General features: G+C 43.8%; 11 protein-coding genes and 1 long non-coding RNA gene across 33 annotated transcripts; 8 read left to right on the top strand and 4 right to left on the bottom strand.

The window, feature by feature from the left end:
• Positions 1–10949: 10949 nt before the first annotated feature.
• STX12 (syntaxin 12) lies at positions 10950–26640 on the top strand. 2 transcript variants are annotated; one of them, XM_083456005.1, is made up of 10 exons: positions 10950–11314; positions 15529–15598; positions 16307–16406; positions 18158–18295; positions 19454–19497; positions 20490–20595; positions 22103–22175; positions 23555–23637; positions 25117–26514; positions 26569–26640. In XM_083456005.1, the coding sequence occupies exons 1-9, from the start codon at positions 11206–11208 to the stop codon at positions 25207–25209; spliced, it is 816 nt and encodes a 271-aa protein (XP_083312131.1). In that variant the 5' UTR covers positions 10950–11205; the 3' UTR covers positions 25210–26514; positions 26569–26640. The 2 variants fall into 2 exon arrangements, with proteins under 2 accessions (XP_083312131.1, XP_083312132.1); XM_083456006.1 differs by lacking the exons at positions 23555–23637; positions 25117–26514; positions 26569–26640 and adding an exon at positions 22627–22677 and having other exon boundaries at positions 11035–11314; positions 22103–22246.
• A 900-nt stretch (positions 26641–27540) lies between these two features.
• On the top strand, positions 27541–42289 carry PPP1R8 (protein phosphatase 1 regulatory subunit 8). Of its 4 annotated transcripts, none has more exons than XR_014514747.1 (8): positions 27541–27679; positions 32219–32279; positions 33526–33679; positions 37124–37344; positions 37827–37971; positions 38171–38235; positions 39817–40444; positions 40490–42289. XR_014514747.1 is itself a non-coding variant. In XM_083455795.1 (7 exons), the coding sequence occupies exons 1-7, from the start codon at positions 27591–27593 to the stop codon at positions 40168–40170; spliced, it is 1089 nt and encodes a 362-aa protein (XP_083311921.1). In that variant the 5' UTR covers positions 27541–27590; the 3' UTR covers positions 40171–42289. The 4 variants fall into 4 exon arrangements, 2 of the variants coding, with proteins under 2 accessions (XP_083311921.1, XP_083311922.1); XR_014514748.1 differs by having other exon boundaries at positions 27562–29820; XM_083455795.1 differs by having other exon boundaries at positions 39817–42289.
• Positions 42290–47772: 5483 nt separating this feature from the next.
• THEMIS2 (thymocyte selection associated family member 2) lies at positions 47773–66396 on the top strand. Its single transcript, XM_083455363.1, has 6 exons — positions 47773–47929; positions 54403–54543; positions 58278–58508; positions 61733–62763; positions 64337–64508; positions 66012–66396. Exons 1-6 carry the CDS (start codon positions 47836–47838, stop codon positions 66107–66109), a joined length of 1767 nt encoding a protein of 588 aa, XP_083311489.1. The 5' UTR covers positions 47773–47835; the 3' UTR covers positions 66110–66396.
• Positions 66397–68088: 1692 nt separating this feature from the next.
• Positions 68089–228793, bottom strand: RPA2 (replication protein A2). 2 transcript variants are annotated; one of them, XM_083456008.1, is made up of 10 exons: positions 228788–228793; positions 78476–78573; positions 76310–76401; positions 75361–75462; positions 74923–75036; positions 74257–74331; positions 70486–70599; positions 70083–70196; positions 68838–68932; positions 68089–68737 (listed from the first exon to the last, which is right to left on the bottom strand). In XM_083456008.1, the coding sequence occupies exons 2-10, from the start codon at positions 78492–78494 to the stop codon at positions 68653–68655; spliced, it is 810 nt and encodes a 269-aa protein (XP_083312134.1). In that variant the 5' UTR covers positions 78495–78573; positions 228788–228793; the 3' UTR covers positions 68089–68652. The 2 variants fall into 2 exon arrangements, with proteins under 2 accessions (XP_083312134.1, XP_083312133.1); XM_083456007.1 differs by lacking the exon at positions 228788–228793 and having other exon boundaries at positions 78476–78726.
• Positions 78759–92851, top strand: SMPDL3B (sphingomyelin phosphodiesterase acid like 3B). Of its 4 annotated transcripts, none has more exons than XM_083455544.1 (9): positions 78759–79074; positions 80170–81145; positions 82552–82765; positions 83892–83989; positions 85463–85606; positions 87038–87210; positions 88888–89068; positions 90413–90546; positions 91901–92851. In XM_083455544.1, the coding sequence occupies exons 2-9, from the start codon at positions 81010–81012 to the stop codon at positions 92270–92272; spliced, it is 1452 nt and encodes a 483-aa protein (XP_083311670.1). In that variant the 5' UTR covers positions 78759–79074; positions 80170–81009; the 3' UTR covers positions 92273–92851. The 4 variants fall into 4 exon arrangements, with proteins under 4 accessions (XP_083311670.1, XP_083311669.1, XP_083311671.1 ...); XM_083455543.1 differs by having other exon boundaries at positions 78797–79074; positions 80925–81145; positions 82549–82765; XM_083455545.1 differs by having other exon boundaries at positions 78797–79074; positions 80925–81145.
• On the top strand, positions 93371–94727 carry LOC310684884. The gene is made up of 2 exons (XR_014514927.1): positions 93371–93407; positions 93759–94727. It is a non-coding gene; the product is annotated as an uncharacterized lncRNA (long non-coding RNA).
• Positions 95909–102884, top strand: XKR8 (XK related 8). The gene is made up of 3 exons (XM_083455645.1): positions 95909–97075; positions 98054–98244; positions 99893–102884. The coding sequence occupies exons 1-3, from the start codon at positions 96753–96755 to the stop codon at positions 100663–100665; spliced, it is 1287 nt and encodes a 428-aa protein (XP_083311771.1). The 5' UTR covers positions 95909–96752; the 3' UTR covers positions 100666–102884.
• Positions 106404–167814, bottom strand: EYA3 (EYA transcriptional coactivator and phosphatase 3). 7 transcript variants are annotated; one of them, XM_083455383.1, is made up of 19 exons: positions 166241–167814; positions 162794–162933; positions 145773–145867; positions 140051–140094; positions 139159–139238; positions 136858–136924; positions 135100–135242; positions 131446–131583; positions 127820–127905; positions 127441–127624; positions 125555–125694; positions 123900–123983; positions 122718–122807; positions 122352–122410; positions 121530–121687; positions 119493–119607; positions 111014–111135; positions 110089–110189; positions 106404–109139 (listed from the first exon to the last, which is right to left on the bottom strand). In XM_083455383.1, the coding sequence occupies exons 3-19, from the start codon at positions 145803–145805 to the stop codon at positions 109059–109061; spliced, it is 1725 nt and encodes a 574-aa protein (XP_083311509.1). In that variant the 5' UTR covers positions 145806–145867; positions 162794–162933; positions 166241–167814; the 3' UTR covers positions 106404–109058. The 7 variants fall into 7 exon arrangements, with proteins under 7 accessions (XP_083311509.1, XP_083311508.1, XP_083311512.1 ...); XM_083455382.1 differs by lacking the exon at positions 162794–162933; XM_083455386.1 differs by lacking the exon at positions 131446–131583.
• On the bottom strand, positions 170272–187271 carry PTAFR (platelet activating factor receptor). Of its 2 annotated transcripts, none has more exons than XM_083455834.1 (3): positions 186950–187271; positions 181764–181929; positions 170272–173395 (listed from the first exon to the last, which is right to left on the bottom strand). In XM_083455834.1, exon 3 carries the CDS (start codon positions 173344–173346, stop codon positions 172285–172287), a length of 1062 nt encoding a protein of 353 aa, XP_083311960.1. In that variant the 5' UTR covers positions 173347–173395; positions 181764–181929; positions 186950–187271; the 3' UTR covers positions 170272–172284. The 2 variants fall into 2 exon arrangements, with proteins under 2 accessions (XP_083311960.1, XP_083311961.1); XM_083455835.1 differs by lacking the exon at positions 186950–187271 and adding an exon at positions 182062–182511.
• DNAJC8 (DnaJ heat shock protein family (Hsp40) member C8) lies at positions 193800–206797 on the bottom strand. The gene is made up of 9 exons (XM_083456056.1): positions 206646–206797; positions 203777–203878; positions 202509–202565; positions 200900–200966; positions 200578–200672; positions 198938–199009; positions 197806–197897; positions 195720–195795; positions 193800–194579 (listed from the first exon to the last, which is right to left on the bottom strand). The coding sequence occupies exons 1-9, from the start codon at positions 206712–206714 to the stop codon at positions 194457–194459; spliced, it is 753 nt and encodes a 250-aa protein (XP_083312182.1). The 5' UTR covers positions 206715–206797; the 3' UTR covers positions 193800–194456.
• Positions 209609–212305, top strand: ATP5IF1 (ATP synthase inhibitory factor subunit 1). Its single transcript, XM_083456276.1, has 3 exons — positions 209609–209769; positions 209907–210019; positions 212052–212305. Exons 1-3 carry the CDS (start codon positions 209677–209679, stop codon positions 212191–212193), a joined length of 348 nt encoding a protein of 115 aa, XP_083312402.1. The 5' UTR covers positions 209609–209676; the 3' UTR covers positions 212194–212305.
• HNRNPR (heterogeneous nuclear ribonucleoprotein R) lies at positions 215363–236189 on the top strand. 7 transcript variants are annotated; one of them, XM_083455293.1, is made up of 11 exons: positions 215398–215525; positions 223077–223245; positions 225242–225360; positions 225850–225957; positions 227465–227578; positions 228799–228975; positions 230600–230735; positions 231613–231818; positions 232670–232819; positions 234621–234742; positions 234908–236189. In XM_083455293.1, exons 2-11 carry the CDS (start codon positions 223089–223091, stop codon positions 235515–235517), a joined length of 1899 nt encoding a protein of 632 aa, XP_083311419.1. In that variant the 5' UTR covers positions 215398–215525; positions 223077–223088; the 3' UTR covers positions 235518–236189. The 7 variants fall into 7 exon arrangements, with proteins under 7 accessions (XP_083311424.1, XP_083311419.1, XP_083311418.1 ...); XM_083455292.1 differs by having other exon boundaries at positions 215405–215525; positions 223080–223245; XM_083455297.1 differs by having other exon boundaries at positions 215455–215564.
• Positions 236190–284859: the final 48670 nt, after the last annotated feature.

Genomic DNA, 284859 nt, shown 5'->3' on the forward strand with positions numbered 1-284859 from the left:
CGTGAGGGCCTTGTTTATGGTACATTTGTAGTCTGCGCAGATGCGGACCGAACCATTAGGCTTGACGGGTGTGACGATTGGGGTTTCCCAGGGGGCATTAGGCACCGGCTCCAGCACTCCTTGCTCCACGAGCCGGTCCAATTCCTCGTCTATACGGGGTTTCAGGGCGAACGGGACCCGGCGGGCCTTGAGCCTGACTGGTCGTACTGCGGGGTCAAGCTGTAGAGCAATGGGGGGGCCCGTATACTGTCCCAATTTCCCATCAAAAACCCCCGGAAATTCCTTGCATATGGCGTCCACGTCCACTTGTAAGCTAGTGTTGTTCACCCCGGTGACGGCTAGCCCCAGTGGTCCAAACCATGCCAATCCCAGTAAGCTAATGTAGGGGCCCTTGACCACAAGCAAGTCCAGTTGCCGCGTCCGCCCTCGGTATTGCACCCTGAAGGTCCCCACCCCCATTGTGGGGACCTTACGTTTCTGGAAGTCCCGGAGGGTGAATGGGGCCGGCCTGAGTTTGGGACCCCCAGTAGGACACAGTTTCCTTAAGGTCCTTGCCGAGATTATGGATAGATTTGAACCCGTGTCAAGCTCCATGCGGCATGGGGCCCCCTCTATCAGTACCTCTACATAAATTTTCTCTACGTTGGGGTGGGGCAACTGGTATACCTGGAAGTCCGTGAGCTCCGTTGAGTTGCCTTGGTGCGTTGGGCCCCGGGACCTGGGGCTCTTGGATTGGTCATCGAATGCCTGGCGTCGGGTGGGCCGAGCCCGACACACCCGGGCGATGTGCCCCGATTTTCTGCACTGCCTGCACTCTGCGTTGCGGAAACGGCAGGTCCTCCTCTCGTGACTTTCTCCACAGCTTGCGCAGTTCCCTCCTTCTCGTCGAGGCAGCTGTGGTATGTGGGCTGCTTGAGTGCGCTGCTGTACTCGGTGCACCTCCTCCCAGTTGGATCCTGAGTCGTCGGTGAGGTCTTCGTGGTGGACCCTCGGTTGGGATGGCTGGCTCGGCCGTGCCTCTTGCGTCGACTTCTCAGCAGCTTCCGTTGCCAGGGCCTCCTCCAGAGCGACCTGGAACGTTAGGTTCTTATTAGCGTAGAGGCGTCGTTGCAGCTTCTCATCCCTCAGGCCACCGACGAGGCGGTCACGAAGCATGTTCTCCAGCTCTGAGAAGTTGCAGAACCGGGCGGCTTGGCGGAGAGAGGTCACAAACCCAGTTATGGTTTCCCCAGGGGCTTGCCGCTTTGCGTAGAAGGCATTTCGACGAGCCACCACTGAGGGCTGTGGCGAAAAGTGCCCCTTCAGCTGTTCCATTATTGTTTTGTATGGAACTGTAGCGACGTCTTCAGGCGCAAGGAGAGCCCGGGCGATTTCAAACGTCTCCTCTCCGCAGACGCTGAAGAATATTGCCCTCTTCTTGGCGTCTTCTTCATCGGTGACCCCTTTGGCTTCTAGGAGGAAGGTGAAACGAGAGGCGTACGCTTCCCAATCTCCAGATGCTGGGTTGAACGGCGAGAAGCTGCTGTTGGTTGCCATTCTGAGTTCCTTGTGTCCCGGAGCTGAAGCCTGGATACACGGTGCGAGGCAGCGGTGCGGCAGGTGGCGGTGCTGCGGTGCGGTGTGTGGCAGTCAGCTCAGCGGGATCCCATCCTCGTCGCCAGTGAAATATACTCAGAGTCGCAAAGTGATTTCATGCTCTTTATTCAGCTCATAGTGGTGAGGAGGAAAGAAAGAATGTCCCCTCCAAGTATCTGCTTTATATACATTATTTACACAATGGGCTGCACATGATTGGCTAATTCTGGAATTCTACTGTAAGCCAATCAGGTTGTGGATTCACTTATATCTGGAGCATGATTGGGTGGTTCCTGCCAACCAATCAGACTGCTGCATTGTTCTAGGACCAATCAGACTGATGCATTCTGAATCCTATTGTTCTAGGACCAATCAGACTGCTGCGATTTGGATCCTATTCAACTCAGTACATAACAGTCACAGATGTGTGGATCACAACAGTTGAATATAAACCAGGTATGAGGAACAAGTGGTGCCATTTATTCAGCAATAGCAACAAATCCTGGCTTACAAATGCCAGGATGTTATCGTTAGCACAGCTTCTGAATGGTCACTGATTTTTTTATTTTTTACATTTAAGCTTCAATGCAATTATCACAATCTGCATATTCTGCATTTGGTTTTCTTTCTGACCTTACTGCCACCCTACGGCTAGCTGATAATAACATTCCATGCATCTGATAAAGTGGACTCTGGTGCCCAGAAACTCATATTAAGAGCCCCTCCAGCCTGGTTTTGTTGTTTTGTTTTTACAGATGAATTCTGCAACATTTCTCTCTATTTTATTTCATAGAATTTACATACTGCTTGATCATTAAAAAAAAACCCTCAGTTGTTTACAAAAAGAAGCAACCTAAAAGCAGTTTACAAAAATATGTCATTGACTCAAAGATAGTGAATTAGTGGTAGATTTATACTATACTGGACCATCCATCCATCATTCTGCTTTATTAGTTGTTCTGCAATGCTTCCCAGAGTGGCTGAGGAAACCCAGCCAGTTGGGTGGGGTATAAAACAAAGCAGTATTCCTGCCCCCCAAAAATGTTGCAGCCATCAAAAGCACAAATTTGTATGAATGAAATAAAGAAACATATGGAGGGGGCCTAAATGTGTCTTTAAGGTATCACATGATTCTTTGCTCTTGCAGCAACACAGCTACTCCTCTGGAAATAATTTTTAAAATTTATTATATTTATGTCCCACTTTTCCTCAATGGTTGTCGTGTGTGCCCGCCCCCACCCCCCACCATTTATCCTGTATTTTAGTCTCTCAGCAGCCCTGGGAGGTAGGTTAGGCTGAGAGATAGTGACTGGCCCAAGGCCATCCTGTGAGCTTCAAAGCTGAGTGGGAATTTGAACACGGGTCTCCCAGGTCCTGGTCATTGTAACAACTAGGCTCTCAGAAAAGAGCAACAGGGGAAGGAAGGAAGGAAGGAAGGAAGGAAGGAAGGAAGGAAGGAAGAAAGAAAGAAAGAAAGAAAGAAAGAAAGAAAGAAAGAAGTCTCAGAAGTGGGTGAGTGCTACTTCTCAATATGAAGTGTCCAATTTGTTGATCGTTTATTAAAGTATGCTTAGTTTCTGGGCTTAATACAAAGTACTGGTTTTGAGCTATAAATCTTCTGCAGCTCAGGACCCCCTGTATTTTGAGGACTGCCTCTCCCACATGAACTAATCTGGACACTACATTTGTCATCTGAGGCCCTTCTTCATGTGCCCTCTCTGTGGGAAGAGTGGAAGGTGGCGCCACAAGAATGGACCTTTTTAATGACTGCCACTTCTGGAATGCTCTCCACAAGGAAGCATGCCTGGCACTATTGTTGTTTGTCGTTAGGTGCCAGAGAAAAATGTACTTATTTACCTACTCTTTGGGTTTTTAATTGGGAGGGTAGTTAGATATGTCAGTGGTCTTTGTTCTGCTCAACTAAGATAGGACTTGTTCCTTTTAAGTATATTTTCAGATGAGTATTTTAGCTTTCGTTTACTGTTGTTTTTATATCTGATTTTAATGTCTTTGCTAATTCTATTTTTAATGTGTCACTGTGAGACACCTGAGTGTCAAAATAATGCCAACAAATAAATAGAAATATGCTTCTTCTCTAACATTGCTGGTGTTACATACTAATTTTAGCGCAGCAACGTTTAAAGCAAGTAATCAGAGATTTTTTTTTAAGGCTTCAAAGGTATCCCTAATTTGGTGGCAATCTTTTTTTAAAAAACATGCCTATCATTTTTAATACTCATAAAAAATGCAGGTGGCAGGCACCCTCTTGCCACACACTGGAGATGATGACTGCTACAACACACATGTGTAGCACTTAAAAGACGAATGAAGTATTGCAGAATTTTTTTTAATTTGCAAATTTAATTAGCTGAGGGTGCAATCCTATACTCATGTTATGCCAGCTGTAGCATATCCCCTCACACAGATGTAACTAGACTACAGGGTTTCTTGATCCAATTCATAGGATGAATTCACTAAGATGTCTTTATTCAGGTGGCAGCCCTGATCTTGTTACCTTTCTAACCCAACCTGAGAGCCCAGATAAATAAGACGTGGTTAAAATACTAGTGCACAACTTAAGACAGCTTGATGTTCAACCTCATCTTTCCAAAGCCAGCCCACTCAGAGAGCTCAATAGCAATTGCAGACTTTAGTAAGCATCTAGCTAGGAGAAGCAAGTTCTACAGGTGAGACAGCTATCAAGAGGCCACATCTCTCTAGGGTTGTCACATTGTTTTATAGACAGAGACTATGTGTTTTTAACAGCTAAAGGGTAGGCTGAAATCAACAGGTGAAGCTTTTTTCAGTCCCTGCTGGGGAAAGCTTCATCTAGCAAGTTATAACTGTATAACTGTTAAAGGCCCAGAAGATACGTTGTCTATTTATATATTTAAAAAGTGTCTTCCCTATATGGACTCTGCACACAGACAAGATGGATCCTAAGCAGGAGATATTTCAGGCTGAGACTGAAGACCGCAATGGGGCATAAAGGAGGCAGTGGTCTCTGGCATCTGAGTTATTAAAAGCTTTGTAGGATAACAAGCCCCGCTTACTTTGAAGGTCTCTCTTGTGGTGGGGAGGGTAGCGGCTTTCAAGAGCAAATGTGTCACTGACACATGCCCTGAGAACCAGCTCCTGCTATTCTGAAACCTAGCCAGCAAAAGCAAATAAACAAAGAAAGGAAGCTTGCCATTTCATCATAACACTTAACAGTTCTGAGCTCCGCTTATCAAGTCGTATGTGCACCACTGAAAAGCTTTCACAGGATGCTGCTGCCCCCTGCTGCCTGTTTTCTTCCAAAATGCAATTCTCTGGCAGCAATTCCAGATCATGGGTCACCAGCATGCTCCTACAGGGAGGAGTCTTCCCTGGCACTCGCAGAATGTGCCCTTCCCCCTGCTGAAATTAGGCTTGTAAGAAGCATTCCTCTGTAGCCAATAAAACAGGTTGCGGTATGTGTGTAGTCATCACTGCAGTTTCTCTGGCTTGCAAATGTGTCCACAGGCACCGAAAGAGCAGAGACCCCTTTTCCAGAGGGTTTGTGCCAACTAGACTTCCTGCATATGATCTGAGAACAGCTCTCCCAAAACTTTCCTTCTAGGTATCCATATTTTATTTATCATAAAAGCCAAGTCAGCCAAAGAATATTTCAAAGGTTTTTCCGTACACCCCACCCCTACTTTTTAGTGTACTGACTATATTGTGTCCAAAGGTTAATACTTATCCTGTGTGACCTGTTTCTATTGTTGTCCTCTCCGTTATCAAGGCTAACAATTATTTTCCTTCTGGGATCTGACAAAGAGTTGAAGGGAATTGCCCTAAAGCCATTGTGCTTTGTTAACATGGTGATCCTCAGCAAATGCACCCATGGACCCAAACAAACACAACTGGAACCTCCCACCTTCCCAAGTTTATTTGTTTAAAAATTACCGTATTTTTCGCTCTATAAGACGCACCAGACCACAAGACGCACCTAGTTTTTGGAGGAGGAAAACAAGAAAAAATTATTCTGAATCTCAGAAGCCAGAACAGCAAGAGGGATCGCTGCGCAGTGAAAGCAGCAATCCCTCTTGCTGTTCTGGCTTCTGGGATAGCTGCGCAGCCTGCATTCGCTCCATAAGACGCACACACATTTCCCCTTACTTTTTAGGAGGGAAAAAGTGAGTCTTATAGAGCAAAAAATACGGTAAATTTAAGGCAGCTGCAGCATGCACAGGAGTGTTACCAGGTGCTCAAAGCACTCAGGCCTGCCACAAATTTGCACAAATATACAGAGTGCCTGTGGGGTCAATAAAATAAGCTGTGCACACATCATATGTTTTAAGTCCATGACAAAGAATCCTTACAACTGTAGTTGCTAAGTGAGGGATAAACTACAGTTCCCATAATTCTTTGGAGGAAGTCATGTGCTTTAAATGTATGATATGTATAGAGCTGGGGTAGGAGGCTGGAGTCTCAGCACTGCATTTTGCAGTGTGCTCAGTCACCCTGTGTTTTAAAAGGGAAGGAATGGGGCATGATAGCTAAGCCCATAGAACCTGGGCGACCACCTAACAATACGTCTATCCAGGCAGCCTTATTGATGCATAGCAAATTGCTCAAAACAGGAGTTTCTTCTGTTCGAAATTTGTTCTAGGTTGCTGCTAACCTGGGAGTCCGCCTTGTTAAACTTAACAGGAACTGAATTCTGAGTAGAAACGTATAGGTGCATCTGTCTCACTCATTATTAGGTATATAGGAAGCTGCCTTATACTGAGCCAGACCATTGGTTCATCTAGCTAAATATTGTCTACAGTGAATTGGCAGCAGATCTCTTCTAGCATTTCAGACTGGGGTCTCTCCCAGCCCTAAATGGAGACGCTGAGGATTGAACCTGAGAATTTTAAAATGTAAAGCAGGTGCTCCCCTACCCCAAGGAAATTTCAGGATAAATTTTAAAACGTTCTAAAATGTCTACTGAGGCATTTGATGGCTAAAAGATACCTTAACATTAGTAACAGTGGGGCACGTGATCACTTTCAAATGTTTGTAATGTTCTAAATGCTTTTGTTTTAAATATGTCTATACTTATTTCAAAATGTAGGGTCTTTAAATTGCATTACTTTAACATTTTGGTGCTTGTTGCCCTGGACTCCTTTGGAAGAAAGGGTAGAATAGAAATTTTAATAATAATAATAATAATAATAATAATAATAATTTATTTATATCCCGCCCTCCCCAGCCGAAGCCGGGCTCAGAGCGGCTAACAACATTAAAATGATACAACATTCTAAAATCATTTCATTATAAAATCAATTCAAATCAGATTAATGGCAACCATTGGGCTAGAGTTCTGTGAGGATTGCCAAAGGAGGGGGTCAGGCTGTGCCCTGGCCAAAGGCCTGATGGAACAGCTCTGTCTTGCAGGCCCTGCGGAAAGATGTCAAGTCCCCCAGGGCCCTAGTCTCTTGTGACAGAGCGTTCCACTAGATCGGAGCCACAGCCGAAAAAGCCCTGGATCTGGTTGAGGCAGCTTAACCTCTCTGTGGCCCGGGACCTCCAAGATGTTTTTTGTGAAGACCGTAAGGTCCTCTGTGGGGCATACCAGGAGAGGCGGTCCCGTAGTTACGAGGGTCCTAGGCTGTATAGGGCTTTAAAGGTTACAACCAGCACCTTAAACCTGATCCTGTACTCCACCGGGAGCCAGTGCAGCTGGTAAAGCACCGGGTGAATGTGATCCTGCAGCAAGGACCCCGTAAGGAGTCTCGCTGCGGCATTCTGCACCTGCTGGAGTTTCTGGGTCATTCTCAAGGGCAGCCCCACGTAGAGCGAGTTACAATAATCCAGTCTGAGTTGCACTTTTAGTCCTGGTTAAAAGGGATGTTACTATTGGCGAAGATTATCTGCAATCTGACAAGTGTGGCCCATTAATTAGAACAGCTAACAATAGCAAATAATGCTATTTTGAATCAACATATGCAGAACGTATGTGAGTTATGTTTCTGAGTGTCAAACTAGATGTTCCATGATGAGAGGAAAGAGATCTAATACTTTCTCCCATGCCGTGGCCCAGATCCAAAGCACACACACATACATCAAAGCTGCTGTTATCTGTGGAGAGAAAATATATACACGGGCACCTGTACTGCGCCTGTCCTCCTGGCTGGGAAGGATATGAATTCAATCAATCCTCTCTCCCCACTATGCTGTGGCCCCGATCTAAACTGAGCCCCTTGTATCTACTTTTAGAAGATGAAAATGGCCTCAGGAAATCCAGTCACAGCACAGCATCCCTCACTGTGAACTCACAAGGACTACAGAGGTATCCAGAGACAAGGCTCCTTCTTCCAAGTCAGACAATAATGCAGAAAATTATCAAGGCTGGAAAATTTGCACAATAAAGCAGGCTAGTCTCACAGGGGGCTTTCTGATTGTCACCTCATCAAATCCCTCAGTATGCAAAGCAGAAGGCAACAAAAAGATCCTTTTTTTTGTCAAGTCATTAGGCTTCAGGAAAAGGATAGGAAGTTGAATTTCATAAATAATATACAATGCTGAAATGAAGCCCTTTCAGAAGACTGGATGTGTCCTTCAATCAAACAACTTCAATGTCATTTTCATATCTTGCTGTGATTTCTAGTGATGTGTGCAAACCCATGCTGGCTGGCCCTCAAAAACATTCAGGCTTTTAAAGCTGGACCCAGTTTATTAATTTAAGCTGTTTATATACTGCTTAGTCACCAATGTTTATAAGCGGTGCACATAAAGATTACAAAAAAGCATAGAGTGGATAAAATCAATTAAAAGGAATCATACAAACAGTTCAAAATAAGGCTTGCACAGTTAGGATGCAATCCTACCCAACTGTTATGTACTGAGTTGAATAGGATCCAAATTGCAGCAGTCTGATTGGTCCTAGAACAATAGGATCCAGAATGCAGTAGTCTAATTGGTCCACAAGAGCCACTCAATCCAACTCCAGGTGGAAGTGAAGTCACAACCTGATTGGCCTACAGGAGAATCCCGGAATTAGCCAATCACGTGGCGCCCATTGTGTAAAGAATGTATATAAAGCAGACATTTCGGGGGAACTTCCATTCCACATTACTATGAGCTGAATAAAGAGCATGAAATCCACACTCGACTCCGAGTATATTTCAGCAACCCACCCCACACGCTGGAGAGTGACACAGCCATAGCTGCATCGTCACGGGTGGGGGGGGTAGCAGAATGACTAAGCCTAATTTGGACCAAATTGGTGTACAAATGGGTGCTGATGCCACCACATGACAGCACTGAGACCAGCTAAGAATCAAGCAGATCCTCTTGGCTAATTAAACTGAGATGTGATTGTTTGAACACAACTTCATTGTGTGTTTATAAATCAAGTCTGCCAGTGCTTGAGAATCCCAATATGATGAAAGAAAAGTACTCTATTTAATTATTTCTTTACTATGTATTAAATTTCTATACTGCCCTTCATCCAAGGATCATAGAGCAGTTAGAACTTCCTGACAGTAAGAGCTGTTTGACAGTGGAATTTGCTGCCAAGGAGTGTGGTGGAGTCTCCTTCTTTGGAGGTCTTTAAGCAGAGGTTTGACAACCATATGTCAGGAGTGCTCTGATGGTGTTTCCTGCTTGGCAGGGGGTTGGACTCGATGGCCCTTGTGGTCTCTTCCAACTCTATGATTCTATGATTCTATAACATAAAAAATACAAAAATAGGTAACATAGTAACAAACATACACCCATTTAAAAAGCCAGATTGCTTAATTGGCCAAAGGCCTAGGAGAAAAAGTGTTTTTGCTTGATGCAGAAAGTTATATAACGAAGGTGCCAGGTGAGTCCCCCTAGGGAAAGGATTCCACAAAGGGGCAGCCATTGCAGAAAAGGCCTGTTCTCACGTTGCCACCCTCCAGACCTCTCATGGAGGAGGCACAGATGAGGCTTGCAGGGTCCAGGTTGGTTCATATGCGGAGAGGTGGTCCTTGAGGTATTACGGTCCTGAGCCATTTAAGGCTTTATAGGTCAAAATCAGCACTTTAAATTGGGCCCGGCCAGTGCAGTTACTGTGGCAATCCAGATGTTGCTGGAGTACAATTCTCATTTTCCCTGACCACGCTGGCTGTGGCTGATGGGATTTGGAATCCAGCAGGTTTCCCATCTCTATACTCTCTCATATATATATATATATATATATATATATCACTTATCATAGAGGTGATCCCTAAGAAGAGATTCTAGGGCTAAGTGCTGCTATAAATTAAGCCTTGCAATACAACAGATACAACAAGTTAACAAGGAATTTGGGGGCATCTTAAAGACTCAACAGATTTATTGTGGCATAAGCTTTCATGGACCAGAGTCCACCACATCAGATGCATTCAGTTGGCAGATAAATAAATACATAAATTAATCAACAGGTGGAACCAAATGGAAACGACTTCTGCACCTTCCAATTTGCATGAGTAATGACTGCACCTCTCACATTTTATGACCTTTTTGGCTCTGCTTTACAACTCCCCATGCAAGCATATATCTGCCACTTCATGAATATTTGACACTAGCTCACAAAAACTTCTGATGCCACAGTAAAACTATTAAAGGTACTACGGACTATTGTTTCTGCAGCAACAACTGATAGTGCAATATTATACCCAAGGCAGCAATCCAATGCACACCATCCTGAATACAGTGGGATTTCCAATTACCGGTAATTAAACTTATAGTGAAATGTGCTGGATAGGCTGCTATCCTGCCCAAGCCTACTTCCGAGGGAGCCTTGCTGAAATCACTGCTAACGCGTGTCAGTACTTAGAATAAACAATCTTGTTTCTCAGTAAATTTGCAGAGGATTCCTGCGCCGATGCAATCCTTTGTACATTTACCTGGGAGCAAATTCCTCTGAGCACAGTGGAACTTGCCTCTCAAGGAGCATCCACAGAATTTGGTGGCAGAGGTGCAATCCTGTGCACGCTGATCTGGAAGCAGGGCTCACTGCATACACCGACAGTTACCCCCAGGAAAATATACTATACGGATAATCGTGCTTTTGACCGGGAGAGGAACCTTATCACAAGATGCCTGGCAAGGCGCAGCTGAAGCCAAGGGCCGCCCGCATAATCTGTGGGGGCACCAGAAAAATGATGCACGGGCGGGGCGCAGAAGGGGCAATGTGTATTTCTGCATATTAACGGGTGCGGGACGAGCTACATCCGCCCTTGGACGCGCAGTACATTCACTACAAAGGCGTCGTCCGCGGTTGCGGCCTGCCCCAAAGCAGCGACATCTCCGAGCCGCATCCCGTTGCCATGACGCCCAGCCTCCATTTTTTTTTTTCCAGGCCGCGCGCGTCTCGGTGGGCGGGGCGAGGAGGGGAACGCGACGCACGCGCAGCACCCGCCTAGGAAAGGGGAAGCCGAGGGCAGGTCGCGTCGCAGGCTGTCACTTGCGGGGCGGGTGCGCGCATTTCTTTCCCGCGCCTGCGCGGAGCAGGGGAAAAGAAGGCAGGGCCTTGTCCTTTGCGCGTGCGTCTTCGTGAAGGCGGCGGAAGCGGCGCTAGTCAGATTCGGCTGACCGTGACACAGATCCTGTGTTGTTTATCGTGTGTTTTCCCTTCTTTCGTTTTCTGTCCGGGTTTCAGGCTCGGCCATGTCGTACGGCCCGTTAGAGACGTACCGGCCCGGGGGGCTTCCGCCCCGGGACTTCAGCGCCATTATCCAGACCTGCAGCACCAATGTACAGCGCCTGGCACAATGCAGTGAGTGAAAACCGCTTCCTCCCCTTCCCCACACGACCCGCTGTGTCTTAAGTCTTGTCCCCTCAGGCCTCCTGAATTCTGTCCCCCGACCGCCTAAACAATCTCTGTTACCGCCCCTCTGTCATGGGTTCCACCTCCCAACGCCACCTTATCCTCCTTAGATTCGTCTTTTTTTTCTTTTAAGATTCCGCCTTTCCGTTTACAATACGTTCAAGGCGGCTCACAGCTCCCTAAGGCAATTGTTTTTTCCGACCTTCTGTACACTTGATTCCTTTAGCTGCAGTGGCAGGCAGTTCCAAGGACTCCCTTTTAACGAACTTTAATCCGCAGGGACTGCCCGCTCTCTACCCCGATGGTCTATTAAAGACAATATTTAAAACCGATAGAAAGCCATTATATTCCCACGCCTCCATGGCTCTCTCTCTTTTTTTAAAGGCTGACTTTTCCCCTGTAGGCCTCCCCCCTTATCTACACCCCACACCCTTCCTTTCCTTCGTGTTTCTGTCCTAAGGATTATTTTATTTATTTGGTTTGGTCTGCTTTCAAAAAATACAGTAAAATAGACCAACATAAACAAGAGGAAGCAAGATCTGTATTTATAAAAAAAAAGAAGTTAAAGCCACAGGCGGTCTTATTATTCATTTTCAGTATGAGTGGGAGAATTATTGCAAAGGGATGAGTCAATCTCTGCTCATTGCTACCTTGCCCATGCTTCACCTAATAGCTTCCTAACAATTATAAATATCACTGAGGCCACTTCACGTGTTCTTTGTTGACTAAAAGGCAATCACTTAATTGTAGTCAAGAGGCGTGACCTGCATATAGAATATAATGGCCCTGTGGTTATGTATTTCATTGTGTGTCTTAATTCTGCCAGACCATTGACATCTCTTTTGGTTTCCCTATGTGTACATGTAGCAAAATACACTTGCATGTGATCACTGCGTTAACAGTCTCTGTATATTGTTTCCAGCTGCACAAAAGTGCTTTTGAGGAAGGCAAGAACAGTCTGTGAAATTGTCTTGAGTCTAGTTAGTAAGGGCCCATCCAACCTCATCTTAATATGGAATGTGTACCATTTAATTCCCCCTCACCAGAGAGAGCTGCTGTCCCAAACTTTCTACTTCCTAAATCTGAAGTTTCCCTGTCCTTCAAAAATCCAAAAAGGACATATGCTTCCTTTTAAAAGTGCCCCTGTCAGCTTGGGGCATCTTTGGTTCTCTTTTTTTTTTTTTTTTAGTATGAAGCAACTTCTTCAGAGGTGGGGTTGCTTGAACCAGCATATAGTGGAAAACAGGGAGAATGAATGCCAAAACTCTGGGTTAAAATCACATCAGAATATAAACTGTTCAAGTATAGATTGTAAGAGGATGGGCCCTAAGAGACCTATTTGCCATGTCGTTTCTTTGACTTTTATTTATGCCTAGAGCTCACCCAGTCTTAAATCTGACAACAGTGCCTAGGAAATATACATAGTTACCTGTCTGATCCCATTCTCCTGCTCCCATTTACAAATGCTACAGAAGGGAGAAAGGACAAACTTCTTGAGCTTTGAAAGACTTTCCAATTTTTATGTATAAATTAATATCTGAAGTGGAAATGTAGAGAGGAACGCAAGGTACAGTCATACCTTGGGTTACAGCCACTTCAGGTTGCGTATTTTCGGGTTGCGGACTGCCGAAACCTGGAAGTACTGGAACGGCTTACTTCTGGGTTTCGGCAGTCGCGCATGCGCAGAAGCGCTAAATCGTGCTTTGCGCATGCACAGAAGCGCAAATCACAACCTGCGTGTGCGCAGACGCGGGTTGCAAACGCTGCGGGTTGCGAATGTGCATCCCGCACGGATCACATTCTCAACCCGAGCGTCCACTGTACTACTTTTGTGGCTGGGAAAAAATAATCTTGCAGCTCCTACTCTACTGCACTGCAGCCTTTCCACTAGTCCTAATCTCAGATGCTGTGGAGCTAAATAAGGGCTGGGGGGAGTAAACAATTTGCATAAGTAGTTAGTTTCAAGAATTAGCTACCTTTAGTAACATTTGTGTCTGCTTTGATATTGGTAGGTATATATATATATAAAACAACCTCCAGAGGTTACATTTTGCCTCTGTAGTTCATGACTGGGAGCATGAGAAGTATGCTAGAAAAAAAGACAAGTGCCCTTTCCCCAGAGGCATCCCATTTTATTTTTTTTAATATTGTAAACCACTCTGATTTTTTAATATAAATAATGGTGTATAAATATTTTAGTAAATAATTTGTTACATATGTTTCTCATCTTTCTATCAAAAAATGCCCAAAGCAACTATTACCAAGGCACACAAAAACCAAGCAATATATCACAACAAAACTATATAAGATCAGGTTAAGGTGTTCAGCGTGAGGCAGAAAAAGGTCCTCCTTTCCTTCCACTCTGCATTTTTAATCTGAAATCTTAGGCGCAGTATTGCGCCCAGAGCTAAGAAACTACTCGCGCTAATGAAATTCCCTGGCGCAAAATGTGCCTGGAACAATGGGAGTTTCGAACACTGGGTGGCTCCATTTGGGGTCAAACAGCAAGGGGGACAAAACTGAACCCTGTAGGAAACCACAGGTCAACTTCAACGGCATTGAGCAACAATTGCCTGGTGCTGTTCCCAGGAAACAGTCCTAGTACTAGGAGCAGACCCACCGTAACATGGTGTTCGTCTACTTCCCACTCACCGAATCACTCAAGGAGTTTACTGTGGTTGATGGTATCAAAAGCTGCTGAGAGTAAGAGAACCAGCGGGGTTGTCGTCGTCCTGCCCTTCTGCCACCTAGGTGTCCAGTGCACTTTAGGTGTTATACCTGGACTTGAAGCTGGACTGAAATTGGCCTAGATAATCCACATCTTCTGAGCAGACTTGTAGCTGAACTGCAGCCACACTCTGAAGCTAATTGATTAGGAAGCTGTGGCCCAGTTTGCACATAATGCTAAACTGTGGTTTGATGAACCTCTGTGAGCACAAAGTGTTTGGCTTGCATGCTTCCCATCCCATGTAGCCACAAGATGGGGAGCAGCAGGATGCGAGTATGACACTTTCTTGGGTTCATAGAGATTTGTCCACCTAACACTAACCAGGATTTAGTGTTATGCTGAAACAGTCAAATGTGCATGCTCTGCCAGACTAATATTCAAGACAACTGTTCTGTGATTCTGCACAAGTAATTCACAATTGCAAGATTTTTTATATTTTCGGGCTTTATTTAAGCATTGTTACAGACTAGCTTGATTTCATCATGTTTGCAACCTAGCACAAGCAAGCCGTGAGTGTTAGGACTATATATACTGTATTTGCTTATAACTCTCAGAAGGTGTTTATTATGTCTGATTTAATTATCTGTTCTGTGGTTTACTGACATAAGGCCAAAATAAGCATCAACCTGGGACTGAACAGTTTTGAAATGTGAATGCAGAATAGTTCTCTTCCTGTCTCTGTCTTTGAACCTGTCTCTACCTCATCTCAATTCATCTTTCAAAAAGTTGCTAATTTGTACAAGAAAAAAGGAAGGAAGTCACTGAAATATATATTAAGTTCCAAAGAAAGACTTCCTGCCCATTCCTATGGAAATTTACAAGACAGTCCCATTGAATTCAGTGGGGTATGATTTATTAATCTTATGCTCTCTAGTTATTTGGGTCTACAACCCCGATTGGCCATGTTGGCTGAACATGGTTGTTGGCTGTGCTGGTTGGGGCTGAAATGAGTTGTACCCCAAGGTATCTAGAGAGCACTAGGTCAGTGAAGGCTACAATAGGGCTCCCAAGTCTGTCGTTTTCTCCCCAACCTCCCTCCCTTTTTATTTTAGATTTAACCTTTGCACTGTCACTTACTTGTTTTATTGCTGCTTTGTACTTTGTCACTTATTGCCAACAGATGTAGTGATTTCAGAAGTAGTTTTTTAATCGATTGAAGTTTTCTTCCAGTACTCTCTACAGTCATAACAATATTTTTTTAATTAATTCATTGTTGCCCCAAAGAATGTCTCCTTCTGAAAATAGTGAAATCCCCTTTAAATTCCTTTTGAAGCTTTAGGCTAAACACACCACTGAAATGGATGCCACTAATCCTCAAGTAATTATAGTTAGGATCAGGCTATGATTTGAGCAATGTTTTTTTCCCCTGGCAATATGTCCTTAGAGGAGAACTTTTATGCACAATGATAACGCACAATCAACTTTGCTTCCACAGCTTCTCAGATAAAGAACTTGATGAGTCAGCTGGGAACTAAGCAGGACTCCAGCAAACTGCAGGAAAACCTGTACGTATGACCTGAGCAGTTCTTAAAGTGCACATTACAATGGCAAACCCAAATACTTGGATAAATTTTGAATATCTGCATGGGCAGTAGAATGTGGTTGGTTGAAGAGATGATGCCACTTCAGTCTGCAAGGGGAGGCATAGCATTTTTTAACACTCTCCTGTTTGTGTATCCCACAAAATAAAATAGCTATAGTATTTTAAGGAGAGGGGTTTTAGCCCAGACTGCTGCCTGTTGTGCTAGTACACTACTTTGGGTAAGTTCATATAGGGCAGGGATGGGGATTTCAACAGATTCTGTTGGACTTTTAGTCCCATCAGCTTCTGCCAGCATGGCTAATGTAGCAGAACATTCATGAATGTGATTCTCCACCTGCAGTGGAGAACTGCCCATTCTACATCAAGACTTCCCCATCTCATGCGGCTGCATCTGTAGGCCATTGGACACAGTAACAAACTGCTGGACAACTTGTTAATTCCAAAGAGACTAGAAATGCTTATACGGAAGGAATGTCTATTCACATCTGGGGGAAATGAAATTTAGTATTGGAAGGCACCCAACAAGAATCATGTGGCTGTCCTAAATTGCTGCATAACCGAGTGAATGAAAAATTAGATTTGTGGGTAGCATAGTTCCTGTTTATGTGCTCAAGCTTCCATTTTGAAGAGTCTAGAAATCAAAGCTGAAAAATGCATTCTTTTTTCATAGACAGCAGTTGCAGAACACAGCAAACCGGCTTGCCAAAGAGACCAATGAATACCTGAAGGAGCTGGGCTCCCTGCCACTCCCCTTATCTGCATCGGAACAGGTATCTGAGTCTTCTGTGCTGCAATAGGTTGGAAGGAAAGCTTATTTCTTGAAAATAGCGATATTAGTGATGTTTTTAATGGAATACCAACATCATTGTTTTGATGGGATATGTAGGATACTGTGAAAAGGTGAGTGAGGTCCATTTAGAGCAGGGATGGTTAACCTGTGGACCACAGCCACCAGCATAGGCAACAGTCAGGAATGATGGAGATTGTAATGCACCAACATGGGGAGCCCACAGGTTTCCCATCCCTAATTTAAAGGCTGAACTCTTTATATCTGCAATTTACTGGCACATGGTGGTTTTTCCATTGGAATGTAATTAGTATTCTGGGGAAGAGGGTTAATCCCTCATTTCCATCTGCTGTAGTGAGTGAGGAAACAACAGATGGTTGAAGGCAAGGGAATCTTTCAGTATCTGCTAGTGCATGAAATGGATGTAAACACTCAGTTTTAGGACTCTAAATGCTAGTCTAAAGCTGAATGTTATCTAGGCCAGTTCTTTTCCCTTCCCAGGCTGCTAATGTTCATATATCGAGTCATAAATGCAGACTGGTATTTGCCTACAGCAGATATGAGATGCTGTGGGTGTCTAATAACAAGCAAGATCTGCTGCTCTCCTCAACACCTGACAAGCAGATGAGGTGACTAGCTTTGGGCAAGACACAGTGCAGAGAAGTGTTTGAAATGATAATAGGAGGATTCAGCACATGGGCTAATACTAATACTAAAGTTAAGAGGCCAGCTTTTAAGACTGCCTGTGTATTTCCTGTGTACCTCTGCTTGTGTGTAACAAGGCTTTATCCACTTCTGTATTATTTTGCTTTGCAAACCACGGAGGAAGGGAGAAAGAGGTTAAATGGGGGGGAAATCACTTCTCCTTAACTATGACCTATTGATGAACTTCCCCATGTCATATCAAATGGTAGCACAGCTGAAAGTGAGGGGCTTTTATTTCAGTGTGTAATGCCAATAAACAATAAGAGAGATTATTGCCCAAGTAGCACTGCGATGATAGTCAGCTGAAACTCCTCTTTCACTTCCTTGCCCCATTCCTGCCTACAGCTTCTGTAGAACATTCTTAAGTAGTTTGCCTTTTTGCTCACTGCTGCACCAGCAAACAAAAGACAAGTTGTCTATGGAGCAGCAAAAAAAGTTAAATAAATATGTTTCCCATTAACTTCAAAGGAAGATGGAATGGAGGCTGGGCAAAGGAATCCAAGCCCTTGATGTGCTGTGCTGGAGGGGGTTTGGATGGAGCGGAGGTCTCCTTCCACCCTGCCCTGCTGGGCTTCACCAGCTTTGTCTAGGGGAGAAGCTCCAACATCAGCAAGGGAGTTCTATTGGTGAGGAGCACCTCAATGCACACATCTGCCCAAACATTAGACCAGAGCTATTGAGCTGGTATGAGCAATCAGGCTGATTAAGCATAGCCAGAGGTTAGGATTGTAGCCTTAATCCACTTTGCTCAGTTGCACTTCTGTTGTCAGATACCTATAAACTACAGTATAGACCCAGAAACATGTACTGGAAATGCTGTGGGTTGTGTGTCTCCTCCCTCAGAGTTTGTGAAGCTGTACTTTGATCTGTAGAACAAGGTGTTATTTCCACCTTGGGAATCCTGTTGGATTACTGTTACAAACAGAATCCGTAAAAGGTAGAAATAAGGCATATACATTCTCTTCGTTATTGGATGCTCCTTTTTGCTGTTCTACACAATAAGCCATGGACATAATTTGTGTTTTCTAGCGCCAGCAGAAACTTCAGAAGGAACGTTTAATGAATGACTTTTCCGCAGCCTTAAATAACTTTCAAGCAGTGCAAAGAAGAGTGTCTGAAAAAGAAAAGGAGACTGTTGCCCGGGCAAGAGCTGGTTCTCGTCTTTCTGTAAGTTTGTCAGCCAAGCCTCTCCTAAAGAAAAAGACTGTTACAGGCTCCATTCAAATGTTTCTTTTTAAGCATTTAAATGTTTTGCATTGTATCCTGTAAACATGACAGTTCTTGACCCTGGTTTTAGCTAGGGTTCATAACAGATCCTATACTCTGCCTATTCTGTGAGGTTGAGATTACTCTTTCAGCAAACACAGCACCAAAATATAGTTGAAGTGTGTTCAGAATACACCATGATTCCCACTTGGAGGCAATACATATAACAACAACAACAACAACAACACCCCTGCCACAAACAAATTTTAAAGGTCAGAGATTGTTTAATCAGCCAAGGGCATCATACCTTGGTAGGTCATCCTACCAAGAACAGACTTCTGATGCGTTGTATTGATCTGGGAAGCCTACCAGGGTAAGTGCTTTGCTGAGAGACAGTTACTTCCTGGGACTATGAGTCAAAGCCACCCCTTGAACCACAGTAATTAGGCGAATTCTCCTATCTGTATTTTTTTAATGTTGAGTAAGGTTCCTGCTCCCACTAAAACTCTTCCAAAACACTGCATTAAAATGGTTTCTCCCCTGCATTGGGGAGTTTCTCCCTCCTTCAGCACTGAGGTCAGCATTGGCCAAGTTGGGTGAGTAGATAGGAGTCTGACTAATTCCCATATTTAAGGACAGGAAGCAATACTCCTAGTCATGTGAGTAGTGACCCTGGATTGCATATGTTTCCCTTGCACACACTTGTGGCACACACAGGATTAAGAGGATTAATTATAGTGAGTGATCATGCCGTGCAACAGAAGGCTTGACTGATGAGATCACTATCCCTTCCTATTTAGTTTTGCTCTGTTCAAGTTATTGGTGTTTTTCAGAAACAAAAAACACCCAACCTCCTGTACTGGTTATTAGCCACCTTGAAAGCTTAGTTTGAAAGGCAACCTTAAAATCTTTTAGTTAAAAATAAGTTATCTTCTCTTGACTATCACAAAGCCTTTTAATCTATCGTTCTTTGTCCTGCCCATTGAAATCAGCAGGACATGAAGACAGTACTGATAGTGATCAGGCATTATAATGCTTCAGTGTTTCATCACATCCTCCAGCCTACTTAGTACAAACCTTACCTTGTTGACTGATGAGAACTAAATTGTTTTTTTCCAGGGAGATGACAGGTCCAGGGAAGAACAGCTGGTCTCATTTGACAGGTAATGTTTCCTTCTTTAAAGTTATAAATAATTTTCATCTCTTCAAATGCAATCATATCTCTTGACTTGGGGAAAAATGGGTGGGGAACGGGGGGGGGGGGAGGACAGGCATTGGTGAATTAACAATGTGTTCCAATAGAACATAAGCTTCTTACTCTTGAATCAGAACAAAAATGGCCCATTTCAGATGTCAGGCTGATGTGCTCCCTTGATATGCTCTCTGATTCCCTCACTTACTTCCCAGTTTGCATCAATGACGACCAAGACCTGAACCATGGCCTTTATCCAGACTTTGGAAATTGAGTTTGAACCATGGCTTCAATTCTGGCTTAGAAGCAAACTGGTTTGTGGGCACTTGTTTGCGGCATCTGGTTTCAGCAAGTAATTGTTAACGCAAACCAGGAAGAGAGAGAGGTAATTTGGGAGGGTTAGGAGGGAGCGTGCCAGTCTTGGACACAGCTCTGATTGTCAAACTTTGGCTGAGCTGTAACATCTCAGTCAGACCTGTTGCACTTAAGTATAAATACAGATCCTGATTTTTACCAACATAATTTTTACATTTGACTGTAGGGGGCAGAGTTGCAAGAAAACTCTGACTCTCTATGTCATAGGACATTTCAGATTATTTTCTAGGTACTTTCAGTCCCAATGAACTATTAGCATGCATATGGTCGCCAGTTTATGTGTTTTAATTCACTTTAGGATGATGTCTGCAAGCTTTTGAAACCTAGGTGGCAAAAATACATCAATGCCTATAAAAACAGCTTCAGATTTTTCTGGAGTAGTAGACTCATGATCTGAGCATACGAATTTTCATTGGAGAAACAGGATAAAACAGACAAATATTTTTGCAATAAATTGTGAAATAGGTAAGTGATTATTTGGAGAGCACTCTCCCTCCTTTAATACAAATCAGGCATTTAGGTGAAAATCCAAGTGAGTATTCAGTAATAGTTGGAATAGCAGACTGTAATGTAGCATTCTCCCTGCAGCAATGAAGAGTGGAATCAGATGCAGTCTCAAGAGGAAGACGTAGCAATAACAGAACAAGATCTTGAACTAATTAAGGAGAGAGAAACTGCCATTAGGCAATTGGAGGTGAGTAGATTAGGACTTGAACCAGATGCAAAGTTTTAAAAATTGGTTTGTTCGTATTTAAATAGGTCTAAGCGAGGAGACTTTGAGGTTCTTCTGAACCACACTGGTCCCATCTGTATTTTCTTTAATTGCATACTGGGATACACTGTAACTCAGCAATGGGGAACCTCTGACCCACCGGAATCTTGACCTGCCAGGGGGTAAAATTTGGCTCATGAGGCCATTTTTTGGGGAAGCCATGCCCACATGCCATTCATCGGATATGTGGGGTGGTGGTGTTTCATTCTGCATTAACTGTATGCTCCAGTACCCCGTTGGGAATGGGTGAATACAACCAAAGCAGAAGAGTTCCATGCTGCTTTTTGAACCTCTGAAAGCTACAGGTTTAAAGATCAATTGGGTGGGGTGAGGTTTGAAAGCCCCTTTGCAAGCAGTCCCACACTGCTTTTCAAACAACCCTGTACTGCACTTTGAAGTCCTGACAGTTGGGGCAAAGTATCTGTAAAGTATCGGTTCAGCTGAGCTACCCCCTGGGAAGCTGTCAAGTCTCAACCTTTTCTTCACCAGTATACAGTATTGACTTGTAGAAATACAGTGGTGCCTCGCAAGACGAAATTAATTCGTTCTGCGAGTTTTTTCGTCTTGCGAAGCACCACTGTGTATTGACGGTTTCCCATAGGAGTTCATTGGCGGTTTAAAAAAAAAGGCGCAAGACGCTTCATCTTGCAAAGCAAGCCCATAGGGAAATCCGTCTTGTGAAGCAACTCAGAAAATGAAAAACTCTTTCGTCTTGCGAGTTTTTCGTCTTCTGAGGCATTCGTCTTGCAAGGTACCACTGTACTTATGACAAATTTATCACACAGCCCTAACATATACACAGTCAAAGATTGGGGTAAGTGTTCAGAAAACATAGGCTGTGACTTTCTTGAAGTTGCTGAAAGGGAGGAGTGAAGGATGTGGCTATCCCAGGCCGGAGACAAATGTAGGAGCTACTAGGAGAAGGAAGGAGATCTGCTTGAAGGAGGTATAAGCAGGTTAGGTGGGCAAGAAGCCACACTTTGGAATATAGGAACCAGACAGATGGAGCCAATGATGTTTCTTTGGTGTTGAACGGGGGATAAGTTGTAGAAACTCATCCAAGTTTTGAAGACAGAGACCTCTTCATAAATTCTGGAAAATGTGGTTGTAAATGTTTCATTTCAAAGGGATGTGAGGACTCTGATCCAAAAATAAAAATGTAATTTTAATTTTTGGCATTTTTATACACCCTATAAACTATGTCATCTCAAAGGTTTGTAAATAATACTAAGACAGTTTCCCAGGGTTCACTTTTCAGGGGATCAAACTACTATAGCAGAAAAGTGGGCAGGAAAGCCTCATCATGTGGGTGTTGCTATTTAGATCTAAACCATAGTAGAGTGGATGTCCATTTGTGTTACTTTTTCAAATGGGTTCTGTAAACATGCAGTTTGGAGAGAGTAACTCTTCATGACCTTCTTCCTTTCAGGCAGATATCCTGGATGTGAACCAGATATTTAAAGATTTGGCTATGATGATCCATGATCAGGGAGACATGATTGGTAAGATGATACCTGTGTTTGCTATGACAGTTTCCCTCCAAATTGCTGATTGTGCAACTTTTTATGGATGCTTATGGTTATATGTGCGGGGGACGCGGGTGGCGCTGTGGGTAAAAGCCTCAGCGCCTAGGGCTTGCCGATCGAAAGGTCGGCGGTTCGAATCCCCGCGGCGGGGTGCGCTCCCGTTGTTTGGTCCCAGCGCCTGCCAACCTAGCAGTTCGAAAGCACTCCCGGGTGCAAGTAGATAAATAGGGACCGCTTACTAGCGGGAAGGTAAACAGCGTTTCCATGTGTGGCTCTGGCTCGCCAGAGCAGCGATGTCACACTGGCCACGTGACCCGGAAGTGTCTCCGGACAGCGCTGGCCCCCGGCCTCTTGAGTGAGATGGGCGCACAACCCTAGAGTCTGTCAAGACTGGCCCGTACGGGCAGGGGTACCTTTACCTTTACCTTTATGGTTATATGTTCAGCCTATGGTGTGTTACTAGCTGAGAATTCATATTGGAGATCTTTGAAACAAATTGAGTTTTCTTTGTGCCAGGCAGTGTGCTCTAAATATATCATTTTTTATCAAATATATCTTTTTTTTTAAAACTGGGCAAAATAGAGGCATTTTTTACCACTTCAGAAGGTGGGGCCGTAAGTACTTATTCACGCTATACCTTTTGAAAATGAGCTGGTAGTAGTTTGTCAGTGGATTATGAGACACAGTATATCAGGGCTCACAGCACCTGTGATTTTTATGATAAAACCATTTTATATACTGACTAAGCAGGCTTTATTTCAAAAAGCGAAAACCTGGACACAAAAGTTGTTGGGGTTGCCATACATCCATATTTTCCCGAAATTTCCCCAATTTCCACCTGGACACTGCTTCTGACTGCGGTATGTCCGGGAAATTCTGGACGTATGGAAACCCTAATTATAGCAATGTTAAGGGGTGGGAAAGCTGTGTTCCTTGGTCTTATTTCATGTGGGTGGAGGGAGAATAGAAAGGTGGGGAAGATCAAAATGGTGCAAAAAAAAATTGAAAACAGATGGAGCAAATGGAAGGGTCGGGTGAGGAGCTCTTTGCCAGCACTGCCTGACCTCTGGCAAAAGTGATCATTCCCTGCCCCCCCCAGCCCACCAAGCAGGCAGGAAGGGTGATGGGAAGAGAAGCAAGTGACCCCATCCAAGTTAGTTAATTAATTAATTTTATTTCATAAGATTCAGAGTTTAGCTCTGGCCCCACCCACCACCACTCCATAGGTTACTCCTGCAGGAATGGAGCCCTCAGCAGAACAAGATTCCCAATCATTGATATACAGGCTGTTGTTGTTATATATAGAGGCTGTTGTAAGAGAATTGTACATCTGTGTGTGCTCTTTTTCCCTATAGATAGTATAGAAGCAAATGTAGAAAATGCAGAAGTCCACGTGGAAAGTGCCAATGACCAGTTACAAAGAGCCGCTTATTATCAGGTAACAATGTGTGCACAACCACTTTAAAAGGAAGGGAGGTGGGAGCGGAATCAGTCTTGCTAAGTTTCTTCAGAAAAGAGAAAGCAAAGCCTCTTGAAACCGACGGATTGGATTCCAGCCAAGTTCTGTTCAGAGCAGACCCTGGATCTGAAATTAATGGATCTAAGTTAGTCTTACCCATTAATTTCAGTGAGCTGGCTTTAATATTGGATACCACCCATGGTTCTTCTAAAACGAAAGGAAAATGGTATCTACATACTTCTCTTTTTCAATTCCTTGTGACACCTTGAAATTCAAACTGATGGAAAAATGCACAGCTTTTAATGGAGAGATTCTTCCCAGTGAATTTACCCTTTGCACAATCTAGAGGCAGTAAGCACAACTGAAGTCTATATATGAGGACCTGTAACAGAGTGGTGGAAAGCTAGAATTGCCCATTGTTGAACCCAGGACCTTGTGTACATCAACATCCTACCCAATTGGCTGTGTCCTTTCTTCTCTTGAATTTCTAACACATTCTATTTCTATCTCCCGGACTGTGTGGCACCATCTTAAAATATTAATGTTAAAGCTACATGAAAAGTGCAAATGATACATGGGCCAATGACATATTTATTACAGGTAGTTATGTACCGCGCTTTAATAAAATTTTGCATGTGGTTTAGCATAATATTCAGTAATTAAAATGACAGAAATAACTATAAAAACAACTAAACTATAAATCTCAAGTAGAATAAAACAAGGGGGGAAGCCCGCCATGGGACACTGAGTTTAAAAGACTTAAGAAAATGATATCTTTGCTTGGCACTGGAGTTATGAAAGAGTGATGTCTAGCAAGCATTTCATAACTGAAGCACCAAGACTGAAAAGGCTCTGGTAGCCATTTACATCATTTCAGAAAATTTCCCTATGTTAAAAATACAGAAGCAAAATAAGCCAATATCCCCACACCTATCAATAAAGCATTTTTTAATCTGACAGTCATGATTATGATATTGCTAGTGATTCAGAAATGTGCACAGAGCAACCTATGCATGAACAGGCATTTTCATTGTTTTTCTGAGCAGCAGCATTTTATTTATCATATGCTGAAACCTGCTGGTGTATTTAAACTGGGGCATTGGAAAGGAGCTTTCAAAGCAGTATGGAGCCTTAATGAAAAGAAGAAGGGGGAAAGCCCCAATTCGTGCACAAATCTACCTGGTTGTTTCTCTCAGTCAACACCACTAGCAATAAATTTGTACCTTCTATTGCTTCCTTTTAAATACATGTTAAATATTCAGCCTTGATTGCTTAAGCACTCTTTTGACAATTTCTGTTGTTGCCCTCTTCTTGTTGATATCTTATTCCTCTTTGGTTAAGTATTGCGTCCAAACACATCCCGCCTTCCTATTGTACAAATATTAATAAGCTGAATGTTGTTTTCTTACCATCTTCCCGGGGTAAATGGATTTTCCCCTATTTGTTTTCTTTTAACAGAAAAAATCTCGTAAGAAGATCTGTATCCTGATTCTTGGTCTGTCTGTGGCTGTTCTAATCCTGGGACTTATTATCTGGCAGGCATCAAAATGAAGCCCTTATGTGGAACTGAATTAATTGCAGAGTTGTTGTTTTCCTCCCCAAAGGGAAAACAAGTAGACAAACCCTGTGGAATGAATTGATTGAGAGGAGATGAAACACAAACTGGTTTTCCTCTAGTAATTATAATATATAGAAACTAATATATAGTTATTGGATTTAGTGAACCATGAAGACAGTATTTATCAGTTAATGTAAAATTATTTTATGTAATAAAACTTGTGGGGTTTTTTTTTTGTTTACTATACTATTGCTATCCTGAATATAAAGTGTTGGAGAGTGTGATTGGTAACCTGTTAATTGACAACATACACTACAAATTTAACTTTTTAAAAATACATACTGCTTTTATAAGCAACTTGCATAGGAATAACTTCTGAGAACGCCAGAATTTCACTAACTAAGCAACTCTCCAATGAATTTGTTGCTGTGATCCAGAGATTTGCTTTAAGAGTGTGCGGTCAGCTGCAACTCTTTTTCAGTTCCTCTGCTGCCTTGTATACCACTTCTGAAACTTCCAGAAGTTGCTCATCATTGCAGCATGGTAGTCTTGTGATTAAACATCCAAGCTACACAGTAGCCTTTGTTTTAAACTTCTCAAGAGAACTTTAAACATCTCCCATCTTTTTTAATGGTATACCATGAAAAATGTTTTGGTCACTTGCATTTGGAACCGAGAATGTACTCCGTGATTACTTTTCTGAGCTAGAGATATTTGTATCTAGTATTCAGTAAGAAGTTTTCTCCTTGATCCATTTTTGTGGTGACAGTGAATCATTTAGCAGTGTGTCCAAATGTATTGTTGCCTAATGAAGCTGTATTTGATGGTGGGCTGCTTTACTCTTGTCTTCCCAACTTGTACCTCTAAGCCCATATATTATACATTTGCAGCACGTAAAAAATACAGCACAGAGCCTGTTATGGGTAAACAATGGAGGGGGCATAGAAAAATAGTTATACATTTTGTGAGCAACTATGGCAAATCTGTCTTTCCAAGAGAAGATTTTCACCTTTGCAGGCTAGGAACGTTACTTATCTCCTTTGGCTGAGAGATCTGACCTAGACCTTTTGTCTGCTCTGAATTGCTGGGTAGAGCTCTTAGGTCTATTCCACTCCTGCAGGATAACTGATGTAAAAAAAGGCTGAAAAGTTGACTTGTTTATAGACATGTAGCAATTTCTTGGGTAGAATTGTAAATCTTTTTACTGACACACTCACTATTTATTCTTTTTCACATTTTACTTATTGAAATTACTAAACTGTGAAAGTTGGCGCTGGAGAAGATTGATGCCCTCAGTTGCACATTGTTGGGATACACCCTCTGATCTCACCATTGATTAAATCAATGGTGAGAGCACATCTTTCTTTGCACTATTGCTCCATCATTCCATCCATTTAACAGTCAATAAACATTTTTTAAAAGTGCTTTGACATTGTGTATTTTCTTCAGCTCAGACCTAAATGCAAGGTTCAAATCACTTTCAATGCCTGGAGAAAACAACTGTCTTTGGGTAAAGTCTTTGACATTCCGATAATTTATTATGCTGCTAGTTTTTGCTATACTGGAGTCCTTTGGGAGGAAGCACATAATATAATTTAATAAATTTTATAGTTAATGCTTCTGACATGAATTTGTGTCTGGAAGTTTGCATCGTAATAAATTAGTTTTTAAAACAAGTGACAGGAACTTCTGAAACGCTGTTCCTGATAAATATAGTGTATGCCTCATTCTGTGAGGGTTTTTTTTTTAAAAAGAAAAGTGAAAGTGGATAATATGCACAGGGTCATCAGCAATTGGGAGCCAATGGATTAGAGCTAATAGTTTTATCAAAATCTTGCTCAGGAGGTGCCAGTGTTACAAAAAGTTAGATAATTTAATGCAATGACTGATAACTTGCATCGCGACGCTTCTTCCCCTTTTATGTGTAATGTGTTTATACCATTTGTAATACAGTAAGAAATGAATTACACATCAAAAATAAGTGAAGGGGAGGAAAATGAGAGTGAAGCCTGCAGATTGCAGTTAAGGAGCGGGCCGAGTGGGGAAATGAGACGAAGCCCAGCGCTCCGCATCGGGCCGTTTGGACTTCTGCCGTCAACATGGCCGCTGCCGCCGCGGCATCCCACGCGACTGACAGACATCGGAGCTGAAGCCTAAGCGCACCGCCAGGTTCCCGCGCTTTTCGTACCGTCGCTTTGACGTCGCTACGCAACGCCGCGCTCGAGCTTCTCTACACCAGACCAGACGTGACCCGCGCTGCTCCCTCTTCCACAAACCCGCCTCGCCGCGGTGCATCCCGGGATCGCCTCCCGCCCGCCGGGTCTTCCAGCTTCCCGGCGTGCCCCGCGCCCAGCTGAATGGGGGCAGTCACAAGATGGCGGCGAACGCGAACTCTGCCGGTGGTGGCGGCGGCGGCGGCAGTGGCGGTGGCGGGATCCTCCCACTTTTTGACTGCCCGACCTGGTGAGGGCGGGGGCCTGTGGCGCTGGAGAGCGGGAAAGGGTCCCGCCGTGCAGAAGGGCCTATATTTCCCCCGGGGAGACGGGAGCGGCATCATGAAGCGGGGAGTGGGCCTGGGTGCAGCAGCCCCTGCAAGCGGGGGAAGGACCGGGAAAGTGCTACGCGCCCTGGAATGTTATGCACCTATATATATTTAATATATATTTTAAAAAATCAATTTTTAAAAACCTACGGAGGGTGCTTCTGAGCATGGACAGAGAACGTGTTTCTTACACTGCTGTGTGGAGTTAAAAGGGCGTCTCTGAACATGAGCAGAGTGCCTGTCTGAGCAGAGTGAAGGGAGGGTATTTCTGCGCCTGGAAGGCAAGGAGGGAAACGACCCGTTTTATCACGGAGCGTGCCTGTCTAGTAAAACAATTTCATTCAGTACTGCTAAACTCGGAAATATGGGAGTGAGTGCTTCTAGTCATGTTTGATCTGCACTTTAAGCATTTGTGGCTGGGTGCCCCTGCGCAAAGGCCCATTTGATCGTAGCTGCGATGCTTTGGAGGAGAGACAACCTTCTTGCAAAGAGGAATGACGGTTTGTTGAGGTCTGAGTAGCAGGTCATGTTTATGGCTGGGGCGATTAAGCAAAACATGAAATCTGGGGCTCTCTGGAGTTGTGTTGAAAGATGTACACAGTGACCTGCATCTAAGGGATATATTTTCAGTATTGCCTATGTGTGTTTTTCGCTGCCAGGTACTGGCCAGCACTGTGAATTCTGTCTTTGTTGAGGTGTTTACATGCTAATTGAACCTAGGTGTCTAGGAAAATTCTTTGTTTTATTTGAGAACTAGGTCATGCAAGTATGTCTAAAATTCAGAAAACTTTTTTTAAAAAAGTGTTAGTATTGTGGGTTGGAGAAGCAAAAGAAAATGTGTCTTTGGGGGATTACTCCCTGCTGGAAATGGATCATTCATTTTACTTGTTCGGTATTCTGCTTCAATGGCTGTTGAGCCTACTAAGCGTGTGTGTCCTGCAGTTTCTTCTTCATACAGAAACAATTTTCTTCTGTGCCAATTCTAGGAGTTACATAGGTAACTGCACCAGTGTTTTCTGGGAATTTGTTTTTGAGTAAGAAATTTTATGACAAAAAGCAGTGGTCACTCTGGTCATAGTGCTTGCCCCAGCTGTCTGAAACTATGCTGAAGGACTGAAAGGAAAGGATGAGTTTTTGTAGTATAACACATTGGAATGCATTTGAGTTATAGAATATGCCCTTTTCATCCTAATACATACATACATACATACATACATACATAGTGGCTTAGAGGTTAAGATTCTTCCTTCCTCCAAAGCAGAAGGTGTACTGTAATGTGGTCTGCAACCCACTTTGCCAAAACTGTTCTTGGAAGGATAGGTTTTGATGACAGGACTGGAAGTATGTCATATATGTTCACAGTGAAAGGATTTTGGTAACTGCCCACAAAGTTTATCTTTTGGTACAGATGTCATGTTTCAGTTTTTGGTTAAACAATGAATTATATAATGTGTTCATTAGACTCTCAAAGGATATTAGAGTCTAATGAACACATCTTCCTTTATGATGACGGGGCTGCTAAATCATCAGAAGAGCTCTCTGGGTTGTGACTTAGCAAAGTTTTACCTTCCGTGCTAATTATAGCTAGAGCTATCCACTGTGTCACTCTTTTTTTAATGACAGAAGGAAGAATTATAGTGAGTGGAAGATGGATGACATATTTTTCATAAAATCAAGTTCCAATTTATCTTTTTCTGTGGAAGGATATTGTAATATTTTCCCACCCTTGTTGTTAGATGCTTTTTCTTCTGTCTTTAAAAACTATTTTTCCAAAGCAGTTCACAAAACAGGAAATATAAATAAATAAAATTACAGTTTCACACAGCAAAAACAGCAGTATAAAAATCTAATCAACAAAAAACCAACCAGTCCTAAAAAGCCTGACAATAAAAACAAATTCTAAAAGGCCATCTAAAAATGGGGAGGGAGTGGGCTTGTAGGATTTCCCTGGGAAGAGAGCTGCACAGTCATGTCACCACCACCAAGAAGGACCTTTCTCTACCCACCAATCTGAATTTTAACTAATGACAGGAGGGCCTCTGATGCTAACCTTGGGGCTCAGGTAAGTTCATATGGTTGCTTCTATCTGCCACACAGAGGAACAATGCCCCTGGGTATTGTTCTCCAGCAGTTAACTATTTAGCAGTGAGTTCTAGTACATATTTGGCACAGATTGGGTATGAAATGCTTTGCATGCAGAATGTCCCAGGTGCAACCCCTGGCATCTCCAAATACACTGGAAGAACCCCCTGCCTGAAACTGGATAATCACTGCCAGCCAGTGTTAACAATACTGAGTTAAATGGACCAATGGTTTGACTCAGTATAAGACATCCCCTGGTGTTCCTAAGGCATTGTGACATGCACTGAGTGAGCTTCATATTTCTGATGGAGAAAACCTAAGTAATGGACTCTGAAAAAATTAAGCTAATAAGACCTTGTATTGCTTTTGAGTGTTCAAAGCACTTCATATACATTATCTTGTTATCCTTACAAATACCCTATAAAGCAAGGGGCAAGGAATCTCCAAATCATGGAACTAATTAGGCCTAACAAAGCCGTTTTCCCCAAACTACATCCACCTGCCCCACACCTGTCAGTGTGTGAGATGTCAAGTGTGAGACAGGTAAAGATGTGGCTACAAAGGAACAGTTGAGAACTTGATGTGAGATCCCAGTTGTTGCTTTGCAAATGGGGCTCCTTGATCCGCGAGCCCACTTTGTCCAAGTGCAGGTGCCGTTTGAATTCATACGATGCCCACAAATGGACTTCAAAGGGGCTCCACTGTAATGGTGGTCAAAGTGAGCCCCTTTGAACTTTGGCAGGTGGGCAGCTGCGCCCACCTGCCAAAGTTTGCTGGCAAGGTTTGGAAGAAATAAGAATTCGGCCCACTGGCCAGACCCAATTCCTCACTTCTGTTGTAAAGTGAATATTATTATCCCCATGTTATAGATGGTGTGAGACACCTAGCAACTTCATAGCAGATTTGAATGGCCAACTCCCAGTTTGTAGCTCACTCTCTTAGCCACTATTACAGGCTAGGCAAACTCAGCCCTCCAGATGTTTTGGGACTACAACTCCCATCATCCCTAGCTAACGGTCAGGGATGATGGGAATTGTAGTCTCAAAACATCTGTAGGGCCGAGTTTGCCAATGCCTGCACTATTACAAACAAGCGCCATGTTGTAGATGGTGTGAGACACTGAGGCGGAAACACCTAGTGACTTCATAGCAGATTTGAATGGGGAACTCCCAATTTGTAGCTCACTCTCTTAGCCACTGTTACAAACAAGCCCCTCTAAATGAAGTATAATGACTTCTGAATAACACAGAAAACCTTAAGTGTTTGCAAACACGGTTTTTGTTTTCTTCCATACTATATTACTTAAATGAGATATCCATTACTGTAGAGGAGTTCTTATCAAAAGGGGTGTGCCAGTAGGTCTTACTCCACTGAAGGTATGTGCAAAGCCCAACTGGATCAGGCAAAAGGTCAACTAGTATGCAATATCAAAGGAAGCTGCCTTACACTGAGACCAGTGCTCTGCCCACCTCAGGGATAGAGAACCACCAGATATGGTTGGATACCCATCAGCCCCACCTACCATGGCCAGTGATCCAGAATTATGAGAATTTAGGTTCAACAGTGCCTAGAGGGCACTGGTTCCCCATCCCTGGTTTACTTTCACTGGCAGTAGCTCTCCATGCTTTCAAACAGGAGTTTTTCCAGCCCTACCTGGAGATGCTGGGAATTGAGCCTGGGCCCATTTGCATGCAATGCATGTGCTCTGCCACTGAGCTATGGCTCTTCTCTTAATGCAGATTCTGGTCACTATTGTTGCCAGTAGTCATGAGTAGGCCTGGCCCAATCTATTCCACTTTAGAGCCATGTAAGCTAGTGACCAGCATCTCGTCTTATGGTAGTGCCATACTATACATTGTCTGAAGACCCATGTACATGGCAGTGTCCTAAAGGTGCTGACTATTAATTTCACTTCAGCTCATACTTTTTGCACCAATTTCCTGTGTTAAAGTCCAGGTTTTCCATCTATCTAATTTCAATGTGTTGCAGCATTTATGGTTAACGTACAGTGGTACCTCGGGTTACATACACTTCAGGTTACATGCACTTCAGGTTACAGACTCCGCTAACCCAAAAATAGTACCTCGGGTTAAGAACTTTGCTTCAGGATGAGAACAGAAATTGTGCTCCAGCGGCACGGCGGCAACAGGAGGCCTCATTAGCTAAAATGGTGCTTCAGGTTAAGAACAGTTTCAGGTTAAGAATGGACCTCTGGAACGAATTAAGTACTTAACCCGAGGTACCACTGTATTGCTTAAGAAAGAAAGTATGAGAGTTGGATTTTGTTTTTATGGTGACTTCAGATCAATGGGTAACTGTAGGGGTTCTAAATGTGACTTTATTACAAAACAAAACATATTTCTGTTTTTGTTTCCTAGGGCAGGAAAGCCTCCCCCCGGGTTGCACCTGGATGTAGTCAAAGGAGACAAACTTATTGAGGTATGAAAACAAATTATCCTGGACCAGGAATACACTTATAGTACTGGATAGCTATAGAAATAGTCACAAGCATCTAGCACAGCGATAAAATCTCCTGCATCCTTTTCCCTTTCTCTCCCGCAATGTCTGATGAGCACTTTCAGCAAGCTCCCTGAGTTGCTTCCCATTTTGCTTGAATACCCACTATACATCCAAGTATTCCAAAGTACCTTAGAAGCAGGTGTTGGTACCCAGTGCTTCCTTCTGGCATCACCTTTTAACAGGTGACAGTTCAGAACTAGAAGGGCAAACCTATTTTTTGCTGTTCTGAGGGGGTTGTGTTAGTTTTCACAGTAACTGAATCCCAGAGATTTCCATTTTACAGTCAAGTATGACGAAGAGATGTGCTGAAGGGCTCCCAGGTCCAAATTCAATTGTAGCATGCCAAGGAGGGAATGGACTGTGTTGACACAAGAATTGCCCATATCTCTGCTTATTAACATGAGATATTTACCTCCAAACTAAGCGCCTGTCTGTTTGAACTGTAAGCATCCCCTAGGATGGAATACCTTTCGAGCCCCACAAATCTGAAAGCAGCAACACTGTAAATTGTCAGTTGCAACGTACACATGTTGTTCAATTCACACAGGTTTCTTAAGCACTTGATACTAACCAAGCCATCTTTACCTTTGTTCTCGTTTCAAGGTCAAAGGTATAACTAGTGATCGGCTAGGTCTAAAAAGTGCAACATCAAAACAAGCCATGAAGTAATCAAGCTCAGTGTGTGGAGGATCACACTGGGTTATAACTCAGAGGCACAAATGAGTTTTTACCCATCTTGTGGCTTCAGCAGCAGTGAAGCTGATCCTTTGTTCCCATTTCAACTTGTAAAAGCTGTTTCTATCTTTACCAATAGCAATACCAAGAAACATAATTGCTGCATGGAACATCATTTTTAATTTGTAACTGAATATGGCCACTCCCCTGGCACAGGCATCCCCAAACCTGGCCCTCCAGCTGTTTTGGGACTACAACTCCCATCATCCCTAGCTAACAGGACCAGTGGTCAGGGATGATGGGAATTGTAGTCCCAAAACAGCTGGAGGGCCGAGTTTGGGGATGCCTGGTCTAGCAGCACTGATAAAAAATGGATAAGCCCTTCCCTCTGTTGCTGATAGCTCATAGTCTTCTGTAGCAGCAGCAGTCATGATGGAAATGTCTTCTTTTTGTGACCTTATGTTGCTGTCTGTCTGATGTCTTATCATAGAAACTGATCATTGATGAAAAGAAATACTATCTCTTTGGGAGAAACCCTGACCTGTGCGACTTCACCATTGATCACCAGTCATGCTCTCGGGTCCATGCTGCCTTAGTCTACCACAAACACCTGAAGAGGGTTTTTCTTATAGACCTCAACAGCAGTAAGTTGATTGATAATTAAGCAGGTAATATACAGGGGTGGGTGGTGCAAAAGGAATGCTTGGGGTGAATTTTCAAGGGAGCTGGGATTTGTTTATCCTTACATTTAGCTGAAGTAGAAAAAGGCTTCATTATAGGAACCATGGTGGCCAGTGTTAGAAACTGGGATAGAAAAGCTAGGAGCCAAATGGCTTCTGGGACCTGGGTTGTGGGCACCAAAACAGAATGCCTAGTCCCCACTGGGGTGGGGGGTTGGCAACACTTTTTATTTATAGTACGCACAGGACCAGTGGTCAGGGATTATGGGAATTGTAGTCCCAAAACAGCTATCCTATCCTAGTTTAGGATAGTACGTACCCCGGACATGATCTCTTTCAGCTTCTGCCTTCTGGAAGAAGGTATAGGGTTATAAAGGCCAGGACTAGCCGCCTGAGAAACAGTTTCTATGCAAATGCAGTTCTGGTTCTAAATGCAGCATAAGGGGGTTCTATAGTATAGTGTATTTTAAAATGGGGTTTTAGAGTTTTTACGGGTTTTTGAATGTTTTATGTAGTTTTGTAGTAGTTTTATGTAGTTTTTCAATCTCATTGTCCTGCATGGGACAGTGACAATAAAGATATATCAATATCGATTATTTTGAAAAGCATGAACTAATACGCAATTCACATAAGTGACACATTGTTAATATCACATTTTTAGCAGAAATCGTTAATACATGTTTAATTTGGTGTTTACAATGAAAATATTGGTACCATACTTCAGTTTTCAAAACACTCTACTCTTTATTGTTAAACTCCTTAACATATTGTCTGTCCTTAATATATACTTCGAGCACTTACATTTCAGTAATCCCTGAGTGTCAGCCAGGTGCAAAAAATGGCACCTGGGCTTTTTGAGGTGCTCGCAAATGGAGTACCTTGAGGTGCAAAATGCACCTGGTGCCCTGCTAATTTCAAACCCTGATGGTGTCATTTCCAAAAAGCATGCCCTGGTGGTTTCCACTATAGCTTTAAGACTCCCATGGCAGTGGGTGGTGGAAATTGGAGAAGGTGCTGTTGAAACAGTACTTTTCTGAGCAACATTCTCAAGTCATCTTTCTTCCCCATAGCTATATTATTATTACTATCATTACAGGGCCTTCACTGCAATTGCTCCAAGGCTTTAGAATGGCCTCCCTAGCGAGGTTCATCCCTGATCTGTTCTTGTGGCTTTTTCAGATAAGTTGCTGCACTCAGAAAGGGATGCTGTGGTCTTGTGTTGCCACTGTCAATTTGTATTGTATATTATTGACTTGTGTTCATTGCTGTTTTAAGGGTTCACAGATTTTAGCTGGTCTTCGTCCCAAAGCCAAAATTTGTTTTTTTTAAAATAATTTTTATTAACAGGCCAATCATATCACATTGTTCAAATCACATTAATTCCAGATTATACAGCCAAATTTTAAATTTTTTGGGGGTACCCATATATCAAGCTCCGCACGAGTCCAAATTCCAGATGACTCCAGACATCACTTATTTGCTGCTTTTGTTCGACAGTTCCATCCAGTTCGATTCGGATAGACGTTTATTACCTTCTTTCTCTTCTTGTTGTTATCATTTATTCCTTTCTTTGCGATCTCTGATAATTTTCACAAACAGATTGAAAGATTTGGTGTCGCTGTGTGGGTTTTGTAGTCTTCCAAACTCATATTATTCAGGAACAGCCTCTGTTAGATACTTCCATAAACGAAATTAATCTTCGGTCTGTCCATTATTATTCCTCAGGCTGGCCCGGTAAATCAAATAAATTAATTAGGGGGCTCTGTCAGGTCAAACTTGCATTCCAGCATTCCTCCTCTTCGCACTGATACTCCTCCCCCTCATCTTCTTCTCCGGCCGGCCTGTCTTGGCGAGACGCCATTTCTTTTTAACTGCGTCATAGAAATTCCTCCTTCTCACCGTTTGATCTTCTCTTGTTGTATTATATTTCCTCCCACACAAATCTTAAAGTTCTGTTTATGAATTGTTAGAACGTGACGATCTTATTTCTTCCTGGGGTGGAGGGTATTATTATCACATCATGCAAGGGAAATCGGAAAGGTTTTTCCCTCCACCCCCCCTTCATTCCAGCCATACATTCTCTTAGTAGTAGTTCAGCAAAAGATTTACTTATCCATCCGTCACTCCCGGTCACAGAGATCCATTAGTCAGCAGTCCTTATCTCGAGTTTCACTTGATATATGTGCTTCAGCCTTCCAAATCTATTATTCTCCAATTAGTTCCAATTATAATTCCAAGCTGAAGCAACCAGCACGCGCTGATTGGAATCGGCGTCGGGAAGATCTGACTCCACCGAGGGCTTGTGCCAAGTGTTCCGCACCCCCATCTCTCAAATCAGGGGGTGCATTGTAAACACCGCTGGCAGGGCAGACCCCCCCATACCCTTGGGGGGGGGAAGGCTGCCTACTTCCCATAGCAGCCCCTTAATACCTCGTATGGGTCAGAGAGATGTTATTGTCAGCCATCTTCCAACGCGCCACCTAGTGGCCCCCCAAAGCCAAAATTTGAGGGTGCCAGAATCCTCCCCCAATTACAAGCTTACATGTTTGTCCAGGACATTCACTTCCCCTCCTCGCCAGCTCTTACGTTTGGAGCTGGAGTGGTTGGGGCCAACCCCATAGTTGTGGAAACCAAGAGCAACTTCAGGAACAATCTCCAGCCCCTTCCCTAACTCCAAATTTGGAGTTGGGAGGAAGAGAGTATTTTGGTAACGCGATGCTGAGGCCCTTTTGAATGTCTTCATCACCAAAACAGCCAGCCTCACCCTTTGCTTTGAGAGCACTGGGCAGGCAGGAAAGTGCTGCTGCTGCCATCACATGTGCCAACACAGCCAGCCCTAGAACTGCAGCTCCTCCTGGAAGCATAGCTCAGCTGTGGTCTGAAGGCACATGAGCCTGCCACCTTACTGAACTAAGCAGATTTAGTCTGATCAGTGTCTGGATGGGTGACCACCAGGGAACACCTTTGTACTTTATTTCATATGTATATACCTCTTGATTGTAAGGAGGGAAACGCAAAGCCAATAAACCACATTGAGTTCTGTAACGGAAGAAAGGTAGAACAGAAATGTATGAAAATAAACAAACAAATAAAACTAACCTCTTAAAGCCGAAGAATTACTCTAACCACCCAAGTTCCTTCTGACTCATACCAGAGGCCAATGGATCGTTTGCCATAGTGAGCAAAATTGCAGAAGACTGGCTGTTTAGTGCTGCTTGTCTCTTGGAAGCTGTTTCAAAAGCCTTGGAAAATTGGGTTGCAAATGTTTCATTTAATCAACTAATTCAGATTTTCCTGGAAGAACACAGTGAAATAATTTCATACACTTTCAGTGGGGCCCCACATCTAGCTTTGAATAAACTGACAGCTAATGGACAGTTTCTTCTTTTTTTATTCCAATATTCCCAGCACATGGCACGTTTTTGGGTCATATTCGTTTGGAGCCTCATAAACCACAGCAGATTCCCATTGACTCTACGGTTTCCTTTGGTGCCTCCACAAGGGCCTATACTCTGAGGGAAAAACCTCAGACGTTGCCCTCTGCAGTAAAAGGAGACGAGAAGATGACCAGTGAGGACGACGAGCTCAAGGGTTTGCTTGGACTTCCAGAAGAGGAGACAGAATTAGATGTGAGTTCACCCACAGCATGACACCCATTTTACCTTGTGGAGGGAGCACAGGGTTCCTTGGCTGGAAGCATGGCATAAGCAACAGCACCAGAACAAAAGTCTTCTCACCTTGCAAATGTTAGTCTGTGCTTGTGTGTGACATACCTACTTTTGCAGCCCTCCATGGTCTGGCAAGTATGGCCAGACCTTTTCATAGAATTGTAGAGTTGGAGGGTCTGTGAATGTCATCTAGTCCAACCCTTTGCAAGGCAGGAACATTTTGCACAAAGTGGGGCTCCAACCCACAACCGTGAGTCTAGACCACTAGACCAAATTCCCATTCTCCCCCAGCTAAAACAGGTGACTGTTCAGGCAGGCTACCAGCTGACTTGCAGTTGGCTTGCTCCTATAATATTTTGGGCACCTTGAAGCCTGTCCAATCCTAAATGCTCATGGGGGCAGGAGATGGGGAGTTTAATCTTTATTCTTTGTTGGTTTTTTAGAACCTGACAGAATTTAACACAGCCCATAACAAGAGGATCTCCACGTTAACTATAGAAGAAGGAAATTTGGATATCCAGAGACCAAAAAGAAAACGAAAGAATTCCAGAGTAACATTCAGTGATGATGACGAAATCATCAATCCAGGTGAGCACTGTGGATGTGTTCTATGTAGGCTTCGCTGCATATTGCTATCTGTTCCATGAGCATTAATAGATAGAGGTTTTGCTGGTAATAACCTTTCACTTTGAGAAAGCTGGCATTAAATCCCCTTCGGTGCTGAATACACTCTTCAAAATCCATTTTAAAACTAACCACGGTATTTCAATCTGATTTACCCATACAGAGGATGTGGACCCTTCTGTTGGACGCTTCAGAAACATGGTACAGACTGCAGTTGTCCCAGTGAAGGTATGCTTCTAAATCAGAAAACAGCCTGTTAACATAGCCTGTGAAAACTGCTGTCTTAGATAGCGATAGTTGTATCCAGGATAATATTAGATCCAGATGTTTGGTTCTTTTTATTGCTAGACCAGTAGAAATACGTTTATAGGTAAGACGTGTCAATAGGACTTGCAGCCGCGTCCTAATGACATTTTACATTTTACCTTTGCTTTGTACTGTGGATTGCAGTTTAACCTTTTTAATTTTTTTTTTTATTTAGAAAGACATGGTTAAGTTATAAGTAGTCATTTTTTATAATGCAACAAAAAGGCTTCTGGCAAGCCCGTGCTATGCCCCTTCCTCGATCAATGAGTTGTTTCCATTACAGTGGTACCTCGGGTTAAGTACTTAATTCGTTCCGGAGGTCCGTTCTTAACCTGAAACTGTTCTTAACCTGAAGCACCACTTTAGCTAATGGGGCGTCCTGCTGCTGCGCCGCTGCGCAATTTCTGTTCTCATCCTGAAGCAAAGTTCTTAACCCGAGGTACTATTTCTGGGTTAGCAGAGTCTGTAACCTGACCCGTATGTAACCCGAGGTACCACTGTACTTAAAAAGAAAACACCAAAGGCAGCCACCTCAAGGCAGTCACAGTTGCAAGTGACAGCCTTACTTAGGCCTGTGCCTTGGAATTAATGAACTCAGGGAAGATTTGGATTGTCAAAAAAGTAATATGTTGTTAATACCACTTCCTGCTGCTCTATAATGCAGTTGTATTCTGTGCAGCTTCCTAGATGGCTATGACATGTTTCCCACTGTTCTCTGCTTTTTGTCCGTGCCAAGTGACATTATGTTCCGGTAGGAATGGAGAGTTGTTAGGTTAAACCAGATAAAACAGATGACATCCTTGGAACCTCTTACTGTGTTGTGACCAAGCAACCAATTCCCTGAGGGTATTACTCCTTGCCAGGTTCATTCCAGCAAGTACTTAATGAAAGTGATGATGGAACTGACAGGAATGGGCTTGATGCTACAAAGTACAGTGGTGCCTCGCAAGACAAAATTAATTCGTTCCGCGAGTCTCTTCGTCTAGCGGTTTTTTCGCCTTGCGAAGCAACCCTATTAGCGGATTAGCGGATTAGCGCTATTAGCGGTTTAGCGGCTATGAAAGGCTTAAGGTATTAGCGGATTAGCTGCTAAAAGGCTATTAGCAGCTTAGCGGCTTAGAAAAAGGGGGTGGGGAGCGAAAAAAAATCTCAAGACTTGCAAGACATTTTTGTCTTGCGAAGCAAGCCCATAGGGAAATTCGTCCTGCGAAGCGCATTGAAAAACGGAAAACCCTTTCGTCTAGCGGGTTTTCCGTCTTGCGAGGCATTCGTCTTGCGGGGCACCACTGTAGTTGCACTATGCAACTCATTGCATCCACCCGAGGGCCACATCAAACATGAAAACCAAGCCGATTCAGGCACTAATTCTTCATACACCATATAAATTATGAAGATTTAATATATACCAATGAATATTTGGAAAGAGGGAAGCACAGATTCCTCTTCGGTGGTTTGCATTGAGAGATTGTTTCAAAAAGTAAATTGTTGTCCTTTCTACTGCAGAAAAAGCGGATGGACAACTCCGGTTCCCTGAGCGCGGATGAGTCTGCCACGCGGCGCATGCAGAACTTTCCCTATAGCGGAGGATTGTACGGCGGCTTGCCTCCCACTCACAACGAGACAGGTGCCCAGGCCCATAGCATTCACGGCACTGCGCTCATTGGAGGCCTGCCAATGCCCTATCCTAATCTTGCCCCGGATGTGGACTTGACTCCGGTTGCACCCTCAACGGTCACCATGAACCCAGCTCCAAACCCTGCTGTCTTTAATCCCGAAGTTGTGAATGAGCCCAAGAAGAAGAAGTATGCAAAAGAAGCTTGGCCGGGCAAGAAGCCTACCCCTTCTCTCTTGATCTGAGGAGCAGAGCTTGATCTGTCCTGGGAGACAGGAGCACAGCCAGCCAGAGTGGACAAAAAACTCTTCCAAGTGCAGCACCCACAGCTTTCAGAATCTGGGTCCTAACTGTGTGTCATAGCCAGGTTACAGGGGTAAGCTCCCCTACAAAACCAACCTCTGGAAGAACTCTACAGGCATCTAGAAAAGAGAGGTGTCCCCCCCCCCCCATCTGCGGAACCACACTGCCTAACAGCCTTTTCTTCTTTTACTCAACCCTGGTTATTTTTATCCTAAGGTTATTCATGAATTTAAGGGGCACCATGGTTATTTTTATCCTAAGGTTATTCATGAATTTAAGGGGCACTGTCAGGTAACACAGAGTCAAAATTAACAACTCTGTCTTGCAGAGTTCAGCTTAACCAGCTGGTCTCAGATGAACATTCATCCTCAGAAGTGTATGTGGACCTGATCAGTTCTCTAAAGAAGCACCTGGTTCGGGTATACGTAGTTACTCCTGTAAGTCAGATAACCATGGCTTGCTTTTAAACATGTGGATCATGAAGTGCTTTAGTCTAGGTACACCCTGTTGTGCTTGCCTTGTAAGTGAGTATCATCTTGAAGGCTGGAAGCACAGGGGAAATGGTAAGAAATAAAAATCAAGCAGATTATTTGCTGCTTAGCATTCTAGATTGAATGCACCAAGAAGGAAAGGAATATCAAATGAGAGCTCTTAAGGTACTTTTAACAGTGGCCCTTCCAGAGAAAAAGCAGTGTACTTGCATAGCACTCCGTGTGGGTTGGTTTCCTATACACAAGCAGAATTTGTCACACAGTTCCCCCCCCCCCCGAACTAATCCCAAAGCCCATGAAAGGTTAGCCAGTTTCTTAAGTGCATAATGACTGCAGTTCTGTCAAATGGGGTTATTGCGTGAGCTAAAATAGTTTCCGGATCTCAGCTCCACCATTGTGCAGTTCGACTTCTGTTTTTCATTGAACCAAAAGTAGCTCTAAGGCTCTAGTTCCAGATGTTTGGAATCAAAAGACTTGATTGAGATGTGTATATTGTACACACTAAAGTAACTGTGGAAGCAGAGTTGTATTGTCTTTGTTTGAGAGTCTTATTATCCAGGCTCTTGGCACTGGGCAGCCTCTTAATCACACTGCTTGATGGGTCCCTTCTTGGTTCTGTGTACTTAGATGGTTAGTATCTCCAGTGGTTTACTGTTCCCTGTAGTACAACATGGCAGAACAGTGGTCAAAGCTTAGCCAAAGTCAGGCACATCCTGTTTGGTTTGGCTTTTCCCCAGTGGGGTGGGGAGTTAACCACATTCTTAAGTCCTCCAAATGAACCAAGTGGGATTTTAAAAAGCTAGATTGTGTCTGTTATTGCAGAAACATTATCCAAGGTTCCATTTACCACCTAAAGTATTGAGCAGGACAGAGATTTGGGGCCAAATAATTCAGGATATCTGCTGCTGCTGCTTTAAAAAACGAGACAACGTATTCTGTCATGGGGGGAGTCTGAATGGAATATCTTGAAGCCACTTCACTTCTACACAATCTGCTTTTCTCTGTTTCATCTGACGGTGTACATAGGACCCTTTTGTGAAGATGAAGTTGTGTCTATATTGTGTAGTTATATAACATCATAATCTAGGTTGTGATGAAATGGCTCGTGAGCTGTAGGATTCCATACTCCAAATCTTCTGTAGCTTCACTTGCAACCTCTCATCTTTGGGATATTTTTAGTTAACTCTTACCAGGCTATTAAGCAGTCTTCTGGTATGGAAGGCAGCTCTTCAGGATATGTGACCAGTTTAAAGCAGTTAAGGTTTCCCTTGCTGGATTTTAAATGATTTTTTTTTTTTTAAGTGACTTGTTTTGCAAGATGTGTCCCTTGGGATTTTACTGATTGCTGGTCTTGGCCCCTCACCTCCGTGGAATGGTGCAGACTTTAAATTTCAAAATTTTAATTTCTTGGAAGCCAGTTCTGGCCAACATTGAGCATGGGGGAGGATGAGTGAAAGGTGTGGGGCTCTGTACAGAAGTTTGTACATTTGTGTAATAGGCCTTTTCACACTCTGTTGAGCTTTTTACCTGTAACCTTTACTACACTGTAAATTAAATGACTGTTTTGCCAGATTGAGAGTTCAATGTGTGTCCCAAATCTTAACAGCACAGTCGGCCCAGGAAATGATCCTTTGCCATTTCTGGTCTATTTGTTTTAAATATTTCCTTTCCCAAACCAGCTTACAGTATTTTCTGAAGCAGCTTATCGTGTTTTTAAAAAATCAGGAAGAACATCAATCCGTGAACAAGCTAACAGAAAATAATAAAAACAGCAATAAGCAAGAGTCCAATAAATAAATTTTTAAAAGCCTAGGAATATAGGTAAAATGGCACCTAAATGACAGAAGCATTGGCCCAAAGCATGCTGTTCCAAACATGTGCTTGCAGAAGAAGTCCTTTCTCATGTTGCCATCCATCTGACCTTGAAAGGAGAGGGGTACCCAGATCAGGTCCACCAGCCAGGATCAAAATTGGAAGCAAGCAACCTGTGGCCACCCAGATGTCGGGCTCCCATCAGGTCCAGCCAGCATAACCAGTGGTCAGGGATGATGGGAGTTGGGAGTCCAGACGCATCTGGAGGACAACAGTTTCCCTTCCCCTGATCTAAGTAAGCAGGCAGGTTCATAGAATACAATATATGAATACAGTTGGACCCAGGATGTTTAAACACTTCATGGATCAAACCCAGCACTTTGAAGTGCATCCAGAAACATACTGAAAACCTGTATAGCTCTTTCCGCACAAGCAGAGCATGTTCATTCTGGCAAATTCCAGTTAGCATGGTGAACTGCCATATTGTTGGGCTTGCATGGCTGATGTATCAGACGGCCCAGGTTCCTACTGGGGGTGTGTAGCTTCAATGGAAAAGAGAACCAGGAAACCCTGTTGTTGTTTTTATGAGAGTGGGCCTCTAGAAGCAGGCCGCTTTAATTCCCACTCATTCCTTAAAGAAACTTGACTCTTCCGGTTTGCTGCATTTTGGGCCACCATGGTTGCACCAAGGCCACTCTACATGCCTTGGAGGACTATACTCTATGACCACCAAAGTGCAGGAAACTGCAGGATGTTGGTGCGTTAAAAACTGGGTGGCAGGGTGAAATTAAGCAAGTGTGTGCAGCCTTTCCTACTATAGAGGGGCAATGGTGGGAACTCTTCATCTGTAGAATTTCAGCCTGTTATAAGGCTGTTGATGGTGCAGGGGGCAAATCTAGTACATTTTGTTTCCCAAGTAAAGAAGGGGTGCTCAGGTTATGCGGCTACATCACACCCTGCTGAAGGAGAGAGCCAGAGCTTCAGCCCCTATGGATAAAGGTCTGAAAACCACCTATTTTTTGAATTTTTCCAGCCCCTGGTCCTCCTTGCTTCCCCTCAGAAGCCTTAATCAAATGTAGAGTTTTCCCTCTCTGAAAATAAAGGTGCATAGTCAGGTTGCATATTTCATTATAAAGCCAAATGGGGTTGCAATCTTCTCTTTTTTACCTGGGAGTAAGCACCACTGAACTTGGTGCATAGAGTGATGCTGAAAACAAATTGGGGTGGGGTTTTTTTGGGAGGGGGGTTGTGATTGTGGTTAACCTGATTTAATGGGTGGCTGAGGGCTATTTATTTTTGTACTATATTTTGTTGTGCAAGTTTTTAATAGATTTCTACCCCCTACCCCTGCAAAAGAAATGATTCCTGATGTTTTATCAGGAACTGAAAGGTACTACCTCCTGACTGGTAAATTGAGAATCTTACAGGAAATTAAAGGAAAAAACCAGCACACACTTTGTATACAAACTATAGCATTTCAGAAAGATACCTTAATCTTACATCCTGCACTGCCTATGTATGCTCCTGTATTAATTGGGACTTCCAAGATGATGATGATAATAATAATAACAACAATTTTTTACATTTTTATACCACATCTTCTCCAAAGAATTCAAGATGGTGAACATGGTTCTCCTCCCCATTTTATCCTCACAACAACCTTGTGAAATAGGTTAGGCTGAGAGATAGTGAGTGGCCCAAGGTCACCCAGCGAGCTTCATGGTCGAGTTGGGGGGGGGGGCATGTCCAACACTCTAGCCGCTATAGTACACTGGTTCTTGATATATAGTGAAAGAAAACTGCTAGCACATCTGTAAAGCCAAGCAGGCTCCCGTACGTTAAGAATTCCCTGAATTGCAGGGGATTGAACTAAGACTATCCTTGGGTCCCTTCCAACTCCACAGTTCTATTACAGGGGTACCTCGGGTTAAGAACTTTATTTGTTCTGGACATCTGTTATTAACCTGGAACTGTTCTTAACCTGAGGTACCACTTTATCTAATGGGGCCTCCCGCTGCTGCTGCGCCACTGCACAATTTCTGTTCTCATCCTGAGGTAAAGTTCTTAACCCGAGGTACTATTTCTGGTTTAGCGGAGTCTGTAACCTGAAGCGTCTGTAACCCGAGGTACCACTGTATTCTAAGTTTTGTGGGGTCTTTAGAACTCTGGCCGTTGCATAAAGCACATTGGGCTGGTGTTGTGAATAAGTGCATTGAGCTTCCTAATTAACCCCTTTGGTGGTTGCAAATAAATGTGTTAGGCCACTGCTCTGTTCACCCTCCGTGTGGGCTGCCCAGTCCACAGGGGGGGCAATACTAGCCCCCAACCTATGGACGCCAGCAACCTACCCTATATCACTGCTTTAGGTAAAGGGACCCCTGACCGTTAGGTCCAGTCGCGGAATACTCTGGGGTTGCGGTGCTCATCTCGCTTTACTGGCCAAGGGAGCTGGTGTTTGTCTGCAGACAGCTTCCGGGTCATGTGGCCAGCATGACTAAGCCACTTCTGGCAAACCAGAGCAGTGCACAGAAATGCTGTTTACCTTCCCGCTGGAGCAGTACCTATTTATCTACCTGCACTGGTGTGCTTTCAAACTGCTAGGTTAGCAGGAGCAGGGACCGAGCAACGGGAGCTCACCCCTTTGCAGGGATTCGAACCGCCAACCTTCTGATTGGCAAGCCCTAGGCTCTGTGGTTTAGACCACAGCAAAATGATAGCCCCAAGTACCATGGATAGCCGGTCATACCACTGAACCTCTATCTTGTAACAAGGGTGACCAAAACAGACTCACTTTTTTTGTTTGTTTTAAAGCCATTATTGAGTTTACAAAGGTTAGTCATGAATGTGTGTGATTCTGCCTGGTGATGCATGAAAATAGGTGTGTTGGGGGGAGTGGAAAACAAGAGTTTCAGAAAGAAGATCTGAAAGTGTGTAAAGTGAGACTTCCAGGAAATAGATGTCAGTAGTCATCAGAGACTGGACTCTGGAGAAGAACAGGCTTCCCGTATGGTATGTAATGTAATGTAATCTAGCTACTTAGAAATTTAGAAACTGACTCACAGCCAGAAGCCATCAAAGCTGTGTCCAGCAAGATAAAAACGAGATAAAATACCCCCGGAAAAGTTCTAAAAACAATTGAAACCATTCATACAAACTCAAAAAACAATAAAACCATTTCTATAGATGTACAATTAATAAATTAATAAACGACTAGGCCGCGCTTCAGGGAATGCTTTCTTAAAACATTCTTTCTTCAAACATTTCCTCAGTAGGTTCCCTAAATGTTGTGTTGCTAGGATCCTGAAGAATTTTCAGCAGATAATTGATGTTGGGGGCCAAGGCATTGTCGGAATAGCATTTTCCACAAAGTTCTCTTTAAAAAATAAATGAATAAAAGAATGAAAGCGGAAGCTTCATCACTTTTTAAGAGGTTCATAGAGAAATTCTAACTATGCATTTGCATCAAATTTAGCTTTCATTTTCAACCAGGCTATTCTTTGAAAGAGAAACTGAAGCTGAAACTTTAAAAATTGCACATCAGTGGGGTTTTTTAAATCCACTCATTTTTTTTCCATTAAAAAACCACTCTGTGTATTGTTTCTCTATCCAACTTCCGTGGGAGTGTATCTATGAGATGATACTTGCTTGACTGCATATTGTACCAGTGTTGCTGTATATGTGTGCATACGTTTTGATTTTAAAGTTAAAGATTCCAACTGATTAATATTTCCTTCAGGTTAAGTATCCATTGTTCTGAACCTTCATATCACTTCATCCTCCAGGGAGTATTTGTTGTTTGAAAAGGTGCCTTGAGTGCATTTCTAAACATGACTTAGGTTGCATATGCACCATACATATAAAGCACATCTTCCCCCACCCCAGTGTAAGGGGGAGAAGCATTGTGGAGGGGGGAGAAGGCTTGGGGTGAGGGGGAATGACCTATAAAGGGAGGGGGTTGGTCATGTGTAGGAGGAAGCAGCCCCTAATAACTGTATATCAGCATAAAACCCTTGCTAGATGTGCAAAAGTTGGTTTGCAGCCAATGTGAACATAGGAAACTGCCTTATGTCAGGTCAAGGCATTGGGCCACCCAGATGAAGACTGTCTCCTCTATAGGGGTGGAATGATCCGTCAATTTCAGTTCTCTTAATTTCTAATTTTTATGAATGTTAAATTCAGTTCTCCACATTTCTGCAGCAATTAAAAAAAAACCTTCATGTAAATTCTCTAGCACGTTAGTGCAGATTTCTCCTGATCAACACATTTTTTTACCCAGTTTTGCAAGCAATTTCTCCTCCTAATAGATTGCATTCTTGTGTGTTACTCTCCACCACAGTATATACATTTGTATACATACTGTCCGCTAATAATATGCCTGTTTGTAAGCATTGGTTGGTTGGAAGAACTGCGTTGCAAAATTTGGATGGGTGTGGATTCTGAAAGGTGGCTGGCTGTGTTTCAGTTCTCTGGTTGTTTTTGTAAGGCATGAGTTTCATAGACCTGCCTTTAAAAGTGAACTGAATCAAACTTCTCCCCTATCCCTGCTCCTCTGTGGTTTTCCAAGGTCAGGCAGAAAAAGTCTTCCCCACCAGCTGCTACCTGATTCTTTTAACTGGAGATACCAGGGACTGAACCTTGAACTTTCTGCATCCAAAGCAGGCATGTCCTCTACCACTACATCATGATCCCTCCCTGAACCTGAGAACCTCCTTGTACATTTCCTGCAGGCCTGCTTCAAAAAGATGCAAAAGCACTCTTCTGCCACTTCCAACGGGGCGGTTTTGGTGGGTGCCATTCATTTAAAGCACACTTCTACAGTCATGGTTTCCCCCCCCAAAAATAATAATCCTGGGAACTTTGCAAAAGGTGCTAACCTCACAGGTCTACCATTTCCAGCACGCTTAACGAACAACAGTTCCCAGGATTCCTCATGACTGTTAACGTGATATAAGAGTGCTTTAACTGTAGGCTATGAACATGTCCCAAATCACCCAGGGACTGCATTATGATTTCCTGTCAAACTTGACTACGGTACTTTAAATGGCAATTTGGCCACCAGTAGGATAAGCTCAGGTGCATTTATGTGGTGCACTGTCACCACAATAAGCCACTACCTCTTGTCTGCGTTGCACTTCTTGTTAAGTGCCAAGCATTAAACCCAGTCTGGCGAAGGCTACCCCTTTAAGACAACCCTTAAAAGAGGAAGTGAAAATCACAGCTGAACATCCACAGACGCAGCACAGCTGTCCTGCAGAGCAGAAAATTCTCCCACACACTGCAGCAGCACTGCCTGCAAGAGCAGTTATGGATTCTGTTTCCTTCCACCAGTACATCTGCGATCTGGATCTTTGCTCCTTGCCTAGAGTGGTGAAGATCTGCTCTGGAGTCTACTTCCAAGGTGAGCATCACTGACTGCTTCTCTCTTTGCCGCCAGCAGATTCATCCTAAAGTTGGGAGGCGGGAGGTGAAGACAAGTAATGGAGCTTTTTGAGCATGCTGGTTGTAATTAAGACAAAGCTTGAGCTGCAATCTTAACCCAAAGCCAAGATTGGCCTGGGATGAGAGTCTTGTTCTTGGCAGGACAGCATAAGGCCAGCAAGCCCCTGGTGCCCCCCCCAACTTAGCCCTCCAAGTTCCAGTGCAAGTGTCCCTGGCTGCTTCCTCTCTGCCCAGACCTGCCCAAAGCTGTTACGATATGCCAGGATTGATTTGCGTAGCCATTGCGGGTGAGATGGCCAGTGTTCAGGGTTTGGGGAAGCAATGACTGTGTTGCTCACTGTGAAAGAGTTGTGCGTGAGGACTCCTTCCACAACTGTGTCTAAGTGGGGAAGTAGGAACAGGAGACGTCGCTGATCTCCCACCCAGCTTTTGGACTTGCCAAAGGTATCTGCTTGTCCACTATGGGAAATGGAAACCTCAGTTCTGATTGATCCAGTGTGATTGATCCAGTGAGAGCCAGTGTGGTGTAGTGGTTAAGAGCGGTAGTCTCGTAATCTGGTGAACCGGGTTCGCGTCTCCGCTCCTCCACATGCAGCTGCTGGGTGACCTTGGGCCAGTCACACTTCCTTGAAGTCTCTCAGCATCACTCACCTCACAGAGTGTTTGTTGTGGGGGAGGAAGGGAAAGGAGAATGTTAGCCGCTTTGAGACTCCTTAAAGGGAGTGAAAGGCGGGATATCAAATCCAAACTCTTCTTCTTCTTCTTCTTCTTCTTCATCCAAGTTCCTTGAAGAAGACATTGGCATGTTCCCCCCACCCCCCGTTCTTATCAACAAATTGACGGTATATGTCAATCAGTGGCTGTTAGCCAACAGCAGCAAAAGGGGACTGCCATGTTCAGGGAAAGTATACCTTGAAATGTTTGTTGCTGGCAAGCGGAAATGGGAGAGGGCTGTTGCTTTCATGTAGGCCTGTTTGTAGGCTTGCCAGAGGCATTTGGTTGGCCATTGTGAAGAACAGAATGGTGGACTAGGTCAACCTTTTTTCTGTCTTCTGAGGGCTCTTCTTACCTTCCTAAGTGACTTGAGCAAGGCTGTTCCTGGATGTGATCAGGAGCCATGGTGCAGCATTTAAGCAATTCATTTAACTTGGGAAGATGGAAGGTCAAGGTTAATTAATAGAGCTCCATTGCTAGCCCTATAGAACAGTGGTCCCCAAGTCTTTTCCTTCCACGGACCACTTGCCATGGGCTGGCTGGAGGCAGAGGAGGTGGTGGTGGGAGGCAGCAGCTGTGGGGAACCCCCAAGGGAAGTAGGCTCAGAGCCCAGGGATTGGTGGTGGGATGACGATGAGTGGTCAGAGGGAGAAGAGGGGAGACTGGGAGGAGGAGGAGGTGTTGGAAGCTGAAGAGGCAACAGGGTTCAGTGAGTGGGAAGAGGCTGTGGCAGAGAACAGTCCAGAATTGGAGGCAGAAGCAGAGGCTGGAGAGGAGGGGGGCCTAGGGGCAGCAATGAGTCAGGCTGGTTAAGAAGCTGGATCTTGAAGTGGCATGACTTGACTTGATTCAATTTGTTTTGTTTTATTTCTATGCCGCTTTTCATTCACATAAACTTCAAAGTGGCTTACAATGAATAACATAATAGAACATCACAAATACAACACAAATCATATAAAATAATTAACAAACCATCAGTAAAACCATTACCGTCTATAAAACACTATTAACAAAACAACTAAAAAAATAAGCTAAACAACACAATTACAGCATTCACAATGCACTACAGCATTCATAATATATAAAACAATATTAACATTAACAAAATAGCAACTAAAAAATAAGTTTTGTTGAATTCACACACCCACACTCTCCACTCCCATGACTAATAATCTTCCACTCTATTCAGTTTGTGAAAAGACATCTGCAGATAATGCTCCTAGGGTTGGTTGATGGGGCAAGGCAGGTGGAAAAACCCATTGCCCGATGGCCAGCACAAAGTCTTTCTCCTCCACATTTAAGGCTATATATGTATACTAGGTAGAAAAATGGTGTTAAGACACCAAAAGCATCCAATGAGCTTCTGCCTGAACATTGCATTCTGATGCCACAATTTGGGAAGAGGAGAATGAGCAACCTTTTTAAAAGATATATGTAATGATAATCATCTTAGCCTCAAAGTTTTATTGGAGTAAATTTGGAAAGTAAAATAAAACATTAAGAGATGGCTAAGATGGTGTTAAGATACTGTTTTGACGGAATACTATTTTGCTATTTTGCTATTATGACCAATGTTGTTAAGACACCTTTATAATTCACACAGTTTTGAAAAATGGAAGTTTCTGTGTCACAACAATCACGTGTGCAATTACATCAGTGTTTTGGAGAAAGTAAGAAAAATAAAAGTTTGAAGAAAGAAACCTGTTTTCAGCAAATATGTGTGAGTCTAGAGTGCGTGGGGATTCTAAGTGTATCTTAGATTTGATTTTATTTTTAAATGGTGTGCGTTTGTGGCATGCATGCTATTTGAAACTGCTGCTCAGGGTTCCTCTTTATTGTTTCCTGCTGACTTGTTTACTTCGCCCGCTTTTTTATCAGAGCCTTTATCTGATCCTCCAGACCTTTGCGCTGAATGTGGATAGGGCTAAAGCAGAGATTGCCCATGATTGCCTTCCTGATGTTGCTGGACTACAACTCCCATCATCCCAGACCACTGGCCATGCTGGTTGTGGATGATGGGAGCTGCAGTCCAACAATCTCTCTGGAGGGCACTTCTTTGACTATCCCTGGTCTAAAGTTGTATTCACCTGTGGAGACATTGAGAGAAGGGCTTTGCTTTCTCACTTCATTCTCTCACACATTGATCCAGCCAGGGCTCCTGTGTTGTCTCCTGTACTGAATCCTGTTTTATTTGTATGGGTGGGTAAATCTGTCAATTTTGGTTTCCCTCAGTTCTCTCTCTCTCTCTCTCTCTCTCTCTCTCTTCATTTTTAAGTTCAGTCCTTCAAAGATCCAAATTGGTTTGAGATTTCACTTATTTAAGTCCTTATGAAAATTCATCAGCATTTTAGTGTGAATTTCTCCTATTATACACGATAGTATGTCACTTTGCCCAATACAGTGGTACCTCGGGTTACATACACTTCAGGTTACATACGCTTCAGGTTACAGACTCTGCTAACGCAGAAATAGTGCTTCAGGTTAAGAACTTTGCTTCAGGATGAGAACAGAAATTGTGCAGCAGCGGCACAGCGGCAGCGGGAGGCCACATTAGCTAAAGTGGTACCTCAGGTTAAGAACAGTTTCAGTTTAAGAACGGATCTCCAGAAGGAGTTAAGTTCTTAACCTGAGGTACCACTGTATGCACATTTTTGCAAAGCAATTTCTCCTTATATAATGCATTTTTGGATGTAATCATCACTAATATGCACACTTCACCCCTATGCTGCCCTGTGAGACCTCTTCTGGAAAAAAAAAGCCTAAGGAGTAAAACCTACTGAAATCCAAAATGGAGTCCCTAAGATGGCTGGATGGCATCTGTCTGCCTCCTTCCAGCAACTCCTGCAGCCAAGTTGGTGCCACATCAGCAAGGCTGAGGGGGGTGGGTCATGTTGTCGAGGCAGCCCAGGACCTCCATATACACTGCCCAGGTGTGTGCCTTGCAGAGTTCACTTTGGATCTGCTAATGCAACAAAAACAAAGTGAGAGGCAGACATTACTGGGCTCTACAGCCACAGCAAGCACTGTGATTCTCCACTGATTTGACTTTGCCCCTGGAGGCAACACTCCATTGTATTTCGAGACAGATTCTAACAACAACCCATATGCATTTTTGCAAACATTACACGACTGAAGAACTTCATTCTGTGAAGTATGAATTTTGAAAAGGGCGGTTTCAGTTTGTGTATTGTTTCGGACACTGCAAATTTGGTAGTATGCATTTCAGATTATTTCTCCCCCATCCCTAATTACATTGGGCTTTTTCTTTCTTTGGCCTGAGCATGGAAGCTATTGAGGGAAACTATAAAGCAGAAGGGCGAAACTACACATATTGCGTCAGAGGAGTTGAAAAGTAGGAACTGGTGATGTTACTGGGAAGACAAAATAGATTGGGTATGTGAAATCAGGAAGTTCTTATGACAGATTGCAGAGCCTTGGGTTAAAGGAGGGCAAAGCTAAGCAGAAGCCTTCAGAGTAGCTTGTGTGGGGGTGGGAACAGCAGAGGACTGGTTTATTTCAGGCCGGGTGGGCTTCCCCTTTCTCTCCCCTACTAAACAGACAGCAGAAAGTGGCATAGAGTTATGTGCATTGATGAATGCTCAGAATAGAGAATACTAACTTGAGGATGGCATGTATACAAATGAGGAGCATGCAAATTGGAAAAAAGGCTAAAGGCATCATAAAGAACTTGGAGGGTTATTTTTTTAAAAAAACAAGCAGTATACAAATTTTATGAAATAAAGAGAGAGAGAGAGAGAGAGAGAGAGAGAGAGAGAGAGAGAGAGATGTGAATTAAGATTTAACATCTGCAAATGACTCAGATTTCATTGGTCTCATGCAGGGGTCAGCAAACTTTTTCAGCAGGGGGCCGGTCCACTGTCCCTCAGACCTTGTGGGGGTCCGGACTATTTGGGGGGGGGGGGAATGAACGAATTCCTGTGCCCCACAAAGAACCCAGAGATGTATTTTAAATAAAAGTACACATTCTACTCATGTAAAAACACGCTGATTCCCGGACCGTCCGCAGGCCGGATTGAGAAGTGCCTTAGTTTGCCTACCCATGGTCTCACACTTTCAGGGTTCATTTCCATAGTACTGAGCTAGGGAAGTCTTCTTCAAAGCGATGGGGCCCGTGATTGGTGGCTGGGAAAAAGGATATTGAGCAAAATGGGGTTAGATGGGGCAAGTAAGAATGGAAAAAAAGAGATGTGAGAAAGAGTGGGAAGGTGTTGTGCTGGCTTTAGTCACTTGATTCTGGTCTGTTAGGGCAAGGGAGCACTGGCCTGAGTCATCACCCACCTGTGTGGCTTTTTAATTCCATCGAGCAGTGGCGTAGCGTGGGGGGTGCAGGGGGGGCCGGCCGCAACATGTGGGGGGGCCCGCTCGCACTCGCAGCTCTCTGCCCCTACCTGGCTCACTCACTCTGGGGGGCACAAATTACTTGCCTTGCCCCGGGTGCTGACAACCCACGCTACACCACTGCCATCCAGTACTGAATCCTGAGGCTGGCTCTGAGTCAGACACACACCTGTGCCTTCCCTTCCCTCATTTGGATTCTGCATGCACTTGATGGAGCAGATGTAGGCTACCTCTTTTCCAAGGGGCATTAAAAAGAGGAACAAAGAATGCTCTATGAACAGATTCCCCCCCCCCCCCAAACAGGTGAAAGGAACCTGTAAGGAAAAATTGCATTGCGTCTCCTGCCTAGAGCGGCTGTGTGCCCTGCTTTACAGAGGACAGTCCTCAATTCAAAGGAGTCCTTTATTGAAAGGCTATTATAATAATAATCTGATCTTATAATAATAACACTTAGTATTTGTAGAATGCTTTTCATTATTTTTTAAAATCTTTACAGCATCCCTGGAAGGTAGGACAATACTGCTATTCCCAACATTAGAGAAAAGAGAGGGGGCTCCTAAAACTGAGAGACAGCAGCTCTTCAAAGTCCCTCCCTGGATTTGAACTAACAGGACCACAGCTCTGGTCCTACACTCTACCCACTAGACCATATTGTCTTTTATAATTAATAAATAACTAAATAAATAAAAAGAATAATAATGTTTTTAAAGTAATTTTTAAAAACATTATTATTCTCACTATTTATTTATTTATTATAAATTACCGTATTTTTTGCTCTATAAGACTCACTTTTTCCCTCCTAAAAAGTAAGGGGAAATGTGTGTGCGTCTTATGGAGCGAATGCAGGCTGCGCAGCTATCCCAGAAGCCAGAACAACAAGAGGGATTGCTGCTTTCACTGCGCAGCGATCACTCTTGCTGTTCTGGCTTCTGAGATTCAGAATATTTTTTTTCTTGTTTTCCTCCTCCAAAAACTAGGTGCGTCTTGTGGTCTGGTGCGTCTTATAGAGCGAAAAATACGGTACTTTAATAGTGGCTGAATTTTTGAGTGCTGTCCATGTAGAAAGACTAGGCCATTATAAAGAGATTTAGTGGTTCTTAATTGATCAGTGATGTGGTAGTGCTGTATTGTATTAGCTATGCAAATTGGTTTCCTCTGGAGTTAAAGATCTGACTGGGACGAAACTTGTTATGCTGAGCTCGTATTTTGCACAATTTGTATACGGTGTCTGTTTGATAATGTGTGGCTTGCTATGCCTAATAAAGGATATTTGATGATGTTTTTACCGTATTGTCTTTTTAACCACCTTGCTAGCAGTTTGTCTTCCTGTATACTAACTAAGACCTCCACTTTCTCCAGGATCTGTTTATGAAGTCTCTGGCAATGAATGCTGCTTATCAACAGGAGATCTGATGAAAATTATTGATGTTCAGCTGCAGAACATCTCCTGCAAGAATGTGGAGAATGGGCACATATATGAGCTGCCGCTGGATTTTAAAGGTATGTGCATTGTTTGCTTGTTCAATTAAATTTGTACTCTGTCCTTCAGCTGAAGGGTCCCATGCTCTCGAGGCAGTTTACAATACAAAAAAGTGTCCTCTGCCCTTTTTAGTAGTACCCACAGTGGAATTTTCACAGATCGCCTCCTGCACACTGAGATGAAAATATCTCCAATGTGGGTCTAGCACCTTCCTGCATGACTGGGGTGTGGATTTTTTATGTTTATTTTTACAGTGGACTTCCGTGTGGAACACACAACCGGTGAGCCACTTCTGCTTCCTGTCTCACCTTATAACATAACAACATAACATAACATAACATAACATAACATAACATAACAACATAACATAACATAACATAACATAACATAACATAACATAACATAACATAACATAACATAAAACATAACATAACATAACATAACATAACATAACATAACATAACAACAACAACATAACAACAACATAACATATATGACATCATAAATAATGTCAGGTGCTTTGGGCAGGTAGGCATGGTTTGGCATTGGCATTTTGCTTAGTTAGTTATAACAGCATTTATAAACCCACCCTCTTGTAGAATACTGAGGCTGTGTACAGCAATACAAAAACACCTTTCAAAAGCATTAAAAGCAGTATGAAAATTTGTGAAAATGACTGGCTACTCAAGAAAATCTTAAACAAGGGCATAGTCCTGTCAGCAGGAAAAATGAGTTTTCAAGAGACGCCTCGAAGACTAAGGCAAGGATAGAAATTTAGTGACTCAGAAGGAAGGCACATATTAAGAGAACAGACACCAGGAAGTGGCTTAGCAGAAATAGTATCGAGGCAGAGAAGAGGGACATGAGACTAGTGACACCAAATTCCCGACTTCTGGTTAAGACAAGCTGCGGCTGTATAATGTGGGCAGCAGCTGCCATCGCTACTCTGGATGACCTCAGTGGATTTATATCCCAGCCAGATGGGCGGGATATAAATGTTAAAAAAGTATTATTATTATTTTATTAATTTTATGGGTGGCCAGTGCAGATGTCTGAGGGACGCGGGTGGCGCTGTGGGTTAAAGCCTCAGTGCCTAGGGCTTGCCGATCGAAAGGTCGGCGGTTCGAATCCCCGCGGCGGGGTGCGCTCCCGCTGTTCGGTCCCAGCGCCTGCCAACCTAGCAGTTCGAAAGCACTCTCGGGTGCAAGTAGATAAATAGGGACCGCTTACCAGCAGGAAGGTAAACGGCGTTCCATGTGCGGCTCTGGCTCGCCAGAGCAGCGATGTCACGCTGGCCACGTGACCCGGAAGTGTCTCCGGACAGCGCTGGCCCCCGGCCTCTTTGAGTGAGATGGGCGCACAACCCTAGAGTCTGTCAAGACTGGCCCGTACGGGCAGGGGTACCTTTACCTTTACCTTTTAGTGCAGATGTCTTAGCAGAGGTGTTGCATGCTCTCAGTCATCTGCCGTGATCTAGCTGTTGCACTCTGCCATACATTGGGCTGTAGTTCAGCTGTAAAGCATGGGCTTTGCATTCAGGCCCCAGTTTTCATCCCTGGCATCTCCAGGCCAAAGGACCGGGACTTCTGGCGCCATTAACTCTCTTCTCTTCAAACTTCACAATATGAATCACATGAGCCCTCTTGTAGAGCAAGGAAACAGAAGAGCCTGGCGATTTTTCTCTCGGGAGTGAATATGTCATCTGCAAGAGCAGGATTTGCTAGGTGTTTAGAAGACAAGGCAGGACCTGGCACACAATCACTTTGTTAGGTAGACCAGGCTCAGACTGTGTATACACACCGTACATTTAAAGCAAATAATATTGGGAGCTGTTGAGGGTGCTGGGACCAGGAGTAACTACAATTCCCACGATTCTCTGGAGGAAGCAATGTACTTTAAATGTACACTGGGTCCCTCCTGATGCCCTGTGCATTCAGTATTCAATGTGATGTACTTGCACAGAGTTTATACTGTGTATTCAGTATTCAATGTGATGTACTTGCACAGAGTTTATACTTGGACACGGGTGCCGACACGCCCTACTTCCACTGGTGAGAGGCACTATTTAGTGGGCTGTTGCTGGGGCCTGACACCCACCCACCCCTCCAAGTTTATTTTCTTAACCCTCTGTTTTGTGCAGGTTCAATATATCAGAAAACCTGTTCCCCAAAAATAACTGTTTCTCACTCACAGGTAAACAAATAGCTGCAGTCATGCCCACAAGGGACTGGTTTCTAGAACTGAGGGAGGGTGGGCTACTAGTGGGAACAGGCACAACAAAGAAGAAGTAATAGTTTATGCAAGTCTGGTTTGTCAGAAAACTTGTACCCCATTAAAAAATTGGTCTACCTGCATGCATGGCCACAATGGACATTAGGATCCTGGAATAGGGAGGGTGAAGAAGTACGGTACTAACTGTGGGAAAGAGACCAAAACACAGTGTGCAAATGCATCCCATCAAGTACCAGCCACAGGTGTGAATGGGAAACACTGAGATTTGAATTCAACCGAAAGTGCTTGTGTGTGTGGATGATGGTGCACAAAAGCCCATGTGGTGCACAAAAGCCCGGCGTGTACACAGCTCTTGCCTTGTATTTTATTGCTTTAGAAATAGCTTGTAATGAAAGTTGGCATGTATAGAGCTGTCATATGTTTTGCTTTACACGGAACAGTGCCAGGAACAGGTGGGGCAGGACTCTCCTCCGCCATCGCTGCTGCTTACCTTCAGAAGACATCTGAAGGCAGCCCTGTTTAGGGAAGCTTTTAATGTTTAACACGCCACTGTATTTTAACATTTTGTTGGTAGCTGCCCAGAGTGGCTGGGAAAACCCAGCCAGATGGGCGGGGTATAAATAATGAATTATTATTATTATTATTATTATTATTATTATTATTATTATTTACTATTACCTAATGTGGCAAGGCAATGGTGAGGTCAGGGCAGTGCAGCCCATCAACGGAAGCACCTGACTGGCTCTGCTGCTGCACCAGCCCTGCCTGCAACCTCGCCACTGCCCTGCCCCACCCAGGTAACCTGGTGTCAGGCAGGCGGCCACAACTCATCACACTGGCCATTCCTCTCTTTGAAGGGCTGTTCAGTCCAAGTCTAGTTTAAAGATCAAGAGCCCTATGAAGAGAGAGCAGCAGACTTGGAGTTGCCCATAGTCAGACTGAGCAGTCGCCTGAGCCACCTGGTCTTTCCTGCTTTGGTGAGATTGTACTGTATTCCTATTAAAGCAATTATTATTATTATTATTATTATTAATTTATTTATACCCCGCCCATCTGGCTGGGCTTCCCCAGCCACTCTGGGCGGCTTCCAAAAAAAATATTTAAAAACTATAATACATCAAACATTAAAAGCTTCCCTAAACAGGGCTGCCTTCAGATGTCTTCTAAAAGTCTGGTAGTTGTTGTTCTCTTTGACATCTGGTGGGAGGGCGTTCCACAGGGAAGGCGCCACTACCGAGAAGGCCCTCTGCCTGGTTCCCTGTAACTTGGCTTCTCGCAGTGAGGGAACCGCCAGAAGGCCCTCGGTACTGGACCTCAGTGTCTGGGTAGACCGATGGGGGTGGAGACGCTCCTTCAGGTAGGAATTACTTATAATTTGGCATCTGTGCATATAAATTAGCACATGAAGTTGCTATGCAAATCGGTGTCCTCTCCACCACCACCACCCTGGCAATTTGCAGGTGGACCCTCTCAGGATATAGCCACTTAAAATAACAACTCTAATTTTGCATACCCCACCCAGGTCTTTTTCAGCCCAGTTCAGAACTGCCACGTGGAGCACAGAGGAAATCTTTCTCTCGGGACTCTCCCTTCCGCAAAGACAAGTTTTTGGATTGCCAAAAGCCACAGCGCTACACGATCCAGGAGGTCCTGCGGTCAGCAGTCTTGCGGCGGAAGAGGCTAACCTGCCCGGAAATTGGCAAGAGTGAGGTCCAGCTCTACCCAACGTATAAAGTGAAAGCGATAATGCATTGTAAGTATAGACTGAGCTGCGGCTTCCTCCAGGCTGGGAAGGCGTGGTGGAGGGAAGAGTGTGATTTGGTTTGCCTTTGCAAGGCAAGGTGCATGTGTACACATCTGCCAAAATGTCTGCTTGGGGAACATACCTTCCTGATAGAGCATCTTCTTTGCACACAGGTTCAGAGCCCGATATCTCCCTGCTTAAAGAATCTGATATCAGGCGATGGGAAAGCCCATGCCGTTTAGGGGGTTACAAAAATGGTAGCTGTGTGAAATCCAATTCAGTTCCACTCTGAAAAGCAAACCTATCTAACTGGCCCTCTCTGAAGAAATAGGCGAACTGAAGCACAACCATCCTTCAAAATTCACAAGGCTCCAAATTTTGCTGTGCAGCTCTCTAGCCAAGTAAATGTATACAAAAATTTATTTTCTGTATTTTTTGCTGTATAAGACTCACTTTTTCCCTCCTAAAAAGTAAGGGGGAATGTGTGTGCGTCTTATGGAGCGAATGCAGGCTGCGCAGCTATCCCAGAAGCCAGAACAGCAAGAGGGATTGCTGGTTTCACTGCGCAGCGATCCCTCTTGCTGTTCTGGCTTCCGAGATTCAGAATATTTTTTTCCTTATTTTCCTTCTCCAAAAACTAGGTGCGTCTTGTGGTCTGGTGCGTCTTATAGAGCGAAAAATACGGTACTAGGGCAAAGTTTGCAGAAAAATTTGTAGACGAGTGAAAAGCACATAAAAATGCATTATTTTGGGGAAAACTGTTTAGCAAAAATGCGTATATTAGGCAAAAGTGAATACAAATGTGTATATTAGGAGAAAATCGCACTACAATGCTGATAAATTTCCATGAGGACTCTTTAAAAAGAAATCAAAAGTTGATGTGGCAATAGGAAAAGCAGACCTTAACACTACCGAAATTAGAAAGAGAAATCAAGAGGCAGATTTGCCGTTCTTGCCACCAATGCTGAAGAATTTTGGTGCATGTGGCGAGTTCTACAAAGACAGAGAGATACAGAGATGGTTTCCATATTTATACCATTTGCAGATCCATCCGAGTACAGCCATAGCAGCAGGTGATGGGATTCCCCTGTAGACTCTGGAATGCCGCTGATAATGAGTCTTCGCTTCTATGAGTCTATGTCACAGGAAGTTTCCTTATCCCGAATCAGGCCATTGATTCATCTAGCTCAGTACTGTCTACACTGACTGGTAGCAGCTCTCCAGGATTTCAGGCAGGAGATGCCAGGGACTGAAGTCGAGAGACATTCTGCATGCAAAGCAGATGCTCTTCGGTGATCTAAGGTCCTCTACTGCCTGTTTCATGGTACAGTGGTACCTTGGTTCTCAAACATAATCCGTTCCGGAAGTCCGTTCCAAAACCAAAGTGTTCCAAAACCAAGGCGCACTTTCCCATAGAAAGTAATGCAAAATGGATTAATCCATTCCAGACTTTTAAAAACAACCCCTAAAACAGCAATTTAACATGAATTTTACTATGTAATGAGACCATTGATCTATAAAATGAAAGCAATAAACTATGTACTGCAGTCACACAATCAATCAGTAGCTGAACTGGGTTCCACACAGTCACAAAAACAAAACGAAAAGAGCCACAGAGACAAAAAATGCAAAATAAATAGCAGAAACAGACAGACCTCAGTGCAATATTCAAAACGGAAGAGTGGCACTCATATTGGAAGCATAACACTCAAAATGGAGCACATTCAGCTTCCGAAAAATGTTTGCAAACCAAAACACTTACTTCCAGGTTTGCAGTGTTTGGGTTCCAAGTTGTTTGAATACCAAGGCGTTTGAGAACCAGGTACCACTGTACTGTTTTATTATATTTATTGACAGTTGTGTGATTTAAATTTATTGTCCTTATGCTGGGCTTTTGAATTGAATGGCAGTAGTAAATAAAATGCAAAGCACTAGCAATATCATTCCTTCTCTTTTCAATATTCAAACTGTGTCATTGGTTATACAGCCAATATACAATGCACAAGGGAGGTGTTATCAGTGTGCTTGGAGAACCCCAATGTTTGCAGATCTACAAAAAATACATTAAATTATTTGTTATATTGAATTCATAGGGTATTTCAACTACCCGAAGTAGTTTCAAGCTGCAGAAATGCTTAATTTTTTAAAGGCTGGGGATGATTGAGCAGCATAAGGATTATTTGCCTGTGCAACTGAAACCCCTTCTATACCCCCTAAATCTGTTCTGGGGATTCCCCAACACACTGGAACATATTTGGGAGAAGAGAGGGGAAGTGCCACTACACTAGCAGAAATTGTTGCGCTCATGGCACATGGCAGAATACTGCCCAGTTTTCATGCCTCATCCTTTTAAAATAGAAGCCTGCGTGGTGCAAGGGAAGGGCTTTTGCCCATACAAAGCTCCTCCTGCTTCTGAAAGTGCTATTTGGCACAGGAAGTATGAAATCAAAACAGGGTTGGCAAACTGTGGCCCTCCAGATCTTGCTGGAATACAACTCCCATCAGCCCCAGCCAGCATGGCCAAGGGTCAAAGATGATGGGAGCTGTGGTCCGGCAACATCTGACCAGTTGCACAGGTTCTCCAGTCCTGAGTTAACACTGCAGCCAGACGGTGGAACTGATTTCTTGCAATTTCTTGTGGCACTGCTAAGCCACCCTTGCCAGAAAAGGATTTGGTTTTTCCCTCGAAGGCACCACACTGGTGCCACTCTTTCCCCTTCCCTGCCCCCAATCCTTCACTTACATATTACCTCTTTGTGTTTTATTTTGCCCTTCACAACTGACTAAAACCTTACATTAGTAACACATTTTTTAAAAAAATAACATACTATTGAAACACACAAGAGGCACAGGTAAGACAATAAATGCCAGGGGAGAAAGCAGCGAAACAAGGAACTCAATATAACAGGAAACTGGGCAAAGGGGGACAGCATGAAACATCATTAAATAATTTATTATTATTATTATTATTATTATTATTATTATTATTATTATTATTAATACCCCCAGCCAAGGCCGGGCTCAGGGCGGCTAACAACCAATAATAAAAACAAGCTGAATGAATACAACTTAAAAACAAGATTAAAATACAACATTAAAACATTAAAATGCAGCCTCATCACAGGAGGAGAAAGGAAAAAAGAAATGAGGGGGAGGGAATAAAATTGACTCCAAGCCAAAGGCCAGAATCTTTCCCAGGGCTCTTAATGACCATGTGGTGCTTATTTCTCCAGTTCGAAACGACGTTGTGCAAATCAACTCTACCCTGGATGTAGAGGTGGTCGACGTCACCAAGGAGTCGCGGCACATCCACTTTATTAAGCCGCTGATGCTCAGCGAGGTTCTGGCAATGGAGGAAGCCCTGCCGGCGGAGGCAGAAATCCTTGAGGCCCCAGAGAGCCTGCCAGTTTTCCAGAGCGACCGGTTCTCCCACCTACAGAAGGGCTGCCGGATTCACATCCACAGCAAGTCCTCGGCATGGAGGGTCCTGGCCTCGTCTCGCAAAGGCAAGACCCGAACCTGCTACTTCCTCCTCTCCAGCAGCTACGAAGGCCGCTTTCGCCGATGCCCACGCAGATTTAGCTGCACTTCGGAGCTGGCCCTCAGTTTAGCCACAGCCAAGAAGCTGCAGGTCGTTGTCACCAAGGACTGTGAGAGCAGCGAAGGGGAATTTCCTTTGTTCAGTGTAGGAGACCGGCTAGAGGTGCTGTGGGTCACGAAAGCCAAGAAGCCTTCAGCCACGGACATGCTTGTGTGCTGCAGGGACAATGGAGATGAGGACAGAGAGCAAATCCATGTGCCCCTGTTCTTGGAAGCTGGTTTTGTAGAGGATGTCCGTGACAGCCGGAAATATACCATCTCTGAGGCAGTGGAGCACCTGCAGCTGCCCTGTGAGGTCAAAGTGCTTAGCACTGACTGTGCCTCTGATCCTCTAGGCTGCTCCTCTGTCCTGACCCTGGAGACCAGGATCGACTTGCAGTTTCTCACCATCAGCCTGGCTAAGGAGCCGGCTCTCACCTTTGACATTCCTCCACAGTGGTTGGACATGTCTCTCTTCTTCACTGGAGGGCCAGCAAAGGCCACCCCTCCCACTTGCAGTCCGGCGGTGGAAGAGTTGACAGAGGCCTTTTATTATCGTTTGCTAAAGTTACTGCCCAGCAATGCATCAGCACCTCCGAGACCTCCAAAGCGAAAGGACTCCGGGTGCAACGTGGACCTCAGAAAGGCCAAAGGAGGAGAGAATAATGCAGCAGAAACATCTAAGGTAATAAGGAATGCGGGAGAATTAGAGAAATACAGCAGGGGCAGGATGTGCAAGACTGAATCAATTAGAAATGCAAATATTTGCAAGACTGAATCAATTAGAAATGCAAATGCTTTAGAAAGGTGGCCCATTTCATGACTTTGATGCACGAGTTGAATGAATGATTAATTCCTAACAACACAAGATGCTGACTTTGCATGCATGGATCTAATCACAATGGTGCTCACCCCCTGCCACCCACTGATTTGTTAATTGGGCATGGATATCATTTTTCCAGTGAATTAAAGAAGAAAGAAAAGGAATGTTAGTACAACATTGGCCATGCAGGTCAGAGTTGCCAACTTGACAAAGTAAGATGAAATGTTTGTGTTATTTATCTCAGCTGTTGAGGGGATAGCTGAGTAGACAGAAGGTGGCAAGCAAGAGCACCACCTGGTTAAGACTTAGAATAATGGAATCATACAATCATAGAACCATAGAGTTGGATGGGACAAAGAGGATAATCTAGTCCAACCCCCTCACAATGCAGGAATCTCAACTAAAGCATTAATGACAATGTTCACCCAATCTCTGCTTAAAAACCTCCAAGGAAGGAGAGTCCACAACCTCTCAAGGGAGACTGTTCCACTGTCTTAACAGTGTTTACACTCAGAAAGTTTTTTCTGACTTTCTGACAGTCAGAGGAGGGTAGATGACCATGGCCCCACTCAACACAATAAACAGGAATGGTCCAACAACAGTTACGCAAAGTAATTTCAACCCCCCTAAGACCATTTGAAATCCAGGAAGTAACACACATTACTATCTTAAGAATCCTCACCTGATAAGACCATTTAGTTAAGTGTAAAATTATCTAACTACACAGGACCACCGCCTTGCTCCGAGCCAGACACCCACTTCCCACTTTGGCACTCTAGGCAGGCAAGGTAAAGGTACCCCTGCCCGTATGGACCAGTCGTGTCCGACTCTAGGGTTGCGCGCTCATCTCGCTTAAGAGGCCGGGAGCCAGCGCTGTCCGAAGACACTTCCGGGTCACGTGGCCGGCGTGACGAAGCTGCAGCTGGCGTGACGAAGCTGCAGCTGGCGAGCCAGCACCAGCGCAGCACACGGAAACGCCGTTTACCTTCCCGCTATAAAGCGGTACCTATTTATCTACTTGCACTTAGGGGTGCTTTCGAACTGCTAGGTGGGCAGGAGCTGGGACCGAACGACAGGAGCTCACCCTGTTGCGGGGATTCGAACCGCCGACCTTACGATCAGCAAGTCCTAGGCGCTGAGGTTTTACCCACAGCGCCACCTGCGTAGGCAGGCACTTTGCACCAAATCCAGCTCTGGCCCCAACTATTAACACACTGCTAAAAGATTCTTCTTAGCCTGCTAGCCTCTGCTTATTTACTGTGCAGTAGATTATCCCACTGGCTTCTGAAGCAACCAGCTTAGTAATCAAATCATTAAGTTTCCTTCTTAAAATACAGAAGTTTAGGGCTGGGTTTAGACTGTTTGTTAAGCTGGTCTTAGCATCTTAAGATATAAATTCAGGGGGGAAAATACGTGTTCTGTTTTCCCGTACCAGTTACCTTCTGGCAAGTCAAGCAGCACATCTAGAGAGCCTGCAAAACTTCCCTTCTCTGGACCTAAGCAAACGGGCGCAAGTGGGAGTGTCCTGAACAATCTTAATGAGTACACCATGGAATGCGAACGTCAAAGATTCCAGGAGTGTTCTAAACCCGGGGAACAAACCACAGGTATAATTACTTTTTGCTTGTGACCAACTACAGCAGGGGTGGGGAACCTTGATCAGCCCAAGGGCCAAAGGAAAAAGTGGATGGAGCAATGAATACTTTGTAGAGTAAGCTAGTTTCTACACACATCCCTCTCTGTCCTCCATTCAGGAAAGCAAGGCATTTATCAGTTCAAGGGGACATTCCAGCCAAGCAAAAACACTCAAGGGCTCTGGCCTGGGTAGATTGCCCAGAGCCAGACAGTAAGGCTTAGAGGGCTGCATTTGGCCCCTGGGCCTGAGGTTCCCCAGCTCTGAATTACAGTGAAGGCACTGAACATATCAAACCAATCAAATTCTCCCTAGATCTCCCAAATCATTAGCTCAGTATTCTCTGGAAAGGGGAGCAAACAGGCTAAGTGGGAAAGGGACCATAACTCAAAAGAGCATATGCTCTTGTCAATCCCGGTCAGCTGCAGTTAAAAGATCACACAGCAGATGATGTGAAAGACCCTAGTCAGAATAGATGGATTGGGAGCACGGGGATGCAGTTTGCCGGACTAGCATAGGAGATGTCGGGAAAATGAGGATAAAAGTCCAAGAAGAGGCTGAATGCTAGTACTTTTAATGATAAATATCTTTGCAAGACTGAATCAATTAGAAATGCAAATGCTTTAGAAAGTGAACCTATGAAATCAGATTACTCCCAAGAAATTATGAAAAGGATGGACACACCTTAACAAGTAAACTGTTCCAATTGCACCTGTATTCAATAAGGGGAAACCTTGTGCATCAGAGATTAGAATGCAGTTTTAAATTATAATGTAGTTTAGCAGCAAGGAATCTTAGAAATTAATGGAATCAACAGTAGAGGTTTTCACCTGCAAGTCCCTGGATATCAACACTAGGACAACAGAAGAAGTAGATAAAAATGATTTGTATTAATTGCATGACTCCCTTCAGTGTATTGATGGTAGAGTACTGGACATAGCCTGAAAGAGACCTGGCTTCACATTATTGCTGAGGCCTCAGTGTTATAAAATGAGATAATTTACTTATGTTGACCTGGGCTGCTTGCAGGGAGTAGTAAATGCCTGCTGCAGGAATCTGACGGCCTAAGTTCATGCTGGGTGTACAGGTGTCAAACTCATTTTTTAAGGCTCATATGGCAAGTGATCCTTATATGCCTCTTTAAATCATGATCCAAGGTCCTGTGTTATATTTCCGGTCTGAACTGCCAACTAGCTAGGCTAGGCAAGACACAGCCATTTCTACAGTGGTGCCTCCTTTGTGAAAATCTCACCTGACTCATCAAACAATCCTATGCAGCAGGTCAATGTGTAGTTAATGCAGAACACTTGAGGATATAGAATAAATTGCCCTGCAATGACTTTTTTACATTTTCTTTTGCTGCCTTCAGTAAATTGTTGCTTGATTTGAAGTGTATTATTTTTATTTTTTATGCTACCTTTCAGAATGCGAAAGTACCATAGGATATAATAAATATTTTACATGAATTATTTTTCAGGCACAGCTTTCAGTGATGATTCGGATCATGACTACGAAGAAGTTAAAGAGGTTTATGAAATGACTTCCAAACTGCAAAGAGCTGTTATTAAACACTGATACACCTGTCTACAAAGCCACACTGCTAGGCTAGGTCTTTCATTCCCCACTTCCATGGTCAGAGCCCAGTTCAGGAATGAGGAGAATTCTGTATTTTTAAGCAAACAGATCCTGCACTTCCTGGACTAATACACCAATCAGAATGTAATACTGCACACTTCAATGAATTTATGGACCCTGAGCTCAAATACCTACTCAGATAATCATGTTCAGAGATTCTAGTTACAGGTAGGTAGCCATGTTGGTCTGCCGTAGTCGAAACAAAATTAAAAAAAATCTTTCCAGTAGCACCTTAGAGACCAACTAAGTTTGTTATTGGTATGAGCTTTCGTGTGCATTCGTGTTCAGAGGTTGATGTAGAAATGGGTTAATCATAGAATCACAGAGTTGGAAGAGACCACAAGGGCCATCGAGTCCAACCCCCTGCCAAGCAGGAAACACCATCAGAGCACTCCTGACATATGGTTGTCAAGCCTCTGCTTAAAGACCTCCAAAGAAGGAGACTCCACCACACTCCTTGGCAGCAAATTCCACTGTCGAACAGCTCTTACTGTCAGGAAGTTCTTCCTAATGTTTAGGTGGAATCTTCTTTCTTGTAGTTTGTATCCATTGCTCCGTGTCCGCTTCTCTGGAGCAGCAGAAAACAACCTTTCTCCCTCCTCTAGGTGACATCCTTTTATATATTTGAACATGGCTATCATATCACCCCTTAACCTCCTCTTCTCCAGGATAAATATGCCCAGCTCCCTTAGCCATTCCTCATAAGGCATTGTTTCCAGGCCTTTGACCATTTTGGTTGCCCTCCTCTGGACACGTTCCAGTTTGTCAGTGTCCTTCTTGAACTGTGGTGCCCTGTGGTGGGTTAAGAATGGACTTGCGAAAGAACATTTGTGAAATTACACCAGAAACAAATTTGTCCATCCCTAGGCCAGTATAACAAGCTGCTCTTTCTTTTCCCATTATTTTTGCCCAGCAGCAGCAGCCTTCCTTTTGAGCCCAGGGCCAGGAGAGACTGTGTGCGACTGTAATTAGAACTTCTGAGCCCCAAACTGGCAGACCATAACAACTTTCTCCATTCTGAAGAAAGCACAATGTATGAAATGTGGTCTTTAGAGCCTCACGTGTCCTTATGCTTCACCTAAAGGAAGTCTGGTTCCAAAATAACTCACCAGCACTGCAAGGAATCATCATTACCAAAGACCACCCAGAGTGAAGAAATTGCAATCTCCTTGTTTCAGGAGACTTAGCTTTGGCAACAAAGAGGGTTTTTAAGAGTACTGCTACCTGTCCCCACCTTACAGTAAAATGAGGACCTATAAGGTTACCAGATGTCCCCATTTCCCGGGGACAGTCCCCAGATTTACAAATCAGTCCCCATATAAAATCCATTAAAGTTGGAAAGTGTCCCCAGATTCATAGAAAAAAATGTAACCTTAGGCAAGAAGCAACCATGCCAAATACAATGCAGTACATAGAAACTATAAGGGCTCCCTCCTATCTGGGCTGCCAGACTCCCTTGGAGATGACATATTTCTGGGGCCTAAGAGCTACCATTAAAAAAAAGTGCTGAAGCATAAAATGATATGGCTCTGCAATTCAAATGCAGCTGTTTTTTACCAGTGTACTCGGACCAGTTACACAAATATGTTGTGTTTCAACGTAAGACTTTTGCCTATTTAAAAACTGCACAGTTGCATTTGCATTGTGTATTGACAACGGTCTATTTTAGCATAACTAAATGCAAGTGTTGGTTAAATTTTGAGGCTTGACTGACTTTCTTTTTTAATGCCACTGAACTACTTTTTATGCCACACTAAAAAAAGGCCTAGCTTTTAGGTCTTATCAGTACTGCAGTAAAATATATATGCCGTGCTAGATTGCAGAGTCCCCCAGACCGAAAAGTTCCCCACCCCTGTGTTAGCTATATACAGTAATTGCATGATCAAATATTCTCAACAAAAGAAAGAGATAGACTGGTGCAAAATAAAAATAGCTTTATTGAGATAGGAAATGTTTCTTGAAAAAAGGCTACTTGGCATTCAAAGTGCAGTGGGGAACAGACGTGTTCAGAATTAAAAAAAATATAACAACTCTAAGCATTTTTCTTCTAGCCATAGAGAAATCTGACATGCCATTTCCAAACCATGGCAACCAGTCGAGGGTCACAGCTGGGTGGAATGATCACTTCCAAAACTGCCCAAACTATAATATGAGCAAAGACTTGTAAGTTTGTATGTTCTTCCCATCAAGCCCATTTTTCTCTTCTGAAATACATCCACTTGCTTGTGTATCCTTAATACTATTATAAATTTGTGCACTACTTATGTCTATCTAGAATAGTATGTTCACCATAAACAGATAAAGATACTACCTTCTATAGATGTACAGCTTGTTGTCACTTTGCATTATAATCTGATGGTTGATCTGGGCAGAAAGCACTCATTCCATAACAGTCAAATTTAAAGGACACTTCAGCTCAGTTCAGATATGATGATCTTGGTCTAACAGTTTACTAGACCAAGGCATTATATCTAAACAAAGCATTAATCAGCATCTGTAGATTTAAAGTGTTCATCATCAATAGTGGAATAGATATGTCCCTCGCTGCTAAGAAATTCAACAGCTTTCCTGAAAAGGAGAACAAGAAATAAAAGCTCCAATTGGAAAATTGAGATAAACACTGGGTAAGTTCTCCTTTCAAAAGCCTATGCTACCCATATATACGTACTTCAATGTTGGCAGGTTAATACTACGCAACTGGGACTGCAGATCCTGAAGACTTATCCCCTCAGCAGATGTGGAGCTTTTAATCAAATTCAGAATCTTGAACAGAAAAAAATAAAACAGTGTTACCCAAACACAAATAGCAGCGCAGTATAGACTTCCAAGACTAATATTCCATCTGCTTTAAGAAACACGTTCAATGCACATCACAATTATAAGATAGAATGTTATTCCACCTGTTGTCAGGATGAACATAACTGGGGAAATTCTAAACAGAGGTGTAGCAAAAGCAAATCAACGTTCAGCAGTGGAATAATATACTAACTTTAACTGATAATGAAGAGGTGAAACTACTACTGACAAAGACTACATGCACATTTTTAGAGAGCAATTCAAGACCTTCCTGTTCAGATCCAAACAGGATTTTATTCTGATATTAATCTTTTTGTACTATGATGGTTTGGTACTTCTTACTATTACTGTGTGTTTGTCACTGTTACATCAAATTACAACATTTTAGCTGATCATATTCATTTTTTATTTAGCTGCCTTGATTATTAACAAAAAGACAAAATAGAAACAATAAAAACTAAGTGTTGGAAATAATGTATTTTTAAAAATAATTTTGCAAAAGCGATTGGGGCATTTTGACAGAATTGATAATTCATATGCAGCTTTCTGTACTTGATCTCAGGGGAAGAACACAGCAAGATGTGTATTTACTCTACCCTAAGCAATGTTTACATGAAAAAGAAGAAGCAAGGCCCTAGCTTATGTGAATCTCCTCTGTTGCAATTCAGTTCATTCTTAGGGTTTTAGTTTTGCCAATCAGAGAAGTTCCCCACTTTCTAAACAGCCAACTGTCACTCCTAGAAGGCTGCTTTAGTGTTTTATGTTGCTTGATATCTAATGTTTGTCTTACTCATGAGTAGACCCACTGAAAGGCCTATTCTTAGCATGACTAGCATTGGTTATCACCCACTGCATTTATGACCAGACTGTATGGCAAATTCCCGAAGTACAATAAATTGTGTGCATGAAAGAAACTCAGAAGAGGCAGTCAGACTGCTGCCTCTGTAGATATGGGGGCTGAAAGGAATGGGTTCAAAGCTAGGAGTTTGTATTCTCATTAGAAAAGACATCAAAAGTGACCCAGATCCCAAGGCCTCGGACAAAGCAGTCACTGGAAGACCAAGATACAAGAAATCTGACACGCTGCCCAGAATTGTCCTGTCATCCTTATGCATACCTGAGTCTGGTGTGCTGTGAGCCCACTCACTGGCAAGGCACCATTTCCTCCATAGCTTGACGTGTTGCCCATCCCCATCAAACCAACTGGTTGCGGCATCTTCATTGACATGGGCTAAGATACATGGAAAAGGAACAACCACCAACTTTGGTTATTATATAATGCTACAGGTGTGAAATTAGAAGTTTTAGAACTGGGAAAACCATGTGACAGGCAACTACAAGATTCTAAAGGATAGTGTTGCTGGGAGGTTGTCTGTGCCACTGAAAAAGACCCAAGGCCCCTCTGACTGTGCTAGTGCAAACCTCCTGCTTGCTAACACTTTCTGCGCTGCTCAGTCAAATGTTTCAAAGTTGTCTGCCCTCCATGGAAAGGTCAGTGTGTGCCTTGTTTCTACATGTACCATATTGCCTTTTCTGAGGATCATATGGGCATTTACGACTTCAAGCAGGTGCGTGGTAAATTCATTCATATCTTCAAGCGGCAGGATCTTGAATGCAACCAGGCTCTTCTTGTTCTGTGATAAAGGAAACAAATGACATCTCATTGAACAGTTATTGCCCAGGTATTACTATTTATTTATTCATACATACATACATACACACATACATACATACATACATACATACCCTGCCTTTTTCCTGACAGGCAACTTACTGATAAAATGTTAGCTTCTAAATTTTTTACATTAGTGATAGGGGGAAACAAACTTAAAAAAAATAAATGTAAATGTGCTCCCTGCTAATTTTAGTGGCATCTTAAAACAATGGCTGAGTGCATTTTCCTAATTATGTTCATGATCTTAAGAAACTTTCACTCTCCCTTTTAAAGCCAAAGCTCAACTTTTCAGCGTTTGGCTGACTAGCCCCACATCTTAAAGAGTTTTCTGCATCCAAGAATACATTGGTAAATGAACCACTCCTAATCAACATTTTCAAAGAATTATAATGAATTTGGTACACCAGAAGTTGACAAATCATATTCTCTCTCTAGAGGGAATATTGTTTTCACATATGCCAAATCCACTTGTTCGGACACTATGTTTTATATAGCAGTGAATAAAATGGGGAGGGGTATATTAGGCTTGGAAGCATGTCTTCCATCGCAACGAAGCTAGAGTGTATCTACTAATAAACTAAATACAATACAATTCCCAACCAAGGAGGAACACATTTCAAATTAAGTATCAAGGACTGATTTCACAGGAGCACAGATCCTTCCTACTTGAGTAATTAACAGTCACACAAAAAATGAACAGGACTCTGTATAGCAAGGATTACCGTATTTTTCGTCCCATAGGACGCTCCGTCCCATAGGACGCACCTAGTTTTTTGGGGGGGAAATAAAGGAAAAAATTTTTTCCTTTATTTCCCCCCCAAAAGCAGGTCCGGGAAACAGCGGGGTGGCGGCGCTGGGCCTCCCTGCGGTCCCCCGAGCTTGTGGGGCTGGCCAATGTCTGCCCGGCGTGAGGGGCGCCCTGAAGCAGAGCGCCCCTCGCGCCAGGCAGCAGGCTGCTATCGGCAGCGTGGGGAGCGCTGCAGGGAACTCCTGGAGGGCTCCCCACGCTGCGGGTGTCTGCCTGGCGTGAGGGGCGCCCTGAAGCAGAGCGCCCCTCGCGCCAGGCAGCAGGCTGCTATCGGCAGCGTGGGGAGCGCTGCAGGGAACTCCTGGAGGGCTCCCCACGCTGCGGGTGTCTGCCTGGCGTGAGGGGCGCCCTGAAGCAGAGCGCCCCTCGCGCCAGGCAGCAGGCTGCTATCCGCAGCGTGGGGAGCGCTGCAGGGAACTCCTGGAGGGCTCCCCACGCTGCGGGTGTCTGCCTGGCGTGAGGGGCGCCCTGAAGCAGAGCGCCCCTCGCGCCAGGCAGCAGGCTGCTATCCGCAGCGTGGGGAGCGCTGCAGGGAACTCCTGGAGGGCTCCCCACGCTGCGGGTGTCTGCCTGGCGTGAGGGGCGCCCTGAAGCAGAGCGCCCCTCGCGCCAGGCAGCAGGCTGCTATCGGCAGCGTGGGGAGCGCTGCAGGGAACTCCTGGAGGGCTCCCCACGCTGCGGGTGTCTGCCTGGCGTGAGGGGCGCCCTGAAGCAGAGCGCCCCTCGCGCCAGGCAGCAGGCTGCTATCGGCAGCGTGGGGAGCGCTGCAGGGAACTCCTGGAGGGCTCCCCACGCTGCGGGTGTCTGCCTGGCGTGAGGGGCGCCCTGAAGCAGAGCGCCCCTCGCGCCAGGCAGCAGGCTGCTATCGGCAGCGTGGGGAGCGCTGCAGGGAACTCCTGGAGGGCTCCCCACGCTGCGGGTGTCTGCCTGGCGTGAGGGGCGCCCTGAAGCAGAGCGCCCCTCGCGCCAGGCAGCAGGCTGCTATCGGCAGCGTGGGGAGCGCTGCAGGGAACTCCTGGAGGGCTCCCCACGCTGCGGGTGTCTGCCTGGCGTGAGGGGCGCCCTGAAGCAGAGCGCCCCTCGCGCCAGGCAGCAGGCTGCTATCGGCAGCGTGGGGAGCGCTGCAGGGAACTCCTGGAGGGCTCCCCACGCTGCGGGTGTCTGCCTGGCGTGAGGGGCGCCCTGAAGCAGAGCGCCCCTCGCGCCAGGCAGCAGGCTGCTATCGGCAGCGTGGGGAGCGCTGCAGGGAACTCCTGGAGGGCTCCCCACGCTGCGGGTGTCTGCCTGGCGTGAGGGGCGCCCTGAAGCAGAGCGCCCCTCGCGCCAGGCAGCAGGCTGCTATCGGCAGCGTGGGGAGCGCTGCAGGGAACTCCTGGAGGGCTCCCCACGCTGCGGGTGTCTGCCTGGCGTGAGGGGCGCCCTGAAGCAGAGCGCCCCTCGCGCCAGGCAGCAGGCTGCTATCGGCAGCGTGGGGAGCGCTGCAGGGAACTCCTGGAGGGCTCCCCACGCTGCGGGTGTCTGCCTGGCGTGAGGGGCGCCCTGAAGCAGAGCGCCCCTCGCGCCAGGCAGCAGGCTGCTATCGGCAGCGTGGGGAGCGCTGCAGGGAACTCCTGGAGGGCTCCCCACGCTGCGGGTGTCTGCCTGGCGTGAGGGGCGCCCTGAAGCAGAGCGCCCCTCGCGCCAGGCAGCAGGCTGCTATCCGCAGCGTGGGGAGCGCTCCAGGGAACTCCTGGAGGGCTCCCCACGCTGCGGGTGTCTGCCTGGCGTGAGGGGCGCCCTGAAGCAGAGCGCCCCTCGCGCCAGGCAGCAGGCTGCTATCGGCAGCGTGGGGAGCGCTCCAGGGAACTCCTGGAGGGCTCCCCACGCTGCGGGTGTCTGCCTGGCGTGAGGGGCGCCCTGAAGCAGAGCGCCCCTCGCGCCAGTCAGCAGGCTGCTATCGGCAGCGTGGGGAGCGCTGCAGGGAACTCCTGGAGGGCTCCCTACGCTGCGGGTGTCTGCCTGGCGTGAGGGGCGCCCTGAAGCAGAGCGCCCCTCGCGCCAGGCAGCAGGCTGCTATCGGCAGCGTGGGGAGCGCTGCAGGGAACTCCTGGAGGGCTCCCCACGCTGCGGGTGTCTGCCTGGCGTGAGGGGCGCCCTGAAGCAGAGCGCCCCTCGCGCCAGGCAGCAGGCTGCTATCGGCAGCGTGGGGAGCGCTGCAGGGAACTCCTGGAGGGCTCCCCACGCTGCGGGTGTCTGCCTGGCGTGAGGGGCGCCCTGAAGCAGAGCGCCCCTCGCGCCAGGCAGCAGGCTGCTATCGGCAGCGTGGGGAGCGCTGCAGGGAACTCCTGGAGGGCTCCCCACGCTGCGGGTGTCTGCCCGGCGCGAGGGGCGCTCTGCTTCAGGGCGCCCCACCTGCCGGGCGGCAGGCTGCTATCCGCAGCGTGGGGAGCCCTGCGGGGACCTCCCGCAGGGCTGCCTAGGGTGCGGATGTGTTCCCGAAGCGCCGGGCGCTCTGCTTTCAGGGCGCCCGACGCCCCGGGAAGCAGGCTGCTATCCGCAGCCTAGACATCCCTGCGGGAGCTCCCGCAGGGCTGCCTAGGCTGCTGATGTCTTCCTGAAGCCTGGAGAGCGAGAGGGGTCGGTGCGCACTGACCCCTCTCGCTCTCCACGCTTCAGCGAAAGCCTGCATTCGCCCCATAGGACGCACCCAGATTTCCCCTTCATTTTTGGAGGGGAAAAAGTGCGTCCTATAGGGCGAAAAATACGGTAGTTCTTTTGGTGTGTGGGAGGGAAGAGTAATATTAGTAATGGATAATCTTGTCTTCTTACCTGGAAAGATCGCAGGTGGCCTAGAACTTTCACATATGTTCCAGGAGGCACCACAACATTTTCACTACCTGCTTCCTGTATAATAGAATTGAGAATAGGATTGTGGTTTCTTGGCCTTTACCAGCAATTTGGTAATCAAATTTGAGAAAGTGTTTTAACTTGTAACAAACATCATATATAATCCATACAACAATATGGGTAAAGCCATTCAAAACACAATTTCTCACTTTTCCATAATTATGGTACAGTTAGAGATGTCAATAGTTTGCATAGTCCAATCAGAAGGGCTCCTCTTGTTTTTATGACTGCTTATAACTTTTCCCTACAAGTTTTTCTGCTGCAATGGGTACAAGCAAGAATACATCATTGCCTGATCACAAGCCTGTGGAATAATCATGGGCAGGGACTGGACAGACACTAGGCCAAATTTAAAAATTCTGCACCAAATGAAGTTAAATTCTATGCAACTTGCATTAAGAATTCAATCAAGCAAATTTGAACTATTTACCTATTTTAAATTATGTAGTCTACTTCTGCTGCACAGGAAAAGGAGGGAAAGGTAAGATGCCAGGCAAGTCTCCTACCACCAAGTCTCCCCAGTTCTAGTCGGGAACTATAACTATAACATTATGCTGGCTCTCTTAGTTTAGACAAATTGATATTTACATCTGCATCGACCCACTGCCTGACATCCATCGGGGCTGCGGTCATGTCATCCACTTTGTAGAGAATGTTTGTTGGTGCTTTTTCTGCTTGCCTGATTATGCCAACAACAATGACCTGCACAGAGAAACAGATGGCATTTCTTACTGACACAACCTCTAGCTTCAAGTTGTACCACAAGCTTAGAAACTATCTCAAGAGCATTTAGTTAAATAATGTAACGTTCTATATATTATTAACTACTGCCCACAAATCTATCCACCCCAAATGAATCATAGTTTGCCACAACCAGCAGAGATGTCTCATGATTGAGAAGAATGCTCGATTTAAGGAAGCAGGTAGGGAAATTCTGAGGAGTACTTTAGTAAAACAATCCAGGTGGCACATGACAGATTTCCTTAATCCCAGAACAATATACAGCAGTATGGCTGGCCAGCTTACCTGTGAAAGCTCAACATCTCGGACCCTGAAAGCATCATCTACCTGTTCAGCAGAAAGTAACTGGGACACTGTACATGGAACAATGTTTTGTGATCTTGACCTCTGCAAAGACAATATTTTAAAATTTTCATCTTCAGGAACTTGCTCTTTGAAAAGAAAAATATATATTGCAGAGTTCAATTAACAAGTTTTGTTGCAGCTTGAAAAAATAAATAAACACAGAACAGCAAGAATGCTTAGAGGAAAAAATGAGAAACTTTTATAAAAATAAGCAAGAGTAGTAAAAGTGTTCTAATTAATTATCTTTGTACTGCTATGGATCACTGCAAATAATTAAAATGAATGCATAACAAACTACAAAGCCTGTAAAAAATTCCTAAAATATGATCCACAGATAAACTGCCACCAATAGAAATCACAGTTTATCTATTTCCACATAAATTAAGACTGCCATTATCAAGTTTAAATGTTAAAATTTCAATTTCTAGCTTTGAGAGAATGGGATTTTTGTGGTGCTATTATAACTGTTATACACCAAGAAGCCAACTATTAAAAGCTGCACATAAAATAAACATGCTAATGAGTCATGAGGACCAGTGCAGCACAACTGGCCCACACAATACATTTTGCTGCCCGAGGAAAAGAACAAGATAGTGCCCTAGCCCATTCCAAATATAGACACCAATCAGACTAGCAATTGACTCTTCAACAGTGGTGATGGAACAATGTCTGCACCACTGCACCCAAGGGCAATAGGTTAGCCTAGGAGCAGCTAATTCAGCTCTGTCCTCAGATGAGGGGAACAGTTGTGATCCAAACATTATTTCTGTAACAAAGTGCATTTCATTCTATGAAACCAATACAGCAACTCTTTCAGAAGGGAAGCAAATAATAATAATAAAATTTCAAAAGTGTAACAGTCCTCACTTGTTACAGGCAAGTTACGTACCGATTTTCTTTCGCCTTGGGTTGCTGAAGGTGATGCAAACCCTCCAGGTGATTGTGTATATCCACTACCACCATAACTATTGTCATAGCCACCTGGGAATGAGATCAGAATAAAAATAAGTGGCAAAGCTATTTTCACAGTTAGGTCCCTGAACTTAAAAAGAGCAAAAGTCATCCAAGTTAATGGAGCAAAATCTATGGAAGAAGTTATAGAACACTTTAGGGAGAGTTGATAGACACAAGGATCCTAGAAGCCATTAGTTGCAGCTGCCAGGAAACCCCAAAGAAGCCCACCACACTGTCCTGGTTCACTGATAATAATAAGCCATGGTCAGAAATAAGTCACAGCTTACTCACAAAACTTGGCTGTACATTACATGTGAACCAGCACCCAGTTTTCTTTCCACAAACCATAAGTGGAAGCTAAGGTTTGTTCTTGGCTTATTACTCATAAACAAAGCAGCACTGGTTCATATGCAAAGTTAAGCTAAGCTGCATGGCCAGAAGCAGGTGACAAAACACCTGAGCAGAAGGGAACGAGTTGAAGGCACGACCCACCAGTCATTTTAACCCACACCTGTCTTTGAGGATCACCCGCAACATTCTCTTCCACACCCAGATATTTTACACACAGAGCTGCCCTCTTCCCACTTTGATACACCTTTTACCTCCACCTCGCCAGGGACCCAAGGCTCATCTAGTCCAAGCCTCCGCAATGCTGGAATCTTAGCTAAAGCATCCATGACAGATGGCCACCCAACCTCTGCTTAAAAACCTCCAAGGAAGGAGAGTCCATGCAATTTCATTCAAGTGATGATGAGAATCCTACTGTGACATGGGGGTGGTGATTGGGTGGTTTATTATCTTCCCCACCTCCCCCAACTTTGCCTGGCAAAGCCAAGCCATCAGGTGCAGGAACTGCAAAGTGCCTCAGAAGTGTATGGAAGCAGGCAACAGAGGAAGAGTCCTCATCCAGAGTCATGGCATTAAGCCACCTAACTCAGTACAGTCCACACTGACTGGTAGCAGCAGCTCTCCCGGGTTTCAAGGCAGAGGACCTCTCCCAGCCCTACCTTGGAAGCTGAATGTGGGACCTTCTGCACAGCAAAGCCTTCCCCCAAAGCCATCTCCCTTCCTTGCAGGCGTAGCCACCCAGCTGCCGCCACCAGAAACGAAAAGGCCCCTTTGGCCCTACCATACCAGCACTAAGCAAGCTGCAGCAGCAGTGTCAGTGGCCAGCTTCTCCAACAGTACAGCCCCCACCACTGCTCTCTGTAATGCAGGACAGGCATTGGTGCTTTCTCTGGGCGAGAACCTAGCAACCCCGCCTAGTGGTTAGGGCAGCCCTGCATAGCCAAATGAACTCAAAATGGAACGAAAGCTGCTTCTGGTTGCTTTATGCAGCCCCTCGGCAACTCGGTCGAGCCGTGTTGAATCTTTTACCCCAATGCACGTGCTCCTGGGCGAATATCTGTGTAGCTTTCCACTCCACCTTTCCACTCTTCCTATCTTGTTAAATGACTTCCCCAATAAAAGAGTCTGAGTTCCTCCAGCAACCTTGTGACTCAATATCACTAGTTATCTGTGTTGCTCAACGATAAACAGCTTTTTCCTTATAGGATTAATAACGCAATTAATATTAATAATGCAATGAATGCAATGCAAAAGAAAACGGAGGTTGGTTGGTTGTATAAAGGAGGCACGAAGCTGCTGCACAAAGGGTTGTTTTTTGCTTGTGGGGGGAGGGAAGAGGCTTCCTAAAATGTGGGGACGCTGCCTAGTTTACCCATGGTAGCCAGCCGTGGCTCAGGGGTGCCGCCCCCAAACTGCCCCCCCCTCTATGGACGTAGCCAAGGGGGGGGAGACAGGCCCTAAATATTTTTTTAAAAAAAATAACTCAATGAGGTTCTGCCTCCTCCCCCCACGTAAATCCTGCCTGCTCCCGTGCCCCCCCCTCCCTCGCCGGGGTTTTGCAGGCCTGAGGCGAGGCACGTCGAGGAGACTTTGATTGACTCCCAAACTCTGGGCTTGGAGAAGCGGGGCCCGAGGGAGGAGGGGGAGCCCGAAACCCCCACCCCGGGGAAGGGCCTCCGTGACGTTCCCTGGCCAGCCGCCTTCGCGGAACGGCGGGTCCCCACAAGCACGGGCACCGCGCGCAGCCGCTCACCGGCACCGCCGAGCCACATGCCGCGAGGAGGAGGAGGAGCAGCGCGCGCCGAGAGAGGGACGGTTGCGAGAAAGCGGCGCCACGAGCTCTTCTTCTTCCTCAGCAGGCTCTTCCCCTCTCGCGCCGCCCCATCCCGAGCGCGCCAAACGAGCGCTCAGGATAGGCCAGCCCACTCGAGCGGACCAATCGAGAAAAGGCAAAGGGGAGGTACTCGCGGGAGGGGCGGGTCCTGTTGACGCGCCGCGCGCGAAGCCCCGGGAGTATAGAGGAAAGGGTCTTGCGGAGAAGCGCGACGCTGCAGGTACTCGTGCGAACGCCAAGACTGGCTTTCGATGGCGGCGGGCTAAAGCTGTTCAAATCGGTGGCTGCCTCTTATGCGCACGCTAAAGCAATATGCAAAGCCTACAGCGTTTCAGGAAGGCAGGTGCATCATATGCCTTCAGAGTAGACCATTGCTTATTAATTACTCACCACAAATTTCAATGTAGGGGTGGGTGGGAGTTAGAAAGTTGCATTTGCACAACTGCACTTCACCCCGCGATTGCATTTGGACTGGTCTGGCATGATTGATTCGAGGCTTCATGACTCAAGGAATGCATGTGAGTAGAGTTCCTTGGAGCACTTTTGCTTATCCATTCGAACAAGCCAGGATTCAGCTATTAGCTATAGGTTTTTATTGCATTGCACACCTAGATACTACGGTTAACATCTGGCAAGCAAGTGGGGATATGAAATCATTGTAGAGAGTCTTGTGGCACTTTAAAAATTAACAAAATCTATTCTGGCATGGGCTTTTGTGGGCTACTACAGTCTAAAGTGGAATTGTAATCAGTAGGCTGTCTTTCTCCAGGGTTTGTCCTTTTCAGTGCAGACCCACTGAAATCAATCAACATGGCTAGCTTAAGCCCATTCATTTCAATAAGTCTGCTCGTGGGTAGGACTTGACAATACAGCTCAGCGGGTTCAGAGGGAAATGAAATTCAGAAAAGCACAGATAGTGATCATTACATAGTTAATGGCTTACTTAGAGGTCCTCCTGATGTTGACAAACCAAGTAACACCTATGAAGTGCTGAAACTCCTTTGTCTAGGTTCAGTCCACAAGTCCATTGAGCCTCCTGATTCAGTAGCTTCACTTTGCAGCCTCCTTTAGGAATTCCTTTGTTCCAGAATCGCCACTTTACAGAGTGTCCTGGGAGAATGAAATGTCTCCCACGCTGTTTTTTTGGATATTTTTATTCATTAAATTTATATCCCACCCTGCTTCCCAAAAGAAGCCCAGGACAGCAAACAGTTCTGTAATTACACTTACACATACACATACATGAAATAAAAGCGTATTTTAAACACCTGAAAGCTATTTAAAACTTCTAAAATCTATTAAAAACATATTAAAACATCTAAATACAACACAATAAAACATCTAATACAAATTTAGGAACAGATGCATCCAAATAATCTGTCTGGGTCTCCCAAAAGAAAAGTTTTCAGCAGGTGTCTAGAGGAATACCGTAGTGATGCCTGCCTAATATCAAGGGGCAGGGAGTTCCAATGTACAGGAGCTGCTTCAATAGACTCCTTAAAAACTTGCCAAATTCTGTTATTTTCCCTGTTTCTTTTTATTGTTGTCTTCATAACAATCATGTAAAGAATACATTACAATACAATAATCTTTATTGTCATTGTCCCATACAGAGCAATGAAATTGAAAAAATCTACATCAGACATTCAAAAACTAACAAGCCTGCTATCCCAGCTATCCCAGCCTGGTTAACCCCTTAAAAACTCTGATACCCCATAATTAAATACAATATACTCCCATAGAGACCACCTTACACTGCATTTAAAACCAAAGTTGCATTTGGATAGAAACAGTTTCTCAGGCAGCTAGTCCTAGTCTTTATAACCCTGTACCTTCTTCCAGAAGGCAGAAGCTGAAAGAGATCATTTCCGGGGTGCGCACTATCCTGCACTATCTCTGCAGCTTTCTTATGACACCTGGAAGCATAGATTTGATCCAAGGTGGGAAGAGTGCACCCAATAAAAAGCAAGCATTAAATAGGTCGGGTACAATAACAGCAACCCAGGTTCCTCCCTGCCAGTAAAGTTCACCTGAATTTGCATATTCTTGACGTAGAGAGGAAGGGCCACAAAGCTTGAACTTCCACTCTCTGCCATGCCAAGCTGGCCTTTGTGCCAAGAAATTAGAAGCGAGCCAACTCTGCCCTGCTGAGTCAGCAATGTATTTCAGCGACTGAAGCCCCAGAGTAGGAGATTCCAAAGCAACGCAGCTTGAACACATTTCGAGAGTTCCTTTGTAAGATGACAGCGGGACCGGCTGCCAGCTAGCTAGCTGCCTCCTTCAGCGTCCTAGTGTACACCTTTGGTAAAAGCCTGCAAGTCTCACACACCTTTTTAAAAAAAAGTATTGCAAACCCTCTGCTAAACAGGAAGATACAGTTCTGAATCAGAGCAGAGTTGCTGCAGCAGCAAAAGGAGCCTGTGAGTCAGAGATCTGATAGAGGCAAGCCTGAAATGGAACCGGCTAACTTTCCCCAGAGCTGCGACTACAGGCGTGGAACTTCAGCCAGGGATCGCTGGCAGCGGAATATGGGTCTTTTGGGAGTCCTGTTGTTCTTGATGCACTGCAAAGCCGCAACCGCTGCCTCAGGTAACTTACCCTTTTGGCTGCACAAGTTGGTAGTTTGAGAGGAAGCAACTAACCCGCGGGGGATTAAGGGAAGAAGGTAGGTTGGTTGTTTCACAGTTAGGCTGGACAGCCATGGCACTAACTCCTGGTTGCGCAGAGCCAACCTATGAGGTTTTGCTGCTTGAGGACAAAGATAAGGTTGCGCCTCTCACACCCATGTTTTATGTAGGGATGGGGGGTTGGAATTTGGTTTTTTTTGCATTTTAATGAGAAATTGCCCAATTCGCACTACCTCAAACCCACAAGTGAACTGATACACAATTATCTTTTGAAATTCATGCGCATCTGAATTTTACAATGCAGTTCTCCAACCCGATTGTGTATACTGCATAAAAATGCATCTGTTAGGAGAATGTGTGTATTCAAATGCATACATAAAAAAGCTCACAAAAATGTATTAATTTAGGGGAAATTGCTTGCAGAAATCTGTATATGAATCAAAGCTGTGTAGATGAAGAGAAAATTGCATTAAAATGCAGATAATTTATTGTGGCCAAAGTTGATGGGCACTGGATCCCTAACAGAACCAGAAGGGTGGCAGGTCCCCCACACCTGGTATAGCAGCTAGTCTATTTTTTTTAATTGCTGTGTTGTTTTATTAAGGGATTGGTTTATTGCACATTTAAATTATGGATGTTTATGTTTTAATGCATGTGTAATGGGGCTTTTTAAACCATTTAGAAGCCTATCATGGCATGATAAATGAATTGATAAATAATAATAGTTTGCCCTCTGTCAGGGAGCTCAGCCTGTACTTTGGTCTTCTTTTAGCAGATCATCTTGCAGAGGAAGGAGCTACAACTGTGCACCTTGCACAACACAAAAGCTCCTCCCCCTCCCCAGAACAGCTGGTGGGGAGGGGAAGGATCTAGTGGGATGGATGAAATCTGGTGGTGGGCTGGATATGGCCCAGGAGTGCATATTCCTGCTCTGGATTTCACTAAGCACTTCCTAAAGCAAAAGCGGAACCATTTCATGAGGCTATCAATGGCTGGATCTACACTGATTATAAAACGCTATACAAGCTCTCAATGCAAAATCCTATTGGCAATGGATAACTGCTCTACAGTGCCATCTGGTGCCACATGTTTATAACACGGTTATAACGATATAATTGACGAGTGTAGCTGAGTCCAATGGCTCTCTACTAATCCTGATGACAATATTCTGCCTCCACTGTTGGAGGCAGTAGACTCCTGAATACCAGTTTCTGGAAACCATGGTGCAAGGGTTCGGCTGTTGCTCTCAGGTCCCACAGGTACTTGGTTGCCCCGTGAGAACAAGATGCTGGACTAGATGGGCTACTGGCGTGATCTTGCAGGGTTCTTAGGTTTCTTTTTTTAAAAAACACCTTTTGTCCTTAGCAGGTTATTTTTGGCACATCACAGACCTTCATCTGGACCCACAGTACAAAGTGAGCCCAGACCCCTTGAAGGTGTGTCCGTCCGCTGGTGCCCAACCGGTGGCCAATCCAGGGGCTTGGGGAAATTACTTGTGTGATGCTCCGTGGATTCTTGTCAACTCTTCTGTTTATGCTATGAAGCAGGTCCTCCCGAACCCAGACTTCATTCTCTGGACTGGGTAAGGAAGCGCTTGTGCATTGTTGTTTTTTTGCCATAAACAAACCAAATATGGCTTTCTTCTTTGCCATTTCATTGCCCACTCAAGTTTGGCCAACCTTTGTATAAGCCAGGTGTGGAGATCCTTTGCCCTTCCAGATGTTGCTGAATTGCAACTCCCACCACTTTAACTCCCACTTTAAATGGGCATGGCTTCCACACACAAAAATCCTGGGAACTGTAGTTTGTTAAGGGTGCTGAGAATTGTTAGGAGGCCCATATTCCTCTCACAGAGCTACAATGGTCAGAGTTCCCTGCGAAGAGGGACTTATTGTTAAGCCGCTCTGGGAACTGTAGCTCTGTGAGGGAACTGTTGTTTGGTCGTTTAGTGGTGTCCAACTCTTCATGACCCCATGGACCAGAGCACGCCAGGCACTCCTGTCTTCCACTGCCTCCCGCAGTTTGGTCAGACTCATGTTTGTAGCTTCGATAACACTGTCCAACCATCTCGTCTTCTGTCATCCCCTTCTCCTTGTGCCCTCCATCTTTCCCAGCATCAGGGTCTTTTCCAGGGAGTCTTCTCTTCTCATGAGGTGGCCAAAGTATTGGAGCCTCAGCTTCAGGATCTGTCCTTCCAGTGAGCACTCAGGGCTGATTTCCTTAAGAATGGATAGGTTTGATCTTCTTGCAGTCCATGGGACTCTCAAGAGTCTCCTCCAGCACCAGTGAGGGAACTAGGGGTCTCCTAACAAATTTGTCCGCCCTTAACAAACTACAGGTCCCAGAATTCTTTGGAAGAATCCATGACTGTTTAAAGTAATGTCATTGTGCTTTAAATGCATGGTGTGAATGTGGCCTACTAGTTATGACGTCTACCTATTACCTTCAGGTATTACCAGTTGCTGGGGCTTATTAGTGGAAGGGGGCTATTGCCCCCATCACCTGCTTATGGGTTTCCTGTAGGCATCTGTTTGGCAACAGAATATACAAAATAAATTTAAAAAATAAAATAAAATAATGTTGGGCCAGATGGGCCTTTTGGTTCCTCTTATGTTCTTAATTTGTTAACTCCTCTACATCTATCTAGGGACCTGACTTTTCCCAGTATCTCTGTCCTCGAACCCAATAGCCTTTGTGCTGTTTTCCAGAGACGACACTCCTCATGTAGCTGATGAGAAACTGGGTGAAGATACTGTGCTGGAGATAATTGAAAACCTAACCAACCTGATCAAACATGTATTTCCAGGTAGGGTGTGCCAGAGCAATTGGGCAGTAAGAAGGCTGTGCCAAGAAAATAATAATCCAGAAACAGAAGCAATGGGTTTTGAATTGCAGGAAGGAAGATTTAAGGCTGGCGAATGTCTTCAGTCTCCTACGTGTTTCAACAATGGAGCCAAACTGTGGAATGTAGTTCCTTGAAGAGTGTCAAGAACAGGCAGGGCTGAACCCATAAGTGTAGGTAGGGTTGTGTATATTCTGTATCAGAAAAATTAATAAATTCAACCCCAAATGATTCTATGATCCAGGTAGTTATTTTACGGGGGGGGGGGGCATTTTTTCGGTAAAGGTAAAGGGACCCCTGACCATTAGGTCCAGTCGTGACCGACTCTGGGGCTGTGGCGCCCATCTTGCTTTATTGGCCGAGGGAGCCGGCGTACAGCTTCCGGATCATGTGGCCATCATGACTAAGCCACTTCTGGCGAACCAGAGCAGCGCACAGAAACGCTGTTTACCTTCCCACCGGAGCGGTACCTATTTATCTACTTGCACTTTGACGTGCTTTCGAACTGCTGGATTGGCAGGAGCTGGGACCAAGCAACGGGAGCTCACCCTGTCACAGGGGTTCGAACCACCGACCTTCTGATCGGCAAGTCCTAGGCTCTGTGGTTTAACCCACAGCGCCACCATCGTCCCACCTGCGTTTTTCCCGTAGTGGCCTGCAATTCCCTTGTAGGTAATCTGTTGCAGGTTGACAGAGCCAAACCCTCTTCTTTCTCTTTCTGACACTTCCTTCCCCTCCCATTTTTCATCTTCTCACTTGCACCAGAGTAAGTCAAGGATCACCTGCAGCCCTAGATATTTAGATCCCAGCTTGTTCCCATTAATTTCTTCCCACATTGGAGTGACAACCAGGATTTACATAAGCCTTTCTTGCTGCACTCTTTCCTTACTCCCTGTAGCATAGTCGTGTGTCAGTTGAATCGTCATGATAAACCATGGTTTGTACTAACCATTGTTATGAACCCATGTCGTGGTCTGAGCCTGCAGGCTCAGAGCTGCTTGCCTGCTTTCTTCTTCCATCTGCTCAGAGCCCTGCTTCAGAAGTTCATAAATGCAGTCCGGTGTCCATGGTGCTCTTAATGGCCCTTAACCATGAATTCAGACAGACCTGCAAACCACGGTTGGCCCAAACTGTGATTTGTAAGCCAGCTTCAAACCATGGCTTGATATGCTGGTTTGGCAGCCCTCACACAAGCTGCCATTTGCCAGCTGAATCAAGTAGATATAGTGTTTGCCTCTGTTGCATTCTGCCTGACATTATGATTTTAGGACAATGTTGTAATGTTAATTGTTGTAAGCGACAACAAAGCAGGTTCCAGATAGGGCCAGCATTGAGCTGTTTGTTCTGCAGTCACCTCCAGCCTGTTTGGATGCAAAAACTCTTCTCTTCCTCTGCCTCTAAACCCACTGCACTGTTGTTTTCTTGTATCCCTTCCAGAAACTCAGGTCTATCCTGCAATGGGCAACCATGACTTCCACCCCAAAAATCAATTTCCAGCTAAGGAGAATAGGATCTACGATGTAACTGCAGACCTATGGCGCTCCTGGCTCAGCAACAGCTCTCTGCAAACATTCAGAGCAGGTCCGTGCTAGATCCAGTTGAGGAACTGATGCGGGTCATGGGAGGTTGAAGAGGGATCCAGTAGGTCAAAATGAAATGCATCCATTTGTGCAGGTGACAAGAAAACCAAAAGATCACAAGCAGGGGGATGTCAGAAGCTGCTTTGTATCAGGCCAGATTATTGCCTGTCTAGCTCAGTATGGTCTACTCCAGGGCTTCCCAAACTTGGGACTCCAACTGTTTTTGGATTGCAGTTCCCACCATCCCTGGCCACTGCTCCTGCTAGCAAGGGATGATGGAAGCTGTCCAAAACAGCTGGCGACCCAAGTTTGGGAAACTGGTCTACTCTGATTGCAGATGGTTTGGCATGATACTTATCTTCACCTGCTACCTGATCCTTTTAACTGAAGATGTCAGAGAAGTGTTGTAGCTCCATGGTAGAGCAGACCTGCTTTGCACACAGAAGGCCCCCAAATTCAATTTCTAGCGTCTCCAGGTAGGCCTCATGGGAAAAACTCCAGCTCTGAAATCCCAGATTGCCATTGCCAGTCTCTATAGAAATACTGAGCCAGATGCGCCAATAGACTGATTTCAAATAAAGCAGCCTCCTATGTGTATGATTGAACCTGACACCTTCTGCATGCAAAAGCCTGTGCTCTGGCATTGAGCTATCACAGTTTTATTCCATCATTTTTTTTTTGTCCTGGTGGGAACAGGACCTTTTCCTAGGTTGGACTACAACTCCCTTCATCCTTGAGTATTGACGATGTTTACTGGGGTTAATTGGACATGGAGCACCACATCCGGAACACCACCGGTTCTCTATCCCTGAGAATCTAGATCAGTGTTTCCCAAATTTGGGTCTCCAGCTGTTTTTGGACTACAACTCCCATCTTCCCTAGCTAGGCCAGGGATGATGGGAATTGTAGTCCAAAAACAGTTAGAGACCCAAGTTTGGGAAACACTGATCTAGAACAGGCATAGGCAAACTCAGCCCTCCAGATGTTTGGGGACTACAACACCCATCGTTCCTAGGTAACAGGACCAGTGATCAGGGATGATGGGAATTGTAGTCTCAAAACATCTGGAGGGCCGAGTTTGGCTATGCCTGATCTAGAGGGTAGCTTATCTTCGGTTCCGTATAGCTTCCATCTCTTTGTTTTGTGATTGATCCAGTTGGTTAGTATCTATTTGACAGATCAGTAAGGCAAGGTGTTAAAATTTCTGTTCACTTGTCATAGACATGTGCTAATCTGCCCATTCTTCAAAAGACAGTTTGATGGCTTTTCAGCAAAAATAGAAAAGGCATTAATTAAGAGAGTTCAAACCTTCTTTAGGGAAAGCCAATGTTGATTAAAGTGATCTGTTACTGCTATAAATGTATAGTGCAAATGAGATGGCATGGGGAACACAACAAAACTAGATGGAACCGTGTTATTGGTTGTTTTGCAGGTGCTTTCTACAGTCAGATGTTATCTGGTCTTGGCCCGGCAAGGCGAATGATTGTCCTCAACACAAACTTGTACTATGACAATAATAATCAAACCAGCAGCCTAGAAGATCCAGGAGGCCAGTTCCTTTGGCTGGAAGACATGTTGACCAAGGCAGCAGAAGCAGGAGAAAAGGTTCCTTAAACTTGCCTTATTATTTACAGATTACTAAGCTTACCCAGTTGAAAGCTGCATGACTGGTGAAGGCCTTACTACAGATTGGTCACAGAAACAGTATCAATCAGAGTTTTTTTTGGGGGGGGGCAAGGTTGCATGATATCAAGTATTATAGATTGGGCTCAAGGGAAAGTATTAGGTGAAATGAAGCAGGCGCCATTGTACTGGGCTGTGACATATATTCAGTAAAATCTGTGTGAAATATAAATTTCCATCCCAGATACTTAGAACTGTGGCATGTGTCTGCTGTAGCGAGGCTGGCTCCAGGTTTCAGGGGTCTGTCAGCAAAGTGACCTCTTAGTGGGCCCTCTTGTCTGTTTGTGGGCCCTCTCAGGCTTATCTGGCAAGGCAGGTGCCCGCACTTGAAGCAATACTACAGGCAAGACCAGGTAGTTGCGTTTTGTCTCATCGTTATTTCCCACAATGCCTTGGAGTGGTGCTACTGCAGGGCATTGTGGGAGATGAATATGATAGCTAGGCCCAGCCAATCAGCAGAGCTTCTTGTGCTGAGGCGGCCATTTTTATAACAGAGGACCAAGGTAGGTGTTAGCAGCAGGTCTTATTTGGAGTGCCAAGAGCTCCCCAAGGATGTCAGGTGCATTTTAGATAAACTGCTTTGAGATTTCTACTGTTGTTGTTTAGTCATTTAGTCGTGTCCGACTCTTTGTGACCCCATGGACCAGAGCACACCAGGCACTCCTATCTTCCACTGCCTCCTGCAGTTTGGTCAAACTCATGCTGATAGCTTCGAGAACACTGTCCAACCATCTCGTCCTCTGTCGTCCCCTTCTCCTTGTGCCCTCCATCTTTCCCAACATCAGGGTCTTTTCCAGGGAGTCTTCTCTTCTCATGAGGTGACCAAAGTGTTGGAGCCTCAGCTTGAGGATCTGTCCTTCCAGTGAGCACTAGGGCTGATTTCCTGAAGAATGGAGAGGTTTGATCTTCTTGCAGTCCATGGGACTCTCAAGAGTCTCCTCCAGCACCATAATTCAAAAGCATCAATTCTTCGGCGATCAGCCTTCTTTATGGTCCAGCTCTCACTTCCATACATCACTACTGGGAAAACCACAGCTTTAACTATACGGACCTTTGTCGGCAAGGTGATGTCTCTGCTTTTTAAGATGCTGTCTAGGTTTGTCATCGCTTTCATAGTAGAGACTTCTACTATGTAGTGTGTATATATATGTGTGTGTGTTTGTATATATTGAAAAATATGTATTTTTTATTGTAATGTTTATTAACACTGTAGTTAGCAGGCAGCATCTTAAAAGAGACATTCTCACTTCTCTCCCACAGAGGAAGGAAAGCTTCTTCTATGGTTGTGCCTGTTACCCTAAACGCAAAGAAAGCCTCTTCTTGCATCAGACATATGGCTTTTCCCCTTATGCAAATGTATGCTCATATAATCAATAAACCCATATGATTAAAATGTCAGCTCTAGTTTTCAGCATTTGAAAATAAATGTGAGGGATCACTATAATTCCGCTTGCACAGATGAGGCTAGGAGGTTATTTATTAACCTATGGCTACTTGGTGGGCGTATGGGCTGTACAGGAATGTATTGCCAAGCAGGTCCTACTGCTCTGTCCACTTGGACCTTAGCATGTTTTTCTCCTTCTCTCCTTCTCTTTACAGGTCTATATTATTGGGCACGTCCCTCCTGGCTTCTTTGAGAAGAAACGGGGCAAGCCTTGGTTCCGAGAACACTTTAACCAGAGATATACTGAAATAATTCAGAAGCATCATGGAGTGATCATGGCACAGTTCTTTGGGCATCATCACACTGATAGCTTTAGGATGTTTTACAGTAACACAGGTACATCCCCCCCTGATGCCATAGCTCAGTGGTAGAGCATCTGGCTTGCCTGCAGAGGGTCCCAGGTTCATTCCTCAGCACCTCCATATAGGACTTTGAGAGACTCCCATAGGAAACCTTGGTGGGCCACTACCAGTCGGTGTCGGCAATACTGAGCTAGATAGACCAATGGTCTGACTCAGTATACAGCAGCTTCCTATGCCTACAAGTTCAGATATCCATTGTAGGCTATCAGGTTGTTTTTCCACTGCTTTTCAATAGGACCAGGATAGGTTTGCATCAAAGATCCAGCATGCTTTGGTGAAAGTCTGCTGTGCCCCCTTGGATCTGCTGCTCCTTTTCACCATTTTCTTTTCATTTATTTTATTTGTATATCGCTTAACTGCAAATGAAACCTCGAAGCGGTTTACAAAAAAATAATGATAACATATACACCAGAATAATCAGTAACAGCCAAAGTTTGAAGCAAGTTTTAAACAATTCAAAATATAATTAAAACCAGCAGTTTAAAAGCACAAATGAGAATAATAATTTAATGCCATTCCATGGACATTGCTATTGTGTTTTAAGCTGGAAGTGAAATAGCGACTCTGCTTCTAGACGTATGTAAACAAAAACAAAGAAAATCTGTAACGAACTGGGCACTCCAGCCCCAAATCCTGGAGAGGGCCAATTTTCTTTGGGACTGAAAAGGGTTAAATACTTCACCTTGCTGCAGTCTCAAGCATGATTGCCCCAAGTGGCAGGGAGGGCAGAATGAATATAAGACAGTATTAGTTTGGAATGCAAGGGTTAAGGTGATAGAGTTGTTTTGGAAAGAGGAGTTGCAGACCATAAAGAAGGAAATGGCTACAGCACTATCTAGTGGTACCTCGAGTTAAGAACTTGATTCGTTCTGGAGGTCCGTTCTTAACCTGAAACTGTTCTTAACCTGAGGTACCACTTTAGCTAATGGGGCCTCCTGCTGTTCTCATCCTGAAGCAAAGTTCTTAACCCGAGGTACTATTTCTGGGTTAGCGGAGTCTGTAACCTGAAGACTCTGTAACCTGAAGCGTCTGTAACCCGAGGTACCAAAGTACAGGCAATTAACTCCCTGTATAGGCTGAAGCAGCTGTACAATGGGGTTGTCTACACTTGGAAGAAATGGTTGCAGTTCTTCCATTGTGTAATAAAATAAAATGAAGTTGGAGCTCTGAGCAGGGAATACATGGGAGGAGGATGTTTCGATCACTATATCCTGCCGGCACCTCATTAAAAGAGTGACCAGAACATGCTTGTTCCACCCCAAATACTCAGTTGTTGGGAAGCAGTCTAATTTAAGTTTAATATTGCCTTTTCTTCCAGGTTCTCCCACCAGCGTCATGTTTTTAGCTCCAGGAGTAACACCATGGAAGACAACCTTACCGGGCGTGCACAATGGGGCCAACAACCCTGGCATCCGGGTCTTCACATATGACCGTGACACACTGCTGGTGAAGGTAGGGGGCACCGTCATTTGCTTGCGTTTGTCTCTAGTAAAGCAAGTGCTCATGTCAAGGGTGACCTGACAATGAGGCCATGGAGGGAGAGCATTCTGGCACAGTTATTAATCCTGCCCAGTAAAGACCAGAGAAGTGGAACAGCCTTCTGCAGAGATTGGCTGGGACTATCTTTTGCCCTGGACTGCATTACATAGTGCCAGCAAGGCAGTAGATACCATGAAGACAGCCGCAGCTGGCACAGTCCTGCTAATGTGGGCTTTTAATTACCTTGTTTCTTGCATTAAAATAAAATGTTATTTTTAATTACTTGTTTTTTTTAAAAGCACCTGCATATTGCAGCAGACACCATCTTAGAAAAAGGTTGTTGGTGTGTATATGTTTGTTGAGTGAGATAGAGACAGGGAGATTTTTTTATTGTATTTTATTGTACAGTGGTACCTCAGGTTAAGAACTAATTTGTTCTGGAGGTCTGTTCTTAACCTGAAACTGTTCTTAACCTGAAGCACCACTTTAGCTAATGGGGCCTCCCGCTGCCACTACGTGATTTCTGTTCTCATCCTGAGGTAAAGTTCTTAACCCAAGGTACTATTTCTGGGTTAGCAGAGTCTGTAACCTGAAGTGTTTGTAACCTGAAGTGTTTGTAACCCGAGGTACCACTGTAAAAACTTTTAAAACAATAATGGCAGCCAACTTCTTATTTTCTTTTAGCACAAAGAACAAACAAAGCAGCTTAGGATAAATACTGATAACATAAGAGTGTTTTTTTGTTGTGGTTTTTTTGTTTGTTTGTTTTTTTTCAAGGCTAACCATAGCCCCTAGTCCAGTAAGCCCTTCCAAAAGTTTCCATGAGTCTGAGGCAAGGAATACCTTTTCTAAAACGATGCCTGCTGATTGTGTACGTTCTTGTGTTTTAAAGAGTTCAGCATTTAGTCGGTCAAAATAAGTTTAACCAAATACAGTGGTGCCTCGCAAGACGAAAAGAATCCGTTCCGTGAGTCTCTTCGTCTAGCGGTTTTTTCGTCTTGCGAAGCAACCCCATTAGCGGATTAGCGCTATTAGCGGTTTAGCAGCTATTAGCAGCTATTAAAGGCTTAAGGGATAAGCGGATTAGCTGCTAAAAGGCTATTAGCAGCTTAGTGCCTTAGAAAAAGGGGATGGGGAGCGGAAAAAAATTGCAGCAACTCGCAAGACATTTTCGTCTTGCGAAGCAAGCCCATAGCAAATTCATTTTGCGAAGCACCTCCAAAACGGAAAACCCTTTCGTCTAGCGGGTCTTCTGTCTCGCGAGGCATTCGTCTTGTGGGGCACCACTGTACCCACCTTTGACCCAATGTCTTCTCTTCCATTTCAGGAGATGGTAACTTATTATTTAAACCTCACGCATGCTAACATGGGGGCCCCGAAATGGGAGAAAGAGTACAGCCTAACAGAAGCTTTCCAGATCCCAGATGCTTCCGCCCACTCCATGCAGCTGCTGGTGGAGAAGCTTGAGAAAGACCAAAGCTACCTACAGAAATACTACCAGTATAATTCAGTTCAATACGACCTTTCAGACTGTGATGACGCCTGCCAGACCGACCACATCTGTGCCATCAGGGAGGTCGATTTTGCAAAATACCACCAGTGTATTCAAGCCAGAAGTGCTGCAGCAGTGCCTTCAATCCCAGAGTTGGGTCTTCTGTTCTTCTGCTGCGTGATGGGGCTTGTTACTCTAGGCCTTTGAGAGCCTTGAATGAACCATGATACGAGCATGGGCACCCGGCTTCTACACAGAAAAAGCACAGGATGTGACCACTGCCACAGGCCTCAGCATCCTAAGGAGATCACCCTTCTTGGGGTTTGGGTTTTATTTGTTTTGGCAAACCTAGGATTGAAAGTATGCATACAAATGGCTGACTATTGGCGCTCACCTCCTTCCATGGGCTATTGGACCGTCTGAGCACAGAATTATGACAACATCATTCCAGCGCCAGGCAAGATCATTTTAGCAGAATAAGAAACAAAGCTTAACGTGGTCTCCTCTCAGAAGGAGTTCCCAAAGGATTTCTCCAACTGGGGGAATGGGCAGTAAAATGGCAAATGGAATTCAATGTAAACCAAGCGTAAAACGATGCACAGTGGGGCAAAAATGTCTAATTTCACATGTATGCTTTTGTGCTCTGAACTGGCACTGAATGACCAGGAATGAGTACTTGGGTCATAGCGGATAGCTCAATGAAGACGTCGTTGACCCAATGTGTGGCAGTTGGGGGGGGAGTGAATTCCACGCAAGGGGTCATTAGGAAATAAAATTGTCAATATTCTACTGTTGTCATACAAGTCTTGTGGTGCGACTGCTGCTTGGAATGCTGCCTGGGGAAAGTTCAGAAAAGAGGAAGTTAAATGATCATGGGAATGGAACAACGCCTATGATGAACGGTTACAGCATTTGGGGCTTTTTGGTTTAGAGAGAAAAGAAATTAAGAGGTGACATGGCAAGAGGTGTATAAAACTATGCATAGTGGGGGGGGGAGTGGGGAGGGGGGGGACATCCAGTGATGCTGAATGTTGGAAGATAACAGAAATAACTTCTTCACACAACACATAGTTAAACTGTGGGATTCGCTCCCAGAAGATGTAGTGATGGCCACTAATGTGAATGACTTAAAAAAGATTAGATGGACTCGTGGGTGATGAGGCTATCAGTATCTACTAGCCAGAATGGCTATGTTCTACCTCCACGGTTCGGGGCGATACACCTCTGAATGCCAGTTGCTGGAAAACACAAGTGAGAAGAGTTGCTGTTGCACTCGGGCTTTCCACAGGCATTTGGCTGGCCAAATCTGCTGGATTGGATGAGTCTTGGCCGATCTAACAAGGTTCTTACATACAGTGGTGCCCCGCAAGACGAATGCCTCGCAAGACGGAAAACCCGCTAGACGAAAGGGTTTTCCGTTTTTCAATGCGCTTCGCAGGACGAATTTCTCTATGGGCTTGCTTCGCAAGACGAAAATGTCTTGCGATTTTTTTTCGCTCCCCACCCCCTTTTTCTAAGGCACTAAGCTGCTAATAGCCTTTTGGCAGCTAATCCGCTAATCCCTTAAGCCTTTAATAGCCGCTAATAGCCGCTAAACCACTAATAGCGCTAATCCGGTAATAGGGTTGCTTCGCAAGACGAAAAAACCGCTAGACGAAGAGACTCGCGGAACTGATTCTTTTCGTCTTGCGAGGCACCATTGTACTTAAAAACGTATGTGGGACACCTGTTTACCCTGTGGGGAGTATACTATGGTTCCCAGGATTTGGGAAGCTATGTGCATTAAGCCCAAGATGATAACCAAATATATGTCCTGAAGCTCCTAAGAAAATTTGAGCTGCTGTGTCCTGTACTATCATTTGAAGTTTTTGAATACTTTTAAGTCCTCTGGCCTTGAAATTCTGCTGTGCACAACTATTCATCTGCTCCCTATTTATTTGTTGTTCCTGGATAACTAGATAATATCCTCTCCCAGCAAGCCCATAACACCATTAAGTCCAAAGTCTAAAATAACCTAATTGCACCACTGCCTATGCAACAGGGGTGGGGAACTGCGTCCGCCTGGTGGGCCGGATTCTTATCTTTCCCTGCCCAGGCCAGGTTTGGCAAATGGGTGGAGCTGCCCATAAATCACCTGGCATCATGATTCCACATGACCTGTTTTTGTGGTGCTTTGAAGCCCTGGCAATCAGCAGAACACCAAAAGGAGAAACCTCCAGGCTTGAAGGCAGTATTTGCACCATACATTTAAGAACATTTAAAGCACACAACTTCCCCCAAAGAATTCTGGGAATTGTAGTCTGCTAAGGGTGCTGGGGGTTATAGTGAACTAGGGTTCTCATGATTCTTGGAAGGGATGCACTTTGAATTGGCCACTGTTAAGACCAGTATGCTGGACTAGATGGGCCATTGGCATGAAACAAAAACTCTTATTATGTTATGTTATCTTGTTCTAATGGTGTGTATGTAACTAACCTGGGAGTAGTCGGAACACAAGGAACAAGAGAGTGTAAGAAACTAAAATGCACATCTCTAAAAGCTAAATATTATTCTATTCAGCAATGTCTGTAATATATATGAAAATTAATATTTGTCTGGTAATCGAAACTAAGAAAACAAATACAAAGAAGAACAAGCGATGGCCTTGTTTCTGGGGAATGTATCAAGAGTGCTGCCTACTAAACATGTGATAGAAGGGTGTGCCATACAAAGTAAAGGGGAAAGTGCCAGTTTTGTTTTGTTTTTTAACATGATGCATTACTCTCTCTAATAACAAATGTAGCTGGTAAGTGCAAACACAAATGGAACCAAAATGGAACCATGAAGGAACAAGAGGGAGGTGTCCAAATGCTTGGGTGAATTCTGAGGTTAATAGAAGGACAATTTTTAAAAAAGAAGCAAACTTAAGAGTAAAATGAGGATGGAGCATGCTCAGTAACCGTGGAATATTGTGTCAGAAGGGAGGGGTGGAATGTAGAAGAAGAGTTTGGATTTGATATCCCGCTTCATCACTACCCAAAGGAGTCTCAAAGCGGCTAACATTCTCCTTTCCCTTCCTCCCCCACAACAAACACTCTGTGAGGTGAGTGAGGCTGAGAGACTTCAGAGAAGTGTGACTGGCCCAAGGTCACCCAGCAGCTGCATGTGGAGGAGCGGGGAAGCGAACCCGGTTCCCCAGATTACGAGTCTATCGCTGTTAACCACTACACCACACTGGCTCTCCACATGTAGTATGTTAGAGGACATGGCTGGCTGGCAAATAGGCCTGGAACCACATGGATGGGGCATAAATTAAATAAAATTAGAGAGCGAGCAAGCAAGAGAGTGAAGCACTCCTGCAAGGTGAAAATACACTCTAATATTTTGTTGCAGGTTCCACTTGTACATTTTAAAACCCAAACCTTGTTTTTTTCTCATCGCAGAAACTGCATGTTTAAAGTCCAAGTCAAAGGGTATGTATTGCGACATCTTACCACATAGGCTTTTGCCTCCAGCCATTTCCAAACCAGACAAGACTAAGGAAGGGCTTTTCCTACAGAGCAGTGTAGCAATTAAACTTTTGGGATTAGGACCCCAGATGGGATTAGGACCAAATGTGTGGTCCCTTCCAACTCTACGATTCTTTGAGTTTCTGTGTACACTACCCTCCGTTAAATCAAAATATACACTTAAAAAAATAAGGAAAAAAACCCATTGACATTTCGTTCCAAGTACAAGCAACTTGATTTTTATTGCATTTTATTTTTTAGAGGTTGTAGCAATAATGCAGTCAAAATGAAGATATGCACATGAATGCTTCACATAACGGAATCTCAGCTAACGGAGCCATGACTTATCCTTTTTTAGCCTGGTGTGTGATTTCCCCGAGGCCAGTTGCACAAGAACCAGCAAAACAACCACGTCTGTTCAAGACTAGACGGCGAGTGGGGCCCTGGAGAGAGAAGAAGGCCTGCCCTCTTGCTGGGCGGGTGATGGGCGTGCTCTGTCCCGCTTGCTATGCCGCCTCCCAGCCCAAGGAGGCTCGGCCCGGCCCGGCCCAAGGAGAGCTTGGAAGCCGGTAGGAGGTGGAGGCAGCAGCCCGCTCCGTCTGCAAAAGTTTCTGGTAGGCCTGGAGCGCGGGAAGAGACGAAAAGAGGAGGAGAAGGAGGAGAAAGGCGGGCTGACGGTGCCATGGCGATCGGCCGGCAACCTACTCAGAGCGAATCCCCTTCCGTCGTCGAGGAAGGAAGGATCCTGCGCGATCCAGGGCTGCGGAGGAGGAGAACTGGGGAGCATGTAGGGTCAGCTAGCCGCGGGGAAGCCGTCGGAGGAGGCGGAGCAAGCCGGACATAGCGGCTCACAGAGACGCCCTCGGAAGAGTCCAGGAAGGAAGGATTTCTTGGAAGTTGTAGGGGATTTTTTTAAGGGGGGAGGTTGTCCCTGGAAAGATCGCTTTCCTGGACCCTATACCTCCCCCAAAAGACGACTGGGAGGGAGACCACCCACGTGAAAGAAGGAGACATTAGGGCAAGCCTTAGTTAAATTGCTTTACTTGATTTTAGGAAAAAAATTTGATGCAATTGAGGTGGGGGACCTTTGTCCCTTTTCTAAGTGACTAGCAGCAGCGAGGTTGCAGACCGCCCCCTGCCCCCTTCGGGGTTGGCACTAGGGACCGCAGACCCACTTTGGACCTGTTGGCCCCAAAACCATGGCATGGTCTGGCTGTGGTCCCAGCTGCAATGCACCTTGGCCGCCTCGGTACCGTTATTGGGACCTAGCTTTTGCCTTGATGGGCACGGCTGCATTTCTGGTGGACCTGGGCGCTGACGCATGGGTGGCCGCCAGCTACTTGAAGGCCGGGCACTACCACTGGGGTGGGCTGGTGCTGGGGCTGTTGGCCTTGTCGTCGCTGGCAACGCAGTTCTTCAGCTGCGCCTGGTACTGGAGTGACCCCCCAGACTTGATGGAAGCGCTGCCCACACGGCGGACCCTCCTTGTGTTACACATCCTACAGCTGGGCTACCTGTACAGGTAAGGACAATCAGGGATGCTGTGTCCCTTGCTGTAAGGTAATCGGGGAGCAAGGACCGTGAAGTTCCGTGATAGGATGTGGGAGGCCTCTTTTCCTAGGAGCAAAGCCCCCCGCCCCTCATTTAAGTCTGTTTTTAGTTTACGGAACCCAGCAAAATAATCTGTGATTCTATACAAACATAAGTTTGGAGACTGGGCTACGCAAGGAGGATTGATCATACCTCCTAGAATGTAGGGTGATTAGAGTATCTGTTAATCAGACAAGTACTACAAGTAAAATATCGGCAGGTGAGGTCTGCAATAAAATGCTACAGTGTGGTGTGTCCTGTTCTGTGTTCCACACAATCCCCTTCCCTTCCCAGTTTCCATTTCCCCCCAACAGTCAATCAGCATTCCATGCTCACTGAGTGTGATCATCCTCATTTAACTTATTTGGATAATAATAAATTATTATTATTATTATTATTATTATTATTATTATCATCATCATCATCATAGTTTTTATATGCCACCCATCTGACTGGATTGCCTCAGATCAAAAACCCTGAGGGTTGTTTTCACCTATGCAAAAGGTTGTGGGGTTTTTGTACTTTTGGAAACCTCGGGGTTCCCTTGAGTCTGCTGTCGGCTCTTTCTTTCGTGTGGGTGGTGTCACTCCAAGGAACTGAACTGTAGGTAAGTGTCTTGAATCTCTCACCGCTCACTGCTTGAATCTCTCATCACTCGGAGATTGGGGTGGCATGCAACAACATTTATTGCATTTTTATGACCCGCCCTTCTCACGAAGATCTTTCCTGTTTTTTAGCCTCACAACAACCTTATGAGGTAGGTGAGGCAGGGAGAAAGAGAAACTACCCCAAGGTCACTCTACTGTATGTGAGGATTTGAGCTGGATCTCCACAGTCTACCCGCCACCCCCACATTGGTTCTCCTTCATGACCCACCCTAAGAATTTTGTGTCGCCTTCCCTTTGCGCAGGTGTTTCTATGTTCTGAAGGTGGGCTTCCGCGTATGCCGGACGAAAGCAGACAAAGATATTGCTTATGCTGTTTTCCTGTCACATGACATCAGCTTCTTGCGCCTCTTTGAAACCTTCCTGGAAAGCGCCCCTCAGCTCGTCCTGGGGCTCTACATTATCCTATGCACGCAGAAAGCAGAAATATTTCAGGGTGAGTGTCCATCCAGAAGGGCGCAGGATAAAGGACTGGTTTGTTTGGTTCCAAAAGTTTCCTTGTGTGGTTTGTGTAGCTCGTTTCAGTTTAAATCCAATCAGAAGACAAGAAAAGGCTATTAAGTTCCCACTGGTCCAGCATCCTGTTCTCTCAACCAGGTGCCTGTCTCAAACCATGGCTAAGAACAGGGCAGGCCCAAGACATTTTGCTACCTGAGGCAAAGAAGAAGATGGGCCTCTCTCCCGTTTCATGTACAGAATACAAACGAGCTGGAGGAAAACTATGAACTGAGGGCAACAGACTAGTGTTTAAAGCCCTAAATGGCTCAGCCCCCAAATATCTGAAAGACGGCCTTCTTTCCTCTCAGATGTTAAGATCAGCAGAGAGTGAGTGCCCTCTTGGTAGTCCCTCCATCCTCTGGAGTTTGTGGTGGCTTGGTGGCAAGAGAGGGCATTCTTTGTGGTGGCCCCTGAGTCATGGCATTCCCTCCCCGCAGAGGTGTGTTTGGCACCTTTATTATACAGCTTTTGACACTCGAGAGGTATATTTTAGGACCCACTGTAATCGTGATTCTGATTTGTTTTTAAAATGCTTTTACTGTTATATTTTATGTCATTATGGCCTGCCCTGAGATCTTATGGTGAAGGGCAGGTATTAAACAATTTATTTATTTAAAGATAAACAAATAAACAAAACATTCCAATGAGGTCACCCCCACCCATCTTGCTTTAACACCCCAACCCACCCTGCTGGGGGCAACCTAAGGCATGTTGCTGAGGCAAAGGACAAGATGGCATCTCCCATTCCTTGTGGAGAAGCTGGGTGGGTGGGCAGCTGAAGCATACTTCACACCTGAGGGCAACAGACCAGTTTAAAAGGTACAGAGAAAATAGGACCACCCAGGTGACTTGTATACATCACATGCACTAATAGCAAAATTATTATTTATTAAATTTATATGTCACCCTTCATAGGAAGATCAGAGGGTGGTTTACAGTAGAAAAAACACAAAATGCATAACATAAGAACAACGCCTCACTAATACACTATTTTAAAGGCCATAAATATCCATTTGTTGGCCATTATTTTTGGCTGCTTCTGCTAGTTCACACTGTCTATGAGATAAGGGCAGCATATTCTCTTCTCTTCCAGCTTAATTTTTTTAAATCCTCACAACCACCCTGCAAGATGGGCCGGACTGAGAGACAGTTACCAACCCAACATCACATAGTTTGGTTTAGGGCACTAAAAACCTGTCCCAAGACTACAGGAGGTTATGGAAGTGGCCGTCTGTCGTGGATACTTTCGTTGATATTCCTGCATTGCAGGGGGGTGGACTAGATGACCCACAGGTCCCCTTCCAACTTTACAATTCTGTGGTTCTATCAGTGCCCTCTGTACACTTTGCCACCCACCCTGGCATCTCACATTTCGACAGATATCACCCATGTAGTTTCAAATGCATCCTTTCAGTCTTAAGGACTGGATTCTTACTATTTTTACACGCAACTTGAGAATGTCAGCAGGCCGCATGTTCTTCCTAGTAGCACCAATGCCTGTCTTTGTGTAATGTGAATTTGATTGGTCTCTTCCTCAGGCTGTTCCTTGTGCCTACTGCTCTCTCTCTGCCCTCCTCTCATTTCAGTGCTTGGGATTTGCACCTCTTTCCTGTGTATCGCCTGGGCCCTCTTGGACTATCACCAAACCCTGCGCAGCTTCCTGCGGGAGAAGCACAAGCTGGGCCGCCGGTCCTCCACCATCTACTTCCTGTGGAACTTCCTGTTGGTGTGCCCTCGCATCCTGTGCCTGGCGCTCTTCGCGGTGGTCTTTCCAAGCTACGTTTCCCTCCATTTCCTGGCGGTCTGGTCCGCCATGTTTCTCTGGGTTACGTTGCAAGGTACAGACTTCATGGAACGTGCTGCCTTGGAGTGGCCTTATCGGGCTGTGGTGGCCGTCATTCTCTACTTCTGCTGGTTCAATGTGGCCGAGGGGAAGACATGCTACCGCTCTGCAATCTACTACACGTTCCTCTTGGTTGACAGCGCCATCCTTGCCGTCTCATGGCTCTGGAACACCGTTCCCTTGAACTATGACTCCCACCTTGCGGCGCATGCGCTCTACGCAGCCCTGCCCTGCTACGTAGCCGGGATCCTTTTGAGAAGCGTCTACTACAAATGTTTGCACCCTACTTTGCAGGCTGCAGTCCCGGTCACTGGTGATGAAATGGACAATGGAGATCTAGCCGGAAAAGGCGTGCCAGCTTTCCGGCAGCTGGTTGTACGAGGACACGGTGACCAAGAGGCTATACGAGGACATGTCAACCGTCGGGCATATGGACTTGCTCAAAGCTTCTTTGCTGGCGCTTCCGAGGTTGCACAGCATCAAGGAAATGGGACTCTTGGGGACAGCTGTTTGTGAGCCCAGCTATATGCTGTGTCCCATGTGGCCAAGCCTTATTACTAGAGAGGCGAGAGGAGTTCTGGGCTGTGTGTACCCATATTTTGGTCTGTACCTGTCAAGATGATCCCAGGCCTGCCTTTGAACATTATTTTTTTTATGTAAGAGTTTTTTCTAGCTTCGCGGGGACATCATACAGGGCAGTGGGGTTGGTGGGAAGATGGTCAATCCCACCATCATCATTTCTTTTTTCCATATGGTGTCCTTCTTATGGCTGGGGTACACAACATGTTGCCCTCTAGATGTTATTAATCCAGCAAACATGGCCAACGGAAGGAGTGATGGGAGTGGTAGCCAGCAACATCTCAAGGGCACTACGTTGGCTATCCCCGCTCTAAGGAACTCATGTCATCACATGCTGACCTTCACAGGAGTGTTGTTGGCCCCATTGCAACTCATGCATCACCTGGGGTGGGGGCACAGATACATGTTAAAGCTGCCTCCAGGATCACCAGCATGGGCTAAGCCTAGAAGGTGAAGTCAGGAACGTGGTTTCTATGCTTCTTGGCCAGAGGTGGGTAACCTGTGGCCCACCAGATGTTTCTGAATTACAGCTCTCAGCATCCTTGGCCGTGCTGGCTGGGGCTGATGGGAGTTGGAGTCCACCAACAACACGACTGCTATAGGTTATCCATCCTTGCAGAGGTTCATTTCAGATAGAGGTTATGGTTGCTACAGCCCACTCTTAGAAAAAGGCACCCCATCCTGTTTCTTTTATCTCCTGTGACACCCCATATTGGCTTGGAAGAGTTGTATGTGTGCAAGTCATCCCTCAGCCTGCACACCTGGTGCATTCTTCATTGTAGCATTAAAGGAGAGGAAACTACAGGGGAAGACTGGCGCTGACCTCCTCTCTGTAGCCAATAGGCTTTATTTCGTCTCTTCAGGAGACAGCTCAAATAATATTGTAAGCTTCATTGCTTTAGCTGTCCCTTGATTGAGTCAGGTGCTATCTATGCAATGCCATCTTAGCCATCCCTTGTTGGGAAACTGACTCAGGATCCTAGAACTTGAACCTTGTTAGGCCGTAGTTAATTAGTTTCTAATGCACTTTTGGAGTCTTTCCTTCCTTCCCTTGCTGGTTCCTCTCTTATGTTCTGACGTTCTTGTCCCATTCAGTGACTTAAGCCCTTAGCTTCAATGAAGCTTCTACTTGCTGCTGGCTTCATGTCGCCAAATGGCCCGTTCTCAAAGAGCCGGTTCCATGAACAGCCCTACAAACTGAGTTTCTTGGCACACCAGTCCCAGATTCTTCTTTATAGGAGCCACAAATATGTGCCCTACATTTCTAGCTGGAATTGTTCTCCCTACTCACTTACCTGATGTAGTTAAAGATAAAATGCGTCTAGTGTTGTTACAGCAATGTGTTTCAGGTGTGCAAATTGTTGAGCATGATTATTGGTTTTTTTTTAAAAAAACTGATCTAGGGTTCAAGTGCAAGCAGATTTTTTTATTCAGCTGGCACGTTAGTTATCTCCTGTATTTTCTTTTTCAAGCGAAAAGCAGCTTTGGGAGGCTGCAGGTTTGGGGGGAGGGATAGTGAAAAAGAGAGGAAGAGGCTGCTTAATCCTTTCCTCCTCAGCCGTTTTTCTTCTCAAACTTTATCCCAACCTGCTTTTTCACTCGTAGGGGAAAGGATATGGGTATTGCGGCACTGAACCTCCCTCTCACATTCCTTCCCCTGACTCATAGCCTCCTGCAACTGTTTTTCATTAAAAATTGGATGTGCCTTTCGTGCATAACTTCAGCCGTATTCCCGAGTTATTTGGGTATAAAGGGCACTCACATGTTGAAGCTGGAGCAGGGCTGTGTTGTGGCGCCACCCTCAACATAACATCCCTGGGGTAGGCCCCTACTCCCATGTCCTTGCAATCAATACAGTTGATGGATTGGCAAAGGAACCCTTATGCATGAGCACCTGCGCCTGTTTAGTGGGTTGGTTTGAAGACATCCATGTGTTGGTAGTGCGTGTTTGTGTGTGGGGGGGGGTTAATCTGAGGGTGTGCCATCAGCAGCAGGGGCAAGCAGCACAGCCCCATTCCTTACCCACTGGAATGCCCAACACATGAGTAACGCATGAGCTGAGCTGTTGAGTTTGGCCTTCAGTTTAAAGCTAGTGTTAACTTATTGACATTGTTGAAGTTGTTTAGAAGAATAAAGCGATTCAGTTCTTGTTCGAATCTTGTTTTATCAGCAGTTATGTGAGAGGAGCGCAATCCCAAAGCATGCTAATTTGCAGGATTTTGAAGTGCTTCCACGAACCACAGTTTGAGTAGGCTTCCGTCTTCCTCTGTTCCTTAGGTAGCTGCTAGGTTTAGTGGATTTTCTTCAATTAGCCGCACCATTTGCGAAATGTTTGACACGAGATTTACTTGGGCAGAACAGCAGCAGCCCACAGAAGTGGAGTCCACAGGCCTATAAATCATGCAGGCTTCTAGAGAGGCATTTGCTTGCCTTAGCTTTACACATGCGCAGAAATGAAGCCACATAAGCAAAGTTGCAGTCAGGTATCTAGGCAACGACCTTATCAGAAGACCAAAAGTAACTTCACAGGGACAGGCTTGAGGAAGAACAAGGCCATAGATTCCTCTATTTGTGACAGCAAATTCCTCCACAGCTTCTTCACAGACATCACAGCTCTTTTACAACACCCAACATTGTATTCATGCTTTGTCTTACTGCCCGTACACCTTAGGCTATCTAGGGATAAATACAGCAACATGTTTTCCACCACACAGGGATGACAGTTGTTTTTTAACTGGGAGCCCCACTAAAGCATTTCCCGCTACCCAGTCATTCTCTCAGCTTTTAGTCACGTACAGCATGCATTAAATTGGCTATATTGATAAGCATGGAACCAACTTATGGTTCAATCCCTGCTTGCCTAACAACAAATCTGCTGATACCATTTTCTTGTGGGTAGTGCTGTTTTGGCTATGTTAAGGCTCCATATTTGCAGAATGACTTCACCGTTAGTCTGCACAGAATGTGGAGGGAATGAGCGGAGAATATTTTCTCTCAGAATACTAGAGCATGGGGTCTTCCTATTGTAAGAACATCAGATGAGGCCTTGCTGAGGCTGCCCTGTACTTTATCTCTCTTGAATCTTCCAACCTTTAGAGGTCCATGAATTCTGGTGTCACAAGAGGGAGAAAAACTCTCTATCCACTGTCTCCATGAAGGGAAGTCCACCAGCCAGACACGAGTCCAATAGCATTCTGTCACTTCTGCCGTGAAGCTGCCGCAGATCTAAAATACTAAAGAGAATGGAAACTTCTGACAGGAAGTTTGCTTCACACTGCCCATGTACAATAGAGATCTTTATGGACATCATGCCTTATTGCACACATTTCCTTAACAGCAAAGTAGTCTCCAAAAAGAGGAAGAAGCCTTTTAATAGGACTTCTATCTTCCTCTCTCCAGCTTTTCAAACCAACCGCAGTGTGATATAATATGGAACGTGCACCTGAGTTATCAAGTATTTTGTGCAAATCAACAGTAGGTGATGCTGTCGGCTGCAAAGAACACACACCGAGGAAACTTTATTACGCCTAAGAAGAATGAACTTGCTCTTTTCTCCCAGTACTCAGGCAGATGAGTTCTTGAGAAAGAAACCTATGGTATCCCACAATTGGGTCATGCAAGATAAGGCTTTGTATTCTGTTTGATTGAATTTGCATTACTGCTGGCGTCCTGAGCACCACTAAGTGGAACAGCAGGGGCCCATAAATAAATAGTTAACACAAAAGCCAATCAACCACTTGAAAGCCTAGCATGATGTCATGAGCCTGTGGCACAGCTCATATAGGTTGGCACACTTCAGGGCTAAACTCCAGTTGCTATTAGCCAGGTGTTTCAGCAAGCATGCTTAACCTGGCTACTTTTGTTTTGGAGCAAAAGCAGTCACAGGGCCCAAGTCTGGAACACATTCCTGAGCTGAACAGGGACTTTGAACAAAATCTGCTGAAACTCTCCCCTTCCCTCCCAGCTGTTTTTCCTGTCCTCCCCCCCAAAGAAATTTGTTTGCTTCTGCTTTAAAAGGAAACCTCCAAAATATACATGTGACTAACGTCATGAATTTGACCTGAAAGATGGGGCCGCTTTTGCAAACTTTGAAGCCCCAAATGCCAATAGCGGCAGCCACTCATATAATCTGGGAAAGGCTGAAAGTTTTTTTAAGGCCTGGGAAACCAAGAAATTCATGTACCAAGAGGAATGTAGGCCCAGGGCAAGCCACTCTTGACAGGCAATTCTAGAGTTGCAGCACCTCAGTTCAGTGAGGGCATCTGATGAAGAATCTCCAACAATCTCAGGAAAAGGGCAGGCTGATGCAGAGATAGACAGTACTCCCAAGCTCCTCCCTGAAAAGTGTCAATGTTGAAATAATATACGTGGGTTAGTGCATGGCATCCACATGCCATTTCTGAGAACAGTCCTTTCCCTTTGAAGCCAGGTCACCTGTGCTCACTTCTCAGGGTGGAGCAGCTCTCCTTCAAAGGAATTTCAAACCACTGCTCTAAATATTTTAGAGGCGGGGAGACATGTTGGCTTGGCGTGACTAATCGCTAAAAAAATGCAATGCCAGCTTTGCTATGAGGCTATGGACTGACACATTGGGAGCTTCTTATCTTTTGATCGTGAGCTCCGCTGTGCTTCGTATTTCGGGAAGGAAAGCGATTATCAGCCTCCTCCACATCATACTGGTGGCAGCTGTTTCTCTGGGCTCGCAGGTCTCTGCATCCCAGCAGATAAGAGCTCTGACCCAAAGGCTTTGGCTGTCTGCCATGCTTTCCTTGGGCTGTCCTTTGCATTAAAACTACCCAGAGCATATGCATGTAACAGGAGCCATGTCTCACCAAGGGGATGTGGGGAACTGGTGGCCCTCCAGATGCTGTTATTGGACTCCAACTCTCATCAGCCTCAGCCAGGATGGTCAATAGCCAGGGATGATAGGAACTGTAGTCTGGCAATATATGGAGGGCCACACGTTACCCATTATGTACACTGTTTTGAGCAAATTGCAGGCAGCACAGGCCACAAACATTTGAGCTAAGGGCCACATTGATCCAGGAATCAGCGGGGGGGGGGGGCTGAGGGGCATGTCAAAGTGTAAACAAGGGCATGGCCCACTTAGCCTTTTAAAAATAAAAGTTGTTGAGGGTTAGGTGACACAAAAAGCTTATTACAGAATCACAGCAGGGGAATGGTCAGTAAAAAAAAATCGAGAGGAAAATGTCAAATTTTGGGGACCCACAAACAATCCTTTGGCATCATAGTATTACCTATGGGGGCTGTCATTAAATAAAATTTAAAAATAGGAAGAAAATATTGGGGCAGGGGACTTATCAGAGTCAATAAAAATGTTTTTAAGCCTTCAAGTGGAAAATGTTTGGTGGGCCTTGGAGGATCATGGCATCACAGTGGGGGGAACCATAAAACCAGTATGGGGAAATGGGGGCGGCAGGGAGCATAGGGGAGTGTTGTTGTTTTTTCTAAAAAGGGAATGACAAAATTTTGGATGGCACAAAAAAAATCTCTTGGGCGTCTAGCTATATAAACGGTGTGGCTTATAATTAACAAGGCTTGCAGCTTGAACGTGAGGTATAAAGTCTCAATACATATAAATCCACACACACAAACTTTCCTTGCACAGAGAGTGAGCTTGGATCAAGTTTTCAGAAAGCAGGAATAGAACAATGTTTTTTATACAGAAAATAAAGACTTTATTTTTCCAGTTCACAAGGACAGTTCCCATTACACAGAACATGATGCTTGAGGAAACCTACAGCCGTTAATGCCTTCTAATCATAACCATAAGCACAGCTGATGCCAATTCTGGACACCTGCAGGACTCTGAGGGTGAATCAGCATTTCTAATCTACACCAGCGCATGCAGCTGCCTCTGGTGCTTGGTGGGATTCAGACTGCAATGGAAACACAGGCAGAGTTGGAGCTGAGAAGGCAAGACTCCCAAGCTCACTGCAGGGACATAAAGGATGCGGAGAGCCCACGATTGCATTAGAAGGGAACTGGCTGGTGCTTGAACACTAAACAGTGGGAAAGAGTAGGAAGGGGCAAGGAGCCAGTTTCCAAATACTGTATGAAGGCCCAAGAGAAACGCAGCCAGTGAGTTCAATGATAACAAGAGCCAGGACAATCTTTATTAACGTTAACACAGAAAATGTACCATCCCCTGAGTGGGTTAGGAAACATCAGAGAGGACACTATATAAATATTGGTATCTGATGCAAAAACAAAGCTTCACACACGTCAGCTAAAGGTCTTCTGAAATCTTGAAGGCCTTCGAAACAGTTTCGCCAAGTAAAACAAAACTCAGGGCAACAGCGGTCAGTTTCCTGGTGGCTTAACAAATCCCTGCCTGCTACGCTTTCGGCAAACACTTAAAAAACACACACAAAAAACTAGGTTAATTTAAATGGGGGCCGGGCAAGGTATTCCTCTACAGTTGCTGACATATCCAAGAGTTGCAATGGAAGTTAAGGCACAGAGTTGATTCCAAAGTCAAGCACAGCCCACACCGATACAGTAGGAGATGACTCCGGAGTGGCTGCTCAGCTAGTGACCTTTCTGGCCTTCGCAAAGGAGTTAAAAATTCACAGAAAGCTGGAATTACAATAACAGGGTCTCTTTTAGAAGCGAGTTTCCTTTCTGAGGGAGTGGGATGCATTTTCATCCCAAAGAATACTGTTACGTTGCCTTCTGTGAGCTTGCAATAAACGTCAGGAAACAGCAGCTTTCTGGCACCCTGTAGGGCTTTCTCTGTGGTCTATGTTCCTCTGCAGAATCTACCCATCATACACTATGTTCTCGCAGGGAAAGAAAACAGAATTCTGCCTACCTAGCAAGAACTTATTCTCCACCTGCTGGTATGAATGGAACTATGAGTCCCTACGGTTCCTGCCTTACTACTTAAGGAGTATGCAGATAAAGCACTGTCGGGTGGGTGATCAGCAGTAGGTACTGCATGGTACCAAATGCAATGGGGACTTTTCTAGGGAGATGAGAGTCTTTGACTGGAACTAAAAAATAAATGCATCTCCACCTGTCAAAGCCAGATGCAAAGAACTTGGCAGGGTCCCTAGCTTCAGCAACCCATTTTGGAATTCTGAATATTAAGTGGCATGTAGTTGAAATAAAAATAATGAAATAAATTGTTGAAGGTTCCTCCTTGAAATTTTCGGGGGTTTCCACCCCTATAGTCATTAGCATTTTGCATTTTCTGCTCTGCAAGTGAGTGCAGGTGTCCCTACTTCCCTTTCACTAAGCCAGTGCTTGACCCTGACACTATGGTAACTATCTCCTATTCTGAATTAAAGAGAAGATTCGCAGACCTGCAAGTTGCCAGACACTCCATTCTGCCCAACTTCCCCCCCCCCCACAAAAAAATTGCAAAGAGGCAGCACTCTTGATGCAAAACGAGGAAGCTGTAAGTTCCTGCCAAGTTGGAATATTGAATGCAAATTTGGCAGATCACACTAACGTATTTGCAAATGAGGTGTTTTCCTAGCTGGATTTTCTCTGCGAGCTGGGCAGCTCTTATCATTTCACACTGTGCTCCCTCTTAAAAAATCCTGCTTCTACTTATGCAAGTCAGCTGTCAAAAAGAAGGAAGAAATGGTGTTTTCTGTCACTCAGGTAATCTGACCTCACCTGCACCTAAATGTCATGCTGCTGCTTCGGAGTGGAGAGACAAGAGAGACAGATTATTCAGAAGAATTGGCCCCAGCCACCCCTTCTTGGAGTCAGGCACTGAGGGGATGGCTGCCTATAATCAGTACCCCAGCAGACACTGGGAGAACTTCTTCTGCCCTCTCAACACACAGAATTGTTTTGTGGCCTTTCCATGAAAATCTACAGCCCTTTCTGGCTTTGCAGGAAGGGAAATGTTTCTGGACCCTTTTCTGTAAAAAAATAAACAATCAGTTCACTTCTCTTTATGTTCTGAAAGCTCGAGAGAGAGGCCCGGAGGTGACAAAGTACTCTACAAAAAAACAAAAACCACAACCCACTGCTTTTTTCCCTTTCCTTTTTTTTAAGAAAAATGCATAATATTATACCACCAAAGGTTGCACAGTGGGTTAGGTCTGTACTGCTGGAGATTCCTAGCCAGGATGCTCTGTTTTGGGTCTCCTCCTCAAATTCCCTTGGCCCAAACGCAGACAGCAGTGAAAGGCTTGGGTGGCTCTCCTGGGAAAAACGACGCTGTGGCGCCTCCTACTGTACACTTCCGTTAGCTACATTGCTCTGTCTGGATGAAAAAGGAAGTCCCCAAGTCTGCTCTTGCCAAGATGGGGCTGTCGGGAGCTGTGCCGGACTGCCTGCTGCTCAGCTCCTCACAGAAAGTCCAGTTCGAGGGCCTGGTGGAGCGACACCAGATCGGCGTGATTTGTGATTCTCCAGAAGGGCATGTTGTGCTGCAAAACCAAAGAGGTGGAGGGGTGTTAAGAAACAAGCACATAAGCAACTTGTGCAGCGGGAATGGACGTCAGTGCTCTGCAGGAGACGAGGGAACGCAGGCCTCACCCGTGAGGAAATGAAAAGAGAGTCAGGAAAGGTTCATAGGCAACCAGCCAATGTTGCTATTTTCAGAAGCAGAAGAAGCACGCAGTTGAGAGCAGTTGCTAAAGTACAGCTAGGCCACCCTACCTAGCGAGGGTGAGGCTTTCCCTGGGAGCATGTTCAAAATCTCCTTTGACACTGAGGTCCAGCTCCGAGGGCCTTCTGGTGGTTCCCTCACTGCGAAAATGGGGTTACAGGGAACCAGGCAGAGGGCCTTTTCGGTAGTGGCGCCTGCCCTGTGGAAAGCCCTCCCATCAGATGTCAAAGAGATAAACTATCTGACTTTTAGAAGACATCTGAAGGCAGGCCTGTTTAGGGAAGCTTTTAATGTTTGATGTTTTATGCTGTTTTTAATATTCTGTTGGGAGCTGCCCAGAGTGGCTGGGGAAACCCAGCCAGATGGGGAGGGTATAAATAAAAAATAAATAAATATATTATTATTATTATTATTATTATTATTACTATTATTACTATTATTACTATTATTACTATTATTATTATTATCATCATCATCTGTGGAGCCACCCTCCCGCCTTCTGAAGATCTCCATTTGGATATGCTGGGTCATCCACAGACACCCCAGGCAAGCTCCAACACACTGAGAAATGAAATATACGCAACAAAAAAGGGGGCAAAGGACACCCAAGGATGCTATGGCTGTGTTGTCTTTAAGGCAAACAGGCTCCGGCCATCTGGCAGTGCCTGCAGGAGGAAGGGAGGCAATGGATTATTACTGGGGTGCAAAGAGGGAGCCTGCTCTTCTCAGGAAGGGTGCTGCAAGACAAACGTAGTCAACAGTCTCACCTGTTTGGCTGCCATCTCTTCATCACGCCCATCTCCAATCACCACATATGTCACCTTCTTCCCAAACCGAGAGATAATCCTTTCAAAACAGCTCTCTTTACCTGTCAAGAGATTACAAACACACTGTTGCTTATGGTCAAAGGAAAGGTAGAAGCCCCAGTGGGGCTGGCGTCAGTATGTGGTACCTGTGGGCAGCTGTCTGGGCCCCAGCACCATAGCAGGGCTCGCTCTTCCCTTGAACCCTGAACCTTGCCTGCAGGGCCTCTCCAACAGCTTTGTTGAAAGGCTCAGCAACCTTTGGCTCTTCTCCAAATTGTTTCCATTCCTGCTGTTCACTACAAGATCTCTGTAATTTAGAATGCCTGAGCTTGCTTTTTTTCCTATTCCCTCCCAGTTCTTTTTCTTGTTGCATTGTGTCTCTTAGTGAACTGGGGCAGGGGCTGTCTTCTCACCAATTTTTGTAAGCCATTCTGGAAGCCCTGTTTGGTGGAAGGGCAGGATAAAAATGCCGAAACTACTACTACTACTACTGCTGCTGCTGCTGCTGCTGCTGCTGCTAATGACCTTTGCAAATTGATCAACATTGTAAGACACTTAGAGAACCTGTTTAAGAAATAAACAGTAATAAATAAATAAAAATTATGTAGCTGATAGGAGTACTAAAGCCCAGTTTATCCACCCACTATAGAGACTGTAACAGTATCTGAGAGCACAGCTTTGCTCCAAAAGGCTTTGAGCCAACAAAGGTCTTTTAAGGAGTCATGCAGAAAGTGGAACATGTGCTGTAGGGGTTGCTTTGATGCACTGAAGTCTCCCCCTCTTTCCAGGGGAGGTTGTACAAACCCAGGTTGTACAAGAGGGCCGACTCCCTCCCGTCACCCAAGACAACTGCCAAAGAGAGTTGGAATTTGATGTCACCACCTACCTATTTTTGTTGCGCTATAAATATTTTCAATTGGGAACACGTCACCTAATCCATACAGCAGAACTTTGGCCAGAGCCGGCACCAGCTGAGTAGTCGTTATCAGAACATTCACACAATTCTTTCTAGAAGGTGGCAAGAGAAATGGGTCAGGGTGAGGAGCTTGCTTATACAAAGTTGAAAAAAAGGTGGGATGCTGCCGGCCTCATATTTGCAAGCACTAATGGAAGGAACAAGAAATGACATGAAACTCAAGACTGGATCATCCCATTTTATGCATTACAGTATGTGTTATTCTTTGTACCTCTCATCCATATTTCAAGCGACCCTTGCTCTCTGGGGCTGACATTTGCAATGGTTCAGTGTTAAGGGTGGTCTTGGCTTCCAGTTCTTCAAACGGTGATATTGTGAAGCAGCAAATTAATTGCAAAGAGTTTGCCTGATAGTGCACTACAGATCCATTCGAAACAATTAAATTAAGCACATAAAAAGGCAAGAGATAAAATCATGTTTAATATCTAGATGGGTATATCCAGTGCTTTTTTCAGGGGGTACTTAGGGGTATGCAGTACCTCTTTTGTTGTTGTTAAAAAGTGTGGTACTTACTGTAACCACTTCATAGGCAAGTACCAGCACCTATTTTTCCAGAAAAAAGCACTGGGTATATCTATATGTGCATCTCTCTATCTCACTAAATCTGTTTGTGTGTGCATGTGTGTGTGGTGTATTTCTTTTAAATTTTTATATACCAGTCTGTTTCACTTGATTTCAGGGTAAAAGGTAAAGGTAAAGGTACCCCTGCCCGTACGGGCCAGTCTTGACAGACTCTAGGGTTGTGCGCCCATCTCACTCAAGAAGCCGGGGGCCAGCGCTGTCCGGAGATACTTCCGGGTCACGTGGCCAGCGTGACATCGCTGCTCTGGCGAGCCAGAGCCACACACGGAAACGCCGTTTACCTTCCCGCTAGTAAGCGGTCCCTATTTATCTACTTGCACCCGGGAGTGCTTTCGAACTGCTAGGTTGGCAGGCGCTGGGACCGAACAACGGGAGCGCACCCCGCCACGGGGATTCGAACCGCCGACCTTTCGATCGGCAAGCCCTATGCGCTGAGGCTTTTACCCACAGCGCCACCCGCATCCCTTTTTGGAAGGGCAAAAAATTGGGCAAGGGCCCAATTTTGTGATTTCAGGGTAGTGCCACGTAAAAATTCAATAAAAAAGTGAACACATTCAAACTACAGCAGAAGAGACTTCCGGAGGCGGCGCGAAACCGTGATGGCGGACCTCTTCGAGCTCTGAAGAGGGGCACCGCAGAAAAGGGTTGTTTCGCTACGGCGCAGCGGCAACCCATCAAGAAAAACCACGGACAGAGAGAGTCCGTGGCCGTGGGACTCGGCGGGCACCTGGAGCGACCCCAAATTCGCGGAAGGGACCCCGTAAGGGGCTCCGGAGTGAAGGAGGGGGAGCGGTGCTGTGAGTTCATCGCTCTTTCTGCGGAGGCGAAGCCGCGCGGCTGTCACGGATGAGCGCTGACCTTTCTTCCAAAAAATACTACTCTGAAACAGCAAACCCGTGAGTAAGGACTTAAGATTTGTTACAATAACTTGAAGAAATTTGGCTGAAACCGGGAGACGAGAAAGAGGAAGTCCGTCTTCCGGCACTGCTTATAAGATCAAAGCAGACTGTTTAAAGAGCGGAAAGCGCTGTGAACAGGGAAGCTTTAAGGCTTTAAAGTGGGACTTTCGTGCACACTTGAAATTCTATTCTTAAAGGAAGAAAAAATACAGTTTAAATTGGACTTGGAGCGGTCCCCCATGGGGCGAGGGAAGACTCTAACCCCAAATCTTCGGGTGGCCGGGTGAAGTTGCTTGACTGCGGAACTGTTACAAACTTCCAGATACTTTTGTAACTGAAGTGCAACTTTTGGGCTTACTTAGTTTGGGTGGATACAATTGCAGGCACCTTGCTGGAACATTGTTAAACGTTTTAAAGTGCTCTGCAGGACTTTTTTCTTAGTGTTTTGGAACTAACTTGCTTTTAAAATTGTTTTTGAAAACGGAAACTTTAATGGCGGAAAAGTTACCTTCTTCTTACTAACTTTTGGTGGCACTCCCCCTAGAGGACATGGGATAACAAAGGCCTGGGAAAAGTTTTTTTGCTTACTTTCTTTCTCCAGACTGTTTATAAATTTGGACTTGTCTTTCCCATGGGATTACAACATCTGACCTTGAACATTGACTGATGAGTGGTACAGGAAAGACAAGAGCAGCCAAAGCTAAGGAAGCTAAGGAAAAAGAAAAAGCAAAAAAGCAGGCACAGCTTTTGCAAACAACTTTAACTCAGGGACGTAGACTATCAGTGCCTGCTGTGCTTGCAACACAAAAAGTAGAAAGTGAAAAGCCTGAAAAATCTGAAGAGGAAGATATGGCATCAGGAGGAGCAGAGGCAGCACTGAAACAAGTTTTGGAACAATTGTCAACATTAAATCAAAAAATTGATAACCAATCAACAAAAATTGACCAAGCTACATCCTCGATCCAGAAATTGACAGATCAGGTTTCCCAACACACCCAAGCAATTGAAAAATTGCAAGGAGCAACGGAAGAGAACCGTAAATTGGCAGGGGAAGCCGTTGAAATTGCAACATCAGCTAAAAAAGAGGTTGAGGAAGTTAAAGCAGAAGTCAAGCCTCTGCATAAACAGATAGGGGACCAACAAACCTATCTCTCTTTGGTGGAACTGAAAAACCGGGAGACTAATCTTAGGCTTAGGGCGGTCCCAGAAATCGAACAAGAAGATTTGATTGGATTTTTGACAACAGAATTTTCAAAGTTCTGGGGCTTAAAAGAAGAAAGTGATTTTAAAATAGTATCGGCTTTTCGACTGGGAAGATTGGTAAGAAAAGATAGATCTAGAGACTGTCTAATAGCTTTGAGATCAAGAGAGGAGAGAGACAAAATATTAGGCCTACACTTCAAAAACTCAATTGAGATACAAGAGAAAAGGGTGGAAATCTACCGAGATATTCCTAAACAGCTATTGGATCTGAGAGCCACCTATTCAGAATTGGCTAAGTTGTTGAGATTTAACTCAATCCCTTATAGGTGGGAGTTCCCACAAGGACTATCATTTACTTACAAACAGAAGAAGGTTAAAATAAGATTACCAGAGGATCTACAAAAGTTCCAGCACGACCACGGAGAAGATCTCCAAAAAGAAGCAGCAGCCCTTTGGCCTATACTTAAACCAGGACCCACTCTGCCAGCAGGCGGAGGGACGCCTAAACCCTCGGAATTAGAGGAAAAAGAAGATACACCGCTCTAGGTGTAACAGAATAGTTCAGGATGTCTCTGCAGCTACTCAGTTGGAATATAAATGGCGGAAATTCCCCGGAGAAAAGAAGGAAACTGTTTCATATATTGAAGAAAGAACAACTGGATATTATTTGTTTACAAGAAACCCATGTGACCAGGCTCCACAGGAAAGTTTTGGTCAACAAAAGACTAGGCCAAGAGTTTATTTCCTCAGACAAGGTAAAGAAAAGAGGAGTGGTGATTTATGCTAAGGAGAGCCTGATACCTAAATTTTTATTCAAAGATGAATATGGAAGAATTCTGGCAATTGAAATCCAGACCCAAGGAGAAAAAATATTGATACTAGGAATTTATGCTCCAAACGACGGGAAATCAGAATTTTTCAAGAAGCTGCATGAGACGCTGCTGGACTATCTGGACTATGCTAACATCATAATGATGGGAGACATGAATGGAGTGGTGTCTACACATATGGATAAGTCTTATAACCAAAATCTAACATCAGACGGCAGACTGCCTAAAACTTTTTTTGAAATGACTGACAATCTGGATTTGATTGATATATGGAGGACAAAGAACCCCCTAGGTAAAGAAGGAACTTTCTTCTCTGAGGCCCACCTGTCCTGGTCAAGGATCGACCAAATCTGGACCTCCAGGGGGCTGGCACCCAAGACTAAAAAGGTGGAAATCTGCTCAAAAACATGCTCCGACCACAACGCTCTGAAATTAGATCTCAGACTTACTCAAACCGGTTCCTTCAGATGGAGAATGAATGACACTCTTTTAAGAGATCAAGAGATTGTGAAAAAGGCCCAAAAAACATTAAAGGACTATTTTGAGATAAATTTGAATACTACAGTAGAAAAAAGAACGATCTGGGACGCAAGCAAAGCTGTCATGAGGGGGTTTCTGATACAACAGAATACAATTAAGAAGAAGCTCTGGAATGGAAAGAAAGATAAAATACTGGAGAAAATACATCAAGGAGAGAAAAAATTGAGAACTAAACCAAAGTCAAAGGATCTGTTGAGAGAAATTAAATTCCATCAAGCAGAATATTCAAAATTGATTAATCAGGAGATTGAATGGAAAATAAAACAGATGAAGCAAAGATCCTTTGAATCAGCAAATAAATGTGGAAAGCTGCTAGCTTGGCAGCTGAAAAAAAGACAAAAGTTGAATACAGTTACAAATCTAGAGATTGAAGGAAGAACGGTGCAGAAACCAGAGGAAATTAGGAAGTGCTTTCACAGATATTTTAAAGAACTTTATGTACAGGGGCCTCAGAAAGAATCAGAGATAGATCATTTTTTAAAGACAAATGGACTATCAAAAATAACTCAAGATAAAAGATCAATCTTGAACTCTACAATAACCACCCAGGAAATTGAAAGTGCCATTCAGAACATGCAACTAGGCAAATCTCCAGGCCCGGATGGGCTTACCTCCAAATACTACAAGACTTTGAAAGACTATTTAACACAACCCTTGTTGGAGGTATGCAACCAGATCATGGATGGGAAGAGGGCACCAGAAACGTGGAAAGAAGCGTTCATCACATTGATACCTAAGATAGAATCTGAAAAGACTCAACTCAAGAACTACCGCCCCATCTCACTCCTGAATGTGGATTACAAAATATTTGCAGACATTTTGGCAAGTAGACTTAAAAAAGTTTTAATTGAAGTAATTCACAAAGACCAAGCAGGCTTTCTCCCTGGTAGACATTTATATGAGAATACCAGAAACATCATCGATATTTTGGAACTTTTACAAACTAACAGGAACACAAGGGCGGTGTTAATTTTTGTTGATGCGGAGAAAGCATTTGACAATATATCTTGGATGTTCATGAAGAAAAACTTGGAAGGGATGGGAGTGGGGCGGGGGTTTGAAAATGGGTTACGAGCAATTTATTCAGAGCAAAAGGCCAAATTAATAGTGAACAATGTGGTGACGGAGGAGTTCAAAATTGAAAAAGGGACACGACAAGGGTGCCCTCTATCCCCTCTTTTATTCATTTCAGTCCTGGAGGTGCTATTGAACATGATAAGGGAGGACCGGCTGGTACAAGGGATAGAGGTCGGAGTGAAACAATATAAACTTAAAGCTTTTGCAGATGACCTAGTTTTGACATTGCAGGAGCCAGAATCCAGTACAAAAAGAGTTCTTGAACTTATATCTGAGTTTGGTCAGGTGGCGGGGTTTAAGTTGAACAAACAAAAAACCAAGGTTTTGACCAAGAATTTGACACTTACAGAAACAGAGGGGTTTCAGAGAGAAACAGAATTAAATGTGGTAAAGAAAGTGAAATACCTAGGGATCTATTTGTCTTCCAAAAATTTGAATTTATTTAAGGACAATTATGAAAAATGCTGGTTGGAAGTAAAGAAGGATTTAGAAATTTGGTCAAGATTGAAACTTTCCTTGTTGGGAAGGATTGCAGCAATTAAAATGAATGTATTGCCGAAAATGTTATTCTTGTTTCAAACCCTACAGATCGTGGACAGAGAGGAATGTTTTGGAAAATGGCAGAAGGATATATCTAAGTTTGTCTGGCAGGGCAAAAAGCCCCGAATAAAGTATAAAATATTAACTGATTCAAAAGAAAGAGGGGGGTTTGCCCTGCCGGATTTGAGGTTGTACTATGAAGCTGCAGCCTTCTGCTGGCTGAAAGATTGGTTTTTGCTAGAAAACACCGACGTCCTAGATCTGGAAGGTTTTGATAATGCATTTGGTTGGCATGCATATCTATGGTATGACAAGGTTAAAGTTCACAAATTGTTTAAAAGCCATATTGTCAGAAAAGCGATCTTTGCAGTCTGGATGAAATATAAAGACTTATTAGAGAGTAAAACACCGAGGTGGCTATCACCGGTGGAGGCCAAAGCTCGAAAAAGACCCAATATGGAGGCCTATTGGCCGAAATATTGGGAATTAATTGAAAAAATTGGAGACGGTTGGAAGTTGCAGAGCCAGGACAAATTAAAAAACAAGGTGCGAGATTGGTTACATTATGCTCAAATTCAAGAGGTTTTTAAAATGGATAAAAAGGTTGGTTTCCAGGAGGGGAAATCGAAACTAGAGACAGAATTGTTAGAACCAAAGACCAAGATTTTATCTAGAATGTATAACTTGCTGCTTATGTGGAACACACAGGATGAGACAGTTAAATCTGCTATGATAAAATGGGCACAGGATGTTGGACATAATATTATGTTTGAAGACTGGGAAAGGTTATGGAACACCGGAATGAAATTCACGGCATCTAGTGCCTTGAAGGAAAACATTATGAAAATGATATACCGGTGGTACATGACCCCAGTCAGGCTAGCCAAGATGCATCACCTGTCTGACAACAAATGTTGGAAGTGTAAGGAAGCAGAGGGGACTTTCTTCCATCTCTGGTGGACCTGCCCAAAAGTGAAGGCCTTCTGGGAAATGATTTATAATGAATTGAAAAAGGTATTTAGGTATACCTTTCCTAAGAAACCAGAGGCCTTCCTGTTGGGCATGGTGGACCAGAAAATGTCAAAGAAAGATAGAACTTTGTTTATGTACGCTAGCACAGCAGCAAGAATACTCATTGCAAAGAGTTGGAAGACACAAGATTTGCCCACGCTGGAGGACTGGCAGACGCAGTTGATGGACTACATGGAGATAGCTGAACTGACCGGCAGAATCCGAGATTTGGATAAAGAAACAATTGAGGAGGACTGGGGAAAATTTAAAGATTATCTGAAAAAATATTATAAGCTGTATGAATCCTAAGAAAGTGCATGATTAGGAAACGTTAAGCTTCTGCGAATATGATTAAGTAAATGGTAAAATTAGTGACAAAAGAGAAAAGGAGACAATTTAAATTGAATATGTTATGTTTATTTTAAAGGTATTGAAATTGAGATATAATATATTGTATTTGGATACATAACATTCGAAAGTTACAACAAGGTATGAAATAAGGTAACAAAATGCTGACATTGTTAATGCAAAGAACGCAGAATCGGAAGGGGTGGGGAAGTCCAAGTTTTATTTTGTTTTGGTTGTTAAAAAAGAGAAAATTTGTTTCTTGTAACTACTTTATTTGTTTATAAACCTATAAAATTATGGAAAGAAACGCAATAAAAAAATTTATAAAAAAAAAAAACAAACTACAGCAGAAGAACAGAATGCAGAGTTCAATCTCAATCAACCAGCATATCTAAAAAGTGCCTGGCTGTACAACACACAGGATTTCTAGGGCACATGAAGGGTAACCAAAGAAGACAGCGGCTGAGCCTCCTTGGGAAGGGACCTACATAAGCAGAGCACACAACTGAAATTACCCTCCTTTGCTTCTGATGACGGGGCAACCGGCAAAAGGTATCGGCAGATTACATTATTAAACACGTAATGGGAAGCAGCTTGCTGGGTGGGGGTGGCAGAGCCAATCCAGTTCTCCTGCTGGTGCTTTTGCACTGTGCTAACCCCCCCCCACCTCACCCCTCTCCTCTGGTGTAAGCAATAATGACCCATCCAGGGGCATACAAAGTGGGGGTGGGGCGGTGGGGGCAGGCCACCCCAGGTACCACTCTGGGGGGTGTGTGTGACAAGATAGTCCCAAGCTGTAAAGCAGCTGATGGTGCGCGCAGTCTGTATGGGTGCCCCTCGCGTGGCATCCATACGGGCTGCCACACATGTGCAGTCCATATGGGATGCCACACATGCGCACTCCATACGGGCTGCCCCACCCCGGTGCCGGAGAGGGTTCCTCTGCCATTGGACCCACTCATCAGGAAGCAAGTGTAGTGACATCGTTCTACCCAGTGAGCTGCTTCTGCATGTAATATAATATTGTGTGCATGTAGCTTGTACTATGATCAATAAAAAAAATAATCTGACTAATGCATATTTCCTGTACATTTTAATGAGATGCAAATTATCCCATTTCTCTTGCCCACCTCCCCTGGCCTTTACATCTTTGATTGGATGAAAGGCAATGCAGTCGTGTGTTTGGGTACCAAGGCACAAGGATCTCCACTAAAACATTTTAGTTGCATCACAGTTCAGACCATGTATTTCTACCCTATAGTGTATGAGACACATCACTGTAAAAAATGCATAGCATGTACCACATTGCACTAGAGCTGTAAATATGGCAGCTGGCAGAACAGACACTTATCTCCATACCTTGACTGGATGAGCAGCAGGGACTTTAACGCAGTTCCCAACCAGGAATCTGTTAACATTTCTATGTCTTCCCTTAATCTCTGCAAAGCCTCCTTCTTTTCTGGGCTGAGAAGGGCTACAGAATGCACACAAATTACATTGGTCAGAAAGCAGAAACATAAGTATATCAAGTAACGGGTTGTATCCAAACTAAGTTCTGCTCAGAGAAGACCCACCGAAATTTATGGACCTAAGTTAGCCATTAATTTAAATAGATCTGAGTATGACTCACATTGGATACAACCCTATGTTATTGGTGCAATCAGAGCAAGGGCCCAATTTTGTGATTTCTGGGTTCACTTCATTTGGAAGTGTTTCAGTACAGAAATAACATTATGAAAATGTCAAGTGAAACATTTTCAGCCCCAACATTTATTCATTTTGGAATTTATCGGTTGCTTTTCTGTGCTCCAGATGGTTTGCAAATATAAAACATTCCACATTGCACAAAAACAATCTTGCTCTCCATTAATGGAACTCATTTTTGAATTGGCCCCTCACAGATACATTTATGCTAAAATACAGTGATAAATAACCTATTGAAAAAGGTGAAAGATCTCTGAGTAATCTGTTTTAAGAAAAGCCCTCTTCACCAATGTGGGAATAGGTTTTATAACCAAACCAATTTTATAAAACGGAGGATTTCACAGACATGGATTAGCTATCTCTTTTGCCTTCAATATGTCTTTCAATTCCAGACAATTCAGATGTCAAACTGTTAAGACAACCCAGTTTATCCAGTCTGGACAAAATGCTAAGCCACATTTTAGCATTATGAGGATGAGCTAATGCAAGCCTCGGGCCCCCATATGCATGGCTACAAGAAATCTAGAATCTTTCCCTGATGTTTTAGATTAATCACAGTGTCCTATGTTGTCAAAACTTAACAAACTGAGGTTAATTTTAACTACTGTTTGTTGAAAGAAGCCTACTTCAAACCATATTTTTAAGGGCCAGATCATGTTTAGCAAACCATAGATAAAATTAATCATTCAGAGTTTAGTGTTTGGATGATATACTAAACTGTGGTTAATCAAAAACAGAAGCCCTGCAAAAGCTATGAGAGGCTACTATACATGGTGCCAATGTAAAATTATTTAAAAGGCTTGGGAAATGACATATAAAGACTTGAAGAGAATTTTGAAAATGATTTTTGTTTAAAAAACCCTGAAGCTATAATGTTGAGATGCACAGGACTTGATGGACTTATAGTGCGAAAGACTTTGCCCCTGTATTTGAGAGTGGATGCTAGGCCAGTATCGGTCCACCCCCAAAGAAGGAAGAAGCCACCGCCAAAGAAGATAAAGAAGACTGGTAAAATAACTTAGTGAACTATGCAGGACAAATTGGATAATTTGAAACCCAAGAAAGAAAGAGAACTTTGATTTTTTTTTTTTAAAAAAGGGAAATGCTTAATGCATTTTTTTAAAAGCTTTGTGTATAGATTTCTACATTAGTTGAACTTTTAAAAGTCACTTGCAATAAGATGAATAAGGTTTTAAAATTGGACTGTTAAGAATATACGGCTTTATGGGCATGCATGAATAAGCACAGAACAATGGAACCAAGAGGGGAAGTGGAGGGATGTTATGGTTTGTATATACAGATGAGCTAAAAATTATGGTTTGAAATTTAGTTTGATTTTTTTGTTTGTTTGTTTTTTGTTATTATAAAATTAATAAATTGCATTAAAAAACATAAAAACAGAAGCCCTGGAGTAGTGGAATGCAAGTCCCAGACTCAGTGCAACTTTTCCTCATAACAGTAAACCCCTCTTGGCATTACATGTGAAGCAACCCAGTTACTACAATGCTGGCATGGTCTTAAAAGTCAAAAAGAATGAAACTGCCCCACTCCAATTTTCAAGGTTGGTTGGCTGATTGTGGCCCCACATCTCCAACACGAAAGAGCTTAATAACGTCAGAAGAACTCTACCCCTGCAGCCTGGTGCCTATACCTTCAGGTTGCAGCAGGAACATGGAAGCTGCTCACACTCACCTACTACGTTGCTTTTGTATTTGTCATAGACCTCGCGCACCTTCCGATAGCGGAAAGCCAGCTTCCTCATCCAATCCACTCCACCCTGGACTCCCGCTGAACCATGATTGGCATTGTTTCCTGAGCCACTGAAGCCATCCGTGGAAAAATTGTAGTTGCTGAGGCAGAAAATGTTGTATTTGTATTACACCTATTGGCAACTTCTACCTGGTTCATTGTTAGATGGATGACTCAAGTCCTCTTGCATAACCCACAGCAGATCTCCCTGGACATGAAAATACTCAGCTCCATTCCCTGCTGATCTGCTGCTCAGAAACCTGAATACCAGTTCCAATTAGACTTTCGTGTACTGAGGGTCTGATCACCTTATCATTATCACCAGATCAGGGCAGGTCCGCCCTGAGATCTACAGGCATAGGCTGGTATACAAATTTAATAAATAAAATAAATAAACAAACATTATGGGCTCAGTTTCCTCTTGAATCTTAAGTCCCGACAGCTAGGGGGAAATGTGGGGTTCTTCATGGACAAGTTACCCTGGAATATCTGTTAGCAAGTATTGTTTCTTGAGCTGCTTTCAGAAATGCCCCTATAAAGGAGAGACAGCAGCTCAGTGGTGGAGCAGATGTTATGCATGTAGTTCCAGTTCTAATACTTGGTGCCTCCAGTTAAAAAAAATCTCAGGTTGCAGGTGGAGAAGGAGGCGGGGGGAGGGCCAGGCAGTCATTGTGACTGCTTTGGACAAAATGTTGAAAGTTCCATAAAAACCCTGTAATGTTGCCACATTTTAGACCTTAGAAGCTACCAATACAAATGTCTCACCTTAAATCTTGCCCATTGTCATCTGATGCAACGTCTTCCACGTGAACTTGGTCACACTCCTGCAATGAGAGAAAATTAACTTTAGGAAGCTCCCTTATACCAAGTTGCAGGGGGTTGGACTAGATGGCCCTTGGGGTCCCTTCCAACTCTACAATTCTGTGATTCTAAGTCAGACTATGTGTCCATCCAGCCCAGTTATGGTCTGCCCCGTGAGTAGGGAACTTGCCACTCTCCTAAGGCTGCTAGACTTCCAACTCCAAGCAGCCCTAGCCAGAATAGTTAGCAGCAGGGCATGATAGGAAGTGTAGTCCAGTAACCTTTGGAAAGTTCATGCATTAAAACTGGAATTTGGAAGAGAACACATACCTCTAAGTCATTGAAAAATAAGTGTGTGTCGGCAACTTCAAAAATCATTTCTTCCATGGTCAAACCAGAGCTAATCACTAGAGTTGGATCCTAGAAGTTAGAATGGAAAATAGAATGGAAAAGAGGAAGAGGCCAGTATTAAACTGCATTGAAGTAAAATGGGATATTTTAGAACATGAAGCTCATTCTACAAGGTGTGACCGGAAAGTTCGGTGAATGGTCACAGAAATCGGAAAGCGAGAAATATTTGAACATACAATCGGCATTGGAAACCCACAAAATGCTCACAATTGTGTACGGAGACGAAGCTGTAACTCAAAAGACAGTGTATAAGTGGTTTAAGTGTTTTCATGAAAGGTGGCAAGCCATCAAAGATGACTCTCAGTCTGGCAGACCATCGACGAGCAGAACAGCAGCAATGTCAACAGAGTTCTTGATGCAGGATCAGCGTTTATCCACCTGAATGATGGTGGAAGAATTGCATATTCAGCATGAAATCATTACTGAGGTGTCCCACCCTCCATATTCTCCCGATCTGGCCCCACCGGATTTCTTTCTTTTCCCAAAACTGAAATCTGCACTGCAATGGTGCAGATTTTCCAACATTTCACACGTCCAAGTTGCTGTGACGAGGGAACTGAAAGCAGTACAAAAAGAAGACTTCTCCAGGAGTTTCCAACAGTTCTACGAACGTTGTCAACGGTGCATTGTATCAGAGGGGGCCTACTCTGAAGGCCTGTAAGGTATGCATGTTCAAATATTTTTCGCTGTCTGATTTCTGTGACCATTCACGAACTTTCCAGTCACTTTTATGTAGAGCTGTCACTCAATGAAAGATACCCTACAGTGAACTCCTATGCATGTCAGAAGTAAATCCCAGCAAGTTCAATGGGACTTACTCCCAGGTCTATGGGACTACAGCCATAGGCTTACCTAGGAGTAAGACCAGGTCTGAAGCAACGAAACCACCAGAAAGGAGAGAGAATGAGAGTGCGGATCTAAGGACATTCCATCTCTGTAACAGGGCCAGATAAAAAGTTTCTCATATTTCCTTCTGAGCACTCTCCCTGATTCACTGCTACTAGAGTGTACACTTACTAGATTTTCAATTAGTATTTATTAGCTTAGAGCAAAGATCAAACAATTCAGAAGTTTTGCAGTAAAAGCAAAAACACTAATTACCTTCCCGTATTTCTGGGCATATGATCCTGTTAGAAGAGAATGAAATATTATGATGGTCTCATCCAAGTCCCATAGGAACACTCGCTGAAGAAGAAAGGACAAACAGCAGAGGTTAGCTTGCTTTTGTTCAACTGCCTAGAAAGTGACCCCCCCCCCCCCAATTTTAGAAGCTTAAAGAGAAGAAGAAGAAGAAGAAGAAGAAGAAGAAGAAGAAGAAGAGGAGGAGGAGGAGGAGTTTGGATTTGATATCCCGCCTTTCACTCCCTTTAAGGAGTCTCAAAGTGGCTAACATTCTCCTTTCCCTTCCTCCCCACAACAAACATTCTGTGAGGTGAGTGGGGCTGAGAGACTTCAAAGAAGTGTGACTGGCCCAAGGTCACCCAGCAGCTGCATGTGGAGGAGCGTAGACGCGAACCCGGTTTCCCAGATTACGAGACTACCACTCTTAACCACTACACTGCAGAGGACACAATAGATTAAGTCTGCTTTTGAAAAAATCTTAAATGCAGCCGAGGGAAGATCACCCAATGAAGCTCTACAACAGGAGGTTCAGCAGAGTCAAAAGGAAGTCCTTCACACAACACATACACTATGGACTTACTTGCCACAAGGTAAAATATTTGCTACCACCTTGGACACCTTTAAAATGGGATTGGACAAAGACAGGAAGAATAAGGCTACTAGTCATTACTATGTATTACATCCAGTTTCGGAGATAGCATGGCTCTGAATACTAGTAGCTGGGGAAGACTTGTTGGAGAGGGCTATTGTGCTCATGTCCTACTTGAGGGCAAATGGTTGGCCTTTGAGAGAACAGGATTCGGAACTAGACAGGCCTTTGATCCGAATCAACAGGGCTTTTCTTATGTCCCTAGGAGGGTTTTGCATCTTCTGTGCAGGAATGATGATCGATGACACTGCATCATGAATGTATAAATATGTTTATTAAGAGACACTGTCAAAGACTCTGGGGCTTGAAGTCAGAGGCTGAGGCCTACCATAGTAAACCACTGTGAGCTGGGGTGTGACCAAGTTACAAAGCTCTTTTCAGTTGCAGAAGGTAACGTGTGGGCAACAGCAGCTCCTCTGATTGGCAGGCAGAATGCCGCCTTTCAAGTGGCTAAAAAGTAGACGCCTGCCCTATGCCTTTGCCTGGTCAGCAGGGTACCTTTACTGAGAGGTTTCTTTCATCACCACAGATGACTTCCAAGTCCTTCTAGTGCTACCATTTTGAAGTGGGATGAGTCTATAAGTTACTTACTAAGCAGACAAGGTAAAACCACACATTTTGTATTGGCAGTAATTTAGTTTTACATACTTCCATTTACATTTGTACAACTTCTATTTTATTTCATTTTAGCCATTTCAGTATTTGTTAGAGTAAGAATCACTTCTTTTTAAAGGGGCAAGGTGTGATTTGCCAAGGAATTTCAGCATTCTAAGTTTGTTTATGTTGTAGTTTAGTTTTGTCCAACTAACCTATCCTGTTTTACTTTTATATTGTTAAACTTTGCTTTGCAATGCTCTATGGACTAGAAACACAGAAGTTTGATCTGATCTACAATACCAAACACACTGTTAAAGCTTTGGAGAGAGAGAGGGGAGAGCGAGCGAGCGAGCGAGAGAGAGATGTGTGATAATAGCTGGAGACTAACTTCAAGCTCGTTGTCCTGTGGTGAAGAAGCATCTGCTTTCCTCTTCCCCCTGTTTTTCCCAGTCACGCTTTTCCTGGACTGGTCCTCTACATCTTTACTAGCTGTCGCTCTCAGCAACGATGGACTTGTAGATGGGTCTCCTGGAAAAAAGGGACAGCACAGACTCGTTATTTTATGCCTCAATATACCAACCCTCAATACAATGCATTTCTACAGCAGCTGGTGTAACACAAAGAATATAACAAAATGCAGACACCCCAAACAAAAACATGGCACCCCAAACAACAAAGGAGGCAGCAGTATAACACACCTGGGAGTGAGAAACATTTGCAGGTGGTACAAAACATAAATGAGTTTTAAAAAATCACAGTAGGCACCAGACCAGTATCCCAAATGTGAATCTCTCCCCACCCGCCACGTTTCAAATGGTGGAGAAACCAGCTAGAAGAGGGTCCGATGCTGCAGAAGAGATTGGTGTAAATCACATGCCTGTCTGGGAAGAGTGTGGGAATGGAAGACAGTCTTATCTCTTCCACTGTATGTACTATGTACTGTACTTTTGCTTTTACTTCTGTCTGTTCTTCTCTCGGAGCTGGAGAGAGAAGACACCATGAATCCTTTGTCTGTACAGTGGTACCTCGGGTTACAGATGCTTCAGGTTACATATGCTTCAGGTTACAGACTCCGCTAACCCAGAAATAGTACCTCGGGTTAAGAACTTTGCTACAGGATGAGAACAGAAATCGTGCTCCGGCGGCAGCGGGAGGCCCCATTAGTGAAAGTGGTACCTCAGGTTAAGAACAGTTTCAGGTTAAGAACGGACCTCTGGAACGAATTAAGTACTTAACCCGAAGCACCACTGTACATAGTGTGTAAATAAGTATGTAGATTAGCTCTACGATGTCTCACGCTTCTTGCTGTGTTATGCTAGAAGATTAGTGTGTGCATATATCATTTAATATATGTTGCTGAAGTGCACTGGAGTAAGAAGGGAAATGCATTTTCCAGAGCTGCACATACCGGAGGGGCTGCAGGGGCACCCCAGGGCATTTTCCAAAACTTTGAAGGTGGCCTAAGTGTTCAGGCAGGTTGAGGTGAGATAGGTATTCCTTCAAGTATCTGGGTTTCAATCTGTGTAGGCCTTTAGCATAAGATTTAATTCATACTCTGGGTCCCCCTTTATTAGGGAGCAATTCTGTGTGTCTCTGGTGCATCTGGATGGCAATTCATTGGCTACTTGATGGAATTCACTGGCGTAAGATGTGCGGACAGCCACTCACTTGGACGGCTTTAAAGGGGGATTAGATGAATTTGTGGAGAAGGTGACCAATGCCTACAAGTCATGGTGTCTATATGCTACCCCCAGAATCAGAGGCTGCATGCTTCTGAATTACCGGTTCCTGGGTTCCGCAAGCAGAATAGTGATTTGCCCTTATGCTCTGCTTATGGGCTTTCCATGGATGCCTGGCTGACCACTGTGTGAAGCAGGAATCTGGACTAGATGCACTGCAGGGGGTTGGACTAGATGACCCTTGGGGCCCTTTCCATCTCTACAATTCTATAATTGTATGAAGAATATGTATGCCACCTTGTATACCTTGGGGGAAAGGTGTGATCTGCAAATAATTAAAAAATAAAGTGGAAGTTGAGACCTTCTGGGACTGAGGGTTGGGGCAGAAGGCAATCGGTTAGAATAGCAAAAAATAATTTCCCAGGGATAAAAGCAAAGTGCATTAATCAGACCAAGGTGCACTAAGACACAGCTTATTGTATAGGTGAGTCCCCCACACCTTTACCCCAATATGTACACACATAAGCATTTCCATACAAGCAGCATGAGCATATAGGGGCATTCTGAAATCGGTATCCTTTTCCCATCATATTACCAGAGGAATGTCTCTGCGCCGTCTGAGTAGGCACCATGGCATTTGGTTTTTCAGAAGGATACGTGGTTGTTGCTAAGGTGGGGCTCTCTGTGCTGCTGTCTGCTGGTGCTACAACTCCAAAGCTTGAACTTGAGTAATATGGCTGGTATTGACTTTGGCCAAGAATTGTATATGTAGGATACTCCTATTCAAAAATAAGAGGGAAAGGGACAACAAAACAAAGTAAGTCTTATTCCAAGTAAACATGGCTTACTATTGCACTGTTAGCATTCAAGCATACAGTCTGAAAAATAATAAAAAGCTTTCTACCATTCAAAAACGAAAAGCATGGAGTAAAATAAGTTTGATGCAGGCTTATTTCTATGGGAGGAAACCATACCTGTTGAGAGATGCTGGCTACTGCTGATGCTGAAATATTGACAGCAGGTGAGGTGGTGGAAACTGAGTTGGCGTTGGTACTTGAAGCTGTAAAAATCAAACAGATGGCTATGTGTCAATCTGCTAGAAGTGCAAGCAGTGAAGCCAAATGGCATTGGAGCAGGGAAACTGCAGTGCTGGCATTCTTAGCATCAACTGGGCTTTCCTTAATCAAAGGTGGAGTTTGCAAAGACTGACCAACAATGCTGCCCCACAGACATCCTTTTGCTAAACAGGATGCAAGTGTCCTCAGTTCTGGAAGCAATGCTTTTAGATTCTGCAAGATAGTAGTAGTTGTTTTTACATTTTTTTAGAAAACCTACATGAAAAAGATTGTTCCTTCCATACACAAAAGTCGGGAAACTATAACTTCAACTGCACAATATTACTAACAACAGACTAAGTTATCTGCATTTACCTTTCAGGAAAACCAGTGTGAAAAATTAACCAACATATTGGTTTCAAGTGGTCCCAAGTGTGAATAACACCGTCTGGATCCAACCTAATCAATCATCATCTTCATCACTATAAAGTGCTATGGTGATTGCCAATAGGATTGGAGCCAAAATAAGGCTACTGAAGAACATGCAAGTGATATCAGTGTGCTCCAGGGAACTCAGAGGTTTACAGAAACACAAGTCTTTATAAAAAAGAAGCAAAACCAGAAACAGCCCAAGGAGGACTGAGAATACTCAATAGTCACAGAATGTTGTGTCAGCTGGAAAAGAAAAAAGGAAAGGGGCGGGGAGTGGAAAGAAGTACCATAGAGCAGCTTCCTGGCAAGAAAGAAAGAAAGAAAGAAAGAAAGAATAATTTGTTGATCTTCTTAAAAACTAAGGACAACACATCATTAGGCATGGTGAAGCCAACTGAAATCAAGGGGTTTACGCATGCCTCACTCTATGCTGTATTCAAGCCTGGGTGCTGGGCTGAATAATTGTCCCTTTGCACGAGAATTTCCATATTAAACAAACTGGCCATGAGCTGAATGTGAGAGGGGGCTCTGTCACATGCCACAGCTGAGCAGCAGCCATATAGAGATGCTCTTAATGGAGTTGAAGCAAACAATTTAATCCCCCAGAGTGAATGACCTACTTCATCAAAGGCAATAGAAAGTTACTTAATTCTAGGAAATCAGCTACATTAGCATCTGAAATCCTTCTCCTTCCAGCTTGTGTGCCTCTTGTTTTATTGTAGACTGTTTGTGTGATAAGCAGAAAGCTCTCAAAGCTAGTTTTTTTCCAGTGGTGCTGTATTGCAGCTTACAATTCTTAATGCAACTGACAAAAAGAAAAGAAAAAGAAAGGTGCACTTAGGGGTGATAGCATGCTGTTGTTTTCAGTCCAGATCTACCAGCTGCTTGGCTGTGGCTCTCCTCATCTTGCTTATGTGACATTGTTCACAGCTTGTTTTTGATCAATAAGCCCGCTGTGCGTCACAAGGACATAAGATCTGGATGAAAACACCAAATCTATCCCAGCAGTCTGCATTTCCATCTTATGGGCAAGCGGTTGGGTCTGCATTTCTTCCCAGGTCTGCTCAGTGATACCAAAAGTGAGTTTTTGAAATTCATGTACCCGTAGTACACACAATGTGCCAGAGTCGAGGTCTGGTTTCTTGTTTTGGAGACAGCTGCATACTGGTAACCAGAACATTAAGATCACACTCTTCACTGCTGGGTTTTTTTTAATGAACCCAACAAAAACCCTGTGAAATATGAGGATTCACACAAGGCCAGCTGGGTGAATACTAGATGTTTTCGAGTACAAAACAGAGGTTATTATACCTACTTGAATGTGCTGCAAAACTAAGCATTACTTCAAAATCAAATGTAGACAGGCAGTATGATTCTGTTCATTTATATAAAATCTGGTTAGGGTCAAACTACATTTTACATTAGTTTAAATGCAGGCTTTTTGCACACAAATGGCCAGTGTGAGGGGCCCAGTCCAAACAGGTGTGGGGGAGCCCTGTGCCTGCAATTTGCAGTGGAAAAAACTACTCCCATTTACTAGAATGGAAGCACTTTTTCTTATACAAACTGCAGGTGTGGGACCTGCTCCTCCCACCCCCACCAATCCAAATCCAGATCAGGACTATATAAAGGCAAAGAGTTAAAAAAATAAATTCCTCTCCCACTCCATGCTAGGGTGCTGATCCGGATCAGGGCCCCCACACTGTGTGGGTGGGTGGGTGGGTGGGTGGGGGAAATACCCTATACTTAAAAGAACAGAGATGTAACTAACGTTAACATGTTCATTGGCTCTTAGCTTTAGTAGCTTGAGACCAGCAGCCCTCTTCCAGCCGAAGAGGAAGGAGGTGGCCAATTTATATTCTAATTGAACTGTTTGGCATGCAACAAACCATGATTCCCAGTCTGAACATAATACTAAGCCAGGGATCATTGTTTGTTTCCCCCAAACATTTTCAGGGAGGAGCAAAGCAAACCCAAATTGATGAGTTCATGGTAATACGGAATACTGTGACGTGTGAACAAGGTCAGTATTGGGGTGGAGCATAAACCATCACATGCAAATGTGGATGGAAACAGGTCACTTGCTGCATGTGTCACAGTTAAAACAGTTGCGTCTAGCAGCTCTAACAACATGGGGAGCTAATCATCTGTAAGTGAAATGAGCGTTAACCATATTCCCACCACAATCTGAGGAAGCAGCAAGTGGCTTAACGTGAGTCAGCCAGATACAGCATGAATGGGCTTTGGGCCCAGATACTCTCTCTTCTTCCTCCTCCCTCCAGAATTTGTTGTTACATCCAAACTTTATGTTGGCTAAATGCCAACATAAAACAGATGGCCTGCAAACCACGGTTGGAACAGAGCTTCCAATTCTAGTTGAGAGGTAAACCGTGGTTTGCAGCAGTAGCTACAGTGTGTTTAATTCAGAGGCAACAAGATACTGTGGTAACTGCAAAGCAGGCCATGAAGGAGGGAACTGGAGTGTATAAGCAGCCGTTGGCCCAAAATAAGCAGCTTGCAGGAGATTCTTCCCTGTCAGAAAGTACTCTAACTGCCAGGTTACCAGGACTGCAGCAGTGTGGGGAAAAAGGACACATTGATCTCTGTCACTAGCTAGGAAAACAAGAGCTATTGAATAGCTATTTCCTTTCTTAATTGTTGCAATCTGCCACAGAGACCATTTGATCAACAGGCGGGGTACAAACCTTTAAAATAAAGAAAATAATAGTTGCTAGTTCTTAACAGCTAGGCCCCTATGCATTCTGATAGCTTAAGCCCAGTGATATTGGGAAACGAACACAGACATGCTGAACAGTGGCATGCATTTGATTTCTGTAACCCATTCCTCCCTTTCCCGAACAGTCACCCTCCTGCCTCTGTGAGAGTTTCAGAAGCACGGCAAAGTAAAATTCTCCTGTTACAGACAGCGGATCTCGGCAAATCAGTGAAAAAGGAAGGCTAATGGCAAGGTGGGTGGGAGGGAGGGAACCATGACTCACAAAGCACAGAGAAGCATGCACAAAACAAAGACAAAAACGTGCTGGCCTCTTCGCGGTTTCTAGACCGGGTTACAGGGAAGAGGTACGTAGATAAAAAACCATGCTGACCTTTACCTTGAATAGGATAAGAATAATGTGCTGGGCTGGATTGGCTTGTGGTTAGCCCTGTAGTGCAGGTAAGAACACTGTGCTGACTTGGAGATGGAGTCTGAATTAAACCACTCTCAGGTTTCATACCTGGCCACAGTGCACCTGAATCAGATAAATTGCACCAGTTACAAACAAAATTGGTGGTGGTCAAGCCAGGCTTCCCACCGAGATTCTTTTTGCCTCCGAGTACAAGTGACAAAACCCATCACCTAAATATGGAAGGTGGTTAATGTGCAAATTTTGAGGCACGAGCCTAGAGAAAACAGCAAAGAGGAAGAAGATGGGGAGAAAAGCTAGCCAAAATTAAAAGAGGGAGAAGAGGTATGGTAAGGTTAATTTCCAAGCCTTTGCAGGGGGGAAAATGTGCTGGCGTTTCTAATGAAACTCTTATTAGACTGATGCCAAGGAGCTGATTGTCACCCTTTCGATTCCTGCACAGCACTACAGGGAGCTGGTTGTGTGGAGGATAATGTTACCAGCATTTGTTTCCGTTCTGAACTGTTTCTGTGGCACACTATCCACAGGAATATTTCACTGACACATTCAATGATAATTACTGCATGATGCATTTAAGATCAATTACCAAGAATATACATGAGAGATAAGCACAAGAGAACAGCACACACACTTGATGGAATCAATTTGAAAAAAAGGTATTTATTTTGCTCAAACTATCACGTACAAGAGCAGCTAGACCCGACTTTCTGCTACTGTGCTCCGCTGTAATCTTTTATCTATTGTCAACTATGTTTAAAATGACCCAGATTCGAGGTAACTCTTCATTTGTCAGAACTTATCAGATGTGTTGGGTAGAGAGGGAGACCACAGGTCAGTATGTGCTTTGCACAGAGAAGATCCCAGGTATAATCCCTGGCATTAAACAGATCAAGTAGCAGTTAATGGGAAAGATCTTTCTCTGGAGAGATCCTGGACAGCCACTGGCCATGATCACATGTGACAATAAGCCAGATAACAATGACCAACATCCCAGGGAATCTGCAAGAATTTCTGAGGCACTCCTACCTACCAGGGACACCTGCACCTCCAGTGACAGAGCTTGATCTAAAAGTACCCCCAGACTATGTACCTGCCCTTGAGGGAGAGGGCAACCTCATCTAGGGCAAACAACTGACTAACTTCCTGGACCCAGGAACTGCTCCCTCACAGAGCTTCCACCTTGCCAGGATTCAAGCTGAGCTTATTAGTCCTGATCAAGCCCAGCACTGCATCCAGACATTGGTCCATGGCTTTCATAACCACTTCTGATGTTACAGAGGAATAGAGTTGGCTACCATCAGCATACTGATGACACCTCACTCCTAATGACCGCTCCCAACATCTTAATAGATATTTAAAATAGCACCGGAGATGCCATAATGCCCCGCAGCATCCCACAGCTCAAGGGCCAGGGGCCCAAGAAACACTCATCCAATACTGACTTCTGGAAATAAGGATAGAACTGAAGAGTAGTGCCCCAATACCCAATGCTGATGGTATCAAAACCTGATGAGAGATTGGGCAGAAAGAGCAGGGACACTCCTCATCCTTTTTCTGATAAAGGTCATCCATCCTGATTCACTCCTAAAGCCAGATCTGAACCCAGACTGGAAGGGGTTTAGATAATTCATAATCTCCAAGAATGCCTGAATTCTATTGCCATGTCTTTCCGTCTCAGAGTGTGCCTCTGAGGGTGAGGTCAAACTGCTGTGTTAGCACCAAAGTGACCTCCCCGGGTTGCAAGCCTGAGCAGTGTGTATGGTGGTCCTGGGCTGTCCAGACGACAAGACGCCCTCTTGGCTTCACTGAGGTGGTCCCAAGGAAAGCAGCTTGGCTGCAGGAGTTGTCGAAAGAAGGCATACAAGGAGACATCCAACTGCCTTAGGGACTCTACTCTGGATTTGCACAGGGTTTATTCCTTGGCATTTTCTTCTCTTGAATATATCCTGCACGGCAGCAGAGGTCTAGGATCAGTTTTCCTTCTTCTAGATGGGCTACCTTCCTACGTTGTTAAGCCCTATCTGCCTTACTTTCTTGAGTACTGTGCCCCAAAACAGGGTATTTAAGACTAAGCAGTAGGAGTTGTTAAATAATCGGTTGTTTTTTTCAAGAGTGGCTGTACCATTTCCTCCTTCAAGGCGGCAGTCACCACCTCTTTATGCAAAGATCAATTAACCACACCCTGGACCCATCCAGTTATGCCCTTTCACATTGGCTAGCTTTAATCAGCCATGAAGGTTTGAGGGAGAATGTGGCTGGGCATAAACTTACATGTCACTGGGCTGCAAAAACTGAAAATGATCCCGCAAAACAAGGCTTGATGGAACATTAGAAACCTGACGGAGCTGTGATAACCATGGCATCAAACTAACTATGGAGGTGGGTGACTTTGACCTCAAAGTGCTCATCACAGTGTGTCTCCCAAGGGTTCTGGGCTCTGCCTAAAGTTAGAAATATCAACAGCCAATGGACCACCTTGAAGAGCTCCACTGAATGCTTACTTGAGGATAAGATGAAGGCAGCAAAGTACGCTGTTTCATCTTTGCTACTTTCACCACAACCCACACTCCAGATGTCATCTGGCTTGTTTCTTAACAAGCAGCTCTCCAGTATACCAGGAGGCCAAACACATTCTGCAGCACCAGAGACTGCACTCAGGAGCAATTGTATCAATGCCATTCCACATCTTGCCATTCCACTGCAAAGTGAGAGCATCGAGAAAGGAGTATCAAGAACTCCATCAGAATCCATTAAGTATCTGGGGTTGGACCATCTTAATTGCTTCTTCACTCCTGCGGGGGGAAACTGGTACCATTAGCCCAAACTTCATCAAAAAGTGTCACAGAACCGCCCACCCACCTTATTTCCAGGCCACCAAAGGCAAACCCCAAACTGAGCATGTACCCTTCACTATGTACCAGGTCAAAGACATCTTGAGACAGCTCCGTGGTTGACATTGAGGTCATGAAGTCTTGAGTCAGACCACTGAGAGCAGTTTCAGCATGGATGTTGAAGTCACCCAGGACAATATTCCCAGGGTTCTCCAAAACCATGCCAGAGACCTCCCACATCAGTTTGGTAAAGAAGGCTGCTGGATAGTAGTGTGGTACTATCACAACAGTAACAGGATAGATAGTGCCTAGGTGAATTTCTTTTTTTTTTTTTCTTTTTTTAGTGCCTAGGTGAATTTCACCAAAGAAATTTTAAAAATTGCCATCAAATTACTAGAAAACTCTCTGTGAGCAGCTTGGTAAACCATTATGATAAAGTTAGTACGCTAGGGTTAACACACCCACACCCAAAATTAAGAATGCCAAATAGCTTTAGAAAATGCATGATGCTTTCACATTCAATAATTCAGGCAATGAAGCAAGTACAGTTTCTTATGTAAGACTCATGTGTCTCATTCCAGAAACGTGTGTGGCTTCTTGCATATGTAAGAAGAGCTGCTTGTCGGTTTCCCCTGGTATCTCGCTGGACATTGTGAGAAGGAGAAGGCTGGACTAGATGAGCCTTTGGCCTGATCCACAGCAGGGCTCTTCTTAGGTTCTTATGAAGGAAAATAGTAATTTACATACACAGTTTCACAAAATACCTTTTACTGTAAGAACTCTGGCTTACCAAAAGGAGGTAGTCCGTAGGCTTGGGTTGTCTGAGGATAAACAGCGTATGTCTGCGACTGCTGCAGTGCTTGGTACTGAGTCTGACCAGAATAAGAGGCCATCGTTTCCGATACAGGTACAGAAAGAATATGTGCATATGGCCTGGTTAAAGAAAAGAAAAATATTGCCATTAAGGAATGTTAATAAGTAACTAGGTAAAGGGGTTGGGTAAGGGAGTGAAGAGTTTCCCACTCCCAAGCTCAACCTGTCCCTCAACATATATTCCCTATAAGTAGTATTACAGCAGAAAGAGAGAGTTTGCCTGGGGTACATGGAACTGCCTCCCCTTCCTGGCTTCCTCCCAATAGCACAAGGCTGCCACAGGCTGCACACTTGCTCCTTTGCGGAGAGAGAGGAAACCGCTCCTCGCTTCAAAGCAACCTCGTCACAGCCAGGGAACTCAGGAGACAACGCTCATCTCTTATGACAGGCACGTCCAACATTGAGGAGGTTGTGGTCTGTAATTCAATATCAAAAACTGGCAGTGATCTGCTACCCTCCGAAGTCATTAAACAAACAAACAAACAAACAAACAAACAAACGGATCTTATTTCACAGTCAGAGCGTGCAGGGCTCCTCTCTCTCTCTCTCTCTCTCTCTCTCTCTCACACACACACACACACACACACACAGCATACTCACTCCACCTCCAGCTTTCTCCTACTGTTGCTTTTAAATGCAGCTGACTCCGTGTCAGCATCCCCAAGCCCTTACTCCACCTCTCTTTCCCCTAATGTTGCACGTTAAAGCCTTTCCCTCACTCAAACTCATGGAGCGCTACGGGGGCTAGCGTGTGTTTTGTTCTTTGCCTCCCTCGCTGTTTGTGGAGGGGGGGGGCTCCTTTCTTATTTATTTCTTTGCTTCTGAACTAGCGGGCAAGCAGGCAAGGAGCTTTTTGTTCCCTGCTTCCCACCTCCAGTTTGTCAAACACGCAGGCAATGCAGAGGGGGCAGCAAGGAAGGAAGGCAAGCCAGCTTTGGAAGGAGGCTCAGATGGAGGAGGAGGAGCTCAGGATTACATGAGACTGGCAGCAGCAGTGGCTGCTGCTGCTGCGTCCAGCTGCAGAGAAAGGCTTTCGTTTCTCAGCCTGCAATCAACGAAAATCAGTCTGCAGTCCCTGAGTCAATCGCGATCGACGTCTTGGACATGGGGGTCTTATGAGATTCATGGTCTCCTATTGCTCACATTCAGACTTCTGGGGTGTATACACCCTCTAAAAGACAGGAGCATGTGGTCTCCAGATTGCTACATAAACTTCTGTCGCACAGAAGGTGTACACATCAGGCAACGGAGGAAAATATATTTCTAGGTGCAATGCATTCGCCCTCACAGTTTAACAGGTATTTCTGACATGGGAAGAAGGACTGTATGGTGTGCATTTTTTAAGGTCAACTCTTACAAGGAGGGGGAAAAGGGCAGGGCAGGCCTTCAAGAAGTCATGCCAATGGCTGATTGCTCCCCATTCCCCATGTGAGCACACAATCCTTTTCATTGCAAGGAGGTGGTCTCTCTTGCCATTTAAAATATTCTTTAGCTATGGGCAAAGTTGCTACCGATCTGAGAGTGAACGCTGTGTTGTCAACGTAAAGTGTCTTAAGACGACAACTGGGTCCACATCCCTTCACCGACTGAGGTAGTAGTATATGTTGTGAAAGTGGAACCCTATTGAACACTATGGAGAAACAAACCATCAGTTGAGCCAAACTATTCAACTTACTTTGCAGAATACATCTGTGAGGTATATTCATTTGATGACCTTGAGATGTAATCAGTGCATGGCATAACTGGAAAATATATAGAGATCGATAAGTACATGTAAATTATTTAAGAGAACCATCATTTTGAACATATCAGTGCAAACATCACAAAGTTGTAATGTTCACCGTTGTATTTAGAAGACATATGCATTCCAGTGTAAATCATACATGGAAAGTGGGAGTTAGGAAGTGGGAGTTTTCACCCTCCTCTCTCATGAGGGAATACGGAGATGAGGGGAGCAGTGCTAGACCTTGAGCCTCGCTGTGACTCATTCACAATCATCCAAGGCATGGCTTAGAAGGCATCTGGGTCCACCAGATGCTGTTGGACTCAACTCTCCTCAGACCCAGTAAGCATGGCTAATGGTCAGAGATGATAGGGCTTGTAGACGAGCAACAGATACATGGCCAAAGGGTCTCCACTCCTGGTTTAAATGATTCTTTGAACTAGGCCAACATGGGAGAATTATTAAGCCAGAGAAGCATTACATAGAAAAGAAGGAATCACAGCAAGAGCTAATTCTAGCTGTGAGAATGTGTGTAGCAGCTCACTAAAATGAGCCACTTTGTCCAAGCTTTATGCCAGAGAAGGGTATTCAAGGACAGCTGTATGGTTAGTTCCACGTGTTCTGCATGCTGTGCTTACAGAAGTAACTGTATATTTCTCTGAGAATGCCCTCCTCCTATATTACACGGTGCTTATCTATAAGCAGGCAAGTCAGCAGGCAGTGGGGGTAAGTCCTAAAAATTACTTATATAATTGCTTTGTATAATTAGAAGTCTTCAATATGCTACCATACACCCTTTTCCTTCTTTGGGCTTAGTATACACCACACATTTAAAGCACATCTCCCCTCCAAGAATCCTGGGAACTGTGGTTTATCCAGCACAGAGCTGCAATTCTCAGCACTACAATATACAGTTCCCAGAATTCTTGGTGTGTAATGTGTGTATTCTTAGAGTCCTATGGCTCTTTTCCTATGTTTGGGAGATAACAATCTGGCTAGTGTGATTGCATAGCACTTCAACGATAGTATCTGAAACTCAGCACCTTCTTCCCAAGCTACCAGTTTGCAACTATACTTGCTATGGGGGTGGTGTGCCCAGGACAAGACCCTTCCCTATAGGTTACCTAACGTTTGGATGGGTTTACTATAATTTGTTGTGTCCCATAGGAAACTGCCTTGTTCTGAAGTCAGACTAAAGCCCATTAAGCTCAATATTATCACCACTGACTGACTGTAGCTCTGTAGTGTTTCAGGCAGGATTCTTTCTCAGCCCTAACCTGGAGAAACTAGGGACTGAACCTGAAAACACTGTAACTCAACTACAGCCCTTCCTACCATTGCCTTTAAGCTATGAGCAGTAGTCCCTTGGTTAGATACCCAGGTTAGGACCAAATGCCAGCTATGGCTGAACCAGCAGGAGAGAGCAAAATGCAGTTTTTGTATGCTTCATCTGACAATGTATTGACTGTCACCAGAATGACCCAGCCAAACAATTAAAGGAGCAGAGAGATTTGAGAAAATACTGTGATGGACAGCCCTTCTTAAAAAACAGTGTTAGTGGCTCACGGCTTTCATTTTCACTATTAGCATCATAAGTTCTCTCTTGTTGCTGCAGCCCCTTGATATCCTTGCTCAGCAGCCCCTCACGAACAATGGTTTGTAAAGAAGGTGCGGGTGCCAACGTTATGCCAAACCTTGGCTTTACAAACCATGATTAGTGTTATGCCTGAATTTAGCCTTTGACAGACCTAGGGGACCTTCAGCCAGATGCTTTTACACCCCCAAGTGCATGAGGCAATGGGGCTAATACCATCTCCATCTGGTTCCTTTGTGGTTACAGAACAGAGAAAAGGGAAGAGGCTGTAGCTCAGTGGTAGTGAATCTGCTCTGCCTGCAGAAGGTCCCAGGTCCAATCCCTGAAATCTTGGAGGAGCCTAGACAATATTCAGTATATTGTCAGCATAGGCAATATTGAGCCAAATGATCTGACTCAATATAAGGCAGCACCCTATGTTTCTATGACAGAGAGAGGTAGTACATTTTCTTCCCCATTTGGTTTCACTGACAGGCAAGTTCAAAGGAATAGCTTAATGGCTCGTTGATTCAGGAAGCCTTGCATTTTTCTGGTGTGTGTGTGTGTTTGTGTAGATTCTCCTCAGAAACCTGGGAATTCTAAGCACTTGTCTGTACAATTCAGGCACACAAACTTACCCAGTTCTTCTACTCAACTATAAAGATAAAGAAGGCACTTACTTTCATTGGACATGGACAGGTTTGAACCAAGGCTTGAGGATTCAGGTTTCTGATCACTATCGTCTGTGCTGTTCACTTGCCTGAAAGGATCAATACAGAAGCAGGAGCTGTTGCTTATCTCTGCAGCACAGAAGCACTGGCTCAATTTCAACATCAGGTCAAACTATAGCTTGCTCTCTAAGCACAGTTAAGAAGACAAACCAGAAGGGATGAATCATTACAAACTGAGTTGGGTGCCTTGCACAAATGGACCTCCACTTGCACAAGGTGCCTCCACCCAATTTTGGGAACACTTCTCCTCTGATGGTCCCACATGGCCCACCCCACACCATGTAGAAGGATCTCATACCATCTAGAAAGACTTGAGGGGTGCACGCTCTGGGGGCCAGGAAAGTCCCTCTCCATGTTCTTCATTCTATTCCCAGTTTTCACAATTGAAACCGTTGTTAAGTTAAATACTGTATTCGTTATCACAGTTCAAGACAGAGAGCCATGTTTAATGCTGTGGTTGTGTGTGTGCAATGGAACTTCTTCCTCTCCTGTCCCCAGAGCCACCCTCTACCCATCCATTTTGTGTTGTGTCTTTTAGACCTTGTTTTTAATCTGTGCACAGTGCTTACTAGACATGAGGTGCTTTAGACATCATGATGATGATGATAAATTTTTATTAGCACAATGTACAGCAATGTTTTTATTCCTAAACAAACATTTTTGGGATATTTGGTAGGTTGTGGGCTCTCCTTGCTTGGAGGTTTTCAAGCAGAGGTTGGATGGCCATCTGTCATGGATGCTACAGCTGAGATTCCTACATTGCAGGGGTTAAACAAAATATACAAAAACCCCACAGAGATTTGACAAGTGCGGTTAAAAAACAAATTCAAGAATTACACACCTTAACAGCTGTTCGCCTGATTCCTGCATCTTGGCTTTTTTCATCTGCAAAGAGAAATATATTCAGTGATATCAGGTTAGCCATGTCATTAATACAACAATAATACTACAAAGAAAGGGCTGCATGCTGCTGGTATTAAATCAATATATTTATGTTTGCCTAAATATGAAAAATAGCATACGAGTCACAAAGGTCTGGCTCAGACATTACGGGGAACCATGATTAAGAAAGCAGCCAAAGTACCCTAGAGCTATTATCCAAAAGATCTAGTTTTCATAAATTGGTTTTCCCTATTCTGTAAATATGGTGAGGAATATGTTAAAAGCAGGATCTCCCATCCAAGTTTAGAGCCACTGGACCCTAACAAAGTGAGGTATATAAGGGTAGTTTTACCCTCTTCGAGTGCCCTTAATGCCCTTTTCGCTTGTTGGTTTTCTTAGAATTTTGTAGATTCACCCCTTCCTTGAGTGTTTTTGCCTGCCTGGAATATGTCTTGAACTGTGACCAGGCCTTTTGCTTGCCACAATAAAGGACAGAGAAAGGCGTGAGGGTGTGTTAAAACTTGCCTATTGTCTGAGGTAAAATTTACATTGCTCCACCCGCTTTTGCCTCTGGCGTGTGGCCCCCAGAAGGGAATGTGGCCCTCAATCTGAAAACAGTTCCCCACCCATGCCCTTAATTATAGCTTGCCAATTCAGACTTCAGGTTAGGGCCCATGCTTAGGGAAATCACCCAAAGTGAGCCTGTATCGTCTGCTTCTACCTTTCTCCTCTCTCTAGCGAAGTGAAAATGAAAGGCCAGCCTCACATCTGGAAAGATCTGCCGATGCTTTGCCATTAAGCCTTGAGCTCTAACAAGCGCAGATAAGAAATTTTAATTTTCCTGCAAACCTGGCATGTGGCACACGTCTACAGCACTTGTAATAAGATCACTTAGCACGTTTTAACGATAGCCATCTGTGCTGAAATAAACACTGGAAAGCAACATTAAATTATCAAGTCTGGGTTACTATGTCAATAAGAGGATACAATCTAACCTTTAATGTAGAGCACTTACATAAATGTTGCGCACAGCGCAGCCTAGAGGAGCAAGCGGAGACTTTGTTTTCTTCCACTGTTCAGCCAAAACAGAACTAGCCACTTGGAGAAGCTGATTTTAGTATTAAAAGTTCCTTCCTCAAATTAACTTCACTTGGGCAAGGGCCACAGCTCAGTGGGAGAGGAGGTGCCTTGCACGCAGAAGGTCCTGGGTCCAGTCTCCAGTTAGGAGATTTCAGGCATGCCCCCTGCCTGAAACTGCTGACAATCGGTGTAGACAATATGGACCAAAGTTCTGACTTGGTGTAAGGCAGTTTCTTGTGTTGAAACCACTGAAAGCCCAACGGTTTCCATGATCTGCTAACTCCCTACTGCGAATATTCTGAAAGCTGGAACTTTTATCTTGTGAATCATCCTGCAATATTTGGATAAAGGACTGTATATTATTATTATTATTATTATTATTATTATTATTATTCAGGTGGTGGCAGAAAAGCTAACAATATTTTTAAGGGGGGGACGCATACATTTTGTGGCAAACAGAAGATTCAGTGGTAGCTGAAGAAGTTTCCCAAAAAGTGAAGAATGTCAATACATTAAATGGTGGAAGGAAACATGACAATTTGGTGATCATTTGTTGTTGTTGTTGCTGCTGCCGTTGCATTAGATATGCTTTTATAACAGCAAGTCGCTTTGAGACATTTTTGTCGTAAGTAGCAAATAAATGTAATAAATATTATTATTAGTAGTAATAGTACTTATTGAAGGATAGAAGATTTACATGTGAAAGCTCACAGTGTTAAATTGCTTTATTACTTAGTGTTAACATTTATTACTTTATTACTAATTGTTAAATTACTTTGTGACTTTACTGAAAAGAGCTTGATAGCCACCTTTGTACTACATAAACTGCTTTGAGGGTTGTTTTTTTTGTTGAAAAGCAAGATATAAATAATCTAAACATATAAATGATATTAGTTTCAAGTAATTATAATTTATTGATTTATATCCCACTGTTCTTTCAAAAATATTGAGGAAGTGCCATAGCAAAACACATGACTGGCATACAAAATGCCCCAAGACCAATCCCAGGTAAGGTTGGGAAAGAATCTGGCCTGAAACTCTGGAGAGCTGCTGCCAGTCTGTGTTGTCAGTACTGAGCAAGTTGGGCCAATGGTCTGATTTGCTATATGGCAGCTTCCTAAGCTCCTCTCCATGCAAAAAAAAAAAAAAGATTAACTGCATCAAAACAAAAGCACAATTTTGTTTTGAGACAAAAATATGTCAGTGGTGTGCATAATAATCATTTTACAAATCTGACATTCAGCAAAACTTCCTTAAAACCCCCATTATTTCACAAATAAAACCGAACAGTGTACAAAACAGAGAGTTAAAGGGTAAACATGCAAGATTTTAGAGAAGCATTAAAAGTTTTCTGCATCACAAACTACCCAAGAGAGGGCTTTCCAGAAGGTGGTACTATCACTGTCACGATCAGTTGGGTATGGAACAACCTACAACAGGAATCAGCAAACTTTTTCAGCAGGGGGCCGGACTATATTTTGAAAAATAAAAATAAAAAAATGAACAAATTCCTATGCCCCACAAATAACCCAGAGATGCATTTTAAATAAAAGGACACATTCTACTCATGTAAAAACACGCTGATTCTCGGACCATCTGTGGGCTGGATTTAGAAGGCGATTGGGCCGGATCTGGCCTCTGGGCCTTAGTTTGCCTACCCATGACCTACAAGGTCTCCTTGAAATATTTCAAATACCAGCTTGGTCTGGGACTGGAGGTGGGAGAGGAGAGGTGGTCTGCTAGGCACCTTGATCCCTAATTGTTTAGGTTTTTACATTTCCGCAGTAAAACCTTCAACTTGGCCAGGCAACTAAAAGGTAGCTAGTGCAGTTCTTTCAGCACCAGCGTAGTATGCAATTTTAAAACATTGTTCATGGGTATTATTATTATTAACACTGATTCTTTAGTCGTCTTCTAAACCACAGTCTCAAGGTGATTCATGTACAAATAGCTAAAACACAAAAACAATCAATAAATTTAAAGCAATACTAAAAATCTATTCGCTCTTGGGTGTTTCGTTCAGCTTCTGCAGTGTCTCTCCTAGTCATCTGAGGTGAAGCATGCAGGTACATGAGGCAGGGTCTTTGCAACAAGCTCTAGAAACCTTCCCTCGAGAAAGCTTGTCCAGACTCGATGCCTTCCAGGCAGTGGCGAAGCGTGGGTTGTCAGCACCCGGGGCAAGGCAAGTAATTTGCGCCCCCTAACCCGTGGATTTGCGCCCCCTAACCCGTGGATTTGTGCCCCCTAACCCTAACCCCCAGATGTTGCGCCTGGTGTGGCCAGCCCCCCCTGCACCCCCCACGCTACGCCACTGCTTCCAGGGCTGCATAAAATATTTTCATTTTCCAGAGAGGGCTTGGAAGGGACACACCGATAAATACTTTGCAATTGGACGCTGCTCTGAGTTTCTTGCTCTGCCTGCCAGTTTTTATACTGGAATTGCTCTCTGTTGCTAGGACTCATTAATGTGTGGCTGACATTTATCGTTCATAAAGTGCATGTCAGATATGCTTTCTTAGCCGCTGTGAGTTGTTTGTTATAATGGAAAATATGGGACACAGATCTTTGAAAGAAAACCCATGTAGGGAACGCCTTGCTAAATCAAGTAAACTATTCACCTGGGCCAGGTCCCTGATGCCAACAGTGGTGCTGGCCAATCAGAACAGCCAGAATGAAAGTTCCCAAGTGAGACATCTAAGGAGATGCTGACTCCCAGCATCCTATGACCAGCTGGTCAATTTGAAGCAATTGTGATTAACAGTAATAACAATGCCCCATTTTAAATAAACCAGTAAAAATAAACAAATAGGACACCCCCTCTCCAAATATTAAGACAATGGGTGATATCCAATTATCATGCCAGTGGGCGCAACAAGACTTCTCCTTCCGCTCCTCAAAAAAACTACCCTGGGCTGTGTGCCCCCCAACCGCCTCAAGCAGATTTTGGAAGCACTCAGGGGCTGGGGGGATGGGAACAGATGATCTTATGCAAGCCAGATGATCGTATTTGACATCATCCTAGGTAATGCATCTCCCGGCACTCACATATAGTGGTGCCTCGCAAGACGAAATTAATTCGTTCCGCGAGTCTCTTCGTCTAGCGGTTTTTTCGTCTTGCGAAGCAACCCTATTAGCGGCTTAGCACTATTAGCGGTTTAGCGGCTATTAGCGGCTATTAAAGGCTTAAGGGATTAGCGGATTAGCTGCTAAAAGGCTATTAGCGGTTTAGCGGCTTAGAAAAAGGGGGTGGGGAGCGAAAAAAAATCTCAAGACTCACAAGACATTTTCGTCTTGCGAAGCAAGCCCATAGGAAATTCGTCCTGCGAAGCGCATTGAAAAATGGAAAACCCTTTCGTCTAGCGGGTTTTCCGTCTTGCGAGGCATTCGTCTTGCGGGGTACCACTGTATTTTGTCTCTACAGCCTTCTGCATCCCTTAGCTAGGATTCAGAATGTTTCTCTCATGCACAAAAACCTCCCTCTCAGTTGTTATTAAATTATAAGTTTTAATTGGGAAATATCCATAGATACATGGGGGGGGGGGAGAGAGAATAGTAAGAGTAATTCATCAAAATATTTCATTTTGTTTCCTAACTCTTATTATTGAAAAAAAAAACCATCAAAATGCATGTCCATAAAAGAGAAGTACTTTGAAAACACCACGTTTCTGAACATCTGCCAAGAAGAAAACATGATCCCCAGTCCCTATAATAATCTTCAGGTTCCTAAGTTTAATTTACAAAGCTCTCTCTTGTTTGAAACCTTGTTGTCTTAGAGATCTGACATGATACACCTTCATAAGAATTAATATTCCTCCTATGGCTCTTGCTAATATTGCCACATTTTGACATCGGCATATGAGTGTTCACCACAGAAATCTCATTCTTTAATATTTCTATACCTCCATTCTCTTATCTGTGTTCCAAATTAGAGACCTTCAGAAGACAGTATAAAGAAGTGATGGGATGAAGGTCAGATTGGGAAGCTATCTGAAGTTCTTGTATTTTTGTTGTTGGTTGTTGTTGTTGACTGCATTGAGACCACAGTTTCACAAAATGCTTTAAGTAGCTGCCTCTTGCATTTCAGTTGTGTACAAATGCAAAAAGAGCTATTTTTGAATGAAGAATTGCCCCAAAGCAGTATTTAAGGAACAGAAGGTATACATATAACGGTGACGAATACTTGTTTAGATTTATGAGGCAAACGTTATTTGTATGTCAGAAGTTCCCACGTCAAAGTTCAGCTTCCAATCATCAGCAAATGGTGCACTCAAGACAGATACAGTTGAATTTTAAAACTTCGTTTTCCCACAGCATCACAGAAAATTGAGATTAAAAAATAATGCTGAAATAACTGCTTCTAAAATTTATTTTCTGGCAAAAATAAATTCATTAAAATATTATCAGTGAACTCTATGGTGTTACAAATATCCTGCCTATTAACCACTGGATTCAGATATAAAATTCTCTACTTCTTTTGTTTTCTATTCCTGCAAGCCAAATAGGACACAGAATCAATGTACCGCACTTCAGAAGACTCACTCATTCACGTGAAACACAAATATGTTTGTCTATAGCTATTGCAGTTTCTCTTATATACTCACAGGCTGTTCCGCTAAATCTTGTACCTCTTCCATGGATGTCTTTTCAAAATGCTCCAGTGGGCAGAATGTGTGTCTTCCTCTGCTGTCTTCAAAGTCTGGAACAAAAGATGGCAATAGCTTTATGTACTTTTGGAAGTGCTTATCATCTAGGCTATCAGTGACTACACTCATATCTAATGTGACAGTTTTAAAAACAAAACAAAACAGGTGGGCTTGCCCAAAACAAAGAGACACCACATTCACGTAGGGGAACCAGCAAAGATTTACCATTAAGCCCCAAGGTACAATAGATAGGGCAAGATAACAGAGACTTGTGTATGTGTGCACACCGCGGCACGTGGCACATTTCCACAACATTTCCCTTGCAACATGCAGCCTGCACAAAAGACAGCATTTCCAGTACTTCAGAAGAGCCACGTGTGGGGCACTTGCAGAAATACTTCAGGATTACCAGAGTTACATTAAAATGATAAAAGTCCAGGCCATGTTGTTAGTGAACGCTACGATACAATCTAACCTGCTTTAATGTAGAGCACTTACATAACCGTCACACACACACATGCGCAAGCACATATCACCAATGCAAAACCAGGACAAAAGTTATAGTCACAGCTGCACAAACAGGTAAATGCCACTAGTATAGATGGCCATAAAGTAGGGGAGTTAGACAAAAGTCTATCAATGGCTCTTAACAAATATACCACTGAGAATCAGTTTGGGGCAAGTTGGTATTGTCTTCATGCCTTGCCAGCGGGTTTCCTGGAGGCATCAGGTGAACCACACTGGGAAATGAGAAATCAGGACTAGATGGATCCAGTTTCTTAATTTCTTGTTTGTTTTATTTGCCACTTTTTTCCTAGTTGCTCTAATTATTTTACAAGAATAACAACACAAATAACACAAACAATAACAGGAAAAGACAACTAATCAATTTAGAAAGCCACCAACAGCTGAAAGTCAAAAGAGTACATCTTGCAATTTTTGTAAACAAACAAACATTCAAAACAGGGCCTTTTCAGTGGTGGTGCCATGACTATACAACTTTGAGGAAATCCATCATGCCTCCTTTCTTGCAGTCTTTGGGCGTGTTTTAAAACCTTTTTGTTCCACAAAATATTTAAGGATAAAGCCTTTTTGCCTCTGCAGCGGCTCTTTGCTTCTGTTTCCCGTTTATTTATTTTTATGATAATTTTTAACCTGCCTTTCTAAAATGCATACATAATCCAGGTGGGCCTATAATATGTACTCAGAATTAATTTTTCGTTGGAAATTTCACACATTAAAATAAATGGAAAGAAGAGCACCTTGTGCCGATTTATCCGAATAGTCCCTATACAAAATGCTTCCAAAATCAAGGTAGTAACTTCATTCTGAAGGGATGTGAAAAATATTGTACGAACATAATCATATAATCCCAAAACGGCCTTTATAATAACACACTGGACAGTTTTGGGAGTCCAAGAGGGTGAACCTATGGCAAGATCCACTGAGATGAGCAATTTAGGATGTAGCAGATCTCCGGCTCAGTCATCGTGAAGTCCCCAACCCTGGCTTAGCCTAAGATACCCTGGTGTAACTTGCTCATGCCAGCTCAGCTGGGGTTCAGTTGGCTGAGCCAAGACCAGTCTAAATCCCCAAAGGGGCATTCCAGGAGTGGGACCAGAGAGGGAGGGCATAGACTGGATCCTAAACTCATTCAGCTCATTTATATGACCTGGCGAGAAACACTATTTTAAAGGCTCGTTTTCTCTTAGGCAGAGCAGCAGCAGCCCCATGGCTGAACAGGGTTTGGATCTGGCGTAACTTTACGCCGACTTCATTTACAACGGCTGGCTTTACATCAGCTTCTTGTGCATAGGATTGCTCCCTAAGTAAATCCTTCTTCAAAGGACATACCAGACTTTGGGGCAGCCCGATACCTGACGCCCATGTCCCCGTGCAACGTCAAAACAGCACATACATATCCAAAATCAGGAGGGCTCCCCTTTCCAGATGATAACCACAGCACACAGACTGAAATGTGTTTTAAACAACATTAGGCACTGCTGTTAGCTTTATGAAAAAATAATAATAAACATGACATTTGTAGTTTTGTGGTTTTCAAATTTGCTATATGAAATAAATTTTAAAATGGTGCAGTAGCACCTTAGAGACCAACTAAGTTTCTTCTGGGTATGCATGCACACGAAAGCTTATACCCAGAACAAACTTAGTTGGTCTCTAAGGCGCTACTGGATCATTTTTAAATTTTTTAATTTATTTTGATTGCGTCAGACCAACCCAGCTACCTACCTGAACTTATATTATATAGTTTTCATAGTTCTATAATTATTAAAGACTCTCTTGATAGGATTTTGGCCTGAAAGGCAGCATAAAATAATATTTGTCTTAAAAAATGCACAGGTTGCATATACTTCAGTATAAAACGGACAGGAAAAAGTATCCTCTCGAGCCACAAATGATAAACAGAAACAATGTAAAGATGAATCAAAATTTCTGGACTAGTTCAATATAGTTTTATATAGTTTTATATAATATTTAATATTACTATACTGCTCTTCTTCAAAAAAGGAAAAATATCCTACATAATCTAAAAACAAAGAAAATGACAATAAAGAGTCACAACAACATTAAGACAAGCCAGCAAATCACTTTGTCATAAGCAGATCTAAAATGCATAAAATTCCTTGAAGATAAAAAATATTTTTGCCTGGGGGGAGAAAATGATGATCATGCAGAAAACCTCCCTGGGGCATTCCACAGTTTATCCATAATTCCCCCCCCCCCATGTGTATATTTGTTATGGCGCTGTGTCTCACACCAATTCTCTAGACGTCATACAACAAATTCATGACAACAAGATCACATAAGGATATAGTCAACAGTAAATTCCAAAGCAAATACAAACGAATAAAACCAATACCAACCACAATTACATTTAACTCAGAAGGAGAGAAAAAATTCAGCCAATTTCCATTACTAGAAGACTAATAATATTTGTGGTGCCACCACAGAAAAGGTCCTCAGTCAAATGGCTATATGCTTGATGGGAAGGCACAGAGAGAAGGGCTCCGGCAGATGGCTAACAACAATTTCTTAAAATAAACGGCCAGAAGATAACATAAAACCCAACAGCAACTAAAAACTGCATTTGGTACTGAAGCTCTCCATGGAAAGGTTAAAATTCAACAGCAAATGATTCTGCTAAACATAATGTTACTACCTTTTTGCTCTCTGCTCTCACTCTGTCTTTCTGCGGCTGCACGAGGATTTGTAAGATGGTTTATCGCCAATACGCGCCTGCACTAGGATTTGTAAGATTGTTTATCAACAACAATGTCCAGTGTGCATTAGCATTTGTAAGATAGTTTATCAACAATTGGCTTTCAAAGGTTAACTCTTCCGTGGAGAATTTCATGCATTTATTTTACAAAACGTCTGCATATATATTATATGGAAAACATTTTTGCAACTTTGGCCTTTAATCTTTCTAAATTTCCTAAAGCAGACTTAGCTGTATCAGTCTAATTACCACTAGGGAACTATGTATCTGATTGCAGCTTTACTTATGTGATGAGGAAACTAATTCAATCTATGAAGAAAAGATCTCAACCGCACACAAATTTACTTAGAATTAGGTATGTCATATACTGAAACGGTAAATTCCAAAATGTTATTTATTCATATGTGTTGGTTTCTGTATTATAATAGAAATGCAATCCTTTTTGCATTTATGTTCTTTTGTTTCTCATATTACAACAGTTAATTTACCAAAAAAGAAAGCTCCTAGGTGAGAAAATTTTAGGAGCCAGGAGAAAATCTGTCAGTGCCAGCCTCCGACAGTGTTGGCTATATTTTCTTAGGTTCCAGCATCACATTTTAACCTTCTCCAGCACTACTAATTAGGAACAAGTTAAATAAGCTTTAGCTTTCTAAATGTTCTGTATTACCACCAAAAAGTAAATATTTCTGAAGATTTTCATTCAGAACTGCAACACAAATGGCCTAATAGCTCCAAACAAAAAAATCAATTCTAGGCAAGAAAAATCTGCTTTGCAGTTTAATGCCTTTTTTCCTCACGATTTCCCCAAAAGAGACCCTTTTGCATAGGAAAAGCAAAGAGCACATTTATTCTAAGAAATACTGAAATCCACAGTACATAATTCAATGCAAAATTACTGCAGTGTGATTTCAAGTCACATTTCCTCCAAGCAGTATCAAGTTGTGTCTGGGCTGCAAACTGCAATAATTTCCTCCTCATTTTTTAAAAGGGCCTCACATGACTAAATGCCCCTTTTTAAAAATCACATATGCTAAGGAGAAGGCTAAGCTAGGACCTTCTCCCTGCCATCCTGGTTTTCTACATGGAAAGCATTTTTTAAATTATTTGAACCCTTGCAAAGAAGTGGCATAGTCCACATACAGACTTACAATCTCAGTGGCCAAATTTAGAAAATCCTTCTCAGGATAATAAACCACGGCTTAATAAACTCCTCTTTCCAGTACATGATAAATATTGATCCGTATAGATTTATGAACTTTTCAATTTCCCCGCTCAGGAGTTACCTTAGTCCGTCTATTTCACCATATATGCCACAACCCTTTTCAAAGAAACCAGTAAGGAATACTGAGAATAAATGTTATAGGAAACATTTTACACTAAAGGTACTAACAAGCTTGATACAAATTTGATATCTTACTTTGGAATAAGGGAACCCCTTTTAATTAAACCCAAAAAATGATACATATTTTGACAGTAAACATTATCAAAACCCGTTCATTGTTTATTTTAGATCTCACTAATTTCCCCACATATTTTAATCTTAGGCCCCCAAAACAAAACGTAAGTCAACATTGGTGGGGTTACATCTCCCAAAATTAGCCATTTGATAAAAATATTTTAATGCATCAGTATGATAGCTTGGTAACACATTTTCTTTGAAATTTGGACTAATCATGGTGTGTATAATCTTATTCGAAATCCATTATTCCAAAACTTTATCAAATGTAACAGATAGTAAGTCTTCCTTCTTAAAGGTACATTGTGTTCAAATCTAACAGCAATGAATAAGTATGCCCAAGCCCAAAAACCCATGTTTAGACATGACCAGATTTTAATTTAATACCCACTTCATCCTTCAATGAAACAAAAACAGAATCATGTTGGTGCTCTGAAAACAAATCTTGATGATGCAAAACTAAGTGATTAGAAATATTGCTTTCAATATTTTTACTCTACCCAACGCTACAGTTGCATCCTTAAAACACAAATCATTTTATACAAACTACAAGGTAAACGCCTGTAATCTGAGAAATATTAAATACCAGCATCATTTGCACTCAAATCCTCACTGCATGTTTTAACTGCACTCCTGTCTATAACAAGGCTAAATGTGTCTTTCTGAACGTACGTTTTATTTTTAATTTTTGAAAAAGGCTAACATAAAGCACTCTTGGAACAATGCAAAAAAGGGGGGCTACCTTATAAAATTAAAGAAATTAGTAAGGAGATGTGGTAAGGGCAAAACTGAAACATTAAATGCTTCAAGGCAGATCAAAACACTAAAAATAATCCCAGGGAGAATAAAGAAACAACAGCATTGTCACTGGGCATTTATGTGCAAGTAGGCACTTCTGCAAAAGCGTTTTTATACCTTATAAATCCAAACAAACTATGATGAAATTATTAAGAGCAGTCCTCCACAGGTGTGTGTATTCTAATATTTCAGCAGGGGATTTGGTTCTGGCTACAGAATTCATCGTAGCCCAAGAATCTCAGCTTTGCATTTGCAGAAAGTGCCACATTTCTAGAACTTATGACTGCAACTTCCAGAGGGGTAGCCACCTTATCTCACACAGCAAAAACAGCAAAAAGTATTGCGGCATCTAACACATTTATTATGTCATAAGCTTTCGTAGATTAGAGTGAATCAAATGAAACTTTATAGCTGAAATAATGGGCCTGAAAGTGTCCAGGCCAGCAGTCTCCAACCTGGCTCTCTCCAATGTTTTGGACCACAATTCCCACCATCTCTACCAACTGGTTATGCTGGCTGGAAGGAGACAGAGGTTGTAATCCCCAATATCTGGAGCTCACTGGGTTGGGGAAGCTGATATAGGCAATACAAAGTATGGGGGGGGGGATTGATTAACAGGATTTCCGGTGGCCGGTGGGTGGAGTTCAGTCCCTTGCATAGCTTCTTAAACATCACCAGGACTATAAACAGATAAAAGCATACAAACTGCACACATTTAGTTCATTTGCATATTCCATGCAGCAGACAGAAATCCCATTTCCCTGATGCAGTATTTGGGTTATTTTTTGTTTTCTTGTACAGCCCCCACCCCACTAGATTTATCTGTCAAGAGAAAAGAGTTTTAAACCGAGAACCACGAATAAGAACAATAATCTCCCTTTGATCCAAATAGTAATTTTGATACCACAGCTTCCTGGATGGTCGGTTCCATCCCACAGAAACCCAGAAAAATCAAAGAATCCAAAGGCCTCGTTCTCCAGATTTGCCACTTTTCAACAGCTTTCTCTCTTTAAATGGCAGCTTTAATGAAGCATGTGCCACCGTTTTCCAAACCCAACAACGTTGTATAAATTTCCCTTGCTACAAAGTGTCATTTCCCATTGCTTAGCAACGTTTAATGCTCATGCCAATTGTTTTCTTAGATCTTCAAATTACTTAAATGCTAAACCCTCACAGCATCTACAAGCAGATGCATGTGAAACTGTGCAGAGCAAAAAAGCAAGCTTCATTAACCAACCTCTGGTTGAACGCGCTTCCCCAGAAGCTGTACAGAAAGAACGCGACAAAGTCCAAACACATTATAGAGTGCATTTCGCTTCATTTCATTTAACTCTGTCTCGAGACTCACTGAATCAAAAGGTGGTTATCAAACAAAAGATACAATTTTTTGTGCTTCTATAGAAAGATACCATGACTCAACACTTACGTTTCTTATTATTGCCGCTAATAAACATTCAAAGATGAGACCAACCTCACATTCTGTGTCAATCTGTGCTAAAATCAGTTAAGTGAAGATGATATAACTATTTGTCATAATCCATGGTCCGTTTATTAAGGAAAACAGAAGTGGGTATTTTAAATTAATTTGAAGAATGAACAGTCTATCAATTTTATTAAAAGCCTTTATGGTACAAAGTTCTTTTTTTAAAAAAGGAATGAGGTTTGCCTTTTGCTTTTGAAAATAATCAAAGACAGTGACTACTTTGGGTATCTGTCCCTTCTTCCTTTAGGCTTCAACCATTTCTTTTAGAAATGACATCGAGCAGATCCCTCCATCTGTAATAGAACTGACTGTCATACGAGTGTGCTTAGGACTGTAATCTAAGACGGGATAATGTTCCTTTTAAAGAAATGAAAGAGACAAAAACATTAACAAACTAGATAATAAAATATATAACATTTATCTATGTTTTTGAATATAAATCACACTGGTTCTGTTTCCACGCTGTTTGTTTCGTTTACTTCCAAGACTCTGATAGTGTTTTTTGGATCCAATACCTAATATATATATATATATTATATATATACACACTACAATTCAAAGAGCATTGGGTTTTTGCCTTAGAAATCCCTTCCAAAATTTCCTATTACAGTATACATTGTTTTAAAAATTAACGTTCTGTGCCATACACGTCTTCCCCAGTCTTCTTATAATGGGAGTTGTTGTGGTTTCCCTTCCCCTAGTTTCTGACCAATAAAGATGCTTCTTACTTGTTTAGTGTGACCACAATTTAGTACCATTGTACACAATTTAGTACAATTTCAGGTGCACAGATGTATGTGCAAAATCCTGAGTGTTTAGACTTCTTTTTCCAGACAGCCTTTCATATCCTGTAAAGCAGGAGTCTATGGCTATTCAGATATTGCTGCACTTCAACTCCCATCATCCCTGACCATTGGCTATGCTGTCTGGGGCTGACAGAAGCTGGAACACAACAGCATCTAGAGAGGCAGAGGTTAACCAGTGGAAAGTAGAGGGGAAGAGCCACAACTCAGTTCTAGACCATCTGCCTTGCATGCCATATTAAATCCTTGGCATTGCATGTAGGGCTGAGAGAGATCTTTCCCTATTTAAAATGTTGGAAAGCCACTGCCAGTCCTTGCAGTAGGCAATACTAATCTAGATAGACCAATGGAAAGACTCAATATAAGGAAATTTCCTGTGTTCCTAAGTATACTAACAGCAAATTCTCCAAGCATGAATCCTTATACAGTGGTACCTTGGGTTACAGATGCTTCAGGTTACAGACTCCACTAACCCAGAAATAGTACCTCAGGTTAAGAACTTTACCTCAGGATGAGAACAGAAATTGCACGGCGGTGGCGTGGTGGCAGCAGGAGGCCCCATTAGCTAAAGTGGTACCTCAGGTTAATAACAGATTCAGGTTAAGAATGGACCTCCAGATCGAATTAAGTTCTTAACCCGAGGTACCACTGTATTGCCAAAGTGGTGCCACCAATGCATAAGAGGGAGGTGTCAGTAGGTTTTGAGGAAACTTATTTTTTTTAATGCTCTTAGCATGCAGTTATTGCAAGGCAAATTAATACAGCAATCAAGAAGGAGCCATCCACAATGAGTAATATTTAAGCAGAGTATGTACTTGGGAATAATCCTTTGTGTCAGAATTGAGGCATTATGACTAGATAAGGGCACCCCCCCATTTTGTTTGTGAAATGTCAGAGGGTATGCATTCATGGCTGCAGTCTGCTCAAGCAACTGGCTGGTATGAGAAAGAGATTTCAAAAACAATCCAGCTTCGATGGTGTACTATAGTAAAGTTTAAGACGTTAAAAAACACCCCCTCACTGACTAAGAAACAAAACTGATGCCTTTTAAAGAAAAGAGTCTACTGGAAATGACAAAAGCATAACATAAAAGGGGGGGAGGGGGAGTGAGGTAAAAACCAGGGCTGACCAAAACAATCACCAGTGAGAAATTCACTGTTCTATTCTATCTGCAGCAGCAAAAAAATGGTTTGCAAGGAAAACAAAGAAAAGAAAACCACCACCATTCTAATCACCCCTTTACTATTTATTGAACAGGATTTATATACTACTTAATCATCAGAAGTGATTTACATAAAATTGGTTTACACAAAAACCTCTTTTACATATAACCCTGAATACTTTGGCGAATTTATGTATTTATGTTTGCATTTGTTTATTATTAATAAATTTTGTGTAGTGCCCTTCATCTGAAGATCACAGGGCGGTTCACGACAAAAAATAAAAAATGAGAACACAAAACTAATTAGCAGCCAGTGCAGTTGGGCCAGGATCAGTGTAATATGCTTAAATCACCTTGCCCTGGTTAGCAACCTGGCCACCAAATTCGGCAACAGCTGAAGTTTTTGAATCATCTTCAGACAGTTATTCCCTATGTATACCAGAGCATAGATGACAGAAGTTAGGCTATCCCTGTGTGGCTGAACCACCAACTAAAGCTGATGTAAGGCACTCAAGTGACAGCAAAGAAGTACCCCCAAACTACATACCCGCTCCTTCAGAGGGAGTGCAACACCATCAAGAGCCGGCCACCTCCCATCCAACCATGCTAGGGAAGCACCCACTAACAGTGTCTGGATTGAGATTCAGTTAGTTGGCTCTCATCCAGTCCATTACCAGGGCAAAACAATGGTCCAGCACATCCACAGCCACACCTGTTGATGTAAAGGAGAAGTAGAACTGTGTGCCATCAGCAAATTGCTGACAACATACTCCAAAACTCTGGATCACCCCATTCAGTAGTTTCATGTAGATGTTAAACAGCATAGGGGATAAAATCGAACCCCACATTGAAGGCTCCACAAGGCTAAAGAGCACTCCTCAAGCATCACCCTCCGGAAACAACCATCCAAGCACACCTGAGGGCTGGCTGAAAGGACAACCACAACTCCTCAGGTTGGAAGAAGGCTGGCACACAACACAGTTGCTAACTGTCTGCATGCCGTGCGCCCCACCTGCACACAATACCTCCCCTTGCACAGAACCACATCATCCCTGCTCTCCCCAGCTCCTCTCTTCCCAGGCACATCTTAGGTCCCTTAATTTAAAAACAACAACAACCCCCCCCCCCAATTTAAAAACACACAAGTTAAAAAGCAGTTTAAACAATTAAGGCGACAGTAACAGCAACAGAATCCCCACCCTGCCTTCCTAGGCCAGGTGGAAAAGGCATGCAAGCCAGGAAGCATGTTCCCCAGGATTTGCAACCAAGGTGGTCTCTTGCACCGATGGAATGAACTGGAGCCAACCTTTGAAAAACCACATGGTAGCGTCGTCCCCGGTCTACGCCACTTAAGATGGTTGCCCCATTTAAAATAAAAATCCTTGCATTCAGAAAACTAGCCTCTTTCTCAAATGTGTAGAAAACTGACACATTGGGGCGAATAGTATAGTACCATTCTCAAATAAAGCTAAAACAGAACAGCAGTATGTCTATTTTGGTTTAAAGCAAAGTGATAGGGACTTGTGCCTGTCTCCACTCCTTGGGATACTTGATCGCTGCAGCAGGTAAGTTTACTCTCATTCCAAAAAGTAAGGATATGTCAGTACTAAAACATATCTTTGATTCCTAGTGCCCTCCTCTTACTGTCAGAGTCCAGCCAAATTTACAGAGCATGTTCAGGGAATCTTCCTTTCCCTTCCCCGGGCAGGGACTCTCTTCTCCTCAACTGCAGAAAAGCAGCTTGTCTTAGCACAACCTTCACATGCCAGGTGGTCTTTGCAGACTCACTTCTGGGTCAGCTGTCCTGGATAGCCACTCCATCATGTCCATGAATTAGTCACTCAGGAATTCTGCATCAACTTCCGTTTTCTCCTCCCCAAAGAGCCATTTAAGGTCCCAGCCACCACAGCTGTAGTATATTTAGTATATGGCTTCTCCTGCTTCCACTGAAACCCCACCCCAATCACTCATCCCTCGTCTTTCTGACATGTATTACTGAACAATGCCAATCTGGGAAACCATGATGGAGAGGCAGCTGGATTCTGCAATGAAAAATGAGATTGATTAGGAGTGGGGTGCTATATGAATGCCACTGGCATTTAGGTAAGTGACTTTTTTTAAATAGCATCATTATCATCCCTGAACCCTTTGGCTGGATAGATGAGAAATAACAAAATTCAAGTAAGCATTCTCTTTATTAGCCTTCTTTGATGTTTAAACAGCCGGATTTTAACTGTTTATTCATGATTTGTATTTTAACATTTTGCATTTTATTGATTTGTATTGATTTTTATAGACCTGCATCAATTTATTGCTTTTTAACTGGGTTTTAAAAATTGATTTGCAGGTGTCTTCTTATTGGGAGCGGCCTCAAGTACACTTTGGCGTAGAAAAGTGGGAGAAGAGTCATTTAAATAATAAATGAATGAAAAGCACTTCAAAAAACAGTATGAGAAGCACTGTATAAATTGGGAGATGGTGAGAATATAAAACTATTTAAAATACATCCAATGAAAATTCATGTATCTCTCAATTGCCTCCGTTTTGAAGCACAGCTACCCCAGGAGACCTTCACTATTATAATGTTCTGTTTTCCCATTTAGTATTGATTTCCTTCTTTCTAATACTCCTAGCTTGTCTTTCAATAAATACGTTCATGCAATAGTTAACAAACAAATTAAAAATACATGTATAAAATAAAGCTAATCAAAATCATAGAAAAAATTAATTAGTACTCATTCTACAACTCTGAGGCAACCCAAGAAGAGGCCATACTCCGTGTTCCTTCACATCTCTGTGAGATTTGCCCATTGTACCTTTTAAGCCAAATGAATAGAGCTGCAGGTTTTCGAGCTTGGGGGGGGGGGGAGTATGGTATTTGGGTTTATTTTAACGGTGCCAATACTTGAACACTCCCAGAAGTGCAACAGTACAGTAATGGGAGTGTGCAAAAAAATGTGAAAGGAGAGACAATGAAAAGAAAAAGATGTTCCAGGTAACATCCACATACAAAACGCAGAAAAAAAACAAAACAATGAGAAGAGAATATACGGTATATCACTTTGTGAAGACTGCCGAAGAGGAAGGCAGGGGGAAAGTCAAGACTGTTTTAAAAAAGAAAACCTAAACAGAACTCCAACAAAGGTTGATGAGGTGGGAATAGAACTACAAAATGAGACAAAACTCTGAAATGCTTCTCCACAGTGGCATTTCTACTGCAAAAGACAAACACGCAGGCTGACTCCAATATTATGTGGTATTCATTTTCATGTTTTATAAATTCAAAAACAAAGCACATATAGAGAGAGGCTGTTTGCTTCCATTCAGTGTCTTGAAACAATGGCTTTTCATTAATTCAAACACAGACAGAATACAGCATTTGGTTCAGTCTGCAGAAAAACCGGATTAAATGAGAACAGGTCACCGAAAAATTGGCTGGTGTGGACACACCTCTGGGGAAAAGCAGGGATTTCTGAAGTTGCTTTCTCACTCTTATGCAACCACCTTAGATAATAAATACAATCAATTACTAAAGTAACAAAGTGTAATATCTGTTAAACAACTTGTAGCCTGATCTTAACCATGTTTACTCAGAAATAAATCCTGTTAGCATGCTTAACAATGAAGCTTGAGATTTATTTTTTTCTGATCTTATAATTACATCATATGACCTAATTTTCCTGGAGGCGTCACAAACAAATTTTCAACAGCACTGCCTGTTGCTTTTCCGAAAAAACCTTCATGTTTGGAACAAATCTAATACCCTTTAAGGCACAGTGTACTTTATTTTATTTTGTAACAATACTCAATATGAAATCTTTTTTAAAAAATTAAAATAATTCTGGCATTCTGGCCATAAGCACAACTTCAAAGTGCTATAATTTATTTAAGATGAGCTTGCATTACAGAGCTGACTGTCTATGTTGCCGTTTTTAAAAATATTGTGAAGCCAGAATGAAGGAACCACAACATTTTAAAAAAAACAATTAAGCAATAAATTGTTAATATTACTATCACTAATCTAGCTATTATTCAACATATCTTACATTTCCTATCACTGGGAAAGAGCCAAAAAAACCCACACAACTAGTTCCACGTTCCCAAGGTAGCCCTGGATTTGAGAGCCAGAATACTGTAGTGGTTAAGAGTGTTGGAGTACTTGGGAGAACCGGGTTGAAATCCCCATTTAGCCATGAAGCTCTGTATCTTGCTGTGGGCCAGTTACTGTCTCTTGGCTGAACATAATGCAAACAGTGTTTCTGTGAGAATGACATTGGAATTGGGGAACCACATACAGCACTTTGAGCTCCTTAGGGGAAAGGTGAGAAATAAATGTAGTATCTGAAAGACTGCTTGATTCCTCATGCTGCTACAACCTTGATCACTGACAACTTCTGATTGGGCACTTTTGGGAATCTCCCATGCCCCTGAGGTTTGGGCAATCTTTCTCAGGAGCCAACCCTTTAGTGAGGCAGGCCCTGCCTTGTGGAACCCCTTGCCAGCAGAAGCTCAGCAGGAGTCATCCCTGCTTTCTTTTAGGAATCTTTTAAAAACTTTGCATTCAGACATGCCTTTGGAATAACTTCTAACGCAATCAACTTTTACCGAGGTGTTATGTTTTTTAATGGCTTTAAACGGCTCAGGACTGCGATACCTCAAGGACCGCCTCGCTCCATATGAACCTATCCAGACCCCGAGATCATCTTCTGAGGCCCTTCTTCATGTGCCTCCTCCACAAGAGGTTCAAAGGATGGCAACCCAAGAATGGGCCTTTTCTGCAGTGGAAGGAATGTTCTGCACTTGCAGAATGCTCTTCCCAGAGAGGTTTGACTGGTGCCTTCATTATACACTTTTAGGCACCAGGTGAAAACATTCCTCTTTAGCCAGGCCTTTGGCTGATTGACAGCTAATGCCCTTTTAAAATGTGTTGTGGAAGGGGAGATTATTGGCTTGTCTCTGTTTTTGTTTTTATTATGTGTTTTGTGGTTCTTTTATGTTTCTGTTTTATGTTTATGTTTTGTGGTTCTTTACTTTTATGTTGGGAACCACACTGAGATCTACAGTTATAGGGCAGTATACAAATTAAATAAATAATCATGATCTGATGGAGTCAGAAATCCAAATTCTGAAGCACAATGCACTGTTTTTCATGCATAATCTAGCAGCAGAGGGCACAGACAGAACTGGGAATTCAGATGCCATGCAAATGATTGGGCACCCCAAAACCTCCAATAAAAAAATCAGCCTTTTGTGATTTATTATGCTCTTATAGATAGAGCCTCTATGTCCAACCCATTGATCCTGATCGATCAGTCGATCACAGGGTCGATAGCCGGCCCAAGGCAGCCAGAACAGAGCACACTCCTCAATAACCATAAAGACAACAGCTTTGGGGCATGAAGGAGCCGGGTTTCTGATGAGGGAAGGCGGGATCAGGACCAGCAACAAAATTGCCTGAGCAGGGGGAGAAGGCAGGATCGGCATGAGGATCGCCCGAGTGGCTCTCTTTGACAGGGAGGGGTGGAGGGAGGCAGGGGGAGAAGCAGGATCGGTATCACCCACCCACCCTGCACCAATCCCTGCCCCCTCTGGGGAAGCAGCCAGCAACCGCCCACCCACCCTGCTCCCATTCCTGCCCCTTCGGGAAAAGCAGCCAGCAGCGTGCGCCCACCCATCCCTGGGTGGTAGATCACTGCCAGTTTTTATATTGGATCGTTGGACATGCCTGCAGTGGCGTAGCGTGGGTTGTCAGCACCCGGGGCAAGGCAAGTAATTTGCGCCCCCTAACCCGTGGATTTTAGCAGGGGGCAGAGAGCTGCGAGTGCGAGCGCCCCCCCCCCCAGATGTTGCGCCCGGTGCGGCCGGCCCCCCCTGCACCCCCCCCACGCTACGCCACTGCATGCCTGTTATAAAGGGCTTTAAAAGAGAACTGAAAGAATTCTTGGAATAGCAGGCCATCAATGGCTCTTAGTCAATAAATCAATATGTTACCTCCAAGTTCAGAAACTCAGTACGGGTTCCTGGGGAACAACAGAGTGAGAGTGTGTGATAAATTTAGAATTATCTTAAGATAATTATTGTTGCTGCTTTAAAACTGAGCATACCAACAAACCAAGAATTGCCACTGTAACATTCCAGGCTGCCAAACTGATTCACAATTTAAAAACCCCCACCAAAAACAGATGTCAAGGTTTGTACCCACACAACAAAAAATGAGACCAAGACTTTGCCCTACTCCTTGTGTCAAAATTACAGCTACAACATTTAGTCTATTACTTAGCCAGATAAACCAATTTTAAAACTTTTACACTGACTATAAAGGAACTCCCATTCATCAGGCAGCAGATATTCTTAGTACAAGTGCTTAAAAACTGCAGCATCTTAAATGAAGCATTCTTGTTTCCAATGAAAGATAAATGACTAAGGATGATGCTTACTATGGTATATATGTGCATAATCTAAAAACATAGGAAGAATGTCCCTGGCTTCAGAAATGCTGTTTTTACCCATTGACAGATGAACTGATTGATCAACTAGTATCTATGAATAATCTGTTAAAATCTCTTCTGAACACCTGCAACTACAGTACAGGATAATTAAAAGAAAAACAATCAGCTTTAAAGAAACACATTGGCTGCAATCTGACAAGGGAGGATGCCGTACTGAACACAGCAGGACTTACTTCCATGTAGACATGCACAGGATTGAGCTATTGGTGATGTAATCCTAAGCATGTTTACTCAGAAGAAAGTCTCGTTCACCAAGTGCACTGAGGACTGCAGCCTTAACCTTTCTGTGTTGCTAGCAGTTGGCTGACAAAATCAAAGCACTAAACAAGAGTTGTATTTGTTTAACTAAGGCTGCTATCAGTCTTCATTCAGTTAGCTAATGCTTGCTTCAATTACCAGCAAGAGCAAAATGTTCCAAATGTGTGCAGGGCTTCGATATGCTGTTGGGGTTTATTGTAAGTAATTTTTATTCGTTTTCATAGATGTGTAAGTAGACAATTAAACATAACAGTTTCACATGTTGACCACTGAAGGCCGCAAGATTCTGCACATCCTGCCTGTATAGATCTCTAGCAAGATCTTTTATATTTGTTTTCCAAAACATGTTTAGTGCTTTGCATTAGCCTATTCCTCTGACAAGAACGCTGTTCAAAGCAAGAAGCAGCCATGCCATTTGGCAGTAAGCAACCAGGTCTAGTGCTTTATGCTTTAGCAACCATGTTACCATAGTAACAGGCTCAAAACAATGCAGATAAAAATTATTTTGAAAAAATCAAGAAAATCAGAATTTCACTGAAATCTAATTAAGTTTTCTTTTCAAATCATATTGTCTCTTTTAAAAAACTGATATAAACTAAGATCTGAGTACAAGGCAAGTGTACGCTCATAATCTCATGACTGTCTATCAGTGTGTCTCACTGTTTAACAGTGAGTTAAAATCTATTTTACTGTGGCCTGGAGAGAATCCTAGAGCCTCATTTGGCCCCATGCTCCCCCACCCCTGGCAAGCTACTCCCAAACTTGGAACTGGGGCAAAGAACACTCTTAGCAATTGCTCTTCAGATATTCTCTGAAGTTTGGACTGGCTTCAGAAACAAGGCCCTGCCACTCTGCCAAGTTGCTTGAGGAAGGGAACGATTCTGACTAAACATCAGGAATAACTTTCTGACAGGAAGAGCTGTTTTGACAGTGGAATGGACCCTTGGGAGGTGGTGGATTCTCCTTGGAGGCTTTGAAGCAGAGGTTATACGACCATCTGTCACGGATGCTTTAGCTGAGATTCCTGCATTGCAGGGGGTTGGACTAGATGAGCCTTGGGGTCCCTTCCAACTCCACAATTCTATGATGGGGTGGTTGTGTTTAACATTGTGACCATTTGTGTGAATGCTCCACTACACCATAGGCGTTGTCAGATGTACCTTACAATCTCCTAGCTAACCCAGATTTCAAAGGAATCCAGGTTTGTCTATATAGCATGCAAGATCATGTACACAAATGGCCACCACCTCCATTACTCAGTTATTTTACCTGAGTCTTCATAGTTAGCTTCTGGGTCTTTCTGTCTGCTGCTGCGGGATCTATTTTCTTTTTGCTGTTGTTTTTATTAGAACCTCAAGATCCACCAACTGAAACCAGGTGTAAAAATATAGCCGAGGGGAGAAATATTCCTAGAATTAAGAAACAGGGTACCTCTGGTTACATGCTCAGGACAGGAATTTGTTTTCAATCCCAGAACTGAACTGTTCTTTCCCACAAAAACTACAAGTATACCTCAGAGAATATATTGTTGGTTCAGTTCTAGACCCCTACAGTAAAGCAAATTTTTGCAGTAAAGTCACTACTTTTTTGGTTCCCCCATGCATATAAAAGTTATATTTTACCTATGAGACCGTCTCTCCTGGTATGTCCCACGGAGGACCTTATGGTCTTCAAATAAAAACATATTGGAGATCCTGGGCCACAGGGAGGTTAGGCTGGCCTCGACCAGAGCCAGGGCTTTTTGGCCATGGCCCTGATCTGGTGGAACGCTCTGTCACAAGAGACTAGGGCCCTGCGGGACTTGACATCTTTCCACAGGGCCTGCAAGATGGAGCTGTTCCGCCAGGCCGTTGGCCAAGGCACAGTCTGACCCCTTCTCTCCTTCTGTAATCCTCATAGAACTCTAACTCAATGGTTGACATTAATTTGATTCTGAATTGATTTAAGAATATATTTTAATTAATTGACTGTGTGATTTTATGTAGACTGTGCTATTTTTACTTGTTGTTAGCCGCTCTGAGCCCAGCTTTGGCCAGGGAGGGCGGGATACAAATAAAAATTTATTATTATTATTATTATTACACTATACTGCAGTCTATTAAATCAGACACCCTCTGGGTGCAGGAGTTGGAGGGGGGAAACCCTAGCCAGTTCCACTCCCATGGCCAAAAGAGGGGCAGCAAGGGGCTTCCTTCCCCCATGTGGCTGGGCTGCTTGCAATTGCACCCAGTCTCATAAGGAGCAATATATGTGAAGAGCAATAAATGATGTATGCTTGTACCCCCAATCCTTATCTCTTCACTCCACTTTTATTCCTCTCAACAATCTAATTTAAAAGAAAGATGCCTTTTATTTTATCTTCTGCAAATAACTTTGAAATCCAGGAATAAGCATCAAACCACATTCCCCACTCCCATTATGCTTCTATATTACAAGCACGTACTTCAGATCTCAGAACAGTCTTACAGGTTAATGTTTGAAGATTACATTACCCAAGCTGAACTTAGGAGAATTGCCTGCTCCTGTAACATTCTTGCAGTTGAATGAATAAAATAAAAAATACTAAAGTGACAGTGGTATGTCACAACTGTTAGAATGCCTCTGCTGGCAGAGCAAGTCCATGATGGAGCTCCAATACCTTTTGTAGCCATTAGGGTTTAAAATTAATTATTTTTTCAATTTTTCTGGTTCAGGTCTGACCTATGTACCTTTTTCTTCAAATAGCAATAGGAAGTTGGTTCAGCTACATGTATCATCCCATTTTGTATCCCTTCCTGGGGATGTCTTAATAATGTTTTGATATGACAGTTATTTTTGAAGTGTTATTCCTGGTATTACTCCCATTGCAGTTCTGGATCCAGTATAGTTGATTTAAAAGATCGTCATGTGGTGAAATACTAGTACCGTACAGCATTTTGCCACAACTGTTGTACCACTGCCCATTTGTGCGCGGTTCAGGAACAAATTGTGATTCCCAGAGTCCACACAAGGGCAATCAAAGAACACACACTTGGGAGTTGAAATTAACATGGGCTACATAAATAGCAAAACAGATGCACAACTCGATCAACTGTGAGCAACACATGCACATTTAACTGGCCACAGGTTTCCCTATCTCAAATACAGAAGCATGAACCATTCCTGTTTTGATTCCATTCACGTTTTTCAGCTTCACTTACTACTTCCAACCACCCTCCTCCCCTTTCAAATCAGCAGTAAACAAATAAAACTACAGACCACCAGAGAAAGGGCCCAGCAACTACATCGGCATGACAGCTGAGCTGACATTTTACTTGTTATGAGTCCTATATTACAGTGGTACCTTGGGTTACATAAGCTTCAGGTTACAGACTCTGCTAACCCAGAAATAGTACTTCAGCTTAAGAACTTTCTTCAGGATGAGAACAGAAATCATGCTCTGGTGGTGCGGCAGCAGCAGGAGGCCCCATTAGCTAAAGTGGAGCTTCAGGTTAAGAACAGTTTCAGGTTAAGAACGGACCTCCGGAATGAATTAAGTACTTAACGTGAGGTACCACTGTATTAGGGACGCAGGTGGCGCTGTGGGTAAAACCTCAGCGCCTAGGACTTGCCGATCGCATGGTCGGCGGTTCGAATCCCCGCGGCGCGGTGAGCTCCTGCCGTTCGGTCCCAGCTCCTGCCCACCTAGCAGTTCAAAAGCACCCTTAAGTGCAAGTAGACAAATAGGTACCGCTTTATAGCGGGAAGGTAAACGGCGTTTCCATGTGCTGCTCTGGTGCCGGTTCGCCAGAGCAGCTTCGTCACGCTGGCCACGTGACCCGGAAGTGTTTGCGGACAGCGCTGGCTCCCGGCCTCTAGAGTGAGATGAGCGCACAACCCTAGAGTCTGTCAAGACTGGCCCGTACGGGCTGGGGTACCTTTACCTTTACCACTGTATTAGACTCATATCTTATTTTAAACATGAGATTTTCCTACCCCTATATAAGAGGTACTTCAAGATCAGTCCAAAATTCTTATCTAGCCTAGAATCCAGACTGGCCAACCAGATATGGCCGGGGGGTGGGGGTGGTTTGCACAAGCAGGACCTGAAAATAATAGCCCTTCCTCCACCTGGGTGCATCGCCACAGTCACGTGGTATTCAGATACACTGCCTCTGAACATGGTGGCTCAATTTAAGCCATCAAAAATTACAATGCAAAGCAATGCCGTTTATGTCCTCCCCCTCCTTTCAGAGGACCACACACCTTCTTCACCTTTGCGACTCTCGTCTGACCTCCAAAAACCCCCTATCAACCGTGTGACATTCGAAGTATGCTTTTAGCTGCAGGAGGGAGAAACCTGCGGCCCTCATCAGCCTCCAATTCCCGCCAGCCCCAGCCAGCCCGCCCAACGGTCACGGCTGCTGAGGAGCTGTAGCGCGACACCATCTGCAGGGCCACAGCTTCTCTGCCCATGTTTTAAAGCCATCACACGCATGATGTGGCAGTGAGTTCCACAGGTCCGCCACGCCATTCCTGGGAGCGAGCAGCTCTCCCTCTCACCGCTCTCCTTCCCTCCCTCCCTCCTTGCGCTGACTGACAAGGTAACCGGCGAGCGAGGGGGGAGGAGCCACGCCAACAGCTGCCCGGGCCACGCCCACCGACCGCGAGCCGATCGCGCGAGAGGAAAGAGGAGCGGGTGAGGTGGGGGGGAGGGCGGAGGAAAGGAGGCGGAGTAAGAGCTCTTTCCCCTCTCACCGTGACGAGTCGTTTGCGCGGCCGACCTCAGCACTGGGCGACATGGCAGCGGCGACGGACCGGACTCTCAGGGAAGAAAGGAAGAAAAAAGGAAGGGAGGGAAGGAAGGAACCGAGACCCGCTTCGGCAAACCTCGGCTAGGCTTCACACCCGGAAGCGGAAGTTCTGTGCCGGAAGTGACGAGAGGGGAAAGCGGGGATTTGGTTGGCCGAATCTTTGCTATGGGCTTCTCTGAGGCGAGCCTTTCTCTCTCTCCCCCCCACCCCCACATGGCGCTTCGTTTCTGTCTTTCAAAGTGACCGTTGGTAGCCGTGGGCGGGGGAAGAGAGGAGCAATGAGGCTTGGGCTGCGTGACTGTCAAGCAACGGCCCGCTTAGCCTCGCCTGCCTTCGCTCCCCGCTGGAGGCCGGTCAATTACAGCGCATGCGCCGCTTTTTTTTTTTTTTCCGGACCCGACCTTCGCCAAAGGTTAGCAAAGGGCGGCGGGGAAGCAACGGCCGTCCGCCTGCAGATGTGGCGGCGTTACTCGTCTCCGCCCCTAGGTGTCGCCCGCCGCAGCGGCTGCCTGCACGCCGTGCGATTAGAGTACGCGGTTTCTCTCAAGGGAATCCTGGGAACTGTAGTTCAAGAGTGGTGGGAGGTAGAACTCTCGAGTGTGAACTGCAATTCCCAGGATTCCTTGTGGGAAGTCGTGCGCTTTAGATAGTTTGTGAGCACGCAGCCGATTGTACTAAACATAAATGCATGCATGCAATTTTTATTACGTTGTGCACTGCCCTGATTTGCTTTATATAAGAACTTTTATTTTTATTATTAGTCAGCCTACACAAGCCATCCTGAAACCCTTGGCAGGTTGGATTTTAAACCAGAGATGAAGGACCTGTGGCAATCCAGAACCGGCTGGATTCCAACTGAGACAGCATAATCTTTTGTCAGGGGTGATAGGAGTTACAGCCCCAACAACTGCAGGGCCACAGCAACCCCTGCCTTAATTGGAGCAGCTGTTCCAAGGATTGGGCAATGGGGTGCCCTATGCTAGCACACTCCTAAAACGAAGTATTTGGACCCATTGCCTATCGCAAGGGTTCAGCTTAGAAAGTGTTGAGTTTTTGTAACTTTCTACTTGTATAATCTCTTCCTCTGTGAAGCTCAGAGCAGCCTTTTATCCTCACAACAAGCTAGGCTCTGAAACGGTGTCTTGCGCATCCAAGTCTGCTAATCTCCCTTACCCATTATTAAAAGTATGCCAGTCTGGGCAAAGAAAAACTTAAGTGAGGGCAATTACATCTGAGGGGTTTTGGCTTTCCAAGTTTCCAGCTTTTCCTCACAGGATCTTAGAATGATATGTGTGGAGTTGCCAGATTGCCTCTCTTCCTGTAAATGCCAGGATGGAGATTTGCCCATTGTTCCCTTACACGTGGCCTCATGTGATGTATTTTCAGGCTTTTTTTGTAGAATCCATGCTTGTGTAAAAACAACCCATACTCAATGTTCATTTTTTTAAAACTGAAGATTCAAATGCTTTTTTTTTTGTAAACTTAGTTTATTTATTTTAATACAATAAAGCCTTTCCACAGAGTCTTATTAGTCTTTTCCAATTTCTCTTGCCCTTAACATTTTTGACATTTATATCACTGTAGCGTCTCTGTAAGCCTAGGTACGACATTTGGCTGTAGAATCTAACCACTTATTTGTAGTCTTCACACTGTACGAAAACCTTCCGTTTCTTTGCTGAATGGCTGTCACCATGATTTGAACTTTGTAATACTAGGAAGTTCAATTAACTTTATAATGCTATGAATGTAATGTAAAAGGGTAGTGAACCAACAGAGTGTCTTGATAATTCTTCAGTTGCCAAGCTACTTTAGAAGAAATAACGTATTTTAAAAGGCATCCTCCCATTTTTGCACAGAAAACCACACAAGGATTGTTAGACACCGAGAAAAGAATATAACAGCTGTAAGGTCCTATTGATCCCATTTCTCCTCTGAATTCAGTGGAACCTAAAGGTAAAGGGACCCCTGACCGTTAGGTCCAGTCGCAGACGACTGGGGTTGCGACACTCATCTCGCTTTACTGGCTGAGGGAGCTGGTATACGGCGTCATGTGGCCAGCATGACTAAGTCGCTTCTGGCGAATCAGAGCAGTGCACGGAAACGCCGTTTACCTTCCCGCTGGAGCGGTACCTATTTATCTACTTGTATTTTGATGTGCTTTCAAACTGCTAGGTTGGCAGGAGGTGGGACCGAAGAACGGGAGCTCACCCCATTGCGGGGATTCGAACCGCCGACCTTCTGATCGGCAAGCCCTAGGCTTCCTAGTAATTAGGATTACAGCCCAATTCAATCTACATTTACATGGCAGCACGTCCCACTAGTTTCAGTGGAACTGACTTGCGAGTAAGCATGCTCAGGACTGTAGTTCTGTTTTAAAGGAATGAGTATACATCTAACATCTAGATGGGTTTGATTTTATTACTGTGAGGCTACTGATGTGCTCTGATTAAGTATTAGGATGGTAAGGCTTGTTCTGTAATAATACAGAAAGTTTATACAAAAAAAAAGAAACCTTTCCCAAATAAAAAGTTTGAGAGCAAAAGCCGAAACCCCTTTCTATTATGATATGGACATATTATACTTTCCCCACAGCTCTTGGGGTGGAGAACATTTCTATCCTGTAGATTGCTGAAACCAAGATCAGAGGTCACCTCCTGCAATGGTCTTGTTGAACAGCAAAGGGTTAGATGAGGATGTTAAGTCCTGGTTGCGTGTGGCCGAAGTAGCAACCACCTTTTCCTCAGACACTCCCGGCAAGAACTGTCTCATCTTGCACCGCCTGACCTGCTATATTTGGCTCTTTGTTAAGAAAGTACTTGGCCCTTTGCCTGTGCAACAAAAACATCTGTTGCTTTTTTAGCTTCCTGGTATTTGATTTTCTCGCCTGTGCTGCCCCCTTCTGGTTCTTATCTTCCTATCCTTCCATTCCCCTCTGCCTGGTTCAAATAAACCTATTGGTTGATTTAATGACACTTTACTTCTGAAAGCACTCAAAGAATATACATAAAAAAAGATGAGTAAATATGTTAAAATGTTAATGTGAGTTGCTACTCGGGTTCCACTTCCCTCCTGAGGGTTGATTTCACCCATTGAAGCTGCTGGGCTGTGTTTCGAATTGTTGACGATACATTGGAGGACAATAGTATACTGTTAACTTTAAGAATAATCACATTATTGGCTTTTAAATCCATTGGGACAAAGCTACTGCATAATAGACAGACTCAGCAAGCAGCATAGAGCACCAGTGTGTAACGTAGGGACACTGCAGTGGTAACCTTTATATGGCGCTGTGAGTATGGCAATCATATCTGTATTTCCATCTGTGAAATGTTAGATGGTATGCATTTGGCTCTCCACTTTCTCTCCTTTCATCATACATTGGTGGGCCCCACCCCAACATCATTGGATAATTTTATATTCACAGAGGGTCTCTCCTTTAAGGGATTGAATTAACCAGGTCTCCTGACCATAGAGTTCCCTAGAACAGAGGTCAACAACCTATGCCCCTCCAAATTTTGGCTTCCTGTAATCTCAGACCATTAGCCTTACTGGCTGGGATCAATTGGCATTGAAATCTTAACAACATCTCAAGGACCACAAGTTCCCCATCCCTGCCCTACAATGTCATTCAGCCTTCCTGTTCTATTGAGGAAGCTTGGGTTTGAGTTTCAGTGCTCAAATCTCCCTGGATTTGACAGCAGGAGGAAGTGTGAGGATTCATGCTCTAGTGGACCCAGAAGCTGCAGTGTAGCTCTTCCACAACCCAAACATTCCACTTGGTGGTCTTCTGTCTCCCATCCTGTTCATGTTTTCCTGCCCCTCTCTGGTGTTCTCAGCCCATGGGTAAAAGTCCCTAGCCTAGAATCTGCTATTCTTTTCCAGACATCTGTACTAGTGTGACCCACAATATGATCCTACACCAAAAAAATCTACAGACATGCCCACTGGGCTGAAAGTAGCAGTGCTGAATAGCTATAATGGTTAGAGCTGTTGTTTTTATTAATGAAACTACAGACAAGCAACAGGTATACAGCTTTTCAGGCTTTCCATGATAGTATGGTGTTAGCATAGTTTCTGTATATGCAGTGAATAAGCATGGTGTTTACAGTGGCTTCTCACTTTTACTTCTGAGTGCCGTTTCATTGGTGCTATGGTTTGCCAAGCAGAAAAATGGGTAGGGACCAGCCCTCTATGATCTAGAGTTTGCATTGGCAAACTCAGCCCTCCAGATGTTTTTGGCCTACAACTCCCATGATCCCTAGCTAACAGGACCAGTGGTCAGGGATGATGGGAATTGTAGTTTCAAAACATCTGGAGGGTCAAGTTTGCCTATGCCTGATCTAGGGCTTTCTCCTACCCTCCTCACATCACAAAAGCAGTAATGTGGAAATATTTTAAATACACGTTAAGCAGTCTTATACCCAATCTGAATATTAGCCAACACCTGCTATCTGAACTTTTCAGCTAGAGATGCCTTGGACCTTCTGAATGAGAAGCAGCATTATTTTTTTATTACTTATTAAATTTTTATACCATCCTTCATCCAAAAATCATGGGGCGGTTCACAGCATAAAAAATACAAAATGAGAATACAAAAATAACACAATCAAACAAAAACAAACCAATAACACCCCCCTCCCCACAAAAACATTTAGAAGGCCAGAGAACATTAATCAGTCAACGACCTGATTATAGCAAAAGCATGTTCTCAACCCCTGAGCTATGGTCTATTCCTGAACCTATTCCTTTCCTCCCCTCAGTTCCTGACATTTCTACCATGTGAACATTGAATGCACACCTGAGACGCGTAGGTAAATTTATGCAAAATCTCTGCTCTCAGATTATGATGATTTCTGGATGACAGCCTATGGTAGAGATGGAGAACGTGGCCATCCAGTTGTTGCTGGGCTCAGCTACCAGTCAGCATGAGGGACGATACATAGCTGTCAACTTTTCCCTTTTCTTGCGAGGAATCCTATTCGGAATAAGGGGATTTCCCTTAAAAAAAGGGAAACGTTGATAGCTATGGGATGATGGAAGAGGTAATCTATCAAAGTCTGGAGTGCTACTGGTTCCCCACCCCTGTTCTATGGCCACTGAGTGTTGCAATAGTCCCTGTTGCTTTCGAAGCCCAAATGGTATCAATTCAAGAGTGATTGGGGGAAGTGTGCATGTTTTAGGTTAGATGCCTTCAGTGGAGCCTCCTCCCTGACAGGCCCGCCTTCTCCATGCCACTGTCACCGTTGCCAGTCAATTATCCTCTTTCTCTGGGTCAGGGTGGCTGGTGCCCACTGGGTGAAAGTCAGGGAAACCAGCACTAGGAGCCAGAGCCACCCCCTTGCCAAGTGTAAAAAAGAAAGCAGGCAGGTGGGAGTAGGCTCAAATTTGTGGGCTTGTGCCCCATTTGCCCTTATCGTCCAGCTTTTCACTGCTGTAGACCCTATCTGAATAGCTACTCAAAGGAGGAAGCTGAGCTGAGCCAAGACTGATGTTCCTTTTCCTTGTTCCTATCACAGCTGAGATAGCTCAATCACTCTGGGGGAATAAGGAGAGAGCCAGGAGGCTCTAAGGGTTGGCAGTGGGCTTTGCAATGAGAGACAAATCTCAGCAGATGCCCAAGGATGCCCATCCCTGATGCCCAACCCTCTCTGGAGAGTTCTGAGCTAGCTTCAGGGTGAAATTATGGAACTAAATGTCACTACAATCCGGATCCGAACCAGAAAACGAATGTAATGCCCATCTTTCTAAAAGACATCATAAGTGATTCCAAGCATTTCCCTTTTGTTACAACAACAAAAGACAACTTAGATAGTCCGCGTTTTTCCTGAGTCACAGTGTTCTAGCTCTCCTAAGTGGATTTCCGTTCCTGCCGTTGCATCTAGAGAAGAGCTGGAAAGCTGTGTGCATCTGCCAAGCTCTTGATGAAATGCAGAGTCTGTGCCAGTCACCAGCCTGAATTTGCTGCTGCATAAGCAGAACAGAACACTTTTAAGGTTTGATGGAGGCATGGAAGCCCTCTTCCATCGCCACCATCCCTTCCACAGTGGTCTCAGTTGTTTGCCTGGAGCACTTTCGACTGTCCTTTATGTTTTTCAAGTTCTCAGAAAGGTGTTTCCTGAACTTTTTGGTGAGGAAGCAGTAAATGACAGGATCCAGAACGCAGTTGGCGCCCAGGAGGAACAGGGTCACCTGGTGGATGTGATCCCACCACCTTTTGCTCCTACAGCTTATATCCCATTTGCCCAGAACCATCAAGGTCCAGGGAAGGTCCACAATGTGGTGAGGCACGAAACATACCACAAACACAATCATGACAGTGCACACCAAATAGAGCGCCCTTTGCCTGATGTGGGCGCTCTTCCGAGCTTGAGGTTTTTGGGAGAGCAGTGTTCGGATAATGGAGGCGTTGCATACCACGACAATCAGGAAGGTGACAAAGAAACAAATGCAAATGGCGATGTGGGAGGCAAGGACAGGGATGTTACTGCTTTCTGGGTCGTAGCGCTCAAAACAGCGTGTCACGTGCCCCTCTTGGGTTGTGCCGCTGCCAAACAGGAAGTATGAAGAAGGGCCCGCGATCAGGACCCAGATAGCTATTGTGACATAGATGCCCCTTCTTCGCGTGGTAGACTGAGCTGCCGAAATGGGCTTTGTGACTGCTTGGTACCGATTGTAGGTTATGACCCCGAGGAAGGCAACTGAGCAGTAGGTGTTCACAAAGAATAAGTAACCAGCCAAGTTACACAAAAAGCTGGGCATGATCCAGTCTCCTCTGTAGTGGTAATACACGATCCACATTGGCAACGTGATCAGGAAGAGCAGGTCGGCTGTCGTCAAGCTGACCATGAATATCTTTATTTCGTTTAGTTTCTTCGTGGCATAAACCCGTGTGAAAAGCCACAGGACGTAGCTGTTGGCTATAAAGCCCAGAATGAAAATGATGCTATAGTAGACAGTGAACAGGGTATATCTGAACTCGGAATCCACGTGGCAATCTTCCTTCGCGACGGGAAGCGCTGAGAAGTTGTTACTTTCACCCTTTCGGGACATGGCTGCAGCAATCACATTATTCTTTTAATGAAGCTCTGTTTTTCTTATCCTGAAAAGAGAGAGAAGGAAATGAATAATGCAAGAGGGAGGCAACATTCAGCAATGAAACACAATGCTTTGTATGAAGAAGTTCAATCCCTGACAGAGAGGTGGTTGACCTGTCCTGAGATGGGATGAATAAGCAAACTGGCATTTCAGTTCCCATTTCCATTTTTGATATACTTTAACATCCCTAGCTTTAAAAAAGGTTTTTGAAAAGTGGGGGAGGGATAGGAGATTGGGGGCCCAAATGAAAGGACCTGGAGTTTGGGGGCCCTAGACTAGACCCTGCAAAACCCGGAATGGTACCACACCCGTTTCCGAACAGAAGAATCATTTGACTTTTTCAGACTACACAGTTTGATTGACACTTTGTAAAGCTGTGTGACTATGTTAAACCTCTTACTGCTTCCTAAGAGGAAGCGAAAGCTCTGTAGAAAAGAGACATCTGCAGAAGAGGATCTTTCCCCGTGAGATTGAGAAGTGCCCACGGGTCACATTAACCACAGAAAGAATTGTGTAATTTGCCAATGTGGTGTGGTTAAAAAAAAAAAAAATCCCCTGCTTAATTTGTTCGTGTTTTCTTGGATAAAACAACAAGATGCCTATGCTGTTATTTTTTAAAAAAATTAATGCTGCCGGCGGAAGCTGAGGTTCCAATACTTTGGCTACCTCATGAGAAGAGAAGACTGCCTAGAAAAGACCCTGATGTTAGGAAAGATGGAGGGCACAAGGAGAAGGGGACGACAGAGGACGAGATGGTTGGGCAGTGTTCTCGAAGCTACAAACATGAGTCTGACCAAACTGGTGGAGGCAGTGGAAGACAGGAGTGCCTGGCATGCTCTGGTCCATGGGGTCACGAAGAGTCGGACACGACTAAATGAGTAAACAACAACAACAATGCTGCAGTCCTATGCATGCTTACTTAGGAACAATAATTTATTATTATATTATTACAGCATAAAACTGTAAATACATAATATAATAAAAGTAAATAGTAATTGTAAAAGAGATACCACTGCCAACTCATCAATTAACTGGGTTTTAACATTTTAGGATTCTGCCTTTCACAGGGTGTAAATTGAGTCTCAGGCTGAAAAAAAACCACATTCATTTTTCAGAGGATAGACTCATAGAGTTGGAAGGGACTCCAAAGGTCATCAAGTCCAACCCCTTGCAATGTAGGAATCTCAGCTAAAGCATCCATGACAGATAGCCATCCAACCTCTGCTTAAAAACCTCCAAGGAAGGAGAGTCCACAGCCTTCCGAGGGAGTCTGTTCCACTGGCAAACAGCTCTTCCTGTCAGAAAGTTTTTCCATATGTTCAGTCGGAATCTCCTTTCTTATAACTTGAAGCTATCGGTTTGAGTCCTACTTTCCAGAGCAGGAGAAAACAAGCTTTCTCCATCTTCCATGTGACAGCCCTTGAAATATTTGAAGATAGTCATCGTATCTCCTCTCAGGTTCCTCTTTTCCAGGCTAAACATACCCAGCTCCTTCAACCACTCCCTGTTAGGCTTGATTTCCAGACCCTCTTACGGTGTACATACCTCTTTCCCCATATTACTCTTTCTATTCAAACAGATTTGGTTGTGTGCATTTTTTGTATAGTAAGAAAGCCTGCAAAACTCATTTTGCCAAGGGGTGAAAATGATTTGAGTACAGTCATCACAAGCAACTCATCCACACTGGAGTTTAATGTGGATTTTGAAACTGCTTGTGCCTATATTTTTGGTGTTGTCCACCTAATGTCCTCCTCACCCCCCTGTTAAATTTAGATTTTCCCAATCTGCGGGTAATCAGACCGGGAACAAAAATCTGATATAAACTTGAACATTACCCAGCTGTGGACATACGAAGTGAAGCATGCTGTGTAGACAGATATTTTTACATGTGTGGTGGCAATTCTGCTTCCATTTTGCTTCTATCAGCCCAAAGGAAAGGATGTAGCCTGTCCTTTTCTACTAGTTGTTGCGGAACTTTATTTTTATTCCTTTACCAAAGCTCTTGTGGAAAACTACCGTTTGCCAAAATATCTGCATTGAAAATAAAAATAACATTTACTCATGCAACTACAGGATGTCAGAAAGGAAGAACGGAAGACAGAAAGTGGCGGCCTTCCTTACAATCAGCTCCAAATGCTTGCTTGATTTGCAGTGACTCATATTTATTTACTTATCTTTGACTGCTCTTTTGTGTGAATCTCTTTTTGGGAAAATGTATTAAAAAAAATAATAATGTGTAGTCACAGCTAAACAAATACCTGCATGCATGGCCAGCAGGCATCAACCAGGCATTGACTCCTGAGGAGACCACATTTGGACATTGCCTGATCACACCTCCTGTGTGAGAAGAAGGGCAGGGCACATTCCACCTGCTACCTAATGGCAGAGAAGGAGCTTAGCTGTGGTACCTTAGGCAGAAGGAAGGAAGGGGAGACAGGGAGGATGTAAAAAGCACCAGAGGGAGGGGAGAAGAGGAGGAAGCCTAGTGGAGACACAGGGAACAGGCTGGTCAAGCTGAATGCCTAAATTAGATACCTCCACATAAATTAGGTGGTCCTTACATTGGAGGTCTTCTTCAGGTTGTTCCCCTAAGCATCATGGGGTGTGGCCAAAGGGGTGAGACCAACGGCCCATGTTTATCTAGTCCCCCTGCATCCTGGGGAGGCATAGATCTCATAGAATCTCATAGAATCATAGAGTTAGGACCTTGAGGATCAACCCCCTGCAATGCAAGAAAGTGCCACTGTCCCTTACTGGGATCGAACCTGTAACCTTGGTGTTGTCAGCACCACGGTCTAACCAACTGAGCTATTCTGTGAGGCCTGGATTTAAGCGCTGCCTAGAGAATTGATACAGAAGACCCCTGTCCACTTTGGGGGTGAGCCTCCCCTGGAATCCTGAGGCAGCTCTGGGCGGAATTGACTGTCCCTGTGGTTTGGGACTTACTCTTGAGGAAACAATATTGGAGAAAGGAGAATTTGACGCTCTGAAGAAAGCACGACGCTGAAGTAGCCCTGAGAAGCAGAGGTCTGGCTGAAGGACTTGGTGCCTGGAAGAATCTAGGCCTGAGGTGCAAGCTGATAAAGTGAAGCTGCATTTCTGGACTAGTGACTTACAGCTGAGCAGACATGCATTGCTGCCTCTGTTTTGACCTCTTATGGAAGTCATGGCGCATGTCCCCTTTGAGGTTATCCTTCCCTGGGGGTCTGGCACAAATACCTAAATTCTAGCTCAGTTGGTAGAGCACAAGACTCTCAATCTCAGAGTTGTACCTGGGTGCATGCCCAGAACAGATCTCAGACTTGAGGAACTTAGGGAGGGTGGGGAACTGTTAACTGAGGGGAGGAAACAACATCCCGAATATATCCCAGCAAGCACCACCCACTAGTATGGATGGGAAACATTGAGAGAGATTTCAGAGGCATAAAACTGAAGGCAGTGGCGTAGCATGGGTTATCAGCACCCGGGGCAAGGCAAGTAATTTGCGCCCCCTAACCCATGGATTTGCGCCCCCTAACCCTAACCCCCAGATGTTGCGCCCGGTGCAGCCGGCCCCCCCTGCACCCCCCACGCTACGCCACTGACTGAAGGTACACAAACACACACATGAAAACCCTTGTGTGGACACAGCCTTAAACAAAGAAGGGTGTGAGAGAGTGTATTGTAGTAGTAAGAACAGCTTTGTATTTAAGCACTAGCTGGATACCCACAGATGAGAAGGAATTGCAAGCAGGTGAATTATTGGAATTCTACACAGGTGGGAAGGCTGGGAAAGGATGGGCAGAGTGCTCTGTCTGCCCTCTGTGCTCAACGCCAAAATGAAACAGGTTGCTGCAGGGAGGACTGAACAGGGGCAGATATTGGTCTTTCAGATTTCAATGGCCTCCTGTGTAAGGCCAAAATTCAGTTCACCCTCCTGCCCCTCACCTTCCAACTGCTCAATTCACCAGCTCATAGTTGCAACACCCTGTGGCACCCCCTGCACTCAGCACCCATTGCGGTTGGGACCGGTTGCACTGCCCCAAATCTGCCTCTGGACTGAACTCACCCTCCCATTTTTTGCCAGCTCCCAGCAGGGTAGTAAAAAAAGCAAAAAATGCAGGCTATTAACTTTATTCAGAAGTCTGGGTTACAGTGCCAGATTAGGATGGGAGTTACATGGGCCCAAATCCTTATTCAGCTATTACAAAGATCTCATTGGTAGACTTGGAGAAAGTCTCTCTCTCTCTCTCTCTCATTAATCTACTTTGCAAGATTGGTGTTAGATTTTTTTTTTAAGGGGGGGAAGACCCAGATACACTTCCCTGTTCTCATTGGAGGAAGGGTGGGGAATTAGAGTAATAAGTAACTAAGTGGAAAATAGAGAAGTTTGTGCCCTTATTTGGCCCTGGGATGAAATATTTTAAATGTGTGTTTTGGGGTTGTTGTTTTTTTGTTGGTAAGCTCCTGTTTCTTCAGTTCTGTTGCTTGGAAAGAGGAAGTAGAACCACAAACACCTTTTATTTCTTAGAACTCTGAGCTTCCTCCTCTCACAGTCATATTTTACCACTTTTTCCAGATAAGGTCATCTGCCCATTAACTTTGTGCCATGATTAACTCTGGAAGCCTCTTTACACTTTGGGTGTCTCTTGTCCTTTAGAGCAGGGATGAGGAACCTTAGGCCTGAGCAAGGCAGACCAAGAAATTTTGCTGTCTGAGGCAAAGAGCAAAATGGCACTGACTAGGGACAGGAGCGGGAGAGTTCAATTTGGTATGCATTTAAAGCCTAATCTTATCAAATCCTCACTTTTCAAAACAATATAACAACCGAAACACAGCTATCCTTCAAAATGCACACTTAGCAGAATTTTGCAATTCAGTTCTCCAACCAAACAGTGTTTGCAAAAATGCATCTATTAGTGGAAACGTCTTGCAAAACTCTGTACAGAAAGCAAAACTGCATATAAACTGTTTATTAGGAGAAACTCTCACAAAAATGCTATTTTTTTTTAAAAAAATCACGAATAGCTGCAAAATGTAGAGAATGGAATTTAAGATTGGAAAAATTAGAAAATGAGCGAACTGAAATTGGCAGATCCTTCCATCCATGACACCCACACCCCCATTCCATTTCATGTACAGCATACTTCCTTCAACACTGCACCCAAGTGTAGCAGTTCACATTTAAAGGTGAACATCCCTAGTATGCATTTTCCGAAACAATATGAGAACCAAAACACAAACTTCTGTTGAAATTCACACTTTGCAATGCAGTTCTCTAGTGAAGTGTTGTGTACAAAAATGCACATACAAATATGTGTTTATTGGGAGAAATATACCGTAGAAGGCTGGTGAGTTCTCATGGGAAGTTTTTTTTAAAAAAAAATTCACAAGGATATGTGGAGAATCAAACTTAAGAATTGGGGGGGACGGGATGGATAGAAAGCAAAACTGATAGAATTCATCCCTGAATTCTGAGGGTGCTTCCTTATAAGCGAAGTCTATCCAAATCAATGGAACTTCAGAGAAAAAATGTTCAGCATAGGAGTGTGAATACAGTGTCATTTCTCTTTCAGAAGTCTTAAAATGTGGGACAAATCTTTCTTCCTTTCTCTGCTCTTCCTCCCCTTGTCCCATCACCACCACCATAATTGAACTTTGGTCCTTCTCTTCCCACTCTAGAATTCATTCTCCAGGTGCTGTTAACTCCAGGTTGCCTCCACCCCCATCTCGCCCTTCTTCGAGTTATTTATCTTTAAACAAGGCTTGGACTGAACAGTCCTACAGATAAAAGGAATGTCAGGGCGGGCACATGAGCACTCCAAAGATACTTCTGAGGGAGTAATTTGGTAGAACAATGCCTGCAGTCAGATCCTCTTATCTCTCCACACAAGTTCAAAAGGCTGGAGACTTAATTTGATTTGATTTTTTATTCAAATGAAAGTTGGATGTTTGGGACACTGCTGAGGGGACTAGTCCGTCACACCCACCTACCTCAGTAGGTACAGCTCTGCAATACATTGAAAGGAAGTTTAAACACCCTATCTGCGGACACACCAAACATTTAAACAGCATAACTTCCCCTTGCCCAAGAATCCTGGGAGCTCTACTTTGTCCCTCACAGAACTACAATTCCCAACACCCTTTACAAACTACAGTTCCCAGGATTCTCGGGCAAGGGGGAGTCATGTGTTTCAAATAAGTTGTGTGCATGCAGCCTCCAGCTCATAGACATAGCATAAGTAGCCAGCATACTTGGGCAGCAGAACTCAGTCAGGGCCCACCTTGATAATGCTATTGGGGTGGGGTTAGCCGTCTCCCTGCCCTCCAGCCAGACCAGGTCTGGTATTACTTAAGAGCAATGGTAGGTGGCTGAGAAGCCGCCATTTAAAAGTGCCCACAGTACTCCAAACAGCTGTCTTGTCAGTGCATTGTGAGTGCAGCGGTATCTTGGGTTAAGTACTTAATTCGTTCCAGAGGTCCGTTCTTAACCTGAAACTGTTCTTAACCTGAAGCACCTCCTGCTGCTGCCGCACCACCGGAGCACGATTTCTGTTCTTATCCTGAAGCAAAGTTCTTAACCTGAAGCACTATTTCTGGGTTAGCGGAGTCTGTAACCTGAAGCGTATGTAACCCAAGATACCACTGTAGTTACAACGGTGGACAGCTCAGAGCTGCCCACCACATATAATGGCGCTGCTGCTGTACAGTGGTACCTCGGGTTACAGACGCTTCAGGTTACAGACGCTTCAGGTTACAGACTCCACTAACCCCGAAATAGTACCTCGGGTTAAGAACTTTGCTTCAGGATGAGAACAGAAATCACGAAGCAGCGGTGCGGCGGCAGCAGGAGGCCCCATTAGCTAAAGTGGTGCTTCAGGTTAAGAACAGTTTCAGGTTAAGAACGGACCTCCAGAACGAATTAAGTTCTTAACCTGAGGTACCACTGCATATTGTTGCCTGTGTGCTAGTTACCTGCAGAAGTTCATGCCTCATCATACTCACTGCTGACCCCTGAAGTCTTATAGGGAGCTGCCTTAAATTAAGTCAAACACTTGGTCTACTCGGCTCAGTATTGTCTACACTGATCAGCAGTGGCTGTCCAATAGTTTTGGGCAGGGGGCATGCACAGCCCTACCCGGCGATGCCAGGAATTGAACCTATGACCTTCTGCATGCAAAGCAGATGCTCTGTCCCTGAGACATGGCCGGTCCTCTGCCCTCTCTTGGACTGAGTGAGCAGTGACAGGAACAACCTCAGCTCACCCCGCCTGTTCTCAATGGACGGTTATTCACATTGGGCCCAGAGGAAGAGGGTAATCTTAGGATCGCAAGGACAGTGGCAAAGAGGAGGGGAACAATCAGGGAGGGACCCCCTGAGTGCATCATCATCATCACTGCCATTATTATTATTATTATTATTATTATATTCAAAATCTGTTACTTCTACCAGAAGAAGCATACCAAAAAAAGAGAAATTTTGCATTTGTAATGGACCATATCAAAACACACAGCATTATTAAGCATACACACAAACCATTTGGTGAAAATAATCTTATATTTACACCTCAAGCACTATGATATTACACTTCTAAACCTCTTTTACCCATTGTAAGAGAAACTAGTCCGTTCAGCCTCTGGATATTCTCAGTTCCCTTTTTTATGTAACTGATTAGTAAACGCCATTCGCCAAGTTGCTATTGATAGTTTCCTGTTCTTTAACATAGTTGCTAATGTAATAAAATTTTATTGCTCACCATTTCCCCTCGTTATATCTGATTTGTATAGTTTATGGGCTTTAGCATACATCAGCCTTGTAGTATTTACTATGTGTAGGATTTGAATAACCCTTCATGGATCACTGCCTTGCCATGGCGAAGGGGCTTGAATAACTCAGGGAAGCTATGAGCTATGTCATGCAGGGCCACCCAAGATGGACAGGTCATAGTGGAGGTCCATGGGGTCACAAAGAGTCGGACACAACTAAACGACTAAACAACTAAACAACAACAACAACATGATTTGAATTTTAGATGTTTGTAATGGTTAATCCTTGACACAGTTTAAGAGACAAATTAAAAAGTCCAATGGAAGCCTGACCTGAAAAATAATAATAATTACTTTAACACTATTAAATATCATCACCATTATTTCTTCTGAACCAATTTTAATATTAAGCGCAGAAACAAGGTCTGAGACCTAGTGGTGAAGGGTAGGAAAGAAATCAAAATATAATCACAATCACAACAATAATTGTACTTGTTGTTCAATGGAAATGCAGTGTTGTGAGTGCAACCAAGCTCCTCTGAGCATTTTGGGAAAGGGCTGCGAAATCAGACGATGTTCCCAGCAAATGCCCTAAGAATTGCATCTGTAGGAGCAGCCTCCACTTACCAGAGTCTAGAGGAAGGATATTCTCCACTGAATCCAAGTTGATGGAGGGAGTTCATCAATAGGCGAGTCTTGGGTGCTTGCGAACGAACCCTCTGCCAGTCTGAAGCTTGAGGCTCTTTGCCACGCTGCCAACTTCCACAAACCAGAAGGACCCCGCAAGAGGCACCTGCGTAGTCATTGGGAGTGAAGAAACAACGTGTGTCATCACTGCCACCAAGGAAACGCAATGTTGAGTAAGGCTAAGAGGAAGACAATTAACTGCAAGAGGGTGGGAGAGCCACGACAAGCCATTGCTAACCTAGATTTGCTTCTGAAAGGCTCTTGTGACCGAGCCACGGTCTGTCTGCTACCAAAGCTCCAGGGAAAGAGCTTCTCGCTATCATTAGTCATAAATCTAATGACAACGTTTAATGACTTCCTTCCAGTAAGCACAGAAAGCCGTCGCCCCAAAGCTGCACGGATGCCTTCATCTGGTCTTTGCAAGTTAAATGTCAGTTTGCAGCAGGCGGACAACCTCTCTCCCCACCCCAGCTGCCCTTGGAGTGGCACGTTTTCGCCTGCAATGACACGCTTTTCTCACAACAATCTCAGCCACTTCAGAGGGTAGGATTCAAATGGAACGAGTAAAACATGATGCAATCCTCACAAGGCTTCCTGACAGATATTGGAGAGGATCAGAAGCAGGGCACATATCTCCTGCACTGGATCATACCTCTCTGTACACAGGATATCAGCAACATTTTTCAGTCTCATATTTTTTTGATCTCAAGATCAGTTCTTCACATTTCAACACCAGTTTGTGATTTCCCCCCTTTAAAGTCCTCATCAGCATTTAATTGCAAATTTCCCCAAATATACACGTTTTTGTATAAATGCACATTTCTGCAGAGAAATTTTATTTAGTATAATGCTCTTCTGAATGTTACTTTCACTAATATATGCATTTTTATGCACACTTTACCGTAGCGTATGCATTTTTGTACACGTTACTTGACTGGATAAATTCATTGCCAAATTCGAATAAGAAGTTTGAATTTAGAAGTCTGGCTCTGTTTCGGCCTATGTATTGTTTCAGAAAGTGTTCACCTTTAAATGCAAATGGAATCAAATTTGTCTCCCATCCCTATTCAAGAATAGACAACGTGCAGGTTTCTTGATGTTATATTGGACCACAACTCCCATCATCCCTGCCGATTGGTCATGCTGGCTAGGGTTGGTGGGAGTTGTAGTCCAACAACCAAGGGGCCAGCCCCCCCCCAAAAAAGTTAATGAGCATTGCCATTCAACTGGTGTGCATGTGCTACATATGCAGTGCGGGACTTACCTGGGCCCCCCAATATTTTATTCAAGATGGCACCCTTGCCCACTCATTGTGAAAAGAGAAGTTACAGGGAACCAGGCAGAGGGGCTTCTTTGGCAGTGGTGCCCACCCTGTTGAATGCCCTTGCAGCAGTTGTCAAGGAGATAAATAACTAGACAACTTTTAGAAGACATCTGAAGGCAGCCCTGTATAGGGAAATTTTTAATGTCTGGTGTTTCATTATATTTTTTATATTCTGTTGGAAGTTGCCTAGAGTGGCTGGTGAAACCTAGTCAGGTGGGTGGTGGGTATAAGTAACATATTCATATCAATATCATCATCATCATCATCATCATCATTCCTCATGCCACGCAACAGACAGAATTCTGTGCTATCTTGCATGAAAGTACAATGTTATCTGCTGTGAGAGCTACTAGGCCAAAGAACTCTGGAGCTTGTGAGGATGAGAATGACCATAATTTGACTTATGACCGAGTCTAGATGTGCTTGAAACTTCAGGGCGGCCGGATATGAAAACCAGATCAAAATCTTAGCACCACTGCTGAATAGGGCTCTGAATCATCAGGAGACCTTGTTTCTGCAATTTCCTTCTGATCTCAACAAACCTGTTCACCCCACACAGTCTGGCATCAACTAATTGCATCATACCTTCTCTCCGCACAAGAAAAAGTTGTATGATATAAATCAGAGCATTGCCAATGGGGTGTAAAACAAAGGGTTAAGCAGGCATGAAGAGACCAGGGATGGTAATTGGATAATAATAATAATAATAATACCCTGACCATCTGGCTGGGTTTCCCCAGCCACTCTGGGTGGCTCCCAAGAGAATATTAAAAACACAATGAAACATCAAACATTAAAACTTCCCTAAACTGGGCTTCCTTCAGATGTCTTCTAAAAGTTTATTTCCTTGACATCGGATGGGAGGGCATTCCACATGGTGGGTGCCACTACCAAGAAGGCCCTCTGTCTGGTTCCCTGTAACTTCGCTTCTTGCAGTGAGGGAACTGCCAGAAGGCCCTCAGAGCTGGACCTCAGTGTCCGGGCTGAATTATGGGGGTGGAGATGCTCCTTTGGGTATACTGGGCCAAGGCCATTTAGGGCTTTAAAGGTCAACACCAACACTTTGAATTGTGCTCAGAAACATACTGGGAGCCAATGTAGGTCTTTCAGGACTGGTGTTATGAGGTCTCGGCAGCCACTCCCAGTCACCAGTCTAGCTGCCAAATTCTGGATTAGTTGTTGTTTCCGTGTCACCTTCAAAGGTAGCCCCATGTAGAGCGCATTGCAGTAGTCCAAGCTGGAGATAACTAGAGCATGCACCACTCTGGTGAGACAGTCTGCGGCTCCAAGGTGCATGAAGATAGGTGGTGGTGGTAACTTTGCCTCGATTAGAGGTGCTAATGCAGGGGCAGGGAACCTGTGGCCCTCCAGATGTTGTTAGACCACAACCTCCATCAGCCTCACCCACCATGGCCAGCAGTGAGGGATGATGGGAGTTGTAGTCCAACAATATATGGAGTGCTCTAGGTTCCTCCACTCCTTCTCTAAATGTAACAGAGTCTAAAAGAAAACCAATGATTTTGAATTCCATATGAAATAAATAAACACAAGGGAGTGGGTGTAGGGGAAGTGAGTGAAATCACCTCCCCTTCCCCCAACACGATATATAGGGACCTCCAGATTCCCAGATTATCCCTGTACCTCTAACCTCCTGAGTTAGGATAGACAAGGAAACATTTCTATCCAAGTTATGTGCATCCTACAATGAACTACTTGGATATTTTTCTTACTCTACAAACATCACTGTGCATGGCTGTGGTTGCAACGAATGAAGTCTACTCTTTAAGGTTCACTTGCCAAATGTTGCTCATTCCGCATGCAAAAGGGGTTCAATAGGTAACTGACCCAGTTAATCGCAACAGGACCCATGGAGGGTGTCTTGCCTGAGGGTCCTCCAAAACATGGAAGAAGAAGAAGAAGGAGAAGAAGAGTTTGAATTTGATATCCCGCCTTTCACTCCCCGAAGGAGTCTCAAAGCGGCTAACATTCTCCTTTCCTTTCCTCCCTCACAACAAACACTCTGTGAGGTGAGTGGGGCTGAGAGACTTCAGAGAAGTATGACTGGCCCAAGATCACCCAGCAGCTGCATGTGGAGGAGCGGAGACGCGAACCCGGTTCCCTTGATTACGAGACTACCGCTCTTAAGAAGAGTTTGGATTTGATATCCCGCCTTTCACTCCCTTTAAGGAGTCTCAAAGCGGCTAACATTCTCCTTTCCCTTCCTCCCCCACAACAAACACTCTGTGAGGTGAGTGGGGCTGAGAGACTTCGGAGAAGTGTGACTAGCCCAAGGTCACCCAGCAGCTGCATGTGGAGGAGCGGAGACACGAACCCGGTTCCCCTGATTACGAGGCCACAGCTCTTAATCACTACACCACGCTGGCTCTCTCACCACACAGGAGCTGCCACTGCTACTCATGTTCTATTTGAAATGCGCAAACACACACACACAATTACATGTGGAAAGAAGTGTCTCTTGGAGAGTAGTAATCATAATCAAGAAACGTTGGAAGCCACCTTGTATTGAGTCAGACCAATTGGTCCATTGAGCTATATATAGACTACCTTGACTGGCTATCCAAGGTTTCCAGTAAGGAGTCTTTCCCAGCCCTCGTTGGAGATGCCTGGAATTGAATCAGGAACCTTTCACATGCAAAGCAAATGCTCTACCATATGAGAACCAAAATACAGCCCTTCTTCAAATCCTATCTTAATTTTGTGATGCGGTTCTCCAATCAACGTTTGCCAAAAATGCATATGTTCAGGAAAAGTGCACATAAAATTTAACAAATTAGTGAAAATAATAGACAAAAATGCATTGCGTTAGGAAATGTCATTTGCAAAAGTTGTGTGAATATTAGTCAAACCAGCATACAAAAATGTGTATCTTAGGAGAATTTCTCACCAAAATGATGATGAATTTTCATGAGGGTTTTTTTTTTTTGAAAAAGCAAAGTGCAGCAGGAATGTAGAGAACTGAATTTAAGAATGGAAACATGAGAAACCGAGAGAACCAAAATTGACAGTCTTCCATCCCTTCTGATGAGGCAGTTCTTCATATGTGACATAAATAGTTCCTTGTTATGTTCAACAATATGTACATCCTGGCTGGTCTCTGCTCAGCACATCTTATGCAAAGGCCAGGGGTCTGTACCAGAACTTAAAAGAGTAAGCTCAATAAAAGCCTGAAATACAAAATGCCTTGTCTGTCCCAACATCCTCCTCCCAAAACATGTGACAACTCTGAATTGGGGGTTTTAGAGTGAGGGAATAATAATAATTAGAAAAATCCTCTTTGCTCTCTTTGCATCATTAACTATCTGAATCTCTGTCATGCCAGCAACTGATAAAGAGAGTAAGAAAAGAGACCCTTGTCAGGGATGGAGGCCTCCACTACTAGCCCTCACAAATCTCAGGCTCAGGAGGAGCCACCATAAATTGCCTAAAGTTACACTTAACCACCCAGGAAGATTCAAGGGGGTTACAGATTTTAGGGCTCCATACCACTCTGACTGAGCCCACTTCCTACCTTCGGATCTTTCAAATTCATACAAATGTATTCCATCAGGGAACACTGCTCTTCAAAAATGTGCCTATTAGGCAAAACTACACGCGAATGTGTGCATATTAGGATAAATTGACACAAAGTGCCGATGAATTTTCATGAGGACTTTAAAAAAATAAATGCGGAAATGTGGAGGTTGAACTTAAGGCTTGAAAAAAGAGAAACTGAGAGAAAGTGGAACTGCCGGATTCACCCATCCCTATTTAGTGCCACCTCAAAACCAAGCAGAGGTCTTACCCCTTTCCACAGGATATAGATCAGCCCAGGTCCTGGACCTTCTCCTCAGGCTGCTTCTCAGATTCTGCTCCACATTCTCCCACAGCTGAGGGAACGTCTTCCTTGGTAGGGCTTGGGAGGCTTTTACTGAGCTTTCTTCCTGTCAGAGGCGCTCTGCGTGGCTTTTTACTTATTCGGGAAGGGAATAATCACTGGTTGAAAATCAAAGGGAAGCTTTCCCTGTGTAGAAAGAGTAGAGTGCCGGAAGCACCGAAACGCACACACTCTCTCTCTGCGTGTTTACGGATTAAGCCCTGGGAAATCCCATCACGTTGGATGTGTTGCCCAACTCATTTACTAGTAGTAATAGCAGGAACAAAAAAAAAAACAAAAACGCCTCAGAGGGAGTGGACTCTCCGGTGAGTGAGTCACAGCCCCATGGCATGCTTCAGCAGGTCTCTGCTTCTAATTTTATTCTGGTATCACCTTGTGTTTGAGAGAGCAACCTATCCAACAAATTCTGTATCCCATTTTTAAAAAATCACTTTCATTGTTATTTTCCAGCAACTCAGGACCTATAGTCCCATACAACACAATTTGAACAAGTACTCTTCATCAGAAAAACACCACACACCAGCTTCAACTTTGGGGACCCCCATGTGATGTTAGCATTTCCCTTACAACTGTAGCACATTGCTTTATGACAGAAGGTAAAACAAACAAAGCACAGGTTATTATTTGATACACTATCCACAAGTCGGCATACACCTTTGAGACTGGTCTTTCACTTTCCGGAATGTTTGTGTACGTTCTCCATCAAAACATTCTCCATCAAAAGCATCCGTGTGTTTTATTCATTTTGCTAATTTCAGTTTCTGTGTTAATTTCCCCATGAGAGCTACTTTATCTGCCATGCTCTCTTGTACCAAGATGTTAGGATGGCTCCCTTGAAGTCCTTCCAAAACATGGTGATGATCATTATTACATCCTGCTACTAGCAGAAATCCAATTAGGACTTTGTGCTTCTGGTCCTGGTTTTACTTCAGAAACAAATTCAATAAAACAGCACTGGGGTTCCGCTACCGTATCTCATTTTTAAAGGAGGGCACTCCTCACAAAGAATCATACAGAGTGCTCAAATTAAACCCCATCAAAAAAAAACCACAACAACTTGCTGCCCTGTCATGACACCCACATCAACTCCCTGAGGAGGCTGATGATTCATAACACTCTGCCTAATGGTAGGGCTGGCCCTGAGCCCAGTGCTCCAATTCTGTGTTACAAGCAAGCCTTCCCCTCAGATAATGTACAAGTATATATTGAAAAGGCTCTGGAAGTGATCCACTGGACATAGCATGAAAGGGTAAGTCAACATGCAGTTGCCTAATCCTGGAATACACCCAGGACGCTTATCACAGCAAACAGCTTCCTTCTCTGCAGCAGAATAACTGTGCAATAGCAATAAAAGTGACACCACCAAAGGTACTCTGTGTGTCATCCTGACACTTAAGCCCATGGTCCTCCTGCACGCAACTATCACCGCTGATGTGATGTGCAGAGGACAGGCATAGCAATTCCAAACATTAAAATTCAATAGAGACCAGTTAGGTATTGGCTCCAGTCTTCTCAAGGCCACCAGGTCTGGCTCCAGCTTGAGCGGATCTTGCTCAAAGTTTCCTCTATTGGGTTTGTTCCTCCTTGCAAACTTACCTTGCCTGCCTGCCCCAGCAGTGTTGGGTTGTCTGGATCTAGTGCCATCTTGGAGTTACGGACTGCACTCCCTGCTGAAATATGGGAGGTCCCCTCTGTATTGACATTCCACCAGCTTCTGAAGACATTCTTCCCTTGGGGCTGCTGGCCCACAACAGAGCATAATGTGGATTTGCATTGGCCTGTTTACCGTTAATATAGAGGCATCCCCTTGATGGTCTCCCGTATCCCACCACTGTCCTGTGCCTATTCCTCTTTAAATGTTGCATTTTTTTGATCCCTCCAAGAGTTTGTGCCAAGTAGAAGTCTACCATGGCAATCCAAGTGCTCTTGGCTTCCACTTCCTGTGGTGGGTACATATTGCTGTTCTGGGGGCCAGCAGAGATCAGCTCTCAGTGCAATCCTCTTGAGATAGCGTTGACGTAAGGAGGAGTGAGTGGATCAAGGCTCAACTGCAGTTTCTTTGATGAAGTCCTTGAAATCTGAAGATGGTAATGTGATCTTAGGTGGGGACATAGTGACAGAATGGCATCCAACCATCCCTCAGGTTCAGGGGTGCTGCAGTACATGAGGTCACCTGGGGTCTGCGCTGAGATCAAATCCCTCTTCCATTCTTCATCTTTCTTGGTGCTTGTGGCCTCATTCCTCAAGTATGGAGAGTTTGCCCCAGGAGCCCATGACATCGAGTCTCCTCAGACCTGGTCTAACATTCTAGCCTTGCTCTTATACCTTATACTCAACTGCTGTAACCACAGTTTGATGAATCAGGGGTTAATCTAAATTAAATGATGGATTTTCATAAACATTGCTGGTGGTCCACACCCTTCCGGTTAATGTGAAAAATGCTTGTAAAGTGACAACATAAACAGGAGGATTTCCACACTTTCTGGTCAAATTGTACATTTTCCAAGCAATGCTGGATAATGCGTGCAAATGGTCTGCAACATTCACTATTGATGCTAACAGTTGGTAGGCATTCTTGAAAGGTCAGTATTTGGAAAGATAAATCAGTTTAATGTGCTGGGATAGTATTCTGTTTTGATGGTTGTGTACGGAGATCTAATGCATCCCCCCCCCCCTTTTGGCATTATTTTTTATTGTTTTGCAACCAAAAGAGCTGTCTCTGTTTGCAGGAACTATCCCTTGTGTTTATGCATATTAAACAGTAAACTCAATCTGACAGCTTCACAATCCAGGGAATACAAGCACCATCTTGTGATTATTTGAATATAATGACTCCTAGTTTCTTTAGGGTGGAGATGGAGAACCTGCAGCCCCCCCCCCCAGATGATTCTGGACTCCAGTGTCCATCATTCCTGACCATTGACTTTGGGCTGATGGGAGTTGGCATCCAAGAACATCTGCATGGCCAATGCTCAGGAATGGAATGGAAGTAATCATCAAAAAGTATCCAGAGGGCCACAGGCTAGACCTCACCCTTGGTCTAGCAAATATCTTGCCGCAGGTCTGCAGAGCCCCAAACAGGGACTATCAGGGTAGGATGGGACAAAGGGAGGGCAGGAAGGCCATTTGGCCTGGGGCTTCAAGCTCAAAGTAAAGGTAAAGGGACCCCTGACCATTAGGTCCAGTCATGACCAACTCTGGGGTTGTGGTGCTCATTTTGCTTTATTGGCCAAGGGAGCTGGTGTACATCTTCTGGGTCATGTGGCCGGCATGACTAAGCCGCTTCTGGTGAACCAGAGCAGTGCATGGAAACGCTGTTTAGCTTCCCGCCAGAGTGGTACCTATTTATCTACTTGCACTTGACATGCTTTCGAACTGCTAGGTTGGCAGGAGCAGGGACCGAGCAACGGGAGCTCACCCCGTCGTGGGGATTCGAACTGCCAACCTTCTGATCGGCAAGTCCTAGGCTCTGTGGTTTAACCCACAGCGCCACCTGTGTCCCACTTCAGGCTCAAAGAGGGCTTCAAACTTACACACACATTAATTTTTTTTGGCATTGATAACATTCACTGTGTGTTTTTATGCACATTGGACCAAAATCTCTCACACAGTTTAAACACTCTTGCAGCTTGGAACTGCAAATTTAAGCAAATAAGAGATGTAATTTGGCGATTGGCATCCGTCTGTCTTGGGAGACAATGGATGAGTGTGCCTTTGAGGGTAAAGTCAAACCTTTGGAGAGTTACAGAGCCGGTTGTGGCTGTAGATGTCAGGCATCAGGGAATCCGATCCACCCTTACCCCCCGGTAGGCAGCCAGGAATAGAAAGACGAGGGAAGCTCTTACCAAGGTCTTTTATTCAATATTCACAGAGAGAGGCTGAGAAATGCCACCTCTTGGAGTAATGGCATTGCTCCAAGTAAACTCCACCCCACTACTCTCCTCAACCTTATGGTGGCCGCTTAGGGCCATTTGACTACGAGCCCTTTGCCATCCTACCTTCAATGCTTGCCGGGTTCTGGGAGAAGGGGGGTCTGGAATGCTTCCTAGTGATAACATGTCAGCCAGCTCTGCTTCCTCCCCCTTCCTTTCCCATTACTTCCCAACTCTGCTCGTCGTCTACCTCTGAGCCGTGACCTTCCTCAAACCACTGTTGTAAATCTATAGTACCATCTTCCTCTTCTCTGGAAGATTCAGGAGGAGGGGGAGGTGGTATCCAACATTCCTCCTCTGTCCAGTCCAACATTGAGACTGATATGGGAGAGACATGTTTTGTTGCAGCTAGGGCAGATGAAGACATCTGGTTGTGCTGATGCAGATGTACCACAGTGTTTCTTCTCGTTCTCCTCCCAGTGATCATTCCTTCTCTGGTCACTGCTGTGAATACACACCCAGACTCTCGTCTCCAGGTGTTGTGGTCATCTACAAAGGATTCCCACATGGTGGGTTAATGTTGCCACCCTAGTAAGCGGCTAGGGAGAATGGGCAGCAGCCTTCACTTGCCTTGCCGTTCTTCTGGACAGTGATGGAGACTGAAACAGAGAAGGCCCTGGAAACAGAGAGCATTTGACAAAGAGAGCCGGCCAACCACTTGGGTGGAGCCCCCCCCCCCCCCAGATGTAAAGCCAGCAACACTCCACTATGAACTCCTTGGAACAAGAGCAGCACAGAAATAAAAGCAAAATGCAATCTTGAGATCTGCCCCCACCCCTTCCTCAATTACAATGAGGGAGATTGTACTTGTTCGAGCCTTTTTGTGCTTAAGGTTTCTTCAGGCAGATTCATACCATAAACGAAGCACATGACTTCCCCCAATGAATTATAGGAACTGTAGTTTGTGAACACTTCTGGAAATTGTGGCTCTCTGAGTAGGAAACTCCATTTCCCAGCATCCTTTGGAGGAAAGTCATGTGCTTTAAATGAGAGTTGAGGAACTGCCCTTCTTAGCTTCACATGGATGCTTCTTCTTCAGGCATTTGTGCTAATGTGTGGATTGCAGAAGTTCAGCAGGAGAGGGAAGGGTGGCTGCTTTCGCGGTGTTGCAACAAGAGCTCTCACACGTGCTCTGAAATCACCACAGTTGCTCAAGCTCTAGGGAGTTTCCCAAGACATTTGTAGCAAGCCGGCGCATAAAAGTGTGCTGCTTTTTTAAAGCTGGGATTTGTCAGAATGTTGCTGCTCATACAACTCAATGACTTGTCATTAACGTAGCATCAAAGCAGCACTGTGGATTGGGGGGGAGGGTTACAGAAGCCCCCTCCCCCATCACTCACACACAACACTTCAGCAAGCCTAAATGGAGATAAGTCTGCTTTCGTTCCTTACTGCATTAAGGATGCTAGCAGCCAATTAGTCTGGACAAAGCAAGGAAGCTGCATAATGATTTTTAAAGCAGACGTTTCTGAACTACAATTCCTATCGTCTCTGATAGGATGTGGTCCAAAGGAAAGGAAAGCAAGAGTTGTAAGCACGTGCTGTGTGAAGACAAACTTTCTTTTGTCTGTCCTTAATCTCCCAACATTCAGCTTCATTTGTTCTCCCCGAGTTCTACTGCCATGAGAAAGGGAGAAAATCTTTTCTTTATCCACTTTCTCCGTGTCACACATCAATTTATATGGTTCCATGTCTCCTCTTCTCTGAACTAAAAAGCTCCAGTTTTCTTATATTTCCTCATAGGGGGAGCTAAACTAGAGGAACCTAAGCTGTGTACAGATGACCGACTCCCTGGAGGGGGAAATGGCACATACTGTAAGTGTACCTCTGCTTCTTCGCGTGTTTGCTTATCAGGCACGGCCAAACTTGACCCACCAGATGTTTTGGGACTACAATTCCCATCATCCCTGACCACTGGTCCTGTTAGCTAGGCATGATGGGAGTTGTAGTCCCAAAAACAGCTGCAGGGCCCAGTTTGGCCTATATGAAAGACTGAATCCCAGAATCAGAATAGGAGTGTCAGCTGAAGGTGATGTTAGATCTTGGAGGCTTGCTAAAGCTGCACCCTGCGGGATACCTTCTTTGGAAATGTGCCCCATTTGTATAGTCTGGCCTAAAATGCCTTAGGGTGTTCCTACTGAGGACTTCCTGTAGCAACATTCATGTTCAAAACTCATGCCTGCACTCATGCACTCAGGCATGAAGTAAGAGGAAAGATTTCTGATGAAAGTGCTTGACTATACAACCATGAAGACTGATATGCATGGCTGACAGCATGTAAACGGCTAGCTGGGTATTACCTGATGACTAAAACCCCTCACTAACAGCCCAATAACAAGAAGTGGTTTGCATGCTACAATCTTAGAATGTATTTCTTAAGAAATCACAAAAGCTTGATGAATGCACTCAGGACAGCTGCACTCTAGTATGCTTGTGAGCAGCTGAGCCACAACCCCAAATGTGTTAGATCTACTTATGTGCTACAACTATTTATAGATGTCCTCTAGCATGCGATTGTTGTTCTGGGGCGGAGCTAGAACTGCAGCCAACTGTCTGGTGTGTGAAACTTCCTCAGAAACCAGGGTTGAGGCCACACTTGGCTGTGTTATACCTGAAAGGCACTGTCAAGGCACTGCTAGTGCAGCACGTTGTACTCCTAGTTAGGGGAGCAGTTTGGTAAGCCATTCGGTACGTTGGGCAGTACAGGCAACCTTCCACCAATGCTAGTTAAACAAATCAAACGCAGTTTCTTAAATGAGATTAAACGTTATTAGAGCAGGCAAATCTCACATTTCAGGAGCGACTTAAGCATCAACACCAAAAGGTTTTGGGTAAAAATTTATTTTACATACTGAACATTGCCACTAACTGAATATTCAATGCAAGACTTTTTATTTACAAGGGGCAGGGTCTGGTAGTCTAGTTGGCCAGTTAACTCATCTGCAATCCTGGAAGAAAGGAGTTGCCAAGCTGCAAGTCAGAGCTGGGGCGTACATTCAGCTCCATGCAGCTGAGTTGGGAACTTTTGCAAAGTCCAGCTATCCATCTCCATGGCAGGCTCCAATTTTCACTACTGACAGTGGAAACTGATGCAGACAGAAACATGACAACCGGCCTAGGTGAACAAGGGAGTCACCAGGCATCAGATTCTCCAGCATCTGCCTTAGCTGGACACTCACAAGTTAGGCCTAACGACGATTTGAACAGCAACATCCTTGGAATACAGAACATTAAATTACAGGGACTACGAGGAAATGCAACAGCAGTTATGGTGGGGGTCTTCCTAAGTTAGCCAAGTGTTCTAAGTGCCGTAGGCTTGGCCCTGGACATCACATCATGAACCTCAGGGCAAATGGGCAGGAGACAGTAAATACTTTGACCAAGATTCAATCATACTGAAAACAAAGATCCTACTGGAAAAGCAAGAAAGGGTTCAACGTGACGGTAATGGGATTGTCCGCTGGAGTCTGAAAAAGCCAGGCTCATTCACGCTGCTCCATCTTCACCTTGGGGGGCCTCAAGAAGGTTCTGTTTTTCTTCTCTTTCTTCCCTTTTGTATTTGCCTGGAAATTTCTCCAGCTGTCCACACGTCCATCCCGACTTTCCTACGTATGAGGAAGATGAGAGTGTAAACAAGAAGCAAGTGCCGTGACGCCAGAGTGTCCTTTCCTGTTTATATCCAAAGGGAAGCATTTCCTGAGACGCCTTTCAAGGAGCGCAAGTCGCCAGAAGTAGGGAAAGGGCTTCAAAGCACTAAAAGGGCGAGTTGGTGGAAGAGATTTTGTAGCAGTCTGTCTTAGTAACAACAGCTAGGGCTTGTGGGAAGAACAGAAAAGCCATATAACGAGCGGGGGGAATGGATGGGGAGTGGCAGAGCACATGCTCTGGAGTCAAAGGCTCTTGTTTCAGTACATGCTATCTCAAGTTAACAGGATTTCAGCTACCAGGGATGGGAAAGGGACATCAGGCTAAGAGTTTGGAAAGCCACTGCCAGACATGACAGCTTCAAATGCAAAAGAAAAACTAAACTATACGCTTTTTGAGGCACCCTGGTGGGCGTTCCTTTGCTTCTAGAATTAATATCTGAATCTGCAGGGAATGCTGGGAGTGTCCAGAACAAAGCTGTGCACTTTGGTAAAAAGGGCAGTATATGTAAGTAGGCATGCGTACACATACATACATACACATATGTATACTGTATATGTATACACATAAAAAGGTACCCCTGCCCGTACGGGCCAGTCTTGCCAGACTCTAGGGTTGTGTGCTCATCTCACTCTATAGGCCGGGGGCCAGCGCTGTCCGAAGACACTTCCGGGTCACGTGGCCAGCGTGACAAGCTGCATCTGGCGAGCCAGAGCTGCACACGGAAACGCCGTTTACCTTCCCGCTAGTAAGCGGTCCCTATTTATCTACTTGCACCCGAGAGTGCTTTCGAACTGCTAGGTTGGCAGGCGCTGGGACCGAACAGCGGGAGCGCACCCCGCCGCGGGGATTCGAACCGCCGACCTTACGATCGGCAAGCCCTAGGCGCTGAGGCTTTAACCCACAGCGCCACCCGCGTCCCCATGTATACACATACATATGTATAATAACCCTTTCAACACAAGCCTTGAAGCACAATCCTAAGCACATTTGCTCACAAGCCTGACTGAAATCAGTGGGACTTACTAGAGAATAAGTGTGCTTTGAGATTAGACTGCTAAAATGCTGATGGGACAGCCAAAGCTGCAAATAACAATTACCTCAAAATTCTTCTGCCACTCTCGCTCACGCTTGGCTTTCTCTTGAGCCTCTATTTCTTCTTCTCGTTGCCGCTTCCTAGAATAAGAGCCAGGGAGAAAAATTGGCATTGCATTCCCTGTGAGTAATGGGGACCAGGACTAGATTAAGGATCAGCGCTGCTCAGCAAGGAGACAGGATGAGTTAAGGGAGATCAGCTGGATGTTTCCCTCGACAAGGATACAGGAGACAGAACAGATGGGAGAAATCTGGGAAAGGAGTCCTATTTGTGTATATGACTCCCATCATCCCTGGCCATTGGCCATGCTGGCTGGGGCTGGTGGAAGTCAAGAGCCCAACAACATCTGGAGAGCCAGAGATTCCTCAGTATATCCACATCTCTATGCTATGACCATCCATGTATCTCCTCACCACCACCTTTTAAATTTAAGTGTGTGCCTCTGAAAATGAAACAGCGTATTGCCCATACCAAACTCTTGGCAGAGGACAGGGTACAAATTTAGCAAATATTACATTAGGCTTCTATATGGCAAGCCACCCACACTGTCTTGGATAAAGCCCTTTGGAACAGATTGTTCCTGCTATAAGATGACACTTTTGAAAATGGGTTGAAATCTGGCATATTTTAACGCTTGCTGCAATGAAAAGGGCCTTGGGTGCAGAGTGCTGGGGCCCAAAATAAAATGCAGGACTTGGATCCGCCCAGAGGAGATGCACTTAGTACAAAAATAAACCTGGCTTCAGAGCAAAGAAAAGGGCAGAAAGAACATTAACTGGATCTCTCAGCCTACAAGCCTTGTAAAACAAAGACTGCCACCTGGAGCTCCAATCTCGATATTACAATGCAAGAGCTCTTTTCTCATACAGTATACCTAAATTATGTATTTTCTCCTAGTCATCCTAGATTATTACATGAGACACACTGCAACCCACCTCATCACCTTGCAAATAACTTATGTAGTGCAATACTTTTTCTCCTACAAAGCTTAAGTTTGCGGTATAAGTGGGCAGAGCACTGCTTTTGGTCATGTATTAGGTGAATTCAAATCCCTGCTCCACAATACAGCTCAGAGGGCTGCATAAGACAAGTATTCAATCCCTTAATGTAACATACATCATAAGCTAAACAAAACACCTTGTGGCAACTTAAATAATAAGAGATTTATTGTGGTATGGGCTCATGCATACAGGCATAGAATTATTTATTTTATAATGAATCCTAATCAAAACTATTTCCTAGTTTTGGCATATTTTATCTTGGAAGATTTCTGAACCACTCGCATTATAGCATGCTATGCTATCACCTATTTACAGCTGTTCATAAATGGTCACCATGCCTGTCTTGTATACGTTTAAGCTTTCTGTAGAATTGTGTTGTATTTCTTGGCCATTTTTTCAATTTCAAACACAAAGGTAGGTGTATGTGTGTGATATATATTTATATACACACACAAGAAAAAAATTAACCGAGGGTAGCAGTTCATGCATCTGATGAAGTAGGTTCTAGACCACACATGCTTATTACACAACAATAAGATGTATTAGGGTTCTTTTTAAGGTGTCAAAAGCCTCTTTGTTATGTTTCTTGCAACAGATTTAACATAGCTGTCTCTCTGGGAGCATGTGTAAAGCTGCTCATTGGGTTAAGCCAGGGATCAGCAAACTTTTTCAGCAGGGGGCGGGGCCACTGTCTCTCAGACCTTGTGGGGGGCTGGACTATATTTTTTTTTGGGGGGGGGGGGAATGAACAAATTCCTATGCCCCACAAATAACCCAGAGATGCATTTAAATAAAAGGACACATTCTACTCATGTAAAAACACACTGATTCCTGGACTGTCCGCGAGCCGGATTTAGAAGGCGATTGGGCCGGAGCTGGCCCGTGGGCCTTAGTTTGCCCACCCATGGGTTAAGCGTTATAAAAATGCTTAATAAAATAGCATTTCCCTCCCCCTAAGTACCCCTGAGGCTACTTTTGGAAAACCCCAACAACTCAGATTTCAGATGCTGCCTACATGCTCCACGATTCCTAATTACATGGGCTTCAAGAAAAGCAACACCAAACACAATACCCCACTGCTTCTCCTACCTTTCATGCATTTCTTTTGCTTCTCTTTCTTTCCTTTTAATTTCGAGTTCTGCAAAGAGCTTCATTGTCTGTTTGTACACCGCTTGTTTGAACTGTAAGAAAAACAGGTTTAGCACTCATACCAAGGGCCCAGCTGCAATGTAACCTTTCATTTAATAACCCCTGGGCCTGGAAAAATGAAAAGCTTTACACAAAACTCCTTCCCCCACCCCCTTCCACAGGACTGCATGCACAAAAAAAATGACACCGCAGCACACACTAGGTGGACACTTCAGAGGCCGGGACTTGAAATACTGCATCTTCTACCAACCCATCACGCTGCTAGCACATTCCAAAATAATCTTTCAAGTGTTTATACAAGACGCCACCCTGTAGTAAAGTTCTTAAGAATGGAATTGTTTTCTAGTTTGGGGAAAGTAGCAGAGGCTGCAATCTCTGAGTAGACATGGTTAAGGCTGTCCCGTAAAACTGCAGTGAAAAGCAGTAAATCTCAGCACCCAACAGTAAAATGAGGCCCAAATAATGAAAAGGAAGGGAGAGCGAGCAGGGACTTTGCAAATATATATATATATCTATTGGGAATACTTCCATATTACCTGCTAGCCGAGGTTTCCCAAGCAGGTCCCAGTATATTTAAAACATGGTAAAACAGACTGGGCCCAGCATCAGCAGCCTGAGACAGCTGTGGCACCCAAGCAACCTGACAGTGTCCCCACCTTCAAACCCTCCCCAGCACACCAAGTGGCTGGGTCTGAGTGAGCAGAACATATTGACATTAACAGAATAATGGCAACGAGGCCATACATATCAGGCACCAGGTCTGGGAGTGCTGTCATTTAGATGTCCCACAAGTAGCACTGTGGGGGAATTTACATAGCAACAGCCTGGCTGTCCAGCACTCATAAGAGTGATGTTGCATCCCACCACCTGTTAAGTCTACTGGGGGCCTACAAATGTAAGAGGGGATCCAAAAGGCACTCAGGAGACACTGAGGAGGTTTACAAGCCTCCAGCCTCAAGGCTTCAAATGTTCCAAAATGTGCATTGCTCCCAAATCATAAAGCAACGAGGTACACCCCAGGCGTGGGAGAACCCAGCCCTGCCAACCAAGTATATCCTGCTGGTCAACTTACTACTTCTTGATCATCTTCTTCTATGTTGGTTGGCCTGCCTTCTTTCTTTAACTGTTTCTTTTTCTCTTTTGCCTAAAAAGGTATCACAGGTAAGGAGCACAGAAATCTTCAGAGTCTGAACTGCACTAGGCTTGTTATCACTTCTGAGGCCCATTCCGACAGCCACAAGATCAATCAGAACAGGCACTGATGTCATGGGCCCCGAGTGATTTCCGAATTTGTTTACTTTTTACTGTCTGGATATGCAAGTTAAAAATATAAAAATGCAAGTACAAGGAGACATGATCAGTGATAATACTACAGGATTATTTTTTAAAGAAAAGTTTATAGTTATCCCGCTTAAAGGAGGCTAGCTAAAAAGACTGCAAGCTGAACACTCTGTAACTTTCTCCTACTTCCCACATATATGTCATTATGGTCAGGCCCTCTCAGAAGTCTATAGAGTCCCAGGCCACCTCCAGCTTTTGGGACCCCTAGCCATAATAATAATAATAATTTAAAAATGATGACATACGTGGGGAGAGAGGTATAGAAAAATGCCGGTGGTTGGTTGGCTTGATAGTCACCTGATCTTAAGAGAACATGCTGATCTGTCTAATCTTGTGCCATCAGAACTGATATCTTTTTATTCATATCTGTAAGTTACAATTCCTTAACGTGGCAAAATCTTTATCAGTTAACAAACAAATCATGTCTTTTACTACATCTCATCTCTTATTTGCTTAAAGATGCATCTCTAAGCTGAGAGTGTGTCACATCTGTGTGTGATGAACATTTTTAAAAATTCTGAACGCCAAAGAAATGAAAAGCATCTAAAATTCAGGCACAGGCCAAATGCATCCCCCCACCCCCCTGGATTCACCCTGATTATGATACAGGATTTCAGTTCAGTCCCACACAGTTTCCCATTTGCTTTTAGCAGAGCTCATTTTCTAGCTCTGCAATATTCTGCTTTTGGGGCTGGTTGGAGACAAAGGAGAGGAGTGAGGAATTTAGACAAGGATGGAAAATTAGGCAGCATTCTAATCCCTCTCTAAGCTCCTCACCCATCACATACTCAAAGGTAAAGTGGCACAGCAAGAATTCCATCTAATTCAACAGCAAGAATGTGAGCAATGTGGGAGCAGAGGGCTCTGAAGGGATATGGCCTAGCCAAACTAAAGCACTGAGCACATGAAAATGTTTAATCAATTTAACATGATCCACTCAAGCTTGTGTCTAGGATGAGATATGGCAGAAAGTATCATAATAAACCAATCTTATCTCCCATCAGCAAAAATGTTTAAGTTACATTTTTTTCCCTAGCAGAATTTTAATAAGACAGCTTCAAAATAAGTTTAAATGATCTATTAGATTTCATCTGCATAATAAACATTCATCAAATTCCAAGCACCAATAGTTACATTTGGTATGCCTCCCCGTTCCCATTTCTAACATTCCAGTTCTAGTTATATTTGCAGAAAATCAAAATCATGGTTGAATAAAATACAGAAAAGCTCTGTTCTAACCTGAACTATGATGAGGAAACACTTTAGCTCTCGGCAAACATAAAATTGCACCCCCTCCCTAGGCATCAAGCTCAGTCGCTTAATCCCCTCCCTCGAATCAGAGGCTAGCTGTCACACACCCACGGTACTTACAATGTGCTCTACATATTCCTTTCCAGCCTGTATCACGTCCAAGGCCCTCTTCTTTTGTTCCTGGTCCAGCAACAACTTGTATGCTTTGTCGACAGCTGACAAACCAAACATTTCTATCAGCACACTCAACATCACTTGAATGGTCTACACTGCTTATGCGATCAGAGCTTGAGAAAACACTAAGCCGTGTTTATTTCCAGAGATCCAACAGAGCAGCAGTAGGCAGCTCTCGTTCCAAGCTCTAGCATCAAACCCAACCGCATTCATTTGGTGCAATGCTAGCATCTGGAGCTTTGGAAACACAGGAAAATCAGCGAGGTACCTTCAAATGCCTTCTGTGCCCTTTCAGGGTCATCTTGGTTTTTGTCGGGATGCACCAATATGGATAACTGTAAAAGACAGAGTAAAAATTGACTTTTATCAAAAGGTGTGCTGCTATCACAGGGCTACCCATAACAGAATGCTTTGCATTGGCTTCTCTGCCTTGTTTATTAATAAAATGGCACCAAACATTCGCCACTCATTCTCCTCTTTTTGAAATAAGCCCTTCATCTGGATTCCCAGGCCTCCCCAATCTCAGCAAAGCAGCTGAGTAGATCAACTGAAGAAACCCACTCTAAATAACTACGGATTTGTGGACCTTAATACTGTGTATCTTTTCACAGATATTCAGTTAGGGCAAGCTAATTTCCTAGAGGGCCCTCAAATCTTGCTCCCCTGCAAGATTCATTCAAAGAATTCATTCAAGTATTTATTCAAATTGTGAATAAAAAACAACAACATCAAAGTGCTCACATTTGTGATTTCACAGTGCAAGACCAGGACTTGTTACCTGGTGCAAAATTTGGCATTTTGAGAGCCTCAGCTTCAATTTCAAATAAAACTAAACAACAACACACAGCTTGCATATTATTGAGTTGGAAGAGAAAGCTTGCAAAAATGAGTAGTCTCTGATGCAACCTAAGTCAGAACTGAACTTCCAGTGCTCAAGGAATTAGAACGGCGGTGGAGATGGGGCTTCAGGGTTACTTGCACAGTCACAACCTATGACACATGGCACATCCCAAACAAATACAGTGGTACCTTGGTTCTGCCTTGGTACTCAAACAACTTGGAACCCAAACACTGCAAACCTGGAAGTAAGTGTTCTGGTTTGCGAACTTTTCTCAGGAGCTGAACGTGTTCCATTTTGAGTTCCACACTTCTGATTTGAGTGCCACGCTTCCTTTTTGGGTATTACTCTGAAGTCTGTCTGTTTTTGCTATTTATTTTGCGTTTTTTGTTTTTGCAGCTCTTTTTTGTTTTGTTTTTGTGACTGTGTGGAACCCAGTTCAGCTACCGATTAATTGTGTGACTGGAATACACAGTTTATTGCTTTCATTTTATGGATCAATGGTCTCATTAGATAGTAAAATTCATGTTAAATTGCTGTTTTAGGGGTTGTTTTTAAAAGTCTGGAACAGATGAATCCATTTTGCATTACTTTCTATGGGACGCATGCCTTGGTTTTGGAACGCTTTGGTTTTGGAATGGACTAAATTTGAGAACCAAGGTACCACTGTAGTAGTAAAAATAAATAAACTGTTAAATAACTAGTTCTCTAACAAATACTCTGGCTAGGCATGTGTATATGAACATACAGGTTATCTAGTAACCAGTAGGACATGAAACCAAATTTGAGTATAATTATGCCACCAAGTATACATTCTGGGAAAACAAACCCCAAGTTTTTCTAGGGGAAGCTCATATCCAACTTCAAAGCCATTGTTGTTTCTCTGCAAATACTAGGGGAGAACACTTTTCCTCCTACTTCTGCCATATCCTGGCTAATATAGTAGCCATTGTCTTCGAAGGAGAAGTACTTTCCCCTCTCCTCACATGATTTCCTCCAAGGCTCTTTGTATTACAAAAATTACAACAGAGGCATGTACCTGACGGAATCTCTTCTTTATCTCCTCATCTGTAACTTCAGGGTCCAACTGCAACACCTGGAAGAGACCAAAGTAACATCATCATAAGCAGCTACATTCTGAGCCTTTCTGCAATCTGGAAACTACATAAAACTTTCTTCAGCAGAAGGGTTACACTCCAGCAGACGAGGCTGTGATAACATGTCATGCCGAAACTCATGCCCTTTCCCAAGCTTACATCTTTGGTTATGCAACTGGATCTAGGCCTGTGTGTGCCTAAATGAGCATTTTTTTCTTTGGTACACAGACTGAGAAACTGACAGAAGTGGCTTCCTTGAAAGAGGACTGCCTCAGAAAATCCTATATACAAATAAACTCATTTTCCAGGTGATGACAGATATGTAGCCCACATCATCCATGTTTAAGAGGTAGACACCAACAAGCTCAGAAAACAATGTTTGCAAAAATATAAAACCTTGGGTCGGGGGCTTAGGTGAAAAAGTCCCCAAACAGCCCAGTGACCATTGAGTGTTCACTGGCTATGGATATGTGTGTGTGTGTGTGTGTGTGTAAAATCAGGGCAGAGCGGAGAATGGAATGGAGAATCCTAGAAAACAGCATGGCTGGCAGGCGCAAATAATAAGATGTAATAAAAAAAATTACAGGTATAAGAGTGGGACAGAGACAATATTAAATTAAAAGCATTTGCAGATGACGTGGTGATATCTGTAGAACCAATAGAGTCAATCCCAAAAGTATTACAAGAGATTTAAAAAACTGGAGATGTAGCAAGTCTTAAGATTAATAAAGACAAAACCAAACTCATGGTAAAAATATGAATGATGAGAGTTAAAATAAATTACAAGATGTGTCAGGTCTAAAGACTGAAAGGAAGTTTAAGTATCTAGGTGTATGGTTGATAGCAAATAATATAAATCTGCATAAAGATAATTATGTAAAAACCTGGGAAGATATTAAAAGAAATTTGCAAATTTAGGACAGAAAGAGGAGTAAGTCGAGTTATGAAATGTTAAAATGATTGTAAAACTATTGAAATGTGTATATCTGAAAATCATAAATAAAACATCTGAACAAGAGCACTCTACACTGCAACACTTTGTGGCAGGTACTCTTTGCAGGTGCAAACTCAAGAGACAAGTATGACATTGCAGCTTCCATCTGCCTTAAAGAAAGTGCTGGCTATGAACTGAGCATGACTGTCAATCACACAATAAACAAATTAACAGCTGTAAAAAAAATCGTATGAATGAAAATGTGCTTGGACTTACCTCAAATGGATTCAGATTGAAATAGGATGATCCAGGTCTAGTAAGCCTCTCAATCTGGTTTTTTGACGTTAGAACAGAGTCCCGCTTTTCTATTTGTTTCACCTGCAGAAATTAAACAGCCATCAATTATTAGAACTGTACATTATTAAAACATATGTTGAAAGGAACATCTGTAAATAAAGGTTATCTTCAGAGCCCAAGAGCAAAGCATCATTATGGGTTGGATTCAGAGATGCACCCAGAGAAGTGCTGCTCTTGCTGGAAGGAGTGGAAAGCAATTTTGACTGATCTCGCCTCCTCCAGCAAGCCCCTGCCACCTGAACAGCTGCCCCGGAGGGTCAGGAGACCTTTGCAGCAACATGAGAGGCAGTATGGGGTACTTCAGGGAAAACTGGTACAAACTGTCTTCCCTGTCCCTTCCTCAAAACAAATTACATTGCTGGGGGGAAAAACATTTTCCAGATGTGTGAATAATATATGGTGCATGCCAGAACCATATTTGTAGTGCAACAGGTTTCAAAATAAAGGAGATGGATACTGGTTTGTGAATTCAGTGATATAGTATAGGCTTTCTTTTGAGTGTATATATTATTATCATTATTTCATCCTGCTCTTACATGAGGTTCCAAGAAGTCTCCCATTAAAGGAGTTAACCAGGTCTACCATACCTGCTTGGCTTCTGCAATGTTACAGCATCAGGTATAGACATTTATTATAATGAAGGCTGATATTCTCTGAATGACGATTTCTGTGCCCGATACCAGTTTCTGCATTTGCACATTGAAATCATATGGTACAATCCTGCAACAAGTAAGTGCCAGTACTCAAACATGTGGATCGGACTGTGAGGTATCAAATTCCAGAGGGCACACAACTGCAGCTGCATTAATTATTCCAGGTGTGCACCAACAGCTGTTAGTCACTTAGAAGACTTTACACAGGATGGATACATTAAACCAGGCACCCCCAACTTTTGGCCCTCCATATGTTTTGGACTACAATCCCCATCATCCCTGATCACTGGTCCTGTTAGCTAGGGATGATGGGAGTTGTAATCCCCAAAACACCTGGAAGGCCGAGTTTGCCTATGCCTGGGTTACAGGGAACATGTTACTCCCGTTAAAATAAATTCACTGGCTACTGGTCCATTTCTGGACACAACTCAAAATAATAGTTCTGACCTAAGCCCTATTGGGCTTGGGCCCCAGGCTGCCGTACAGACTGTGCTGATCTTCAAGCTGCTGCCAGGACAAATAATATTTTAACTGCTGCATTTACATACACAGAGATGTTATTTTAATTATCAGTTTTGTGCAACTTATGGTTATTATACTGTAATTTAATAAACGATGCTTTTAAATGTTGCAAACTGCCTCGGATCCCCCACTTGGGGAGAAAGGCAGGATGCAAGTAAATAACACCCAACAAGCCCTGCAGTGTGAGTCAATGTGTCTTATCCACAGGGCGGTGGGTTAGTGGTCCCAGATAAGCAGAAATAGGACTACAGCCACTTTTAAGAAAGCCCTGTAGTTAAAAGAAGTATGTGATAGCGACAGTATGCCCTTTTTAAATGTGTCAAGGGGTGTTATACTGGGTTGTGGTTGCTGCTGTTATTTTGATTATGCACTTTGCAGTTTTATATTCTGATTTTATCCTGTGAACCGCCCTGAGACCTGAGGGTATAGGGCGGTATATAAATTCAGTTAATACTGTAACAACTCCTCCATGCACACAGTGCCGGATTTACATATAAGCTAAACAAGCTATACAGCTTAGGGCCCCACTCTCTTGGGGCCCCCCAAAAATGTAAAGAAAATAAACCTGGATGTACATTTCCGAAATACAAGTTAAAAAACAAATAAGACCTACATACAGCAAGAGTCTTTTGTGTTGTGTAGCTCTTATGATGCAAGTAATGGGCCCCGCCTGCTAGCCTGCTCCCTAAAATATCACTGGGTGCTAATTTCTATATATAGGGTGACTACATTCTGCATCATGGACTGGTTTCATGGCAACATGTGCAAATGGCTTTAGATATTTATTAGGTCCATAAATTACCATATAGCATATAGAGTGGTACCTCTGGTTGCGAACGGGATCCATTCCAGAGGCCCGTTCGCAACCTGAAGAGCCCGCAACCTGAAGCACCATATCTGTGCAGGTGCGTGGCGTGATTTGGTGCTTGTGCGCATGCGTGAAGCGCGATTTAGCACTACTGTGCATGCGCAAGCAGCAAAACCCGGAAGTAACCCTTTCCGGTACCACGGGATGCAACCTGAAAAAACGTAACATGAATCAAACATAACATGATGTATGACTGTATTCAACACAAAAAACTGCGACTATTTGTTGTTGACAAAGGACAGCTGGACATATAAAAGGCCCCATTACCTTCAATAGCTTAGGGTCTCATCAAATCTAAATCCGGCCCTGCATGCACACCAGATGAGGAATGGGTCCCTCTGCCCCTTCCTTCACCATTAAAGACCCTCCCCGGGGTCCCCGCAAAAACACCAGATTGGCAACCTCAGGCAGCCATAGCCAGGACAGTCGGGGGGGGGGGTTCAAGAGAGGCCCTGGGGAACCGCCGGTGCTCTAGTCATGCACCCCGCAGTATCACCCATAAATGGGCCCCTCCGCCCCAGGGAGCGGGGGGGGGGGTGAGGTGGGAACGGCAGGGGGAAAGGCGCGTCCCTGCCGCCCTCGCGGGACAGGAGTCGCAGGGAGCCCCAAAGGAAGAGGCCAGGAAGGGAGGGAGCGCCTTGTGGATCTCCCCCCGCGGCCTAGCCAGCGCCAAGGCCCGAGGAGGGCGAGGGAAAGCGGGGGGCTCGAAGCGCAAGGGGGGGAAAGGGGCCCAGGGACTCCGCACCTCCGTGTAGAAAGTGAGAAACGCCTCCTCGGCGCCGCGGCCCGCCTCTCGCTCCGCCGGGGTCGCCATCTCTCGCGCCACGTGACCCTCCGCTCGACCTTCCCACGTGATACGGACCCCCTTTCCCCCCCTTCTCGGCTGAAGCCGCCGACACGTGACCGGCAGCTACTCGCCTTGCCTCGGAGGGGACGGGAGGGGCTCTTAAAGGGCCAGTGCGCGGCTGCAGCAGCTGTCAGAGAGTCTTATGTCGCAGGTTTCTTGCCACCGGCAGCAGGTGTGCTGTAGCAACCAACGGGGCTAAGCGACATGGCAGCTTTCCCCCTCCCCCTCCACAAGGGATGTTGTTAGCCTGAGCTTATGGTCAGTTCTCCCTCTCTCCTTCCGCCTGCCTCACAACAACCCTGCACACACACACACATATTCCAAGTTTGGGGCAAGTACTCCTGGGTGAGAATCCCAGCAGAGAAAGTCACAAAATAGGCAGTGAAGTAGGGTGTGGAAATATAGGCTGTTAGCCCTTCCAAGTGAGTTCTAAAATGTCCGTCTTCCCACACGCAGGAAAAGGCCACACGTTTGGCAAGTTACAAATTGGTTTACTTATCACCAAACCCTTCAAAGGTCTGGTTATGTGCTTTTCCATACATCAGTCAGAAGCAGTAAAACCTTTTTATCGTTACAAGGTAGTGAAAGTTTCTAAATTATTGGTATAGGAACACAAGAAAGGCTGGTGAGAGCAATGTGGCTGAGATGGAGCAAACCAGCTCAAAGTTTTTCACACACTGAGTTCTCTGGTAGACTAAGAGGGGAGACGACACAAATGCTTTATTTACCTATCTGCTCCCACCAAGCCAAGGGGAAGTGACATAGATAAGCCTGGCAAGACAACTTACTCTATGGTACTACTGTGGTTCAGTTTAAGTAAGCATAAAGTATTGTGCAAACATTCTAACTTCACATACACATGAGCTGGTAAAATATATCCCCAATATCTGAAAAAGATAGTGGGGTCATTTGGATAGCTCAAATGAAAATGTCAATGCAGTATGCAGCTGCTGTGAAAAAGTGGATTTCTTGCTAGGAAAAACCAAAGGGTTATACACACACACACACACACACACACAAACCCTTTGCATCCAGGCAAGCAAGAGGCATTATTGTAGTTCAATGATACATTCAGCCAGGCAAAAGTACCTGAGAAGGGTGCAGAGCAGTGGCAGTATGGAATATGGCTTGGGTCGAGTGTGTATTAGAGAAACTAGGAAAGGTGGGTGCTTTTGGCCACTTTTGTGAAGCCTTATAAATAAAATGAAATATTATGCACGGTTCTGGTCACTGTATCACCAAAAGGATATTGCACTGTTGGAAAAAGTGAAGAAAAAGGCAACAGATTGGTAGGACAGAGCCACTCCCTTATGAGAAAAAAGTTACATTTGGGATTTTTTAGTTAGGAAAAAGACAAGTAAGGGGGGGTATATGAGAGAGGTTTATAAAATTATGTATGGTATGGAGAAAGTAGATGCACGTTTTTCTCACTCTTTCATAACCTAGACGCTGGGGCTATCCAATGAAGTTGAATGGTGGAAGATTCAGGACAGACAAAATGATGTACTTCTTCACACAGTATGTTTTTAAATGATGGAGTTTGCTGCCATGAGAAGTGGTGATGGTTTCCAATTTGAACAGCTTGAAAAGAGGTGTAAACCAGTTAATGTCATCAGTGCCTTCTAGTCATGTAGGATGTACTACCTACAGATTGAATTGGCTTTTATGTTTCTGTTTTTACTCTGGTCTATGGACTAACGCAATCTAGCTCTTTTTATGAATTGGCTTGCAACCTGCATTTTATATGTCTACAGTGGTACCTCAGGTTACATACGCTTCAGGTTACAGACGCTTCAGGTTACAGACTCTGCTAACCCAGAAATAGTACCTTGGGTTAAAAATTTTGCTTCAGGATGAGAACAGAAATCGTGCGGCAGCAGCGAGGGACCCCATTAGCTAAAGTGGTACCTCAGGCTAAGAACAGTTTCAGGTTAAGAACGGACCTCTGGAATGAATTAAGTTCTTAACCCAAGGTACCACTGTACTCATAAGTAAATTCCATTGAGGCCTACTCTATTCCCAGCTCAGGAATGGAAGGCAAAATACTGGTGGACAACAAGAGGTTTAAAGCCACTCTCAAGGCAAAAGGAAAGCAGTATAAGCACCGAAAATTGGGGAACACTGGCCTGTGAGCGCTCCAATTGCAGAATAGCTTCTACCCAAGGCATCATGGATTTTGAAGAAGCACGAATATTGGACGAAAGGGAGAAATGAGCAAAGAGCAAGGCACGTCTGGAAAATCCTCAGTGTGATCAATTCCCACCTGGAAACCTATGTCCCCACTGTGGAAGGACGTGTGGATTCAGAATTGGCCTCCACAGTCATGTAGGAACACACCGCTAAAGCTGCATTCATGAAAGGCAATTTTACTTGGCCACTAGTGATCGCCAAATATGCCCAACACAGTACTACTGAGCTCAAGGCACGTGTGCTGGGGATGGCATTAGGTCTATGTAACCCCAGTGCTTTTTTCTGGGGGTACGCATACCCCCTAAACGTTTTGTGAATCTAAGTTTGGCCTCTTTGAGGGGCAGCATTTCAATATGAGTAGGAAAATGAGTGTGTCCCTAAACATTTTTTAACTATCACTACATTCCTCCTTCGGCGAACTGGCCCGGAATAACTTACACCACCATGACAAAAAACACACACACACGAGCCTTGCAATCTGATGCCGGAAGTTCAGAATTGAGCGTCCGCCGCCCTTCTTCCCCTCTACATTTTATATCTCTATGATTTCGCCTTCCTCCCTTTCCACTTCCGCATGACCTTCAGGGCGAAACGTCGATTGGTCCGCTTTGTCTCGCTCCTTCGCCCTGATTGGCCCTTGCTTTACTTTCCCCCCTCATTTCCGGTTCCCAGGCAGGAAGGCGCATCATCAGATTTTGCTGGGGCTGGTTCCACGCCCCTCGACAAGGGCAGACTTGAGATGGCTGCGGTGGGTTCCGTCCTGAGGTGCGGTTTTCGAGGAGCCCTGGCGTTGCCCCAGCAACAGCGGGCCTGGAGCTCTGGCGCCGACCAGGTACTGGGCTGGGGTGAGGTGGGCAGCGGAGGGCTTCGGGGCCGCGAAAGGCCTCGGCAGGCGCGGTTGGAAGAGGGAAGCGAATCTGGAGCCTGATCCTCCTTTTCTCCCCTTGTTTCCCCTCTTCCCTCCCTCAGCTGGGCGAGCTGGGCAAAGGTGCTGGGAAGGGCGGCGGCGGAGGCGGCGCCGTCCGTGAAGCTGGCGGGGCCTTTGGGAAGCGGGAAGCCGCCATGGAGGAGCGCTACTTCAGGTACGTTGCCCCTTGCATGTCGACATCTTCTTTCCTCCCTCCACCCCCGCCATCCTACCTGCTGCCTAAATGTACTGGTGGAAGCGTCACGCCTAGTTCTGGCTCGTGCCCACGTAGTGTCTACTAAAAGCCGGATCTGCAACTTGCACTTTTGTATTTTTGGATATAGTTTTTGGGAGAGGAGGCGTTCGTAGGATTTTTTCAGCTCCTCTGTCTCTTTTGGCCTTGTGTGCCAAAATAAACTGGCGAATTGTTTTAGGTTGGTGGATTATTATTTTAGTGGATTGTGTTATTTACCTAAGTGCTGTGTGTTGATTTTTTTTTGTAAATTCTTTGTTATAATGTTTTAAATATTGTTTAAAACTTATCATGTTTTTGCCACTTAAAATGCAGGACATACATTTATTAAAGGAAATGCCTGTCCCTTTATTTCTCCCCTGCTTTTGGTGACTCAGTGGTGAAAGCAAACTAATGGGCTTTTTTTTTTTTTTTTTTTACACAAAACAGTGACTTTGCTTTATGTACATTTTGAACTCTGCACAGAAATGCCATAGATTCCAGTCCCTGAATTGTACGGACGTTTAGCCCCATTGATCACATTTTTGCTCTGTTTGTGTAAATGAGCTACCTGCTCCTCTATTAAGAATAGCACTTCACTCATCCAATGTTGGATATAGATTATAAAAGCTTATACCACAATAAACAAATTTAGTTATTGTACTTTTTTTTCCCTTTTAGTTTTTGTTTGTTCTTTTCTTCTTAGAGTTAAATTGAAACATAAATCATTATGGTTCATCTTTCTCTTCTTCCTCTGCCCCAGCCTTTAAGGAGATGGGCTGAGGTGGAAATGTGATTTAATGCAGAAAAACAGCAGAAGGGGAAGATTGAGCCATTTTAATTTTTCTGTCTTCTCAAAAAATTAATGATCATCAGTTCAGGGCTTTTATTACAGACAATGTATTGTAATATGTAGCTTGGCATGTGGCTGTAGTAGTTGCAAGCATCCTCAGAGGCTTGCTTAACTCAGTGGAACTTGTGTAGAAGTAAATGTGGAAGGAATGCTTAGTCTGTTTATTCCATTGAAGATACTTAATGACAGGTACTATCTTAGAAAGTTAACCAAAAGCCAGTGCAGTATACTGGTTACACTAGAGAATTGGACTAGGAAGACCCAACACTATTATTTCTCAGCCTAAGGTGCAAGATTGTGATGGGAAAGACCATACATAGTGGCTTGAGCTCTTTGAAGGAAAGGCAGAATATTAATGTAGTAATAGTAAATATTACAGGACTCAAACTCCGTGGCAAACCTTGGAAAACAGCGGTTGCTTAACTGCCTACCTTATGGTTTGTTTTGTCCCCTCTGAATGAGCTGGACTATCTTTATTATATTGCTGTATCGGCCGACTGGAGTGTATGGGGTGTTAGAGGAGGGGTAGTACCTCTAGTGGTTCACACACACTGTGCTCCTTCTGGGGTAGGTTGTCCATCTTTGGTCCCCACCATACACTCAATTATCTGTGGCTCCTATAAACTGTCAGCATGCAACAACAGCCACAGCCCTGGAAACAGCTTCAACTGGTCAGCTAAACCAGGTGAGGGTAGCCAATGGGTCTCAAACGGTCAGTGGGTTATGGACTTCCCTTGCATGTGAAGACAGGCTCTGGCAGATAGGGCATACAAGACGTTTAGAGTAAGACCAAGAGGGAGTTTTTGTTGTCTGGGCAGCCCAGGTTCTCCATACACACAGCCCAGGCTTCCGCCCCGGAGAAATCACATTGGTGTTGCTAATGCAGCACAATCCATTGTCTCTCAAGATAGACAGATGTCAACAAGTATCTGCTGAATATGGGTGAAGGTGTGAAATGGTGAGGCTGCACCTACAATTGTACACATCTAATAGGCTTGCTAAGGTTGCATATGTAGATGGGGGTACACTGTATTGCCCTATCTTTTGTGCATTGTCTTTAGCTGAAACTTGAATGATTAGCTGTGGTAATCTTCATTATTAATTCATACCATACTATTGCAGGGAGAAAGAGAGAGAACAATTGGCAGAATTGAAAAAACATCATGAAGATGAAATACAACATCAGAAGAAAGAAATAGAGCGCCTGCAGAAGGAAATTGAACGCCATAAGTACAAGCTCAAGAAGCTTACTGATGATGATTAAGTAAATTCTGTCCTTATTGGTGTGAGATGTATCTGGCATTGCTTTAAAAATGGTGTCTGCCGACATTCAAGGTCTTGCTCTTATCACAGTGTGAAATAAACAACTCACTCTCTTCCTGCTCAGTTTTTTTTCTTACTTAGCAGCCATATGTAGCCATAATTATGTCTACTGAATCTTCCCCCTCCCCCAGGGTGAGATGGCAGGGGGTTACATTAAAGATTGCTAGCAAAGTCTCACATTGAGGAGCAATTTGGGATGTAATGATTGCATTACCAAACCATTTTTCTTACTGTTTTGTGCACCTTTTTCTTGTAACTGTTGGCAAATATAACACTCCCTTTGCATTAGTCGGGGAGTAGTAATAACTGGTCACTTGCTACTACATCAGGAGTGGGAAACATGTACCTCTCCAAATGCTGTTGGACTTGAAACTCCCTTTACTTCCAGCCTATGTGGCCAGAATGGTGTGAGCTGACATCCAGCAACACAATTAGTGCCATAGAATGAATGTGGACTGTGAACACTAGTGAAATTATAGCTAAGAGAAACCACTTTTAGATCAGAATCCAGTATTTCTCATCAAGCCCAAATGATTATTCTCAACAGAAGCATTTTGCCCAGTAAAGCAGGGCCAGCATCAGAACCTGGTTTCCTTGGACAGTTGCCTCAGAACCCTGCTAGATGTCTGATATAGGCTGCCTTTAAAAAGGAGAGGTTTTGTCTCAGAACCTCTAGTTTTTGGAGGATCAAAAAGCAGCATGGAGATGTTTGAAAAGGGCTTTCAAAAAAGCCCATGCTGCTCATTCTAGTCCTAATAGTTGGGGCTTCAAAGTGTAGTGTCAGCTGCTTGATATGTTGGTGACTGCCCACCAGTGATCAGTAGCCAAGATGGGCATGGAACAAGCACAGGCAACACCAAATTGCTAAATTGAGTGTGAATAAACAACTGGAATAAATTCAATGAAATCAAAGAGAATGAAAGATCGGGACACTTCCGCTACGGTTTCTGATTTATCAGTAACACCCAAGTCTGAACAGACGCAAACAAACCCTACAGAATTATATCAGCATGGCAAGTATGCCTACCAACCACATTTCAGACAGAATGTAATATAGCCTTACACAGTGCAAAGAAGAGAAGGGTTTGTTGAAAGAGGGCATGCTTTGCATTCAAAGTTTCCAAGTCCAAACTTTGGCAGTTCCAGATGGAGCTGGGGAAAATACTTTCTGAAAGTCTAGTCAATGCACTGCAGATGATGCTGAGCTTAATGAATCAATGGTCTGATTCGGTACAAGGCAGCTTCCTGTATTTCTTTTTCTATATATAATATTTTATTAAGATTTTCACATAGAAAAAAGAAAAAGAAAAATACAAAAAGAAAAAGAAAACAAGTAAAAACAATTCCATTTTCATAATATTACTTACATTCGCTTGTTTCCCAGACTTCCCCACACCTCCCCTCTATATTCCAATTCAAATATTTAATCAGCAAATCCCTTCCCTCTGTCTTATCCTTGTCTTTATCTTAGTGTATTATATCTTAAATTCTTCATCTTTTTAACCTTCGAATTTTCTAAACACAAGTGTGCCACTAAGAATAACTTTGCCACCATTACTGACACAAAATAGGCTTTGAAATGACAACCAAGCACCTTCAACTGGATTCATTGTGGGTTATTTCCCATTTTGTTTCCTTCTTACTGAAATGATAAACACCTCTTAGGCTGCATGTACACCATGCTTTTAAAGGACATTCAAAGTGTGGTCCAGTCCGTGAATCCTGGGAACTGTAGTTTGTTAAGGGTACTGGGAATTGTAGCTCTGTGAGGGGGTAAACTACAGTCCTCAGAATTTGGTTTTGTGGGAGATCATGCTTTAAATGTATTATGTGTCCACAGCTAAAGTTGCATCCGTTGTGACATGTAGTTCAGGTGTGGTTTCACTAATTAACTGAAACATTTATATTCCTTTCATTAAAAACGGCACTGGAGGAAGATGACAACCACAAAATGTAACTGGATATGTTACATCACAAATTATAACTTAATAGCCTAAGGTCATTACAATTCGAAATTAAATAAAAATGGATCATCAAGAAATATACAGTCAACAGGTTAAACACAAATAAAGTACATGCCTCTAGTCTTTACAAGTGTTTAAATGTTTAAAACTCAAAATAACTTCTAATACATTAAAATTAAATAAGCAGTATAAGGACCAAGCAGCCCACAATTGTTTATAATTTATGTTACACATAATATATAATATAGTGTAACGTATCATATAGTATAAAGTTGAAAATCCACAAACATATTGTCAACATATTGTGCAGCCCTATACATATCTACACAGAAATAAATTCCACTGAGTTAAATGGGGGTTGAAACCTAAATCCAGTCCAACACAAAATCAACAAAATAACGCACTGCAATATATATATATATATATATATATATTTGCTTTCGTAGATTTATATATATATATAATTAAAGGAAAAAAACCACCGTAATATAAAACGCTAATGCCCTATCTTCTTCTTTTCTTTCGAATATAAAGGTTTCAATCCATTTATTAAAGGGAATTAAGAAAGGGTCCTAGTACACAGACGTCTTTGGGAAGAAAGGACGTGATTTAGAGGCTACAACCGAAAAGGTCCGACCACTGCCTCTGCTGCAGAAATACACCTGCGCCCCCATAAAATGATAAGGATAAATCCCTAAATCTAGAAGAGGAGCGTGTCAGGAAGAGAAAAATCTGTACTAAACTTCTTGCGAAACTAGGCTTTGTTTTTGGTTTTTACTTGTGAAGGGATTGATTTTGTGTGTTTTTCAAGAGGGAGCCTTCAAAGACGTCCAGGCTGAAGTACCGCCAGATACCTCAACAGAGAGGCCTTCGCAAGGCTGAAAGAGCCAGGCGACCAGCGAGCCTCCTTTGTCTGCAAAAGAACTACAAAAAGCGGGAATCGTCCGCTCTTTTTTTTAAGCGCTGGATTCCTTCCCTCTCCCCCCCCCCTCACCTCCTCCCCCGCCTAACCCTACCGGCGCGCCATGGCTTTCCCAGCCGTGCGGATTGGCCGGGGCTCTCCTCGGGCTCTGATTGGCCGCGGGGGCCCTCCGCCTGCTCCCGCCTCCTGGCGCCGATAGAGTCTCCGGCCTGCCTCTCCGAAACGCCTCCCCCGGATTGGACGCCGGGGAGCAGTCCCTGGAAACAGTTCCGGGAAACCCCTCGCGTTGCCGGGGTCGCTCCCGCCGTCCATGAGGGGAGGGAAGAGGAGGAGCGCGCGCCATTTGCAGCCGCTGCCTCCAAGCCGCGCCGCGCAGGTCCCGCTCCGGTGAGTCTGTCCGCCAAGGCCCGCCTGGCCGAGGAACCGGTAACCGGGGGGAGAGAAGGGATGTTGGCAGGGTGGGAGAGAGGTGTGCGCGCTCTCGTAGTTGGCGGCGGCGCGCGGGGGGTGGGGAGAGAGAGATGCCCAGGCCCGCGCTCTCCGAGGCGCCTTTTGTGGCCGCGGCGCGCCTGGCGGGATGCGCCTGGGCGGTGCAGGCCCCGCGCCGTCGACGTGGGGGCGGGGAAGGTAGGCCCGGCTGCGTGCGACCCCCCCCCCCTCCAGAGGCGCCTCCTCAGCTGAGTGCGGAGGGCCCTGATCCGCCGCTTTCCGGGAGAGGGAGAATGGGAAAAGGAAGGAGGCCTAACCCCGTTATCATGACCTGGGATGGGGAGGAAGGAAGAAGGTGTGTGGGCGTTTAAAACCAATGCGGCGATTCCTTTTTGAGCGCCTGGCGTGTTTGCAGGGGGTTCCCATTCCCTTAGAAATGGAAATTATTATTATTATTATTCCTCCCTTTCCCCCTCCTCCGGTTTGCGAATTGCCGCCTTGAATGTCGTGGTCCCTAAGGGGTGTTTGCTTGGAGAGTTGAGGCCGGCGGGCATAATATTTCTCCCGGATAAGCCTTAGGCACCTTTTGAAATCCGGGAATGAGTCCCATTGGAAGCCGGCAGGGCTTTTTAAAGTTGCGGGCGAAGCTGTAACTCGGGGATCGAGCTGCAGGGCTGCATTCCTGTGCATCGCCGGCCTGCGGAAACACAGCACGGTTTTTAGCTTCCGAGCATATGTGCCTTGAGTTACTGTCCTTAAAAACAAAACAAACAAAAAAAACCCATCCGCCAAATGTTCCTTTTCCTAAGGGGAGCCTGGATTCATCCCCATTTTTTATTTTTGCAAATGGAGCATATCCCTGCCCCGCCTACAAGTACCATTTGATTTGAAACTTATCACAGTGCTTTTTCGTGGCGCTGTCAGAATCAGATTTGGTTGTGGTAAGGGTTCTTTGTTCTTTGTGAAAGACAGTGATTAATTGGGAATTCTGGTTGGTGACACTACCATAGGAGCTGTTGACAGCTGCTGATACTTGTTTAACTTTGATGGTAGAGGAAATGGGGTGGAATGTTTTAACTGTAACAGTACTACACTTGTGAAGTTACTGTATTTGTAGCACCATCCATGCGACCTGTAGGCTAGCTAAGTTCTTTCTGCAGCATGTGCTATTTTCAGGAATTACTTCAATGTCCTGTTTAGGTATGTGGTCCATCCTGAGTGTGTGTGATAATACTTGGTTTACTCTGCCAGGTGACTTGTAATTGTAGGTATATATACCTATTTTACATATGCAGAGACAGTGTAGAGTTTATTGTGAGTTTGTGGTGACATATAGAATCATTTGCGAACTATGGCTTTCATTTTTAAGTTCAGAAAATAACTGGGTTATTTCTGAAACTCTCATTGAAATCTTGATGTGTGTTAGAAGGGATTTAAAAACTCCACATACAAAGATTGCAGCTGTGCTGTGTTGTTAGCTTGTAAAAACATAGTACAGTAACTTGCTATGGAGTGGGGAAACTTGCTGAATAACTTTTCAGTTACAAAAAAATATACACAAATAATTTTAATGTAGTTTGCTAAACAGTAGTCTGTAACATTTTTGTCATAGCATTTTGTCATACCTATATCCTCTTTCAGAAGTTGTATAAGGGTGTCAGTAGTACTGCAGTGGTTTAAGTTATAATTTAGCTTCTATTATAGATCAGTATTTGTGGCTACAATCCTGCAACTCTGTACTGACTCACTTTCCTGGGAATAAGCCCCATTAAGCTCAGTGGGACTTGCTTCTTTATAGGATTGCACTATACATGTCTCTCATTTCTCAAATTTCAGTAGAGTCTAGTGGGCTACAAAACAATAAATCTGTTTTGCTTATTTGCCTTCTCTTGAAGTAGGATATAAAATTCCAGTGTAAGAACAATGTTGTCTGTTGGTTGTGTGCGTATTTTAATTGATTTTAACTATTGATCAAACTTTAGGATAATTTACTGTATTAAGATTTTTGCTTGGTATAAAAATAGAAACACTAAAATAGAATAAACCTCACATTACTCTAGTGTAAAATGTTATTCTATAATCTTAGAATAAGTTTATTTCTTGAGTCATAGTCATGTCAGGAAGCAACTGAGCTGATTAGGGTCACAATTAAGGAAGCAACCCATGGTGAATACAGTGGGACTTGAGTGCAAACAAGCTTAGGATTGTTTTGGATGTGCCCTGCATTAGTGTGTCTGTAAGCCCTGTTCCTACACCAGTGCAATGAACTTGGGCAGCCCAGTTCAACACATAGAACTATAAAGCTTTGCAGCAGTTCCAAGTGGATAACTGTGTGTATAGGAGGCATAAAATTAGTTGGCCCTCCTGCATAGGATGCTGGAATTGGGACCCTAACTGGCACTAGTACAAGGCTACACTTTTGAAATGTGAATGAGAACTAAATGCATAAGACTAATATCCAAGTGCAGGGGGCCATAGGATAAGCAGCACATATACTCTATTCTGCACATAAGAATTTACAACATTCATGGTCAAAAGAAGATTCTTCAGTATGTCTCATACAGCTGCCCTGTCCTGCTGTCATTCCACAAATCTTTGGTCTAACACATTGGAGCAGGTTGCTAGAACATAGAATAGGGTAGCAAATATATCTCACAGGGGCATTACAAAAGCCACACGTGCATTGACAGAATATCAGCCAAGTACTAGTGCAAAGGAATCTTGCATGGTAAAAGGGTAAAGTACCCCTGGATGGTTGTCCAGTCAAATTTGACCATGAGGTGTGGCACTCACCTCTGCTTTCAGGCCGAGGGAGCTGGTGTTTGTCCGCAGACAGCTTTTCCAGGTCATCTGGCCAGAATGACAAAACTGCTTCTGGTGCACCGTTCACAGAACACCATGACAAGTGCAAGAGTGCATGGAAATGCCGTTTCCCTTTCTGCCGCAGCAGTACCTACTCACACTGATATGCTTTTGAACTGCCAGGTTGGCAGGAGCTGGGATAAAGCAGCAGGACCTCACCCCACTTTACACCCCAGCCTGGACTCGGTGGTTTAGACCACAGTGCCACCCCCTGTCCCTGCTCTTGCATGGAGTGATGGCTGGAGCATAAGATGCAGGTTATTTTGCCTAGGTGAAAGCAAAAAAGTAGTGTTTGGGAAGAGCCCGCAAATGTGGGGCTTTGGTAGCCAGCCATTATTTATGGTCACCTCCAACCCTGGCCCCACCCCTACCCCTCTGCACAGAGTGTCTATATGTGTGTGCTCCATCTCTGACACTACACAGTGTCATGCAGTGTAGGAGACCGAGCTTGGAATAAGGTTAATAGGTGGGAGGGTCTCACCCTTGATTTCACACTGTGCCTTAGAGGCATTCTGAGTGCCTTTAGCCTGAGTTCCAGACTTGGGGCAGCGGGAGGTAGGGTAAGTCTCTTTATCTTGCTTTGGAAGTTTAGTGACTCGAAAGCGCAATGTGAAGTCAGAGTCTAGGGAAGATGGGTGGTTGCCATGGTAACTGCGATGAGTGAATCTGTGGACCTCTGAGCATAGCATCAGGCTTTTAGTTATATGCATTGCTGTATTTGCAGCAACCTGTGCTTGGTGGTGGTAGTACTAATATTAGAGCAGAAGGCTGAGAAGAATAGCCTGGTAAATACCCAGTTTCTGTAATTATTTGTGTAACGAGATAGTTTAGTTTTTAAGTTTGCCTTAGTTTGGTATATTCAGAAGAAATTTTATGCCTTTTATGGAAAGGCAGAACAGAAGCTTGATAAATGTGTGAGGAAAATTCTTAACTAATTGTATTGGATCATAAACTGTGTTATTGAATGTTTTTTTATCTGCATTTGTAAATTCAATGCGAATGAGTCCATTATAGTGAGTTGTGAAGGTAAAACTCAAAAACAATAGTAGTACTGGATCATGTGAATTTGTTGATGGGTTTCGATTGCACAGTGACTGTTAGTTTATTTTTTGTTCTTCCCATCTTTCTACAGAAGGTCAGGGTGTCTTAACAGCAACTATAAAAAACAAACACAATAAAGCAATTTAAATCATAAGCTGTCCATATGAAGAACTATAATGCCATGTAGTGAAAAATAAACAGTACTTTACAGTAAAGATTTAGGCTCCATACCAACTGTGTTCCAAAAGCCTAGACATAAATGTTTTCAGTTTGGTGCCTGAATGTTATCAGCATGGCCCGGGGGGGGGGGGGGTACAATCACATTTCCTCCAGAAAGGATTTCCCTGGTCCCAAAAGCTTACTTCGTGTCAAAGCTTGTATGCAGTTCTTCCACAGCTGCATGCAGAATAGAACGGTAAAATATGGAGACACATCTTGAGTTTTGCTTGTTCTGACATTCTGCTTATACTGTATATAATTTTCATACATGAATATTTGTTAAGTAATTTGTGTAACAAACTGAACTGTGGTGAAGGTGTCATTTCCTTGGGATTGATATATTGTTGTTTCTTAATAGATTATTTAGTACACTTACCTTCCTTCTCTTGTGACACTTAAAAGTCAGCATACATAGGATTCCCATGGAGTCTCTCATCCATCCACTGAGCCAACCCAGACTTGTTTAGCTTCAGCAAGGTTACTGCTTTGCTAATAAAGTTGTATTAGCATATTTCTAATAATGTTAATAACTAAGTAGTTCTATAAAATATGAACCAACCAACCCTTCCCCATAAACACTCCAGACTCTGATTCCTTGTGGAACCCACACCTGTCTGCAGAAAGGCGAAGCTCTGTCCAGGAGGGCCAAGTTTCTTTTTCATTGTGCTACCAGCTCTGAAGAGAAATTAGAATGGCCTTGAAGTATTTTCTGGGAATTCTATGTACATAGGGTAACTAAACTTATCTGTAAATATCTTAATCAACCAGTCATCTTTTTATCACTAAAACATTGATAGACATGCTTGTGTCTTCTGTATTCTTTTTCAAGCCTTTGAGAGATGTACTGAAGTGCACTGAGAATCTTTATAAATGTCAGCTATATGAACATTCTGTTGGAGGAGAGTGCTTTGAAACGACAGTATTTAGAATAAGAAGCAAAGGTGGTGTTAATTTTTGTTTGGGTGCTACGTATCTCCATATCCCTCAAGTTGTCTTTGCTTTGGTAGTGTTGGCATTTCATTGTTGGAGATAATCAAGCCCAAGTTCCTGTGATCAGACGAAGGGTCCCGTCTGCACTTTCTATTTAAAGCAGTATTATATCACTTTAAACAGTCATGGCTTCCTCCAAAGAATCCTGGGAAGTGTACGTTGTTAAGGATGCTGAGAGTTGTTAGTAGACTTCTATTCCCTTTAGAGAGCCACAATTCACAGAGTTCTATGGGAAGAGAGGATGCCTGGAGGTTGGAACTCTGTGATGGTACCGGGGGGGGGGGGTCTCCTAAATACTCTCAGCATCCTTAATAAACTAGGAGTCTTAGGGTGAAGATGCTGTTTTTAGTGGTCTGATGCTGTTTTAAATATACAATGGGCCCTCTGGATACGGATTTAATTTGTTCCGGGGGTCTGTGCGCACCTCGAAAAATCCGTAACCAGAGGCACCACTTCTGCGCATGCCGTGCTAGAGCGCTTCCGCGCAGGCGCGAGTGGCGAAACCCGGAAAAATACTTCCAGGTTTGCTGCTTTCGCAACCCAAAGATTACATATCCAAAGAGGTACGTAACCTAAGGGTTCACTGTATAGTGCAGATGAGGTATCTAGAAACAATGAATCTCCCAAGATGGGTTACATTTGTCCCACTATCCTTTGCTTGGATACAATTTTCATTAGAAAAATGGCTTTGTGTGTGACGGACCTACTTTTTTCGGTGTTGTGTTCCCCGCAAAGGAAGTAACACGTGACAAAGCAGAACTGGAACCCATAAAATGCTGCATGTAGTGTGGATGTAACACTTCTAAACATGCTTTCACTTGAGGGGGGGGGGGAAATGAGGTTTAATATAACCAGACTAACCACTGAGAAATTCTTTGGGGGAAACTTGTAGCATCATAATCCCGTGTTCAGGGTGCAGTATTTGCTAAGAAGCAACTGGTCTTAATTCTTTGTGGGGTTTTGTCTCTTCATGCACCACTGCTGCTTTTCATGTAAGTGCAGAGGTATTAAGGAGCAACCTCAATAAACTAGAAGGCCTTGGTTTTGTGGATCACCAAAACAGTTTTGTTCAGCTTGAAAGCTTTTTGTGCTTTTGGTCTTAAAGCAGGACATGTGCTCAAAAACATGCAGTAGCAAAAATTTCAGGGATTTTATACAGTCTGTAGTAGAAACGAGTCTGGTGGCATCTGCTACAAAAATGGAATAGTGTACCAGTTATTCTGCACAAGCTACAGTATGGTCATAGCCCATTAAAGTACTCATTGACCTTGAACTAAAATGTTTTGATGGCAAAACTTCTGGAGTGGGACATCTTTTGTCTTGCTTTTGATACATTAATTGTATTGCATGCTTTTAATTGGATGATTATCTTAAAGTTGTATCTAGTATTTGAAGGACTAGTTTTAGTGTTCTGCACTTAAAACGTTTTTAAAAAATCTTTGTTTCATATGTCTTACTGAGTTTTCTGGTGAAATCAAGATTGCTTTGCCTCTGCTAATATGGCACTGTCAACCAGCCCTTTTCCTTAAGTAGTTGTTTATATCACCTGTGCTGTCATGCCTGAATATTAAGCACCAGTTTGTAATCAGACACATAAAATAAGTTGGCAAAATACCTCAGTATTTGTTTGAGAAGATAGTGCTACTTTTTTTTTATTCATATCTCTGCAGTCTTATTGACTTTCGCATCAAGTCTTTCTCACTGATATGGAAAATTGAAGGTGCTGCCTTTCGTTTAAACCTTTCATTTAAACTCTAATATCTGGAATAACATGCTGTGCTATGATATGCAGAATTTAATACAAGTTCATCTTGCTGGTATGTGACATGCAATTCGTTTATCGATTGTTCCACTTGTGCAAAACCTAATGTGGCATGTTGTTTTTTATTTTATTTTTAAAAGTGTTCTGGCAACTAGTGTACATTAAAGCAGCATGGCTTCTCTTATGTAACAGGATTTGAAGGAAGGTATGGAAATAAGCCAGAAAACTATGGGAAAGATGGAAAGCAAGTATTGACATTTGCATATTAAGCTGCCCTGTAGGCCTCTGTATTAAGCACATTGACTTAAAATCTTTTTGAGACCAGGGTAATAATGGCAGATGTTCATGCATTTCAGTATACTCCCCACCACTAAGATCACAGAAATTAATGCCAAAATCAAAATTAGATCTGATGTACATGAAGTGCTTAAAATTGTGCGCTATTCCATGTACATGTTCCACAGTATTTAGAACTGTACTTATTTAATGTAGGTGAGCTGCATTCTAAAGGCTTTAAATAATAGGTTTAATTCAAGTCACTTGCAGCATGTTTACAAATTAGTTTAGATAAATGCATTGTCCTACAAATTAGTTATTTCTGGCTTTATGTAATATAGCTCCTGAATTTTTTCCAGCAGCATAATAAAATGGCTAATCAGGTGAATGGTAATGCGGTACAGTTAAAAGAAGAGGAAGAACCAATGGATACTTCCAGTGTAACTCACACAGAACACTACAAGACACTGATAGAGGCAGGCCTCCCACAGAAGGTGGCAGAGAGACTTGATGAAATATTTCAGACAGGTATAATATGCATTTCTTGTTTCTGATTGGTTATGAAAGTGAAGGCAAACGATTTTCAAATTTTTAGGTTTTAAAGTTGAAAAAATTTACTTGTGTTTTGTACTGTGTAGCTTTGAATGTACAGCTGCTTTCACTTCTTTGAGGTCAAATTGGGTTTGACATGTTGACAGTATCTTAGGTCATCAGGGCACTTAACTGTTTCATAGACACAAGTAAAAGTGGACATTCCAGCTTACTGAATTATAAGTTTCCTCTATAAAATAATCATTTGTTTCTACCTTTCTACCATCACCAATTTATAGTTACTGTGTTAAACACTTAATATTTCAATAGGTGCTTGGCTTATTGAGGGAAATAGCTTGCTTGCTTGACTTAGGGCTACGTTTGAATTCCAGTCTGTAAGTGAATTTCATGTTTGTCCAGCTCCTAGTGAATATTTCAGTCCATATCAGTAATTACACTGATGTGTTCAGATTAATAATTATTATTTGAATTACGTTTATCTTGCATGGAGCAAGTGGCTTATTGTGTATTCTAAAGAGAGAGAGAGAACACATGTTCTGCTTAGGAAACACATATTTATTGGGGTGTGAAATAGAAACTTCCTCTTCCTCTTTAGTATGCGTGTTGTGAATATATTTAGAAATATAAATGGAACTGCTTCATGCCCTTATCTCAAATATTTCAGTGGCAAGATCTGCTTTATCTTTCCCCCCTAAAATACTCCAAAAGTTATGTAAGGCAGTTCAAAACAATACCATATCTGTCTTCTTTATGTTGATATTTTGACTCATGTGGCTGATCTGTCTTGAATGACAGTCCCAATGAGTGCCTGCCAGATAGTTTTTATTTCCTTAGAGAGACACTTCTCTAAGACGGTGCTATATGATGATGTACAACTTAGTGGCTTGAGTGTAGGTGTCTGAGAAATGCATGTACAGGATTTTAGAATGTGTTGCAACTGAGGTTGTGTCATGAGGAGTTTGACATTTATCTAAACTTGAAAGTGCATTAATGTTAAAACATTTTACTACCTAGTATTCAACAATATTTGTACAACAATTTTCATGGTTAAACTTGCCCGACTGGTGTCTGTTAGTAGTGTTCGCTACAACTAATTTTATAATTAAACTTGGGGCTGAACTTCATTACTTTTAAAACCTCTGCTGAGTTTTGTCCCAGTACAAAATATGCCTTCCAATATTCAGGATCAATTCTGAAATGCAGTCTTTGTGCACTGCTATTCTGTGTGATAGAGAATAAAGATGTTTTCAGTGCTCTTTAAAATCCTGAAGTATTCAAAACACTCTGGATAGTTATTGGAAGTTGGTACAAATATCTCAGCACCTTACCATTTAATACTGATGGAATTAGAAATTTTCTACATTTTTCATAAACTTCTATTAACTTTAGTGTAAAAGAAAGTACTTTATGCTTCAGAACTGGTCCTACTGTATGTGGGTCTGCACCTGTAAGCTTAATATTAGTGTACTTGATGTACATAACAGGGCTTGAAATAATGTCACTGGCTGGAAAGTTGTGGCAAAATGGTATTTATCTGTAGTAAAAAACATTCATTGTAATCTCCTTTTTATAGAAATGGGGATAATTTTTCACTTTAGTTTTTTTTGAAGGGGAGAAGTTGGTTTTGTAGGTTGCTCAAATAGCTGCTGTAGCACAACTGTTGTTAGATTATGTAGTGTTTATGCATCGTTTGTAATGGCTCCATCTTAAAGAAATATCCTAAAAGGGAATGTGAGCCAGAGTTCATTGTTTCAAACCCTGATATGTAGTGTTGCTTTGTGCAGCAGAATATCCACACAGTTCCTCAAACAATTTTGTTTCTGGATATAACTTTTTAGTTTGCCGTAGTTACCTTGATGTACTGAGCTCAAATTACTTCAAATTTAGCAAAATAAAATAGTGTTTTTGAATGAAATTGCCTCTGTATAATTAAATGGGAATCTGTAACTATTTTCTATTTTTAATTTTTTAGGATTGGTAGCTTATGTTGATCTTGATGAGAGAGCAATAGATGCTCTTAGAGAATTTAACGAAGAAGGAGCCCTCTCTGTATTACAGCAGTTTAAGGAAAGTGACCTGTCGCATGTACAGGTAAGGTAAGAGCTCCTGTGGTGTGAAGAAATAGGTTCACAAATGTAGCATTCTTTCTAACATGACTATAACAAGCACCAACAATGGTTGTCATACTTTTTTCTGAACTCTTCTGCACTGTGTCTTTTTGACAACCTTACCCCTCAAACACTGCATTTAGGCTGGAATCCTATGTTTCCTTAGTTGGAAGGAAATCCCATTCAACTCTGTGGGGCTTACTGCTGAGTAGACATGTATGGGGCTGCACTGATAAAGTCTAGAGTTGCATGCGTGTAAAAAGACTCTCATATTCAGAGTCCTTGGCCTGATGTGGTGTTCAATGGAGTGGTTGTTTGTGTTAAATAAATTGTACAAAGTGATTTATTTTTTTTAAAGCACTCTACTTAGTTCTGTCAAAAGTTGCAGCAGTTGAGTGTTATGCAAGGTTCAATGGCTTCAGGTTTCTTTTTATGCCTTCCTCTTGAATGATGTCATAAATTGTATCTGCAGAACAAAAGTGCATTTTTATGTGGAGTTATGAAGACTTACAGACAGAGAGAGAAACAAGGAAGCAAAGTACAAGAATCAACAAAGGGGCCAGATGAAGCAAAGATTAAGGTAATGTATACATATGCTGAGTGTACAGGGGAACAGATAAAGGTTCTTCTGAACTTCTATGTAGATATTTCTGTATTTAAGTAATTAATTGCATTGTTCTGATGTTGCTTTAAGGACTTGTACTGGAGGAAAGAATCGTATTGAGGGGGGAAGGCTTGTATGACATTAAATAGTTAAAATCATGACTGTTGCAAATGCGTAATAGCAAAAGAGCCCTATCTATATATAGGAGAAAAACGTGCCTCCATTATTATAATTATTATATATTTATTAATTTATACCCCACCCTTTTCCCTGACAGGGACTCGATGGCCGCTTCTTTCCTCAATCACTTTAGCATGTGCAAGCTACCTCTTTCTCCTGGGAGAAAGAGGCAGCCCTCCCCCACCCGTCCATGCAAAGGCGGCTGCGGCTGATGCAGGCGCACGGACGGAGCATTTGTGAGCCTTCCTCTGTTGCCTTAGAGGAGGAGGCGACTTCGCCCTGTTCCTTGCATGGTTGGGTTCCTTCCTCCATGCACCGTGCACTGGAAGAGGTGGCTGCGGTTTTGGAAGAGGCAGAAGCTGTGCACAGTGACACTAATTGTCTCTGTGGCCGGCAACTGCCTTCCTCCTCCCCGCCTTCTTTCCAACATCGTAATATACCACCATATCACAATGTTTAGCTGTCGGTGTATTACAACGATGGCAAGCAGGTATTACCCAGCCCTAGCCATTAATTTCAGTAAGCCTACTCTGAGTAGTACTTAGTTGGATACGCCTAGTCTGTGGTCACAATAAGCAACAAGAGGAAGAGCACTTCATTTAGCTGGGTGCAGCACCGAGTTGTTCGTGTGGCGACACAAGAATGGTCCTTCTCTGCAGTGGTTCCCCGTCTATGGAATGCTCTCCCCAGGGAAGATCGCCTGGCGCCTTCATTATACACCTTTAGGTGTCAGGCAAAAATGTTCCTTTTTAACCAGGCCTGAGAGCCAGCATGGTGTAGTGGTTAAGAGCAGTACACTTGTAATCCGGTGAACCGGGTTCGCTTCCCTGCTCCTCCACATGCAGTTGTTGGGTGACCTTGGGCTAGTCACACTTCTCTGAAGTCTCTCAGACTCACTCACCTCACAGAGTGTTTGTTGTGGGGGAAGAAGGGAAAGAAGATTGTTAGCCACTTTGAGACTCCTTCAGGTAGTGATAAAGCAAGGATATCAAATCCAGACTCTTCTTTGGTTGATCTTATTGACATCCAACACCCTTTTAGAATGTGGCCTTTTTGTGGGGGGTTATTGGGTTACTGCTTTTGGTTTGATTTTATACGTTGTGGTCTTGTTGTGAACTGCCCTGAGACCTCGGGGTATAGGGTGGTGTATAGGATAGATACATACATAGATAGATAGAATATGCAAGAGGTTCTGTGGATGGGGCTCTTTCTGGTTTGTTTTTCTGTCTTGGTAAAGAATGTGTTGTTGAATGCCACTTGTGCGATGAAAACATCTACTTCTAATTCTTCATCCTTTATTCAGGCTTTGCTAGAGAGGACTGGTTATACTTTGGACGTGACTACAGGCCAGCGGAAGTATGGTGGCCCCCCTCCAGATACGGTCTACTCAGGATCCCAGCCTGGCATCGGCACAGAGGTTTGTATGTACATACTGCTGCACATAAATTGCAGATACATAAAGATTGTCCTTACCTAACAATGGTTGCCTATTTCATCTAATAAGACTTAAAAACTAATTATTTAGTTTTAGCTATAATGAAAATAATTGTTAAGCTGAGTTTTCCAACCAAATTTTGACAGGAAACACTTTGAAAGCCTGTCTTTTAACTGCAGTAATATTCAGACCTGTTGTTCATTTGGCTAACTTGTGGCCCTCCAGGTGTAATAGAAAACAGCGGTTTACTCACTGCAGCTTTGAGCTACGGTAAGCGATGAGCTCACATACTCTTCATCGCACCCCCCTGCAAATAGGAGACTGAAACTTCTGCTTTCATTTTTAAACTAGCCTTGGTGCCCCGTGGCAGCCCAACTTGGAACTGTGGTTTGTTTAAACTAGGGTTAGTGACAGCAAGTCAGGATCAAATTAGGTTTCAAATCCTGATTTGTTCACAAAGCAGGTGGGGAACAAATGCGGTCATTTGCCTCTCTTTTTCCAGCCCATAGGACTCTCCCCAGGCCACACCTCTCCCTGACCGTGTTCCATGCCCTCCCAAGTGTTTTTGCCTAGCTGGAATGAGTCCTTGAACTATGATAATTCCTCTTGTTTCCCTGGATGGGAATGGAGAAATGTGTGTGTAGAAACCTCTGACTTTTACCTGACTGGAATGTAGTCTATTGTGAAGGTAAGAGTCCCATCAGTTGGACTGCCCCTATTGGCTCCTGGCCTCACCCGCTTGAAAAGGTTGCTCAGAAAGGAATGTGACCCTCTGACTGAAAATGGTTCCCACCGCTGGGTTAAATGACCAGAGTTCCACAAATTCGCCATCACAGGGAACTGCGGCTAGTTTAAAATTGAAAACAGAAGCTTTTGCTGTCCTTTTGGGTGGGAAGCAGGGGAAGTGCATAAGCCCAAGGTTGTGTAGTGGGAAACCATTGTTCCCTGTTACATCTGAACTGAGCCAGTATTTGTGTTGTGTGCAGGGATTAAAGAAAGGGTATTCCTAAAGTAGCTCTAGGCAGCGGCCCATGTGCTTAGAGCGGGAGCTTCTCTGTTCTGAGTGTTTGAAAAGGAAGATCAACCATTTTGAAATATCACCTCACACAAATCTATTGCGTTTTTCTTAATTGAATTAAGAATTATTTTTTTCAAATGTCATTTACTAACAAACAAAATATTTTTTTTCTTTTCCTCACCAGGTTTTTGTTGGTAAAATTCCTAGGGATTTGTATGAAGATGAATTGGTACCACTATTCGAGAAGGCAGGCCCAATTTGGGACCTGCGGCTCATGATGGATCCCCTCTCTGGCCAGAACAGAGGCTACGCTTTCATCACTTTCTGTAGTAAAGATGCAGCACAAGAAGCAGTCAAATTGGTAATTACTATGCTATGCTATATATCTTGGAGGATGGAATGATTTCGCTGTGGTCACAAACTGTAACTCATAGATACTTTCTTTGCAGGTGGGCTCCCATAGTATTCTAGATCACTCAGTCATGAGCTATAAATTAGCAGTTAGCTAGTTATAAACAACTAGTCATTAATTGCTGCTACTTAAGGCACTTCTCAATTTAACCATGCCATCTGATGTTAATAAGGAAAATTGCAGGATGAATCTGACTTGAGTTCTCCTTTTGGACCTTGGACACAGAGTTATTATTGAGACCTCCTTGATAGCTGTTTTTCAGCCCAGGTAAATTTTAGTTGAAAACATGAAATAGCAAGGCATCTGCAAAGGCTTGGTTAACATTTTTTGAATTATTTGCAGTTGTAGGTAAGGATGGTTGGTTCCTCACTGAAGCTTCTAAAGTTTGATAGAAAAGGGACCAAATCATGGATAAAACTGGCTAAAAAGGGGCAAGGGAAAATTAACTGATAGTTTTCTGAGTACAGAGAAGTTTTCCAAGTACAGAGAAGGGTCCCCAAGGATCTGTAATTGATCTGTAATTGATGGTATTTATCTTTCATAAATTAACTGGAGGCACAGTTAATTGGTGAGTTAGCTAAGTGTGCAGATAATAGCAAATTAGGAGTTTACCAATCGGGCACTAACACAATCCTAAACTAGTCTACTCAGAAGTAAGTTCCTTTGAGTTCAGTAGGACTTACTCTCAGTAGGACCTACTCCCAAGTAAGTACCAATTGGATTGTTCCATAAAAAGCTCTCTTCAAACAGAGCAGAAGCTGAAATGCTATGTAAGAGCATCTTGAGTGATGTACTGAGTGGGTAAATGGGAATACTAACTTCGCTGATACACTAATGGATTGTAAATTGTTGGTAACAGCCTTAAAAAACCCTTCTTAAGGAGAAAGCTTACTGAAAATGTTAGTGTGTACCAGCAGCGATAAAGGAAAATTCACACTTGGGAAATGGATTGAAAATAAAATGGAAGTATAATAGTGATGACTTTATATAAGTTCTGGGGTGTTCACTGTCATAAAAATCTCCCGAGTCCAGGCTGCTTGATCTGAAAAAGGATGTTTTATCGATAGTGAAGTAACAGTAGATGATGTGCTTAGGAATGGAGCATCTTTCTTTTGAAGATAGCCTTCAGAGCTACATTACAGTGAATTGTACTAACGTACACAGTTCTTTAATAGAGACATTTATGAATAACAATGACCATGATAGCTAAGAAGCTGAACCTCCATGTTCAGAATCAGTGTCCCCCTGAGTACCAGGTACTGGGATGAAACAGGAGATTTGTGCCTGTGAGCTTCTCAGACATCTAGCCTGAAGTTTGTGAGGCTGGATTTAAACCTGAGAAGTCTCCTTAGACAGTGTATTTTGAGCTGGCAAACGCCTATTATTGGGAAATGAGCTAGATTACTGGAAACCTTAAATCTTTCCAAAGTGGGATGCAGGTATGAAGCTTTTTTTGTAGTAGATAGCATTTTATTTTGAGATCTTCCCCACTGGAGCAGGTGGAGAGTTTGTTGATCTGTGTACCATTAAATTGGAACTTTAAGATGAGTGTTCAGCTTAACGTTCTTTTCAGTGTGACAACTATGAAATCCGTCCTGGTAAACACCTTGGCGTATGCATCTCTGTGGCAAACAACAGGCTGTTCGTTGGATCAATTCCAAAAAACAAGACCAAGGAAAACATACTAGAAGAGTTCAGCAAAGTTACAGGTAAGGAGTTGAGCATATGACGTGTTGTAAGGCATTAACATTTCACTCATGAAACAAGCAGACTAGTGTTGATAATAAACATGCCTGTTAAGACTCTGAATTTATTTAGTACAGTTATATCCTCTACCTTTCAGAATATAAACCCTTCTAAGGCACCACTTAAAATGCACACACCAAACAATATTAACCTATGAAACACCACCCAGTTCCTTTTCATAGGGCCTGAATGGCATCCAGCTTGAAGTGGCTGTGCAGTTAAATTGCATTTTACTTGAACTTCCAGCAGACATTTCTCACTGGCTCGGTCACCCCCCGAACTCGCGGTGCAGAGCCACCTGCGGCAGAAGAGCCAGCTGTGGCACTCTGACCGACGGGTGGGCTCTTCCCCGGACTCAGCTCTTGGGCCCCAGACTCTCAGCCTGGCACCTCTAAGAGCCTGGGTGCTCCACACCCCTAGCGCCTATGGGTAAGACGGCCCTGACTATTTGGAGCGCTGCCATTTCATTGGAGGAATCTCCCTCCGCCCAGATGGTGTTAGATTTGGTAGATGGTGTCATCTTTATGGTCATTGGTGCAGACCTTGCAACCTGGGAGGCCATATAAAAGAAGAGGAATGGCGGCCCTGGATCAGATTTTGAGTGCTGGGCAAAGAAACATTACTTCTACCATCTCCTCATACTAGAAGTAAGTTTATGTTCAAAAGTCGATGGAGCCAGTGCCTAGAGAAGGGAGAACTTAATTGTGTGTGTATTCTGGCACTGCATCATTTGAGTGTGCTGAAGACTTGATCTGCTTATGCTGCAGCTTCTGCATTCCAGTTCGCATTTCAAGCCAGAAATAGGCTTCTGTGTTACATCCAGGTGTCTTGTTCTTACAGAGGGTTTAGTGGATGTAATCTTGTATCACCAACCTGATGATAAAAAGAAGAATCGGGGATTCTGCTTCCTGGAATACGAGGATCACAAATCAGCTGCTCAAGCTCGGCGTCGGCTGATGAGTGGGAAAGTAAAAGTCTGGGGAAACGTCGTTACTGTGGAATGGGCTGACCCTGTAGAGGAACCAGATCCAGAAGTCATGGCAAAGGTAATAGAGCAAAGGCTGTACTGCTGAAGTGACTAACTCCAGGGTGGGACACAGATCCCATCCCCCAAGATCTCACAAATTTGGGGGGGGGGGCAAGAAAAAGGAAATAAAAAAGACACTATGCTTGGGTGGGTGGACCCCAGCACCCTGATGGGGATACGAATTGCCTTCTCCCCAGTCATCGGATCAATCATTTGATGAGCCTGGAGGGGCCAATAACACATCCCCCTAAGCTGATTGGCGTGCATCAACTGAGGTGTGGGGGACAACGCCCATCACTGACCTGGACACCCCAGAGGGTTTGGCCAAAAATGAACATGCAGCCCTTTGAGCCAAAAGTAGTTTGCCATTACAGTAGGGTGGCCATGTCTGCGATGATACTTTGCCTTTCCCCCTCCCTGGGGTGAAGTACTGGGGTGAAGTAAGAATTACTGAAGTACTGGGGTGAAGTAAGAATTACTGAAGTATACAATTCCAGGTACATCCATGCTTTTCCTCCACCTGGCAGTAGGGTTAATGTACTGATGCTGGTCAATGCCATCCGTTCCCTGGGAATCTTACAAAAAATAAGCAACATGGAATTGTGCCTGTATCTCTTAAATGAAATCTTGAAAGTAAAAGTTGATGGGGGCCTAATTCAGAAGCCAACACTGAAATATGCTGTCAGTGGTCCATGTTGTTAGTTGCTGTTTCGGTTTTAGTGATAAAATTAACGCCTCTTGTGATACAGAGATAAAGCCATCTTTTCCTGGATGGTTATTTAGTGCACTCTTGCATCTGAGCAAGCATGTATTGTAAGAGTTACTGGATTTCTGAAGCTGATATCAAAATCCCACCCCCTTTTTTAACAGGTGAAAGTTTTATTTGTGAGAAACTTGGCCACTACAGTGACGGAAGAAATACTGGAGAAATCCTTTTCAGAATTTGGAAAGCTGGAAAGAGTGAAGAAATTAAAAGACTATGCTTTTGTTCATTTTGAAGATAGGGGGGCAGCGGTCAAGGTAGGTATGCACAATTTCATTATCTAGGCCAGTGGGTGGGGAACAGTCCCTGATTATGCCTGGCAAGGATCCTCTTTCAGCCTGTGAGGTCGTTTCCCCCAAGCCACGCCCACCTGCCCAGCACATGAGGTCATATATAACATTAAGTGCACTGTAGATGAAAACAAAGCTCCCAGCCAAAACTGGAGTTTGCTGTTCCTTTCCCTGTTTCAGACTGCATGGGCAAAGGAAAACTCTTCATTTGATGTCGTGGTGATGCATACAGACCTACGTTATGCAGCAAAATGGTAGTTGCAGTCAGCTTTTGCAGTCAGCTTCTACCTGACTTCTCCCTCCCGCTACAGCCTGAACCTCACATCTCATGCCTTTCTTGAGCCTCTTTCCTAACTTCAGGAGATGTTTTTCAGGGCATACTGGCAGGAGGAGTACAAGCATGGTATTGGATGCAATCCAACGTATATGCTTTGAACCCTCTAAAAATGCTCTATAAATGCTGAATACTGTAATTGGTTCATCTAGTCTGATACTTTCCATTTAAATCTTCTTGCTCTCCCTCACCCCCCCCCCCCCGGACGTTGGAAAGGTTTTACCAGTGCATTGTTCACATTGCATATGTTAAACAGCATATGCTGCCCTGTATTAAAAAAGTTCTCTCCCCTCCCACTAAAGACCCCCAATCTTTTCGTCCCGCTTCTTCTTCGGTGGTACCTTGGTTCTCAAACTTAATCCGTTCTGGAAGTCTGTTCCAAAACCAAGGTGTGCTTTCCCATAGAAAGTAATGCAAAAGGGATTAATCTGTTCCAGACTTTTAAAAACAACCCCTAAAACATCAATTTAACATGAGTTTTACTATATAACAAGACCATTGATCCATAAAATGAAAGCAATAAACAATGTATTGCAGTCACACAATCAATCAGTAGCTGAACTGGGTTCCACACAGTCACAAAAACAAAGAGCCACAAAAACAAAAATGTAAAATAAAGAGCAAAAACAGACAGACCTCAGCGTAACGCTCAAAACGGAAGCGTGGCACTCAAAATGGAGCATGTTCGGCTTCTGAAATAAGTTCGCAAACCAGAACACTTACCGTATTTTTTGCTCTATAAGACTCACTTTTTCCCTCCTAAAAAGTAAGAGGAAATGTGTGTGCGTCTTATGGAGCGAATGCAGGCTGCACAGCTATCCCAGAAGCCAGAACAGCAAGAGGGATCGCTGCTTTCGCTGCACAGCAATCCCTATTGTTCTGGATTCTGAGATTCAGAATATTTTTTTTCTTGTTTTCCTCTTCCAAAAACTAGGTGCGTCTCATGGTCTGGTGCGTCTTATAGAGCGAAAAATACGGTACTTCCGGGTTTGCAGTATTTGGGTTCCAAGGCGTTTGAGAACCAAGGTACCACTGTATTTGCTTTCCAGACTTCTCCTTCTTTAAAAGCAGCTCAAGCAAGAAAAAGTGTTTCTCACTGTGAAACACAAATGGAGACTGTCTTATCTTCCTTCCAGAAAGGGTATTCAGCCTTTAGTCCAATGCCCTGTTTTAAAACAAAGAGCTAGTAGTAGCTCTTCATTGTTACAGAAGTCTCTCCTACACCAGAGTAGACACACAGGTGCTCTGTTCTTGTCCCAGGCAAATTTAAAGCGATTCACTTCATAAAACATTCAGTATGTAAATATGCATTGTGTTGAAATGGAATTACTATGGACATGAGAATATCAGAACTTAGAAGAGTGGAAAGGTGGGAAATCCTGAAGGATTCTTCTCTGTAGAATGGCATTTAAACTTCTTTCCCCTTCCAAACAGGCCATGAACGAAATGAATGGAAAAGAGATAGAGGGGGAAGAAATTGAAATAGTATTAGCTAAGCCTCCAGATAAGAAAAGGAAAGAACGCCAGGCTGCCAGACAAGCCTCCAGAAGTACTGCGTGAGTGTTAACTTCATTAACTGTACTGTAGTTCAAAGACGGGAGTTTCTGTCTGATAGCAACATAGTAAAAATCTACTTTAATCTGGCATGCTGAACTCCGCTTGAACTTTTAAATTGAGAAAGCAGCATGAACTAATGCTAATGCTTTTTTCCTGCTCACTAGGTACGAAGATTATTATTACTACCCTCCACCTCGTATGCCACCTCCAATTAGAGGCCGAGGGCGTGGAGGGAGAGGCGGCTATGGCTATCCCCCAGATTACTATGGCTATGAAGATTATTATGATGATTACTATGGCTATGACTATCATGACTACCGTGGTGGCTATGAAGATCCTTACTACGGCTATGATGATGGCTATGCTATAAGAGGAAGAGGAGGAGGAAGGGGTGGGCGAGGCGCACCTCCACCACCTAGGGGGCGGGGAGCACCACCACCAAGAGGTAGAGCTGGCTATTCCCAGAGGGGGGCACCAATGGGACCACCAAGAGGAGCCAGGGGTGGGAGAGGGGGTCCTGCCCAGCAGCAGAGAGGACGTGGTGCTCGTGGAGCCAGGGGCAACCGTGGGGGCAACGTGGGAGGCAAGAGAAAGGCTGATGGGTACAACCAACCGGATTCCAAGCGCCGCCAGACCAACAACCAGCAGAACTGGGGCTCCCAACCCATCGCTCAGCAGCCGCTTCAGCAAGGTGGTGACTATGCCGGTAACTATGGTTACAATAATGACAACCAGGAATTTTATCAGGATACGTATGGGCAACAGTGGAAGTAAGACAAATAAGGAGGGCGTGGGAATATTGGAAAGATAGAATTTGGCTATAGCTCTACATCCTTCCAAAAATTAATGTTTCATCCTTCAGTAGTGATTGGCTGCCATTTGTATTGGGCTGAAGAATCACTCTATTGTGTATATACTCAAGTCTTTTATTATTTTTTTCTTTTCTCATAAATGCACTTGGACATTACTGAGCTTGCAGAATTCCCAAACACAGTTTTGGGAGACAGTGCTTTTTATCGTTTTAGGCTTCATTTTAGCAGTTTATCAGCAGGATGGGCGACACTGTTAAATCATGATTTTGCAGACCTTCTGTTTTTGGACAGTTTCATTTTTTCCTTTTTCTTTTTTGGATTTGGAATAGACTACATAGGCATATGCTGTACATAAAGTAAAGCTAGTACTTTGTCTCCGTAGTTTTAAGAAATTAAAACAAAATTAAGTTTTCTTGTATTGAAAATAACATGACTGTATGTTTTGCATTCCTAGAAGTAGGTTAACTGTGTTTTTAAATTGTTATAACTTCACACCTTTTTGAAAATCTGCCCTACAAAATTTGTTTGGCCTAAACGTCAAATCCGTGGCAATTTGTTCCTTGATGTGATTGTATTTCCAATTTCTTCTTGTTCATGTAAGATTTCAATAAAACTCAAAAATCTATTCAAAACATTACCTATTTCAAATTCAATTGTGTCCTAAAACATTTTATTGGTAATTCTTGCAAGAAACATCTTTTTTAGATATAAAAAAAAACTGCCTATGTGAGTGATCAAATTCATGCAAATTTCTTGCAATTTCCAACATCTGGCACTTGTGGCATATGAGTCAGAGCTAGGTCTAATCATAGCATCAAATTGAAATTTCATAATTGTTAATCTAATCTAGTTGCATTTAACTTTCAATTGGTTGCTTTCTTAACAGCTTCAGGTACATTTGTAAACTTGTGCAAATTGTTTTTAGTCATATGATTTTAAGTCCCACTGTCTGGATATATGAGAAGTTTCATGTAGGAAGGCAGTCAATAAACCTATCCTGTTTTTATGTTACTAATATGGATAACATCTAATGACTTCAACTCAATTTGATAGTGTGCAAACATAAAAACAGACAATTATGTGCTCAATTTTAATGTTGTTTTTGTTTGCTTTGAACAAAGATATGAGAATGGTTGTAAATTCTTACAAAGTACAGTGAAAATGTAAATAAATATTTTATGCTCCAGATAACAGAATTGCTAATTTGATTATAATATTAGATTTTACACCCTTCTGAATGAATGATTTAAAGCTCAAATTTCCATTGATTTGAGATATCTTCAGAGTCTAAAGAACTTTTTGTACAAACTATTTTTGCCATATTTTTAATATTCATTTGACTCTCAATTTATGATGTTTTACCTGTTTGCATCTTTTGCACTGTGCTAAACTGCAGTGAAGTACACTTGCATTCTAGGAAATAAATTCAAAGGTCTTAAATTTACAGATCAGATTGGCCAACTTGAACATCCATAATAAATAATTAGCCCCTAATTTATGAGTTTGCCTTTGATTAGAACATAGTGAAAAATAACAAGTCATTGGGAGAGAACAAGCTGCTTGTCTGAACCTCCAATAGTATCATCTGCTTGACAGAATTACATTGTTGTGCGAACAGTGTTCGTTCTTCCTACAATTTTGTATGCTGTGAGTCAGGAAGATAATTTTCGTGGGTTTGTAGTTCTTGACTCATTGAGGAAGGAAAACCTTGTAAAAATGGCTTTTCAGTCCAGCCAGATATTTGGGGTACTATGGTAACAGTAATTGACCATGGTTCTGATAAAAGAAAAAATCCTGTAGCTCTTGGTCATATAATATGTCTTTGTTTTGTCTGCGTAAAGCTGCAGGATTTGTCTTGTGAAGCTTATCTGGCTTTTAGGTCTAGTAGAAGTGGCTGGCTTTCTAATACCTAAATCACAAACACACACACTCATCCAAGTGCTTGACAATCAACTCCACAGCTTAACACTATTTGGTAAAACCAAATTTGAGCCAATTTAAAATACTTGCCCATGTCCTAAAGGGCTTTAAAGTTATCCTTTATGATGGATCATACACAAGGACTGCCAAGAGAGGTAAAAAGCAATTTTGTATTGATGTGAAAATGTCTATGTCAGAATCTAGAAAGATTTGGAAATGTAACACACACATGTGCTTGTGCATAATGAGGAATCTTGTGATGTGTTTGTTAATCTTGCCCAAACGCCAAGTCTGTAAAATTCTTATATCCAAAATGCAACTAAATTCTGGAAGTTCTTTCAAGTAGCAAATTCTGCATACAAAATTAGCCATCCTACCTGTCCGCAAACATCTGTTATAAATTCCATCTTTAAAGACAGCAGTATTGTCCAGATATCTTAGTGGTATGTATACGCTATGAAGAGGACAATTGTGTTTCAATTTAAATACAGAACACAATCTAATTAGACATTCATGGCTTTAAGAAACTTTGCTTCACAAAAAAAATTAAATATAAAAAACACACTCCAAAATATATTTTGCTTCATCTGTGCCTTGACCTTTTATTCAGCAAAGCAATTCAGAGGGACAAAAACCCTGTCACAGAAGAATATCAATCCTTTGTTCTTCAAGGTGGGGACGGAATCATGAAATGGAATTCAATATTTGATCACTCATTTATAGCAGTTGCTTCAATGTCTCTATTGATACAAAGGTGACTTTGAAAAAAATAATGATGCCAGAGTTTTGGTACTTCGGAAACCTATATCAAAAGATTTCTACAAATTCCTAATTACATAGATCTAGCATTGCATTGCAAGCCAGATTATACTTCAGAGTTACCCACTTAACAGAACCATTCCCATTTATGAAGGAAAATGTCTAAAACTTCTAGAGGTATAGTAATTGTTCTAGGCTTACAGTTCCTTCAGTAAGGTTTGTTTTTTCTAGCTGAAGATAACAATCTTCAATTGTTTAACTGTTTTAAAGCATTTTTTTCTGTTAAAATCCAAACGTATTGGAGGTATTAAGCTTAATAATCGGCTATATGAATGACCATCATTTATCAAAGCCTGATTATATTTTCACCTTGTCTGCATTTGTATGCCATTATTTGAACCTCATTTGCATTTTGAACATTAAATAACATGCTTGTAATAAGGCTATTATGAGCAAAGCAAAGAAATGTATGAAAATATTTTGATAAAAGGAGTCCAAGGGGATTCTTGGAGTCCTTATGCAAGCAAATCTTGGAACTTCAGTAGGGCTTTTTTTGCCTGGCCAAAGCATGAATTGGGTTCTTGCAACTCCTCATATATGAGCCAGATTTTTCAAACCTTGCACATAATCCTTTGGTTTAGATTGAAATATTTGTGTGAACGAGTATTTCGTGAAATACTGAAAGTGGGCACAAATAGATTTTCTGTGGTTAAAAATGAAAGCTTGAAGCCACTAAAGTTCTGTGGGCTTTATAAGATGAGAACTCTGGGCTGTATTTCCCATTTCTCTGAAAATGGGAGCTTCTGTTAACTTAGGGCTAAAATAAAAATTGCTTTGCTTGATGAATTTGATAACAAAAATCCTACAAAGTACAAACTTGCTCACCAAGGTGCACATGTTTAACTTTTGCAGCTGTTGGAATAGGGGGGAAAAACCCTCAGTAGAAATGGGCTATTAATGCCTCTGATCTTCATTACACAATGAAGTTATATCATGATAAGTATATCTGGGTATTGGTTAGAAACTGCCAAAAAAACTATTTTTGTTTCTGTTTAATTTTCTTCTGGAGAAATATATTTTTAACACCTTGTAAGGCGGTTACCAGAAGCTCTGAATGACAGTTCGGAATGTATTGCATTACATTTTCTGATGTTATCCAGAAATCTGCAAACGTAACTTCTATTTTAACTCCTTCCTTTTATTACCTGACTATCAGGGAAGCGTGGTTGAGGCTGCCCTGACCTGACATGTCACGATGTCGACTTGCTAGGTGGGGTTCGCAGGGGACAGTAACCATTGGAGTTATCGGTAAGAGAACTTCCTTTCTCATTTTTCTCGAAATAACATGAAACGGCTGGCTTTCTTCTGGGTGGCGGGAAGATTGTGCTATTTGCCTTCTCTCTCTCTCTCTTACTAAACTATTGATTGTTTTGGGTTTCTTGTTCAAAAAAGCCCTTCATTCTAGTAGAGGAGTTGACTGTCTGTGGGAGGTGAGTATGAACGAGACCCTGTAGGTTTTCTGGAGTTCATAGGTTTGAATTATATGGGAAGAATATTGTTGAAGGTGTAAAAAAACATGGTTCATAAGAGTCATAGACCCAAAAGTGCTTTTTCTGCTTCTGCATCTCACACTAGAACAGTTTAGTGAGGAAAGTGAAACAATTTCCAGATACATTAGGATGTATCCAGTGCAAGTCTTGCTCAGAGTAGGCTCATTGGAATGAATGAACATCACTAAGTTAGGGCCATTAATTTCAGAACTGCTATTGGACCTACCTGCTGTAACACTGCATGAACTCCTGCAAGCACTATTGGGTATTTTCCTTCTGCTCACAGTTCTTTGGAGCCAAAGCATAGTTACTTGAACAAAAGAGGTTTGGAGCTTTGTTTCTTGAATTCCGGTCCATCGTGCTACATGGCAAATGACCCCCGCTCCCCAAAAAGGGCACTTGTATAGTTACATTAAAAATTAAATAAGAAAATTAACTTCCAGAACCCAGACGTATCAGTCCAATAAAAACACTTTCAACAAACCCAGCAGTCTTATATTTGTTTCTTACGAAACGAGTTCTCCCCATTTAAGTGACTCAAGAGATGTTCAAACCACATGACTGTACTAGAATTTGATGGGCCTTTCTGGGTGGCTGTTCTTTCTGCTGCTAAAGAGTGCAAAATAAAGTCTCTGCACATGATACCTTGCTTATCTGATGGAAACATGTTCAAGGTTTTTGACACATTTCATTTTAACATTTTATTAATTTTGAGTAGGCAGTACCTCCCATAATTTCCTGTTTGGGAATGAAACTGGCAAACCATCTTTCTTTTCTTTTTTTTGAAAAATGGGAAAATTTCAAAAGCAGTTTGTGATATGGCATGGTAGTGTGCTCTTAAAAATAAATAAATAACATCTGGGTACACACAAGTCCCTGGACACTCAACTAGCTCTTTCAATTGGTTTGATGAAAATATAATCTGATTTCAAGGTAACAAGAGTGACAAACTTTCTCAGTGCCTGCAGACCTATTGGAGCCAAGTTTTTGGTTAGGAAGAACGATCTCTCGGTTCCCTAAGAAGAATTGTGGTTTCATCACCAGACTTTAGTGGAAACTTGACCCTTTACAGCATTGCCGTAGTTCATTCTTCCCCAGTCTGGTACCCTCCAGTTGTTTTGTACTATAGCTGCCATCAGCTGTGGTCTGTATGGTTGTGATTTGTGGGGATGATGGGAGTTGTAGTCCCAAAACATATGGAGGATGCTAGATGAGGGAAGGCTGCCACAGTTAAATCTAGCTCCAGTTTGGGGCAGAAATGGCCAGATTTCTAGCAGCCAGAAATGGGGAACAGGATGTTTCCCAGAGGGTTTGGATGCAAAGAGAGAAGTTTTATACCGGAGTTCATATCAATGCTCTTATCTCAATCACCACGTTCTCTTTTGGCAACTCATGCTTTCAAGGAGCTGTGTTCTGAACATGACACAGGTCGGCTTAAAAAGAGAAGCAACCTCCACATTAACAAGCTGTTTTTGAATTCAGATAAACTGAAGCTTTGTTGTAGAGTGTTTAACAATCACATATTCTCTTGACTGCTTCATTTTAGCTTACTTCATAAAACCTTAAATGAATTATCTAAACATGCCAATAAATTTTGTTTGCCTTCCTTTGTTTTGGCACAGTTAACCGTTTCCCCCCTACCAGCTTGAACCTATTTCATCCTTGCCTTCCTAGGTTCCCCAATTTCTACTATAGGTCTGTGAGTTCTCAAAGGGGATTTTACCTAGATTTCTGCTTAATCCTGGAGTTCCTGGGTTCCTCTAGCTGTACTAAATTTTAGAGGAGTGTGTATAAACGAAATACCTTCTTTCTAGTCATTGGCAAAGAACTTCCAAATTGGACAGAAAGGATCCAGTTTTTCTGCTAAGAAAATTGCTTAGGATATAGCCAAACCAAAGTTTTCTCTCCTTAAATGTCTTGTACCACACTCTTCCTGGGAATCTTCAAGGGCCCTTCAGAACTACTACAAAGTCTCATTCAGTAGTGGCATATACAGTGGTGCCCCGCAAGACGAATGCCTCACAAGACGGAAAACCCGCTAGACGAAAGGGTTTTCTGTTTTGGAGGTGCTTCGCAAAACGAATTTCCTATGGGCTTGCTTCGCAAGACGAAAATGTCTTGCGAGTTCCTGCGATTTTTTTTCGCTCCCCACCCCCTTTTTCTAAGGCACTAAGCTGCTAATAGCCTTTTAGCAGCTAATCCGCTAATCCCTTAAGCCTTTAATAGCCACTAAACCGCTAATAGCGCTAATCCGCTAATAGGGTTGCTTCGCAAGACGAAAAAACCGCTAGACGAAGAGACTCGCGGAACGGATTCTTTTCGTCTTGCGAGGCACCACTGTATTCCAGTGAGAGGTGGTGGACTCTCCTTCCTTGGAGGTTTTTAAGCAGAGGTTGGATGGCTACCTGCGTATATTATTTAGTTGAGATTTCTGCACTGCAGGGGGTTAGACTAGATGATCCTCGGGATCCCTTCCAGCTCTACAATTCTATGATTCTAAGAGTTCCCACAGACTTTAGACCAAGGCAGGATTTACCAAAGTGGCACTCTCCATTTATTCTTGGACTACAATTCCCATCACCTGTGGCTGTTTGCCATGCTGGCTTAGGTTGGTGGGAATTTGAACCCAGCTGACTGAAGGGGATCTCATTGGAGAGGTCTGGACTAAGACTAGCTCTCATCCTGAACAAAAGTTGTTGTTTTTAATGGAAACAAATATGCAAGTACAGGTGACTTACACGGGGGTTATGTTCCAGGCCCCCTGCGTGCATAAGTGAAATCACGTAAAGTGGGGAGCGCCCTCTAAACTCCCTGTCGGCCACTCTCTCTTCAATCCATTCCAAAATACTGTATCCAAAAATATCTACAACTAGATATTGTTGCCGGGGCCGGCAGGAGGCTGGAGGGCGTGCGGTAAAAGGGCTGCTGCGCTACCTCGTGTGTCAGCTGATAGTTGGGGAGGCTGAGCAGCCTAAACAAAGCCCTGCTGCACCTCCAGTCTCTTTGCGTCTTCCTCCGCCTTCACTGACATCTTCTTTGGGCTTCGGAGTGGGTCTCCTTGCAAACCATGAGGACTCTTATCACTCCCGCCATTTCCAGGTATGAATTGAATTAATGAATTATTTCCTGGTGCTGTGCATATACATGGTTGTGTGTGAGAAAATCACTTGTAAGTGGGGGGACGCCTATCAGTGAAATCCAAAAGTTCTATACAAGTAATATCCAAATTTCTCATAAAATTGCAGGGTGACTTTGCTCTTTGGAATGCTTCAATCTTCTTATCCCCCCTCACTTTCTCTCAAATGTAACTACTTATCTTTGCCACTTCTGTAGTTTTACAATATCTTAGCTAACCAGTGCTTCAGAGCAGGTGGGTTCCGTACATTGTTGGCTTGACACCAGTATTTTTGCAGTAATTAAAACATCGTGTTTTAATGATGATATTCCAGTACTAATCTTATAACCAAGCATAACAAACAGTAGATCATGAGGAGCTGCCAGAAATTCCTCTCTCTCTCTGTCTCTCTCTCTCTGTGTATATATATAATCCATTTAATCAGGTGGGGTAAGAAACCATTAAATGGTATTTTGTAACATTTCTCCTTAAGCTTTAACAAGGAAAAAGAGGGTTTTTCCCACTCTTTCAGTGGAAATAAGTGTGCTGATAAATGTTGTGTGTATTTATGTATAAATTGCATATAGATAGCTCCTCATTTCTAAACAGTTAATAAAACAGCGAAATATGAATGAAATAAAAGGGGCAGGTGAGGGGAGTAAGTTCTTCATAAACACTCTGATGTGGGTAACTGCATTTAAAGGGACGTGAGCTGTGTTAGGAGGTAGCATGTTTGTGAGCTACACAGTCCTGAATACAGGAGCAGAGTGGAAGTTTGGTTAGCTGAGAGAAGAGGAACATCTTTGCAGTTGACTGCGGCAGATCTTTTTGGAAATGGCCCTGCTTCCATAAAAATATGTAAAAGCTCTGGTTGGCTTGTATTCCTAATTGCACAGTATGTCAACTTTTAGTAGAATTATTTGAGCCAATTTTCTTGACAAAACCTTGCTAACTTTATAGGGTTGTTTAGAGCATTGCCTTCACATTTTATTTTTTAGTATCCAGTGACAAGTCACTTCCTCCTTGTTAAATCTAACCTTGCGGGAGCTGATCCATCCATCCAATGTTGAATTCCACTGGTATAGCTACATTACATGGAACGCTTTCTAGTAACAACGAGTTTTTGTCAATTGAGATGTGTTTGTAGAACAAGTTTCAGCTGCTGAAGAACTTGCAGAGAACATCGTAACTCCTGGTGTCCAGCTGGTCAAAGGTGCTGTCAGTTTTCAAGAGGAAGAGATCACAGAGCAAAGGCGTGTGTGTGCTGGAAACCGAAAGGTAAAAAATTAAATAAAAAGCCACCATAAAGGCTTCGTACAGAATTGGAACGTGGGTTTAAATGGGGAGAATTGCTGTACATATAAAAGGTACCATTTTCCTTGGACTGAACCTTTTTGACTGAGGGTTTAGCCACACTTTTGCATGCTCCCCATGCCTAGAAACCACGAGTCCAAGCGGTTTTCTGTTTGTCCCACCACTTTCCCAAGGGAAGCCTGCTCTCTAGTGCTAAATCGGAGCAAACATCAAATCAGTTCTAAAGAATGAGTATTCCTGGAGGGAAGTGGTGAGACAAGTGGATGAGCTCTGGGGACAAATATGCTGTCAACAGAACCAGGGCAGATTTAACTTTGGCTGGACTTTGAAGGAATCTATTTGGGAATGTTAGCCTAGTTCTGGCTAGATGGCAAACTTCTCTTCTTTGTAGTCTTTTCATAACTCAAGGCTGGCATTCAAAATAAGAGAGTATGAAGTTACTTTGTACAATCAGTCCTTTGGTCCATTTAGCCCAGTACTGTCTATTCCCTGGTTGATGTGCAAAAAGCCTCCTGGAACAACAAGGGGTTATACTCCCACTGCCCCAGGGTCATGTGTTCTGGATAGAGATAGCTTTTTTTACTGGATGTGGAAGCATTTAATGAATGCATATCATACACTTTGCCCAGCTGTCAAGAACTACACTGAGGCCTTCTGGATTCTAATGTTTTGAAAGACCAATGGGATACTTTTTGTTTGTGTAATAGTTTTTATTAACTCTCAATACAATAAAAGCTACATTATCACATTACCAAATTACAATCCAATTAAAAAGAAGAAGAAAAAAGCCAATTATTCAGACACCAAATTAATCAATACTTTTTGCTAAATATATGCTAGCTGACAAGTATTCTCAATGACTTGCCTCTGTCGAACCTACTGCTAAGTGAAATCCACCCTCTTGTCGTTCAGTAGCTAGCAGAACTAATCTAAGTCATGATGCAGCCTGGAAAAAATTGCCCAATTTGTGCCACAAACTACTGGTGTCTTTGCGGTAGAGCACTTGTTTTCCACGAAGAAGTTCTCTAATCCCTTTCACCTGGAGGTCACAGGAGTAGTTGCTGGAAACCGCAGGAAGGGAGAGTGTTCTTGTGCTCAGGTCCTTGTGGGCTTACACAGACATCTGGTTGGCCACTATGAGAACAGGACACTGGACTAGAAGTGCCAGTGGCTCTTCTTGTGTTCTTGTCCCTAGCCAAAAGGATCTGTGTGACTGAAAAGTGCACTCACGCATGCACACACCTGTGACTCAGCCAATCAGTTTAGACCTATAGTGGGAAAAGTTTGCCCTCCCTTCCCAGACGCTCTTGGGATTACATCTCCCATCAGCCCAGCAAACTTAGCCAGGAGTCAGGGATGATGGGAGTTGTAGTCCACCGACAGCTGAGAGCCAAAGGTTCCCTGTAAACTACTGAGCGTGCTAGCTCAGCGGTCGTAACATTGTAGAAGGTGACTTCATGAGCTCTTCATATGTTCAAGCATCAGCCTGGAATTTATGAGCATTTTGTGGTTAATGGCTGAAGTAAATAATCATTATTGCTTCCTGTTTCTCCATTAGGTATATTTCCCCCAAATATTTGACATCTGGAAGAGCTACATTTTACAGCAGGGCTGTTCTGTTAATACCGTTAAAACTCTGACTGCAATTTAAAGAGTTTGGCTCATGCAGTGTGCCTGCAGTATTCTGGTGGAATTTCTTTTATTTCTTCAGTAAGTTTCAAAAGCAGTTTGCCACAAGGCATGGAAAGCTGCTGTTTGAGGAAAATTGGAACCTTTTCAGCTTAGGCCACTGGCTTTACTGCTTATTGGAGTCTGGCTAAAGTAATCCACTCTTAGCTCTTATTAGTAGTTACAGTGTTGTGGAAAATAAAAAAATGGGCTAGTAATATTTTTTGCATGTGAGGTGCCCTGTGTTCAGGACTTAGGTTATTAAAAAAAGAAATTAAGGACAAAGACCACAACATACTAGCAAATGCTGGTGCATCTGCATTTAATTCCAGGTCCTGTCATTAATTTGAAGGTGCACCTAAGGTTCCCCCCCCCCCCCCATGCAAAAGTAAGTACCTTCTCAGATTTCCCTTCCATTTAATCTAAACCAGCGTCCTAGAACGTCTGTCCTCCTGAGCCTCTAAGGTAAGAGCTGTTCTCCCTCCCATAATAATAATATACTTATTCTGCCATCTGTATTACTGGAAAGTGGGAGAGAAGGGGTGAATGCAACATCCCTATTTTTGTACTCTCCACAAAGACAGCTCAAGCCCACATATGAAGATGGCACAGGCAGCTTACATTATTAATGAAATTTATATATTCGTCGCTAAGTATTAAGAACATAAAATTCCAGCAAGCAGCTTAAGCTCTAAATAAAAAATTGCAATGAGCCGCTCAATCCTGGAAGAATAAGCACATGAGAATAGCACCAGGATAAGGAGAAATAAACAATCGGAATATAACAGGTACCCAAAGGTGGGTCCTGCAGATGTGGCTTTCAACTCTGTGCCAATTGGCTATGTTGACTGGAGCAAGATGGGAGTCCCAACAACATCTGGAGGGCACCGCAGTGACTGATCCTGAACTAGTGCAGTGGACACTGGTTCAAGCGTACTTCAGATTCCCACATTCAGTAGCAAGTTTTCACTTAGCATGAATGAATCGTTCCTTTAAAGAGGCTCATGCCCTTCTCCCTGGAAGTATTTCAACTCAAGCAACCTGTAAAGCAGGGATAAGGAACATGTGGCCCTCCAGAGATTGCTGAAATGCCCATCAGCCCCAGCCAGTGTAACCCATTGGTCAAGGATGATGGGAGTTGTAGTCTAGCAACAGCTGGAAGGCCACAGGTTTCCCATACATGCTGTAAATAGCTCTCTCTTCCAGTGGTTGAATGGGCAACCAAACCGCAGGTAAGTGCAAAGTGTTGCATATTCGGTTTTTAAAATCCTGAGTAGCTCTGAATATAAATGAAAGTCGCTGTGACTCAAGAAGGGAGATCTTGAGGTTGCGGTGGAGAACTCGCTTAGAACCATCCTTGTGTTTGGAAAGGGATTGGAAATAATATGACAAGTATGATGCTACTGTATAAATATATGGTGAGGCTATACTTGGAATAGAAAGCAAAACTGGCAGAGGTAACAGTAGGTGACTTGGGAGTAAGTCAAGCTAGTTCAGCAGGGATTGCTCACAGATAAATTGGCAGCCTAAGGATTCAGATCACTTTCTCTATGAGAAAAGGCAAACTTCATTTACAGCTTTTTTGGGTTGGGGGGGTATGACAGGTACAATAAGAAGCTATACAAGAACTCAAGGCTCATTCAATGAAGTTGATTGGCAGTAGCCTCTGGACTGACAAAAGCAGGTATTCTTTCACATACTGCATAATTTCGTAACTTGCTACCATGAGATGTTAGTCGCTTATAAAGGAAGGAAGAACTTGGAGACTTTGCCAGAGGCTGCTCTATTGGAGCCAACAGACTTCTCTCACTTGCTCAAGGGCTGGATCTGACTCCCTAAGGCAGAAAATCAGGAGTCAGCTAACCAGCTTTCAATGTGGCAGAAAGGTATGTAAAAGCAAAGAACAAAAGGCAACCAGAGGGATGCTTGCAGGAGTGTCAACCTGGCTGTGGGTGTCATGCACCGTGCATGGCCCTGGCACCAAAATTTGAGAGTACCCTGGGGAATTTTGTGGGTGCTCGGGCACCCAGGGCCCCAGGACTTGGCACATATGTATGCTTGTGAATGGGTTCTAAAATGGATGGATTTGGTGGCATCACAACCCATGTGCTTTAGAGCTGCTTTTGCTTATTTAAAAACATGCGTATGCCTTTATAATTCAGTAGATTCTCAAGGCAGCTTACAACATGACTAGTGAGCCTATTCCATGCTTATTATAGATTGTTCTTTGTACTGAGCAAAAGAACAAACAAACTGGTAGCAGGTAATATAAATAACTATTATTGAGCATTCTGCTTTATGCTGGCTGACTGTCCACTTAAACTGGAGCAAGATGAAACTGTACAAAGCATCCAATATTTTGGGGGGGGGGGGAATAGTTGTACCAGAAGAAAGATGAATATTCTGGAGTCTGTTTCTAATCCAGCAGTCATAGGTGTGTGCATAACTGAATCCTGTACAAAGCACTGACAATTGTAAGGGGTGGGGGTGGGGATAGAATTTAATTAACTGACTTAATGCTTTTGTTTGTTTTTTAAAGAGTTTCTAGGCCTTACGACAGCAACAGGATGTTTGAAAGTATGTGAGCAATGAAATTTCAGAACCCCAGAGAGCTTGTTGCTGAATTTCCAGTGACAGGGATTCAGAGCTAGCAATCTAAATTATAAACGTTTGCTGCAGATTTAAAAACAGTAGTAGGCACAGCTTGATCAAAAGAGTTCTACTTTAAATGGGTGCATTTTCTGTTTGCCTATGGGCATTTCCCCAGACGTGCCAGGTGCCTTTCGTGTAACTGCTTTGTCCAATTGGGATTGAAGTGCTTCCTTAACTTTTAGTGATTGACCCAGTTTCTTAATCCACAGCATAGCTTACTGTGCCTTGTTTCATTTACCTTTATGGTCCAGTGCTGAACAATGGCCAAAGAGTTCATCAGTAAAGTAAGAGCAAACCTAACACGGAAGCTTAACTAGTTGAAGGTTGTGATTTATTTATCTTTAAAGAAGCCAGAGACTGCATTGTCTGCTGTTGGTTCCTATTCCCCTACATGGTGTACCCACTTACCTCTTCCAACTAACTTTTTTAAACCTCAGCTGAGAGTCTTGCTTGTGATATCCGTAGTAACTAATCTCTAATCAACTGACTCCATTACAGTGGTACCTCGAGTTACAACCACCTCAGGTTACAAACTCCGCTAACCTGGAAGTGTTGCCTCGAGTTGAGAACTTTGCCCCAGGATGAGAACAGAAATCGTGCGCTGGCGGCGCAGTGGCAGCAGGAGGCCCCATTAGCAAAAGCACGCCTCTAGTTAAGAACAGTTTCAGGTTAAGAACGGACCTCCAGAACGAATTAAGTTCGTAACTAGAGGTACCACTGTATAGGGAAAAGCAAGACCATCACATTTCTAAAATTAGTATCCATGTTCTTTTGTAATCAGATAGGCATGATAGATACTAGAGAACAAGTATTTATAGCCTTATATGTTGTCTGATCGGACATGTGTGAAACACGGGCAGCTTGTATGGCTTGAAGAGAGGCTTCCCCCTCTAAAAAAACCAACAGTAATTGTGTTATATAGCACTTCATACTTATTTTAAGTAGAGGCTATATGGAAAACAAACCTTGTTAGACATTTCAGGTTTTCCTGAGCATCTGAAGGATCTTTGGAATTAAGTTCACTGACGCTGTACTAATGTGAAAAGAAAGTGCAACATTCCATTGCAAAATTGTTGTTTAAAGTACTACTAATATTTTTTTTAATGGTGCGGCATTAAAGATATTACTTGGAAAATCCCAGATTTTATACATTGAAGTTGGCCCACTGTGAAGCTGATTTAAATATTCTTTTCTTTTGGGATTCCTCCACCATTGCCACCATTTCTTATGTGGACACAAATTATGAATGTTCTGTTTTCAACTTTCCTAGCCTGTCTGGAAAACGGCTAGAATTTAATCAGTAAATAACTAGTAGAAGTAGTTAACTATCTTAGTGGCATGTATAGTTGAATAAAGACCACAGATCAGGTTTGTTTGTATAATTGCAGCTATAATGAAAATGTCTTGCTTATGCTGTGAAACCCTGAAATTTCAGAAGTGTCAAATGAGGAAGACAGAAAGGTCCCTTTGGGGACTCTATGCTGCTATGATTCCTGTGATTCTGGAATGATGACACCACCCAGACCTGGGAAGACAAAAGGGGTGAGTTAGCTACTGGGTTGACTTCTCGGTGGGTGGAAGACCACCCATCCCAAATAGGCAAAGTAAGTGTTGTCAGGACCCCAAAGAACCAACGCAAAATGCATAACCCTGATTCTTGGCTTCTGAGTACACATCTGATGTCAAGGTTAGGCATTATAGGGTATTGGCCAAGGCTTGGCAGGGGCCCACTGCCAGCTCCCCCAAGTGAGTAATGACAAGAGCAAGGAGGAGGAACGGCTGCCTCTGCTCACATGCACACATTGTACAAATACAATTTATGCATCACATCATTTACCCACAACTGAATGGTGCCTAGCATCATGGATGTGATCCTGGGAGTCCCTGGATGTGAATATCGGGGGCCTCTGTGTAGCTTAGGCTAGGATTCTCTCCCTGACTTGCTCATGTTTCATAGGCAGCATTGTAATAATGAATTTCTACCCACCCTCAATCTCCCAAAAGACAAATTCTATGTTATTTTTCTGAAGGTGCACATCAGAAAAATGAGGTGTGCATCCTAGAACAGTTGGAGAAGGTTTTACATCATTAGCCAGTTCAGGTGCTCTTAGTCTCCCAGCTACCGTCACTTGAACCAAGTAGGTGAGTTGGTGCTCCCGGTTTCTGACAGTATATTCCCTGCTCCCCCTTTCCCCCAATCCTGTGCTGTGGAGGGTGGTGTTACACCTAAGAGGTGGGTGGCTGGGTGAATGAAGGCCTGCTCTTCATACTGCAATGGTAATCATGTTGGTAGCAATGCCTGAATAAGGCTTCTGTGAAAATAAGAATTGGTTTCAATAAAAGTATGCATTTCTGAATCACTTCAAAATTGGGCATTGCTGAGTATTAACCACCCTTTTAAACATAGGCCGTTAGGCTCACTTGTTTAAGAAGTGAAAGCAGGCATCTTGTTTTATATATATTTTTTGAAGGATACAGGGTATTTTAATACAAGGATGGGTGGTGCAAAAAACAAATTTACATAGGACAGATTGCCTTGAAAGATACGACATCTTCCAATTGGGTTGTGGAGTTACTGCAAAGTGCAAGATGGGTATAGTACCTCCAGCAAAGAAGTAAGAATTAACTGGGGGAAAGAAATCTATATACTGTGTTTCATTTGCCTGCCTAACTTTGTGTAAATGGCTTGTTTTCCTTAAATAAACACTTTTCCGAAGTGAGTGTGTTGTGGTCTTTTCCGAGAGTCTGCTTGTTCCTACTCAGAGAACTTTACAAAGATACACAATGCAGTTCTGTTGCTGGAGATCAATAAGTTTGGTGTGGGAGACTCAGCCCTCGCAGGAAGAACGGTATAGAAGTGAAATACACATCATGCTTTCTGTTGTTGGCATTCCCTTATTAACCAAGGGGAGGATAGAAAATTCTGCTTGCATTTTTGGGGCTGGCTGGTGGATTCAGGGACAGCTGCTCAGAGATATGCTGTAATGTGCAGAAGAGGGGGCAGGGGGTGCTCTGTTGTTAGTGCCATTGGAAGCCCCCCTACAAAGGAAAATAAAAGTCCTTCAGGCAGATGCTTGTATGCTCAGGAAGTGGGTCTTAACATTTTGGGTTTAGTTTCATCATTGGCTCAACTTGGTACCCCAGAAGTGGACAAAGGCTTCTTAAGGCTCTGTATAAAAGCTGAGGCTCAAAAGTGATGCAAAGCAGCCTTGTGTGCTTAAAGTGTCTATTTAAACAGCGTTTTTTTAAACAAGTTGCACATTGGTTTAATTAACACATCAATTGCTTTGCATATGTTTTATCATAACTGCTTGTCCACACGATACTGCATTAGTTGTGCAGCTAGTTTGATTCCGCCCCCCTTTTTCGTTTTCATAGAAACTACTTCAAGAGCTTTGAATGAATAAACATAATAAATAACACACTTGCGTCACAAGAAACTTGAGTGGGGCAGCTTTCTGTCTCTTTCCACATACAGGGAGAGGTATATGGAAATGGTAGCTCATTCGTCTTAACGTAGTCTACTTGAGTGGCAGCCCTTATTCAAACAGTTTAATTTCCAATAAGGTAATGGAAACAGTACCATTTCGCTCAAGGTAGATTGGAATTAAATTTGCTTTTCCTCCGAGGAATATTTGTCAGCACTGCACTGCAGAGAAACAGGATGATTATTTCCAGTCTTCTGTTAAAGATATTTCTTTCTTTTTTGCAATGCTGATGATTCTTTTTTAAAATTGGAGTCCCATTTAAAGAAAGGTTATTGAAATACTGTTTCTTACATGGCTGGCGTTTTTATAAAGCTATAACCAAACGCTAAAAACCTCATAGGGGAATGAATTGATTTGTTTTCCTTTAAAGTGGAAGTGCAAAATGGGAATGGATTTGGTTATTGTAAGAGTAGGGCAACAGAGTGTGTTTAAACAGTGTTTAAAGGCTGGTTAATGGTATAAAAATACTGGAGAGGAAGAGGTTTGTTTGTTTTTTAAAGGAGAGCTTGTTTGGAAGAAATACCTTCAACAGCACTTTTGGTAGAGGATTGAATACTAACTTGTTCACAAGGCTATGGGTAAGTGAAACAAATTTCCAATTAACACAATTTACACCAAGCACAGGGCAAAATTACCTGTTGGTCTCCTTTTAAGTTCCAAACTTAGATTTGCCTGAGATGTGGAGCAACAAAAAGTGCAGTAGAGAATAAGTTCTTAAAATTTATTGCAGGTTGTCCCGGAACTCAGCTGCAGGTTGTTTTCGTTTTAAATTTTTGATTATTCATAAATAAAGGATTAAAAGTATGGAATAAATGAACACAACAAACTACAATTGAACATTGCAGCTGCAGTCTTCTTGTACGCTTTGTGCAGGTTGCCAAAAGTGGCAACTGCTCTAGTTTTTGGTCGACAGGGGTGAATAATAGGAAGTCGCAATGAGTGGAAAATTCAAACTGTCCCAATTTCTCCTCCATACTTGGAGCGGAGGGTGGCTGGGGGCTTTTCTCAGTTCCACATACAGGCCAGGGAAGATTATGTTGACGCTGCTTCAACAGTAGGGCCTGCATGTACACACAGGGTGCATATGAAGGATGTCGTAATCAGCTTATCATTGGTCTCTCTGGTTGTACAGCACATTTCTGTAACAAGTGTATATTGTTGGGGGAAGTTTCCTTGGTACAATTGATGGCAGACTGGACATCCTGCTTTACTCTGCTGTAACCAGCTACCCAACTTTAAACACAAACAGATAACAACAGTGCGTCAAACATAGTAACAGAAGAGAGAAAACCGAAGCTGGTATAAAGTGCAAAGGGAATTGGCTGGGCCGGCTGAATTAGTTAAAAGGGGGTGGGAATTTGCTTAGCAATTCAGCTGCATAATCCCTTTGGCCCACTAGATGGCGCCACAGTTCTAGTTAAGTGCCGCTTAGTCTCCTGAAGGTAAGTTTGGCTTTTCGTAACACTGATTCACGTCATTGATTTGGTACCTTTTCAGCCATTCAGCTGCATTCCTGCAGTTCATGGATTGGAGCATTTGTTGAGGAAAAGCGAAAAGCCATTGGCTGTTTAAAGATGAGCATTCTACCATTGTTGATAAAGTTCTCCTTTGTACTTAAAAGATGGCAGCTAACACAGCTGCTAAGCTTCTACGCGCTACTTGCCAAACTTTTCCCTAAATAATAGCTGCTCAGAAAGGGAATGGGGTAAAGGCAAAGGTGTACGTCATCATAGAATCTCCATCATGGAATTGTAAAGTTGGAAGGGACCCTGAGGATTATCTAGTCGAACCCCTTGTAATGCAGGAATATTGAACTGTCCCATAGGGGGCTCAAACCTGCAACCTTGGCATTATCAGCACCATGCTCAGTCTGACCGACTGAGCTATTTAGGTTTATCCTCATTTCCTACCCAGCAGACTCTTATAGAGAGTTAACCTACATGACTCGAGACCACTGTACCCCCGATAGCAAATGGACTCAGCACATCTTTCAGTGTGTGGTGAAAACTGGCCTAGTGACATCTGCTTTCCAGAGGAGAAGGGCTGTACTCCAAAGATTTCTACTTCACACAAGCTAACCTTACTTTGCCTGCTTAGACAAGGAAATTCAAAGCCATTGACTTCCAAATCATTTCTTTGCCGCTTTGGTTCCCTTAAATCGTCTTGCACAGGCCTTGAACACATTGTGCCGTCTGAATGTCGGTGTAACTGCAAACAGGAAAAATCTTTGTGCCCTCTTAACGCAGCAGTGGGGAAAACCTTAAGCTTCACAGTTTCTGGAATAGACCTGCCATCTTTCCCGATCGTTGGCCATGGAGGCAGACGGGAGCTGTGGACTGCTGACCTCATCCCAAGAGCCACAGCTTCCCTATCCCTTAGCGTTTCACAGATAAAAATGGGGACGTGATTCTAACACCCTTAACAGCCACCAAGGATTGTGGCTGAAGGGGACTCCTCCATTACTCATCAGAAATTTGCCATGCAGAAGGCAGAGAAGACTTATGTTGCTCCAGGAGGCAGGACTAGAATAGGTGAAAATTGCATGGAGGCAGATTTTGGCTACAGGTTGGGAGATGCTTCCTATACAGTAAGAGCTGCTTGGCAGTGGAATGGAGACTGTCTTTAGATGGGGAGATATCCTTTGCTGGAGGTACTTCAGCAGAAGGTGGGTGGCTGCAGGATTCCTGTGTTGTCCAAGGGCTGAACTAAGTGACCGTCAAGAGTCTTCATTCTGTAGGTTTCTGTATTTCTTTTAGAATAACCTGCCTACCACTGTTTCATTTTTACATTTCAAGATTTGGAAAAAGAATGGCCCCGTGTAATTTATTATTGTTGTTGTCCGCTGTTCAAAATCAGCCTTGCTGCCCTCTCAAATGGTAGACTGTAATATAGAGCACCTTAATGTGCAAGTGTATGGTTTTACATCAGTGATGAGGAACCTTGGGGTAGGGGGGCTCCATGAAGACCCCCTGCACTCTTCCCCAGGCCACACACCTCGTTGACCCTGCTTTCCGCCCTTCTCAAATAGTTTTGCCAGATTAGAATGTTTCCTTGTCCCTGAAGGGTGATGATGCAAGCCTGGTTGGAGTGTGTGTGTTTAAAAACCTCTTAACTCTTCATGGCTGGAATACAGCCTACTGGACAAAGGTAAGGGTCGAATTAATTGCACTGCCGGCTGCTAGTGTGCAGCCCCCTGGAAATTTGCTACAAGGAAATACAGCCCTTGGATTGAAAAAGACTCTTGATCCTGGTCTACATGGATGTACATTAGCTGTGACACGCATCCCTCTTCCCCTTTCTAGAGACCTAGAGGAAGGAGCTAGACTCAAGAAGAAGCACCTCAAGCAATCTGTATTGGTGAAAGTTGTGCTGAGGCAGAAATAGAGACTTGAAATGTACAGAGAAACAGAAAGTAAAAACTCCCTGATAAATGGAGGCAGCTTGAGCATGTGGACACAATGGGGCCAATGAAAGAAAAATACGACTATGGCATCCTTTCAAGAAGGATGCTATCTTTCCCTTATCTCTTCTCCCCCCCCCCCCATCCCTTCTGCTCCACAAAAATAGACCAAGGTTCTGTAGCATCCATTAAGAAGGGAGCAAATGCAGAATTGGTAGAAAGCCAGCCTATTTAACAGGGTTTGCTTAACAGCATTTGCTGGTTTTTATGTGGGCACTGGATCTCTGCTGCCACAAAACTCCAGACTTCGCAAAATTAGGAATGTGTGTGTGTGTGTGTGTGTGTGTGTATGTGTATGTATGCCCTGTATAAGTGGGTAAGAGATTTGGCATGGTGCCAAACTTGCCTGATCCTGTCCTCTGCAGCATGTGTTGTGGGTCAAGTGATTTGCTCAGGCTTTCATTCAGACTGCATTTAAGGATTCTACAGCAGTTTGGGTGTCACCTTCCTTATTTTTAGCCCACTATGTTCATCTTAAAAGAAGAGCCCGTTCCAGCATAACGCTGTACGTGTGATTTCTTCCTTCTTTAGTATATCAATCTTTGTGCCCACAATGTACATGCTTTGCTCACTGTGAGCGCAAGCCATGCAGATGAATCCCCAAATTAAGCTGGTGATGTGTTCACAGGAACAAAGGCAAATTACAGAGAGTTCTCCTTTAAAAGGTTATTTGGAATGCAGTCTTCTAAAAGAAAGCCTTATTACTCTCCTTTTTTTAAAAAAAATATATTAATGCATTTGATTAATAATCCAGCACAGGCAGACACCTTTTGAAACCTTTGTGTGTGTTTCTCCTTAAAATGCAACTGTTGAGCAGAACGTTTTATTCTGAAGTTCAGAGAACACTAACCACCAAAAACTTGTTAATTGGATCTATTGGTTTTTCAAAAGTGTCTGTGTGCATTCAGACTTTTCCGTTGCAGCAATGCGAACTATAATCTTGAAGGATTCTAAGGATTTGATCTGGTTTTTGCTGCTATTAGAAAGATCAGGGATGAGACGCAGTTGGACTAAAACTCACATCGTTCCTGACCTTTGATGGCTTGGGCTGATGGGAGTTGTAGTCCAACAACATCTGAAATGCCACAGGTCCCTACTCTTGGAACAGTCAAGATTATTGTGTTGGTACTACCTGGATATTTCTCTTAATTTCAGGCACTGCTCATTTATAGCCCACTGTTTTCAAGTGGGAATCAAAATTCCGTATTACGGTGGATATTGTATGCAGAATTTGGCAGGGCTGAGTATTTTGGCTTATCTCTATACATACAATGTCTAGATCTTTTGGTTACTTATAGGAAATGTTCGTATAGTTGGAAAGCTGTATGAGTCTGTAACATGGAACTCAATATCTGAACAGCAGAATGCTGGTTGCCCTTTTAGGTACCAATAGTCTGGAATTTGCTTGAATTGTATTTTCTCTTTCAGCTTTGCGTAAGCAACCCCAAATGAAACATAAATAAATGAATATATAAATAGAGTAGGCTTTCAGTATACTAGATAGCGAATTGTCCTATGGTGATAGGTGCTGCACTTAAAGAGCGCTGCAGGATCAGACCAGAAGCCTTCCTGTTCCAGCATCCTGTTTCACACTCTAGCTAGTCGGATGCTTTTAGGATGGCAAGTGGGAGATAACCTCTGCTACTGATAGCCAGAGCCTCTGAAAGCTGGTACATTTGGGCAAATGGGGCAGTGCTCCACCAACCTCAAGCCTACCTCCAGTCTTAAAAATGTTTATTTATAAAAAGTATTTGTATGCTGCTATTCACACACACACACACACACACTAACAAAAGCGGTTTACAAGAAACATCCAGTGATACAATAAAAACCATGTAAAACTAAAGCCAGAGAACAACCGCCTAGTATAGAAGGATATTTTCTTCTTTCTCCCATTATAAGACTTTTTATTACAATTTCCTCATAATACAGTCAAATTACAACTACAGCAGAAAAACACACAAAAGAAACAGAAAAAAGGAGAATAGAAATAAAGGAAACAGAGAAAGAGGGCAGAATAAAATAAAGAAAAAGAAACAGCAAAAAAAATTCAAAAGAACTTCTGATTTTTCATCTGCTGGTAACAAAAAAAAAAAAAAAAAGATTGTTTAAAACCTTTGATCCATGCGAACATCCATCTTCTCCAGTTTCTGTTAAACAATATTTCTTTTAAGTCTAGGTGTCTCAGAATCATTCATTTGTTTTTCCCAGGATTAGGATATTTCCTAAAGTTATAAAATGAAGGAAGTTCAGACAAATTGAGGGAAGTCAAAAGAATGGAATTAAGAGGTAATTAAGAAGTTCGAATGTACAACTTTGTTTTCTTTTTTGTATTTGTAAACCAATAAAATATATTTTTTTTTAAAAAAAGGATTAGGATATTTCCTAGAAGGATATTTTCTTAACTGCTGGCTGGCTTACACCTGGTGGCATGAAGCATGAAACAGAAGGTGCTGGCTGAATATCTACAGGCAGAGCATTCCCCAGGACTGGCCTGATGATACGAAAGGCTCATTTTCTTGTTGCTGTCAGATGAGCCTTGCCAACTTAGAGAATGACTACTGGTGGTTCTGCAGATGGTATCGGTGACTTGAGATGGGATATAAGAATTTAAGTGGTCCCACAAAGTACCCTGGACATACAACCACTCAGAGCAGGTGTTGGGAGTCTAGGTGATGCTGGACTCCAGCCCCCATCAACCCCAGCCCAGTAGGGCCAATTAGGGACAATGGGGGTTGTGGTCTGGCAACGTCTGAAGGAAGAAGAAGAAGAGGAGTTTGGATTTGATATCCCGCTTTATCACTACACAAAGGAGGAGGAGCGGAGACGCGAACCCGGTTCCCCAGATTACGAGACTACCGCTCTTAACCACTACACCACGCTGGCTCTTGGGTGCAGCTCTCCAAGGTTTTAGAAAAGGTGTTCTCCCAACCCTACTCGGCGATGCTGAGGATTAATCAAAAATGCTATATGGTACCTCCCTATTCAAAGGCAGTATATCTGAATACTCCATACTGATGTCAAACAGAGGACTTAATCTGCCTAGCCAGTGCTGCAAACAAGATGCCAACTAGTTGGAGCCTTAATTGGATTACCTAGGGGCTCCTTATATTTACCATGCATGAAAGCACCTTCACATTGTACGCCATCAGCGCACCGCATGAAACCAAAATTTAGGTTGCTTGGCCCCTTTCAGGTTTCGCTTGCAGGTTACAGCATTGAAAATAGGACAGGAGCTGGGATTTGCCTGAAACGCCGAGATTAATATTCAGCCCTGTTTCAACATGCTCCGGTGCGGAGAACAGTCATGCAGAGGTGAATGTCAAGGATGAGCGTTTAGAACCGAGTGTGCAAATGAGCTTTCAAAGCTTTCTGCTCCTATGGGCTCATTAGAATACCCCGACAGTGATTTCAAGAGTCATTTGTACTCTTGTCTAAACATTTATTTGCATACCAAGAAGGGAACCTCTAATCACCGTGATGATTAGGTACTACCAGATGGCCTCTTCACCCTTGAGCAGGCCGTCAAAAGTCTCGCTCGGAAACTATTCATCAGGCAGCACGGCTCCGAATAGTAGTGGCTAGTGGGCTGGAAGTTGGAAAGATCAACAATAGGTGGAGCCAGAGCCAATTACAGGGAGAGAGCCCCCCCCCCCCATGACTCAGATGTAGGGAACCAGAGAGCCAGTGTGGTGTAGTGGTTAAGAGTGGTACAGTGGTGCCTCGCAAGACGAAAAGAATCCATTCCGCGAGTCTCTTCGTCTAGCGGTTTTTTCATCTTGCGAAGCAAGCCCATTAGCGGATTAGCGCTATTAGAGGTTTAGCGGCTATTAGCGGCTATTAAAGGCTTAAGGGATTAGCGGATTAGCTGCTAAAAGGCTATTAGCAGCTTAGTGTCTTAGAAAAAGGGGGTGGGGAGCGAAAAATACCCCCAGGAATCGCAAGACATTTTCGTCTTGCAAAGCAAGCCCATACAGAAATTCGTCCTACGAAGCACCTCCAAAACGGAAAACCCTTTCATCTAGCGGGTTTTCCGTCTTGCGAGGCATTCGTCTTGCGGGGCACCACTGTAGTCTCGTAATCTGGTGAACTGGGTTCACTTCCCCGCTCCTCCACATGCAGCTGCTGGGTGACCTTGGGCCAGTCACACTTCTCTGAATTCTCTCAGCCCCACTCACCTCACAGAGTGTTTGTTGTGGGGGAGGAAAGGAAAGTAGAATGTTAGCCGCTTTGAGACTCCTTTGGGTAGTGATAAAGCGGGATATCAAATCCAAACTCCTCTTCTTCTTCTTCCTTCAGACGTTGCCAGACCACAACCCCCATTGTCCCTAATTGGCCCTACCCAAACCCAAGTCAGTGGCGGCAGTACAGAGCTATATGAAACAAAGGCCTGCATAAAGCATAAACTTAGAATTCCTTCCTTCCTGTTAGTTTCCTCCTTTTTCTTCCTAGCTTTCAGAAGTGGGCTTTTCCCTTCCTTTCTGTTGTCGTTTCAGAATGACTAAAAGAGGCAATTCTTTATTTCATAAAAGTAGATTTACTCCCTGCCGCCCCCTACACCAGTTGTATGACTTGGGGAATAAATTCTTTTCATTTGTTTTCCAGACTAGTGGCTGGCTGTATTGGTCTGTTCTACTATTTTTTATTTTAGCACATCTCTGCATACTTATTTGAGAGCAGTCCCATTAAGACCAGCGAGGCTTACTTCTGAGCAGACCTACGGGTTGGGAATTATAATCTGTGGCAGCCACTGCGAAAATTTGATGCAGGGTGGCCTTTATGCTGGATTAGTTAATCCAGAATACATTTGTCTCTGGCTCCACCCATCATCAACTCTGGCCCCGCCTACCATTGACATGCCCCTCCCCTGGTAGAATAAATCCAGGGAAATTCAGCCCTCAACAGGGAAAAGGGGGATCTTCATACCTTTTATATTATTATGGCACATTCCTGACGATTTTCACTCATGGATTTTATTGCGGCAGTTATACATGATCTCATTGTCAATACTGTTTACATCTGCAAGCACATGTCTGATGTGCCACATCATTTCCAATCAGTGCATTTCTTGTAACTTCCTGATGAAAGCCTGACAATTTTTACACCACCAGTATTCCAGTTCATTTCATTTTTACATGTTTTTGGTCTGGTTTTTGAGAGAAGCACTGCAGATCAACTGATAAAGTGGAGTCATATGTGAATGGCCCAGTATAACTCCACCACTTTTGTGCTATTATTGTGTCAAGGACATCTTGCAAGATATACCGTATTTTTCGCTCTATAAGATGCACCAGACAAGACACACCTAGTTTTTGGAGGAGGAAAACAAGAAAAAAAACATTCTGAATCTCAGAAGCCAGAAAAGCAAGAGGGATCGCTACGCAGTGAAAGCAGCAATCCCTCTTGCTGTTCTGGCTTCTGGGATAGCTGTGCAGCCTGCATTCACTCCATAAGACGCACACACATTTCCCCTTTTTAGGAGGGAAAAAGTGAGTCTTATAGAGCAAAAAATACGGTACCTGCCCCCTCTCCAAAAATTAAACAGTCCAAGGTTACCCATTAATTGTCCTTTCCTTTCCTTTCTTTTTAGCAAGCATGCAACTCAACCAAAAAGATAACCACCTCTTAACTGGTCACATTTTAGATAGCATTTTCATATTACGCTATACTTTGCCCTACAACCCTGCCAGATTGAGTGACTTCTTGCGCGTCCTCTGTGTCCTTCAGAGCAGTTTGCGATTGCTGCACATGGCTAGATGTGTCTTTAATGTGAAATGTATGTGCCCCCAAAACTCTGCTTTTCTCTGCCCTGAATTTGTCTCCGCTCGTCCTAGGGACTTGCAACAACATTTCCTTCCCAAAAGCAGCTACCTCTGGACAGGCAATCTGTTGCCATAGGAATGTGACAGTCCACAGCTCTGCAAAAATGAATCAATAAAGCCTTTGACTGACAGCCCAAGAGATGCAGCTGACAGGCGGGAGTTGCGAATGAGCTGGCTGTTGTGCCCTTGAGAGAAAGTTTGAAGAGTTGGAGGGAGACCAAGCTTGGGACTCTTGAAAGAGGCGGCTGCAGCAAAATGTCCGGGGAAGGGCCATGGGTCAGTGGTTACGTGCAGGAAGGCCCCAGGTGTCATGGAGGATAAAGATCTCAGTGGCCACTAGTCACGATCAGGAATGGGTGAATATGTCAATTTCAGTTTCTCATTTTCCCAGCCTTACGTGTGGTTCTCCACAATTCCACATAATGAAAATGCATGAAAATTCTCTTAACGTATACATTTTTTGCAAGGAATTCCCCTTAATAGAATGCATTTTCACTCAAGCATGCACTTATATACACACTTTAACTTGGCATATGTATTTTTGCACACATTTCTTGGCTGGAGAACCACATTGCAAAATTTTGAGGCTTGCAAATTCTTCAGGATGGCTGTGTTTCAGCTCACATATTTTGGAAAGTGCTAATTAGATAAGTTCACCCATAAATGCAAACCGGATTTCTCCCCCATCCCTAGCTGTGATGGCTTATGTGGCCTCCAGGATCAGAGGCTATAGGCACCTGAAGGTGGAGAATAAAATACTTATGGCTACAGTGCAGGGACCCATGGTGGTTATAATTAATCTAGGGCTCACCAATGTGCTGGGCGCACATGTACCAGCAGAACAAAAACCTTCATAACAGTAGTCTAATATGTATGTATGTATGTATGTTAGTAAGTAAGTAAGTAAATTTTTACTGATTCATTCTAACTAGGTAAAGGTAAGGGGACCCCTGACCATTAGGTCCAGTCATGGCCGACTCTGGGGTTGCGGCGCGCATATTGCTTTATTGGCCGAGGGAGCCGGCGTACAGCTTCTGGGTCATGTGGCCAGCATGACTAAGCTGCTTCTGGTGAACCAGAACAGCGCATGGAAACGCCATTTACCTTCCCACCGGAGTGGTACCTATTTATCTACTTGCACTTTGACGTGCTTTCGAACTGCTAGGTTGGCAGGAGCAGGGACCGAGCAACGGGAGCTCACCCTGTCTAACTAACAAATACAGTGCTATCTCGGGTTACAAACACTTTGGGTTACAGACTCCGCTAACCCAAAAGTAGTACTTCGGGTTAAGCACTTTACCTCAGGATGAGAACAGAAATTACACGCCGGCAGCAGCAGGAGGCCCCATTAGCTAAAGTGGTACCTCAGGTTAAGAACAGTTTCAGGTTAAGAACGGACCTCCGGAACAAATTAAGTTCGTAACCGGAGGTACCACTGTAAACAAATGGGTTGCCAGGTCGAGACTGGGGGAATTTCGTTCAGCTCTTGAGCCCTTCTAGGCAATCTCCCAAGGGCTGCATATCTGTGATAGGTGGGGCCAGAGGCAAAAGTGGTCAGAACAATGCGAATTTTACCTTTGTACAGTAGGCTACATTCTATACACACTCACACATCCCTATTTATCTTCTTTCTGTATAAGCAAAAGGCATAATCTAAGTTCAAGGACACATTCCAGCCAGGCATAAACACTCGGTCTGGGTGTGAAGCAGGGCCGGTGAGGGGGTGTGGCCTGTGGAGAAGGGGTGTGGCCTGTGGAGAGTTCCAAGAGCCAGAAAGGGAAGTCTGGAAGGCTGTATTCAGCTCCTGGCCCTGACGTGGGGAAACCCACTGACTGCAATCATCAACATTTGTCACGGCAGATCTGTGGAGGGGCGGAAACCACATTGGTTTGGCACCCACAATGATAACAGGACCTCTCTTTCGCTTGGTCATTTTCAAGACCTTCTGAAGCAGAAGCATAAATACTCATAACACGGCATTTCTTGGGCTCTTTCATTCTGGTTTTGTTTTCTCCTTTCTCAAAAGAAAAAGAAGAAGAAGAAGGATTCAAGTGCCCTTAATCTGTCCTTCCTTCTGAGTTGTAAGGACAGGATCCATATCATTAAAGGCTTTGCTTTCCTACTGAAGGAACACGGTTAGTTTATTGTCTGTTCCAGGCACTTCATTACTTGAAATGTCTCACCCCACAAATGCAATCTACCACTCCTTGAAAAAGCTGGTTCCACTGCATTAAATTCGACAACGAGGACAACGCTGCAGTCATAAATTTATCCCGGAGCCACTCGGTTCAAGAAAGTTATTCAAATACCCATTTTCTCCCAATTGTACGAGAACAATGAGGTGTGGAATAGGCAGGGCATTTAGCTGCAAGGGTGTTTCGAGAAGGACACGGCTCGGTTGGTAGCAGAAAGTCCCAGGTTCAACTCCTGACATGTCAAGTGGGGCTGGGGAAGTCTCCGCCTGAAACCCTGCAGAATCGCTGCCAGTCAGAGTGGACAATACTAAGCTAGACAGACTGGTGGCCTCATTTAATAATACATCACCTTACCAACAAAGGTCCGTATAGTTAAAGCTATGGTTTTCCCAGTAGTGATGTATGGAAGTGAGAGCTGGACCATAAAGAAGGCTGATCGCTGAAGAATTGATGCTTTTGAATTATGGTGCTGGAGGAGACTCTTGAGAGTACCACGGACTGCAAGAAGATCAAACCTATCCATTCTGAAGGAAATCAGCCCTGAGTGCTCACTGGAAGGACAGATCCTGAAGCTGAGGCTCCAACACTTTGGTCACCTCATGAGAAGAGAAGACTCACCAACAGCCCTCTGGCACAGAGCCACTTCCTTTGTTACTCTAAGACCCATACTTAGGGGGACATTAACACACCAAGAAGCTGGCCTGGCCATTCCAGCAATTGGATCTTTGCTGATTCCAGGAATTAGAAGGGACTCAGGCATATGGCCTAGCCTCTGCTCCCCGCCCAAAAAACCCTCACAACAATATAATCAATCAAATGGTAACCGGCTGGCTACCATGCCTGTTGGCTTGGGCTATTCCTTATCAACAGTCGTAACCAAGGCAGTGACGTTTCTAACTTATGAGAAACTGGAATAATCTTTGCTGTGGTTTGTGCCCCTTGTTCCCACACAGATCTGCCCACATCATCCATAAAGCTGTTAGGATGTTTTTTTCTTGATGCTGACTGATGATAGCCAGAAGTGTATTAATGCAGTTCTCTGACGCCCTCCACTAAAGGCAGTTTAAGCTTTCTGCAATTGGCATCTCAAAGAGAACTCAAAATAGGTTTCTTCAAATAATATAATTGTCTGAGTTACACAAGTGCCTCTGCGAGAACATTTCTTTTCCGTGCTGGAAATTTCGACACCTTAATTGGTTGCCAGTCACCAGGACAGCCATTTGTGCCCGATGAACTGTGGATCAGCATTCAACCGAAAGGATGGGCTCTGAGGGATCCCACAGCTGTAGGAGCAGACTAATCACACCTGCTGCTTTAGGGACCCCACTGAGATGGCATTCCTTTTTTTATTACAACAGCCAAACAAAGCAGATACTGCCACCTGCTGGCAGATAAAGAAGGAAGAACAAAAGCGCTGCAATTCACTTTGGTGCCACCCATTTAAATCTTACCTTGGTTGTTTAAGGGTGTCTCTAGACCATGTTTGCAAACCTGATGCCCTCCAGCTCTTTTAGAACACAATTCCCATAAGACCTAGCCAGCATACTATGTAGGAGGAATTCAAACATGGATCTTTAGGTTTGTAACTGAAGTGCTCTGCTGCCCTAGCACAACAAATCCACTATATAAAAAAACCCTGACTTTTTGCTGTTAGGAAAGTGATGGGGAAATGCACAAAAAAGTGTGAAATGAACGAATGATTAACAGGAAGATGTGCAAATGTTCCACAGACAAATCAGGATGGCTCCGAAGGGAATGTTCTCTGTCATACAATGACCCCGTAAATAAATCACAACAATATGTCTAACAAAGAACATACATAGTCTAACCTCTACATAAGCTTTGTGTAAATGAATCAGGATGAATGCTGAATAAACAGGTCATCTTGAGGAACCCCAAAACAGGCATGGGAAGCCTGTGACCCTCCAGGTGATTCAAATCTTATCAGCCCTGGCCATTGTATAGCCAGTGCTCAAGGATGATGGGAGTTGTAGTCCAGCAGTATCTGGAGGGCCACAAGTTCCTCTAGTGTTGTATAATTAATATATATCCTGCCTTTCCCCCCGACAAGGACTCTCACACACAAATATGAGATCTATTAAAACATACATATATAATTACAATAAAAACAAGATCACCATATCTCACCCACATTGTTACATTGGGATTATATAAGGAGCCATCTCATACAGCACTATGTAACACGGTATGTCTGTCTTGCTCATTACTGTCCACATCAGGAATGAAAAACCTCTGGCCTGCCACCTCCATGGCAGGCTGGTTGTTCAGCTTTTCTGTTCTGTAGAGACAATCATAAGGAGGGATCACTGTGGCTGCTTATGCATTGCCAAAAAACCAGGATGAAAGGGCATATTTGCATATGCTAACACACACACACACACACACACACACACACACACTGTTTAGGACCAGTGACTACCACTTAAATAGAAATACAGTACATCTTACCACGGTGGGCTAGCTTTGTGTCTGTCACCAGGGCTGGGGAACTGGTGTCCTATCAGATATTGCTGGACTACAACTCCCATCAACCCTGACTGTTGGCTATGCTGGCTGGTAGGAGAGCTGGAGTCCATCAACGCGTGGAAAGTGACTGGTCCCCACCCCTGCCACAAATGATGGCTTATTGTGATGCTCCAGTGCATATATTCATAAATCTTAGGGATCTTTTGATGGCTCGTGTCACTTGAAACCACTCAAATGCTGTTCATGCGTGTGGATTTCTCTGCCTGCATACTGATGCTCAACTACGTGGACTAACTATATTCCAAAAGTTTGTTTTCCAAAAAACTCACAATCTGGGGCTTACAAAATTGCCACTACAGCCTGATTTAAATAAATCTGCAACCCAGAGTACCTTCTTCTCAGCCACCTCTAAACCCAGATGTCTCTACCTCCAAGCCCTTCTAACAAGCCATTTCCCCATATAACACCACCTGTCTCTCTGCTACACAATTAGTTAAGGTTCAATAAGAAGCATGGCTGATTCAGTGCATGAAAACAGTCGGATAGGATAATTTGAGGTGCTCTTCTTGACTGTCTTCCTCCTGAGCAATTAATGTTTCAATGAATAACATGACAGCTGTGACACCTGAATGCAACACATCCCACCCTGACTGTGCATTTAAATACCTGGTAAGACTTTTTAAGCAGGGCAACCATATGCATCTTCACGCTGGTGTAAATCTCTAAGCTCAGCGGCACTTCCTCCCTAGTAACTTGAGAGTAAACCTCACTGATCTCAGTGCAGTCTCAGCGGTGGCGGTTGGTGCCCACTGTGACTTGTGGGGTGGAAGGCAGGGAGCCCAAACAGCAGGTGGACCCAATGATGCACCATACAAGGAGAAGACAGAAACCCTTACATGTGGCCTCCAATGATTATCAGAGTGCAAAATGGAGAAAACGTTCTCCAGGGTCCTGGTGCTCAGCGACTGATTTTCGCTCTCTTTCCCCCGAGTTCATATCACCTTAGTAACTGCCTCATTTTGCTCCTTTTTGCCAGGACACAGGAGCTCAGATCCTAAGTTGGAAGCAGAAGTATTGTGGGGTGATTTTAGACTTCACTGATCTTTGGGGGCTTCATCTTTAGAGTGTATAATCACCATCACTTACATCAAGAGGTGCTCAGTCAGCCCTTCTGTGTTGGCCTTTTTAGGGGGGGAGGGGGCCTCCTGCTCATTTTTCTGAGTGGGTCTTTGGGCTTTTCCCCTAAAGTCCTGCTCTGATGGCACCGGTGCTTAGAAGGAACCTCAGCCTGGCTTTTCATCATACTTTCCTAAGACTCTTTCATCTTTTTCATTTCCTTCTGAAGAAAGAGGAAGATGCACTCATCTCCACAGAGAGATTAGATATGACTTTATTAGATGCTGCCTGAGCATGACTTCTAAACGAAGGGTGAACAATGCCCAGCTATTGGGGCCAAGACCACTGCTTCGATCACAGGGTTGCCAACTAGTCCCTGCAGCTATGCCTTTTAACTGTAGCCATGGTGGCAAGGTGCATTGTGCATAATAATAATAACAATTTTTTATATGCCTGTTGTCTTTGTCCATGGAGTTTTCTTGGCAGGGATACTGGAGTGGCTTGCCAGTTCCTGCTCCAGGCAGATCACGTTTGGTCAAAACTCTCCACTATGACCTGTCCATCTTGGGTGGCCCTCCATGGCATAGCTCATAGCTTCTCTGAGTTATTCAAGCCCCTTCGCCACGGCAAGGCAGTGATCCATGAAGAGTTTTTTTTTCTTCCCAGTAGCGATGTACGGAAGTGAGAGCTAGACCATAAAGAAGGCTGATCACCGAAGAATTGATGCTTTTGAATTATGGTGCTGGAGGAGACTCTTGAGAGTCCCATGGACTGCAAGAAGATCAAACATGTCCATTCTTAACGAAATCAGCCCTCAGTGCTCACTGGAAGGACAGATCCTGAAGCTGAGGCTCCAATACTTTGGCCACCTCATGAGAAGAGAAGACTCCCTGGAAAAGACCCTGATGTTGGGAAAGATGGAGGGCACAAGGAGAAGGGGACGACAGAGGACGAGATGGTTGGATAGTGTTCTCGAAGCTACAAACATGAGTTTGACCAAACTGCGGGAGGCAGTGGAAGACAGAAGTGCCTGGCATGCTCTGGTCCATGGGGTCACGAATAGTCGGACACCACTAAACGACTCAACAACAACAACAATAGTAATTTTTTATTTGTACCCCGCCCATCTGGCTGGGTTTCCCCAGCCACTCTGGGCAGCTTCCAACAGAGATTAAAAATAAATTAAAACATTAGTCATTTAAAACTTCCCTAAACAGTGCAGGAACTATCTGACAATCTTGCTTACTTATCTCCATGCAGTAAAAAAAATCTCACCGCCTCACACTTGAAGATAAAACCTCCCCATTTTGTTCTGTTAATGATGCAGCTTTCAGGGGCCAATTAAAAAGTCGACAACCCTGCTTTATTTCTCCCCCCGCCCCACAAAAAAATGATTTTTTTTGTATACAATCACTACATCAAGCTACAAAGAACAAGATCAGTCCAGAAGATTAAAGCTCAGGGACCCACAACCCTCTTGAAATATCACAGCTCCGAAGCTTTAAGATAGAATCTCCTGAAGATAGGCAAGGAGTCTTCTATCTGGTGGCATAGGAAGTGGGGTGCGGTGGGGGCAGAAATTGGCATTATCTGGAAATCAGCTTTTCAAGGCCCACGCTTCCATGATCTGTTCTGCAGCTTCAGCAGCACTGTGAGCAGGGTTTTTTTTCAGCCAGAACTTACCGAAACTCAGTTTCAGCACCTCTCAGGTGGGCGCCATTGCCATTAGAAGAGAACAAGAGAGGAGTTCATGATGAGTTCTGGCACCTCTTTTTCTAGAAAAATAGCCCTGATGGTGAGACATTTTCTTGGCCCTCTGGATCATCCTTCTCCTTTTGTGCTTCAGCCTGCGTATTCGCTTCTTTCGCAACTTAGCTCTCATGCTGGGGATGGTCACCCAGCTGGTCTCAGTCATAGCTGTCAACGTTTTCCTTTTTTTAAGGGAAATTCCCTTATTCCAAATAGGATTCCTCACAAGAAAAGGGAAAAGTTGACAGCTATGGTCTCAGTCCCTGAGAGCAGACAGCAAGGCTGTGGTCGGATGGCGACGGATAGACCTCACCAGCCACCACACAGCAGCTGTGGCCGAAGATGGTGGTGGTGGCAGTTGGGTATGTCTAGCTTGATGAAGAAAAGACTGAGAAGTGATATGATAGCCATCTTCAGATATCTGAAGGGCTGTCGAACGGATGATGGAGCAAGCTTGTTTTCTGCTGCTCCAATAGGCAAGGACCCTGAAATATACTCGGAGTCGAGTGTGGATTTCATGCTCTTTATTCAGATCATAGTAGTGAGGAGGAATGGAAGTTCCCCCGAAATGTCTGCTTTATATACATTATTTGCACAATGGGCCCCATGTGATTGGCTAATTCCAGGATTCTCCTGTAGGCCAATCAGGTTGCGGATTCACTTCCACCTGGAGTTGGATTGGATGGCTCCTGCAGACCAATCAGACTGCTGCATTCTGGATCCTATTGTTTTAGGACCAATCAGACTGCTGGAATTAGGATCCTATTCAACTCAGTACATAACGGACCCAAAATAGTGGATTTGGATTACAAGAAAGGAGATTCTGAGTAAATAATTGAGAAGAACTTCCTGGTGGTAAGAGCTGTTTGACCATGGAAGGGACTACCTCATAAGGTGACGGATTCTCCTTCAATGGAGGGTTTTAAACAGAGGTTGGAGGACCATCTGCCAGGGATTATTTAGCTGCGATTCCTGCATTGCAGGGGGTTGGACAAGATGATCCTTAGGGGTATCTTCAAACCCAACACTCCCATGATTCTGTCCAATCCTATTTGATGGATCCCCAGTTGTCTCAACTGGATTGTAGCAACGCAAGGGGCAAAACTGTCTCTTGCTTGGAGAAGCAGGAAAGAGACTCGCAGGTTGTGTCTGCTCCATCTCCACCATCCAAATCTTCTCTGATATCCCACAGGGTACCCATTTGCCTCTCAGCTGCCTCCTCTGCAAAAGAAACTTATCCACAAAGCAGATTCCCCGCTGCTGTTCCTTCCTTGAGAACAAACTATTCCCCTTTTGACTGACAAAAGCGCTTTGATTGTCTTCGCTGTCAGCCGTCTCCTCTTTGAGCTCGCACAGTGCCTCGTATGTAGGATGGAAGTGTTCCCTTCATCTTGTGCCGAAAAGGGCCAAGGTTACCAGTTTTAATCATCTCTTCCTCTTCATCCACATGGCATAAAAGAGATCCCATTGAGTGAACCACGGGGCTTGGCAGATAGCTCCACTTCATCCTGGATGACTCTAGCTAGGTAGGTGGGGGAAAGCCACAAACAAGGAACAGCTGGGACAAAAAAATGGCAAGGAGGAAATCAAGGCATGCAGGATCACACCGCTCTCCAGGAAGAGTTTTGTGTCACTTGAAAAGGGTTCTGCATCACTTGAGGGCTGGGCCTACCGATAGGCAGAGTGAGGTAGCAGATGTTGTGGGAGCAGGGAAGTGTGGCGAGATGAAGATAATAGAATCGTAATATCATAACCATAAAGGTAAAGGTAAAGGGACCCCTGACCATTAGGTCCAGTCATGACCGACTCTGGGGTTGCGGCGCTCATCTCGCTTTATTGGCTGAGGGAGCCAGTCTATAGCTTCCGGGTTATGTGGCCAGCATGACTAAGCCACTTCTGGTGAACCAGAGCAGCACATGGAAACGCCGTTTACCTTCCCGCCGGAGTGGTACCTATTTATCTACTTGCACTTTGAGGTGCTTTCGAACTGCTAGGTTGGCAGGAGATCATAACCATAGAGTGACCCCATCTAGTTCAGCCCCCTGCAATGAAGGAATCTCAACACCCGGTCCTCCATCCAATTTGAAACCATACTGGACCCTACTTAGCTTTGCAAATGTGCTAGCAATGAAGGCCCGAGCTGCATAGGCCATTCAGCTTGTCCTGCATTGCATTAGCTAGCCTGTTAGGTGTGGTGGGGGATGCTACCCTGAAGTGTTGAACTAACATTCACCTGCTGGTCTGGTCAGTTTCTGTCTGTGCAATGGAAGGGAAGCCATTTTGTCCTTAATGGGAACCAGCAAAATACCTCGAGCTGACCTTGGCAACCAGCAAAATTGGCAAAGCCTTGGAGTAAAAGTTTCTGCCACTTGGCATGTGGAACGTCTGGCCACCTTGTTAACAGCAATGGGAATATATCCATCCCAAAATGCTCAGCACAGAAACTGATTTGCTGGGTCAGACCAAAGGGTCATATATTGTCTCCTACAGTGACCTGTCAGAGACCTCATGAGAATGCCACAAGCAGGCATGGTAGTGATATAGCCATCTTTAGTTATCTGTCTTCAGCATCAGGTATACTGTCTTTGAATATGGAAACTGCATCAACAATGGTCTCAATTTTTTTAAGAGCCAGTCCTTATAGAGCCAAATTGGCACTGACTGTATACAAGAGGAAGATGTTAGCATGGTCAGGGAAACTCTGAAGTTTGCAGAAGTATGAAATATTTTTGGGGAACCCCCTAAATATGTAGAAAAGGCTAAGCAAATTAATAAAATAAATCTGCACTATTTGTGGGCAGCAAAACAGGGGTGGGGCTGTTTTGCCAAATATTTTTGCAGGGAGGTAGAAGTGAAATTTTCCCAACTGTTTTTCTCAGAAAACTCTCTTTTGATAAATTTTGTCTCTCTCCGTGTTGAATGAATCTCTTTTATTAGATCATATTGGTGGCTGAACAAAGCAAAGAACTAATTAGAGGGGACTGGAAGTGGCCAAGCAGCAATATTAAAATAATATCGAACAACAATATTAAAATTGGATCCTGATGGGGCCTAAGCCTAATAGTTCCTGCAACAATATTAAAATAATAGTAAACGATATTGCCATCAGATCTTCAGTTGCTCCCAAAATTGATGGATGGTGAAATTGGGGAGACCATTTATCTGAGTGTCCTCCGGGAAGAATTGAAATTCTCCAGCAGTTCAAGAGGTAATCTCTTGAATATTAATATATATATATATATTTTTATTTCAGGAGAGGACATTTGAAAAAAGGGCGTATTCAAAAAATTGTTAGAAAGTTGTTTTCTGTTAATTTTTTCCTCAGTCCTGGGTGGAGGCAGTGGCGTAGCGTGGGTTGTCAGCACCCGGGGCAAGGCAAGTAATTTGCGCCCCCTAACCCCGGGCAAGGCAAGTAATTTGCACGCCCCCCCCCCCGCTGCACTGTCCCTCCCCCAGATAGTCCCTCGCTCTCTCTCCGCACCGCACCGCACGCCTGGCACCCTCCCCTCCACAGTGGGCGGCGACCCGGCGGCTCGGATCGGATTCACACAGCCAGCACTGCTGTGAGTGAGTGAGCCAGGTAGGGGCAGAGAGCTGCGAGTGCGAGCCCCCCCCCCCGATGTCGCGCCCGGTGTGGCTGGCCCCCCCTGCACCCCCCACGCTACGCCACTGGGTGGAGGTGAAGGAAGAGGAATCAAAATGGCCTGAGGACTACTGGAGATATTCAGTGAGCATAGAATGAGGACTTAGTGTTGGGAGAAATAACTGGAAAACTGGGAGGAAGGGAGTGAATCAAGTATCCTGTGCTGGCTGGGAAGCTGGGTGCAGTAGCCCAAAGCATCTAGAGGGCATCGGGTTGGCAAAAGCCGATTGAATCCTTCATCTAAGAGAGTGGGCCATCGCCAAATCTTGAGGCAATGGAAATCCATCAATTATGCATTGCAGGAAGAAACACTTCTGTCCCAGACCTGCTGCCAACCTATCAATTTCGCAGAGTGACCCCAGGTTCTAGTGTGCTTGAGAGAGAATTATTGCCCTCTCCATATTGTACACAATGTTTTTAATGCCAATCAAAGCCAAAGTACAACAGAACTGTGAAACTGGAGGAGACCGGGAGGCCTTCAGCTTTCCCCTATCTTCTTATGCCAGGAAGTAAAATTTAATAATTTCCATAACTGCTACCCACAGATACACGGAATAATTTGTTTGATTTTTTTTTTAAAACCCCTCCTTTCCTCTCAGAAATTGCTTATTGTGTCACCCACGCCTGCTAGCATCACCTTGCATCCTTCCCTCCCGTGTATTCTTTTGTCTTTTGCTTTTAACTCTGAAAGCTTTGATGGCTTTGTTTTTGAGAAGCCAAATAATGCACAATGGCGGGGGCGGGGGAAGAGTAGGCACAAACAACTGAGGGCCGGCCCTACCATTAGGCAGGAAGCCCTGGCAATCGCCACCTGACATCGTTGCGACGTCAAGGGGGATGTGTGGCGGCGGGGAAGGACTGCACTGTAAGGAGATACAGGGAGCGCAGTCTATATAGGGCACAGGAGGGCCAGAGCAATCCACCTACTCTCCACACACTGGGATGTGGGGTGTGTGAATTGAGTGGATGTGCCCCTCTACTCAGGGTCATACAAGAGGTCTGGTAGAAACCTGTTCTGGGGTGGAGGCTGAGCCAGCCCAGGATTCTCTAGATCAGGGGTAGGCAACCTAAGGCCCAGGGGCCAGATGCAGCCCAATCGCCTTCTCAATCCGGCCCATGGACCGTCTGGGAATCATTGTGTTTCTACATGAGTAGAATGTGTCCTTTTATTTGAAATGTATCTCTGGGTTATTTATGGGGCCTGCCTGGTGCTTTTACATGAGTAGAATGTGTCCTTTTATTTAAAATGCATCTCTGGTCAATTTGGCTTGTAGAAACAGTTTATACTACAGAAGTGTTTCCATTGCTGTTTTGTTTCATTGCTGTCCGCTGTGGGCTGGGGGTTTGTTTTGTTTGGGGGGGGGGGGTTGTGGTGATGTTGATGGTTTTAATGAAACTTTACTAAGCTCCCTTGAATGCTGTGTATTGTGGCACAAAGGTGGGTGGCATACGAAGCTTTCAAGCAACTGAAATACATATGTGCACATTAGACGAGATGCACCCACCCACATAACACTTGCAGCTTCAACTTCTTGGGACCCAGGGGAGGGGGGGGGGGAGAGAGACGAGGCTGGTTATAGGTCAGCCTTACCAGACACCCAAAGAAGTCCATGCTCCAGCTGAGAAGGGGGCACTGCCAGCCCTCTGGCCTGGTTCATTTTTATTTACCTTTACAGTGGTACCTTGGGTTAAGAACTTAATTCGTTCTGGAGGTCCGTTCTTAACCTGAAACTGTTCTTAACCTGAGGTACCACTTTAGCTAATGGGGCCTCCCGCTGCCGCGCGATTTCTGTTCTCATCCTGAAGCAAAGTTCTTAACCCGAGGTACTATTTCTGGGTTAGAGGAGTCTGTAACCTGAAGTGTCTGTAACCCGTGGTACCACTGTATTTCTTTATCAGAACGTTTCAAGGCAAGTGCTCTTGCAAGGTGGTGGCTCAAGACCATATCATAAAGCGTTTATAAAACCAACAATTCAAACCTAGATTCACCCCTTTAAACAGGGGCGAGCAACCTTTTTTTCCCCCTTCAAGAACTGCATCCTCTCCTGGAGGGTGTAATTTTCGGTGCAGGGAGGGAGTATGCAGGTGAGTAAAGCTGAAGCTTAACAGTGGGCAGGACCAGAGCAAAGAGTGAATGGGGCCACCCCTTATCTCCCTCTGCCATCCACTTCCTTGCCCAGCAAACCTCCTCCAGAGGATGATAAACTTTAAGCTAAGTTTTGCCAGAGGTCTGATCACTTTCAAAATTAAGCAGTGAGCCCACCACCACCTTTAAAAACGAGACTGTAAGACACAGCAATCAAGAGCAAGTGACTGAAATAAAAACTTCTTTTGGAACGTTTCTTAAAGTCACAGACGAAGGGACTATGCACAGTTCATGGCGTAAAAATGGGGCCAACACTGGAAAGACCCAAACCTTGCTAGCCAGGGGCTTAATCACTCTTACTGACTGGGTTTGTTTGTTTTTCTGCTGGTGAGTTTCTCAACCTTGGGTCCCCAGATGTTGTTGGACTACAACTCCCATCATCCCTGAGCTCTGGCCTTGCTAGCTAGGGGTGATGGGAGTTGTAGTTCAACAACATCTGGGGACCCAGAGGTTGAGAAAGGCTGTTAGAGAGTGATGCATGATATCTGGATTGCCGCTCTACTGACACCTGTTGATGCTGCCGCAATCTGTCTCCCTCCCCATAGCAGCGCTGCAGAAGCAGGTTGATAGACACCCCCATTGTTCAAGCATTTGTCGCTCCGATTCTTTCCCCATCTATTCAAGGTTATGCTTTTCTAATGGCTGTCATTGTCACAGCATTTGAACACCTTCCAACAAGTAATCTGACATCTGCATGTGTTCCTCATTCTTTCTCTCTCTTTCATAAATCTCTGGCAAAAACCAAACCCAAACCCTGAGTGCAGTGTGTGTTTTCTTTAGAGTTACCTTTGGAGCAGGAGCAGGAGGGGGCTTGGTGGAAATTCTTAGCAAAGTCAGGATATAAGGTGTATTTTGCTCATAGCTGAAGACAGCAATACATCTTGGGGTTTTTTATATACCTTGCAATGTCAGCCTCAGCGAATGAGTGATGTCATTCCATATTTTGCAGGGGTGTTTGAAAACTGTAAGCCAGGACTCTTACTTGTTTGTTTAAAAACACAGGTTCCTAGTCCTCATGTTGGGGAAAGACTTTAGGATCCAGAGAGTTGGGGTTCCATTTTTGCCTGACATCTAGTCGTATTTTCTTAGAGATCATATTCTCCAGCTCCACCTCACTCTTATTTTTTTGTACTTTCCTAGCCGCACAATTCTTTGCTAAAAAAAATAATAGGCGCAGGTAAAGAAGAAGAAGAAGAGTTTGGATTTGACATCCCGCCTTTCACTCCCCTTCAGGAGTCTCAAAGCGGCTAACATTCTCCTTTCCCTTCCTCCCCCACAACAAACACTCTGTGAGGTGAGTGGGGCTGAGAGACTTCAGAGAAGTGTGACTGGCCCAAGGTCACCCAGCAGCTGCAAGTGGAGGAGCGGAGACGCGAACCCAGTTCCCCAGATTACGAGTCTATTGCTCTTAACCACTACACCACACTGGCAGCAACAGCAAGGAGGAGGGGGAAAAAACAGGTCCAGGGTTGGGCAGTGAGCATCCTCCTTTGGTGTGATCTTTGGCAGTTGCCCAACAATGCCAACCTTTGTTGCTGGGCACAATGCATGATCTCTGAACGGCATCTGGGTGACTCTGTGAGCTAGAACACAGGAAGCAGTTCTTTACTGAGTGAGATCATTGGTCCATCTAATTCCATATTGTTTGTGGCTCTCCAGGAATATAGGCAGGGTTCTCTCTCCCACCCACACCAGGAGGATCAAATTTGGGATCTTTGTGCTCCTATCTTGGACCAGCCATGACAGTCACACACAAACCACTACATGTTCCTCAAGCAACTGTAAAGGGTTAAACAAAGTTTAGGGGGTAGAATGGAGAAGACCACACTTTGCATTGCTTAGTTACCATGGCAAACACCCACTGTGAGCACAGTTTTAAAAGCTTTCCTGCTCTTTTAGTAATGTAGAGAACAAGGGGGAAAGTAGGAGAGCACTGAGACTCTTTAAGAATTCACTAAGGCTTTCAGTTAATAACATTATCATTCCCTCTAGAAATGAAATAACCTGAAATTCAGAGCGTCAAGGTAATACTCGCCATCCTTGGGGGATGTCTGCCTCGGTGCTCTCCAGTAAAACCAGTGAAAGCTAAACGCTGGATGGACAGAGAAGCAGCAGCAAATCTGGGCCATTTAACAAGAGATTACCTCTCTGCATTTCCCACATTAGTGATTCAGAGGTAAAATCAAGATTGGGTTGGAATGCACATCCGTGTTTATAATGAGTCTCTCTCTTACAGTTGTTCTTGCATGAACAGGACAAGTGACGCGTTCATTAGACTGAGGCCACAATCCTATTCATGCTTTCTTTGGTGTAAACCCCACTATCCTCTGTTGGAATGTTCTTGAAAGTAAAAAACCAGTGTATGCTTAGTCTGCAGAGCTGCAACCCTGAACCTAAGCCGCTCTGAGCCCAGCTTTGGCTGGGGAGGGCGGGATATAAATAAATTATTATTATTATTATTATTATTATTATTATTATTATTATTAACTCAGTGGGTGACTTCCAGTGGATCAGGGTACTCAATATATGCTACTTAGAATTTAGTCATTCATTTTTGTGTTTGAAATACTTATATCCCACCTTGCACACCTGCAGAAAATCTAAGTTAGCTAAACAATCATCATTTAGAATAGGGGTTGGCAAGGTTTACCTCGCCTGGGCCGGTTCACTCCAGCGGAGTTCCCTCTGTAGGCTGGATCGCGCGCACACTCACGATTTCCGGCATCTGTGTTTGCGCAGACACAATTTCTGGCCTCTGCGTAGGCGTGATTTCTGGTGCCTGCACATGCGCAGATGAAGAGAAGAGAAGAGTTTGGATTTGATATCCCGCTTTATCACTACCCGAAGGAGTCTCAAAGCGGCTAACATTCTCCTTTCCCCTCCTCCCCCACAACAAACACTCTGTGAGGGGAGTGAGGCTGAGAGACTTCAGAGAAGTGTGACTAGCCCAAGGTCACCCAGTGGCTGCATGTGGAGGAGCGGAGACGCGAACCCGGTTCCCCAGATTACGAGTCTACCGCTCTTAACCACTACACCACACTGATGCGATTTCCGGTGCCTGCACATGTGCAGATGCGATTTCCGGCACCACAGAAGCAAGTCGCTGCGCTGCACCAGTTTAGCGCAGCATGCAGAGACTCGCCAAGCAGGCGGCTTGGTTCGGGGCCAGTTAAACAACCCCCCTGGGCTGCTTGTGGCCCATGGGCCTTAGGTTGCCAACTCCTGGCTTAGAATAAGTAGTTTCTTTTATGGTCTTTAAATAAACCAACAGCAGAAACAGATTGGCAACAACAGAAAGCCTTTGCTGGGCATCAAGCTATGCAGTCACCAAAATGCCCTCCTAAAGAGCCATATCTTCTCTTTAAAGGTAAAGGGACCCCTGACCATTAGGTCCAGTCATGACCGACATCTCGCTTTATTGGCCGAGGGAACCGCCGTTTGACCGCAGACAGCTTCCGGGTCATGTGGCCAGCATGACTAAGCCGCTTCTGGCGAACCAGAGCAGCACACGCAAATGCTGTTTACCTTCCCGCCGGAGCGGTACCTATTTATCTACTTGCACTTTGACATGCTTTTGAACTGCTAGGTTAGCAGGAGCAGGGACCGAGCAACGGGAGCTCACCCCGTCGCGGGGATTTGAATCACTGACCTTCTGATCGGCAAGTCCTAGGCTCTGTGGTTTAACCCACAGCGCCACCCGTCTGGGGAGAGGCCAGGACCAAGCTTTGCATATTGGTCTTGAGTTCAAACCCTGGCATCTCTCATTAAAAGGATTGTGTGAGAGGTGGTGGGTCATTTCCTCAAACCCAGGGTAGCTAATCTGGTCCAACTAATATTTATTCCAGGGGCCATGTTCACCTTTTTATAGTCTAGCAGAAGCCGAATGCCGGTAATAGGCGCTCATTTTCTCCTAGGTGGTTTTAGCCTATTATCCTCCTTTGTGTGGCAAATGACCTTTAAGCTCTTTAAGTATTTTCAGAAGCATGTGAGATGATTTGAAGGGTGATGTGTTTGAGGGAATGAGCTGCGTAAGTGAAATAAGGGATGAGCCAGTGTGGAGGAGGTGTGATGGGAATGAGGACCGATGAGGAGAGATTGGGACTGAACGATGGAAACACAAACTGTGCCAAACTGTCACTCATGCAATGCCCCCTTGAATCCACCGAGCCCCCTTTGCAACTTTAATGGATGAGACCATTGCATATCGCTCGCTGAGTCTTTAATTAATGTTCTTGCAAGATTGAACGAATTTATCAGTAGTTCCATCTTCAAGCACAGGACAGCCTGGTCTCCCTTCTAAAGACTCACATAACAAGAGGAACTGAAATATTTTTAACCCTGATTTGTGTGTGGGAGTGTTTCCTCAAAGAGGTTTGCAAAATAAAACCATAAAGATAGTCACAGTGTGATGTAGCTGGGACTAGGACTTGGCAGACCAGAATTCAAATCCCAACTTGGGTCATGAAGCTCACTGGATGACCTTGGGCCAATCACTGCCTCTCAGCCTAACCTGAGAGGGTTGTTGTGAGGGTAAAACGGGGAGAAGGAGAACTCTGTACACCACCTGGAGCTCCTTGGAGCACAGATTAATATAAACCAAGGAAAAGAGGTGCAAAACAGAGTTGTACTTAAAACAGTGGAAACAGTGTGACACCAATGGAAAACAAGGATAAAATGACTGATGGGGGGGGAGGAGAATTGAGCATCCTTCTAAAAACAGAAAGGGGGAGTGCTTTTTGAACCTCTCCAAAGAGAGAGAATTTCACATTTGTGATGCCACCACCAAAAAGGCCCTGTCTGAAGATCTTTCCAAACGATGGGCAAGAGAGAAGGGCTTCTGACACTGATCTCAAGGCCTTAGGGCAGATATGGGTGATGGTGGTCCTTGAGATAACCTGGTCCAAAGCCAGGCCAGCAAGTAAAATCCTCTATGGCCAATGTAGATTCCTATCAGCATTGCAATATTTTAATGCCATCCTATGCTTCTGGGGAAAATGTGTGGTCCCTGGAACCAGATGCTACAAAGAAGGTGGTTGGAGTTGATTGGTTGATCCTTTACCTTGCATTTGACACTCTGCTAGGGATGATGTATCTGTCAGTTTCAGTTTCCCTCAGTTTCTCATTTTTTTTCCATTGTTAAATTCAGTTCTCCACATTTCTACGCCATTTTGTGATACTTTTTATAAAGTCCTCATAAAAATTCATCAGCAGATTTCTTGTAACATACAAGTGTTTGTATGCAATTCTGCCTTATGTACAGATTTTTGCAAAGCAATTTGCCCGAATATAATGCATTTTAAATGTTATTTTCACTGATATATGCAATTTTATGCACAATTTACCCCAGTATGTATATTTTTGTTGCTTTGCGTGGCTGGAGAATCGCACTGCACCATTTGGCGACCTGTAAATTTAAAAGTTTGGCTGTGCTTCGGATCGTGTACTGTTTCAGAAAAGGAAAATTTGGTAGGTTTGCCTGTCAATGCATGCTGATTCAACCCCCCCGCCCCCATCCCTACACTGTGTTAAGAAAGGTTTTTTTGAGTGGGAAAGCCCTACGTGACTGGAACTTGTCCATGCGCTTAGAAAATGGACACACGCACACTCTAGAAGCCCTGGTGTCACTCCGCAGAGAAGTGTCTCTCAAACTACTGGATAATTCTGTGGAAGAGCCTTGGTAAACAAGCCATTTGCACTAACCCACTGATTGAAGCTCATTGGCTTTCAAGCATGCCCACAAGAGCTTGACAATAATAACTTGATGCTTTTACTGATGTACTCATTATAGTCAGTCTATAGCACACATTCAAAAGGAGACGGCATAAAGTTTTTAAAAGATATCTTCATCTTGTGTAAGTGTCAGGAACAGCTCACAGTGTGCTCAAGGATATTGGAGTGCTTTGTGCTGCAGAAGGCTGCCAGTTTGTTGTAGGGGGGCAGGGAGAGCTGTTTAATCAACTTCTTTCTTTCTTTCTTTTCACACTTTAAGTTGCTTTTCCATGCCAAAGGTGAAAAGAGAAAAGGGGTTAAGCAGCTCCTCCCCCAGCAGCGGAGGAAGCCGGTCGGGTGCCTGGGGCAGGGCACACCGTGGGGTCTCTGGAGTCTGCCTGCCTCCTCCCACTAGGCCGCCCTACAGCTGGGGGAAAGGCAGCGGGCGGGCCATTTGGGCAGCAAGAAGCCTGCACACGCCAAAGCCACCACGTCTCTCCCAGGAGAAATGCGTGGCTCGGGCATGCTGCAGGCCCCGCGGTGAGTGCCTCCCGGCATTTTGTCACCCCCCTCAGTGGTGGCACCCGGGGCCAACCACACCTACGGCACCCCCCTTCCTCCACCCCTGCCTACCCCTTCCTTTTTCCCCTTCCTAACAGCAGCCTCACATGGCTGCATTTCATTGAAAAGAACAGAACACATTGGGAGACAGTTATACGCATCTCCCTTGTAGAGACTAAGGGCACTCCCAGACAACATGTTTACGGAGCATTCCTCCTGCTTTGTTTTCAGGGAATTTAAACCATTTTGGCTATTTAATGAGTATCTATTCTGATTTATTTGTAGGGAGGTGAGATGACGTTGCATCAAAGCAAACATAATCCCACACTTTCCCATGCTTTTCCCTGTTACTTTCCTTACTGCAAAAAGTCTGAAATGTATGTTAGTGGGGGGCTTTGTTTGAACACACTTTACGATGTCAGGATACATGTCATTCATTGGCTTAGTACAGTGGTAACTCTGGTTGAGAACTTAATTCGTTCTGGAGGTCCGTTCTTAACCTGAAACTGTTCTTAACCTGAGGTACCACTTTAGCTAATGGGGCCTCCCGCTGCTGCTGTGCCGCCGGAGCACAATTTCTGTTCTTATCCTGAAGCAAAGTTCTTAAGCCGAGGTACTATTTCTGGGTTAGCGGAGTCTGTAACCTGAAGCATATGTAACCCGAGGTACCACTGTATTACATTTATAGCCTAACTTTCCTTCCATAACTCAAGGTGGCATGCATGGTTCTTCCCGTCCCCATTTTATCCTCACAACAACCCTGTGATGCAGGTTAGGCTGAGAGGCAGTGTCTGGTCCAAGGTCACCTCGTGATCTATTGGCTGAGTGGAGATTTGAACCTTGGTCTCTCAAGTCCAACACGTTGCCACACCAAACTGGTTACCTGTCTATTTCTATTCCCCATATTCTGTTATTTCTCCAAGGAGTAATAATTAGAGCTGGTTCATTAGCATCCGTCTGTCATAAGTGACAATGGGAGAGTGTGCCTTTGCTGGTGAGGTCCAGCTGCTGGGCGGTTGCAGCGCCTGCTGTGGCTTGTAGAAACCAATGTAGGAGAGACATGTTTGGCTGCAGCTGGGGCAGATGAACTTTCAAAAACTGGTTTTAAAGGTACTGGGGGCATTTGAACAGCAGCCACCCAAGTAAAATACTTGGTTGTAGCCAACTAAATTATATACACAGTAGACCCATTGAAATTCTGACAGTAAGAGCTGTTCGACAGTGGAATTTGCTGCCAAGGAGTGTGGTGGAGTCTCCTTCTTTGGAGGTCTTTAAGCAGAGGCTTGACAACCATATGTCAGGAGTGCTCTGATGGTGTTTCCTGCTTGGCAGGGGGTTGGACTCGATGGCCCTTGTGATCTCTTCCAACTCTATGATTCTATGATTCTATGAAATTAATGGACCTAAGTCATGCCCATTCATTTAAATAAGTCTACTTTCAGTAGGATTAACACTGAATACATAGTGTGGCTCTTCCTGCCTCCTGCCCGCCCCCCCAATATTTTGGATCTCTCTGACACCAGAGCTGGAAATATATTCCAATTTCAAAGCTAGCATCAAAACTCTGCTTGAGAGCCAGACCAGTGTTCTTATAAGAAAGTACTTCTTGACACAATGCATCATTAATTTATGGAATCTGCCTGCCCCAAGATCCGGCGATGAGCACTGCCTTAGATGGTTTTAAAAGTGAATTAGACAAAGCTGTGAAGAATAGATCCAGCTGCAGTTATTAGGCATGAGAGCAGAAAAAGAACTTCAACATTCAGAGAAAGAGCTGTAGCCAATGCTGGTCCTACTCAGAGTAGACCCACTAACTTTAGTGGGCCTAAGATAATCATGTCCCTGAATTTCAATGGAGTAGGGCTAACGTTGAATGCAACACAGTGTACATCTGAATATGAGATGATTTTGGGGACATCCAGCAGGGAAGAGCTGTTGTTTTCATGCTCTGCTGATGGGCTTTTTGGAAGGGTGTAGCTAATCACTGTAGGGAACACAGTTTTGGATGGGATGGACCATTGTGTCTGATCCAACTCTTCAAATTGCATTGACTTTGGTTTTTTGTTTATATCAAACACAACAACTGTGTAATTATGCAATCATTCTATGCAGTGGCGTAGCGTGGGGGGTGCAGGGGGGGCCGGCCGCACCGGGCGCAACATCTGGGGGGGGGGCGCTCGCACTCGCAGCTCTCTGCCCCTACCTGGCTCACTCACTCTCTCTCACTGCATTGCTGGCTGTGCGAATCCGATCCGAGCCGCCGGGTCACCGCCCACTGTGGAGGGGAGGGTGCCAGGCGTGCGGTGTGGTGCGGGGAGAGAGCGAGGGACTATCTGGGGGAGGGACAGTGCAGTGGGGGGGGGCACAAATTACTTGCCTTGCCCCGGGTGCTGACAACCCACGCTAAGGCCACTGGTTCTATGTAAGCACAATCAGGACAATAAGAAGATCTGAAATAAAACAAATGGGCTGGTGGTAGAAGGAAGCAAGGTGTGCACTGACACATTGCCAGAAAAGATACAAATAACTTCTCTCTGTGTTTGAGGTCAGTGGTGCCTGATATAGGTGCTTCTCCTCCCCACTGACCAATCGATGGGTGCGGTTGACGGGGGAGATGCCTGCACCATTTTGTGGCCCTGTCTCTTTTAGCGCCCTTTTAGATGTGGTAGCCATTTTGAGTTACGCCACACTCGCACAGCAGCCATTTTGTGTTATTACACACACACACCATGGCAGCCTTTATGTGACTGGTGCATAAGAGCCAACTCCTAGAGGCAGAGGTCCCTTCAGCACCCGCTATAAAATATTTGAGGGGGCCATCTCCCCCAAAGTTGATGGGCATTGACATTCAAATGGTGTGTGTGTGTGTGTGTGTGTGTGTGTGTGTGTGACATCATGTGATTGATTATGCAGAGTGGAGCTTACCTTGCCCCACCAATATTGTATTCAAAATTCCAAGTGTGCTCACAAAAGATTGGCAACATCTGATTTATACATTACACAGTGGTCTTATGTACCTCTGGTTCAGCCTTCCCCAATCTAGTGCCATCCATAGGTTTTGGACTAAAACTTCCATCAGGCTGCATAAAAACTGCCACCAGTCCGTGATGGTGATGGCTGGGGCTGATGGCAGTTGTAGTCCTAAATATCTGGAGAACACTGGATTGGGGAAAGCCGGCTTTGTTAAATATATAACATGAAGATGATGATGTTCTGCTGGCTCCTTAACAGATTTATCGTGTAAATACCAGGGAAGCCCCCTGTTTCTTTCTTACTTCAGCTGTCATTTTTATAGCTGGAAGGTTTGACGCCTGTGATATGTGGCACAATTCCTAATGTGGCAGGTAACCGTGTTTTTAAAGTCCCATTTCTCCCCAGGACTTCACTGCCTTTCATTAGGCCTTTTCCGTCTGTGTTACAGCTGCCATGACTGAAATGGTAAGAGACAGCAGTTTCCTCAAATAAAGTGCATCTCCGGGACACAACTTGTGGGCCCTCAAACATAGGTGTGGAGAATTAAGTTTTTATCTGGAGAAAGAAGCTTGAGGGCAAGGGGTTAAGAACTCTGAAGCGGAAGCCACAACCCGTAAGAGTGAGTCCCAGTTGAGTGCAGCAAACATGAACAAACATGCACAGGACTGCTCTGTTAATCTTCCCTCTCCAGTTTTCAGTGAACGGAGGCTTCCATTATCAAATATAACTATCTTTTTAATGGCTACTGCCCAGCTGAACTTCACCCATTACACAGCTTCTGTGTGGCAGTTCCCCACACATCCATCTCCCTCATTATTAATGTTCGGGAGGAATTTTAAATCAACCTTGTTTACCCAGGAATTTGATGGCTGAAAGATACTGTTACTGGTAACTTCGAAATGACTAGCTTGGAGGGTGATTTTAAAATGCTTTTAGATGTTTTTGATTACTTTAATTGTTGTTTTTTAAAATCTAAT

The sequence above is a fragment of the Podarcis tiliguerta genome, assembly GCF_965153285.1.
Source record: "Podarcis tiliguerta genome assembly, chromosome: 8".
Classification (NCBI taxonomy): domain Eukaryota; kingdom Metazoa; phylum Chordata; class Lepidosauria; order Squamata; family Lacertidae; genus Podarcis; species Podarcis tiliguerta.

What these genes read in the sequence shown, in the direction of transcription:
- THEMIS2 (XM_083455363.1), top strand. Translation starts at nt 47,836, where the DNA reads ATGGATTCTGTTTCCTTCCACCAGTACATCTGCGATCTGGATCTTTGC. An exon ending in CTCTGGAGTCTACTTCCAAG is followed by an intron (nt 47,930 to 54,402) that starts GTGAGCATCACT and finishes CACTTTCTCCAG; the next exon opens with GATCTGTTTATGAAGTCTCT. An exon ending in GCTGCCGCTGGATTTTAAAG is followed by an intron (nt 54,544 to 58,277) that starts GTATGTGCATTG and finishes TACCCCACCCAG; the next exon opens with GTCTTTTTCAGCCCAGTTCA.
- PTAFR (XM_083455834.1), bottom strand. Translation starts at nt 173,346, where the DNA reads ATGTCCCGAAAGGGTGAAAGTAACAACTTCTCAGCGCTTCCCGTCGCG.
- DNAJC8 (XM_083456056.1), bottom strand. Translation starts at nt 206,714, where the DNA reads ATGGCGACCCCGGCGGAGCGAGAGGCGGGCCGCGGCGCCGAGGAGGCG. An exon ending in TCAATCTGAATCCATTTGAG is followed by an intron (nt 202,566 to 203,776) that starts GTAAGTCCAAGC and finishes GGTCTCTTCCAG; the next exon opens with GTGTTGCAGTTGGACCCTGA. An exon ending in GCAAAAGAAATGCATGAAAG is followed by an intron (nt 195,796 to 197,805) that starts GTAGGAGAAGCA and finishes CTCTTATTCTAG; the next exon opens with GAAGCGGCAACGAGAAGAAG.
- SMPDL3B (XM_083455543.1), top strand. Translation starts at nt 81,010, where the DNA reads ATGGAACCGGCTAACTTTCCCCAGAGCTGCGACTACAGGCGTGGAACT. An exon ending in GATGTTTTACAGTAACACAG is followed by an intron (nt 89,069 to 90,412) that starts GTACATCCCCCC and finishes CTTTTCTTCCAG; the next exon opens with GTTCTCCCACCAGCGTCATG. An exon ending in GTGACACACTGCTGGTGAAG is followed by an intron (nt 90,547 to 91,900) that starts GTAGGGGGCACC and finishes CTTCCATTTCAG; the next exon opens with GAGATGGTAACTTATTATTT.
- STX12 (XM_083456005.1), top strand. Translation starts at nt 11,206, where the DNA reads ATGTCGTACGGCCCGTTAGAGACGTACCGGCCCGGGGGGCTTCCGCCC. An exon ending in TGATCAGGGAGACATGATTG is followed by an intron (nt 22,176 to 23,554) that starts GTAAGATGATAC and finishes TTTTCCCTATAG; the next exon opens with ATAGTATAGAAGCAAATGTA. An exon ending in AAAGAGCCGCTTATTATCAG is followed by an intron (nt 23,638 to 25,116) that starts GTAACAATGTGT and finishes TTCTTTTAACAG; the next exon opens with AAAAAATCTCGTAAGAAGAT.
- EYA3 (XM_083455382.1), bottom strand. Translation starts at nt 145,805, where the DNA reads ATGGAAGAGGTACAAGATTTAGCGGAACAGCCT. An exon ending in TTATTCTTATCCTATTCAAG is followed by an intron (nt 127,906 to 131,445) that starts GTAAAGGTCAGC and finishes TGATTTTTACAG; the next exon opens with CTTCAAGTACCAACGCCAAC. An exon ending in TATTTTTCAATGACTTAGAG is followed by an intron (nt 122,411 to 122,717) that starts GTATGTGTTCTC and finishes CTCTCATTGCAG; the next exon opens with GAGTGTGACCAAGTTCACGT.
- ATP5IF1 (XM_083456276.1), top strand. Translation starts at nt 209,677, where the DNA reads ATGGCTGCGGTGGGTTCCGTCCTGAGGTGCGGTTTTCGAGGAGCCCTG. An exon ending in GGAGCTCTGGCGCCGACCAG is followed by an intron (nt 209,770 to 209,906) that starts GTACTGGGCTGG and finishes TCCCTCCCTCAG; the next exon opens with CTGGGCGAGCTGGGCAAAGG. An exon ending in ATGGAGGAGCGCTACTTCAG is followed by an intron (nt 210,020 to 212,051) that starts GTACGTTGCCCC and finishes ATACTATTGCAG; the next exon opens with GGAGAAAGAGAGAGAACAAT.
- PPP1R8 (XM_083455795.1), top strand. Translation starts at nt 27,591, where the DNA reads ATGGCGGCGAACGCGAACTCTGCCGGTGGTGGCGGCGGCGGCGGCAGT. An exon ending in TCTTATAGACCTCAACAGCA is followed by an intron (nt 33,680 to 37,123) that starts GTAAGTTGATTG and finishes CAATATTCCCAG; the next exon opens with CACATGGCACGTTTTTGGGT. An exon ending in TGACGAAATCATCAATCCAG is followed by an intron (nt 37,972 to 38,170) that starts GTGAGCACTGTG and finishes TTACCCATACAG; the next exon opens with AGGATGTGGACCCTTCTGTT.
- HNRNPR (XM_083455293.1), top strand. Translation starts at nt 223,089, where the DNA reads ATGGCTAATCAGGTGAATGGTAATGCGGTACAGTTAAAAGAAGAGGAA. An exon ending in AGAGTTCAGCAAAGTTACAG is followed by an intron (nt 230,736 to 231,612) that starts GTAAGGAGTTGA and finishes TTGTTCTTACAG; the next exon opens with AGGGTTTAGTGGATGTAATC. An exon ending in ATCCAGAAGTCATGGCAAAG is followed by an intron (nt 231,819 to 232,669) that starts GTAATAGAGCAA and finishes CTTTTTTAACAG; the next exon opens with GTGAAAGTTTTATTTGTGAG.
- RPA2 (XM_083456008.1), bottom strand. An exon ending in GAGATGTTGAGCTTTCACAG is followed by an intron (nt 75,037 to 75,360) that starts GTAAGCTGGCCA and finishes TTCTCTGTGCAG; the next exon opens with GTCATTGTTGTTGGCATAAT. An exon ending in TCCTCAGAAAAGGCAATATG is followed by an intron (nt 70,197 to 70,485) that starts GTACATGTAGAA and finishes CATGTATCTTAG; the next exon opens with CCCATGTCAATGAAGATGCC.
- XKR8 (XM_083455645.1), top strand. Translation starts at nt 96,753, where the DNA reads ATGGCATGGTCTGGCTGTGGTCCCAGCTGCAATGCACCTTGGCCGCCT. An exon ending in CAGCTGGGCTACCTGTACAG is followed by an intron (nt 97,076 to 98,053) that starts GTAAGGACAATC and finishes CCCTTTGCGCAG; the next exon opens with GTGTTTCTATGTTCTGAAGG. An exon ending in GAAAGCAGAAATATTTCAGG is followed by an intron (nt 98,245 to 99,892) that starts GTGAGTGTCCAT and finishes CTCTCATTTCAG; the next exon opens with TGCTTGGGATTTGCACCTCT.